This window comes from Aedes albopictus, chromosome 3 (assembly GCF_035046485.1).
Source record: "Aedes albopictus strain Foshan chromosome 3, AalbF5, whole genome shotgun sequence".
Classification (NCBI taxonomy): Eukaryota; Metazoa; Arthropoda; class Insecta; order Diptera; family Culicidae; genus Aedes; species Aedes albopictus.
The window spans coordinates 149,056,808-149,308,926 of record NC_085138.1 but is presented as its reverse complement, the minus strand read 5'-3'; the positions used below and the strand labels follow the sequence as shown (position 1 = coordinate 149,308,926).

Below are 252,119 nucleotides of genomic sequence, written 5' to 3'. Positions count from 1 at the left end.
TTTGTTTGATTTCTTAATGAATTTAACGAGTTATTTCAAATAATCGTTCTAAAATTTCGATTCGTCTTAAAGTACTCCGCGGGCCGCATCTTAAGGCTTGGAGGGCCGCATGCGGCCCGCGGGCCGTAGGATGAGCACCACTGCCTAGCATGTATAACTTTTTGCAAAAAAGATTTGGAAATCGTATTTTACTCAGTCATTTGACAGCTCTTGTTTCGTCAACACGTGTTTTGATAAACACTAGAATCATCTGCTGTTATTTTCTAATTTCTCGCGGACTTGGTCCGTTTCGTGATTATCGAACTTTATTTTTCCGCCAACGGAACACACTCACGCCGCGAAATGGCTTCAACAGTCGACCGAACGTTCGTCATCAGCTTCCGATCGGTACCAAGCAAGCTCAAGTACATCGACATCTCGAATTTCATCGTCCAAAAATTGAACTTCGAACTGCACCAAATCAAGCATCTCCAAGTTACCAACGGCCGTGTTTACGTAGGAACCGAATCACCAGAAGTTGCACAAAGTATGGTCCAAGAACACAACATGAAGCATCAAGTGGAATTCGACGGTAAGCTGTACACAATTCCGATCTCTATGGAAGATGGCACGATTGAGGTTAAGATACACGACCTCCGACCCAAAATAAACAATCAACAACTCGTGAATCGGATGAAGGAGTACGGAGTCGTCACTGCGATTCGTGAAGAAACTTGGAAAGATTTCTTCCCCGGGGTCCCAAACGGTGTCCGGATACTCCGGATGAAGCTCTTAAAACCTATCCCATCGTACATAACGGTAGAAGCTGAGATGACGCTGGTTACTTACAGGGGCCAGTCTGCTACGTGTAAACACTGCCACCGTAACGTACACTTCTCCCAAACCTGCTCGGAATACGCAAAATCGCTGAAACCGCCATCGGTAAACGACCGCCTGACTATGGCTGACGTTGTGAAAAACGTAAACACTAATCACAGTCAACCGGACGACGGCTTTATCGAGGTGAGACGATCCAAACGCAAGCTAACTGAAGCGGAAAAAGTGAAACAAACGCATACACGGTCCAGATCGAACGTTTCGCTTGCGGCAAGTATTTCATCGATTGATGAAACGACTCTCTTGACGCAGTCTGACTACCAGCTACCAGTTGATTATCTCGCAGATCCAGTCGTGTCCTTACCGGCTATGGAAACGGCATACGATCTCACTCTACCACCCGTGATGCACCAAAGCCAGCAGCGAACCACACAAACAAGCGGCGGAAAATCGGTATCGCCACAGCGCATTGCCAGCCAAAACATCGGTAGAATGACCCGATCACAAACGCGCTCCAATTCCAGCTCTGGGGATCGTTCGCGATCTCCGTCAAGGCTCCGACACAATCTGTAACCTCGTGACGTTAAGTTTAAGACCCCCACCGAACACAGACAACTAGACAACCAAACTTCAATTTAAAAAACGCAAATGGATAAAACAACTTTTTCGTCAGCATCGCCTCCGACTCTGAAAGTCGGTACTGTTTCCAGCATTCTCAACAGCACACAAACTACGCAAAGCCTTTCCCCGGTGCCGGCCGTTGTCGGCAGTTCGGATTGCGTAGCAAATAAAGTTTCCTCGACAGCGGCTGGCACTGTGGGGCAATGCGTCCCACAGGTCAGTCCCAACAAACCATCAATTCTCACGGGTGCTACTGCGGAATATTCTCAAGTTTCAGCATGTACAGCAAGCCATCGCTCGTCACAGTCAAGCCACCACTTCCAAAACACTGTTACCTTGGATAATACTACAGTGAGCCTCTTTCCGCCACTTGGAAAGGAGGCAGTAGACGCCGCTCTATACGATCGGCTCCACCAAGTGCGATACGGTCCTGCCGCAGTTATCAATCCTCACGGAAGTCGATCCAATCAACCGGTCCAAATACCCAGCATACACAGCAGCACACAAACTACGCAAAGCCTCTCCCCGGTGCCGGCCGTTGTCGGCAGTTCGGATTGCGTAGCAAATAAAGTTTCCTCGACAGCGGCTGGCACTGTGGGGCAATGCGTCCCACAGGTCAGTCCAAATCAACCACCAATTCTCACGGGTGCTACTGCGAAATATTTTCCAGTTTCAGCATGTACAGCTGCAGCAGTTACCTCAAATATCCCAGTCGGAGGTTCAACGCCGGGATTTGTGTCGAGTGAAGATCTCTCGGTGGCCGCATCCTCGTCCTCCTCCAGCTTCCCGAGGCCAACTCTTCCAAGACGGGTGAACTTTATTCTGCAGTGGAATCTCAACGGTTACAGAGCTCGCCTTTGTGATTTAGAGTTATTGGTCAACAACAGCCGGCCCTGGGTGCTTGCACTCCAGGAAACAAACAACATCTCAGCCGTCGAATTGAATCGCACTCTAGGCGGTAAATACACATGGACAGTCAAGCGATTATCGTATCACCGTCATTCTACTGCAATCGGTATTCGTCAAGGAATCCCTCATCGAGTCCTCGACATTCCTACCGACTTGCCCATCGTTGCTGTGCAACTGATTGGTTCTACTACTGTATCGGTAGCTTGCGCCTACCTGCCAGGTGGAAAAAAACGACAACCTTCACAATCAAATTCAAAGCTACATCCGAGCACTCCCAGAACCACGGATATTTCTTGGAGACCTTAATGCTCATCATTCAATTTGGGGTTCCCCCCGATCGGATGCACGTGGAACCAACCTGGTTGATGTCTTCGAAGCAGAAGATATGTTTGTCCTCAATGATGGAGCCCCAACCTTCTACAACGGACATTTCTCCAGTCAAATTGACGTTTCAGCGGCTTCCGGTTGCTTTGCTCGGAACCTGCAATGGAGCACCAGCTCTGACCTCCATGGAAGCGACCACTTCCCCATACGAATTACTTTAGCCGCCGGGGCAACCATTCCACAAACAACTAGGCGACCTAGATGGAAGTACGAAAAAGCAGACTGGGTGGATTATGACACGCGAATCCGAGCATCATTGCGAAATCGTTCTCCAGAAAGCATTTCCGAACTCACTTCGACTATCTACGAAGCCGCCAAGCACTCCATCCCACGAACAAGCTCCAATCCTGGACGTAAAGCTACACGTTGGTGGTCTGATGAAACCAAAGCAGCTGTCAAGGCAAGACGGAAAGCACTTCGCAGACTTCGACGCCTTCCATTGGATCACCCCGAAAGGGACTCGGCGATACAATTGTACAGGACACTTAACAACGATTGCAAGCAAATTATCTTCGAAGCCAAAAACGCAACTTGGAAAGAATTCCTCGAAAGCATGAATGCATCACAAACCTCAGCAGAGCTCTGGAATCGCATCAATGCCTTAGACGGGAAACGGAAATTTACGCCACTCACACTACATGTGCAGGATTCTGTTGTGATCGATCCAAACGATGTTGCCAATGAGCTTGGCAAATATTTCTCTAGCCTTTCCACCATCGATGGATATGAAAGTAGTTTCAAGAACGCCGTCAACCCATCCACAATGTCCATAGGAAGCTTCATCGTTCCTCCACACACTGCAGACCCAGCGTTGGACCAGCCATTCTCATCCAGAGAGATGGCCTTTGCCCTTGCACGCAGTAGTGGCAAATCAGCAGGTCCTGATGAGATAGGATATCCTCTATTGAAAAACTTACCGAGCGTAGGTAAGCTTGCCCTTCTAAACCTGTATAACAACATCTGGCTCAACGACGCTTTTCCGGACATCTGGAGAGAAAGCCTAGTGGTTCCAATTCCCAAGGCAAATACCCCCACTCGTGACCCATCCAAATACCGTCCAATCTCTCTGACCTGTTGTGCCGGAAAGATTATGGAAAGAATGGTCAACCGTCGAATCAAACAATACCTCGAAACTAACGAACTTCTAGACCCTCGACAGCATGCTTTCCGTCAAGGTTTCGGAACATCTACATACTTTGCCGAACTCAGCAATGTTCTTCAGGAAGCTTCCGACCAAGGACACCACGCGGAAGTCATCTCATTGGATATTTCTAAAGCGTTCAATCGTACATGGACACCTTTCGTTCTAAGGCAACTAGAAAACTGGGGCATAGGCGGACATACGCTGCACTTCGTTCGTAACTTTCTTTCTGGACGGTCCTTCCGGGTCGTTGTTGGAAACACGAAATCGTCTTCTTTCGCTGAGGAAACTGGCGTACCACAAGGGTCTGTGTTGGCAGTGACGCTCTTTCTCGTGGCGATGAACGGAGTATTTGATGCAATACAGGGCAATATCCACATCTTTGTTTACGCCGATGACATTCTCATCGTCGTTATTGGACCCACACCGACCATGACAAGGATCCGTGCTCAGGCTGCAGTAAAAAGAGTGGCAAAATGGGCATCTGACATTGGCTTCCAGCTCTCAGCTAGTAAAAGTGTTAGATGTCACATCTGTCCACTCGGGCATAAAATAAAAGGTCCACCAATAATAATTGAAGGACAAGTAATTCCACTTCGTAAGTCGATCCGCATCTTGGGAGTACTGTTGGACCGTACACTGTCGTTTCATCAACACTTTGACGCTGTAAAAGCCGCCTGCCGAACGAGGTTAAATCTGATCAAATCCATATCTCGTCCGCATAGATCAAACAATCGGAAAATCCGCTTCCAGGTAGCTCACGCCATCATCGATAGTCGGCTCGTATACGGACTCGAAATTACCAGCATTGCCATCAACAGGTTAATTCAAGTCCTCAGTCCCGTATACAGTTCATATGTTCGACTGATCTCCGGACTGCTACCCTCAACTCCGGCAGAGTCTTCCTGCGTAGAGGCTGGTCTGCTACCGTTCCAGATATTTATCCTCGCAGCTCTTTGCATCAAGAGTGCGACCTTCTCCAGCAAGAACACGAGCGATGACAGAGTCTTTCTTCTCGTCGAGGGGAACAGAGCTCTAAACACAGTAGCCAACATGGATCTCCCTCCGGTTGCAAAGCTCCACTGGCTTGGAGACAGGAGTTGGCATTCCGTACCGCCGAAAATTGACAATCGGATAAAAAACAGTTTCTCCGCCGGCTGTAACTCTGCTGCTCTACGAAGGTCGGTCGCTGAACTTTTGCGTGTCCCCTACCCGAACTTTGCTCACCGGTTTTCTGATGGATCGCTCTCCCATCTTGGAGTCGGGATAGGTGTATCAGGCGACATCCCGCCGGTCAGCATGAGTCTTCCCCCACAGTGCTCAGTTTTCTCTGCTGAAGCAGCAGCAGCCTTCATCGCTGCTACCACGCCATCTGACCGCCCGATACTGGTTCTGACCGATTCTGCGAGCGTCATATCGGCGCTTCAATCTGATACACCGACACACCCCTGGATCCAGGGTATACTTATGAACGCTCCAGCTGATACCGTGTTCACGTGGATCCCTGGACACTGCGGTGTTCCGGGTAATGAAAAAGCCGATCGTCTCGCTGGCTCCGGTCACGCCCGTGAACGACACACTGACAGCATCCCGCTCATGGACCTTAAACGATGGATCAAATCCAGCTGCCGTCAGTACTGGGGTAACCTATGGAGCCAATCAAGAACTGCTTTCCTGCGGAAAATAAAAGACACGGTTGAACCATGGACTGATTTGCCAGTGCTCAAAGACCAGAGAGTAATCTCTCGATTGCGAACCGGGCACACACTTCTATCACACAACATGGGAGGTGGACCGTTCCGCAAGGAGTGTGAAGTGTGCCACATCCCAGCCACAGTAGAACATGTCCTTTGCGTGTGTCCCATCTACGAAGGCCAACGTCAACTCCACAACATCGCTGGTAATATTGGAGAGGTCCTACGGGACGATCCGGATACCATCAAAACACTGTTCAAGTTTCTCCACGATTGTAACTTGTATGAATTAATTTAACAGCTCTCTCATTCGTTCATTAATTTAGTGTGTTGAACTAACATTAAGTTAAAAAACACAATAATAAAGAATAAAAAAAAAAACGTATTTTACACATAGTGGGGCAAAAGTTCGAGTCATATGGCAACTTTAGGTATAAACCTAAAATTCTGCAAAATGTACATATTATCTCTAAGAGTGATGGAATTAGTGAGAAAATTCGATTAAAGTTGAAAAAATGTTGTTTTATCTGAATTTGGCGGCAAACTACTAATTTTTGGTGTAGTAAATTTAACCCTGATTTGGGTAAAATCCAAATCGAATTTTAAAGTGTATTCCAGTTCCAACATCCTATATTAAGTGGTTTCAGGTATTCCCATTACCCAAGTGTCAAAATAGTGTGCTACGGTTAGCGAAGTTCCACAAACACTAGATTCGAACTTTTGCCTCAGTGGTGGGGCAAGAGTTCGAATAAAACACACACATACAAAAAATGTTGTAACTCAAAATTGAAAAGACATTTGGCGTAACTATGTTCAGCAAAATTTTAGCTCATGGATGGTAGAATCACCACACGGTATTTATTTATTTTTATATGCTTCGATTTTTTGAAATAGGTTGAATTTTCAACTAAGGTCGAACTTTTGCCCCACCTTACTCTATTAATTGCCATCAATATGCTTCATTTATATTTTTAACAACGTAAAAGATAATTTTCTGCTTTTCTTTAATAACTGTAGAGAGTGGATAATAATAGTCTTGGTTGAACAATAATAATTTTATGCAATTCAGTATCATAATTTCTATTTTATATAACCCATTTTGGTATCATAGTGGCCAACTTTTCCGAACTGATTCATAATGCACCTGAAATGAGTTGCATAATCAAAATAGTTGCAATATGAAAAAAAAATATTGCATAATAGTTATGTGACGAGTTGCAAAAAGTTGTTTTTTTCAGTACGAGTCGTACATTTATTTATAAAAATACGAAGAGTGCAGAAAATGTTGAGTTTTGCATCGAGTTCCATACAAAATTTTATTCAATGATTTTTTTCATAATGTAACTCAAATGAGTTGCATAATGAACAATATGCAACTCTATATCTCTCTCTCTCTCTTCTTGGCGTAACGTCCTCACTGGGACAAAGCCTGCTTCTCAGCTTAGTGTTCAATGAGCACTTCCACAGTTTTTAACTGAGAGCTTCCTCTGCCAATGACCATTTTGCATGTGTATATCGTGTGGCAGGCACGAAGATACTCTATGCCCAAGGAAGTCAAGGAAATTTCCTTTACGAAAAGATCCTGGACCGACCGGGAATCGAACCCGTCACCCTCAGCATGGTCATGCTGAATACCCGTGCGTTTACCGCCTCGGCTATATGGCAACTCTATATGCAAATGTCAAATTTTCTGTGGGAGTAAGCAGGCCAGCATAAATTCGTGCAGTGGACCATAAAATATTTGGTATATGAGTGTAAAGGCAAATAACCGTAAGGAATTCATAAAAACGCATTATGAAATTTAGCCATAACTTAAACATACACTTGTACTTCTATTGTGATAGGCGGCGGCATAAAATTTGAGACAGTATCTTGTAGGCAGCGCTAAGAGTAGTGTGATCGCGCGGTAGTTCCCGCAATCCAACTTGTCGCCCTTTTTGTAGATGGGACACACGATACCTTCCATCCATTCCTCCGGTAATACTTCCTCCTCCCAAATCTTGGTAATGACCCAGTGTAGTGCTCTCACCAGTGCTTCTCCACCGTATTTTAGAAGCTCGCTTGGTAGTTTATCTGCTCCAGCGGCTTTGTTGTTTTTCAATCGGCCAACCTCCTCCTCAATCTCTTGGAGGTCAGGGGCCGGAAGTCTTTCGTCCTGTGCACATAGTCGTAGATCTGTTCCCACGCCACCTTCGGTACTTGCAACGTCGCCATTGAGGTTCTCATCGTAATGCTGCCGCCACCTCTCGAGCACCTCACGCTCGTCGTGAGAATATTCCCGCGTGATAATCTCGGCGTCGGCACATGTCGGCTTGTGGCACAAAGCCTCTGCGCGAGCTGTTCAGCTTCTTGTAGAACTTTCGTGTTTCCTTAGCGCGGTACAGTTCTTCCAACGCTCCGCGATTTTGTTCTTCCTGCGTGAAAATTTAATGAAAATTGGCAGAAAAATTTAAAAGTTATGAATAGACAAACAATGCACATGAAAAACACGAACATTTTTCACTGATGCTCACTCCTATCAACACCAGTGGCTTTCAAATCACCTGATCAATGACAATGATTTTATTGCCCTTTTCGGGCTATACCAGTCGGCTAGTATGTCTGAAATAGACGTAAAAACTTGAAGTATTTTTAGGCAAAGTACGTTTAATTGGCAAATTGAGAGATAAATTTGTGAAAAAATTACCAGTTTGACTTTCTATTCTGCAGAGTTGTAACTTGTTCTGTAGTTTAGTTGGTTAAAGCGCCGGACTAGCGATAACGGAGTCGTGGGTTCGAATCCCACCAAAACAAGTGGTAATTTTTTCACAAATTTATCTCTCAATTTGCCAATTAAACGTACTTTGCCTAAAAATACTTCAAGTTTTTACGTCCACCTGATCAATGTTGATTAAATTTAGCAAGGAAATGTCTATAAGTATCATAAAACATAACTTTTTGTAATCCGTAACCTCGAAACAGCCGCAAGTATTTCGGCTTCCCAAACTAACATATTTAAGGCAGTATAAAAAATGTTAAATGTAAAATTAATGTGAAAAAAATGAACAAATGATTTCGGCTCAGTTATGCCCATGTGGCGCCCGAGCCTTCCAAATAAACGAATAAGTAAAAAAGTAGCATAATTGCTAACGAAATTTCATAATTATCCTCACAGAACTGTTGGAGCTAGTCCACCATGGCCACGAAGGCCATGGGCGTAGCCAGAGGGGGGCAGACCCCCCCCCTCCCCGGCCGACAGATTTTTTTTTAAATTCAAACCAACTTTAAATTTTTCAAAAATTCAGAGTTCCAGAAAAAATATCTCAGGAAATAAACTATTCTAATAAGTAAGGTTTTTGTCCATAATTATCAACACTTTTTTTTTACTCGAACACCACAAGAAATTTCGCCAAGTGTTTCTCCAAGAGAACCATTCCAATCTCATTATATAATTTTACCAAATAACAAGTTTGGTTAAATGCCTAAATTGTGTGAGTCCATCCATAGATTCCAACAATAATTCGTCCAGAATTTATTTCAGATACGGATTCCTACATATATTTTTTTTAGATATTCCTACAGAAATTCTTCCAGGAATTTGTTAAGAAACCTGTCCTGGGATTTCTTAGGTGAATCCTCATGGGATGGCTTCTGGGATTCACCCAGATGATTTCTTGGGACTTCTTCAGGAACTCCTCCAGGTTGCCTTCCAAAAATTTCTCCAGGAATTCAGCCGTGTATTTCTTCTGTGTTCTTTTCAGCGACAACTCCAGAGATTATTTTAAAAACTCCTCCAAGGATTCCTCAAGGAACTTTTTATTTAGAATTCTTCCAGGAATTCCTCTTGGAATTCTTTGAGAAACTCCTCCAGGAATTAATCCAGTACTTCCTCCAGGAAATGTTTAGGGATTCCCTTAGAAATTCCCCTTGGTATTGCGTCCGGGATTCCTACTGGAGTTTCTTCAGGAATAGCTCCAGGAACTGCTACAGGGATTCCTCAACGAGTTCCTCCACGAACTCCTCTTAGGATTCCTTCAGGATTTCTCCAAGAATTTCATCTGTGATTTCTTCAGGATTCCTCCAAGAATTCCTCCAGAGATTCAGTTCTTCTGTGATTCTTTCAGGAACAACTCCAGGGAAATTCCTTCAAGGATTCCCCCTGGAACTCTTTTTAGAATTCCTTCAGGAGTTTCTCTTGGAATTGCTTCCAAGATTCCTCCTGGGGTTTCTTCAGGAATACCTGCAGGGATTCCTTTAGGAACTGCAACAGAGATTCCTCAAGGAGTTCCTTCACGAATTCTTCTTAGGATTCCTTCAGGATTTCTCCTACAAATTCATGTGCGATTTCTTCAGGAATTCTTCCTGGGATTCGTCTAGGAATTCCTCAAGGGAATCCTCCATGAATTTCCACAGGCATTCCTCCACGAATTATTCCAGGAATTCCTCTGGAAATTGCTGAAGGGATTCCTCTAAAAATTCCTCCAGGGATTCCTACATAAATACCTCTAGTGACTCCTCCAGGAATTCTTCTAGAGATTTCTCCAAGAGTTTCTCCAGAGGTTCCTCCGGGAATCCCTGCAGGCATTCTCCTAGTATTCCTCCAGAAGGAATTCCCGAGTAAAATTCTGGCGAAATTCTTGGAGGAATCCAGGGATTCCTCCAAGAATTTTGCCAGAATTTTTATCGAGTATTCCTTCGTGATGCATACTTTCTGGAACAACTTATTTTAAAAATTCCTCGAAAGATTCCCCTTGGAACTCCTTTAAGGATTCCTTCAAGAATTCCTCCTTGCATTCTCTAAAAAACTCCTCCAGGAATCTATTTAGTACTTCCTCCACGAACTATTCAGATATTCCCTTAGGAATTCTTCTTGAAATTGCGTCCGGAATTCCTTCTGGAGTTACTTCAGGAATCCCTCTAGGGATTTCTTCAGGAATTGCCACAGGGATTCCTCTTGCGATTATTTCGGGAATTACTCCTACGAATTTCTCAGGAAATTCCTTCAGAAATTTCATCAGGAATTCATCCAGAAATTGTTCCCGGAATTCCTCTAGTGATTTCTCGAGGAGTTCCTCTAGTGTTTTCCTCCTACAAGCATTCCTCTAGGCTATTCTCTAGGCATCCCTTAAAAAATACCTACAGCAATTCTTTCAGGAATTCCTCCAAGAATTCCTCCAGGCACTCTTTCTTGGATTCTTGTAGAGATTTCTCCATAAATTCTTCTAGTGATTCCTGCAAGTATTCCTCCAGGAATTGCTTCAGGGACTCCTCCAGGAATTACTCCAGGAACTCGTTCAGGAATTCTTCAAGAGATTTTTCCAAAGATTTTTTCAGAAACTTCTAAAGGAATTCTCCCAAAGATTTTTCCAGGAATTACTTCAAGGTTTCCTCAAAGAATTCCACCAGGAATTCTTTTAGGAATTCTTCCAGGAATTTATCCAGGAATTAATCCAAGAATTCTTCCAGGGATTCGTCCTTGGAGTCTTGCAGAGATTTCTCCAGGAATTCTTTCAGAGATTCCTCCTGCTATTTCTTCACATATTCCTCATGGCATTGCTTCAGGGACTCCTCCAGGATTTCATCCAGGAATTTCTCCAGGGTCTCCTCGAGGAATTCCTTCGGAAACAACCCCAGGAATTTCTTCAGGGATACCTCCAAGAATTTCACCAGGAAATAATCTAGGAATTCCTTCATAAATTGTGTCAGCAATTCATCCAGGAATTTCCTCAGGAAATCCTTCACGGATTCCTTCAAAAATTCGTCCAGGATTTTCTCTAGGAATACCTTCTGGATTTTTTCCAGGAATTCCTCCAGGAATTACTGCAGGGATTCCTCCAGGAATTCCGCTAATAATTCCTCCAGGAGCTTCTTAAGGGATTTTCCAGGGATTTCTCCATGATTTTTTTCAGCGACCAGAGGTACTCTAGAGAATCTTCTAGAAATTCTTCTAGTAATTGTTTCAAGAATTCTTCTCGATAGAAATTCCTCCAGAAATTCCTTTAGGGATTCTTCCAGCAATTCCCACAGGAATACCTCCAGGCTTTCCTCCAGGATTTTATCCAGGAATTTCTCCAGGAACTCCTCCATGAATTTCTCCGGGAATTGATCCAGGAATTGATCCAGGAATTGCTCCTGAACAACCCTCAGAAATTTTGTTATCAACTTCTCAGGAATTTCTTTAGGAAATCCTCTAGGAATTTCTGCAGAAATTTTTCCAGGATTTTTTTTCGGGAATACCTTCACGAATTTTTCAGGGATTTCTCCAGGAATATTTCCAGAGATTCCTTTAAGAATTGCTTCAGAGATTCCTTCAATAATTGCTTCAGGGATTCTTCCAGAGATTGTTTCACGATTTTTTCCAGGAAATTTTCCCAGGGATTCCTCTAGGAAATCCTCCAGAAATTTCTCCAGGAAATCCTTCAGAAATTACTCCAAGGATTCTTCCCCGAAATCCTCTAGGGATTTCTGCAGAAATTGTTCCAGGAAACTCTTCAGGAATATCTTCAGGATTTTTTAAAGATTCTTCCAGGCATTCCTCCAGGGATTCTGCCAAAGATTCCTCCAGGAATTGCTTCAGGGGTTTTTCCACATTTTTTCCACAGATTCCTTCAGGAACTTTTTCGAGGATTTCTCCAGAAATATTGAAAAAAAAATAAATATAAATAGAAATCTCCCAGAATTCCTCTCCAGATTCTTCCAGACATTCATCCAAGATTCATCCAGGAATGCCTCCAGCAATTCCCACAGATACACCTCTGGAAATTCCTGCAGGCACTCCTTCAGGATTTTTTCCAGTAATTTCCCTAGGAACTCCTCCAGGAATTACTCCAGCAATTTCTTCAAAAATACCTCCAGGCAGTGGTTCAATGTCTATGCAGTAAGTACCATTCAAATGTCAAATGGTGACAAAGACCGCCAGCTAAGAGTTGTATGCTTAGCTGGCAGTGCAACCTGGGCACTGTTGTCCTTCTGACTTCAGCTAGATTGAGGAGGTACGATCCGAGTGTCTGTTCACCAAGGAGGTGCGGCTCAAACAGCGTCTGTTCTGGCATCCAGCGGCTGAGTAAGAAACGCTGCACCACGCCCAGCTAGATCCAAGGTGGTAGCCCCATCAGCGTGGTCGTCCCAGTGTTGGTTGGGACGTTAAACAGAACTGGCACGATGGCCCTCCGGCGAGACAGGAGTGTTGGCGTAGGCCCAATAAGCCACCCGTAAAAATCCCCATTGCGAATAACATAGGAGCGATTCCAAGCAACAGCATCAAATTTAAGGAAATTTTTTAATTCATGATTTTCTATTGAACTGAAACTTTGCACAGTTTTTCAGTTCCATCTAAATCGCCATTTTTCGATATCATATTTTTATTTTGAATCACGACTAACTTTTCAAAAGGGTGTATGTGAAAATGGTTCAAAAATATTCAAAAAATCTGCACAGCCAAAATGGTTCGTTCGATTGCTATGAATTTTTCAGCAAAGTTAGATAACTAAATAGTGATTCCCAAGAAAATATACACAGCGAAAAAAAAATTTTTTTAACATGAAAAAATATAATTTTTGCCACAAAAACTCAAATAACTCAAAACCCTATCTTTTAACCAACGTATTTTTTTTAGGGAAGACGGTCCATTGTATTAGCAATCTACCATAAAAATTTGGTGATGGTAAACTAATAAACAAAAAAGTTATAACATTTAAAACATTTCACAATTTTCACATTTGTTAAATATTTTTTCTGTGTAAATTATTTCGATCAGAAATCGCAGTTTGATGCTGATTTTATTGTTCAGCAAATTTAGATAACTAAATGGTGATTCCTAAGAAAATATACACTGTGAAAAAAAATCTTTTTTAAAATTAAAAAATATCATTTTAGTCACAAAAACTTAAAAAACTCAAAACTATAGATAGTAGAGTAAACATAGATCTGCGGACATCACTGAGTGAAATGTTTCAAGCGTGCGAATAGTATTTTTCAGGAGTGCGACTGTTGAATATGACGTCATGCGCTCCATTGTTGTTGTTGAAATCGTGACGTCATGCTCGTTTGGATACAAATTTTGACAGTTCGTTTGGATACAACGGATTCATCATCGACGGATCTATGTATACTCTACTATCTATACTCAAAACCAAATCTTTTTTACCAACGTAATTTTTTAGGGAAAACGGTCCATTGTATTAGCAATCTACCATAAAAATTTGGTGATGATAAACTAATAAACAAAAAAGTTATGACAATTCAAACATTTCACAATTTTCACATTTAGTAATAATTTTTTTTAGTGTAAATTATTTCGGCCGGAAATCGCAGTTTGATGCTGATTTTATTGTTAATGGCCTTGCGTGCGTAAAACAAGCTGTTTTTGTTATGTATTATGTATATTATATGTACAGTAATGTTCCGATTTTATCACGCCCTCCGCGCATTAGTCGTTTATTCATTAATTTGCTGTTACATTTGAGGACAAGTGTTTTCCCTCTTCTTCAAGATGAATGTTGAAAGCGTGTTTTGCAACGTTAAAAATATTGAAATGGGTATAGATGTTGAAGAATATTTCAAACCATTTTTGAAAAGGGGCGAGATTAAATTGTTTAAACAGATGTCGCTGATGGTACGGTGACATGACTCTCTGCACTTCTGGCAATTTCTCAGTTGTTGTCGTTTTCGAACTTCCTGCGCCCTGCTTTACCGATGATATACAGATGGCTCGTTTGTCAAAGTCTAGACGGCAGGACGTGCAAATGCGTAAATTTGTATTCAATGTGGATATTTGGGCATAACCAGTCTCTTTCAGTTTATCTATGGTGCTTTCGGTGAGATTTCGTAACTCTTTTGAACATTTTTTTTTTTCATCAAACGGTCTACAAGAAAGCGACTGTTCATGTTGTTCGTTAGATTATAATAAACAAAATCACTTATTAGTTTTAACTGACTAGTTTGGTGTTGTTTGCTTGGCTGAAGAAAAAAAAAAATACTATAGAAATTTTAATATCCATAGCGGTAGTATTTTTTTGCTTTTTCGTGAGCATTGTCATGGTATGTATACAGACAAACAAACATAACACTGACGAAATTTTCATTGACCACGCCTTTAACGATCATTTTGAATCTTGGTTTTGGCTTTCATAACCAGAAGAGCGCCCATCGTTTTTCTTTGCGTTTGACGTTTCACACTAACGCCGTCTGATGACGATATTGCACAACGCAGTGTTTCGTGAAACATTTCCACCAGGTGGTGGTAGTGTGAACTGGGCGATGGATTTTCACGAAAATTGTTCTAGGCGTTTCGTCTGTTTGTCTGTGGTATGTACCTCTCATGCATTTGTTGTTGTTGAAGTTACTCGCATTCTTCCGATCATAAAGTCTGTTCTCTAAAAGGTATTTTTTTGCAGATAAACTAGACCTATACGCGTATATAAAACTTTTATTATACAGCTTTAGTCTTAAAAATAAGTTTAATTCCATTTTTTTATAATCAACAGCTTTTCAACATTATCAAGGAATTTTTTCACCAGTCACGTACAATAAAAAGTATGACACTCTCAATGAATAATCAAACAAAAATATCATGAAAACAACTTGTTTAATTCAGGCGGTAGGCTTTACAATAAAATCAGCATCAAAATATAATTCTCGAAATAATTCACACAGAAAAAAATTTTTTTTTGTTACTAAATGTAAAAACTATGAAATGTTTGAAATGTCATAACTTTTTTGTTTATCAGTTTACCATCACCAAAATTTTATGGTAGATAGCTGATATAATAAGCCATTTCCCATAAAAAATTTACGTTGGTAAAAAGATAGGGTTTTGAGATATTTGAGTTTTTGTGACAAAAATCATATTTTTTTAAAGTAAAAAAAGAATTTTTTTACAGTGTATATTTTCTAAGGAATCATCATTTAGTTATCTAACTTTGCTGAAAAATTCATAACAATCGAACAATCCGTTTTTGCTGTACAGCTTTTAGAATATTTATTAACTATTTTCGCATACACCCTTTTCAAAAGTTAGTCGTGAGTGAATATGAAGGTTTATTATCGAAAAATGGCGATTTAGATGAAATTGAAAAACTGTGCAAAGTTTCCGATATTTTTGAAATGGTCGCTCAGGATCGACTGACATGACTCCGTGGAATTCCTCAGGAGAAAATACGACTCGATACAATCGGCAAAGACCCACGCGATGAAATAAGGACTACGATTGGAAACTTGGAACATGGAATTGCAAGTCACTAGGTTTCGCAGGATGTGACAGGATAATCTACGACGAACTACATCCCCGCAACTTCGACATCGTGGCGTTGCAGGAACTTTGTTGGACTGGACAGAAAGTGTGGAAAAGCGGGCATCGAGCGGCTACCTTCTACCAAAGCTGTGGCACCACCAATGAACTGGGAACAGGATTTATAGTGTTGGGCAAGATGCGACAATGTGAGATCGGGTGGCAGCCGATCAACGCAAGGATGTGCATGTTGAGAGTTAAGGGCCGTTTCTTCAACTACTGCATCATCAACGTCCACTGCCCACACGAAGGAAGACCTGATGACGAGAAAGAAGCCTTCTACGCGCAGTTAGTCATTAATGTGTCGAGTACAAAGTACATGATGGCAAAGGGCTTCAGGGAGGAATCACCGCGGCCGCCACCCCGATTTTTATACAGACGGTGATGAAATCGAGGCGGTACTTGGGCTCACTGGTGACTGCCGACCACGACACCAGCAGAGAAATTCAGAGGCGCATTGCGGCAGGAAATCGTGCTTACTTTGGACTCCGCAGAACTCTACGATCGAATAAAGTTCGCCGTAACACGAAGTTAACTATCTACAAAACGCTGATTAGACCGGTCGTCCTCTATGGGCACCAAACATGGACCCTACGTGCAGAGGACCAACGCACCCTTGGAGTTTTCGAACGAAAGGTGTTGCGTACCATCTACGGCGGACTGCAAATGGAAGACGGGACTCAGAGAAGGCGAATGAACTACGAGCTGCATCAGCTGCTGAGAGAACCAACCATCGTCCATACCGCGAAAATCGGGAGGCTACGGTGGGCGGATCACGTCATCAGGATGTCGGATAGCAACCCAACTATAATGGTTCTCGAGAGTCATCCGACCGGTACAAGAAGACGTGGTGCGCTGCGAGCTAGGTGGGTCGGGTCGACCAAGTGGAGGACGATCTGTGGACCCTACGCAGAGTGCGGAACTGGAGACAAACAGCCATGGACCGAGTAGTACCAGCCTGATCGGTAAGGTAAGTAAGCCATATAACAATTTCGAAATTTCTATGGACCGTGAAATACCTCCCCCCAACCCCATTAGAGAACGTTCGAATGATATATGTATAGGGTCGGCATGCGCTTGATTGATTTATGGAGTGTTTGCCGTTTATGTTTCAGAGAGCAAATGAATAACGACTTAGCTAGAAGCGAACCGATTATCACACGTGAGATTTTAAAAACGATACATATCGTGCTCTCAGTCCATTCCGGATCCACCGTTGGTCCCCACAGATATAGGTTTGCACGTGTTGGATGGATGAGTTGAATAACATTGTAAGCGAAGAAATAATTATGGGAATGTGAAATTAAATGATAGACAGTCGTGGGCGATGTATTTTTTTCTCATTGTTTTGTATTAAAATATACGACCGTTTGCTTTTATTTTAAAATCTGATTTGAATCCACTGATTGATTTCATTACACAACAATGCAACTTGGCTTAAACTGTTTGCTATCTCGTTGAGTTTTTCTTAATATCATAAACACATCTCAGATTCTCATAACAGTGATATACATTTCTAGTTTCGTTCATTCGCTGTCTTTGTAGGTTCTGTCTTGTTCTCTACAAATAATTTATATTCTCACTTGTTACGCTTTGCTGCCTATTGAAGCAATAATTTGTTCTTCTCGGAGCTAAGCTCCAAACAATCGTCGTCTAACGTGGGTGTGTCTGTGTGTGTAAATATATACGTGTAATACTTAAATTATTCCGGAGCATAACGGATGGCCCTACAGGAACGTGTAATCAGTTTCCTTTGTTATCACGTTTCCCTTGTCATGCGTTTGAGCATTCTTCAAGATAATCTCCCTTCCTATAATTGCATTTGAGGACTGAGTCGAAAATTTAGCTGGAAGCATTTACCATTTTTCTATAGCTGTTCCCTTGGAACAGTCTAATGATCCTTCGGAATGTCAGCAGCCCATTTTCGATACAGTCCTCAATGTTAAAGCTCTGGCACAGTAGCGCGGGAAGGGGAGCAACTTATTTATAATCCAAGTAAGCGCTGATGCTGTTTGCACACCAAGAAAACAGGTGCCTGCTGCGATGCAATGTACGATATTTACAGCTTAGTAGGCCGTGTCCGCCGAAGCAGCTGACTGAGGGAGTAGAACTTCCGGGCCAGGCTCCGCTTGCCGCCCGACGAGGACGTTCCCTTCAGGTTTATCTGGTTGACGTTCTCGTCCAGACTCTTGAGGTCCTTTTCCAGCGCCATCAGCGAGATCTCCTCCGCCAGGTTCGAGTTCGAGTGGGACATTTTGTGATTAGCGGAAAGATAGCTGCTTTTGGGCTGCAAGGGCTGATGATGATGGTGGCGGTGGTGCGGCGTATGGTGATGGGGATGATGATGGTGCTGCTGTTGCTGTTGCGTATGGAGCTCCAATTGCTGTGGAGAGGCTGGCTGCTGCTGCAACAATTGCTGATGGTGGTTGCCATTCTGATTGTTGCAGGTAGATGACCGTTGAAAATACACCGATCCTTCCCTGTGGAGAAAAATGAGGAAAATTTAGTGGAATTGGGTTTCTTTGGATGTTTGTGAGTATTCGAGCTGTTTGAATGAAAAAGCTAACACAGCTTGGTAGAGATAAGAAAGCTTTAGAGTTAAACTTATACTCAAAGCTACCATTGATTATAAAAAAAGAATAACTGTATTTCCATTATTACTATCTGCCTAGAATAATGCTTATAACTAAATACTTTATCTCTTCTTGGTGGCACAGACCTCTTGGTTCATATCAACTTGTTGTTAGAAAATGCTGGAAAGCATGTATTGAATACGATATGCGGAGGTTTTATGCAACTGTCATTGGTGAGCGGCACAAGACTGCGTCAGTGCTCGCCATGTGCAATGTTCGGACGGACATTGCTAACTGATATAACAATGCAATGGTGGCAGCCAGGTAGAACAAGCACTTCGAAGATTTGTTAAATGGTACTAATGAAGGAGCACCCAGGGACAGGATGAGCATACAGTGCACAGTAGGCCAGGACCCAAATTTACGAGGAAAGATGAGGAAAGATGCCTTCAACGCCTTTACATGATTTTTTTGCAATTACGTTGTGAAAAGTTGACTATTTCAGCTGGCTGAAGTATGCTAAAATGGCCTACTTTTCACCCCTAATGCAAGTGTGCCGAAACGTACTAGATCTGTGGAAGAGCGAAACGAACGGCGGGTGTAGACCTGTGCGCCGACTATATCTTGCTTGGCGGCGGCGTCAATCGGCCAATCGGTCAATCGCCAATATTTGACCATAATATCAACATTGGCAAAGCAAAAAAGTTGTAATTACGCTCTTGCATTTGTAGTCTGAGCTTTTTCATGAATAAATGGTCATACACCATTACGTTTGAATGATTTTCATTATTTATGTTCGGGTCCATCACTGAAACCAGTAATTAGACCTATTATGACATTACCCGTATTCTTAGTGTAGTGCATATTGCATCTTCCCATTGCAAATGAAGGGCAAAAATGTAGATTTTGCTACAGTATTTGTTTTGTGTTCTTAAACCCTTTAGAAGCGATCAAATTTGATAATAAGGTCGCACTATTTACACTTAAGAATCCCCGAACGATTTCAGAGATGCATCGCAGAAGGAATTCCAGGAGGAGCCTAAGATCATTCTAGATCTACAGAAACTGCTGTATGAAATCCTGAAGAAACTTCTGCAGGATGTGGTTCAAGAGAGATCCCCGCAGAAACTTTTGAAGAAATCCCTGATTGTAATTTTCGAGAAATTTCTGAAGGAAATCCAGGAATAATCCCCGAAATGGATTCAAGCAGAAATTTCAAAGAAATTACTGCAGAATTCCGCAAACAAATTCCAGGAGGAATCCCAGAAGAAATTCCAGCGGGAATTTCTAAAGGAATTCGAGATGGAATCAACAAAAAATATCCAGGAGGAATCTCAGAAAGAATTCCATGAGAAATAAATGAGAGAATTCTAGGAGGAATTGCTGAAAGAATTCCACGAGGAATCTTTGAAGGAATTCCAAGAGGAATCCCGAAAGAATTCCAGGTGAAATCTCCGAAGAAATTCAAAGAGGAATCACCAAAGGAATTTCAAGAGGGAAACCCAAAGGAATTCCTTAAGAAATCTCCGACGGAATATCAGAAGAAATGCCCGAAGGAATTTTAGGAGGAATTCTCGAAGGAAGAACCCTCCAGGAGGAACCCTGGAAGGAATTCTAGGAGGACTCCCCGAAGGAATTTTAGGAGGAATGGAATCACCGAAGGAATTCCAGGAGTAATCTCCGAAGAAATTTTAGGAGCAATCCTCGAAGGCAGTCCAGAAAGAATCCCCGAAGAAATTCCAGGAGGAATCAACGAAGGAATTCCACAAGGAATCCCCGAAAGAATTCTGGGAAGAATCTCCGAAGGAAATCCAGGAGGAATCCCCGAAAGAATTCTGGGAAGAATCTCCGAAGGAATTCCAGGAGGAATTTCCGAAGGAAATCTAGGAGGAATCTCCGAAGAAATTACAGGAGAAAACCCTGCAGGAATTTCAGAGGGAACCATTGGGGAACCTCGAAAGAATTTCAAGAGGAATCTCCAAAGAAATTCAAGAAGGAATCCCCGAAGGAACTGTAGAAAGAATCCCCGATTTCCAAGAAGAATTTCCGAAGTAAATTCCAGAGGAATACCTAAAGGAATTTCTGAAGGAGTTTCAGGAGGAATCTCCGTTGGAATTCTAAGAGGAATCACCAAAGAAATTTCAGGAGGAATCTCCGAAAGAATTCCAGAAGGAATCCCCGAAAATATTCCAGGAAGAATCCTAGGGAAGGAATTCTAGGAGGAATTTCCGGAGGAATTTCATGAGGAATTCCCGAAGGAATTCCAAGAAGATATTTGAAGAGGAATCACCAAGTGGAAACTCCGAAGGAAATCCAGGAGGAATCCACGAAGGTAGTCCAGAAGGAATCCCTGAAGGATTTCTAAAAGGAATCTCCGAAAAAAATACAGGAGTCATTTCAGAAGTAATTCCAGGAGAAATCCGCGAAGAAATTCTAGAAGAAATCTCCGAAGGAATTCTAGGAGCAATCTTCGAATAATTTCCAGGAGGAATCCCCGAAGGAATTTCAGGAGAATTCCCCGAAGAAATTCCAGGAGAAATCCCTGCAGTAATCCTAGTAGCAACCCCTGAAGGAATCTCCGAAAGATTTTCAAAAGAAAATCCCGAAGGAATTCCAAGAGGAATCCGTATAGGAAGTACAGAAGAAATCCTCGAAGGAACTCTACGAGGAATTTCCAAAGGAATTCTAGAAGCAATCACCGAAAGAATTCCAGGAGTACTCTTGGAGGAATTCCATGAGGAATCCCTGAAGGACATCCAGAAGGAATCTCCTAAGGAATTCTAAAAAAAATCATCAAATAAACTCCAGGAGGAAATCCCGAAGACATTTCAAGAGAAATTTACGACAGAATATCAGAGGAAATCCCCGAAAGAATTTCAGGAGGAATCCATGAAGGAAGTCCAGGTGGGGTCCTCGAAGGAATTCTAGGAGAAATTCCAGAATGAATTCTAGGAGGAATCTCCGAATAAATTCCAGAAGGAATCCCTGAAAGAATTCCAGGAGGAATCTCTCAATGAAGTCCAGGATAAATCCCCGAAGGAACTTTATGAGGTATCCCCGAAGTAATACCAGGAGGAATTTACGAAGGAATTCTAAGAGCAATCAAAAAAGGAATCCTATAGGAAGAACCCACGAAGGAATTCCAGGAGGAATCCACGACGGAATATCAGGAGGAGTCTCCGAAAGAATTTCAGGAGGAATCCTCAACGGAAGTCTAGGAAGAAACTCCGAAAGAAAATTTAGGAAGTACATATCTCCGAAGGAATTTCAAGAGGAATCCCCGAAAGAATTCCAGAAGGAATTCCCGAAGGATTTCTTGGAGAAATCTCCGAAGATTTTCAGGAGGTATCATCGGTATCTGAAGGAAGTCCAGGAGAAATCCCCGAAGAAATTACAGGAAAAATCCCTGCAGAAATTGCAGAGGGAATTCCCTAAGGATTCTATCAAAGGGAATCTTTTGAGGAATTCTTGTAGAAACTCCATGAAAGATCCCTCAAGAACATCCTGGAGATATGCCTGATTATATTCCTAAGGAAATTATTGAAGGAACTCCTACAAGATTTCCTGAAAGAACTCCTGTAGGAATTCCTGAATGAACTTTTGTAGAGATCTCTGATGCAACTCTTCCATCCGTGAGTCCTCCTGGAAAAATCTGAATCTCAATCTACAATCTGAAAGAACCCCAGGATCGATCCCTGGAAAAAAACTCTTAGAAGAATCCCTAAAGGAACTTCTTGAGGAATCTCCTAAGGATAACGACTTAAGGGTAACGTCTTCGGTATACCAATCCATGTGGTCAATTTATAATTTTTTAAATGAACTCAACATGTACATGAAAAGATGGATAAATTATTAGTGAAATTCCGAAAAAATCCACAGCTCAGGTGAGATTTGAACTCACGACCCTCATTCGCTAGACAAGTACTTTTCCAACTTTTGGGGGGTAATCCTGAATTCTCTTGGAGGTATCTTTGAATCCTCCTATAAGATTTTCTAAAGGAACATCTGGAGAGATTTCTGAAGGAACTTCTGTAGGAATCCCTGAAGAAACATCTGCAAGAATCCCTGAAACTCTTGGAGAAATCTCTGAAGGAACTCCTGGACTAATTTCTGTAAGAACTCCTGTAGGAATGTCTAAAGGATCTTCAGAATAAATCCCTGCAGGAACTCCTACACTAATTTCCAAGGACCTCCGGCAGGAATTTCTGAAGATACTTCTTACGGAATTCTTGATGGATCTCCAGGAGGCATTATTGAATCCTCTTGATTGAATCTCTGAAGGGACTTCTGGAAGGATACCTGAGCGAACTTCTGTTGAAATGGCTTACGGAACTTCTGATGGAATTCTTAATGAGCACCTGGAGGTATCACTCCTGGAGCTATTGGGGAGATGCCTGAATGAACTCCTGGAGAGATCACCGAAGGAACTTCTGGAGTAATCCTTGATAGAACTTCTGACATAATCTCTGAAAAAATTTCGAGAGACATCCCGAAGTAATTCCAAAAGGTATGCCTGAAAAAATTTCAGGAGGTATTTTTGTAGAAATTCGAGGAAAGCTGCTAGAAAGAATTCCTGTAGGAACCCTTGAAGAAACTCCCGGGGCGATCCCTGAAGGATCTTCTTGAGCGATCCCTACAGAACGTCAGGAGAAATTCCTTGTTAGAATTCATGAAGAATTTCTTGGAGGAATCTCTGAGGAAACTCCTGGACTAGTTGCTAAAAAAATTCTTGTAGGAATTCAGGAACTTTAGAAGGAATCCCTCTCAGACTAATCTCTATGGGATTTTTTAAAGGATCTTCTGAATGAATCTTTGATGTATCTGTAGGAGGCATTTCTGAATTTCCCTGAAAGTAATTCTGAAGGAGCTCCTGCAGTTTTCCCTGAAGGTACTCGTGTCGAGATCTTCCTGAGAGTTCTTCTGAAAAAAAAAAATCAATCTATAAAAAAATCCTGGAGGCAAAAGCCGCGCTGAAGACCGAGATAAGGGCAAGCAAAAAGGTCTGCTTTGAGGGTATCTATCAGAGTGCCAATGAGAACCCGTGGGGTGATGCCTACAGGATCGTAATGGCCAAGACGAGAGGTGTAATGGCTCCTACAGAGCAATCTCTAGAGATGTTGGAGGAGATCATCGAAGGGCTTTTTCCGCGTCATGGTCCTAGTCCTTGGTCTCCTTTCGTTGGACAGCTGGGGACCAGGGCTGGCGATGAGGAGAGGGTCACTGATGTGGAACTTGCGGGGATAGCAAAGTCCCTTAGCATAGGTAAGGCCCCAGGTCCGGACGGAGCTCCGAACCTGGCCTTCAAAGTAGCTATTGAAGAAGCTCCCCAGATGTTCAAGTCCGCTATGCAGAAATGCCTGGACGAGGGAGTTTTCCCAGATGCATGGAAGAGGAAGAGCCTGGTTCTATTGCCAAAGACGGGGAAACCACCCGGAGGGGTGAAAATGGTCTCTCGAGTAGCCAGTACGGCTTCCGGAAGGGGATGTCAACCGTAGACGCTATCCTGTCGGTTACAAAAAACCGAATAGAAAGAACTTGAGCGTAAGAGAAGGGGGATTGGCTACTGTGCAGTAGTGATGCGCTCTTGCGTTGGGGACACCGGGGTACCTGTACAAGATTCTCGAAACCTACTTTCAGAATCGAGTACTAGTTTACGACACGGAGGTGGGTCGGAAGTGCTTCCACATAACCTCAGGAGTCCCGCAAGGTTCCATCGTGGGTCCGGTGTTATAGAATGTCATGTACGACGAGGTGTTGAGGTTAGAGTACTCAGTGGAAGTGGAGATTGTCGGAATTATCGACGACATTACGCTCGAAGTCTACGGTGAAACAATCGAGGCGGTGAAGTTGACTACCGACCACTCGATAAAGGTTGTGGAGGCGTGGATGCGGTCCAGGAAACTGGAGCTGGCTCACCACAAGACTGAGGTGACAGTTGTTAACAACCGGAAGTCGGAGCAGCAGGCGGAGATCAGTGTAGGTGAGTGCATTATCCTGTCAAACATTGGCGTATCTAGGATTTTTTCCTAGGGGGTGCCTGGGGGGTGCCAATTTGAGTGGCTTCCAGGTTGTTTTGCTTTTTTTTGCAAAAAGAAATACCGATCCACCTTCTACTTCTTAGTACAAAAATATCGCGGGACAAATAAGCCCGAAATTTTAAACGCGCTTTATTTAAAGAACAGTTTTTTGTTTTGTTTTTGAAAAATCCGAACCGTTGTACTGACTTAACACTCATGTGAGGTTTGAGAACTTGATAAGTTGATTACCTATAATACATGGAATTTGTATTTTCAGTTGGAACTTTACAATCATCACAACCCCTTTGTGGATTGAATATATTGATTAAGAATACGTTTTCAGAGCAATTATTAGAAGTGTAAATCTCGGAAACTATCAAATATATTCACAAATTTGCGTTTAACTTGTATTCTTCGTGACATCCTCTTTGTTTTATTGCATGATAACAACCCTTATAAAATAGTTTTCAAGAACAATTGTAAGAGTCTTTTTTTTCCTCCCATGCTGTGGAAATTAAACCACTGCGTCCAATAAGCTGAACTTTTGTGGCATTGAAATTGTAAAATCAGGATATATATTTGCATTTTTGGCTTGACTACAACATCAATAGCGAACTTCGATTTTTCTCTTCAGGATTCTAATTCTATGCAATAATATAATAAAGAAATTTGTGTTTTCGGCAAAACATTGTTTCGGTTATTCCTCAGGGAATATTCCCGGCAACTTATTTGGAAATTGTTTTGCAATTCATTTGAATTAAGACTTTTTTATGAAATCTCTCAGTAATTCCTTTGAGTTTGGCAAATTTCTTCAGCAATTCCCTTAGGAATTTATATGTCTAGAATTTGATACTGAACACCTTTTACGCATCCTTTGAAAATTTCATCGGAAATTACTTTGGAAATTTCTTTGGCAATTCCACTAGCAGTTTATTTGTTTTTTTTACTTCATTAGCAAATCCTTTGAAATGTTTTCTCGGGAGTTTCTTCGCCAATTTTTAGTAGTCTTTCAAGCGATGTTTTGGTAATGTCAACAATTCTATTGATAATTGCTTTTTAAAATTATCTAATTTCTCTTCAGGCAATTCCTTTGGAAATTATTTTAGTGAAGCCTTTGGTGATTCATTCGACATTGACTCTGGGAACTTCCTCACAATGTATTCGGCAAGTCATTCTACTTTTTTTTCGATTTTCGTTGATTTTTTGGAATTTCATTATCCATGCTAGGTATTTCTTCACCAATTCTTTTGAAAACTCCTTCGGAAGTTCTTTTATAAATCGCTTCTTAAATTTAAATAGAAATTCTTTAGACAATTTCTTCTAGATTTCTTCAGTAGTTATGTAAGGAATTCCTGCAGCAGATGATTTCAGAACATTTTGGGCATTTCCGATGTTACTTGCATTGAACATTTATTTGGGAATTTTATAAGCAAATCCTTTTGAAATTTTGGAAACTTTTAATATTACTTTAAGAACTTCTTCGGTAATTTCTTTGGAAAGTGATTGGGCAATTTTCTTAGAGATTTCCTTTGGGAATTTCTTTGAAAAAAATTTCTGGCGGTTCTTTAAAAAATCTGTCACTGCAATCACTTTTGGAATTCTTTCTAAATTTTGTTCAGAAATTCCTTTGATGATTTTGGAAAATTCTTTGAGAATTTCTTCGATTTTTTTTTGAGAATGTTTGTGTAAATTTTTATAGAATATATTTCGGCAATTTATTTTGAGATTGGGTTTGGCTAATTTCTTTAAAAAGCATTCCGGAATTTCTCTGGTGATTCTTATATGAATTCTTTTGGCAACTACTTTGAAAATTCTATGGTTATTTTGATGATTTTTTTCTGACAATTGCTTTGGGAATTTGTCAGGAAGGTTTTCGTGAATTTTAAGGATTTTTTAGAGCCAGTCCAGTTGAGAATTTCTGTATTTCCAGTTCAGCAATTTTCGGAAGCAATATATATAAATACAACTGAATCATAGAGAATAACAAAAGTAATCACGATAAAATTGCCTGAGAAAGTTGCAAAATAACTGAAAAAGAAATTGCTGAAATAAATTCAGAGGAATAGCCATTGAAGTTATAGAAAAAAAAACCAAAGAAATTGCTGATTGAAAACTACCACAGAAATTTTCAAAAAAAAAAAACTTGCCGAAGGAACTCTTAAAGAAATGTTCTAGCGAATACGGAGGCGTGGGTTCGAATCCCACCAGAACGTGTTTTTTTACAAATTCATCTCTCAATTTGTCAAATAGCAACATACGGTGCCTTCTAATCAATAAGTTTTTCCCGTTCATTCCTATAGGATTTCACTAGAGATTTGTCTAGTAATACCTCCTAGGATTTCGCTGGAATTCCAACTATTCTCGAAATTCGTAAAGGAATTCCTACAGAGATTTCTGTTGGGATTCCTTCAGCTGGAATTCTTTGAAGAAGTCCAACAGAGTACTAGAAGTAATCCCATGATTAGTTCTTAGAATAATCCATGATTAAAAACTCAAGAGGAATTCTCAGATGAGTATTTAGAAAAATCCCTGAAAAACCCTAGAAGAATCCCAGCAAGAATGCCTGGAGAAATCCGTAAAGGGATTTTTGCAGGTATCACAGTGAGAATTCCTGGAGGAGACCTAGGAGGCATGCCTGAAACATTAGAAGCAGCAGAAATCGCTTTAGAATCCCAGGAGGAATTCCTGGATGAAAGTCAAGAAGAGTTCCTGGAGGAATCTAATGAGAAATATTTGGAGAAATCTCAGGAAAAAAAACCCTTTAGGATTTCCAGGAATAAACACCGAAGGTACTTCTGCAAGGCTCCTAGTAAGATTTCCTTGAATAATCCCAGCAAATTTTTGAAGGAATCCCTGGAAAAATTCATAGAAGAATCCCTAGAGATATTCCGGGATGTATTATAGTAACAATTTCTGGAGGAGTCCAAGGAGGAATTGCTGAATGAATTACAGCAGGAATAGCTTGAGAAATCCAGCTGAAATTCCTGGTGGAAGGCAAAGAGGAGTTCATGGGAGAAAATCTATGAGAAAGTTATGAGCGAATTTTTGGATAAAATATCTTGGATTAAATTTCCTGGAGGAATCACCGGAGAGCTTCTGAACAAATCCCAAAAAAAATCTCAGGAGGTATTCTTAGAAGCATTCTGAGATGTATCATTGTAGAAATCTCAGCAGAAATTGCTGGAGAAATTTCTAGAGAAACCTCATCAGGAATGCCTGGGGGGAATCTAAAGAAAAATCCTTGGAACACCTAGAGAAGTCCCTGCTAGAACCGGTAGAGGTATTCTGGAAGAATATGTAAAGAAGGCCCTAAAGGAATCGCTGGAGGAATATAAGGAATATATGAAGGATTCTCAGAAAGATTTACCCGATATATTCCAGCCGCCACTATGCTAGGATAAATTCATATAGGAATCTCTAGAAGAATTTCTGGCCATATCATAGTAAGAACTTCTGGAGAAATTGCTGGTAGAACCACAGGAGGAGTTGTTTCAGAAATTCTTGGAGGAAGACCAAACGGAGTTTCTGAAGAAATTCCATGAGGAATTTCTGGAGAAATCTTTGGATAAAATTTCTTGAGGAATTCCTGGATGAGTTTTTAGAGAAATCCTTGGTAGAACAACCAAAAGAATTTCTGCATGAATTCCAGGAAGATTCTTTGGTAAGATCCCTGCAGAAAAGCCAGGAGAAAGCTCTAGAAGAAGTCGTAGCATAATTTCTGAAGTACCACGGTTAGAATTTCTGGAAGAAGAATAGCTGGAAGAACCGCAGAAATTGCTTGAGGAATCCCAGCTGAAATATCTGGAGGAATTCCCAGAATTCCGGGAGGTATCATAGAAGTAATTTCTAGAGAAATCCTTGAACCAGGGATGTCGGGGGTATCCTAAGAGAAGATCCTCTAACAAATGTCTGGAGGAATACCTACAGTTCTCCTTGAAATAATCGGTAGAAGTATACTGGAGGAATCCCTAATGGAATCGCAGGAGAAATCGCAGGAAAAATGCCAGAAGAAATCTTTAGAAGTATTTCTGAAGGAGTTTTAAAGGGGATTGCTGAAGAGTTCCAGCTGGAATTCATGGAACAAGGTCAATAGAAGTTCTTGGAGAAATCCCTTGTGGTATTTCTAGAGGATAAATCCTTGAAGAAATCTCTGGAAGAATCACCGAAGGGATTTTTAGATAAATCACAGAGAGATTTTCCGGAAGAATTTCCAGAAGAACTTCCCTAGTAGAATTCCCAGTAGGAATTGCTGGAAGAATCTTAGCTGGAGTTGCTTGAGGAATTCTAGCCACAATTACCGGAGGAAGGCCAATATAACCTCCTGGAGGAATTCCATGAGAAATTTCTGGAAGAATCTCTGAAGGAATTCCTAGAAGAATCACCGGAGAAATTGCTTGATCAATCTCTGCAGATATTTCTTGTATGTACAACCCCATCAGGAAGCAGAATCCTAAGGAAAGTTTATTGAAGAAATATCGGGGGGAATCCATAAAGGAGGCATAGAGAAATCATTGAATAAATATAGAAGTCTGTTCATTGTTCTTACCAATATCCAAAACGGCAACACGTACAACAGTTGTATAAGTAATTATAGGTTTGTTTATGTTTTGTTTAAATGTGCCATCAATATTGGAATTATTGTGTGAAGTTTTAAATTTTAGGTGCCAGTTAAGGAAAAATTCTAGGGGGTGCCAGGCACCCCTGGAACCCCCCCTAGCTACGCCAATGCTGTCAAAGCGCTCCGTCAAACACTTGGGCGTGATGATCGACGATAAGCTCACCTTCGGTAGCCACGTCGATTATGCCTGTAAAAGAGCCTCCACAGCTATTGCGACACTGTACCGGATGATGTCCAATAGCTCTGCGGTGTACGCCAGTAAGCGCAAGCTTCCGGCTAGTGTTGCTACGTCCATACTTAGGTATGGCGAACCGGCGTGGGGCACTGCGCTAAGTACTGAATGCTACCGTCGGAAGCTAGAAAGTGCTTACAGGCTTATGCGCCTGAAGATTGCGAGCGTGTCACACGACACTCTCTGCGTCACTACTGGTATGGTGCCTATCAGCATTCTTATCAGTGAGGACATGGAGTGCTTCGAAATGCGTGGCACAAGATGACCTCTATGGTCAAATGGCAGCGCGCGTGGGACAGTTCTATCAAAGGAAGGTTGATACCTAGGGTAGATAGTTGGATTAATAGGCGCCATGGGGAAGTTACATTCCACCTGACACAGGTCCTTTCAGGTCATGGTTGCTTCCGACAGTATCTACACCGTTTCGGGCATGCGGATTCTCCCGAATGCCCTGTTTGTGCTGGTTTAGAGGAATCGGCGGAACGCGTTTTGTTCTTGTGCCCGTGTTTTCGCACAATGCGTGACCGCATGCTTGCCACATGCGGAGAGGACACAACTTCGGACATTCTTGTTCAGAGGATGTGTAGGGATGAGTTTGGCCGGATCACCCATATCGTCTGGGAGCTACAGGGGAGGTGGTGCGTGAACTCGGAGAATGGCTTGTTTAGATGCGGTACAAGAGGTGGTCCAGGGGTTCGGAGTCGGCTTCGTAGGTCATACCAGTGCCCTACGGTCAAAATCAACCCTTGCTAGTGGCGTTGCTATCGTAGTGTCGGTCTACTGGGTTGGATTCGAGTCCGCGGTTGGAAAAAGGTCCCCGGCAAGGGCCGGGCCAGGTGGAGACCCTGCAGTCAGGTCAGCAACCTTCTGGTGCAACCGATAGGGCCTGAAGGGTAGTGATACCCTTCCTAGGTTAGATCGGGTTGCACGTAGGCATTAGTTCTTGATGTCTGCTAAATAGTTGGGTGCGGGCGGGGTTGACCCTGCCCGCCTTCCGAGGACAAAGGGAGTGGTGAAGACCACTCGGGAAACTGGCTAAGCGCCAGAATGCTGCCGTGAAGGACCCTCCAAAGCGAGTCATCGATGTTCGTTGCTGCAGGCTACGCGATGTGGTTTCGGTGGTTTCGGAAAGACGAAGGGTTTGGCGACCATGGGAATGTGTTCAGTGGGTCGAGAAGAAAGTAGTCCTGGCTTTTACTTGTTGTAGAAGACGGCCTTAACCCCAAACTACCCTAACCTTCCTGTTAGGGTATCTGTTGAGCAGATTCTCTCCCTATGGTTTAGAAGAAGAAAAAAGCAAACAGTTCTGGAAACCCTAAGCATTTTGAGAAACAGAAGGAATATCGCTCAAGGCCGACAAAGATGGGACTCTACTATACGCCTATTCAACCGTGGTTCATAGTTTCTCGTTCCATAACTATAGCGTTGAAAATCAACAAGCATTGCTGCTAAGCAGACTCAGAAGCAAAGCCTACGTTACTCATAAACGACTATGGAAATTCTCCAAAGAACACTAAGTTGAAGAGCTAGGTCAAGTTTCAATTGGAACTAAGAGCCAGAAAGAAGGAAAAGATGAGGAAAACTAAACAGACGCAAGAAGAATGTAATAAGCAAGAAATGATGACCTATGGTATTTGGTATTTTGGTTTAAAGGGTTATATCTGGTATGGCATTCATCAATTTACTTTATTTATGTACGGCACCAAACAATGCTGCCGAGAATTCTGGTCATGTAGTCATAATAACATAATAACCTATAATAACGATGTTCATGCGCAGCCAATAAACAATGTGTAACACGCATAAAATATCAATAAAAGAAAAAGCTGCAAGAAAAACGACCTCTCCGATGAGCGTATAGCTGCGTAGCAATAATGAAAAAAAAAAGAAAAGCGACAGCAAAGCCATTGCCACGCGACGACTCTTTTGTCGACGCGTCGCGTTTTACACCCAATTACCTTACATGTTGATTGTACTGATTGCGACGCCTTCGGATGGGAATGAGATGGAACGCCCCGTAGATGAGCGGGTTTATTAGGCTGTTCGACATCCCGAAGAAGAAGATGCCCGTCTGCAGGTCCTCGCCGAGCTGTGGATTGAAAGGTGGGAGAGGTGTTAAAAAGTTTAATTAGGATTTTGGGAAACATAATATTATATATGCGATTGTCAAATTTATTTCCAATGAACAATGATACACAGAAAAAAATATTCATGTAAAATTCAGCGAAAAATCATGCACATAAAGGGAATGCTAGAGTTAGTGCATATTTACATGAGATATCATGTCAAATTACGTTACGTTTGTGTACATTTCCGCTAATAGTCGTGTAACTGCTTGGAGTCCATGATGATTTACGCGATGGTTGACGGAAATTTATACGATGGTAATGTAATTTTACATTATATCTCATGTAAAAGTGCACTAACTCTAGCATTCCTATGTGCATGATTTCTCGCTGAATTTTAATAACATATTTTTATTTGTGTATACCTTCTATTGAATTTAGATAAATTTTGAGCCTTTCATGGTTTGTAAGGATTTCTTGTTAAATGAAAATAGGGTATTGTACCATTTGGGCAGGTGTACCTATTTTGGGCACTTGCCCCTATAACTAAGTCAATTTCAAACCGATTGATTTGAATTTTTGTATAGAGTTAGATACTGTTCGTGCCCAACTCTATACAAAAATTCAAATCAATCGGTTTGAAATTGACTTAGTTATAGGGGCAAGTGCCCAAAATAGGTAAACCTGCCCAAATGGTACAAGGCCCTAGATGTTGATCGTTCATTAATGTTACAGTGTATGAGTCCCTCCCAAAGTGAAGTCCGTTTATGCTTCAGTGGTCAAAAACTATAAATAGTGATATACGTACCCTCTCGGTCGGGTTGAGGAACATAAATATCAGCATCATGATGTAGTACGGTGTCCAGCAGACGATGAAAACGACCACTATCACGACGGAAATTCGGAGGGATTTCATCTTGGCCTTGTGTATCAGTCGTTGCCGGTTGGTGTCCGAGCGGCGATAGTAGGACCGGTCGACGGCCGACGTTTCTATCCTAAATATTTTCTCACTACCTGAAACGAATATGGGGGGAAAGAGGGGTTCAATTGGAATTGATTGAGTTATTGTGGGTGCAGCTTTTAGATACGTCTATGTGTGTTCAATTGAATGGACGGTTTAATGAAGGACTGGTTGGTTACATTCAAGCATCGTTTCAATTAAGGGTTTATTCAAATTTGTTTGTTGGATTGCATTCGACAGAACCCAAATTTTGTTCCATTTATACCAACATTAAAGTAGACGATGCAAAAAACATAGTGCATCAACTTTTAACATAACCTCGTGCTAGTTTCCTTGTTTTGTGGAAAACCTAACCCTGACAGAATTCGAGCTTTTACAATAGAAGAAATCAGAAATTCGGTTTCCGGATGATTAATTACCGTCAAGGCGCCATTCACCGTGTGCCTTCGAATATTTTTTCATTATTTCCATATTATGATTGAATGATATGACAATTTCCCTTCAATTTCACCAATACATCACTAATGTATTCCCAAGAAACAATTTTTGCTTTAAGAAATGTTTTGCAAAGCAACGTTATTAAACTGGAAGTCGTATTATATTTCAATAATTTTGAAATAAAACTGATCTTCAACTCTTGTTCGCCCAAAAATGAGAATCTATTCAATGTCAACCGTTCTATAAGCACGATGAAATGAATGTTTATCCAATGATCGTACATCGGTTGTGGAACTCTTGTTCAACGTTAGAACCATCAGCAATTCACACAAACATCATAAACTTTACTTCAACGTTTATTAAACAATGTTGTATGACGCTATTTGTTTAATCATTTAAGAATGGTTTTAGAAACCATTACTGTGTATTAGCAGCATAGTGCATAATAACAAGCTTTCTTCGATATTTATTCCACCATAATACAATCAAAACATGCTGGAGCCGTGATACAACTTACGAAATTTATTTCTATTTATAGATATGATTTTATAATTGCTACAAAAACGATTCTTAAACGTTACTTCAACATCATGTAACATCACACGCAAAAAAAAACCGTTCCGATATACGTGCACTCTCAGTCACGGCAACGGGAACAAACGGGACTATGCATAGCAACGATAACATCAATAAGAAATGTACACCGTGAGCTAGATGTCACGGTTTCTAGAACGCCCATATTGACAGCTGGAACTAGTTCCAGTTCATGGGTAGTACGCTGATCGCAAGAAATTTCTTGGCCTATCTCGATGCGTGGAAAATTCAGGCAAGGAATCGCTCAAGAAATAATAAAGCGTCGCTTTATTCCGGATCCTAGTACGGAGCTGAAACGAAACGTCAAATCAAATGGGGCTTGCTGTGTTAAATTTCTTTACCATTCCGGTCACGGAAAAATAATGCACTTAACGAAAATTACTTGAGCGATTCCGTTTGAAGTGCATACCTCGCATCACGGTGTATATTTCTCGCTTTTAGTATCATACAGGCGTATCCACAATGATCGATTTCTCTTCATCGATTTTCTCTTCTGATTATTCCGGGAAATACGAACAATATTCGGGGGTGGAAGCTCAGGTAAAATATTATCTCCTGGGCGCCCATTAAAAACACCACCCCCGGCGAAGACTGGCGCTCGAGCCTAGCTATTTAGCACTGTAGTTGGAGGAAATGCCAATGCAGAACCCGTAGCTTCCGGGAAGGTAAGCCCAGCTCCCTGGGTTAGTGGGTTGGTGTCAGGCCCTGCGAGCCAGCCGTAAAAAGACTAGCACCGGAAAATCAACAAGAGAAGAATGCGAACCGATACCAATGGCGACGACCACAGCGACGAAAAGGGACTTGCGATTGGATGCTCGGTACGTGGAACTGCAGATCTCTCAACTTCATCGGGAGCACCCGCATACTCGCCGATATACTGAAGGACCGCGGGTTCGGAATCGTAGCGCTGCAGGAGGTGTGTTGGACAGGATCCATGGTGCGAACGTTTAGAGGTAATCATACCATCTACCAGAGTTGCGGCAACACACGTGAGCTGGGAACAGCTTTTATAGTGATGGGCGACATGCAGAGGCGCGTGATCGGTTGGTGGCCGATCGACGAAAGAATGTGCAGGTTGAGGATCAAGGGCCGATTCTTCAACATTAGCATAATAAACGTGCACAGCCCTCACTCCGGAAGCACTGATGATGACAAAGACGCATTTTACGCGCAGCTCGAACGCGAGTACGACCGCTGCCCAAACCACGACGTCAAGATCATCATAGGGGATCTAAACGCTCAGGTAGGCCAGGAGGAGGAATTCAGACCGACGATTGGAAAGTTCAGCGCCCACCAGCTGACGAACGAAAATGGCCTACGCCTCATCGATTTCGCCGCCTCCAAGAACATGGCCATTCGTAGCACCTTCTTCCAGCACAGCCTCCCGTATCGTTACACCTGGAGATCACCACAACAAACGGAATCGCAAATCGACCACGTTCTGATTGATGGACGGCACTTCTCCGACATTATCGACGTCAGGACCTATCGTGGCGCTAATATCGACTCTGATCACTACCTGGTGATGGTTAAACTGCGCCCAAAACTCTCCGTTATTAACAACGTACATTACCGGCGGCCGCCCCGGTACGATCTAGAGCGACTGAAGCAACCGAATGTCGCCACCGCATACGCGCAGAATCTCGAGGCAGCGTTGCCAGACGAGGGTGTGCTCGATGTGGCCCCTCTAGAGGACTGCTGGAGTACAATCAAAGCAGCCATCAACAACGCAGCTGAGAGCACTATCGGGTACGTAGAACGGAGTCGACGAAACGATTGGTTCGACGAGGAGTGCAGAGTGGTTCTGGAGGAGAAGGATGCAGCGCGGGCGGTAATGCTGCAGCATGGAACCCGACAGAATGTGGAGCGATACAGACAGAAGCGGAAGCAGCAGACCCGTCTCTTCCGGGAGAAAAAGCGCCGCCTGGAAGAAGCGGAGTGCGAGGAAATGGAACTGCTGTGCCGTTCACAGGAAACACGCAAGTTCTACCAGAAGCTCAACGCATCCCGCAAAGGCTACGTGCCGCAAGCCGAAATCTGCAGGGATAAGGACGGGGGCCTCCTGACGGACAAACGTGAGGTGATCGAAAGGTGGAAGCAGCACTTCGACGAGCACCTGAATGGCGAAGAGAATGTAGGCACGGAGGACCAAGGCAGCGGAGGAAATGACTATGTTGGTGCAGCAGAGGACGGGAACGAACCAACTCCCACGCTGAGGGAAGTTAAGGATGCCATCCACCAGCTCAAAAACAACAAAGCGGCTGGTAAGGACGGTATCGCAGCGGAACTCATCAAGATGGGCCCGGAAAAGTTGGCCACCTGTCTGCACCAGTTAGTAGTCAAGATCTGGGAAACCGAACAGCTACCGGAGGAGTGGAAGGAAGGGATAATCTGTCCCATCCACAAGAAAAGCGACAAGTTAATGTGTGAGAATTTTCGAGCGATCACCATTTTGAATGCCGCCTACAAAGTGCTATCCCAGATCATCTTCCGTCGTCTTTCACCTAAAGTAAATGAGTTCGTGGGAAGTTACCAAGCTGGTTTCATCGACGGCCGGTCGACAACGGACCAGATCTTCACCGTACGGCAAATCCTCCAGAAATGCCGTGAATACCAGGTCCCAACGCATCACCTGTTCATCGACTTCAAAGCGGCATACGACAGTATCGACCGCACAGAGCTATGGAAAATTATGGACGAGAACAGCTTTCCCGGGAAGCTGACTAGACTGATAAGAGCAACGATGGACGGTGTGCAGAACAGCGTAAGGATTTCGGGTGAACTATCCAGTTCATTTGAATCTCGACGGGGACTACGACAAGGTGATGGACTTTCCTGCCTACTATTCAACATCGCCTTGGAAGGTGTTATGCGACGAGCCGGGCTCAACAGCCGGGGTACGATCTTCACGAAATCCAGCCAATTTGTATGTTTTGCGGATGACATGGATATTATTGCTAGGACATTTGGAACGGTGGCAGAACAGTACACCCGCCTGAAACGTGAAGCAGCAAAGGTCGGACTGGTGGTGAATGCGGCTAAGACAACGTACATGCTGGTAGGTGGGACTGAGCGAGACAGGACAAGCCTTGGCAGCAATGTTACGATAGACGGGGATACCTTCGAGGTGGTAGAAGAATTCGTCTACCTCGGTTCCTTGCTAACGGCTGACAATAACGTGAGCCGTGAAATACGAAGGCGCATCATCAGTGGAAGTCGTGCCTATTATGGGCTCCAGAAGAAACTGCGGTCAAAAAAGATTCACCCCCGCACCAAATGTACCATGTACAAGACGTTAATAAGACCGGTGGTTCTCTACGGGCACGAGACGTGGACGATGCTCGAGGAGGACATGCAAGCTCGGAGTTTTCGAGCGACGGGTGCTAAGGACGATCTTCGGCGGCGTGCAGGAGAACGGTGTGTGGCGGAGAAGGATGAACCACGAGCTCGCTGCACTTTATGGCGAACCCAGCATCCAGAAGGTAGCCAAAGCCGGAAGGATACGGTGGGCAGGGCATGTTGCAAGAATGCCGGACAACAACCCTGCAAAGTTGGTGTTTGCTAACCATCCGGTTGGTACAAGAAGGCGTGGAGCGCAGAGAGCACGATGGGCGGACCAGGTGGAGCGTGATCTGGCGAGTGTTGGGCGTGACCGACGTTGGAGAGCTGCAGCTGCAAATCGAGTATTATGGCGGCAAATTGTTGATTCAGTACTATCATGAATTTGATGTTAACTAAATAAATGAATGAAAACGAACAATATTCGGATGATCTCTCGATGTGTTTCGGTAAATGATGACTAGGACTAGCTTCTAAAACAACAAAAAACAACCGAGAATGATTTGCCGGTCAAGTTATTACCCGAAGAGAAAATCGATTAAGAGAAATCGATCATTGTAGTTACGCCCGTATGATACTAAGCGCGAGATTTGCTTGTTCTCATATTTGCGTTTGTTTGTTCACGTTTATCAGAACGGATTTTTTCGCGTGCATGTAACGATAAAATGAGAAAATTATTTAACTTTCAACGTTTCTGCATTTGTGTCTGGAATAGCTCTCTCTGATTATGTACCCCCAACATCTTTATTTTATTACATTTTATGGGACAAATCACATCAACGGAAAGACTCGAACTCTGGACCTTTGGATTCACATTCATCTGCATCCGCTCTGCTTCAATCCGAATTATATGAATCGGCAGATTTAAAGCAGTATATAAATAATCAATTCCTGAGTCGAATACATTACCGTACATATGCTGCCTAAACTTTCCTAAAATTTTTTTTTTCAACTATGTCTTCATAAACATTGAAGTTGATCAATGTTTGAATAATTGTAACCGCAACGTTTAATCATAAGGCATGTATGCTAATTATTTTGCTAGTTTGTCAGTAATTCACGGTGTTGTGTTGTAAGATTGGTATCGCTTCGAACTTTTTTTTATTTGAACGTCCAAATAAGTGATTTTTATTTATTTCACTGCTCCTGTTTTGTGTCGGATGGAGAATGTGTAAAACTTGTGTACCGTAATCCGGGGTAACATTGATCAGAATTTTCTATCCTTCTTGAATAATTCTCTTGTTAAAGCAAACGTTACATGCTTTATATTTTTAAAACAAGTACTCACCCTCAGAGTATGTGTTAAGCTACTCGAAAAAGTATTGTAAAACTTTAAAACATGTTTAAATAAAGTTTTTAATCTAATTTTTGATTGTGATGATTTGGGGTAACATTGATCATGTCAGTGATCAATGTTCATTTGTGTTGAAAATACCCTTACTTACTAAATTCGGGGTCGTTAATTTCGAATATGTTGTCCAAATTCTTACAAATTATGTACTTTTCAAGTTATTTTAGGATTAAAATCCACTAAACCACGAATAACGCCTAAAGGTAGGCAATGGCTTAAGGAATTGATAGCCGACTTTTAATAAATCGTATATTTCACTGAAAAATAGCATTTTCATAAAAGTTTCGTATATTAAATCCAATTCTAGGATATCATATTGAAGTAATACAGTGATTTCGAACCTCATATTGTATCTAGTATTCACGCCAAGCATGAATGTTTAACAATGTATCTCATTGTGCTACGAAACACAATTATGGAAAAATCGATTTAATTCAATGTTTATGAAATTCAATTTTCATAAATTGCATGTCATTTAATAGCTAAATGATAGCAGATTACGATATACCATTCCATAGCAGAAACTGATTCAATGTAAAATGCTTGTTTGAACATTTCATGAGGTGGGTCAAGCCGATCAATGTTACCCCGCTGATCAATGATACCCCGGATTACGGTATATGTCCAGACAGCTATAAGATATGGACATAAGGAAGATGAGCCCGGTTTGACCGGTGGCAACAAAGTGGATAGAGTAGATTGTCAATACCAAACAGAGGAGCCGCCCAGGGTCAACTTCAGCTGCTTTTCTGGTGTTTTTTGCCGATTTTGCTGTCGTTGGAGCGTATAGTGTTAAAGGTAAGTCAAAATTTTTTTAAAAGTGTGAAGAATGTGATATTTAGAGCTGCTGCAAGAAGTTTGTTTGGTCTTCAAGCTTGTAGCCGCGGTTGCTCTTTTTAGGCTCCTAATCAGCAATCGTGTTTACAAAAAGGGGCAGGGCGAACAACGATAGGTATTTAAGTGACACAGTACCACTGCTAATCAACATTGCTTGAATAAAAGTGTAACATTTGTATTAAAGAAACATGGTAACATCTTGTTGTTAAGCTATATCAGTGTAGTTGAATAAAATGATCAAGCAAAAGTTGTTAATTAAATAAGCTACTTGTTCCATTAAAGATCTTATGTGGAATAACGGCATCTAATACGTTGGAAGCAGCTTGTATTCTATCATTATTAGAGCACTATTGGACAGATGATGTGAATACTTAAGCAACTGTTTTCAAACTTTTATACCATTGGTTATTTAATGAGCAGAAATATGTTTAACTAACGTGCAGTTTCCACTGCATGAAACATTTATTCGCCATTTTGTTCAACATAAACTCTTGTACAACTGTCGGCGCCTTTGTAGCACATTTAATCAACTGACGTGCTTTAATAATATTATCATTAATATGATTTTGAATTGTTACTTGGGTTGTTACCATGTCAACACGCTCATTAGAAATATTTAAAAGTATCATTTTGACACTAAAGTGTGTTTACAAAAAGCGGGTTTCTGCTCGTTCACTGCATTCATAGTGAAAAAACGAAAACTGCGCTAAGGTGATTTAAGCGATAAATTAAATGTAGTAACGTTTTTATTCCACCAAGAAGCATTTAAATTCACATATCAGGTATGGCGCCGTCCACAAATTACGTAACGCTCTAGGGGGAGGGGGAGAGTACAGTCGAGCGTTACAGCCCATACAAAAATTTTAGGATTTTCATACAAAATAGCGTTACGGAGGGGGGAGGGGGGTCAAAAAATGTCGATTTTTAGCGTTACGTAATAAATGGATGCTGCCTATGTATTTTGCATTACCGAAGTAAGTTTAACAAGAAAGTACGATTACTCTTACTTTTTAATTGAAACAAAAAGGCACGGTAAATGGGCACCCTAAAAATCAATGGTCTCCATTCACCGTGCCCCATATTGTCCCATATATCCAGAAAAAAAAATCGAAAATTTTAACATTCGTTTTTCTAATAAAATCTTGCAAGTTATTACTTGAAATGAATTAAAACGAAGAAAATTCCCTTGGCTGGGTTGTTATGATCATTTTTAGGCAAAGTAGAATAAAATTTCTCATACACGGTGAATGGGTCCCTACTACCACGGTGAATGGTGACCTACCACGGAATTAGGCGACCCTACTACCCTTTACTAATTGTACTATATCACCAAATTTTGTGAAAAATGTTCTACTTCTGTGGATATTGCTTTAATTTTAACCTATAATGACAGCAATTAAAAGCGGCACCAACAATGTTTATAAGACTGGTGTCAAATGACATCCCTAATTTGCCCCAAATCCTCTTAGATCCACGGTGAATGGTGCCTTGACGGTACACAGCAAAAAATGTTTTAATATCCAGGCGCGTAATTTCTGGCGACGTATCTTATTTCGAACGTAATTTCACTCGGTTACATTGTTTTCCAACAATTATCATACTCACCATATGTACATCCTACACGCTCCTGTGAGAATACCCATTTTTTTCATTGCTTTCACTGTCGCTCTTCAAGAGGCTCCACTTAAAAATTCCCATTTTTAAGTTCGGTGGCCCAACTCATAAAATGGGTATTTTTAAATGGAGCCTCTTGAAGAGCGACAGAGAAAAATGAAAAAAAAATGAGTATTCTGACGGGAGCGTGTATTTTTTTTAATTCTTAAGCTGCTAGTACACAGGGTCAAATATTTGTCCAAAAAGAAACCAATGCTCAAACATCTTGTTTGACTCGATCGAATTTTCATTAGTGTCAAACTGATGTTGTTTCTTGAGTTCTTTCCTTGTCAAATATTTGACCCTGTGTACTACTGGCCTTAATCGCTTAACCTAATTTACAGCTCTTTTGTCCACTGGGGTACTACGTGAGCGATTCCAATTGGACGCTGCACTTCCACTTTGTACAGCGCCTAAATGTATTCTATTCTATTATACTTTATTGAACTGGTTGTGTTTGTGCTTCTTTCACTGTTCTACCCTGTCCATGGTAGAATGATGAGCACGATGATGCTGATGTGTGGCTGCTGTTCTTTTTCCAGTCCGATTGGGGGTCCATTATGAGTTGCGGTTCGCCGATATCCGAATTCCGGGTCTGTTAGAGCTATATACTCCGAAGTGGGTCAGGTGCCAGCTGCTCTTGGGGGGAAAAGCAATTGACGAAAAATTGCAAGTGCCGGGGCTGGGTTTGAACCCATGACCATCCGCTTATGAAGCGAACACGGGCCCCCACGTAGTAGTTCGCAACTCGTCCGCATAGGAGGCGCCACCATTCAACTTCTTTCTTATCGTCCTAGAGACTTGGCGTCTTCGGCAAAGTTCTCTTTCTCTTTCTCAGACGTCAAAGTTTTCGAGTTATTTTAAAAATAAAAACCAATCAATGAAAACACAGTTTTTAAGCTAATTTTGACATTTTTACCAGAAACCATGTGAGTTTATTTTTTTCCTAATGCATATGTGTCAAACCAAACACATTGTACGGGAATATGTTGAATATGTATTATCATTAAAAACTAAAAATAAAAATACAAATTCGAAAAAAACAGTGTGAATTTTATGCCTTAATATCTCGCAATGCGCAAAAAATCGCAACTTCAAATTTTCAGCAAATACGAAGCAATACTAGGTGAACATACTGCCAAACATTTGGAGAGGTATTTTTTGGTGTTTTTGAGATAATAGCTTTTTAGTAACAGTATAAATATAAGTAGTGCCAGCATGTAACTTTTTACTGTTACACATAAGAGAGTTTATGTCTTCGAAAAAGTTGTTCATTTTGACTAAATAAACAACTCTTTCTTAGACGTCAAAATTCCACGGCCTACTGTTTTCGAATTATTGCATATAAACTAGATTATATTGATAAAAAATGACTATAAAATGCATTTTGATGCAATAGTATGAACTATTTTTTATTGTTTTTACTTTTACGATACATAGTAGGTCAAGCAAATGTCAGTTTATTATTGTCAGCAAGGGTCAAGATATATGGAATCAACCTGTTAACTACCATTCGCCTCTTACTCCTCCCATTTGCTGCCGTTAATAGTAAGATGGAGCCGCCTGGTATTTCATTAGAATTCAAAGCGGAAAATACCAGAGGTCGAATTGCCCCACCTTAAGATGCGTTTGCCCCCCAACAGTTTTTCAGCACCCAAAACGTAACACTTTTTAAAATTGTTAATTTGATTCGGTGAAATTGATATCACGCGGACCAAAAGTTGGCGCCTCTTAGTAAAGTAAGTAAACTAATTTTCAAAACGCAAGACACCCATAAAATCATCTTAATCTTATCTATAGGGCCACGTTTGCTTAGGGGATGTATATTACCTCTCCTTTCTCTATTACATAATATTCGACAATATTTTCTCCGATTTTACCTATCAAATGCAATATTTTTTAAGCTGGGTATGTATTACATTTAGGATTGCAATTAGGCTTATGGGCTTATCGCAGCTGAATATCTAATTATTGAAATGTTTCATAAAATTGCAAATGGAATATAACCAAAGATTGGCTTCGCAACGTTTAATCAGGATAATATTTAACCTTCCTTGTACCGACTTTTCAAACCCTATAAGCAGAATACCCTCTTCGAATGAGTGTAATCAGTTTTGTACCTTCTAATTCCGCCCTTACTTATCCTTTGACAGATACGCGTATTTCGACTACCACTTGTAATCTTCCTCAGTGTCAGTTATCCACAAGTGGTAGTAAAAATACGCGTATCTGTCAAAGGATATAGAATAGACGGTTTAATGAAGGACTGGTTAGTTATATCCGAGTATCGTTTCAATTAAGGATTTATTCACATTTGGTTGCTGGGTTGCATTCGACAGTACCCCAAACTTGTTCCATTTAAACCAACATTAAAGTAGATGACGTTAAAAATGTGATGCATTATCAAATTTTAACGACATGCTGAAAAAATATCCACCGAATAAATAAATCACATATCGAATAGAAAATTTTCATTAGATTAGCTATAGGCTCAGTGGACCAGTAATGGCTATAGTACCTCAAATTCGCTGCAAAACGGTGAGTCGATAAGGAGAGCGTCCTACATAGCTCTGGTCCTCACAAGTTCCTACCTCATGCTTCCACGGGTCAAACGATGACAAAGACCGCCAGCTAAGAGTTGTGTGCTTAGCTGGTAGTGCAGCCTGGGCACTGTTGTCCTTCTGACTTCAGCTAGATTGAGGAGGTACGACCCGAGCGTCTGTTCACCAAGGAGGTGCGGCTCAAACAGCGTCTGTTCTGGCAGCCAGCGGCTGAGTAAGAAACGCTGCACTACGCCCAGCTAAATCCAAGGTGGCAGCTCCAACAGCATGGTCGTCCCAGTGTTGGTTGGGACGTTGAACAGAACTGGCACGATGGCCCTCCGGCGAGACAGGAGTGTTGGCGTAGGCCCAATAAGCCACCCGTAAAAATCCCCATTGCGAATAACATAGGAGAAAATACGACTCGATACAATCGGCAAAGACCCACGCGACGAAATAAGGACTACGATTGGAAACTTGGAACATGGAATTGCAAGTCACTTGGTTGTGACAGGATAATCTTCGACGAACTACATCCCCGCAACTTCGACATCGTGGCGTTGCAGGAACTTTGTTGGACTGGACAGAAAGTGTGAAAAAGCGGGCATCGAGCGGCTACCTTCTACCAAAGCTGTGGCACCACCAATGAACTGGGAACAGGATTTATAGTGTTGGGCAAGATGCGACAACGTGTGATCGGGTGGCAGCTGATCAACGCAAGGATGTGCATGTTAAGAGTTAAGGGCCGTTTCTTCCACTACAGCATCATCAACGTCCACTGCCCACACGAAGGGAGATCGATGACGAGAAAGGAGCGTTCTACGCACAGTTACAGCAAACATACGATGGTTGCTCGCCACGTGACGTGAAAATCGTTGTCGGCGGCATGAACGCGCAGGTAGGAAGGGAGGAAATGTACAGACCGGTAATCGGGCGAAACAGTCTGCACGCCGTATCGAATGATAACTTTAACTTTGTATCCTCCCGTGATATGGTAGTCCGAAGCACCTTCTTCCCCCGCAAAGATATCCACAAAGCCACCTGGAGATCACCCGACCGTCAAACAGAAAACCAAATCGACCACGTTCTAATCGACGGTAAACTCTTCTCGGATATAACCAATGTCCGCACAAACCGCAGTGTGAATGAATATTCTGATCACTACTTAGTCGCTGTTTTCATGCGCTCAAAACTTTCGACAGTTATCACCACGCGTCGAAGTCGAACGCCGCGGCTCAACATCGAGCAGCTGCGTAACGTAGAAGTGGCTCAAGACTACGCGCAGCAGTTAGCAGTGGCCCTACCAACGGAAGAGCAGCTTGGCGCAGCTACACTTGAAGATGGCTGGAAGGACATCCGAACCGCCATAGGTAGTACCTCGGCTACAGCACTAGGCTTCGCGACTCCGAATCACAGAAACGACTGGTACGACGGCAAATGTGAAAAGTTGAAAAACGAGAAGAATGCAGCATGGGCGAGAACGCTGCAACACCGTACGAGAGCGAACGAGGCACGTTACAGACAGGCGCGGAACAGGCAGAACTCAGTCTTCCGGATGAAGGAGTGCAGCAGGAAGAACGAGATCGCGAAGCGATGGAAGAGCTGTACCGCGCTAAGGACACACGAAAGTTCTACGAGAAGCTGAACCGCTCGCGCAGAGGCTTCGTGCCACAAGCCGACATTTGCCGAGATAATTACGGGAATATTCTCACGAGCGAGCGTGAGGTGGTCGACAGGTGGCGGCAGAATTACGATAAGCACCTCAATGACGACGTTGCAAGTACCGAAGGTGGCGTGGTAGGATTAGGAGTATGTGCACAGGACGAAAGACTTCCGGCCCCTGACCTCCAAGAGATTGAGGAGGAGGTTGGCCGGTTGAAAAACAACAAAGCCGCTGGAGCAGATCAACTACCAAGCGAGCTTATAAAATACGGTGGAGAAGCACTGATGAGAGCACTGAACTACAAAAAGGGCGACAAGTTGGATTGCGGGAACTACCGCGCGATCACACTACTGAGCGCTGCCTACAAGATACTCTCTCAAATTTTATGCCGCCGTCTATCACCGATTGCGAGAGAGTTCGTGAGGCAATATCAGGCTGGATTTATGAGTGAACGCGCTACAACGGACCAGATGTTCGCCATCCGCCAGGTGTTGCAGAAATGCTGCTTGCTCACCTTCGGATGCCTTCTCAGGGTTGGCACTATACCTGCTTCAGGGACACCTTACCAAGCGACAAAGAGGTGGACGTAACTACTAGGCCAACAAACTGTATGCAACTCAAGGGTCTCGTGCTTTTAAATAAAAAGATTGAATTATACATTTAACATATTTTTTTGAAGGTTCTCATTTTAGGGTTAGTTCGGTTAGTATCGGTGCGGCCGATCGGTGACGTTAAGGCCCAGAGGGTACATGTACATGAGGGGGAGGTTGGTGGACATACCAGTGCTCTTTGGGCTATCGAACACGACGGCGTGAATGGTCTTGACTAGGACCATGGCTGGATCGGTTGACTGCTCCCGGCCTGGCAGGGCCAGGTGGCGATTGGTTGGACCGGTTGGTCCGGCGTGGGTTAAAGTTGGCTTCGAGCGCGGCCCGTGGCTTGGATGGGCCACAACCGACGGCTCGGACTTGGATGCGCTACAGTTGGACACGGGCTGGTCCCTCGACCTGAATGGGTCTCGGCTGGGGGTTCGTGGGTGACTGGAGACCGAAATGGATTTGGGACCGCGACCGGGATGGGCCACGGTTGGAGCTTCTCTCTCGACGGCTTGGCCCGGACGGTTTGGGTGGGCACGCGGACAGTCGCGGCTCGAATGGATCCCTGGCAGCGTTTTGCTGGACGCCTGGGTTCGGAATGGTGGAGCTCGTGGGCTTCTCGCTGCCTGAATGTGCCCGGAGAGTGTTTCGCTGGTGGGAGGGGTCCGGTAGAATTCGAGCTTGGACCCGGAGGCTTCCGGCGGCCGGAAAGGGCCGCTTTTGGACGTTCTGCGGAGCCTACGATTGATCACGTGGCCTTCGTACTGCCTGGAAGTGTCCCGGGTGGCGTTTTACTGGGCGGATGGGTCATACAGAGTATTGGCTTGAACACGGAGGCTGGCCGCTGGAAGCCGCGATTGACGTTCTGTGGAGCCTACGGTTGGTCACGTGAACGTTCCGCTGCCTGGAAGAAACCCAATCGTTTTCCGCAAGGCACCTCGTCCTGAGTGGGTTTCTGGTTGGGCACGTTGGTTAATCCGGTGTTGGTGTCGTCGAGTGTTTAGGTGCGGCGTGGATCTTCGGCTCAGGTATCAGGTATCAGAAGGCCGGCTCCAGAGGCACGTTATCCTCCATTTGGGACATTTGTGCCATCGCCATACATATGAGCCTATTTCATCATTTACCTGAGGGAGAATGGGACAAGGGATGGGAATTGGGAAAGGGAAAGGTGATGAAATAGGAAGGGGTGCCCTAGAAGAGGGAATGAACGCATAAGCGCAACGAGAGCTCATAGCTCATACCACAACGGGGTTAATCAGTGCCCTGAAAAGGACACTGTAAAACGCATAAGCGCAAAAAGAGCCTATAGCTCATTGGAGGTAGCTTGCGACGTCATGCGACTTTCAATATGACATAGAAAGGCACGTCATCAAAAGCATCCTCAATATTCAAGAAATCACCCAAGCAAAAACTACGTTTGAGCGAGTGCCTTCTTGAAAACGTATACAACTTTATGTAAAAGAGTCACTGTGGACATCCCAAATTGGGAGGCATGTGAGTTCACATGAACAGGCATGTTAGCCAAACGAACATCACAGATGTGATAATCGACAATGCGTTTCGAGCATTTCAGAAAGAACGACGTAACCAGATAAATCTGGAACTTATTCCTTCTTTATACAACGCACGCACCCTTTCGGGATAAAACTACAGAGTAATTTCATGCCATGAAAATACCCAATAGAAAACTACAAGAGTTCAAACATGTTTGAAAAACTCAAATCTCTCTGGAGAAAAATAGGATAAAGCCCCATTTGCTCCAGGAGATTTGAAGTAAGCAGAGCTTTTTAGTGCTCACTAAATCGATTCTATAGCTACAATCCTCGGGGTAGAAGCCTAAGATTCGTAGCTATACAAAAGACTGGTTTATCCGAAGATATTTAGAACTTGAACAGGTCCGAGTTCCATTCAGGAATACCTCTTGCGGTCCGCACAGACCGCAAAGGACAAGCTTCTTTCAAAGCAGTAGCTATGGTATACCACAATGAAGGGCGTTGTAATAACAAAACCATAATGAAACTCTCTTGGAGTTGTAATAACAAAACCATAATGAAACTCTCTTGGAGTAGCAATGGAAGCGAGTTATCCATAAAATGTGATCGCAACCAATTATTACAGGTTCCCTAGCTTGTTGAGCAGGGACGCCTGAATACGCAAAGTTTGCGAAGGAACACTCCAAAGTGCAAAAAGGTCAAATGGGGAGTCCTCATCTGATACATGCCAATCAGTCAACTCATGACAAATTCTGCTCATGCAGAGTTGGGTTAGGTACAATTCTATGTTAAGTTAACCATGAACTGTACTACTTAAGTATTACATCAAACTGAAGCATCTCAAATCAATATTATACTGTATACTGTTAACGTTATTTTAAAATAGAGCATGCTCGAGGCACGACAGTTCATCTATAATGAAAAAAGCAAAGCTGGGTTCACAAGGTAACCTAAACAGAAGTTACCCTACGAAAATGAACTTTTTGAAGTAGATCCACTTGGGCTACATACGCTTTTTTACGCTGAAAATTGATCTGAGGTTTCCTTGCCGTAGCCACTACCCAAACTAGACAGGATTACACTCTTCACAATCACAGCACAAAAAGGAAACATCAACGACGAATCAAATCGTGGTCAATTGAAAAACGCCAATGGCGAAAACGCATTAAGCGAACCCATATAGGCAGTAATGTAAGCTAATTAACAACATTTGAATGACCCCGCCCTTATTTAGCCTCAAATTTGAGACTTAAGAAGGGCAACTGATTATCTCGGAGAAACGCAAGGTCCACTGCACAATTGCTCCGGTTAGCGCAGTAAGGGCGTAATACTGTGGAGGACGCCCTAATTCTCCACAGGCTCCGTTTGTGGTTAGGTTTTTATAAGACCCCCCTAACCATTCATTCTTTGGCACGGTAAGCATAAAGCCGCATAACACCATGAATTAGGGGTCACCTGTTTAGTGGACTCTTACCACTGGATCAGGCGGTCCGTAGTGTTATTCTTAGCCAGTTGAGACAACCGCTACCGACACTACACAGCTATCTAGGCTGATCGGGAAAAGAAGTTAACATTGATGGTTAACTTCCAAGCGAGCCCGAACAGCCCTAAAATTGGTTCTAAGTGGTTCAAGCCCTATTGGCTTGAACACGGAGGCTGGCCGCTGGAAGCCGCGATTGACGTTCTGTGGAGCCTACGGTTGGTCACGTGAACGTTCCGCTGCCTGGAAGAAACCCAATCGTTTTCCGCAAGGCACCTCGTCCTGAGTGGGTTTTTGGTTGGGCACGTTGGTTAATCCGGTGTTGGTGTCGTCGAGTGTTTAGCTGCGGCGTGGATCTTCGGCTCGCTGGACACTCTAGCTTCCCGCGGTTTGGATGGGCCTCGGTTGACGTCTCCCAGAGCGCTCGGTCCACCCCAAACTTTTGGTCGATGACATAAAGGATTAATTTACTTAATAACTTTTTTTTCTAGATTTTTTAGCTAAGTTCTGTAAAAAGCAGTTGAAAGCTAATAGAAAATGGGTCATATTACCGCTCTCATCTTAAAATTTGGTCGACCCAACTTCCAGCGACACTGCCGTAAGTTTATATTCATTTTTTAGAAAATTTGGCAACTTTGGGTTAAGTTTACATACAAAATTTTTTGAAAAAATTCTTTTAAATCATGTTCAAAGTTTCTTTGACTTATTATTTTTTCAATGAAACCTAGGGTTTTGAAATCGGACGCAAATTGGCGGAGATATGGGCCTAAAAAAATGACATGTTTTTGAGGGGGTGACCCCAAACTTTTGAACGGGATTGTATATATCGTGTTACAGGGACGAAAATACTCTATGTCCTAGCAAGTCTAAAAAATTCGCTTCACGAAAAGTTTCTGAACCGACTGGGAATCAAACCCGTTACCCTCAGCATGGTCATGCTGAATATCCACTCCTATGCAGCTGTGCCCTAATAGTTTAACCAACTACGTGGAAGAACTCGTTCAATCAGAGCAAACGTTTCAGTCAATGACTTTTTTTTTATTGAATGTCCAATCCACAAACGGATACTGATGAACACTAATCGTTCAATGTCAACTTGAGTGCAGAGCACTCCACAATCTGCCGTAAATACCAACCTGCATCTGCTGCGGTCATGACGACAAAATGAGACGGAAAATGAGAAAACTTTGTCTCTCGGAGCTTTATCATTGACCGGCGTCCATCAGCATCAGCATCGTTCGGTGCGGTGCACCAGCCAGCAGATAACGAAACGACAACGGAAGCAAAGTTCATAATGAAATTTAATGCTTTTTCATAATTAAAGACACTTTTCGTGTTTGCGACTTACAGTCGTTCAGAGATTATTAGATGAGCGATGGAAGATGATGTTATTGATTAATTTACCAGAATTAAAGTCTTTACTTGGCGAACGTAAAGTCAAGCGTCACAAGAACTAACATCAACTTAAATACATAAATATAATAAACTAAATTCTGAAATCGCCGCAAAAGTCTATTTCAATTCAACTGGAATTGAAATGCAAAGCTTGAATTACAACAAGTTGTTGATGACAAGGAAGGAAAATCTCCAAGCCAGCATCAACAAGTTCTTGGAAAATCAAGTTTCCCAGACAAGGTCGGGCTTTAGCTTCGCTTATCATGTAAAACTCCAAATAGCCTCTGTCTTTTGGTGTTGTAGCGTACCGGCGTTAACTAAATTCTGATTCTGGCGTCTTTTCATGTGAATAGAGCACGTGCACCAAATAACACCACCAACCGATACGTGTCCGGCATCGGCAATTAATGCGAATCTCTAGGGAAAACTGAGGATGACCTAAGTAAGTGTACCTATACAAAGCACACATTTCCAATAAATTCATGACAGGAAAAGCCGTTTTACTTTATCATTTCCTCCAGAAGATTGCAAGCTAAATTACCGAATTGTAACCGAGAATCTATCGATTGCTACTGCATAAAGCGATTCATGGGCACAAATTGTACATTTAAATTTCCTAATTCGAGATTATCAATTTTGTTGCCAAGAAATTCTCTAGATGTTCTACTTAAAACTAGTCGAAGAATCTCGCAAAAAAAAATCATTGTGTGGTATATGTATGGTTTCAAACAATAAAATAGTAAAAAAATTGTTTTGAAATGTAATTACAGTGCTGACTATACATTAAATTAAATGGTTTGCTAATGATTCTCTTTTCTAATGATGTAAGGCACTTAGGTCTCGTCTTAGGCTTTCTATCGAAACTAGCCTGAAAATGAGCTTAAGCTTGATTGAACGCCCGTGGATGCTACACTCCAGTATCGTCAGACTAGCTACACTCACGCTATAATTAGAGTCTGGCGGACTGTCACTTTCGACCGGAGCCAATCGAGCATGACGTCATAGTGTCCTCACCGATAAATGCTACACCGTGACGTCATGCTCGATTGGCTCCGATCGAAAGTGACAGTCCGCCAGACTCTAACTAGACTGACTCTAGATCAAACGCGTCGTTCGCATTCTGTTTGATACGACGGATAACTACGTAGAACTACGTGCTCGAAAAACGACTCACTCAAAGTGTAAATTTTCGGTAATACCAATCCGTGTGGTCAATTATGAATTTCAAATAACTCAACGTACATATGTACAGATGGGTAAATTATTCGTTAAATTGGGAAAAAATCCACAGCTCAGGTGAGATTTGAACTCACGACCCTTATTCGGCTCGGTAGCTTAGTTGGTAAAGCACTTGTCTAGCGAATAAGGGTCGTGAGTTCAAATCTCACCTGAGCTGTGGATTTTTTCCCAATTTAACCAATAATTTACCCATCTGTACATATGTACGTTGAGTTGTTTGAAATTCATAATTGACCACACGGATTGGTATTACCGAAAATTTGCACTTTGAGTGAGTAGTTGTTCAATGTTGGTCCAACAATGGCCCAACATACGATAAAAAATGACTCGACTTTGACCCGACATTCAACAATTTTTCAGTCTGGCGGAATTTTGCAGGATTTTTCGTGTTTCGTGCCCAGCTAGTCATTTAAATGACAATTCTGATTTAAGAACCTCCAAAACCCCTGAAAACGCCCCTGAAGCCCCTCCCCTCCTGAAACCCACCCTCTCCTGAAATTGCTTGAAAGTCATCTGAAACTCCGCATGACCTCCTTTAAATCTCCTAGTAACTCTCCCTTCTTAAACTTTTTTGAAACCTTGTACTCCATTTAGGTAATAAACTTAATCCATTTAGGTAATGAATCCATTTAGGTAAAAATTCTATTCAGGCAGTCCCGACTCATTACAAAAATGGAGGTTTTGGTGTAACTAAATTTGTTTTACAACAAAGCATATTATTTAAATGTTATTTACCAATACCGTGCTCATAACAAAATAAGATTGCCCATCAAAAGATGTTATGGAGAAGTAATGCCTTGATAAGATAAAGATAACAAACCAAGATAAAAAAAACAGGTTGTGTTATTTCGTAGTTATTAATTTGATATTCTCCTCTGCTCGGGACATGCAACCTAAGGCTCAGTATTGTAGAAATAATAAGATTAAATTTATTTTACGTTTTTTTTTATTTATAACTTATACATAGGAAGGAAGGGGGGGGGGGTAGGATAGTAGAAAATAGGATACGTTGCGGCCGTTCAGCTGCGGTTGGGGCCCATATAGGTACATGCGACGATGAGAGAGAGAGTTTGGTGCGGTGACATACCTTTTCCTCGGGTCACCAGCGCGTTGAGTGCTCACGGTGGGGGCGAAACCACATAGGTTACCTTCACTGACGAGCGGGGGCGGACCCAGCCGGACCTCGCCAGGAAGAAACCTCCTTGACGTTCGGTGCCACTCACCTGCATCGTGTGTAGCATCCGAAATGACGTGGGGGCTCGGGGAACTACCTGCACTCGTACACAACCGACCAGGATGACCACTTCAGGGTTAGGCGAATGGGCTCCGGCGTGTGGATGAAGGCTGGTCTGACGGCTGGCCCGAAAACCGACCTGAAAGCCTGAAAGGTCCCCTGGCGATTAGCCAACACCGATCGAAACGACCTCGGCCGTTCCGACACCGGACGATTCTCAGGAATCTCGTGCACTCCTTAATCCGTCCTACTAACACTCACGACGCACTTTTTTTTTATCTGTATTAACGAGATTTTTAGCCCTGGACTAGTTCATCTCGGGACCCACGCTTAACTTCCCTTCCGAAGGAAGAACTCACATTTTGCGAGTATGTCGGGAGTGGGATTCGATCCCAGGTCCTCGGCGTGATAGTCAAGTGTTCTAACCATCACACCAGGTCCGCTCCACGCGACGCACTTTCTTTCGGTTTCAACCGGTCCAAGAATCGCTTTACGATCTCGAATAATCTTTGCTGGCTTCTTGGGGCCCATATAGCCGAGGCGGTAAACGCACGGGTATTCAGCATGACCATGCTGAGGGTGACGGGTTCGATTCCCGGTCGGTCCAGGATCTTTTCGTAAAGGAAATTTCCTTGACTTCCTTGGGCATAGAGTATCTTCGTGCCTGCCACACGATATGCACATGCAAAATGGTCATTGGCAGAGGAAGCTCTCAGTCAATAACTGTGGAAGTGCTCATAGAACACTAAGCTGAGAAGCAGGCTTTGTCCCAGTGAGGACGTTACGCCAAGAAGAGGAGGAGGAGGAGGCTTCTTGGTCCACGTGGCCTGGATACGGTAAAAAAACGCTTATCGGCTATTTCGGAACGAAAGGTTTATCGTGTCCATTTTCCTCCGTAGTCCAGCACACACTGTCTGGCCACCAGCTTCAAACTTGTTCTCCTCCCGACTTTCCTCTCATCTCTTCGGGTCCCCTCTCTTTCTCTCTCACCGTTTCGCTGTGGCTTTCGACGACTCCCGGAAATGTTGAAACGCTCCCATTCCTTCCAGTTGGGGATGCTAGCAGTGCTCCCTTACACTCGGCGATGAGATTAGTTATTTTTTATTTAGTAATTTTAGTTGTATCTTTGTAATGACCCCCGGATAGACTACCCAAGCGCGGTTTAGATCTGTCCAGTTGTTTTTATTTATTTTTAACTTCATGCTAAGTTTTACATTTTTTTTTTTGTATTAGAAGGTTAGTAAGAAAAGTTAAACAAAATTTAACAATATTATTTAGTATGATAATAAGCAAAATGGATATAATACAAAATTTTAAATAAGCATTTATATTAACAGAAAAAGAGCCTTCCTGCATAGAAAAAGTTGCAATTCAAATTTATTATATACAGAAACTAGCTCCCTACACTTTAAGAAAAATATAAGCAAAACTTGCGATTGTGAACGGTCATTGACCGGTAACATCTTATATTATTTTCTGAACAACTCTGCTGAACCCTTTGAAAAGGTCCAAAATGAGAGATATATGACGCTTAGACCAAACTTTTTCACAATGTTTATCAAAACACTAGCGCCACGTAGTTAGAGAACAATTACAAAAAATGTTTTCTAGATGAAAGCTTTCATTCTTCTGAGCATCTCAGACGGAATAACAGTATCCACTGAAAAATTCTTGCAGTTATAAGTTGTCGACGTAGCAGTTCTTAATGAATCAAAAACTAATTTGCTTCTATGTTCGACGTTTCGATAGATATATAGATCTTTTTCAAGGATTAGAAACATAAGATTTTTTGTGAAGGGGCTCTAACTATTGAGCAGTAGTCATGAAACATACAAGCATTCGAAAAAAAAAAGTTTGAGAAACAAAGCACTTAATTTAAACACGTGTTTTAATCATATTTGTGGTGTGTAGTGACGGCTCGGCAGCTGGAGGCCAGATTTACGCGCGCGTTGCCTTCGGTGCCCCGATTTAGTTTTTTGTTTTTCATTTGCTTTTTGCGCTTTTTGGTACGGTTGATGACAGAAGAAGAAGACCCGGCTTCAGTCAGTGTGTGTAGTGACGGCTCGGCAACTGGAGGCCGGATTCGCGCGCGCGTTGCCTTCGGTGCTCTGATTTTTTTTTTTTTCGTTTCGCATTTTTGGTTCGATTGATGGCAGGTGATTATCCGGTAAGTTTGTTCCTTGTTATTCTCTTTCTATGGATTCTACATCAATTATTATATTAATACAATTTTATACCATATGTTCGTGCATTACACGAAGGAGAATTTGTGCGCCATCTCTACGTGAGGCTTGACACTACACGCAGCCGTCCATTCCCTAGTTCGTCGATTTAGATAAACGCCCAAAACGAATACCCGAGACTAGAGTGACTGGAAGGGAGAGTGGCGTCAATGTCAAAATTGGAACAGCGATCATCTGTCAACTCCATACAAATTCCCGTTCCAAACGAGCAGGAGACCTGTCAAAAGCGGAACATGACGCCACTCTCCCTTCCAGTCACTCTACCCGAGACAACTATGGCGGTTTACCTTCTTCCGTCGTACCTTGTTATATAAGGTGCGCTGTGACGTACCACGACTCTCTTTCTCTTCACCTCTACTACCAGCGAATCGTCATCGTCATCACGGAAGTGGATCACCCAAAATCAACGATACGAAGAACCCGAGTGCAAGGTTAAGATAATTGTAATACCAATTTAGTTTGTAATTAAAGTGAAGTAGTTTAAGCAATTAAAGTGGAGTAAATGTAGTGAAATGAATAAACGATTTAAGTTGAAATAGTACCATGTTAGTACTGTGTATCCGTGCCGCCATAACTCCCAACGAAAGTTTCTCCAGTGGACCCGAAATCTACATCTCTGCTCGCTGTGCTACCGACACCATATATTTATAATATCCTTTTTTCAAATATTTTTTCATTGACTTTGTATAGTTCGTCACCATGAGTGTCGACTTGGATTTTTGTTCCATTTTGTCACTGTTCGAGATGGCATTTTACAAACTATCTCTTCTTTTTATTGCATTTCATTTCTTTTGTGCAATCTCTTAACGACATACTATTTTTCTATGTATCTGTCCATGTATATTTGTTGCAAGTATTTTTATGAATAAATAATGAGCGATCACCTTACGTGGGTGGTCAATTGTTTGCTTTCCGCGTGAAGCGAGCAATAGCGCATCAGATTGCATGTTTTGACACGTCTTTTGTTGTAAATCTTGAGTGTCCACCTGACGCGGGTGGCTGATTGTTTACTTTCCGCGCGAAGTGAGCAATAGCGCTTAAGTTTGTATGTGTTGTCGCGTCTTTAATAGTAAATATTAAACGATCACCTGACGCGGGTGGTCGATTGTTTGCTTTCCGCGTGATGCGAACAATAGCACTTTGTTGCTTCATTTGTAGTAAATATTGAGCAATCACCTGACGAGGGTGGTTGGTTGTTTGCTTTCCGCGTGAAGCGAACAACATCACTGCAGTTTTCACGGCATACTGCAACTCCAAAAGGTCATATTACTTATCGAAGTGAATCCTGACCCAACGATACCTGCCCTACTAACAATCACTCCTTCCTGCAGCCTTTGGTGGAGACGTGCGGTAAACGCCAACTTTCACATAACAAAGGTTGCTATTAACATTCCTTCACTCTTCCAACCTGACTGCAAGGACGTGGCCGGCGCCGTTATTGTACTGTTAAAGAGAGCCTCTGAAGCGTGCACAGTGAGAATGTTGACCACTCCCAGTCAATTATTCAGTTGATTCATTGTGCAACTATCATTGGTTCGAGTCAATCACGGAGTAGCAACCATAGATATGTGCAGTCAGTCTAAGCTAAGCTAAGCTTAGCTCTAAGCTAAGCTAACACGTGTTTTAATCATATTTGTTCGTCGCAAAAATAATTTGACCAACAATCGTGTCGATCTTATTCGATCGATCAACGATCAAATCTGACTATACATATCAATGGTTGCTCCTTCGTGATTGATCTGAGCTGGTACCACTTGCACTGAGATCCAAATGAATAAGGGCTGGGACACTCCACTTATTCTAAAAGTGCAATTTAAGCAGCTCATACATTTTTGGATCAATAACGGCGCCGGCCACGTCCTTATAGTCAGTTGGGAAGGGAAAGGAATGTTAGAGTGTACTGGTTGTTGTTACTAGAGACCGAGAGCACTCTGCGTCCCCACAACCAGCACGGACTGGGGTATTTGTTTAGACGGAAAGGATGGGAGATCTGGGAGTCACTGTTGGGTCGGTGATGCGATCCATGGAAAGGGGTTATTTTATAGTGTTCGTAAGGTGATAGATTGTGTGGTGAATAAGGTGAATAAGGTCAAGCGGCACAGCACGCTTCGGTTGCATAACTTGTAGGCGTTATATACACTGTGCTGTGAGTGGAAATTGGAAGGGAGGTGTAGTGTATAGTGCTTATTATTATGAAAATTTTATATAATGTGAGATGTGTCTATTTGCAAAGCCAGTATTGATGTACTCGTATAGTCGGGATACGTTCCACCCGTTCCACCAAAACCAACCATCTCCGAACGCGACGCGAATGACAGCTCTCGTTCATGCAGACAGCACGCGAGCCGTTCATGGTTGGTTTTGGTGGAACGGGTGGAACGTATCCCGACTATACGAGTACATCAATACTGGCTTTGCAAATAGACACATCTCACATTATATAAAATTTTCATAATAAGGGGCTGTCCATAAACCACGTGGTCATTTTTTTGGGACTTCTTTTCTGGATTTTCTTGAGTGATTTCTCCTACGATTCTTCCAGGATTTTGAAGATTTCTCCAGGATTTTTGTGTGAAGAATTAGCATTAGTTAAAATTCACGACTAAATTTTTATTTTATCCAGGATTGTTTTTTCTGGAATCCCTCCGAGGGATTCGTTTATTGACTCTTCCTGAGATTCCTTCAGGGAAATTTTAGCATTCCATAAGGAATTCCTCCGAGGGATTCGTTCATTGATTCCTCCAGAGATTTATTTATGGATTTTTTCGGGATTACTTCCGGGATTTTTCCACTGATTATTCCCAAGACTGCATCAGAGATTCCTTGGTTTTCTCCCGAGAATTTCTTCCAGGCTTCAGGTTTTCCTTTCTTGATTCCTTCAAGAATTTCTCCCGGGATTCTAACATTGATTCCTCCCGAAAATTATTTATTGGTTTCTGCCACGTACTCTTTGGGGGTGTTCTCTTTATACTTATTTCTCCAGGGATTCAGTTCGGGTTATCTTCAGAAATTCTTCCTGGGATTTTATCATTGATTCTTCCCGGGTTTTCTCTAGAGATTCATTCAGATATTCTTTCGCACATTCTTGTCGGGATTCCTTTAGAGATTTCTTCTGGAATTCTGGATTCTAGCGGTTTCTTGCAGGTGTTAAATCCAAAATTTTTGTAGGAATTCCTATGGGGGTTCCTCTTGAATCCTTTGAAGGATTTCTTCAGAAATTGCACCCGTTATTCCTTTAGAGATTTTTCCTTGAATTTCTTCAGACACTATCCGGAATTCCTACTGGGATTTCTCCAGGAATTCCTACATTTTTCTTCTTTGGATTCATCCAGAGATTATTTTAGTGGTGCCTCCCTGGTTCTTACTGAGATCTATCCTGAGTTTTTATCGGGGATTTCTCTGATGCCAAAAAGATCTCCTTTTGAAATTCTTTCAAGGATCTCTCTCAGATTTGAGGGTTCCTTCCACGAATTCGGTCTGGATTTCTTCAGGGATTTCTTATACATTTCTTCCATGAATTCCTGCTGAATTTCCTTCAGTGAATGGTCCGGGATATCTCCATTTATATTTCCGGTATTCCATCAAACTTCCAAAAAGGATTCCTCTAGGGATTCCTTTAAGGATATGCTCACGGATCATTCCCGAGACTGTATCAGGGATGCCTTCAGGTTTCTTCCTGGGTTATATCCCGGGATGTTATAGGTATTTTTAGCCATCCTTCAGAGATTCCTTTCTGGGTTCCTTCAGGAATTTCTCCTGGGATTCTATCATTGATTCCTCCCGAAATTTCTTTATTATTTTCTCCCATGTTTCATTTAGGAGTGTTCTCCCGAAATCCCTACGCTTATTTCTCCCGGGATCCATCCGCGATTTCTTCAGGAATTTTTCCTGGAATTCCTTCACTGGATTCTTCCCGGGTTTTCTCTAGAGACTCATTCAGGGATTCTTTCAGGGGTTTTATCCAAAATCTTTTCTGAGATTCCTTCATTGGTTTCTCCCACGTTCGTATAGCATTCTTTCATGTATTAAACCCAAAATTTATTTAGAAATTCCTGGATCCTTTCGTGGATTGGTTCAAAAATTTCTCTCGTAATTCCTTTGAGGTTTCTCCTGGGATTTCTACAGAAACACCATACGAAAATTCCTCTCGGGATTCCATCCAGAGATTTCTTTAGTGGTGCCTCGATGGTTGTTACTGAGATCTACCCGAGCTTTTTTTCGGGGGATTTCTTTAGGATCAAAGGATTTTTGCGGGGATTTCTCTAAGATGCCAGGGTACTTGAGGGATTACTACTGGAATATTTCCTGGATCGTTTATGGATTCTCCCTTACAAACAGATCCTGGACCCACCAAGAATCAAACCCAGATATTCTCAGCCTACCGAATAAAAAAAAGTTTGATCCTAATAATCTAATACCTAATAGCATTTTTCTAGATATTCCGATGCACTCCCCTCTCTCCTACCCCCACGATTACGACCTTTACTTTTAACAGTACTTGGACACAACGCTTTCGGTCCATCCATAGCGTGAATTTTTCCAGTCAAAGAAATGTCTGAGCTTATCTCCTTTTTCACGGTTCACACAGTCAATGGCAGCTTTTAACGATTTCGAACACCGTTGCCTAAACGGTTATTTGCTACTCGGGATCAGGCAAGCCGTTGAAGCTCTGACATGCGTGTGCTTATGAGGGTATTTAGAGGCGCTCCATGAAAGGAACTCTATCTTTAGTTTGCACAGTCCCAAAAATAGACTTGCCATGGATTAACCAGAATTCAATCAATTTGGATAGAATCGAACAGGAAACACAGTCCGGAGTGGATTGGAAAGTATTCGAACACAAATGGGAACTAATTCAGTCCATTTTGAAACTTTGTTGCCATCGGTTGGTTTCCCATTTGCGCAATCACTGTCCTACCGTCTCTCACTTTGAACCGGATTGTCGTCACGGTCCTGCACCATATCCTGCGATTAGGACGAGGGAAAATCTGGTGATACGGATACGGGCGCGTCCATTCGTATAGTCTGTGCGATGTAGATGGGGGGATGTAATATGTTCCCTTTTGATTGTACCTACGAGCTCGATATTTATGGGGAAGCACACCACATTGTTCGTCTTTTTTCCACAACATCAAACAGTTCGCAGTGAAAACGATTAGAACTTGCGGATGACGACGACAGCAGCGCTTTGTTGGAGCTCTGGTTGGAGCTCAATAATGGGGTTATATTTGAGGATTAAATTGCAATTTTCAAACGTTAGCCGATAAGAAACTTAATGGTTCACAAAGGCTATGAACCGTAAAAGAGCCAGGCGTGTCCCGTTCTGACCTCTCTAGTACCTACCGGGGTGATTGATGCGACACAGGATAATGTGGAAACTGCACGCTTGTGGTAGATGTTGAGCAAACTGTTGAAGATTTATTCTTGCGTTCTCGAAAATTATTGGCAAACATTAGGAAGGGGGAGAACGAATATATCGATGACTCCAAATAATGCGGCCCCATTGATTTACTCTCTATGGTCTTAAGCAAGCAGTTTATATCTGCTTCGTGAAAAAGTGCTCAACGTAAGAATCAGCTAGTAAATTACTTAAATATATCCTTGGTTGATCCTTGCAGTCAATTTTGCAATAAAAACTAAAAAAACAACGTTCATTTGACGTATGAACAGAAACTTGATAGTTAAGACTATTCCCACCAGTGCGTAGTAAGTTGGTGAGTAGTAGAGGTATGCAAACCGGTTTCTTTTCGCAAATCATCATCCACTTGATCGACTCACCTAGTTCACTGGGCACCACGTCTTCTTGTACCGGGCCGATGACCTTCGAGAACCATTTTAGTCTAGTTGCTATCCGACCTCCTGATGACGTGACCCGTCCACCGTAGCCTCCCGATTTTCGCGGTGTGGACAATGGTTGGTTTTCTCAGCAGCTGATGAAGTTCGTGGTTCATTCGCCTTCTCCAAGTCCCGTCTTCCATCTGCACTCCGCCGCGCCGTAGATAGTACGCAACACCTTTCGTTCGAAAACTCCAAGGGCACGTTGGTCCTCTGCATGTAGAGTCCATGCTTCGTGCCTATAGACGACTACCGGTACAATCAGCGTTTTGTAGATAGTTAACTGTTTATAGTTTGGCACGGTAAAGGCTGGGTATGCTGCGCAGTTCTGATCCCATTGTGATCCACTAGCCTCTGCCCAGCAACTCCTATCCCTACCTCCTCATGGTACCGGCCGGAAACTATGAGCAACCTTAGTGAAGATCGGGTAACCAACCCCGGTGGGAACTTTGGTCCTAGGCTGACAGGGAAGGGAGGGTTTGCTTCGGTAAACCTGAGCGTCTGTTCTCCAGGGGGAGCGGCTCACAACACTGTTTGAACCCCATGTTAGGGGCGGCTGATAACGTCCGAGTGCCGGGGAAGGACTCCAAGATCAACTGTGCACTATGGTCCTCCGGAAAGTAGGGGGTTGGTGTCAGGTCCTACGAGCCAGCCGTAATGGAAAATCAGCAACAGAATAATAGGAACCGAGACTAACGGCAACGACCCCAGCGAACAAAAACGACTTGCGATTGGAAACTCGGTACGAGGAACTGCCGATCTCTCAACTTCATTGGGAGCACCCGCATACTCGCCGATCTACTGAAGGACCGCGGGTTCGGCATCGTAGCGCTGCAGGAGGTATGTTGGACAGAATTCATGGTGCAAACGTTTAGAGATAATGATCCCATCTACAAGAGCTGCGGCAACATACACGAGCTGGGAACAGCTTACATCGTGATGGGTGATATGAAGAGGCGCGTGATTGTTTGGTGGCCGATCGACGAAAGAATGTGCAGGTTGATGATCAAGGGCCGATTTTTCAACTTAGCATGATAAATGTGCACAGCCTACACTCCGTAAGAATGATGACAAGGACGCATTCTACGCGCAGCTCGAACGCGAGTACGATCGCTGCCCAAACCACGACATCAAGATCTTCATAGGAGATTTGAACGCTCAGGTAGGCCAGTAGGAGGAATTCAGACCGACGATTGGCAAGTTCAGCGCCCACCAGCAGACGAACGAAAACGGCATACGACTCATTGAAAAATCAGGCCATACGTAGCACCTTTTTCCAACACAGCCTCCATTATCCATCCACACATGAAGATCACCACAGCAGACGGAATCTCAAATCGACCACGTTCTGATTGACGGACGGCACTTCTCCGACATTATCGAGGCCACGACCTATCGTGGCACCAACATCGATTCCGACCACTATCTGGTGATGGTTGAACTGCGCCCAAAACTCTCCGTCATCAACAATGTACGGTACCGGCGACCGCCACGGTACAACCTAGGTCCTAGAGCGGCTGAAACAACCGGATGTCGCCTTAACATACGCGCAGAATCTCGAGGCTGCGTTGCCAGATGAGGGCGAGCTCGATGAGGCCCCTCTAGAGGACTGCTGCAGTACAGTGAAAGCAGCCATCAACGATGCAGTCGAGAGCACCATCGGGTACGTGGAACGGAATCGACAGAACGAATGGTTCGACGAAGAGTGCAGAACGGTTTTGGAGGAGAAGAACGCAGCGAGGGCGGAAATGCTGCAGCAACGGACCCGACAGAACGTGGAACGTTACAAACAGAAGGGAAAACAGCAGACCCGCCTCTTTCGGCAGAAAAAGCGCCACCTGGAAGAAGCGGAGTGTGAAGAAATGGAACTGCTGTGCCATTCCCAAGAAACACGAAAGTTCTATCAGAAGCTCAGCGCATCCCGCGCAACGGCTTCGTATCGCGAGCCGCAATATACATGGATAGAGACGGAGGCCTCTTAACGGACGGACGTGAGGTGATCGAAAGGTGGAAGCAGCACTTTGATCAGCATCTGAATGGCGTGGGGAACGTAGGCACGGGAGACCACGACAACGGAGGAAACGACGACGTCAGTGCAGTGGAGGACGCAAATGAACCAACTCCCACGCTGAGCGAAGTTAAAGATGCCATTCACCAGCTCAAAACCAACAAAGCAGTTGGTAAGGATGGTATCGCATCTGAACTCATCAAGATGGACCCAGAAAAGTTGGCCACCTGTCTGCATCTACTGATAGTCAGGATCTGGGAAATCGAACAACTTCAGGGCGATCACTATTTTGAATGCTGCCTACAAAGTGCTGTCCCAGCTCATTTTAGGTCGTCTGTCACCTAAAACGATTGCGATCGTGGGATGTTACCAAGCCGGTTTCATCGACGGCCGGTGGACAACGGATCAGATCTTCACCGTAAGGCAAATCCTCCAAAAATTCCGTGAATACCAGTTCCCAATGCATCACCTGTTCATCGACTGCAAAGCGGCATACGACAGTATCGACCGCACAGAGCTATGTAGAATTATGGACGAAAACGGCTTTTCTGGGAAGCTTATCCAGTTCATTCGAATTTCGCCGGGGACTGCGACAAGATGATGGACTCTCATGCCTAACATCGCTTTGGAAGGTGTAATGCAACGAGCCGGGCTCAACAGCCGGGGTACGATTTTCATAAAATCCGATCAATTTGTGTGCTTTGCAAACAAGTACTTAGAGTTTTATAGCGACGCGTGCTAAGGACGATCTTCGGCAGTGTGCAATGATTATGTTCTAGGGTAACCTGGGGTAATACGCACCCCCGGGGCAAAACGCCCTCACGCTATTTCATTATATAAGTAAAGTTCCATTCGATGCAAGCAAACTAGACGTAAAACTGAGCCGGAAAAGCCCAAGAATGCAAAGAATATTCGAATGAAAATTGTGAAAAACGATGATTTTTCACATTTGGAAAGTTTGTCTAATTTGAAGCGCACGCAATTTAAGCAATTGCGCACTGATTATATGGAATCAACCTATTGACTACCATGCGCCTCCTACTCCTCCGCTGCCGTAAATAGTAAGATGGAGCCGCCTGGTATTTCATTAGAATTCAAAGCGGAAAAAGCCAGAGGTCGTATTGCCCCACCTCAAGGTGCGTTTTGCCCCCAACAGTTTTTCAGCACCCAAAGCGTAACACTTTTTTAAATTGTTAATTTGATTCGGTAAAATTGATATCACGTGGACCAAACGTTGGCGTCTCTTAGTCAAATAAGTAAACTAACTTTCAAAATACAAGACACTCATAAAATCATCCTAATCTTAGCTATAGGGACATGTTTGCTTAGGGGGTGCATATTACCCCACCTTCCCCTAAGACAAACTGAATTTTTGTATTTCTTGTGAACACATAAAGATATTCATTTTGCTAAAAGAATGCAGAATAAAAATCCAAAAAATCTTCTATAAGTAAATCACTGTTTCTGAATTATTTAACAAATGATCGATCGATCAGTAAAATGTCTCATGCTCGAATCTAGTGCTCGTGCAATCCACTCTCCGTCCCATCCTTGCAATTGTGGTAGCTACACATACCCATATAGACGAAAGCCCATCACTACGGTTTACTAGCGGCCAAGGCCAATCAAACGGAGTGAATAAAAGTGTAAATTAATTTTCCAAGTGATTATTCATTCCCCTTTTTGCCAGCCGGAAGAATTTCAATTAACTTTCTTCAGGCAGTCAGTCAGTGGTGGTGGCAGGGTTGTGGATAGTTACCTACCTATATAGGCGACAGTCTAGCGCCACATTATTATGCATTCTACGACCAGCCTGACCAGCCGACAACCGACGGGCAGAACCGCCTCTCCGGCGTTCTATAACGAAGAAGACGGCTGCAAACAACAACGCAACGAGCGAGGTGACATAGAAAAGCCATCAACGATTTGTTATGCTAGCAAAAGCAACGCTGATGGCCAGCAGTTGTGTACTGGCTCCTCCTGGATGCCGCTAGACAAGTGGTGGCACGATGACCTATTCCGTGTCACTTTATGTCAAGCCATTCGACAACATTGTCGCCGTTTGTGTTGAAACTTATCCTAGAATGCTTGCGACGAAGTTTGTGGCAGTAAATGGTGGGAAGTTTAGCCTACTAGAAGTGATGGGATTACGATTTAGATTCTTTTCCGACGAACAAAGGTTGTGATTCTATCACTGGCTGATTAGAGAAGGCTGATTAGTTGTGTATCAGTGGTCCAAATTTGGAAAATGTCGGACTATTCTCCACGAAGTAATAATTCCACCTTACGCCTGGCCACACACCAATGTGTGAACCCTCTGCCAACCGACATCCGCATGAATTTGTGCAGACGCAGAGGTATATTCGGTCTCCAGTAGTACAAACGATTGCAATCATCACTTCCCGGGTAGAGGGAAAGAGCTCAATAATAGCATATTTTGATATTGAGATCAAAATGTGATATTGGTTTGATTGATATAAGAGATAAAAGATCTGAAAATAATATCTAAAATTTACTCCTGGAACATCATTATCAGATCATAATTAGATCTTGTAAGATCTAACCAATAGCAGCAAGCTATTCGTTTGATCTTGTAATATCATATTTTGATATTGTTCAGATGTTCCAGGAACATTTTTTAGATATTATTTTCAGATCTTTTATCTCTTATATCAATCAAACCAATATCACGTTTTGATCGTCAGTATTTCACCTCTACCCGGGTTTCTTCCCCTTCCCAACATTGACCTACAACCTGACGTGGCAGGCGCCCTTGTCGCCTAAAAATAGAAGATCACTAACACTCACACACTGAAGATAGCTGCTAGTACCCGGCAGTTATCTCATTGGTTCCTTATGAGTGGAAATTATGCCCTTATGAGTAGGTCTTACACAATTAAGGTGCTGAGCGGTTTTAGCGTCCTCCAGAAAATTTGAGGTGTGTACTCCAAATACCTTGTCCTAAAATCGCTCTGGAAATTCCTATACAAATTTCAAAGATAGTTCATTTGCAAACTTTCTAGGAGTTTTTAATTTTTGTATATTTTAATGAAAGCTAATTCTACACTTATTCTAGGAGTTCCATTGGATTTTTTCAACAATTTCTTCGAAGACTGCTTCGGAAATTCTTTTGGTAAGGGGTCGTCCATAAATGACGTAGCATTTTAGGGGGAGGGAGGGGTCTCGGAGTATACTACGAGCCATGTATTAGGTATGGGAAAATAGCACGCCATTGACACGCCTATACCTATAGCATGGAGTGACAGTAGTGACATTAGGGGCCCAATTTCGTTTGATCAGCACATTTTGGGCCCGTTTTAACAAAAGAGATGTTGACAACAATGTCTGTCAGTGGGTTGGAAAATAGGCTACGAGGGGGGAAGGGGTGTCAAAAATCGTCAAAACAAATGCTACGTCATTTATGGACGGCCTCTTAATAGATTTAGCACTCCCTTCGGAAAATTCTTGTGCATTTCAATTAAGATTTGGGAAGGAAATATGAAGAAGTAAAATTTGAGAAATTTTTATTAATGACTTTCTTTTGCTATTATAAGAAATTATCAGGCAATTTATTCGGAATTTTCTTCGGATTTTTTTTTTCATTTCTTCGCCAATCATCCAGGTAATTCATTTAGAATTTCTTTGAAGATCCCTTTCGGAATCACTTTGGCTCGAACTTTGGCTCATATTTCTGAATTCGTTGAGCAATGCTATTGAGATTTCCTTTAGCATTTTTTTCTGATTTCTTTGGGTAGTTTAATTGGAATTTTCTTCAGTAATTGCGGCCATTTGCTTCGAAAACTTCGTCGGCAATTCCTTTTTTTTACTTTTTAGATTGAATGTTATCAGTTTTGCATCTTTCAGTTCCGGCCTGTGATGCTTATCCTTTAACAGATAGGCATATATCGACTACCATTTGCAGTCTTCGTCAATGTCAGTTGTCCTCTAAAGATATCTTATTAGGATAACTGACACTGTGGCAGACTGCAAATGGTATTTAACTTTCGCGTATCTGTAAAAGGATGAGCATTAGGGGTCATAATTAAAAGATACAAAAACTGATTACACTGAATCAAAGAGAGTATTCAGCTTAGAGTGTTCAAAGACTCGATACAAGAATTCCCATGACAGTTATCTTTGTAAATTCCTTAATTTTATTTGGCCTTATTTTTGCAATGTGTTTCAATATTTCCTTTGAGTATTCTAAATACATTTTTATGAAAAAAATATTCAGGAATTCCATTATTGAAATAACTTTATAATTTCCTCCGACAATTTCTTTTTGCAATTTCGTCAACAAATTTACTGTGGCACGTATTACTCAATTCTTACCGGAATTTATCAATAATCCCTTTAGAAGTTTCGTCGAAAATTCCTTTGGAAGTTATTGGGGCTATTCCTTTAAGATTTCTTTTGGCAACCCAACTAACATTTTTGCTGTATAAGAGCATAATCAACCTTTTTCACATAAGCGTTTGTTCTATAAGCTCTTATGCAGGTACTTTTGTTAGTTGGGAATATCTTTTGAATTTTTATTTTCGGAAGTAGCTTTGAAGACAAATGCGTTTTTTAACTTCTTCTTCTTCTTCTTCTTGGCGTAACGTCCTCATTGGGATAAAGCCTGCTTCTCAGCTTAGTGTTCTATGAGCACTTCCACAGTTATTAACTGAGAGCTTCCTCTGCCAATGACCATTTTGCATGCGTATATCGTGTGGCAGGCACGAAGATACTCTATGCCCAAGGAAGTCAAGGAAATTTCCTTTACGAAAAGATCCTGGACCGACCGGGAATCGAACCCGTCACCCTCAGCATGGTCATGCTGAATACCCGTGCGTTTACCGCCTCGGCTATATGGGCCCTTGCGTTTTTTAACAACTCTCTTGAATACTTCTTTGTAAACTACTACAGCCATTCTTTGAGCTCGTTTTTGGAAATTGCTTTACGATCTTCTTTTTTTTATGGCTTTACGTATCCACTGGAACGTAGATTGCCTTTCTTTAACAGTGTTTTTTGAGCACTTCCCCAGACTGAAATTTTTACATGAGATATTTCAATACTTTAAACAAACTATGTAAGTGTTTTTTTTATTTATAAAAATACAGTTCTGAAGGTATGGCTTGAAGTATGAGTAATTGCACAACAGCCATTCTCATTTGGCCTCGTCAAAACTTATCTAACTTAAATAATTCTCAAATTTGTTAAGAAATATTGCATTTACTCCTTACATTGACAAAATCTCCCCAAAGTTCATCCAGTACCTTAAACTGTAGTGCTGGAGGAAGCAGAAGCAGTAAATACGTTCTTTGAGTAATATTTACTGGCCATTATTCTTCATATTCCCTTCCCAAATCTAAAATTGGATCAATTTATTTATGCTCAATTTAAGTATTCTTAACCCTTCAGGACGCGCGCCGTTGTAAAAAGTACAACACTACCAAAAAACCTCGCTCGTCGTGTACATGGCGCGCGTCCTGATAGGTTAATTTAAGGGCTTTCTTTGCATGCCATTGCATATATTTGTATATTACAAGGCAAGTACAATTATACATTTTGATACACTTGTGCTTAGTTTTTTGGGAATTTCTTCGGTGATTTCTTTGAGATTTCCTTCGGCCATTCCATTGTAAATACTTTTTTTTTAATTCTTCAGAAAATATCATATAGAATTTCCAAAGTAAAAAAGCGGCTCCGTGGTCGTGCGGCTAGGGTCACCAAGCTCTTAGTCGCATCGTGCTGAGGAGCGCGGGTTCGATTCCCGCCGCAGCTGTCAGGAAAAGTTTTCGGCTGTGCCACTGGGCGTTGCATGCTAGTCCGTTGTCTAGTGTCGTGCTTCCTTCAAAGAGCGAAAAGCTCACTGGAAGCATTGAACGTGTCCGTGTCTTTAAAAGTAAAAACAGACGGAATTACGTAAGGAACCTCCCAAGGAAGCATCAGAGAAATTTACAAAAAGTGCTAGTGAATTTTAAGAACAAGTTGACTAGGAAATTTGAAAATATTTTCCGAATGAATTTTGAAAGGAACTATCGAAAAAAAATACCAAAATAATTACCAAATAAATTAGCAAAAGATTACCGGCAAAACTCCCAAATAAATTGTTGAAATAATAGAGAACATCCCGTAGCAGTTGTCTGAGAAAGTTGAAAATGAGAATTTTCAAAATATATGCTGTTTTCAAAAATAATGTCCTATTCAATTCTTAAAATAATTGCCGAAGAAGTTTCCTAAAGAGTAGCCGAAATACCGCAATAATCTTAAAAAAATGTTCAAAAAAACCGAAAACACGATCCCATAGCTATTGCTGGATCAATTCTAATAAAAAATGCTGAAGGCATTTACAAATGAATTACTGAAGAAGTTCCATTGAAGGTTATTCCAAAGACTTTACCAGAAAAATTCACAGGAAATTTGCTGAATCAATTGTTTGAGTAGGATCAATTATCAAGAAATCCCCAAAGCAATTGTCAAAGAATATAAGAAAGAGATTTCAGAAGGAATTCCATAAGAAATTGCCGTATTCTAGAAGATATTTCTGAAGAGGTTCTCAAAGTTTCTTAAAGTTCTTCACTGGCACCCAGACGAACAGCCCAGGTTTGTTGTAAGCCACTCCTAACTCTTACTTCCCAACATGTTGGTTTCACTTAAAGGAGTTTCTGGGTAAGATGCTAACGACCTCCTCATTGAGCTCTTATTGTGAACACCCTTATCTTTATGGTGCAAACTTTGTCAGTCTAAGAACGTTTAAGGCTGGTTAAGAACGTTTAAGGCTGGTTAAGTAAGCAGAACAGAAAGATCGTTGACAGATTTGCTTCATCATAAAAAAGGAATGGTAATTAATAAATTGACTGTGAGGTGAAATGAAAACCTGACTCGGGGTTTCCCCTAAGAATGTTAGGTATATCAAATTGTTCGTTGTACGATAAATCGAACAGCGGAATCCGCCTCGCATGGAACAAGTTCGCCATAGCTGAAATAAAGTTATCTCAAATCAGAAAAAAAAAATATAAAAAAAACTTCTGCTCGTTCGTCAGCTTCGTTCAGATACACTAGAAAGACTAGAGAGATGCCAAGATAGATGTAGGTAAAAGCTTATTGCTTTTGTTTATTATATTTCACTGACGACGACGACGCGACGGGTAGCGTGTGTGTGGTCCTGATTCGTTTATGTCGTATTCATCTCTCGTAAGTACGTTTCGATCAACCAAACCAACAAGATGCTGAAATTTGATTTGCTTCCGTGTAGCTACGTTGTGTGAAAGAGTTTCTCTGTCTTATATTTTATTTCTCCGATATCGTATGTTGTTCTGAGAATTATCCATACATTCTCTTCTTGGTTTTAAGAAGTCGTTTTGACAGGTTACAAACTTAAAAATAACTCTTTTTGATCTGTTTTGACATTTGATTTGATGATAGTAGGTATGCATAACAAACTTATAATTGTAAAATAGTACTGGTGACGTCATCTGAAGACCGATCATCGTTCCGGTTCGATACAAATTATTCATGCTTTTTATCAAACCCTGGTGCACTGAGGTAAACACGTTCGTTTTTGTGTCGAATGTGAGACAAACATGAGATTCCAGGAAAACGGGTCCTGCCAAAATATCGTACACATGACATACCAGACGTAATTAAGGGGAAATGGCACTCGGCGTACCACTGTTGTTCAACTGAAACACTGATTACTTTCGGATAGTTGCTTCGCGGGCTATTTACGTTTGTTCGTGGGAAAATATGTCAGTCAATAACAGAAGCGCTTTTAGGGTGAGATGAAGAAATGTGCTCGTTCAGCAAAGCAAAGCAAAGCAAAGCAAAGCAAAGCAAAGCAAAGCAAAGCAAAGCAAAGCAAAGCAAAGCAAAGCAAAGCAAAGCAAAGCAAAGCAAAGCAAAGCAAAGCAAAGCAAAGCAAAGCAAAGCAAAGCAAAGCAAAGCAAAGCAAAGCAAAGCAAAGCAAAGCAAAGCAAAGCAAAGCAAAGCAAAGCAAAGCAAAGCAAAGCAAAGCAAAGCAAAGCAAAGCAAAGCAAAGCAAAGCAAAGCAAAGCAAAGCAAAGCAAAGCAAAGCAAAGCAAAGCAAAGCAAAGCAAAGCAAAGCAAAGCAAAGCAAAGCAAAGCAAAGCAAAGCAAAGCAAAGCAAAGCAAAGCAAAGCAAAGCAAAGCAAAGCAAAGCAAAGCAAAGCAAAGCAAAGCAAAGCAAAGCAAAGCAAAGCAAAGCAAAGCAAAGCAAAGCAAAGCAAAGCAAAGCAAAGCAAAGCAAAGCAAAGCAAAGCAAAGCAAAGCAAAGCAAAGCAAAGCAAAGCAAAGCAAAGCAAAGCAAAGCAAAGCAAAGCAAAGCAAAGCAAAGCAAAGCAAAGCAAAGCAAAGCAAAGCAAAGCAAAGCAAAGCAAAGCAAAGCAAAGCAAAGCAAAGCAAAGCAAAGCAAAGCAAAGCAAAGCAAAGCAAAGCAAAGCAAAGCAAAGCAAAGCAAAGCAAAGCAAAGCAAAGCAAAGCAAAGCAAAGCAAAGCAAAGCAAAGCAAAGCAAAGCAAAGCAAAGCAAAGCAAAGCAAAGCAAAGCAAAGCAAAGCAAAGCAAAGCAAAGCAAAGCAAAGCAAAGCAAAGCAAAGCAAAGCAAAGCAAAGCAAAGCAAAGCAAAGCAAAGCAAAGCAAAGCAAAGCAAAGCAAAGCAAAGCAAAGCAAAGCAAAGCAAAGCAAAGCAAAGCAAAGCAAAGCAAAGCAAAGCAAAGCAAAGCAAAGCAAAGCAAAGCAAAGCAAAGCAAAGCAAAGCAAAGCAAAGCAAAGCAAAGCAAAGCAAAGCAAAGCAAAGCAAAGCAAAGCAAAGCAAAGCAAAGCAAAGCAAAGCAAAGCAAAGCAAAGCAAAGCAAAGCAAAGCAAAGCAAAGCAAAGCAAAGCAAAGCAAAGCAAAGCAAAGCAAAGCAAAGCAAAGCAAAGCAAAGCAAAGCAAAGCAAAGCAAAGCAAAGCAAAGCAAAGCAAAGCAAAGCAAAGCAAAGCAAAGCAAAGCAAAGCAAAGCAAAGCAAAGCAAAGCAAAGCAAAGCAAAGCAAAGCAAAGCAAAGCAAAGCAAAGCAAAGCAAAGCAAAGCAAAGCAAAGCAAAGCAAAGCAAAGCAAAGCAAAGCAAAGCAAAGCAAAGCAAAGCAAAGCAAAGCAAAGCAAAGCAAAGCAAAGCAAAGCAAAGCAAAGCAAAGCAAAGCAAAGCAAAGCAAAGCAAAGCAAAGCAAAGCAAAGCAAAGCAAAGCAAAGCAAAGCAAAGCAAAGCAAAGCAAAGCAAAGCAAAGCAAAGCAAAGCAAAGCAAAGCAAAGCAAAGCAAAGCAAAGCAAAGCAAAGCAAAGCAAAGCAAAGCAAAGCAAAGCAAAGCAAAGCAAAGCAAAGCAAAGCAAAGCAAAGCAAAGCAAAGCAAAGCAAAGCAAAGCAAAGCAAAGCAAAGCAAAGCAAAGCAAAGCAAAGCAAAGCAAAGCAAAGCAAGTCTTTTTCCACACATTCCATTGCAATTTCTTTTGTAGGAATTTTACTAGTAATTTATGAAAGTTGCTTTTTCCATATCACCGGTGCATTTTGAACAAACTCCTTCTCTGAAACGATGCTCGCGTATTCGTAACCATATATCCGTCTGTCTAGCAGCCAGACGACGGTAATCCATCTCATCACAGCGACGGTTGACACATAGATGCTCGGACACGTTCCGCGTAGCTCATCGGCTGCGGAACGTTCCGGGAAAATTATATTCGGCCAGCCACGAAGCCTCCCCCATCCATTTTATCAGACACTCACTTGATATAGTCCTAAAGGTGGAGAGATATGTGCCAATGAGAATTAGCAACGGGATGATGAACATAAATACTAGGGTGAAGGTGGTGTACAGTTGCTCCTGCCACCGGTCGGTGTAGAAACCGTGCGTCACACACTGGTAGAAGTCCTCCAGGAAGGGACCTTTCGCCACCCGGAAGATCATCCACTGAAATGAGATGGGAAAAATGTATGGGTAAGCGTTAGATTGGGTGAGTTCTCTAGAGAGAGAGGGAATATCGTTTGACGTGAATTTGACCTCTGCGAGACACGGGCGGTGCAATTTTCGAAGTTACCATTAATACGATATGGATTTGTGTCTATTGCCGTGATATTTCCAGAGTAGAATGCGTAAATGTGGTATAATGGAGTCATGCCGATAATTATTTTTCTAAGGCTTTGGGTCTTTTGCTATCAAGGAAATCGTATCAAGTACCCCTTCGAGCAGTGTTGAGAATACTCACTTGTGAAAATTTATACTCACTTGATTCTATCTCAGTCACGAATTTTACTCACTTCGTACTCACAGCTCTCTCATAACTTTGGTATGCGTCTGCGACCTTTACTTTGCTCGGCAAACTTTTAGATTAAACTACAATCTAAAAGCCCTTCAAACATCATTTTTTGATAGCATGCTTCTGGACTGAGATAAAAGCAAGTGAGTATCACTGTTGCAAGTGAGTATTCCCAACACTACCTTCGAGTTAGTTACTTGGATGTAAACTGCAAATTAATAGGTGATATGGAACATGGAAGCCATGTTCAACCAATATTTTGAAATCAATTCTTGGCAATATGTCGTACTTCTTGATTGGGTATACAACAAAGTAGAATTGATATTATAACTCCTGCACAACAGCAAGGTTCAAGGTTATGAAGCAGGAAACTGCGAAACCAACGAGGAGTATCATCCTTAGAAAGTGGAAAAAGATTCGCATGAAAAACTCAACTTTTCAAAGTCACATTGTTGGATGAATAAATAAACCGTTCAACTGCCAAGTGCTCTCCGGCAAACTGTATTGTTCTAGAACACAATCACCATCTCTCAAGGCATCATAAGATATTAACAGAAGTGAAATTGAGAGAAATCAAACAAATGCAAATGGCACGAGTTCTTGCTCCTCCTGCATACGTACTAGACTAGGTTATACGTCGACGATTGCTGAAGCGGGAGTTGAGCTTATCAGAACGATGATGGTGAGTGATACTGGAACTGGAAAGCAAATAAACAGAAAAAAGAAAGTTTGCCCCCTCGCAACACCAGGAACCGCTGGGGTGAGATTCAAACCTCTGACAAACCCCGGAGAAGTTTGGCGCAAAGATGCTGGTTAGTCGAGCTTCGTTCAATATGCAAATAGATACGCAGATGATTGCCCAAATGGATGTGCTCAGCTCATACACTCTCTGTATATGCTTCACTAACGATCTAAAAAGCAAAGTTTATTGCCTTTTTATTGTGCAGTAAAATGGGTGTCCGTACATTTGTGCGATGAAACGGAACGATAAAAAGTTCAAGTTCCAGAGGGGACCGGCTTGAAATGACCTATCTCCGCTGAGTGGTGTGGCTTTTTGATGTGTGTGGAATGGGAAGATAATTGTCAGGGATAAAAAAGAGTAATTGAAGACAATTAAACTTGCCGAAAAGTTTTACATCTCTACCACATTACTTGAAGTGGGATTTGATAGGGCTTTATTGAATATTACCTTGGAGTGGGATGTTTGTACAATTTAATTGAATTTTATTTGCTGAAACCTGTACAAGAATCTGGTGCTGAACATCTTACCTGTACAGAATCCATATAGTCAGCTATCGACAATAAACCGAAGCAACATCGGCTGCCACTTGTAACTGGCAGTTCTCCCTAGCTCATATGAACCTTCCACGTTCGTATGCTATTCTCAACAAAGTACACATGTTCCTATCAAGAATGAGCAACTATCCGACAACAGCACCTTTTATCGATTTCATATGCTTCTATGAACATCGAAGCACCTACCTCCTCAACATGATGCTGTACAAAACGAGCAAAGGAAAATGCTCAGTAAACGTTGCAGTTGCAGGTAGGTACCGTACGTGAAAGCTTCCCTCCACGTACCTACATATGAACGAATCCGACATGGTATGCAGCTTTCTGTAATCTTACAATAGCGGTGCTTGACTATTTTCATACGTACACCTTGAACCAGTCATCACAGAGACGGAGGTCGTTAGCTTAGTTCGCTAAGCTGCTGCACCTGACACTTTCCATTTGTTCTTATTAGTCGTTGAGGTGGATTACGGTTTTATTGAGATTGAATTGTAGGGGGATGCTATACCAACCACTCACTGCACGGCTGATATGAAGTCAATAAATCGTTGTTTTAAGGCAATTACAGCGTCTCGATTGGGTAATTATTTGGTTGTACATATAAGAAAGAAGGATGGATTGATTCAAAAATGTTGTACAATAACTCTTAGTCTTGGGATTTAATGCCGAAAGACCATTATCGCAAAACACTTCATGCAATTTCTATTTTATATTACGTAATAATTTTGGTATCATAATGGCCAACTTTTCCAAACTCTTTCATAATACAACTGAAAAAAGTTGTATAATGAAAAATAATTGCATAATGTTCATAATGCAACTCATTTGAGTTGTATTATCAATATTGTGCAACTCAAATGAGTTGCATTATGAAAAAATCATTGCTTAATTTTTTGTTGCAATTTCTCATCGTAATAGGAGGCAATCAGTGAAGTACTAGATTGAAAGTAGTGAGCTGGATTTTTGTATGGTGAGATGATCAATTCTCCATTTCTGCAATGAAATCGTACAAACAGCGTAGGTTATATGATTTATTGACTAATTTGATGCTGTTTGAGCAAAAGTTTGGACAACTGTGTTGCTGAAGTTGCAGGAAAAAATAATACAACAACACAGTTATTCAAACTTTTGCTCAAATAGCATCAAATTATCCAATAAATCATATAACCTACGCTGTTTGCACCATTTCATTGCAAAAATGGAGAATTGATCATCTCACCATACAAAAATCCAGCTCACTACTTTCAATCTAGTACTTCACTGATTGCCTCCTATTGGCTGTTTTACCTCACGCAAATTTGCCAGGAAAAGGCAAACTTTCCCTTTACAAAATAAGCAGTGCTGTAATGTTCGAATGAGTGTAATCAGTTTCGTACCTTTTAATTTCGCCCTATGTTGCTTATCCTTTGACAGATACGCGTATTTCGACTACCACTCGTAATATATCCAGTACTGATACTGAGGAAGATTACAAGTGGTAGTCGAAATACGCGTATCTGTCAAAGGTTAAGCAACATAGGGCGGAATTAAAAGGTACGAAACTGATTACATTCATTCGAAGAGAGTATTCTGCTTAGAGGGTTCGAAAAGTCGGTACAAGATTAAATGTTTTAGCCATTTCAATTTGATGAAAATTAATTTGCAGTTCAATTAACATTTCATCCATGAGTCAAAACTAGCTCGCATCTGCATAATGCATAGGTAAAAGATTTAATTTATCATGCACTGGTGACTTAGAAGCAAATACATAACAAAAAAAAAACATTAGGGAATATTATGCCGTTTTCAAATATTCAACTTATTACGTATATTAGGGTGTTCCAGAACAAAATCTATAAAACAATCAACGTTTCATGGATTCAAGTGACGATTACATATGTTTCTTCTAATTTTATTGGCATTCACTGTTCGGAAAACTTGTAGTAAACAAGTTTATCTTTCAATTAAAATCATGAGTTAATTGTTAAACTATTAAATGATGCCACATTAAAAAAGTCATTTTTTTCCCACACAAACCGTTCCACACAAAAAAAGTTTTGCTAAGTTTCGCTTCGGAACTACTTCTATGTATGTCTTTCTTTATCCCTGGGAGACATTGAAGTAGAATTTTTTTTTGAAAATAAAAGGTCTAATTTTTTCGTACAAAACATTTTTTAAATTTTGATTATATTTTGAATCTTTATAAAACTATGGATACCAAAAACACTAGGAATCGCTCAAAAAAGTAACACAAGGCATAGTTTTATGAGAACTTACAGTTTTAGGAAATTTTAGAGCAGCTAGTATCAAATTATATGACTCTGTATTCAAAAAATCATATCTAAAAAAAACATACATCTCTGATTTTTTGATATGTTAGGGAGCGTCCATAAATTACGTCACGCAAAAAATGTCCATTCTCAACCCCCCTCCCCCCTATGTCACACTTTTTGTATGAGACCTCTGAAAATTTTGTATGGGTTGTCACACTTTACTGAATCCCCCCTCCCCCTAAAAGCGTGACGTAATTTATGGACGTTCCCTTAAGCCAAATTTTCTGATAAAAATATAATACCAGGATTCCCTCTTGGTGTCGAGACCATAAAAATGTGAAAAAACTGAAATAAATGTAATTTTTTTTTTCACCAAAACACAATTTGGCCCCTTCAACGCATTTTTCCTCAAAACTACAACTCAAACAAAAAATAAGTTCAATATCGGTCAACTGGTTCAAAAGTTATGATTTTTTGAAAATTTTTGGTTTTTAAAAACCTTGACCACTTTATCTGAAAATTGGTCACCCTTATGACAAAATAAAAAAATCACCAAGTTTCACGACAATCGGAGTTTTTCTTTGGAATTGATACCTTTAAAGATTTTTTTAACACTAATTCCGTCCGTATTTTTTTCACGAAACTTATAAGGGATATTCCAATTGATTTCATCAAGTATTTGTTCCAAGACCAAACAGGATATCTTTTACGATTCATCTAGGAATTACTTCAAGATTTCCTTCGATAGTTGCTACAGCGATTGCTTCGGAACTCCTCCAAGCGTTTCTGAAGGAATTTCTTTAGTAATATGTTTTCCCAAGAATTTCATAAAGAGTTTTTTTTAAAGATTTTCATAAACGATTCCTTTGAGGCCACCACACATGATCTTTTAAGCAATTTCCCAGACGAAGCCTTTAGAAATTCCTTCAAGATATTATTTTTAAGAAGTTTAAGGAAAACGTTCAAAGATTCCTTATGTGATTTTTTGGAGTCCTCTTTCACAATGCGCTCAAGAATCCTTTAAGAAGTATCAATAAAGAATGTATCTTTTTCTCCAAAGATTTTTTCAAGCTACGTTGCAAAGATTCCTTAAGGGGTTTCTCAAAGTTTTCATTCAGATAATCCTACAAGAATAAACACATAATTATCCTTCTCCAATCCCCAAAGGATTCCTGCACAAATTTCCTCAGGGGGTCTTACAGAAATTCCCCCCAGAATCCTCCAAGAAAATCAACATTAATTCTTTTGAAGATTATTTATTGATTTGCGCCAAAGAATTTGAGAGGAATTCTATGGAGCTTCCGCCATTGATTTTATTGAGAAATAATCAAGACATCTCTCTCTCTCTTCTTGGCGTAACGTCCTCATTGGGACAAAGCCTGCATCTCAGCTTAGTGTTCTATGAGCACTTCCACAGTTATTAACTGAGAGCTTCCTCTGCCAATGACCATTTTGCATGCGTATATCGTGTGGCAGGCACGAAGATACTCTATGCCCAAGGAAGTCAAGGAAATTTCCTTTACGAAAAGATCCTGGACCGACCGGGAATCGAACCCGTCACCCTCAGCATGGTCATGCTGAATACCCGTGCGTTTACCGCCTCGGCTATATGGGCCCAAGACATTTCAAAATAAATTCGTCCAAGAATCCCTTTGCTTTCAACATTTCTTCAGGAATTCTTTCCATGATTCCTCATAATACTTCTAGTACTACTTCATAGTACTGCAACCCAATTATTCTTTCCGAGTACGTCTTAGAATTCATCTACAAGACTCTTCAGAAAATCCTCCAAAAATTCTTTAGAAAATCTCCCAAGGTTTCATTCAGGTATGGCTCCAAGCATGATCTCAGAAATTCATCAAAGCTATTTTCCATGAGGAACTCATGCAAGATTGGGGAAATCTAATGGAGTCTTTGGAGAAATTCCTTAAGGTAAATCTGAAGGATTCCTTGAAGGACTTCATGACATAATCATTGAAGGACTTTATGAAGGATGTTGGGTTTCCTCAAACCAATTAAAAAAAAGAGCCAAAATTCAACTAGAAAGCATTTTGTATTTCTTCCCCCTTCCACATCACACGCCCCTCTACTTTTTCCCTCAAGTACCAAATTGGTTGGCCAAACCCTTCTAACCTCTCCTGGCTATAACATCACCCTGACCACACAGATCGAAAAAAGAGTGTAAAATTCTGTGACATAAGATACACATGATTGCAACGAAGCATCGTAGACACATTTTTATTTGCGAAATCATAAGAAAATTCTCTCTGCAATTGAAATAAAAATATAAAATAAAAATTGTTTCCCACAAAATGTTTCACAGTTGAGGAAAGTCGGTTGGAAAAGTCGGAAAAATTATTTTCGAAGTTCGGAAAAATTCCCAAAAGAATGTTATTGAAAGGAAATTTTATTAGTTATACCTATTTTGTAAAAATGTCAAAATGTGGAAATTGTCGAGATTTTGGTTGTTTTTCGACCGTCTCTATTATTAATTTGTATAAAATTGATCATAACTCAGAAACGAAGAAAACCCACATCTTAAAGGTTTCACAGAATATAACTTATGTAATGCTTCCAAAGCTTTTTTTATACGATTTTTCCGAACTTCCTCAATAGTTTTCTGACTTTTGCAACCAACTTTCCTCAACAGTGGAAAACAATTTTCATTTTTTATTTTTTTTTTGAATTGCTACGATGTCTACGATGCTTCGTTCTTAAGTTATGATTTTTTAAAGAAAACGGCTCATATAGCACATCTGAACAATTTCCACAAAATTGGTCATAACTTAGGAACGGAGAAAAACCACATCTTGAAATCTTTACAGAATATAGAAAAGACTATTATGCTTTGCGGACGACATGGACATTATCGCCAGAATATTTGGAACGGTGGCAGAGCTGTACACCCGCCTGAAACGTGAATCAGCAAAGGTCGGACTGGTGGTGAATGCCTCAAAAACAAAGTACATGCTGGTAGGCGGAACCGAAAACGACCGGATCCGTCTGGGTAGTAATGTTACGATAGACGGGGATACTTTCGAGGTGGTGGAGGAATTCGTCTACCTCGGATCCTTACTGACGGCTGACAACAACGTGAGCCGTGAAATTCGGAGGCGCATCATCAGCAGAAGTCGGGCCTACTACGGGCTCCAGAAGAAACTGTGGTCGAAAAAGATTCACCTATGCACCAAATGCACCATGTACAAAACGCTAATAAGACCGGTAATCCTCTACGGGCACGAGACATGGACCATGCTGGAGAAGAACCTGCAAGCACTCGGAGTTTTCGAGCGACGGGTGCTAAGGACGATCTTCGGCGGCTTGCAGGAGAACGGTGTGTGGCGCTGGCTCGCTGCACTTTACGGCGAACCCAGCATCCAGAAGGTGGCTAAAGCCGGAAGGATACGGTGGGCAGGGCATGTTGCAAGAATGCCGGACAACAACCCTGCAAAGCTGGTGTTTGCAACTGATCCGGTTGGTACAAGAAGGCGTGGAGCGCAGAGAGCACGATGGGCGGACCAGGTGAAGCGTGACTTGGCGAGCATCGGGCGCGACCGAGGATGGAGAGCGGCAGCCACGAACCGTGTATTATGGAGAAATATTGTTGATTCAGTTTTATCTTGAATTTGATGTAATACTAAATAAATGAATGAAATGAATGAATCAAGTATTCTCTTACAATTTCTAAAATTGAATTAATTTTTGAACTGATTTTTCCAGGAGGTTGACAAATAATTTTGTACAAGAAATTTTTGGAGTTTCTGAAATTGATTCATTTTTTTCCGATTTATTGTAACTTTTCTAATTACGATGAAAATAACCTTTAAAAAATCCTGAAACCATGAAATGTGAAGATTTTTTTATATGCTCAGCTCAAAATCGACGAAATAGTCAATTACACCGCTTTGCATCTAAACCCCTCAAGACACTTACACAAATTCCTCCAGAGGATGTTTTGAATGTTTTTGCTGTAAATGCTTTAAAAAATCATCCAATGTGTGGGGTGTGAATAATGATTAGTGATATTCCCCTTACGTGTCCTTCCCCTAGTAAGCATCGTTGACAGCAATCATCATGACGAGACAGTGAGTGTGTTGCTGCCTCATTGAGGAGTGGAGCTTTGGGGGAGCCAGTCGCCTGTATTGCGAGGTACCGTATCATGCCAAGTGATTCTACTGCAGTTTGCTAAGAATGTCGGAAACGGATTGCTATAGTGAGTTGTGTAATATTCACACATTGAACATTTGAAGGATTCAGGAGTTCCTCCAATGAATACTTTAGAAATTATAACAAAAAATGTAAGAATTCTTTCAATAATTCTCACAGCTGTTTCTCCATAAAATTCTACTCGAATTGCTTAAAACATTTCCAGGAATGACTTTGTGAGTTTTTTAGGATTTTTTTGTGAACTTCTTTTGTAATCAACTTAGTTTTTTGGGAATTCCTTAGGTTGTTCTTTTAAAATTTTCTGCGGCCGTTCCATTGTTGATTATTGGATTGAATTTGCAAGTGTGTATCTCACAAAACTTCCAAAAATAATAACAGATGGAACTCCATAAGCAAATATCTAAAAATATTTCCAGAGAATTCACCACAGGATTTTTCTGAGAAATTACCCGAGAAAATTCCAAAACATGCCACTCAAATTTACAAACGAATTGACTGGAATTTTCGAGGTACCTGCCGAATAAATTTCGAAAGGAACTATTGAAAGATTCACGGAAGTATTTTTTTTTACTTAATCATTTATTTGAGGCTCATGCGCCAACAGGCATAACGGAGCTGAATTCAGTTGAAACTACGATAGTTATTGTCAGCAAAGGGACTGCAGATGATCCAAAGAAATTGCTGAAGGAAATCCCGTAGGAGTTGTCTGATAAATTTCCAAAGCAATTGTCCAAAGAATTTCGAAAAGTAATTCATAGATATTTTAAAACCTAATAACCCAATTTCGAATATTATTGCGGAGATATTTCCAAAAGATTTACCGAACCCAATTCCGAAGGAATTGCTGAAATAGTTTTCAAATAGGGTAATTTTCCAATTGTTGCACGGCTAAAAATTCGCCAATTATAATTATTACACACCTCACAAGAATAACATGGAGTGTGCAACAAAAGGCGAGTTTTTAGCCGTGCAACAATTGGAAAATTACCGTAATGTCCAAGGAAACCCCTAAAAATAATCTTACAGGAATTTTCGGATCAAATCCAATAAAAAATGCTAAAAGGATTTACAAAGAATTTGCCGAAAAAACTCTGCCAAAGCTCGGCCAATGCCGACGAAGATGGTGCTTAGTATACGCTCAGCGCTGGAATAAAGTAGCTTTGTAGCCAACAAGGTATCAATGTAAGGAGCTATTATGTACATTAGCTCATGTAACAAAAGTGTGCTATTCGGTAAAGAGATTTTCTAAACATAAAACTAAAACAAAAATCAAAACCTAAATAGCGTTGATGACCTTGCAATATTTGAGAATCATTGATAGTGTCGCCACTTTCTTTATTATAAATGGTATCTAACAACGACATCGGGACAAATCAGCACGGATGTGACAACTTGGCGATAACATTAGATATATTCGAAAATAAGAATCAAGAAGAAATGTAAGTCAAAGTCAAGAAATGAGACTACGCAATACGTCTGCATGTCGAGAGAAGGAACAGACACCAAAATAGAATAGCAAATCCCTAGGAAAATGCCAATATTGTTTTTTACTCATCATGTTTCCGATTCGCTGCCGTAATGTGCTTCCAGCCTGTGAGATATATGTATTCCATTAGCATCATACCACAGACAAACAGACGTCTCACTCTACTCACTTCCCATCGTTTCACTTTTTAACGGATTATTCAAATATTCCGTAGTTCGCAAATCGCTCGCTCATGGCGCTCGCATCGTTTTTGCTCCTGTTCGACGTTTGCTCACTACCGCCATCTACTCAGTAGATTTGCGTACCACAGCATAATTAGCATTGGGCGATTATGTTTGCGTGACGATGATTTTTATCGCATTTTCTTCCAAGTGACACGTCTGTTTGTCTGTGATCATACCATTCTCATCTATCCAGGGTTCTCTCAGGGTAGAAAAAAAAAACTTTCCCGAACTTCTGTGTAATGTATCGAGTTTTTCTTTCTCGCACCGCGAAAGCGCGAAACGACCAGCACAAAGAAGCTCCAATTAACAGCTAATTCGGAACAAGTTTTATCTTAGTACCTCGCGCCATTCGATGGGAAAAACTAAAATAGAACAACGTAGGATGCCGCCTACCTGTAGCGGTTCACGAAATTTCGCCTACCCTAATGTTTTAGCGCATTACATAAAACCGCAAACTTCATTTACAAACCATACCAGAATGTATCCTTTCTATCGTATCGCATCCCATCACACTTTAGGTATGTTGAATCGGATAGACTCTATCCTATGCAATACCAAAAGTCTTCAAAGCAATTCAAGGATAATTCTCCCTAGATAAATTGGATTCACCTGGAAAGAATCAACAACCTCGATGGTATCTCTCAAAAGGATTTTTATTGCCATCTTGGGTGATCCTGCTATCATTCGGCCCCTTTTATGTATAACCCTTGACTCCGAAAAGGATGCAGAAAACTTTCCCAGAAAAAAAAAGAAACTTTCTCTCCCCCACGAGAACACAATGCTCCCCACGTAAAAAAAGCACATGACGTAATACGCACGCACATTCGCTAACCGTAAATACCCCTCCTGGAACTTGAGCAGTTAGTGGGAAATTAAGGGAAAAAGTTTTTCCGTGTTCCGTGGGGCCAGCTCGTGGCGGCCACCTACAACATAATCATATCTAATGAAAGCACCGCAGCGCGGCCGGTGATGGATGGCATTTCTTCAGCAACCGTTTGCATTCGCGCACGTAGGAATTCCATTCTGGCGCGTTATGATACCTTCGGTGTCAAAATAAAAATAAATCCAGCTCTCGCCGACAATACTTATACCGTTCTAATAACGGGGGAGTGAAGAATACACGGCCGAGTGGAACAAATTAATTCTATTTAGGGAAGGCGCCACCACGACACGAGAGATGGAAAACGCGTTCTTTGATGTGAAAGTTATGGGTCGTTAATATGATTGTATGATTGGCACAATGCTGACGATCGTAATTTTGGCTCGAATTGTGCTTGAGAGGTAATTGTCAACCGTGGGACGTGAAATTTACGTTTCGCAGAAATAGATTTTTTATATTTTCCTTCTTTTTATAATGTGTTATCTTCTTTTCTACATTCGTGGCTAAGGGTTCTATTAGCGGGTATACAGGTATTTACTCTATCCCATGGTTCACCGGAAAGTTGGAGTGTTGATGTATAACCCTGAGAGACAGCTGTAGACACAACTGCAACTAGAAGTCAGTAACAGGGTAATATGAATCGGTACAATTCGGTAAAAATTCGAAAAATGCCAAGTCTTACCTCCTAAATCAGTTGTTTTGGACTCCCAGAAGCTACGTTCAAAATTTGAGCAAAATCAATTAAGCCTAAGGGGGCGCTCAAAACGCTTGAAGTTTGTATGGGAAAACTTGGCCAAATGTATGCAGAAATTTTAAGTTATCGAATTTTTCCGCCAGGTGGCGCAAGCGTTCAATAATCAAATCCTTTGTTATTATTGTAGGTGACTATATGCCATACAACTTTGTCGAAGACCGCAAAATGATCCAACGTCTGTGAAAAAAGTTATACCCTAGGTAAAGTGAGGATAAACTTTATTGTTGTTTTTCCAATACATGTAAAGGAATAATATCAATAATGAAATCTCAATACTTTGCCTTACTTTGCCTAGGGTATAACTTTTTTCACAGCCGTCGGATCACTTCGTGGTCTTCGACAAAGTTCTTTGGCATATAGTCACCAACAGTAATACAAAAGGGTTTATTTATTGAACACTTTCAGCGCCACCTAACGGAAAAATTCGAAAACTTAAAATTTCTGCATACATTTGGCCAAGTTTTCCCATACAAACTTCAAGCATTTTGAGCGCCCCCTTAGGCTCAACCGATTTTGTTTAAATTTTGAACGTAGCTTATGGGAGTCCAAAACGACTGATTTTGGAGGTAAGACTTGTCATTTTTCGAAATTTTTGTTTTTCACAGAGTGGCAGCCGTCAGGTAAGAAGCTAGCAGGCGGCGTTTGCAAGGCCATATGGTTGATAACTCCAAAACCCGGTAGTAATGCCGGTAAGTCGAACCGCAGCCAGGTGTCTCAGAAAGTTGGGAAGGGTGAGCAAAAGGGCGGGTTAGGGGAGGTGCCTCTAGATCTGAATGGAGCGGAAGAAGAAGAAATCTGAGATACATCAGGGCAAAAAAAGGAAGGAGGGCAGGTGCGAAGCGTAAGAAGGGTGACGCGCTTGCAGTCAAGACGGTCGAGTTCAGGTACACGAAATTTGATTGATTGATTGATTTGTCTTTATTAACCCGTAGGCTACGGGGCTTACAACAAAATTTCAAACCGCTGATTTTTCTAACAAAAACAGTATGTTACCATCAAGTTTTACTTATAGTTATTTTCAATATGCTTAAGACCTGCCTTAGGAAAGAAAAATCTACTTCATGCGTGCCTCAAAATCTTTTACAAGCGCATAGAAATTAGACTCAAAATTGAAAATATTTTGGAGGCCTGGAAAAAGTTCTACACCACCTATACACTTCTTAACCCCCAGGCCTGAAGTAATATACAATAATACATAGAACTAACAACTTTTCAGATGAATTTATTTGAATTCCAAATAATGGGGACTTGCTAAAAAGAAGGTTATGCAATTTTCACCCCTCCTGACCCAGAGGTCCACCGGAATAAAACTGTCCTCGTGGCTTCAATTTTTGTGGCTCCCAGCATAACTGAAGCTACAACTAATAGTGAAGTGAACCTCAAAATTTCGTTGAAAAATATTGATGTTTGCGTCTTTGGCAGCGGTTTGAAATTTTGTTATAAGCCCCGTAGCCTACGGATTAAAGAGACTTTCAGCCCTTGGTTGGTTCGTCTCTCAGTAAACGAAAGTTTTGAAGGCGATGAAGAGCGGCGCCAAGCTAGTGGATCTAGGAGCCGCAGTACGCAGTATTAGACGTACTTGTACTGGCGAAGTTATCCACGAGCTCGAACGGCACCAACAATACGCGGCACCTTCAGGCGCAACAGAGTGGAGTTGGTCATCGACGTTACCTTTTGTAGTCCTGGCCTACTCAACAAGCGTTAGAACTAGAAGGTAGACGATGGCTACACTCACAGCGATCACCTGGCGGTTCGCTACAGTATCGACTACAATAGCAGCTGACAGAGGATAGAGGAAGGTGCGATTAGGTCAAGGCCAAGCCCTCGTAGGTGGACGACATCATACTTCAACGACGAGGTATTTAGAGAGGCGTTTCGCCATGAGCGCATGATGATTGAGCGGAGGTCTTTTTGAACGATTAGTCCAACCATCAGGGCGTAATTTAGGGATGATCCTTCGGAGGTTCGACAGGATGCGTCAAAGACCACACGTATTGGTGGTTGAACTGGCTTCTCGAATGACGGCGTGATGTGGAAGATAGCAGGGAAACGTTTGTTCACATACAGCTTCTTCGATAGAGTTGTTTGTGGAATCATTATCTTCTTCAATGGTCTAGAACTTTTCCATCAAGCGATGGAGATCGACGACGGTTGCAACGTTGGCAGTAAATGACTGATGTTGTCGGTCGGCAGTTGGTAATTCCTCCAGATTTGACCCAACCTAGCGCTGTGTTGACAAGGTTTAGCTGCGATTCACCAAGTTGAATCCGACCGGACCCTTTGAAGAGATCGAAGAAGATTTCTGCTCCCAACACGAGTTGGACGGGTTGCGTGTCGTGGAACGACGGATCTGCGAGTTGGATTCCATCCGGAATTTCTCAGGAAGAGATGTCGACGGATGCGGATGATAGATTAACGCTAACCCGTGCCAGCACCAACAACTCTACAGAGGTAAAGTATCCACTGATACGAGAGCGGATGGTCGATTGAAGCTTATGCCGGGCGAGTGTTGAGAACTGCCCGACTCCAGTTATCGGAACGTTGATCTTGGTGCGTTTAGCCTTGATTTGTTGAGCTAGTGCTTGAAACAGAACTCACTTTCGGAGTCTAGTGAGGGCTCAAGTGGCATGCTCGGCTTCACTGTCATCGTCGAGAATACCACGGCGGTGGCCAGAAGAACACTTCTAGGTTTCAGAACAGAAGAAGCGCAGCTGATTGGTAGCGATACTGCAAAGGTAGAGTTTTTGGGTTGCTCTTGTACGACGGACGCTGCAGAGGCCGGTCGAGATTCCGAGGGTCTGAAGTTCGCACCGGAGGAACTTCCCCGGTACAGAGTAGAGTGTGATGGTGGCTTCTACACTTACGACAGATGCTGGACGTTGAGCATTCACGAGCTAGGTGGCTCTTCCGGAGACAGTTGTGTTAAAGTTGGTGGCGTCGGACATCCTTCTCCTTGTCTTCGATGGTCATCTTTGAGAACATGGCACATAGGTACAAAGGATGGTGGTCGGAACAGACAAGGCACTTGTGATAAAAGACGCGGACACCGTCTTCAGCCAAAGGCTGCACAGACTGACTGAAACTTAACACTAGACAAGGGACACACGGAGCATGCACCAGTGGATACGGAGATGAAACTACCCTCACGAAAAGTTTCATCGCCCGGAGCGGGAATAGAACCCTCATCCCATAGCATGGTGCGATTAGAAGCTTGGTGACCCTAACCGCACGGCTACGAGGCTCCATGGGGCTGACTGGCAACGTGGCTGGCGACGGAGCGAAAAACGGACTTTTTTTGGGGCGCTTTGAGGTGGAACTTCGTAAGGTTTCTGATGGTCTGCAGGACGGTGACTCTACGCTGTAGAAAGCGATTGCCAATCCGAACCAGATTTCCTTTTCAATGAGGATAATTCATAATGAGAGTCTACATACGCCTGCTTCAACAATACGGGGTTCTGGTAGTGGTTAACCAGTAAGCTTCACGACACCAGGTAGTTGTCGGCGCTGATAGTGATGCAAGGCATCTCTGGTAAGGGAAGACCGCAAGTAGTAGAACTTCTGGATATTGGAGAGCTTATGCGAGGAGTGGTCGAGAGAGACGAAAAGGTCATGAAAATTAAGCCAATTGTCAAGTTGACCAGAGAACACGGGCAGCCTCACATCGGGAAAAGTCGGACCGAGGACGAAGTTGGCGCAGCTTGTGCAGGTGGACGGGAGGTTGATGCAGGGTCCGTAGGTTTAGTAACGGAAAGCAGAAAATCTTTCACGTAGAAAAAGCTGGAAGTCTGTGCGGACTTTCACATATTGATCCAGGCCTTCGTCGTCCAACAAACCGAGATCGCGCAGCTCAAAAGGGAGCGGGTAGAGGTGTTATAAAGGCAATTATCAATTCGAATGCCTTATATTAGAGAATTTCTCAACAGCTAACCTCCTTGGCACGTGGCGAGTGTAGATCTGATAGGCTCGGTGAAGATTCTAGGCTGGCGGAATAGCGGACTTCACGCTATCTGATTCGTAGGAACAGTGTCGTTAGCACAGCCGTTGGAGACACAATTTTATTCTTAATTATTCACCTATTTGTCCAAGTCTGTATAAACGCACAATCCTGCACATCTTAGGTTTAGTTCACTAGATAATTTATTCAATTGTTCCCACTTCACTAATAATTCGAATTGCATTTAATTTACTATAATTATTTAAAACGTTTTTTTTTATCTGTATTAACGAGATTTTTAGCCCTAGGCTAGTTTATTTCGGGACCCACGCTTTACTTCCCTTCCGAAGGAAGAACTCACATTTTGCGAGTTTGTCGGGAGTGGGATTCGATCCCAGGTCCTCGGCGTGATACAATTATAACGTTATTTCAATAATCTAAATTCAATTTCTTCACTTCGCACAATTTCTTTTCCATGGCCAGAGTTTTTCATGACAACCTCGTCGCTGACGACTAGAGCATTTTGATCAGTTGTCAGTTGCCCCAACGAACGAACACGATTCGCTAATCGGGCGCAGTCGTGACCCAACGAGCGAATCCTCACTGTACTTTGAAAAACAAACATTTCATATTGGCATCCTTTCTGCAAATCCAAGATATTACAGCAATGGTTGGTTTAATGAACGTTGAATTTTGGAAATCGATTTACTCGCTTAGACTAAAATTTATTAGATTCGGGTTTCTTGATATTTCTTCAGTTTTTTAGAATCCGTTGATGCATCATCAAGAAAATAATAACTAAATCTTCTTCTGCCTTCACCTTGCAGCTATCTGATTTTTATACATGTTTAATTTTATTTGTTCCTGTTTAATTTTAGACTGACCAAGATACTGCCTGTGTAACTGCACAGAAGCTCAATAATAGCTCCATCATCAGTTTCATCCCGAGCAGAGGGGAATATCAAATTAATAACTACGGAATCACAAAACCTGTTTTTATATCTTGTTTTGTTATTATTGAATTATCAAGGCATTACGTTTCCATAAGATGTTTTGTTGGACAATCTTATTTTGCTATGACCAAGCAATTGGTATGCAGCCCTTAAATAACATTTCAATATTACATTCTGTTGTGGAACAAGTTTGTATAACAACATTATTGTATTATTGAGAGTGCACAAATACTTTATGGTATTGCTATCTAAACTAAAACAAATTTTGAAACAAAACCTACGTCATTCTACAACGTTATTTACAACATTTGAGGGAAAGCAACTGCATATTCACTCATCAATTTGTCTTCCTCTTCCATTTATCATTACATCCAAACTGAGACAAATATCACTAGCTAGTATTCCGTGGGAAAAAGTTTGCATAATGCACCAGAAAAACTGTTTAACGATTTTTTGAAAAGTGCACAAAGTTAGGCCCTAGGTGCGCAAAGTATGGTACGCTTACGGTATCACATTTGATAAGAGGTATGGTATATTACGTGACATGGAGGTGCTGTAATGTGTACAAAACAAAGTCCCTGCTGGGCGGCGCGAGGTTTTGCTAAATTTCTGAAATTGACTGAGTTGTAGCTGAAAAGTACCCAAAATACCAGCCACTGCCCAAGTGGCGCAGTACCCTGCATACATCTAAACGAGAACATAGCAGACGATATTGAAGGCTTTTAAGGTTTTCAAAGGGACGTTCCAGATTCCGCCTTTGACATGTGAATTTCAATGATAAAAATGTCAAACTTATGGAGTAAACTTGTTTGAACGAAGCTAATACAGACAGCTGAATCCAAAATTGTAGATGATTTTGAATGGGATTTTTCAGAAATATTTTGTATTTCACATGTTTTCTCTGTCGTTCCAGAGGATGAAGTCGGATCTACCTATTTGAAAGATAGGTACATGAATAGTTGAGAATACACCTATTAGGGAAGAGAGAAACTGAAGTTCGCATTCTCACATGTTGGTCTAAATATATAGAAATCTCAGCCATCACGAAGTCATATATGATGTAGAATAGGATGCTAAAGTGGAGGCCATACCCGACTAGATGAACATAACAAGAATATATCATAATTATATCTTAATGTGATATAACTAACAAATTATGTTATAATTTTGTTATGACATGGAATGTTTCAAACTTTTTCAAACTAAATTATAACAAAATATATTATAATCTTTTGTAACTAGTTTTGTTGCAAATAAATCAGAACAAACTCTGTTATAACTTTGATATTTTTGCAACTGCACAAAATAATCAGTTGCAAAAATAACATAATTATATCAGAATATGAAATAATTTTAATTTTTAGCTATATTACAAAAAAAATAGAAATTTGATTAAGCATTCGTTTTTTTCATTGCTTGTAGAGCAAAAGGTCGATGGATAGCAGGTAAAAGATCAGAAAATGCTTATAAGGAAACAGCTTATTCTATGTAATTGAAAAATTAAAAAAAAAAAACATTCAATTGCTGTTGAGGGCCGCAGTTTTGCTTGTTTTTCATTGCGTAGAATGCCGGAAGCGTATCCGGCTACCCTCAAAACTGAAAAGTACTCATATTTTTTCAACTTTGAACCGATTTAAGTGAATTTCGACTCGTTTGAATAAGAAATCTTTTTTCTTTTATTGATTGGTTATGCGAATAGAACGATTGGGTTACGCGGTATTCCCAAAAGTCCAAATTTTCTGGAACATATCCTTATGCTATTGAGGGGCCCAGATGCAAAGAGGTGTAAGTGACCGTTTTGTCGAGTTTGAGCTGAACATATAAAAAAATCTTCAGATTTCAAGCTCACAGGAACTTTTTAAAGATTATTTTTATGATGATTAGAAAAATTACAGTAAATTGGAGAATTGGGTTGATATTGAGACTCCATACATTTTGAATGGGATGAAAAACTGGTGAAAAACTTCAAAGCTCATTTACTCGAAAGTGGGTTTTTGTAACTTACACCCCTTTGCTTCTAAGCTCCCCTATTCTAATATCGCCATTGTTGGAGTTAGCGTATTGAAAAGATATGGTCTCTCGTGAAACATGCTTCGTAATTACACTGTTGAAAACGCTTTGACATCCACGTGCAGCACAACAGAATATGTGCTCGATGAACAAATTGAGATTTGAATTATGAAAAGAAATCCACGTACTCCGGTGAGACTCGAACTCACGATTCCCAATTCGCTAGACGGACGCTTCTATTCCTTCAAGCTACGGAGTCACTCGGCTATCTCCGTCGCCAGCAGGCCTAGAACTGAACTCGATTCCACAGTCGTACAAGTGTGCTCATTCTGCGAATGGAGTGACGTGAGAAAAGTCGGAGTCATATATCGAGGTGAGAAATCTCGACTCGAATGAGGTGACTCTCCATTTGATTTACACGGCGAGTCACTTCATTCGAGAGTGGATTCCTCATCTCGATATACGACTCCGACTTTTCTCACGTCACTCCATTCGCAGAATGAGCACAATGGTTATCTTCTTTTCACAATCCAAACCTCCTTCGGATGGGATTATATGAACATCTAACACATACACTGCCGTTCTACGCATAATTGTCCCATGTTATATGGGATTCCCATATAACATGGGACAATCGGGCGTAGAACGGCAGTACACTGTTGTGCACACGTGTGTCAAAGCGGGAGAGGAAATTATTTTTAATTGTCAAGAGTTTCGGGAGTTTCCCAATCACTTATTGGTATGACAATTAGTGTGCAGTCGGACTCTTGACGGGTCGGTCCTCGGCCGACCGATTACGGTAAGGTTGACCGTAGCATTTTCATAATTCAAATCTCAATTTGTTCATCGAGCACATATTCTGACAGAACAGTGCACATGGATGTCAAAGCATTTTCAACAGTGTAATTTCACACATGGCTTGGTCAGCCAAAGCAAAATCAAGAAATTGACATTTCAGTAACAAATTTTGAAAACGACGTATAATCAATGGTGTAGCATTGATTATACGTCGTTTTCAAAATTTGTTACTGATTTATGCTTCGTAATGATTACTTTGAAGTCAATACTTTGGGCCTAGGCTGGGCAGATATGCTATTGGTGATTTGATGGTGCATGAAGAAAAAGAAGAACGATGGTGTTTTGAAAAATCCTATCCCTACCACACAGGAGATGATTTTAAAATGCCTCTATAAAATCTAAAACAAAATCTAATTAAAAACGGTTTGATGTACGGTGTAAGACTTTGGACGGACTACATATTGAACGTATAAATTTAAATTTAACATTTTTTTTCTTGATAAGGTACTTAATTTGTACCCAATCACCAATTGGGTTTTTAAATTAAGAATAATATATTGATTTTTTGATTTTATTCGAAAGAGCACCTTTTTTATGCCAGTATGATTTTTTTCAGATTTTTAAAACTTTATTTTGATACCTCAATTACAAAAATTACAAAAAGATTTTTTGAAATCACCTTTTGACAGCTGGGCAACTGCTTGACAGCTCCGCCCAGTACGAAATGCGACGAGGGGTGATTCGACAAATCGCTCCCATACAAACTTTAAATCGATTTTTAAATAGGTTCTCGGGCACCAAAGTTCATGCAAATTTGGATTTCGGCTCAGTTTGGCATGTAGATTGTGAATATGGAATTATCTCAATACCACTAAAGAAGCCAATTGCAGCTGGTCTATGGAAAATTCCACGTGTATGGCAATTCGGGTTTTTCTTAACTCACGATGACCAGATCGGTTCAGTCGGATTTGTTTTTTGATGGAAAAAATAAATCTGGATCAAATGAGATCAATATTGTCAAAATCGGAGAAACTTTATCGCAGATATAACCATTACATAGTTTACCTTTTTTATTTTATTGTCTGCTGTATCATATTATGAAGTAAAAAATAAAGGCATTGCAACTTCTAGAAATTTCATCAGACTCTTTCGTATTTTTTATTTTATTCATTGCTATAATTTGAGTTTTTGGGTAAATACAGCATCATAGCTATTGATATGTTTATCTTTGTATTAATTACCTTCTTTCAATATCCCAGTCCCGTTACGGTGCCAAATTCCTATCACTTTTCTAAGATTCCCAATTCATATAGGTTAAGTAAAATTTTAGCTTCAAAAAGTGATACATCTGCAAATGAGTTTTTTTTTATCTCAAAATTGAGTAAACTTAGTTGAATTTATATGTCATTTTAACAGTACTGCTATTCTAACCTCTAATTATAACGTCAAAAAGTACCGAACAGACTATGTATTACGAAGTAATGAATGTTAGTGAGAGTGGATATAGCAAATATGGTACCTACTAAATAATTCTAATCAATAAAAATGTCAACTATACAGACAATTCTGCTCAATTGATGATTGCATTTGTCTATTATAACTTTTTTCTTTCGATCTATTATTATTCGATCATATATTGTTTGACATTATGTCATAAATATCTTTTATGCAATTCGGTATCATAATTTAAATTTTATATAACCCATTTTGGTATCATAATGGCCAATTTTTCCGAACTGATTCATTATGCAACTGAAATGAGTTGCATAATGAAAAATGGTTGTATAATGTTCATAATGCAACTCATTTGAGCTGCATTATGAATATTATGCAACTTAAATGAGTTGCATTATGAAAAAAATCATTGCATAAAATTTTGTATGGAACTCGTTGCAAAACTCGATTTTTCAGCACTCTTCGTATTTATCCAACTCGGCAAGCCTCGTTGGATAAATGTACGACTCGTGCTGAAAAAATCAACTTTTTGCAACTCGTCACATAAATAACTATTTTCATTACTAAAAATAATCTAAAACAGAATAAAACTACATCTGCAGAAGTAATCATATCGGCATATGATATAATAACCTTTTACCTTCGCTCACGTAGGTACGTGTATAATCGCCGTTCTCACAACGCGAACAAAACAAAAAATAAAAAAAAATCATCTCCGTCCGGAAAGAATCTTTGTCGCCGCCAAAATGCACCCCATGACGAAGCTCAATCATAAAGAGTCGACTCGCAACTTTTTCGTCGTTCTCTTTGTTCCGAAACAGCCGACGACGGGCCATGCGAACGCCACCACTGTTATTAGTGTTTCAGTGCACATGTCTGCGCACCGCGATAGCGCTGTTGGTAAGAGAGAGAGGTTCATTGTTTGATCTTGCATTCAAATCTCTGTCTATTTTTGTCCTGCGACTGGCAAACATGAAATGGGGGAATAGGGAGACTGGCAATACGTAGAACCAGTAAAGCTTCTATCGTCGTCGCTGCAAGTGCTGTGATAGCCTCATTGGTAAAGGCGACTGAAAATTTACGATAGCAGGATTGGAGGTTCAAATCCCGTCCATGCTTGTAAGTTTTATAATGAATTCGATTTTTTTTTATGTGACCTATTATTTTCTAAAAATAAAATAACACACTTAAAATAATTACCCAAAAATGAGTAAAAAAGGTTAGTTTTTACCCTAATTTTGCTTTCGGAATGTTATCAATAACTCTTTAATATCAAAATTTGTTATTGAAATATTTCCCAAATTCACTGTTATTAAGTTGTTATTGCCACTAACAAAACATGTTATTAAATTGATTTTTCAGGAACAAATTTTTGTTATGTTACTTGTTATTTTGCCGCTTATGACAGACAAGTTTATAACTCAATATGTTAAGTAAATAACATGAAAATTACTAATTCGATTATGCAGTTATTTTGCCAAAATAACGCATTTTGTTATGCTGTTGTTATTCTCTTCTGCTCGGGATACAACTTATTCTTTTTATCCTTTTTATCTATTTATATTTTTGTTTGATTTATTACTTTCTGGATAGCTTTCATGATATCCCTGAAAACCGGAATTCACAAATGCATTGAAAATTGTAGATTTTCTATGCAACATAGATTATTTTTCATTTTAGTGAACAATTTCCCAGTATTCTACGGTACTACCGGTACCCGAGCAGAAGAGAGTGACGGGCTTGGTGGTCTAGTGGCTACCGCTTCTGATTTGAATGCAGAAAGTCCTGGATTCAATCCCTGGCCCGTCCCTTTACTCATACTTTGTAACTTTCTATATACTTTCTCTCTGCTTTCTACATATACCACTTATGTATATTAACATGTTCATAGCCATCGTTAAAACAGAAACGGGTTGAAAAAGCCGTTTCCCTCTTCCAATCTTTCACAGCACAGTGTCTCAATCCTATTAGAAAAAACCCTAATTAATCCACCTAGCGGTGATGGCGCCTTTCTCGTGCCTTCGAAAACACATTTCTACACAACTCGTTTAACAGAAATCCATTTCATGGCATCAGAGATCATAACGTTTATCTGGTTTTTGATTTTTGAACCGCAATCTTGAAGTTTGAGGCACGATTTAGGATTAAAGTCCGGCAGCTTGGAAATTCTGGTCGCTATTTTTAGACTCCATACTTCTAAAGCATTCATATTGAATGGTTTTAGAGCCCAAACCTCCATTAAACAGCCGCCATTTTAAATGTTGAGACGCCTTCTTGGATATTCTGGTATCTATTTTTGACCTCCGGTTGTCTTTCCCATACCAAATATACCCATATTGAACGGTTTTAGAGCCTAAGCCTCCATTAAAAAGCTGCCATCTTGAAGTTTATGCCGCCATCTTAAATTTTGAGACGCCATCTTGAATATTTTAATCGTCATTTTTGGACTCCAGATTTCGTCCCAATACCAGATATACCCATATTGAACGGTTTTAGAGCCTAAAACTCCATTAAACAGAAGTCATTTTGAGTTTTGAGCTGCCATCTTGGATTTTAGACCACCATCTTGGATACTCTTTTTATCATTTTTGGAGCCCAGATTTCTTCTTCATATAAAATATATCCATATTGCATGGTTTCAAGTCCTAAAACTCACAGTCGCCATCTTGACTTTTGAGACGCGATCATGGATACATACATACACATATAATCATCATCTCAATTCGTAGAACTGAGTTGATTGGTATATGTGACTTGACCCTCCGAACCTTCTATCGAAAATTGATTTTTTGATTGAACATATAGCCTTTCAGTACACTTCGGTGTACGAAAAAGGCAAACAATACTTTCGAGCTTATTTGTTTTAGAAAACTAAGTTATTTAACTAAACCAATAGATTGAAAGCTCTTTTTTGATAGAAAATTTAATAAACTTTCGAATTAGGGTTAAAAAGCTGTGATAAGTTTGATCATTTTCAAGTAATAGCCAGTTTGAGGCAAGCAAGGTCAAAAACATGTAAAGTTCAATTACTACGTAACGGTTGAGATTTGACCATATGCGTACACATTTTTTTCACCATTTATGATCTCCACTATCACTCCTTAAATTTTATATTTGATCACTTCTAACGGGAAATCCGGAACCGGTTCCGGAACACTACCGGTTCGGATATGGTCTGATACTGTTTTCCTGCTAACCGTTTATCAGGTTATCGAAAATGCCGCTGTTTGAAGTGTCGCATGCATGGGTTTGGTTCTCTTTTATATTTGACCACTTCCAGCGGGACATCCGGAACCGATTCCGGAACACTACCGGTTTAGATTGGTCTGATACTATTTTCCTACTAACCGTTCATCTGGTTACCGAATATGCCGCTGTTTGATGTATCGCATGAATGAGTTATGTTCAATTTTATATTTGGCCACTTCCGGCGGGACACCCAGAACGGGTTGCGGAACACTACCGGTTATGATATGGTCTGAGACTATTTTCCTGCTTACCGTTCATCAGATTATCGAAAATGCCGTGGTTTGATGTGTCGCATGCATGATTTGGTTCTTTTTATATTTGGCTACTTCCGGCGGGACATCCGGAACCGGTTCCGGAACACAACCGGTCCGGATATGGTCTGATACTGTTTTCCTGCTGAACGTTCATCAGGTCATCGAAAATGCCGCTGTTTGATGTGTCGCATGCATGGGTTTGGTTCTCTTTTATATTTGGTAACTTCCGGTGGGACATCCGGAACCGACTCCGGAACACTACCGGTTTAAATATGGTCTGATACTATTTTCCTGCTAACCGTTCATCAGGTAACCAAATATGCCGCTGTTTGATGTGTCGCATGAATGAGTTATGTTCAATTTTATATATGGCCACTTCCGGCGGGACACCCAGAACCGGTTCCGGAACACTACCGGTTCTGATATGGTCTGAGACTATTTGCCTGCTAACCGTTCATCAGATGATCAAAAATGCCGTGGTTTGATATGCCGCATGCATAGGTTTGTTGTATTTTCATGTCTGGCCCCTCCCAGGGGTACCGGTCCGGAACACCTAAATGACCATAACTCCGGAACGGCTGGACCGATCCGAACCATTTTCAATAGGAAACAATGGGACTATATGCCGCGTCGAATGAGCCGTCGGTCATTAGAATCGGTTGAGGTTTACTGCCAAAAAGTGATGTGAGTTTTTTGTACACACACATACACACATACACACACACGCACACACATACACACACACACACATACACACACACAGACATCACCTCAATTCGTCGAGCTGAGTCGATTGGTATATGTGACTCGTCCCTCCGGGCCTTCTATCGAAAAGTCATTTTTGGAGTGAACATATAGCCTTTCCAGTACACTTAGTGTACGAGAAAGGCAAAAAACGCTTACAAGTAATGCAATCAAGCGAACTGTGCCACACATCTTCAAAATAATAAAAACACACAATTCCATCACCTTACCCTGGTATCCACACACCAATGTGTGAACCTTCTGCCAACCAATTCCCACCAACACTCCAACATCCGCATGAATTTGTGCTGGCGCAGAGGAATATTCGGCCAGATGTGGATACAAACGAATTGCAATCATCACTTCCTTACCCTTCCCCACATTGACCTGCAACCTGACGTGGCAGGCGCCATTGTCGCCTAAAAATAGAAGATCACCATCGCTCACACACTGAAGATGTCTGCTAGTCCCCAGTAGATATCTCATTGATTCCTTGTGTGAGTGTAGCTGGTCTGGCGATACTGGAGTAGCATCTACGGGCGGTCAATCAAGCTCAAGCTCAAGCTCAACTACCGGTACCCGAGCAGAAGAGAATATAAACATCATAACAAAATATGTTATTTTGGCATAATAACTGTATAACGGAATCCGTAATTATTGTGTTATTAACATATCTTATTATGTTATAAACTTGTCTGCTATAAGCGGCAAAATAACAAAAATCATAACAAAAAACTGTTCCTGGAAGACCAATTTAATAACATGGTTTGTTAGATTCAATAACAACTTAATTACAATGAACTTACTGTGAAATTGTAACGTTGTTATTGTTGTGTTATAGTTCATCACATATTTGTACATTTTGAATAGTAGAATAATAACAATACTTGGTATACAACAAAGTATATTATTGAAATGTTATTTAGTGGATAAATCTTCATAACTTAATCATAACAAAATAAGATTGCCCAACAAAACATGTTATAAAAAAGTAATACTTTAATAAGTTCATAATAACACGTTATGATATAAAAAACAGGCTATGTGATTCTGTTGTTATGAATTTGATATTTTCCTCTGCTCGGGTACTTTAAGCTCTAGCGCCGAAATACCGGTACTCACCAAAAGTGGTCGGTACTGCGACCCCTACTTGCTATCCTTCCCAAAGAGCATGTCACCGATGTTCGTTGCTGTATGGCTACACAGCTTTCCTTAAGGTGCGATGTGCAGTTTCAGATGTGAACTAGCCTCTCTTCAAAGCAACGCCTGCTTGGTGGTCCTTGAGAGATGAACGATTTGGCGGCAATCACAATGTGGGTCAGGGGTGTAGTCCCGCCTCCTGCATTGCCAGCAGGAGGTCCTCAACCTTCCACTACCTGGACCTGGGCCACACAGGAGTCTGTTCAGATTATCTCCCCATTGCTTAGAAAGAGAAAAAAAGATAGCATTTTCTACAATTTCCGTTTTACGAACCAAATTTAGCTAGAAATCGATCAAAATGCATTGGTTTTGGAAATGTTCCCACTGTAGTATCAAGCAAGTATTGTTTATTTGCAATTTGAATGACTTACAAATGAGAGAGTTAATTATTGAAAACAAAGTATAGTTTGAAAGTTGGGAAGTTTGTGGGCCTGGGCACTGCACTGAGCTGTTTGTGTTTTTTTTAATGCTTGTTGTGCCATTTCTGCAAGCTATCCAAATGATAAAACCGTGGCAATGAATAGTTGAGAACCTTTTCTTACAAATGGTATCAGAGCAGAAATCTTCTGTCTTCAGTTCCCATGCTGCATCCATTGAACGTGAGCAACGAGTGAAGATATCTGTGGAATAAATCCTTCACAGAGAAGATTCTACGAAGCTCACCCGTAAAGCCACATCATAGACGCCGTGGATGCCATTATGCCAGTATCTTCAGCATGACTTTTATCAACTCTTTTAGTTGTGGGTTATGGCTGCCGTATGGTTTGTTTTGACCCATATTATGAAATGCTTTCATAATATTTGCAACTCTCCCATACAAGGATGGTTTCAAGCATCTGGCAGAAGTTTGACTCATTAATCTAATAATTTACAACTCATCCTATAAGCCTGTTTTTTCATACTTAAACGGTAAGTGGTATTCGCGCGGGTATTGAGTACGACCATACTGATGGTAACGTGTTCCATTTCTGGTCAGTCCAGGTATTTTCCGAAAACGTAATTTTCTTGGCTTCCTTGGGCATAGAGAAGCTTCGTGCCTATCACACGATATAGACATGTAAAATGGTCATTGGCTGAGGATGCTTTCAACTCATAACCCTCAACTCATAATCTCACCCTAACTGTACCGGATGCATCAAATAAATTTTCTCATTCACAAGAATAACTGTGACAAATTTGATTAAATTTGTGGTCCCTATAGCACACAGCCGGTTGTTAGATTCGGTTCAACGAATGAGTAGTCTTGCATTTGAATGCCGGATGCAGATCGGGCATTACGTATATCTGTCATCATTCGGAAGTTTGGTTTCCATCAGAATCTATTTTTAGCCCATCATACCGCAACTAAAAACAGTGCCTACCTATGGTGCATATGAACAAATTCAAAAGGTTCGTTACTATTTCCATGAAATGGTTCACTGCTTCCATGCTCAGTTCCTAGAAACATTCCTCTCGAAGAGTCGAACTGGGTGTCGAGCCGACGACAGTTCCAAAAAGGATAGAATAGAAGCAATAATGCCTCGAGGCAGAACTGCGACCGACGCGACGAGGGCGTCATTGTGTCTGGTATCCTTCTGGCCGATGATGTCGCGGAAGGCATATTTGACTCGAAACAGTATAGCATAGTTTAGAGATTTTTTTTTGTTCACTTTCGTAATCTTTCGTAAGACTGGGACTCACAAAATTGTAAGGAAAATGCTGTTTCGATGGTGGAGGTTGTACAATGTACATTGATGTAATATATCATACTGATGGCAATGATGATGTGCCGGCTGTCACGTTTTTACATATTGCAGAAGGTAGTGGGTACACCAATTTTATCCTACGATACAATCTTCTTTTTCTTCTTGGCGTGACGTTCCCACTAGGACAAATCCTGCTTCCAAGCTTAGTGTTCTATGTGCACTTTCGCAGATTTTAAACGAGATCTTCCACTGTCAATGACTATTTTGAATGTGTATATCGTGAAGCAGGCACGAAGATACTCTATGCCCAAGAAGTCAAGGAAATTTCTATAACGAAAAGTTCCTGGACCGATCGGGAATAAAACTCGTCATCCTCAGCATTATCATGATGAATACATACGCCTTTGCAGCGGTGGCTATAGGGCCGCCCTACGGTACAATTAAATGTTCTTAGATTTCTATTAAAATAATTTTGTTGAAACTATTACTAAATATAAGCAATAAATAGTAAAAATTCAATGCAACATTATAATTTTCCCGCTTATTACAATTCAAATTACAAAATTATAACATAAAGAACTATGTTTACTCGCATCATATTTAGTGTTTTGGAACCAGATCCAAATTTAAGCGGAAAAATTAAATATTCACCCACAGTAGAAGCATTCACGCTAAGCGGAAATATCTACGCTGACATCCACTGAAATAACGAACTCAGAGATTTTGCTATTTTCACAAACGTTTTTGCTCGTGCTCGCAGTTGTGTGCGGCGTCTGTGTCAAATGGTTCCTCCTCAGTCCTTAGTCAGTCGGTTGGTATGGATGGAAGATGACCTTTTACAGTGTGCTTCCAACTCGGAAGAAATTGTGTCGTTCCGATCCTGGTCAGACTGGGGCTCCTCATAGGGGAGAGTAGTAACGAATGGATTTGCAGGGTTGTGCGTATTAAAAAAAAAAATGTACCACGGCTACAACTTTCTATAGCCGAACCATACGTCCAGCATTATTTACGATATTCCTGGTATGGAAAACACTAAGAATTGCGGTGCAAATGGGTTTTTAAATTTAGAAAAATGTATTGACATTTTGATTTTAAACAAAAGAGCACTTATGATTTTTTTCAGATTTTTAGAACTTTATTTTGGTACCTAAAATAAATTCCAAAGAAATTTTTCAAAATCACTTTTTGACAGCTGGGCAACTGCTTGACAGCTCCGCCCAGTACAAAATGCAACGAGGGGTGATTCGATAAATCGCTATCATACAAACTTCAAACTGATTTTTAAACAGGTTCCCGGCCACCAAAATTCATGAAATTTTGGATTTCGGTCCAGATTCTGAATATTAAATTAGCTCAACACCGCTAAAGCAGCCAATTGAGGGAAAGATGAAGCATGATCGATGAGATTAGAATTACCTTGTACCAACCAAAACGCCGTGTCATTAATTGGCTCGGTAGCTTTTTTGGAAAAGCACTTGTCTAGCGTATAAGGATTGTGAGTTCAAATCTCACCTAGGCTGTGGATTTTTTCGCAATTTTACTAATAATACATCTATCTGTACATATGTACGTTGAGTTCATTAAATATCATTAATATGTATCTGTTAGTTATAGTAAAATATGGCGTTTGCATACATGCAACTTTCATCTTGAGTATATTTCCACATTAAAAATACAATTTTTCGACAATTGGGCAGTACATACGGGGTTTCTACAGATAGCCTATGTAACCGATGCGGTAAGCGGACGGGTATTCAACATAACCATGTGTTGAGGATAACTGGTTCGATTCCTTGTCGGTCAATGTTGTTTTCCAATAAGCAACACGGGAGCGAAATGAAAAAGTCTATGTTTTTAAGTAACGGACATTTGTCCGTTGTGAAATTCAATAGCTCTAATGTTTTTAATCTTAAAAACTTAACTAGAAAGAACAGTCTATGTTCAGAAGAAGGAAAAACCTCCGATAAAAAAATATCTGTCATGATTATATGAGTAAAGCCGTAAAATTAGAAAAAACAGCCTATGTTCAGAAGAAGATAAAAAGTTAATGGCTGTAATACCGTAATCCGGGGTCAAATTGATCACTTTAAAACAACTTTTGCGGATAATATTAGTGGAATTCCAAATATTACCAAAAGAATTTCTGTAAATTCAGTACCCAGTGGATCTCCATGAAACCATGTGACAAAATTTTGTTCAACAAAGTTAAACTTCAAGGTAAATAACTCCAAATATCAAAAAAATGGAAATGCCACTTTGGGGCGAAATTGATCAGTATACAATTAAGCATCGGTTGGAAAGGAAAATTTCCTTCTCCGCTTAATTTTGCTCTTCTATAACCGAATTACGCGTTTAAAATCTTACAACTAGTGAATTTTATACTTTAAATGGAAAATTCAATTTTGAAATTTCTCCTTAAACGCCTGAAGATGGGCAATTTCATTTGAAATAAGTGATTTATGTCACAATAAATGACTATTTCATGTTCTTATTACCTACATAACTTTCCAACCAAGGCTCCACAAAAATGTTAAAACAGAGAATTTACGGGAAGTCCTATTAGCAATCGATTGTTTAGTAGCCATGATTTCAGCTAAATTGGTAATACATTGCAAATTCCTAAAAAAACAAAGCAAAAATAACTTTTTTCTAAAAATTAAAATTCTACACTCATCTCTAGATATCTACGAACCAGATAACGTAAAAAGTTTAAGATCATTACGACGCTTAAGAGTTCCTAGTATGGAATTACAACGTAGTACCTGAATGATCAATTTGACCCCGGTTTACGGTACTTATAAATGAGTAGAGCAGTTAACCTAGAAAGAATAGCCTACGTTTTAAATAAGGAAAAATCTACGATAGAAAACTGTAATGCTTTTTTTCTATTCTTAGTTACTTAAGCTAATTTAAAGCTCTTTTGTCCACTAGGGCACTACGTAAGCGATTCCAATTGACAGCTACAGTCACACTTTGTACAGCACTTTAACGTATTCTATTCTACTATATCGAAAGCCTTTGTGCTGCTTTCACTTTTCTACTCTGCTCATGGTAGAATAAGGGGACGTTGATGTTGATGCTTTTCGGTTAGTTAGAATAGTAATGTTTCTGAATTGAATACACCGTGTTCAACACTAAATTTTGTTATGGGATGAGAGAAAAAATAACAGGGGTTTGGGACCCTAGAAGTGTCATAGTGAAAGAATTTTTGAAAAATATTGGACCGGGCCTTCACAGTTCAAAACCGAAGTTTGTATAGAGAACTTGGGGTGTTCAATTGATATGTGCATTAGAACGTGCTGTGCATATATTTAGGCGTTAGGCAATAACGAAACTAACCCAAACACCGAAAACGCCTAAAAAATATGCACGGCACGTTCTAATGCACATATCAATTGAACACCCCAAGTTCTCCATACAAACTTCGGTTTTAAACTGTGAAGGCTCGGTCCAATATTTTCCAAAAATTCTTTGACTTTGGCACTTCTAGGGTCCCAAACCCCTGTTATTTTTTTCTCATCCCATAACACCAAATTTTGTGAAGTTTTGTCGAGCAGTGATATCTTTATACTGCAGTGAAGAAAGTCGTGCAGTTTCAGATACTGTATCTTTTATTCTGCCATAACTTGCAAGCTACGTAAATCACAGCCTGCTACAGTTCGGCCATCTTGACACTTTCGCCTCGATGTGATCCACCAGCTAATGACACATTCCACGCACCTCTACGCCAAGGGTGTGAAATATAAAAGTGATTGTTTCGCCCCAAGCTTTCCAGCATATAAAAAAGGGTAGATTCAATCTTAGGAAAACCATTTGTTTTACTTAAAATATGACTGGTTACGTATTTAAATAGCTAGGTGAAGTAATAGCATTTTATGTAAGAAAAATGAAATTTTTCATTGATAATTTTCAAATATGCCTGCTGGCACGGTAAAGTTCGAAAACATTATAACTATTTTTCATTAATGTAGTACAATAACGTATATTTTATACACCCAAAGGACACTTTTCATAAAAATGGGTTTTGATATGTTTTAAGCACTTTTTGCAATAGCCGCGATTTAATGGTATCCCGTTACGAAAATAGTATATTTGTTGTAATAGCCAATTTATTACTAGCTTTAGAAAAATGATTTTCAGGATTCTCTTAGTACTCGTGGAGACCTTTCTTCCAACATATGGGTTACCTTGATCGACGCGTTATCTTAGGCGTTACAATGGGTGCGTAGATTTGGTGTCCCGTTACGAAAATTTTAAAGACATTCATAAGTGGATAAATAAGTGTGGTTTGATCAAATATTTAACCAAAAATCTGTAACCGTGATGAAATGATATTACAGTCATGACCCGCTGGTTGGGGGTTTAATAGTTGGGTGGCTTTTTAGTTGGGGCTCCGTTAGTTGAGCTGTCAGCCAACTTAAAAGCACATGGATGTCATAATTCAGTGTCAAACTGAAAATGACAACCAATCTGTAATTCCGAGGGGTTAGCTAATGAGTTTTTTGTTTCTTAAACTTTACTGATAATCGAGAAGAATTTCTATTTCATATTTCTTTAAAAAAAAATAATATGTACAATTACTTCGAAATAAATGCAAAACATCGACAATCTTTATTTTGTCGATCACTGAAAGCGTTTTGTGCTTGCACTTTGGTCCGGGTGGTTTCATTAACATCTATATTTTCCCTTCACCGACTAAAAATGGGTGAAAATAATTATTTCTCGCATTGGCCATATATGTATCTTGCAAAACGTATCAGTTTTGCTCTAAATGTAAAACAAATTTAAAATTTTTACTTTTTACTTCCAACCTAAATATGATTTGAAAAAAACAATGCGCACGCCCCTTGTGCTGCTGTCACTTCACCCAACTAGCGAATCGAATTCGTTGGTTGGGTGGAGGTTGTGGCTCAACGAGCTGGTTCCGACTGTATAGGGTGCATATATTTTCATTATCCTTCTTGGTGTAACGCCCCTACTGAAACAAAGCCCACTTCTCAGCTCTCCACGGAAACTACTTAAACAAAGGGCAGGTATTCTGGTGGATCAGTATAAAAAGTGATGTTTTATTAAGTTTTGTGATGACAGCATACTCTTTAAAAGCTATAACCTTTTTAACGTGTCCTGTGAATTACCACCACGATGTATAAAATGGTTTATAGAATCACAAAGCGTTCAAAACTTGAAGATCCCGAAGTGATGGTTGGCATTCCTTCTTTACCCCATTCATCACCGTATAATTTACTTTTATGACAACAAACATATTTTGAAGCTTATGTTCTTATTAAAAAAAGTGTAAAATGCATCACGAAAATAGCGAAGTCACCCTCGATCGATCATAAATTGGTGCTTATTTAATACACTCAAATGGCCATGTAGTATCCGAAACCATTTCGGAGATATTCCGGATTGTACTGTGGTCAGGGGGTGGGGAAGGGATCTGTTTTGCCAAATGGCTAAAAGTGATTATTTCGTGTGTGTTGTGTTTGAGAGGCCCCCACGGAACCTGCTCCAGATGTTACGAAGCGACCATATCAGTTGATACATACTTAAGTCAATTTTTTCTACCCCATTCTTTCGAAATGAAGATTGATACGTCGCTCGGCATGTTTTGATTACAAACCAGAAATGTTCCCGATGACACCCCCGTGGAACCTGTGCTAAATGTTCCGAGGTGGCCATTTAGGTAATACATACTTAAGTCTATCCACAGACAAACAGACGTAACACCTAGAACAATTTTCGTGAAAATCATCGCCCAGTTCACACTACCATCACCTGATGAAAATGTTTCATGAAACACTGCGTTGTGCAATATCGTCAACAAAAGGCGCTAGTGTTAAACGTCAAAAGCAAATAAAAACGATGTGCCCGCCTTTGGTTGTGAAAGCGACAACTATGAAGACATAAAATGATCGTTAAAATCATGGTTGATAGAAATTTCGCCAGTGTTACGTCTGTTTGTCTGTGGTCTATCGTTTCTGACTCAGTTATTCGAAATCAAGAAGATTGATATGTCGCACGGCATGTTTAGGTTGAAAGCCAGAAGTGTCCCCAATGGGGTGATACACAAATTATGTCACGCAAAAATCGACCATTTTCAACCCCCCCTCCCCCCTATGTCACACTTTTTGTATGGGACCTTAAACATATTTGTATGGGCTGTCACGTTCAGCAAAACTCCCCCTCCCCCCTAAAAGCGTGACGTAATTTGTGTACGGCCCCAATGAGGCCCCGCGGAACCTGTCATGGGATTCCGGATGGGCCAACTGATTCAAATCGTGCTATAGCAGTTGTGTTTCACTATTCGCAACAAAAATTTCGTTGAAAATCGATGGTTCAAACACAACAACATACAAGTAATCACTTTTAGTCATTTTGACAGCCACTGACCCTAGCACAATCCGGAATATCTCCGGAATGGTTCCGGATATTGCATGGCCACTTGAGTTTAATAAACTAGCTCCAATTTATGATCAATTGAAGGCGACTTAAAAAAAATCGGATGAAAATTGGCAAAATGCCAGCATTTTGAAAATAAGTTGTAGAGGGTCGGATACGTGAAGGTTAAATAAAACTGGAAACAGGTTCCCCAGGGCCCATTCCGATGGCCACCATAGGGCCAGAGTGGGTTTGAAGGACTATTGGTGTCTTGCCGGACAGCTACTATCTGTCTGAAAAATATTGCCGAAGACACCAACATTCTATCTAGCAAAGCATTCAATCTACAACTAGATGACTTTAGCCGTAACGGGACACCATTTGCAAAACACTGTTTTCACGCGAGCGTAACGCTGCGCTCCCAAAACTAAATCAAGAATATTTCCAAAACTATACATTTCTCAGTAAAACTCACTTCGACAATCTTGTTCACATCAATCCAAAGAAGAAATGTCTAGAAGACTCTATTATTCAAAACTTCATAATAGAGCTAATATACGCATTTCAGATTGAAAATTTCAAAAAGAAGATTTCTGCGATGGTGTCCCGTTACGAAATGTAACATGTTATATAAAGTAAATTGGAACCAAAACCCCATAGAACAAGTATTGCATCAGCAACTACATCTAATAAGCTTGTTATAACACCTGTTAAACCATATGATCATGAACATTATAATTGATTGCAGACGTCATTTGTTCACGAAAGTTAGTTCCTCGCGGTGTCCCGTTACGCTGTAATAATGACAGTCTCCATATTGCTTTTTTTTTATAAAACTTTAACTTGGTGGTATATATTCCGATATTGTAATGCTGTCTTTTCCATGAAAACACGCTTAGTTTCTTATTGGCGCCACAGCTAGCCTTTTTCATAGACATTCAAGCTCGAGAGTAATGAGTGGTAATGACACCTCTTCAAGAGCCTTATTCCGAAAATCAGCTTTTGTCTTCGACAATTAGTTTAATATGCTACCTCCAGATCGCTACCAGTTTCTTGATTGTACTTCGTCGTTGTAATCCGTAACATTCTTCTTTATGGCTCGACGTTCCCACTGGAACTTAGCCTGCATCGCTTCAACTTAGTGTTCTTTGAGCACTTCCACACTCGCTTCCACAGTTATTAAATTGAAGGGTTCCTTTGCCTACCATTGCATGAATTTGTATATTGTGAGGCAAGTACAATGCTACACTACGCCCAGGGAGTCAAGAACATTTTCCCGACCGGAACGGGAATCGAACCCGCCGTCTCTGGATTGGTGACATGTTCTTGTCGACTATTCGGCCTAACGGCATTCGGCCTAACGGCCTGCTCCCACATCGAGGAACTGAAAACGACCACCGCAGTCATTCATTTTCGGCTGAAAAACTGACACTGAAACTGATATTTAGCAGGCTTGATAGTGGACATCTTAGCAACAACGCGTCAAAACGTTGTAACGTCACGGTAGAATGTGTCACGTCTATTTCGTTAACAGATATTCCGAAGAAAAGTTATCGACGTTGCCCGAGAAAAATAAAAACAATGTCGAAAGAAAGCTCTAGTATAAATGCTGCTGACGAAAAACAAGCGTTGCGTTGTGAAATCATTATAACAGCTTTTACTCAACTTCGCATCAATTTGTAAGTTTCTAATTTCTTTCTTTGGTTTTGATCACCGTTTGCTTTGTTTGTTGGTTTTAATTTGGTTTTCTCGATGATGTTGAATGTGAATTAAAAAAACATTTAACGTTTGAAGCATTAAATTGTAGTAGGCGTTGATGTATCAAAGCAGCATTTGTCATAATAAATAACTACTTGCATTAAGCTAGACGTGTTTCCCTACAATTTCAGAAGTGGGATCGGAACGTTTATCCCGAAATAATACAATCAAAATTTAAAGTAGTCTTTCGAGGTGGCTGTGGAAGATCTGGAGCATATCGGCATCCCGCAAGAGCCGATTTAAAGTTGCCGTTCGAACGCTGGAGCCATGGAAAACCGACTGTTTGTAATCGCTGGATACAAGAATGAAAAAGTATTCAGAGAAAAACTACAGTACAAGCTGATTGCAGCATTACTCTCGTACCAAGATTACGAGAGGAGTCATGGAGATTAAAGAATGAACCGAAGGAGAACCTGAGCAGAATCGAGTTGATGTTTTGATAAAAATTTCGTTGGGGAAGCGAGTGTTCACATCGAGGGCGATGTGTTGTTTCAAGATGGCCGAGCTGTAGTAGGCGTTGATGTATCAAAGCAGCATTTGTCATAATAAATAACTACTTGCATCAAGCTAGACGTGTTTCCCTACAAAATCTTCGTGTCGACAACGACACCAGCAGAGAAATTCAGAGGCGCATTGTGGCAGGAAATCGTGCTTACTTTGGACTCCGCAGAACTCTACGATCGAATAAAGTTCGCCGTAACACGAAGTTAAATATCTACAAAACGCTGATTTGACCGGTAGTCATCTATGGGCACGAAACAGGGACCGTACGAGCAGAGGACTAACGCGCCCTGGGAGTTTTCGAACGGAAGGTGTTGCGTACCATCTACGGCGGAGTGCAGATGGAAAACGGGACTTGAAGAAGGCGATTGAACCACGAACTGCATCATCTGCTGGGAGATCCAACCATTGTCCACACCGCGGAATTCGGGAGGCAACAGTGGGCGGGTCACGTCATCTGGATGTCGAATAGCAACCCTATTAAAATGGTCCTCGAGAGCCTTCCGACCGGTACAAGAAGAGCTAGGTGGATCGATCAAGCGGAGGACGATCTGCGGACCCTACGCAGACGCGCAACCATGGATCGAGCCGAATTGCAACGACTCCTACGTAAAGCAGAGGACACTCAGGCCTTAGTCTGACCGGTAGGGAGAGTCTCTGAAATGGGATATGAAAAAAAAAGGCTACGAGGGAGGGGGTATCAACAATTAGGGAAAAAAGGCTACGTCATTTAATGGATGCTCCCAAACAAGCTTTGGAATGTTTTGTAGGGGCGCCAATCTGACAGTTTGCCAAGGGATTCATTTTGTGATATTCACCCCTAAACATAAAACATACAGTCCCAAACGTTGGTCATAGACGGTCTCCGGATCGGATCGCACTGGGACAAGTTAGTATGTCTCAAATCAACAGCGCTTCTTCTGCCAGCATTTCATTGGATTCTCCCACTACGGTCGGCACCGCGCCGGTCGTACGGATACGGAGCCCAAAGGAAATGCCATGTCGTGGGGTGTAAATTTGATTACTGCCTGATGATTTATGGCGAAAATTGATAGCGGGTTCCTTCGTACGAAGTCGACTGGAGCCACTTTAGTAGTAGTTCTAGTGGAATCGTTAATGTTGGGAAGTGATAGAGAAAGGTTGGCGTGATTCAAAATACAGCTTGAGGGGTAAAAGTATCGAATTGAGAAAGTGTTGTTGGTTGAAGTATTACAAACCACACGACACAGCTCGTGAGAAATGAAAAGCTAGAGCTTTGAAGAGCAATTGAGCAACAGATGAAAACTCAATAAAATTTGTTCCTTCACCTTCGATCCCACCACAATCAAATTCAGTGGAACGAAAATCCACCCGCAGCCTCATTCAAAACTCTGGGTCTTCTACCGAGAAATGTCACCGCAGCGTAGCTCAGCGCAGATGTATGGCTGTTTTATTAATAATGGGTAATTAACGGATGATAACAACACAGTGCTTAATCGTTCCCATGCCTCTTAATCGACACGCGTCGGATTCGGATATATGGTGGATTGGCAGTTAATTAAGTAATCAACACGATAACATATTATTTGTTTCGCGGAGAGGCATGGAGCGAATACACGTGGTGGGTGATGACGGACGGAACATGATTGATTAAATGCTTTTAATGGGTAGTTTGGGCGCATGGGGGATATAGATGTTAAGCAGCAGGAGGAGTTTTATGGCTTAAATATGGAGTATAGTGTATCATTAGGAAATTGATACACCGTTCAACATTGTATCGCATTTGGGTGCTACATATATACAAAATGCAGATGTGGTAAAGGAAGATGTATGAAACGTACTCGTGTAAATTTAAGCTGATTGAACTTGTAGAAAAGGAGTGTTCTCTAAATCTGTTTTGTTTTATAAATATTCTGCAATTTGAACAACAAACAGAGTGTCAATTTCTTGATTTTGCTTTGACTGACCAAGCCATGTGGAAATTACAGTGTTGAAAATACATTGACATCCATGTACACAACAAAAACATGTGCTCGTTGCACAAATTTAAATTTGAATTATGAAAAGAAATCCACGTACTACGGTGAGACTCGAACTCACGACTGACAATTTCCCAGACGGGTCCTTCTATTCCTTCAAGCTACGGAGTCACTCGACTACCTCCGTCGCCATGTGCTACTGTGGAATCGAGTTCAGTTCTACACCTCCAGTGAATCCGTATCTGGAAGGAATAGAAGCGCCCGTCTAGCAAATTGGGTGTCGTTACTTCGAGTCCCACCGGAATACGTGGATTTCTTTTCATAATTCAAATCTCAATTTGTCCATCGAGCAGATGTTTCTGTTGTGCACGTGGATGTCGAAGCACTTTCAACAGAATAAACAAAGCTTTGACTACGCTGCAAACATGAAACGTACTGTAAAATAGAGCGTGGAAAACATGTTCCATCAAGAATTTTCAGAGTTTGTCTAAATTTGATCGAGAAAACATCCAGCGATATCTTCAGATATTTTCCAAGTATTTACCTACTTAAAGTTTCTTTTGGAAATTTTCCCATCTGAACCCTGAAAGTAAAAAATGAATTTGTGCATTCCTGACTTTTTGGAGGTTCTAGTGTAGTAGCGAAATCTGTGATGGCAATGGATATAGGGTATTGGTTCCCTTATTAACCCGGGAGCGGTCGCGTCGTGTACTGAGTACACGCACCATGAAAATGCACGCTTGTGGTACACGACTGCTCGAGAGTTAAGCATGTGGCTCCCATTTTCATCCCACGAAAAGCAAAGGATCGAAGCGTTGTTTATTTCGTTTCATATTTTTTGTATTTTTTGTTAGAAGTGAGCACGTATGACAACAAAAAGAACGTAATCAATCGGCGCCATAATCGATTGTTTTTGAATAGGATGAATATGGGAGCGTAGGATTAATGATGGCACTTATACCCTATACATTTTTTTTAAATTCCATCCACGGTTTGTACAAATGTTTAATCTTCTCTGCGCTAGTCTTAGTATCCTGAAAACAATTTTCCAGAAATTTTCCTTTATACTTTTGCAATTTATCTACAGCGTTTTTTTGAATTTGTCTAAGATTCACTTCATTGAAGAACACCTCAGGCACTTTCCGCGGTTTTTTTTTCTTTAAGGAGTTCCTTCGGATATTTCTCCTTTACCATCTAATACCCAAATTTTCGATTTTGATCTAAATGTCATTTTTCGTCATCTAAAATCGATGTTTTGGAAGGTGATTCTTTTTAATTCTCGATTTCGTGAATTTCAATTTTTGATTTTTGTAATTTTTATTTTTGAACATCCCCACAGTTTTATATTTTTCCTGGAAGCCTATTTGGGGTACGGATTTTTTGAGAGATGAAAACATTTTGAGATTTTATGATTATTGTGGAAATATTTTATTTTATTTTTTTTTTATAGAAAATTTTGTTTTCCGTCTGATTTTAGGGAAAATAATTTTAGAGTGTATTGGATTCCCTTAAACTAAAAAACTACGATAGAACTATTTGGGAAAAATTTAAAATATGGTAATTGTAGCGATTCAATACAAAATAAACAATGACTTCTAGAAGGTGACTAAAACATAAATTTTTCAATGATTTTTAAATTTTTACATTTAAAAATACACCAAAAAACCATTTTGAGATATACAAAACAGTCCTAAATATCAACCAAAAATATAAAAAAATTGGATTTTCCACGAAACAAAAATAACAAAAATGCTCAAACTATACCCCGTCTAAAGGCGGGGTTGGGTATTAGAGGGTTAATGTCTTCATTTTTTTTTCTTCGAACTATTATTTCATTTTTATGATTTGACCTGGATATTTTAAGGAACATTGAATTTCTCAAGAATATTTGCGAAGAATTGATCTCTAGAGCTTTCAAAGAATCTCCCCCATTTTAGTAAAGATTTCAACAGGAATCTCAGGCAGAACTCCTGCAAAGATTACAGGAGGAATCCTAAACGAAAAGTCTCGAGGAATTCCAGGAATACTTGGGGAGTTTTCAAGAAACTCCTGCAAGAATTTTCAAAACAAGTACTGGAAAAAATCCTGCAAGAATAACGGAAACAAATTTCATCCTTAACTATTGCAAAAAATCCTGAAAGATATTCTCGAAAAACTCCCGCAGTTAGTGTTGAAGATAATTCAGCAGGAATTTTCCGAAGTCCTTGTGAAATAATTACTGGATAAACTAAAGTGAAATCTTCCATGAGAATTTCCAGTAGATCTCGGAGGAGCTTCTGGAAAAGAACTCACGGAAGAGAAATCTTTAAGTTCTATCAGAAGAACTTCTCGAAAAGTTCTCGGAGCAGCTGCCACAAGATTTTTTTGAGAGATTTCTGAAAGCTCAACCGTGCTTCCGGAAAAAATCCTGGAGTAACTTTTGAACAATTTCCCGAAAATAGAAGGCGAACTTCCGAAATTATTCTCAACGAAACATCTGGAAGAAAACCTTCATTTCATTTATTTAGTTAAAATCAAATTCATGATAATACTGAATCAACAATTTGCCGCCATAATACTCGATTTGCAGCTGCAGCTCTCCAACGTCGGTCACGCCTAACACTCGCCAGATCACGCTCCACCTGGTCCGCCCATCGTGCTCTCTGCGCTCCACGCCTTCTTGTACCAACCGGATGGTTAGCAAACACCAACTTTGCAGGGTTGTTGTTCGGCATTCTTGCAACATGCCCTGCCCACCGTATCCTTCCGGCTTTGGCCACTTTCTGAATGCTGGGTTCGCCGTAAAGTGCAGCGAGCTCGTGGTTCATCCTTCTCCGCCACACACCGTTCTCCTGCACGCCGCCGAAGATCGTCCTTAGCACCCGTCGCTCGAACACTCCGAGTGCTTGCAGGTCCTCCTCGAGCATCGTCCATGTCTCGTGTCCGTAGAGAACCACCGGTCTTATTAGCGTCTTGTACATGGTACATTTGGTGCGGGGGTTAATCTTTTTTGACCGCAGTTTCTTCTGAAGCCCATAGTAGGCACGACTTCCACTGATGATGCGCCTTCGTAGTGCGCCGGAAGAAAACCATCGGCCAATTAAACATGATTTAATGCTGCATTTTAGTTAACTTGTTTGGAAAAAAAAATCAAATGTTTGAAGAGAACAGAGAAATCCCATGACACATTTGAATATTTTAAGATGAACGTCTTGTTTTGAACATGTGGCACACTAAAACGTATTATTAATAATGCTACAATTTGAAAATATGCGCTAATATTGGCTATTTGTATTGATGTTTGTATACAAATTGGACATTACGCTAATATAAGGGAAGTATTTTCAAACATGTAGGAAGCAATTATGTTTGTATCAATTACCATTCATAGCGTGGGACGCATGTTTTTTGTATTGCTTTTTTAAAGACAAAACAAGCGATGGCATGTGCCTATCTCATTCGTTAGATTTATTGGTGAATGCTGTTTTCAATTAATAAACATACAAAACTAAGGATTGAGATGATCAATTGTAATGATAGTTCTATATTTAACCGCTAAACTACGTTACCGAAGAATAAACGTGATTAAATGAAACTAAGTTTTATAATAATTCTACTATAAGTACTTATGACCAACAAATGGGCGTAACTGGAGAATTTGACCAACATTATTTTTGAAATTCAGTTTATGGGTGTGTAAATGAAAAAGTAAATGAACTGTCGTTTATGTTTTTCATTGTATATTGTTCTGGCTATAATAGTAAATGAAGCTAACAACGTCCGTATCCTACAGGTTAAAGAATCCTTCCTTTACACTGGCGTTAAGGCTAATTTTTATACACAATGCATTCAATATTAGTGCATAGTATCAAATTGTAGCATTATTAATGATACTGTTAATTATTTTGGACTTTGAAGCATACGTCTGTTATGAAATATGATGGTATTCTATAGAAACCCCTATTTTTTTTAGGGGTAAGGCCCTTTAAAAGGGCATAACTCAAAATTTCGTCCAACGATTATTTTCAAAATTTATCCAGAGGTGTAGGAATGATAAAGAAAGAGAATGGCGTTTCAAATTTTGATGGCAGAAACATGCTTCTGTTATGAAATATGATGTTTTTCTATAGAAAACCTGATTTTTTAGGGGTTAGGCCCTTTAAAAGGGCGTAACTCAAAATTTCGTCTAACGATTTTTTTAAAAATTTGTCCAGAGGTGTAGGAATGATGAAGAAAGAAAATGGCGTTTCAGGTTTTGATGGTATATTTTTTTTGATAATAACGGTAAATGAAGCACCGTGGAAGCAGCAAGCACGCCTCTTCCGGGATAAAAAACACCGCCTGGAGGAAGCGGAGTGCAAGGAAATGAACCAGCTGTACCGTCCACAAAAAACACGGAGGTTCTACCAGAAGCTCAACGCAACTCACAAAGGCTTCGCGCCGCAAGCCGAAATATGCAGGGATAAGGACGGAAGCCTCCTGCCGATCAAACATAAGGTGATCGAAAGGTGGAAGCAGATTTTCCACGAGCACCTAAATGGCAAAGAGAATGTACACACGAGTGCATCAGAGAACAGGAACGTACCAACTTCGACGTGGAGGAAAGCTAAGGATGCCATCCATCAGTTCAAAAACAACAAAGCGGCTGGCTTGGACTGTATCGCAGCAGGACTCATCAAGATGGACCCGGAAAAATTTGGCTAAGGACTGTTCAATTTATAAAACGGACAACTCTACAAGGCTATAAAAAGAAGACGCGTAGTTCAATTTCAACCACCCTTGCTTCGTTGTTCAGTACATCATCTTTCATTATAGTAATAATTTTTGAATCGAATAAAAATAGTTTTATTTTATAGAAAGTCGGCCAGATGTGAAATAGGGTGAATTTTTCGATTGCTGAAAAATGAAAATATATAAATTCTGATACCCGAGGGGGTTTCGGCGTTTTTAAAAAACTACGACTGCGCCACTTCAGTTTCAGCTGAAGACTCTCTATTCTGTGTTTTGTGTTTGGTTTTTATAAACGCTAACATTTCCCGATCGATCATGATTATTCCTGATCTAACCTACTAACCTAAACTTGAACTTGAAAATATGTTGCGCCACAGCTATGACGATGATTCTACGTCGTATGATGTGCGTGCGGGTGGATGTTTATGTTTGATGCGATTCGGCTGCAATGGTGCTCCGGCGAATGAATGTTTATGTTGACTCATGATGATTGCGTCTCAGGCTTGGATAGCGAAAGTGGCTTATTGACGAATATCGGCATGATCGGTGGTAACGGTTTAATTGTGGTCAGTGGAAACGGGTTGCTCATAACTTATATAAAATTACTGTTCACATAGAAAATTATGTGCCATGTTGCAGCAGCATGGGTAATAAACATTCTGGCAAAATTTAAACTCAATTGAAAAATTAAGTGATGAGATATTAAAGTCTCAAGTGAGATTCGATTTTTTTTTAAATAAAATTCAATTGTAAGGCAAAAAGGGCATGGAAATAATAAATAATCATTTTTTTATGCATCCAGTCGAAAGTGGGAATAATGTGGTTTTAAATGTAGAAAACTGCTTCTAAATAGTATTGCTGGTTTGGTGACTGTGCGCCATTACAGACACAGTAATCAAAACAGTTTCGTTCCTTGAAGTTTCTTCAAAATAACAAAGCAAACAAATGCAAATTTTGCATAACAATAAAGTTGAAAATAAAAACTTTGCATCCGATTATTATTAAATAAGGTGTACAATAACATAGGACCAACTTTGTTGAAAATAAATACATAATAAGAAGATTCGCTAGAGTCAAAAATCTGCATCAATGGAGCGAAAAGAATATATTTTTTGTAAAATGAACATCTTTATGGATAAAATTTTTGATAAAAAAATGCAATTAAAGTAAATCTGGTGCGTTACGGCGTAAGATCTACCATAACAAATTTTGATCTTGTAATTTTTTAGCTTTGTTAATTCAAATGCAGAAAAATCCAAGATCACAATGAATTCCTCCAAATATCGCTTTACCGTTCTTTTTAAGAAATCTTTCTTGAAGAATTATTTGTCTTCCACAATCTTTTAAGTGGTTGATGCAAGGATGTCATTCAGTATTTCTCTAAGTAGTCTTTCAGGAGTCCATTCTTCCAGTGTAGTCTCCGAGGATGTTTTCTAAAGTTTCAAATAGTACTTCAAAAGATTCTCGCAAAGGCTTCATCAAGTATTTCTCGAAATATTTGTTCAGGACGTGCACCAAAGATTCTATCTATATCTCTGAGGATCTATCCCAAGCAACATTTTTTAGTCAGATAGATTAGACGATGTACTTAGAACCACCATAAATTCAAAATAAAAGGTATAAGGTTTTATGACGGCTATATAAACCTCTATAAGAATAATTGGTCATGCAAATGTTACTTGGGATCTAGAACATCATCCAGGGAAGTGAAAAGAATTTTTACATTAAATTCACCAATGATTCCTTTGGAATCAGACATTCTTCCAAGAATTTACATCGGAATTCCGCTAGAGGAAAAGTAGTCCTTCTAGAATTTCCTCCATTGTTTCTTTCAGGAGATCCTCCAAATATTTCTTTAGTGATTTTTCCTCGGAAGTAGAGGTTCCATTTCCCGACCATTTTGGTTGTCCCGGGATTCGGGATAAAATTTGTTGCTTGTCCCGGGAAATCCCGGGATCCCGGGAAATTTTTCAATATGCTTAAAAATGCATTTTTGCGATCAGGAATATGTTTTATTCATCATTTTAAAAAATCAATGGTTCAAATCAAGTAACTGGTCTTATCAATGTGAATTCGTTATCTGAAAATACGACTTCAAGAAGCAAATCTTATAAATGATTTCATTGAACAGTAGGTAAGGGTTGCTTTTTAGAACAGATATTTCCGGAGTTAGTTTTTCAGATACGGGATAAACTTACCATGTAGCTCAAAACGTGACAGCTCTTTCGCAATTACTTTTGAAAAATCAATCATTGCCGAATCAGTCTAAGACAAGTTGGCATATTACTTTAAAGTAATTTCCAGTTCTTCACGCATGCTCGATGATGTTATGCACAAGGTTATGCATACAGGACAATCCAGTATTCAACTCGGCAGCATCAATATCGATCTGTCTTTGGCAGTCTCGCAACAATCGAACTCCCAGTTCCTTGATGAACTTAATCATTTGCTTTTTCGATGAGCTTTTCAGTTCTGCTGGCACTTGCGTTGACGACGGAAGACCTTGAAGGAACTTAAGCGCTGTTATTATTTCCTTTCGGCACCGTTTGTTGATTCTTTTCATGATTGCGTGGAAGAGGTCATTTCCAACTTTGTAGTTACTTTTCGTAAGCTTCGAATACAAGAAACTCAAGCTGCCTTCCGCAGACAGTAATTTAGCATCTCGTCTTCCCTCAAAATCATTGTCCAACATAAGTCTAGAAAGGCCTATTTCGAAAAAAAATCTCTTTGATGCAATCAAAACCGTGAAAGAAAGTGCTCCAGCATCGTTTCAGTCGAGTTCCAACGAGTTTTGATGTCCACACGCAGTTGAAGTGGTTTATGTAACATTTTCGTGATTTTTTGTTGAAGGCGATTTTTGAAAAAAAAAAAAATCACGACTCTTCGAGTACGTTTCAGAGACTCTCCAAATCCAAATAAAAGCGAAAAAAATGTGTAAGAAATGTGTGTCCCGGGAATCCCGGGATTTTCGGGACGGTGAAAAATTTTATCCCGGGATTCGGGAAATCCCGAATTTTTCAAGATCCTGCTCGGGCAGACCCCATCGACGGAGACATCATTGAGATAGTGGAAGAATAAATAGAACCTCAAAATAGTATGGAAACAGCGGAAAAAGAAGTAACTTCGAAGGCAGCAAAATACATGGAGCAATTTAACGTGGACCGTTTGAAGGAAATGGACAGAGCGGCAGAGCAGGTTGGTTTGGAGAATTTTAGTGAAAATATCGCCAAATTGTCGGTTATGATCGACGCACTTCCCTACAGCAGTGGTAAGGATAGGGCGAGTGAACGACGGGCTCAGTTTGCAGCATCAGGCTCGACGGAGCTGAGACCAAAAAAATCCGCACGAAAGAGCAACAAATAGTTTTGTTTTTTTTATATATATAATTTTACCATTTTGGCTCTGTAATGCGTAACGGCGCCTGAGTCTTTTAAATAAATAAAAGAATAAAAAAAAAATAAGATGAGCGGGGATTGGTACAGGAGGTTTATAAATTTGGTTAATCAAAAGTCGATAGCGATAAAAATTGCGAAAGTGTACGCGTGGACGAAAACAAAATCTGCAAATAAGCGTTAGATTGGAACCCAGAAGGGCGCTGCATAGGCAGGCGCAACTCAACAATGAAATAAAGGAAGTCAACAGAATGGCAGGGATTCCTTCAGAAAATCTTGCTAGTGTTCCTGTAGGACTCTTGTAATTGTAGAAATTCATTAGGAAATTCCTCCAGAATTCCTGTATAGGGCTTTTTCTATGAATCTCAAGCCATTTTCACTGGGATTCCTCCAGGAATCGCTCCAGATATTTCCGCAGAATTTCTTTCAGGGATTCAGAATTTCTTCGGAGATTGCAATAGGGAATGCTTCAGAAATTACTAGAGGGATTAATCCTGGCACTTTTTATAGATTTCTAGAGATATTATTTACGGTATTATTTCAGGAATTCCTGTTGTAGAATTCCATCGTAAAATTCTACGAGTAATTTCTCCAGGAATTATTCCAAAGATTTCGCCAAGGATTTTTCCAAAACCAATGTATAAACATGTACAAGATTTCGACACCGTTATGCCCTTGTGGTGCTCGAGCCTTCCAAATAAAAGAAAAGGTAAAAAAGAATATCTTTTCTTATTCCAAGCTTTTGAAAGAAAAAAAAAATCAGAGCCTTGATATATGGAAGGATTCCGACTTTACGCACATTCCAAATAGCAAAGAGTTATGAATTTCTCACTCCACATTGTTCGCCATCGACGAGCTTTTCCCACAGCTTCGAAAATCCCAATAACGGAACGATTTCCGCTCAAAAGAATGTTTAATCAGCTTACCAAACAGAATATAATACCGATATAAATCACAGATATGTAGGTGCGTTTATCATCCACTGACACAAAAAAAGAATTTTTCCCATATTCAGCATCTAAATCGTATCGTTAGAGGTTGTAGCTTTGCGGCGGTGTGCACGTGGAAAAAAAATGTAATACTGTTTCTACGTAATATGAGATTCGATACCCCTACGTTAGGATGTGTTATGTATACCCCCGACGACGAGACGAATGGTGATTTATTTGACGAACAGCTTGACTGACTGCCATCGCACACCATCCACTCACCGCACCGCCACCATGAGAATTTTCCGCGGTCGGTGTGCACTTGCAGGATCATGTGGAGCGAGCGGATGTTCCGTTATGATGTTTGACTAACGAGTTGAGGGAAAGTTGTTGGTTGGTTTTTGTATCGCACCCTTTCGTGGTTTCAGTTCTATCTGAATTACGAGATTGATATCTTATTCAACTTAGAGCTTATATTTTATTTGAAATTTACTTAATTTATGAAATCTTTTATGGATGGCCACCCATATTTTCTCAAATTTTTCTTGCTTTTTGATTTTTTGTTCATTATTTCGTGTGACAGGCCTCATGGGTTTAAGAGCATAGAAAAGCACACAAAAAAAGTGATAAAAATTGCATTATTGCTTACTCTTCTAAATTGTTGAAAATGATCAATAAATCAGTCCCAGCACTACCAGCACCTATCCCGAAATCATATAATTCACTAAGAAGGTAATTATACTGGTACCGATATTTCAACCTGCAAGACGCGCTTCTCAGCCCCATCAATGTATATGTTAAATCCTATTATAATGATTCATGAGCTTTTTCACCATCAACCGTTCTAAACTGGAGATGGTTTCCCGTTGGAGATGGTTGAATTTGCAATAAGGGTCCACCAGCAACAGCATAGGGACCATCACACCACTAGATGCTCTACTCGGCCGAGGGAAGCCAGTGAGAGATTAAAAACGATTCAATCTTAGCAACAGAATGTGAACCAGACTCCGAAGCTTAGGATGTCATACATAATTAATTCTCGGTGTCGTGCACAGACTCTTGACACCTTCGAGATCACGTACATACCTACCACCTACCACTGCCGGAAATTTCCATAGAGATTAGAAACTTTTTCCCCAGCACTAGCAACAAGTCAACTGGTTGTTAAGGACAAGGTATTTGGAGTACATTGCTCAAAATTTCTAGAGCACCGCTTTTTAGAACCGTTGAACGGATTTGGATTAAAATGCATCACGCTGTTGACAACCACTGAACAATTAGCGTGATGCATTTTCATCCAAATCCGTTCAACGGTTTCAAAAAAACGGTGCTCTAGAAATTTTGAGCTATGTACTCCAAATACCTTGTCCTTAAGTGTTTTGGAAAGATGATATTGAAGGCTAGAAATAAAAAGTTTTCGAAGAACTTTCGATTCTTTAATGGGTAATCCGAGATTAACTTCAAACACAAGGGCTCACTTTTGATAAGTGAGTTTCATTTTTTTAAAAATAGAAATCATCATTTTAGGAATGGTTGGTGTCATATGTCTCAGTCTTCCAGAAGAAGGAGCGCCAGCAGGAAGAACGAGATCGCGAAGCTAAGGACACACGAGAAGCTGAACCGTTCGGGCCCTGCCTCCCGGCTTCCCTTAGATCCCATCTACAAAAAGGACGACAAGTTGGGTTGCAGGAACTATCACGCGATCACACTACTGAGCGCTGCCTACAAGGTACTCTCTTATATTCTAGGCCGCCGTTTATCACCGATTGCAAGAGAATTTGTGGGGCAATATCAGGCTGGATTCATGGGTGAGCGCGGTGTCGTAGAAATGTCGTGAATACAACGTGCCCACGCAACACTCGTTCATCGATTTTGAATCGGCGTATGATACAATCGATCGAGACCAGCTATGGCAGATATGCCACAAAAGTTCAGCCTATTGGACGCAGTGGCTTAATTTCCCCAACAGGGGAAGAAAAAAAAAGGTATGGCAGATCATACGGATTTCCGGATAAACTGATTCGATTGATCAAGGCGACGAAGGATCATTTGATGGGCGTAGTTTGAGTATCAGGGACACTCTCGAGTCCCTTCGAATCTTGCAGAGGGTACGGCAAGGTGATTGTCTTTCGTGCTTGCTGTTCAACATTGCTCTAGAGGGTTAATAAGAAGAGCGTGGTTAAACACGAGTGGAATGATTTTCACGAAGTCCGTTCAGCTGCTTGGTTTCACTGTTATAGCATGCAAATTTGAGATTATGGCGGAAATGTACATCCGACTAAAGAGTGAAGCCAGGCGAATCGGATTAGTCTTTAATGTTTCGAAGACATAGTACATGATGGCAAAGGGTTCCAGGGAGGAATCACCGCGCCCGCTACCCCGAATTTCTATCGGCGTTGATGACATCGAGGCGGTTGGAGAATTCGTGTACTTGGGCTCACTGATGACCACCGACAACGGCACCAGCAGAGAAATTCAGAGACGCAGGAAATCGAGCTTACTTTGGACTCCGAAGAACTCTACGATCAAATGAAGTTCGCCGTCACATCAAGTTAACTATGGGGCCGTCCATTAATTACGTAAGGGTTTATGGGGGGAGGGGGGTTTGAGAAATCTTACGCGCCATACAAAAATTTTTGGGTTCTCATACAAAAAATCTTACAAGGGGGGGAGGGGGTGTCGAAAAATCGTAAAAATTCCCTTACGTAATTAATGGACAGCCCCTATCTACAAAATGCTGATTAGACCGGTAGTCCTCTATGGGTAACGAAGCATGGACTCTACGTGCTCCATACCAACACGCCTTTGGAGTTTTCGAACGGAAGGTGTTGCGTACCATCTATGGCGTAGTGCAGATGGAAGACGGGACTTGGAGAAGGCGAATGAACCACTAGCTGCATCAGCTGCTGAGAGAACCAACCATCGTCCATACCGCGGAAATTGGGAGGCTACGGAGGGCGGGTCATGTCATCAGGATGTCGGATAGCAACCCGACTAAAATGGTTCTCGAGAGTCATCCGACCGGTACAAGAAGACGTGGAGCGCAGCGAGCTAGGTGGGTCGACCAAGTGGAGGACGATCTGCGGACCCTACGCAGAGTGCGGAACTGGAGACAAACAGCCATTTTTTTTTTTTTTATAGAATGAGAAAATCTGCAACAGATACCCAAGAGGTGGTTCCTCGGGTGATGTGGGGATCAACCCACTAAAAACTCATTCTCTCTCTTCCTTACCTTCGCGGTACGCCCGTTAGGGATGACTTCGAGAAGGGGGGGACCGTACATGAGTACACTCTAATAGTAAGCGTTCCACCAGCTACCGCCTTAAGTTGTTCACTCTCCCCTGGAGGCTCGGGTCCTGGCTAGTACTTAGACTACCCGTTGAACTCAAGCTCCTGGATGGGGAAGGGGGGCCAACTCAACTAGCTGTTGTTCGGCTCGCCATTTACTCTGTAGTTCAAGTACGATTCGAGAAACCGTGGAAGTAACGGAGTCCCACTTGTCCGCCCCCATACACATCCTTTCAACAATGTTGTCAGGCGTGATATCTCTACCGCATACCTCCTGCATACTCGACCTTTGCTCCACGAAACGTGGACATTCAAAGAGCACATGCTCCGCGGTCTCGTCGCAGTCTGCACACTCCGGACATTCGGGGGAGCCTGCGTGTCCGAATCTGTGCAGATACCACCTAAAGCACCCATGGCCTGACAGAAATTGAGTCAAGTGAAAATTCACCTCGCCATGGGGCCTGCTCGTCCACTTGGACACGCTCGGTATGAGCCTGTGTGTCTATCTACCCTTGCTGGAGGAATCCCATTCGCTCTGCCACTTCAGCATAGACGAGGTTCTGGCGATACGCCTCGCGCCTCTTATGCCGCGTCGCTCGAAGCATTCTTCATCCTCTGCCACCACTAAAGCTATGGGCATCATGCCCGCTAGCACACATACCGCGTCCTTTGAGACCGTGCGGTATGCGCTCACCACCCTAAGGCAGGGGTTCTCAAACTTTTTCAGCTTGCGACCCACTTTCGATTTTTGAAGACTTTGGCGACCCACAGCATGCGTTTTTATAAAATATGTAATTTTTTGCAAATTTGGGCTAACTTTTAAAATAAATACATTTTATAACTTTCAACAAAACTTTTTAACAAAAGTTTTATTTATTGATAGTGTTCTTTTCATTTTTTTTTTTTTGGAAAACGTAAGGTTAAGGTGCCCAAATGTTCAGCTTCAGTCTAAAGAATTTGAGCTAAGTATCTAAATTTCAAATATATTTGATCAATTCTCCTTGCAACACTACATAATAGGTTTTAGGTATTCTCTTCGTTTATTCTTAAGATATACAAAAATCAAACAATTTATACAAATCTTTTGAAGATATAGGGGCAGAAGCATTGACTGCAGAAATTTAAAATCTACTTTATAATAAAAAATCGAATTGAAACTGCTATGGACATCAAGAAGAGTTTTTAGAATTGTAGTATGTACATACTACAAGATGGTCAGATGAATCCTCTTGCAATTTTTAATCGTATCCTACATACATATTTTTTTTCTATTTTTATGGAAATCACTTCTGTGGTTCTAATTTCCATAAAAGTTCAGATGATCTATATTCAGAGGAATTTTACCGAAATTTAACTTTACTGGAGTTCGGTTAAGTTGAAGTCTTGTCGAAGTTTAGTAATATATTAACTGCTGAACTTGGCGTGTAAATGTGTTCGAAAATGCAAACTGCAAGCAACTTCTTGAACTATTTTTTTTTTTCAAAACACTAGTAAAATATCAAATTTTACCCTTAACTTAAATCTTCTGATTGAAAACTCATAGTTTCAGAATCGATATCAGAACGCCGACAGTATTTTCAATATTCAATATACTCCAGACTAAGACAGAATTTTGAATAGAATTAAGGAGAAACCAAATTCCTAGAAATGACTCTGCAGATTCTCCAAGGAAGTATTTATAAATTTGAAAATGGATAACAAGTAATATCACTCGACTTAAGTTAATTGAGACATTTATTACAATATCGTTCAAGCCTTCGCGACCCACCAAATATCAGCCCGCGACCCACCAGTGGGTCGCGACCCATAGTTTGAGAAACGCTGTACTAAGGCACATCAGCCTGTGGGTACTCTCAAGTCGCTTCACGTTTCGGTTAACCACTAGCGCCTTCGACCATGCAGCGGCGCCATACCGTAGTATGGAGACCGCTACTGCCGCGAGCAGCTTACGCTTACTCGAGACTATTGCCGAGCTGTTTGACATTATCTTCGACAATGCCATTATCGCCATGCTTGCCCTTTTGCAGGCATATTCTACGTGGCTTCCGAATTTCAGCTTATCGTCGATCATGACCCCCAATTGCTTCAGTGAGCGCTTAGAGTTGATCGTGCATCCACCTGTGGTGACCACTGCCTGCTGTTCAGACTTGCGGTTGTTTACCACCACCACCTCTGTTTTGTGGTGCGCGAGTGCCAAATGTCTCGACCTCATCCAATCCTCCACTATGCCAATTGCATGAGTTGCTGTCAGTTCCACTTCCTCTATCGACTCGCCGTATACCACGAGGGTAATATCATCGGCGAAGCCGACCAGCTTTACGCCCGGTGGAAGTTTGAGCCTCAATACGCCATCATACGCCGCGTTCCATAGTACCGGGCCCAAGATGGACCCCTGCGGTACCCCTGCGGTGATTTTGTAGCTCCTCTCGCCTTCCTCGGTGTCATAGGTTAGCACTCTATTCTGGAAGTAGCTCTCCAATATCCGGCATAGGCTAACCGGGACTCCTAGGTGGTGTATTGCGCACTCAATGGCGGTCCAGCTGACGCTGTTGAACGCATTCTTAACGTCCAGCGTGACGACCGCGCAATAGCGGATTCCTGTTCGCTTCTTTTGGAGCGCTATTTCGGTCGTTTTGGTTACAGCCCTAATAGCGTCCACCGTCGATCGACCCTTCCGGAAGCCGAACTGGTTATCCGAGAGACCAGAGTCATCGGGTTTCTCGGTATAGACCATCAGCCTCGACAGAATGATCCGTTCCAACAGTTTTCCGGCGGTGTCCAGCAGGCAGATAAGTCTGTATGCCGACGGGTCGCCAGGTGTCTTTCCGGGTTTGGGCAGTAGAACCAATCTTTGCCTTTTCCACCTCTCCGGAAATTCGCCTCTGTCTAGGCACATCTGCATAGCCATTCTGAACATGTCAGGCTTAGCCTCGATGGCCGTCTTGATGGCTAATGTCGGGATACCGTCCGGACCCGGAGCCTTGTTCAACTTAAGCGACTTCGCTATTGTAATGAGTTCGTCGTTCGTCACCGGGGCTACCTCGCTATGGCCGGTTTGGCTATAGGGAACGGGGGCCCATGGTCTTGTATCGTGGCGCGGGAACAGCGTTTCCACGATCTTCTGCAGCATCTCTGGGGAGCGTTCTGGGGGTGCTGACGCGCCCTTCGTTTTGGCCATGACTACTCAGTAGGCATCACCCCATGGGGTCGTGTTGGCTGCCTGGCAGAGATTTTCGAAGCACGCCCGCTTACGAGTCTTAATCTCTTTATTCAGTGCCAGTTTAGCCGCCCTGTAGGCCTCGCTTCGTTCAACTCTATCCTCATCGGTACGAGCCCTTTGCATCCTCCTTCTAGCTCTTAAACAGGATGCTCCGCGCGATTTCTGGACACCACCAGTACACCGGTTTGCGTCCATTTCTGGGTAGGGATCGCCTTGGCATAGCGGCGTCACATGCACGGCTTAGGGTTCCGACAAGATCATTGCTGGATAGATCGTCGGTGTTACTTTCCATAAACAATCGCTCCACAAATGCCGGCTTATCGAATCGCGAGGTCAGCCATCCCCGATGACGGTCGATGACCTTCGGCTGTGGCCGTCTTTCTCCGTGTTCCACTCTGTATCGAATCGCCAGATGGTCACTATGCGTGTATCCATCGTCGACCCTCCAGTCCGAGCTAGGGTTTAGTCCCGGGCTCCAGAAGGTTACATCAATGATGGACTCTGCACCATTCCTACTGAAGGTTTTTTTGTCGCCTACGTTCGCGACATCCACGTTTAGTCTAGCCATAGCTTCGAGTAAGGCCCAACCTCTAGCGTTAGTCAAGCGGCTACCCCACTCAATCGCCCAAGCGTTGAAGCCTTCACCGATGACCATGGGACTCAAACCCACCATTGCGCTTGTTAACGATTCCAGCATAGACGAGAACTGGTCTATCGTCCACCTGGGAGGGGCATAACAACTGCAGTAGTATACCCCGTTGATCTTCGCTATTGCGAAGCCCTCGTGCGACGTGGAAACTATTTCCTGGACCGGAAAACGACCGGTTGTACAGATCGCCGCTAGCTTGGCCTTATCCGCTACCCAGTTTCCGTTATCGGGAGGGATGCGGTATGGGTCCGATAGTAGCGCGATGTCTGTACTTGACTCCGAGACTGACTGCCATAGCAACTGTTGTGCGGCTTCACAGTGGTTCAGGTTTAGTTGTGTAACCTGCATTATCTTTTGGAACTTCGACCTCCTCGCGTGCCTGGACATTTAGGCCCGCCCGTCGTGTGGCCCTTGTTCGCCGTGCAAATCAGGCATTTTGGTGCAGAGTTGCACTCCCTGGCGATATGGCCTTCTACTCCACACTTCCTGCAGAGCTTACTCCGGTCTGGGCCTTTGCATGCCCAGGACTTATGCCCTTGCTCAAAGCACTTGAAGCACGCCACTGGCGGCTCGTATATGCTGAGCGGGCACACTGACCAAGCTACCTTGATCTTCCCGACTGAAATCGCCTTATTCGCATCCCCTACGGGGAGTTTGAACGCGGCAATCTGCGTGCCAGCCGGACCCTTACGCAGGCGGATCGATGCACTTGGTACATCTATCTCACACTGCTGTTTGAGTGCAGCTGCGAGCTCCTCTGCGTCGGTAATCTCGTCCAGGTTTTTACACTGGAGAGTTGCCTCCGCCGTTAGGGCTCTTACCTGCACCTTTTCGCCAAGTACCTCTTGGGCTAGTGCTTTGTAGGAAGTACCTTTATTGGCTGCTTCCTTCTTCAGCACTAGCATCATCTCTCCCGTCCTGGTGCGCCGGATGCTTTTAACATCCGCGCCCAACGGTGAGAGACGATTCTCGCCTCGCATGGCCTTCAGCACCTCGGCGTATGTGTCTGTCTCGGTTTTGAAGACCAGCGCGTTACTTCTCGCTCGTTTGCGGGCTGGTTTCGTAGTTCTCACCTTCTTCTTTTTTCCTACCGTAATCCAAGGGTTCTCCTTCTCTTGGTCCGGTTGGCCTCCGTTCTTCCTCTTGTTGGCTTGCTGGGGCTTGGTTTCCCTGCCCCTTGCGCGCTTCGCAACCGGCTTAGCAGCCTGGTTACCTACGCTGGTCTTCACCTTCTCTTTCTTCGGCTTTGCACCCGACTCTGCCGGACGCTTCTCAGGCCGCGTCTCCTCAGCAGGTTCAGAAGGCTCAGCAAGGAGGAAGTTGTCCGTTTGGGTGGACCGCTCTTCCCTCGCATCAGCAGCACTACGTTCTTCCAGGAGGTCGTACTCCTTCTTGGCCAGAGCCAGTGATTTGCGGAGCTTCAACAGGCCCTGTTTCAGGTTCTTGCTGATGGTTGTCCGCCCGCTCGTATAGCCGATCAGCTCATCCAGCTGTTCGGCAACTACCAACATCTTTGGTAGCCCGCTCCTGTTGCGGTTCAGCGCCCGCGTGAGGTCCGCACCGGCCATCTGTGCTTCCTCCGTCGGCGCTGTACCGCTTCGTGCATCACTTGCTCCACTTGAACTTCCTGCCGCTGGTTCGCTGGTGGGTGCACCAGCCCCTCGGAGTGGCGATCTAGCCAAGCCTCCACGCGCGAACGGGCTCAATGCCGCTCCCTCAGTTACTCCACACTCGACCACGTTGTTACACACTAAGAATAAATCGCAGAATCCCGTGAAATTATTCACCGAATCTAAACTGTAAAATATGTTTTTACAGATATTTCTGTGAAATGCAATGTTTTCTTATCCAATTGCCAAAATTTCACAGAAGATTCGGTAAAGGCAAACAAATTATCAATTTCTGTGAAATTTTCACATTACAGTTCGGTAAACATCAAAGTGTTCACCGCGCACTGCGATTTTTACCGAATTTCTGTAAAACCATTGTCTGTCTGTCAGTCATTGTCTGAACAAAAGTGACTGGTTTCGATTTTTGTTACGTGATACTGGCAAATAACACGATGATGGAAAATGTTTTGGATGATTTCCAACAGTAGGACGAAGAGCTGTTAACAGTTTCCGTAAGTACTAAGTGCATCTTAAAAATATATTTTTTCCGCAGTCAATTATTTACAGTTTTTTTCCGATTTAAATGCCTGGAACTCAGCTCGAATACTTCACAACGTTGCAACGGCAGATCATTTAAAAACAACTACATCCCATTGATGTGCGAATCATTATTGAAATGAAATACTTGAGTCTGATTCTGGTTTAATAAAAATGTGAAAATACGATCATTATTTGTGAACCATAAATATTCTATCTGAAAATCTACCGAATATTCGTTTTAGCAACCACCGAAAGTTCTGTGAAATCTGCAAAACCAAACAATTATTTCACAGAAATTTCGTAAAAAAATCATCGAAATTTTCGGTGAATTTGACAGATCAGCATTTTAAATCTTCACAATTCGTTCGGTGAAACAAAAAATCACCGAATAGTTTACCGAAAAATCTGCTGTTGAGATTTCGGTGAAATTTCACAGAATTCTGCGATTTATTCTTAGTGTGTACAGACAAACAGCCATGGACCAAGTGGAATGGAGACGGCTACTATGTACAGCAGAGGCCATCCCGGCCTTAGCCTGATCGGTAAGGTAAGTAAGGGAAACGAGTAGAGTGTGACGTCTGTTTTTTTCTGTGCGGAAACACTAGCGCACGTTTCCATTGTTATCTGATTAACCGAAGCGTTAGAGAACTAGTTTATTGCCACCCTTTTCCTCACATTTCTGATGCTTGGCGTGTCAGAAACTGTTTTCGAAATAAAATTATCCTTTTCCATCGTCAGCTCAGCAGCAATGCCATGCCAGTTGCACGCACAGAATTGATTAAATTCTCGCCCTCCCTGGTGTAACGTTAAAGAGACGTGGATAGGTCAGCAACTTTGGGACGACAATCGGTATTTTCCATCCTGAGTTAAATGTGCTCGATGATTGGTAGCGGTTAGCATAGACAAATTGTCTACGTTTTTCCAAGAACAGAGAGAAGACGGATGTGTTGGGCAGGAAATAATGATTTTGTCGGAAACTATTGGTTTACAGACGTTTTCAGCTATGACGTTGCTGGATGGAAATAGATTCATAAGGCCATTAGGTGTTATTAGTATAAAAGTGTTGAGTCTATTAATATGCTCAGTTGACTAAAAATGAAAATTATTCTACCGCACTTGCTGTTTTTCCTTATATACATCAATATGTAAATATCCATAATAAACGTTACTTACGTTATCCCAATATAGAGTTTGTTAAAATATATATCAGTTGGTTACTTGTCACCAGTACTTGACACACCTACCACAGTAAATGCTAGAAAAATGGCCATCCGCGTCTGATGTAAGTCTAATTTATTTCTAATTCGAGAAACAAGTCTGACGTTTGTCCCTCGCCATTAGACATTAACATTGCAGTACTGTCTGAATATCGTATCGACAGGATGACGTGAAATTCATTTCTCATCACGTCGACGTTTTGGACAAAGTGGTTGAAAAACGCGCATTTCCAATTCTTCTTCCGCTGTCAATTTCAATGCGGAGGCTTTCGGCAAAATTTGATAAGTTTGACATACGTCACCGTCCGGGAAGGAGGCGGACGGTTTTTACGAAAGTCGTGGAAGACATGGCCACAGGGGAGCAATGCTTCGCATCCCATGGTATCTGCTCGTTACAGTCTCTTAAATTTTGTCAATCCTGTCTCCATCCTTCATCGAGATGGTTCTCGTTTTGAAAGAATTTCGTTCGAAGAATTCAAAATTGATGAAACCGACAGTAGTAAATGCAATCAATAACTAGTATACTACTTCCAAACTCTTACCCCCATGGATTAAACGGGCGTATCATCTTTTCGTCATCGGATTTTAACATTTGAATAAACAATTCCAATTCTCTTTAAAGCTAACGGCTACATTCCAAGTAGGGTAAGAAATCAAGCTTTGAACTAGTCAAATTGTAATCTTAATTTGAACCATTTCAAAATTCATTAAAACGACGTACTTTTCAGGCAAATATTGTCCCGAAAAAGATGTTAAACAGCTTTCCGTAATATAACCTGATAACAAGGGATTTAAAAGCATCGAAAAAAGCGTTTTTGTCATGGAAAACAGGCAATTGAAAAATCACTGTGATTTCACCCATTTCCCCCAAGAGAAAGCACATTTTCGGTGCACTCGTACAGCTGATGCATTGTATCACACGCAATATGTGAACGCGTCAAATGAAAGCTTATTTATCGTAGAATCGACGAACCGAATAATATTCCGCATTATGTGTCATAAAATTATCAAATTTAAGTGATTCTTACTTGGAGAATGTTATCTTAAGTTGAACCATTTGTAATCTTAATTTGAACTAGTAAACGGGGGTGAGCTTCTAGTGTTGGCCTGTAGATTGCGCTAGTGGTTGCTTTGTTTACTCTTGGGGGATGAAAAAATCCAAATTTAGTTTCCAAATTCCTAAAGAATTTCGAACATTCTGAGTTGAGATTCCACTGCCTAATGAAAAATAGGTATGAGAATTAGCAGATTCATGTGATTTTGAATTGTTTAGCATGGAATTGGCTGTTTTGTGAGTTGCTTGAGCTGCTGCCGCCAGTAGTTCAAATTAGGATTAAAATTGGTTCAAATTATGATTACGATGGTTCAAATTAAGATTAAAATCATTGTTGATGAAAAATCGAATATTTCAATGAAATTCGGTGCAAATACAAACTTTTTACCATTTAACAGAAAGCTTATACCCGTGGCTTTCATGTACATACGATTTTGGCGTAGTAAATTATTTCCATGTGGGAGAAAAAATCACTTAAAATTTGCACTGCTTCAGAAAGCCGCAATTTGGTTCAAATTTTGATAATCTACCCTAGATCGACCACCACGAATGTTTTCTCACAAAGCAAAAGAAAATTTACTGGAAATGATATACGGTACGGTCAGGTAATCGTTTTTGTGCAAGGCGTCCCGTAACCATAGACATTTTTATGTGCTAAGCTTATTTTCTCGGAAGGCTCGCAAAGATTTCCAAACACTACTGTGCATTTGCTTGCCATTCCGATCTGGTGGTGGGTGAGCAACAGGTTCATTCTAGCGGAAAAGTTTCAGTCCCCATGTTAAGCTTCGGTCGGGCGAATGGGAAAATCAATTCTCGTTACAGTCGGGGACACATGGAAAACTGAATTGGGAACCCAAGCAACCACAGAGCTCAAGACGTGTTCCATTAGAGTGGACCAAAGTGGACCAAATTTGGAAGTATGGGCTTTCCTGCATTGTTATTCAGCTGATCAAAGATTTTTTGAACTACCGTCGTTGGGGGTGAGAATGGGTCAAAAATGCATGCATCCACATTCATTGTTCAATAAATTTTGCTTCTTTGCATAAAAAAGTTCTTGGACCACTGGGAATGTGATCTTTGGTAATGCAAGTACAAATAATAAACAAATATTTGGAGTTCGAAAATTTTCCTTAACCCTTTTTCCAAGCGTTATTATGGAACTTTTTATACGTTTTTCTACTATTTTGGTGCTCAATAGCATTAAACAGGGTAGAATATCATCCGGATTTTTTTGGATATCCTAGGTCATCCAAACTCTCCAGTTAGCCTAGTGGTTAAGGCTATGGATAGCCAATCCGGAGACGGCGGGTTCGATTCCCGTTCCGGTCGGAAAATTTTCTCTACTCCCTGGGCATAGTGTATCATTGCACTTGTCTCACAATATACAATTTCATGCAATGGCAGGCAAAGAAAGCCCTTCAATTAATAACTGTGGAAGTGCTCAAAGAACACTAAGTTTAAGCGAGGCTGGCCAAGTGCCAGTTGGGACGTAGAGCTATAAAGAAGAAGAAGAAGAAGAAGGTCATTCAAAGTATTCTGGAGTTTAGATCCTGAAGTCTACGAGTGTAACGGTGACTTCTTTCAGTATACAAAGCTATGATTTGTAATCTGTTATCTCCAGTAAGCCTTCTGAAAGTTTAATAGACAGTATCAGATCAGACGGGATATCCTAGGTCATCCAAACTGTTCTTGAGTTTAGATTCTAAAGTCTACTGGTGTAACGGTAACTTCTTTCATTATACAAAGCTACTATTTTTAATCTATCATGTTCAGCAAGTCTTCTGAAAGTTCAATAGACAGTGTCAAAGCTACTGCAAATTTAATAGACAGTATCAGATCTGTTGCTTCCCATCGCATTGCAGTGTGAACGAGAAAGAATAAAATCGATGCGGTCGAATTCAGTGTGCGGTGGACGCGTCGTGGATCGAGTCGGTTCCGAATTTTTCGCTTCCCGTCGGCGCTAGTTCCCAATACACTTTCAGTTGATAATAAATATTTTCTTTCATTTTTTGCATTTACAAAAAAGAGTGAAAAGTGTTAGTTCGGGCTCGCCGGTCGAGAAAAAAATCCGGGCGCCGACAAGTGAGTCGCGTTCAGTGTATTTCTGTGTGGAATAGACTAAAGCTTTCTGCTCCTTAGTGGGGTGGAGACGCGCGATAGAATTTTATTTTTGGCTAGTTTTTGCGTCGAAAAGATGTCGGTTGTTAACGGCGGTTTGTGTATACTGATCCATTGTCAAATCATATCACCAACCATAGGTGACTCCCGGACTGACAATGTACCTTACCCAACTAACAAAAAATTCCTTCCTGAGACAAACGTGGAGATGCAGCGATTCGCGGTCTTTATAACAACGTTTGTCTTACTAACATTCCCTCCCATCCTCGATGACCGTAAGGACGAGGCCGGCACCGTTATTGACCTTATTAAAGTTGAGAGCTCTCGAACTATGTATATTGAGAATAGTAAGCTAGTCCCAAGCCCTATTCATTGGTTCCTTGTGCAATTTCGATTGCTCTGGTCAATCACGGAGTAGCAACTACGAATTGTGCGGTCATCTATGCTCATGCACATGCTCATGCTCATGCTCAGTATCATGATCTGCAGAGCTGTTGAGATATCCTGGGTCATCCAAACCGGTCTTGTGATTACACTCTAAAGTCTACGGGTGTAACGATATCTTCCTTCATTATACAAAGCTACGATTTGTAATCTATCCAATAAATCTTCTGAATGTTCAATGGGCATCATAAGATCAGCCGGGGCCATCCAAACTATTATGATGTTTAATATCTAACATGTACAGCAATTGAAGTTTTTGTTTTGGCGAAATCGCCTCATGCCACAGTGGTTGTTTTTATCAACTAAACTTCATAACAGTAATCCATAATATCCCAAAAATATATAACAATGCTGATTGTTCCTCCAACTACTTTCGTAAGTGCAGTGGATTGACACTATAACACTACTTAACGTAGTGGCAAAAGCTATTATCACAAGTGTTGACCTGACGCTATGGTCTCCGGAGTAGTGTTGTTAATCTGGAATATCTCAAAACTATCTTGAAATGACTCATGATATGCCAGGGCGATTACAGTTTACAGTTTAAAGTTTATTGTGAGAATACTTACCTTACCTTACCGGTCAGGCTAAGGCCGGGGTGGCCTCTGCTGTACATAGTAGCCGCCTCCATTCCACTCGGTCCATGGCTGTTTGTCTCCAGTTCCGTACTCTGCGTAGGGTCCGCAGATCGTCCTCCACTTGGTCGACCCACCTAGCTCGCTGCGCTCCACGTCTTCTTGTGACCGGTACCGGATGACTCTCGAGAACCATTTTAGTCGGGTTGCTATCCGACATCCTGATGACGTGACCCGTCCACCGTAGCCTCCTGATTTTCGCGGTATGGACGATGATTGGTTCTCCCAGCAGCTGATGCAGCTCGTGGTTCATTCGCCTTCTCCAAGTCCCGTCTTCCATCTGCACTCCGCCGTAAATGGTACGCAACACCTTCCGTTCGAAAACTGGTCCTCTGCACGTAGGGTCCATGTTTCGTGTCCATAGAGGATGACCGGTCTAATCAACGTTTTGTAGATGGTGAAACGTCTTATGACCCCGGGAGCTCTCGTCGTCCCAGACGGGGACTAACCTAAACCCCAAGCGGCTGGTACCTGCCACGGCCGCTTCCGGGGTGGGCACTCATGGCCTCTTTTCTCCCGGGTCCCAGGGCGTATCAGAGGTGGGGAAGGTTCGGATGTGGGAAGCCTAACTATTTAAACTTGACTTACGTTTGTTTATTGCGGTGATCAGGGTGGTGCGGCGCGTACGGGAAACACTGCTAGTCGCGAAGATCTACATCTCGAAATCCGATCGACACGTGGCCGCTCGATCGTAGGGTACTGGTTGGTTGATGGTGGCAGCTTCTTCCATGGCGGTACGTGGCCGGAACGTGGCCAAGGGACCCCTGGCTGGCGTGGCACACACCCTCGGGCCACTTGCTCGTCGTGCGAGGGGGGGGGGGCGTGGTATGGCCTGTTGTACCCGCCTACGGGTAGTAGGAGGTTGTAGGACTTGCCGGTTTCCGTCGGGCGATGAAGCACGAGAACTTGGCTGACCGGACCCGTAGCAGGATACGAATTGGCCACTTAATTGTCGGTGGCGAAGAAGGGGGGGGGGGGCGGTAGCGTTCCCCGTCTGCTAGCTGAATTCTTCACGGGCACCGGCGTTCTCGGCGACGGAACCCACCTGCGGTCAACGACGTTGGTCTGGACTTCGTCTACAATCCGTGGCAGACCCGGACTGGCGAGCGGTCTTCCGCCCGTAGATTGAAGGTACCACCTGCTAGGTCTTTCTCCTTCTGCCTTTGCACACTGACTGCCTAATCGCTCTTCGTGACCCTTCTTCGTACGATCGACACTCATAGCCCGAAGCAACGACACTCAATCCAGTTTCCGCATCATTGCAGCCGACTTCAGTGTGGCTGCACTCATCGACTACACGCATGTCGTTTTGTTTTTCGCCCGCCCCACCACACCATTCAAATGAGTCGTTGAAAAACTGAACATCATGTTGCCCTACCGTCCCACATCAACATTTACAAACAAAATGTTACTGTTCGGTAACACTCCCTTACTGGTCAGGAAAAAAAAAACGATTGACAATAGTTTTTTTTTTATAATGACATAATAAACAATGATAAGTATGAGTAAATCTAGACACGGAAAATAAACATTACTAATATAACAACAAACAAAACTAACACCTGAACGTGAATCGTGTTTATAGAAAAATGCAACACAAGCTTCAAAAGACTCGTATGAGCTAGACTCGGTTACTTCCTTCATTCAACTTCTTGGGACTATCCATGATTGGTCGTTGCGCTTACCGCGGCTACACTTCAACATTGTATCTATCTTCCTGCTCATCAGTCGTGGTCTGATAACACTCGCGCGCCACTCACTGTCTCGCGGGACAGGATTGATACTGTCGGTAATCTAATGTTTACTAGTTGTTTAATATTGACAATTTAGGATAGTTGTACAGTATGCGGCAGGAAAAAATGCGAAAGTGTTTTTCAACTTCAAACCTCATTTTCGTCTGTTTGACATTAACCAATCTATGGTTCAACGTTCCATGATCTATAATAGGCTAGTTTTCTGAAAAATTAATTAAAAAATTTCCCATTTTGGTCACTAACCTTTACAGGGCGGCGCCTGAAGATGAAGACAACCAGAATTTTCAAACCGCAGAAAATCACACAGGTCGCTAAATTTCGCATCTGATAAAACAAAATTTTTGATTTTCTCTACAATATCATCAAATATATGTACTTATTTCATCTGGTATGTGAAACTACATGGCTCTGGATCAGTGTGGTCTGGTTGTTCATCGAATTTGAGCTAATTTTGTTACTGTTATAGTCATTTTGTTTAATGACCATTGGGCGCGCAGTTTATTGATATCCGCTTATTAGGCCTACATTATCACATGTTAAACATCAAATATGTTCATTTTTATTTTTCAGTGCTAGAATATAGACATTGACTGATACACTGTCATGAAAAAATAGTCATATATATCCCATATTTAGCGTGTAATAGTGCCTTGAACTTTTCGCATTTTTTCCTGCCGCACCCTGTATGTGAAAAACGTAGTCAATAGTAATGGTATGACAAAGCAGGACGTAACCATTTTCGTTCACCCATACACAATAGTGAGCTGGGTTGTGTTACACAAATATATAACAGTCTAGGCTACTCACACCACCATGCAGCGAGTACAAAGTCACGAACTGTGTAGAACTACTCACGCTGGGGCTGAGCTAGAAGTATCGAAGAGTATGATTGTGAACAATCCGTGGTAGTGTGTTCCATTTGAACTATGTGCATATAGTATACCAGTTACCATACGAGATAAACTGATTTTGCTAGACCCATTTTGGTCTTTGGTTGAAGTCCGGACTACTAGTTTTCGGATGGCAATCCTTCGAGATATTGCTCACCCTACGTGTATGAAAATGTGGACCAAAATTTCCGTCTGTAGAGGACGTCTCCTCATCAGTACGGAAGATTGTTGAACAAATTGGACTCTACTTGCTTCCTACAAAGAACCGTGAACTTCATCTGAACGAGCTTTAGTATAAAAGACACCGTTAGTGAACAGATGGTTGAGGATAAATTGCGAGTCATCAATTTGGTAAAGCTTCACAAGAGCATTGACATGATCAGAAGTGTCTTCTCTGAAAAAAAAAAGAGGTCGTGGAGAACCAAAATATGATTTCTGAAATTATCGTACGTCGGGCAGCAATAGTGTCGACTGCTATTGCTATCCCTGTGCGCTGGTTACATAAGCCTCTCGTCATTACGGAGGGTATATCACTTTGAAGGTACAAAGAGTTTATAGTATACGTATTGAACACACACAATTGTTCCATAACTCGGGGTATGTGTTTGTTTTCTTACACTTTGGCAAGTTGCGTGGGTTTTGTTTTAAAGGTTTCACAGGAATTGCAGAAACGGATAAGAGCATCTCGTTCGAGCTGGAAGAGTACAGCTATGGATATACGTCAGGTCATTGACCTCTGATGCTCGTGTCCAACTTTTGTAAGTGAATTTCCGAGTGAAGGTCGTTCAGTAGTTAATTGTTTGCTATTGGTCGTTGAGAAATGCTCAACTGATCAATAGTTAAATAAACATGGTTTTGATAAGTTCGTTCTCGTCTACTTGGCTGTATGCCAAATCTTCTTGGAATTAACAAATAATTCTAAAGGAGAGGTCAAACTAATTAAGAATCAACTATCATGCTGTCTCGTGATTTAGTAGACCAAGGGTGTCGTTGGATTGGCTCATAGTATTATTCAATCGGGAAAATTGTTGTTGATTGAGGCGAGTTCCTCGGTGCATCGTCGTAGCTATTAAGTATGTGAATTGATCATCTTTCAAATCAGATTAAAAAGGAGAAATATTTAATACAATGTTGAATGCTGTTCGAATTTATCTCAACACAACGCTAGAACGATACTCAGATTCGACCTTAATTCCTCACGTTGATGTCCGAAGCATTTGAACTCAGTACTGATAGCGTCTATCGATTAATCGCACGTTCTGCATTTTTTTTTAACTTTACGATTTCAAGTAACCAACGAGGCGCGTACAAAACAAGGTTATTTTCCGTATCCAGCCTGACCAGAAGTTTTCAAAGAAAGTTAATTTGTTTGAAACTCCCCCACCACTAGTAAAGAAAAAATATTGTACAATATTTTTTCTTCTCCTAGGAACCTCTTCCTAATTTTGCGTTGGGCGCCAATGAAACGTCTTATGACCCCGGGAGCTCTCGTCGTCCCAGACGGGGACTAACCTAAACCCCAAGCGGCTGGTACCTGCCACGGCCGCTTCCGGGGTGGGCACTCATGGCCTCTTTTCTCCCGGGTCCCAGGGCGTATCAGAGGTGGGGAAGGTTCGGATGTGGGAAGCCTAACTATTTAAACTTGACTTACGTTTGTTTATTGCGGTGATCAGGGTGGTGCGGCGGGTACGGGAAACACTGCTAGTCGCGAAGATCTACATCTCGAAATCCGATCGACACGTGGCCGCTCGATCGTAGGGTACTGGTTGGTTGATGGTGGCAGCTTCTTCCATGGCGGTACGTGGCCGGAACGTGGCCAAGGGACCCCTGGCTGGCGTGGCACACACCCTCGGGCCACTTGCTCGTCGTGCGAGGGGGGGGGGCGTGGTATGGCCTGTTGTACCCGCCTACGGGTAGTAGGAGGTTGTAGGACTTGCCGGTTTCCGTCGGGCGATGAAGCACGAGAACTTGGCTGACCGGACCCGTAGCAGGATACGAATTGGCCACTTAATTGTCGGTGGCGAAGAAGGGGGGGAGGGGCAGAACGTTCCCGTTGCCGTCACAGTCCCGATGCGATGGTCGGAAAGTTGCCGGTTTCCGTCCAGCGTTAGATGGTTTCGTCCGACTTTATCACGTGGCTACACACTGGTCGGTAACCCGTTGATTGGTCACGGGGAGGGGGGGGGGGCGGTAGCGTTCCCCGTCTGCTAGCTGAATTCTTCACGGGCACCGGCGTTCTCGGCGACGGAACCCACCTGCGGTCAACGACGTTGGTCTGGACTTCGTCTACAATCCGCGGCAGACCCGGACTGGCGAGCGGTCTTCCGCCCGTAGATTGAAGGTACCACCTGCTAGGTCTTTCTCCTTCTGCCTTTGCACACTGACTGCCTAATCGCTCTTCGTGACCCTTCTTCGTACGATCGACACTCATAGCCCGAAGCAACGACACTCAATCCAGTTTCCGCATCATTGCAGCCGACTTCAGTGTGGCTGCACTCATCGACTACACGCATGTCGTTTTGTTTTTCGCCCGCCCCACCACACCATTCAAATGAGTCGTTGAAAAACTGAACATCATGTTGCCCTACCGTCCCACATCAACATTTACAAACAAAATGTTACTGTTCGGTAACAATGGTTAACTTCGTGTTACGGCGAACTTTATTCGATCGTAGAGTTCTGCGGAGTCCAAAGTAGGCACGATTTCCTGCCACAATGCGCCTCTGAATTTCTCTGCTGGTGTCGTTGTCGGCGGTCACCAGTGAGCCCAAGTACACGAATTCTTCAACCGCCTCGATTTCATCACCGTCGATATGAATTCGGGGTGGCGGGCGCGGTGATTCCTCCCTGGAGCCCTTTGCCATCATGTACTTTGTCTTCGACACATTAATGACTAATCCGATTCGTCTGGCTTCACTCTTTAGTCGGATGTACGTTTCCGCCATCGTCTCAAATTTACGAGCAATAATATCAATATCATCGGCGAAACCAAGCAGCTGAACGGACTTCGTGAAAATCGTCCCACTCGTGTTTATCCCCGCTCTTCGTATTACACCCTCCAAAGCAATGTTGAACAGCAAGCACGAAAGACCATCACCTTGCCGTAACCCTCTGCGAGATTCGAAGGGACTCGAGAGTGTCCCTGATACTCGAACTACGCACATCACTCGATCCATCGTCGCCTTGATCAACCGTATCAGTTTATCCGGGAATCCGTATTCGTGCATAATCTGCCATAGCTGTTCTCGATCGATTGTGTCATACGCCGATTTGAAATCGATGAACAAGTGATGTGTGGGCACGTTGTATTCGCGGCATTTCTGCAACACCTGGCGGATGGTGAACATCTGGTCCGTTGTAGCGCGTTCACCCATAAATCCAGCCTGATATTGCCCCACGAACTCTCTTGCAATCGGTGATAGACGGCGGCATAAAATTTGAGAGAGTATCTTGTAGGCAGCGCTCAGTAGTGTGATCGCGCGATAGTTCCCGCAATCCAACTTGTCGCCCTTTTTGTAGATGGGACACACGATACCTTCCATCCATTCATCCGGTAAAACTTCCTTCTCCCAAATCTTAGTAATGACCCAGTGTAGTGCTCTCACCAGTGCTTCTCCACCGTATTTTAGAAGCTCGCTTGGTAGTTGATCTGCTCCAGCGGCTTTGTTGTTTTTCAACCGGCCTACCTCCTCCTCAATCTCTTGAAGGTCAGGGGCCGGAAGTCTTCCGTCCTGTGCACATACTCCTAGATCTGTTACCACGCCACCTTCGGTACTTGCAACGTCGCCATTGAGGTGCTCATCGTAATGCTGCCGCCACCTCTCGACCACCTCACGCTCGCTCGTGAGAATATTCCCGTGATTATCTCGGCACATGTCGGCTTGTGGCACAAAGCCTCTGCGCGAGCGGTTCAGCTTCTCGTAGAACTTTCGTGTGTCCTTAGCGCGGTACAGCTCTTCCATCGCTTCGCGATCTCGTTCTTCCTGCTGGCGCTTCTTCATCCGGAAGACTGAGTTCTGCCTGTTCCGTGCCTGTCTGTAACGTGCCTCATTCGCTCTCGTACGGTGTTGCAGCATTCTCGCCCATGCTGCATTCTTCTCGTTTTTCAACTGTTCACATTCGCCGTCGTACCAGGTCAGTCGGTTTCCACGGTAGGGCGATGGAATTGCGAGTGAAAAATCCGGGATCAGAATCGCGCTACAATATTCGTTGGTCAGTCGGTTTTCTCGATAGGGCAATGGAAGTGCGAGTGAAAAATCCGGGATCAGAATCGCGCTACAATAATCGTAGATCAGTCGGTTTCCACAGTAGGGCGATGGAAACGCGAGCACGAAATCCGGGATCAGTGGTCATCGTGATCAAATAAATCATAATCGTGATGAAGACCGCGACGTGTATTTCCATATAACTAGTGGATCATATCACCTAACAGAGGTGGCTCCTAGATCCACACCTTACCCTACCCTACTAACCACCATTCCTTCCCGTGACAACTGTGGGGATGCTGTGGATTCCACGGTTTCTAGTAGCAACGGTTGTCGAACTAACATTCCTTCCCTTTCCTGATGACCGTAAGGACGTGGCCAGCGCCGTTATTGACTTTAAATAGCTGAACTCTCGAATTGTGCACATTGAGAATGGTTAGCTAGTCCCAAACTTTCACATTCATTGGCTCTCTGTGCAACTTCGATTGTTCTGGTCAATCACGGAGTAGCAACTACGATGTGTACGGTTATCTTTGCTTTGCTTTGCTTGCTTTGGTAGAATGATGAGCACAAGGATGATGATGGATGGCCGTTGTTTCTTTCCAGTCCGATTGGGGGTCCATTATTAGTAGCAGTTCGCCGATGTCCAGGTATCCCGGGTAGAGGTAAAATACTGACGATCAAAACATGATATTGGTTTGATTGATATAAGAGATAAAAGATCTGAAAATAATATCAGAAAAATGTTCCTGGAACATCTGAACAATATCAAAATTTGATATTTCAAGATCATACGAATAGCTCGCTGCTATTGGTTAGATCTTACAAAATCTAAATATGATTTGATGATGATGCTCCAGGAGTAAATTTTTGATTTTATTTTTAGATCTTTTATCTCTTATGTCAATCAAACCCATATCACTTTTTGATCTCCATATCAAAATATGCTATTATTGAGCTCTTTTCCTCTACTCGGGATCCGAGTCCGTTTGAGCCATGGGGCTCAGAAGAGGGTCAGTGTCCGTTGCTCTCGGGGGAAAAGCAACTGACGAAAAAGTGCCGGGGCTGGGAATCAAACCCATGACCATCCGCATATGAAGCGAACGTGTGACCAACTACGCCACGGGCCCCGGCATTTTGATGGTAATATGTAAATTGTAAATATAGTTGTACCTAGATGAAATAAAGGAGAGGCCTGACCTGGTAGCGATATCAGTCATTGCCAGGGATTGGAACGAAAGCATCGCCTGTTTTGTTTGTAATTTCCAACAAAATCCCTTAAAGAACTCCTGAAAGAATCTCTGAAAAAAAATCCATAAGGCATACCGAGGGAGTTCCACCCTTGAAGGAATTTCAACTTGAAGGATTCTGAGGGAATTCCAGCTGAAAGCTTGAAACGAATCCCTGAAATAATCACAAAATAAACCCCGGGAGGAATTGTTGTATAAATTCCGAGCGAGGATCCCGGCTCGTAGAAAGAATTCCATTAGGGTTCTCTGAATATGTTTCGACAGAACACTTTGAAAATATACTAAACTGAAGCTGTGAAGTAATTCCAGCAGAAATCCATGAAAGAATGGTGGTTAAAATATGTGAATGAATCCTTTCAGGATTTTCTAAAGCAATTCTGGCAGAAATCTCTGAAGTTATTCCTGAAGGAATCCCGTAAAGAATACCGGATGGAATCCTTGGAGAGATCATGACAGGAATGCCGACCAAAAGCCGAGCAGTATTCCTGTAAGAACCATTGAAGATGTCTCTATGATCTAGGATTGCCTGAAAAAAAAAAATCTCGGAAGAAATCTATATTTTTTCATATTATTTTTCGGGAGGAAGGAATTACAGCAGGAATCCTGGAAGGAATCTTTGAAGGAATGCAGAAAAGAATAACTAAAATAATTCTTCCAGGATTTTCTAACGCAACCCTTGCAAAAATCCCTGAAGAGAGCTCTGGATCAATCCGCACAGCAATCTCGGAATCAATATCTAAAGGAATACCGGGAGTAAACCTGGGAAGGATCTCAAAAGGAATGCCTGAAGAAATGCTGGAAAGAATTCCTGAAGGTATCTCGGAAAAAAACCTCAGCTCATCTAATCTCATCTCAATTCTTCACCCTACTCTCTAGCCTCTACCTTACTTTCTTCTTTGCCTTCTATTTCAAACCTCTATTTGTATTTGTATTTGTATTTTAAATAATTCATCTGACATGTTAGTCTTAATGAATAAAATTAATTAATATTACATACATACATTTAAACGACATTTAACACTGATTTTATACGATTAGCGAAAATTCTTGTCGGTTCATTAAAAACGAAGAATTCCTCCACATTTGTAAAAGCACGAATACACGCTGAGAAGGGCTCGTTGTAGCCATACACGGTCCGGTGGAAAGTTGGTTGCAGTAACGTCGAATTTCGAAGATGTATGGTCGGAACACGGAAGTTTAATGAAGAAAGCAACGCTGGAGCATCGATTTCACTATTAAGTAGTTTAGCTACAAGTAGCGACTGTTGTACTTTTTGCCGTCGCTCCAAGGTCTCCAACCCTAGTAGCCGGCATCTGTCTGGATAGGGTGGCAAGTTATCAGGATCTCTCCAAGGCAAACTTCTCAAGGCTAAGCGGATGAACCGTCTCTGAATTCGTTCAATGCTTAGGCTCCACGTGACTTGGTACGGATGCCATACGTCGGAGGCATTTTCCAAAATTGGGCGTACTAGTGCACAGTAAAGAGATTTCCAACAATGTGGGTCAGAAAAATCCTTGGCTATTTTGAAAATGAAGCCTAACTGACGCGATGCCTTCGATACTATTTCAGAGCGATGAAGATCGAAAGTCATTTTAGTATCCAAACGAACACCTAGGTCTGTCACACTAGTCACTCTGTTCAGGGGATCTCCTTCAATATGATATCGAGAATCAATCGGCTGTACTGTGCGGTGGAAAGTAATCACCTGACATTTTTCCACGCTTATAGTCAGCTTATTTCTACGGCACCAATCTGCGAAAAGTGTCAGCGAGTTCTGAAGATGTCTGCAATCATTTATACAACGCACCACAATATACAGCTTCAGGTCATCCGCATAGATCAGCTTCAATCCTTCGTCCAAAACCAAAGCAGCATCATTGAAGAAAATAATGAATAGCAACGGTCCAAGATTGCTTCCTTGCGGAACTCCAGACTACGCTCTATCATAACCTTCAACCCTACCATCTGCCCTACCCTCTACCCTATATTCTACCATAACCACTGTCCTATCCTTTACCGAAGCGTTTTTTCAAACTATGGGTCGCGACCCAATGGTGGGTCGCGGGCTAATTTTTAGTGGGTTGCGAAGGCTTCGGCGAGATTGTAATTAATGGTTTAATAAACTTACGTCAAATAATATTTTTAGTCATTTTATAATTTATGGCTTCTCTTTTGAAAATCGTCAAAGTTATTTCTAGAAATGAGGTTTCTCCTAAATTCAATTAAAAAATTTGCATTAAAGTCTTGGTCTGGCGTATATTGTCTATTCAAACTATTGTCTGCGTACTGAAATCGATTTTGAAACTCTAAGTTTTTAATCAAGAGATCAAGATTCTGGTAATTATTAGATTTTCCTTCTGGAAAAAAAGTTAGTTGAAGTTTATGCTTGCCGTTTTCATCTTCAGATCGATTTAAACGCCAAGCTCAGCAATTTCAGAAAAATATAAAAAATCTGCAAAAAAAAAAATGCCAAATTGCGTCGAGAAGCCAAGGAACGGCAATCTCTACCGAATTATCTGTTTATTTTAACCGAACTTTTATAACTTCTATAAAATTCTGCTTAATTTCAATAATTTTTAGAAATAAGAAAAGCAGAGAAGTTTTTTTCCTTTATTAGGGAGATTTTCAGCCTGAGGCTGGTTCGCCTCCATCCGCGGAAAATTTATTTTAATATAATAAAAGTGAAATAATTATTTATTAGAGACTGAATAAACATTTCAAGAGGACTGTTCTGACAATCCAGCAGCACTTTAATATTAAAAACTGTATTTGGTGTTAACCTACTCGCCGTGATTATGGAATTGCAATTTTAACGCTACAACTTTAACTTTAACGCTGAAATCATTTATTCATTTCTTTGGTGTTTCATTTGACATTTTCAAAGTTTTGCATAAGCCTACAAATACAGTGACCCCACAATTTATGAATCGGCAAAAATGACCACAGTTTATGGATCACTCCATTTGATCAACATGGTGATTCATAAATAGTGTACAAAATTTAAGGTGATTCATCGGTGTGGGGTCACTGTACCATAATGGTTTCAAAGTCTTTGTATAAATTCTATGTTTTCATTATATCTAGAATGTATTATAGAACACCTACAATCTGAGGTTTTTCGTAGTGTTGCATGGAACCAGACTGGTTAAATTTGTAATAGAAACATTGAAACTTATCTCAAAGAGTATACTGAAACTGATCTTTTGGACAGCAAACTGATTTTTCAAAAAAAAAAAAAAAAGAAACGATAAGAGCACTCTAAATAAAAAATATATAAAAATGCGTACGGTTACCAAAACCTGTGGAAGCGATGAATGTATTTATTCTCAAAGTCAGTCCAAATTTCTTCAATTCACTTATGCTATGCAAAAACGTGCTGGTGGGTCACCAAATTCTGTGATAACCAAAAGGTGGTCGCAAGCTGAAACAGTCTGAGAACTCCTGCTTTACCGTACCCTCTAGTCTATACTGTGCCTTATCGTACCGTATACCCTACTCTCTACCCTAACCTTTTTCCTACACAGATAAAAATAATGAGATTTACACGTCATGTAAACTTCATTTCAGTCATGTAAACTTAGTGTTAAGATGGTTTACATGATATATCATGTAAATTTGTGTTATATATCATGTAAATACTCAGAGTCATGCTGAATTACATGACGTATAATGGAAGTTTACATGATATTTCATGACTTTTACATGATATGTCATGTAAACTTCTATGATATCTCACGCTCCAATTATGTGCATCATATGTCACAGAATTTTACACTCTTTTTTCGATCTGTGTACTCTCAACCCTACTCTCTATCCTACCCTCTTCGTCTACCCTATCCTCTACCCTAACCTTCTACTCCACTCCCTTTACTCTATCCCCTACCCGACCGTATGCTCCACCGTTTGCCCAAACCACTACCCTACCATCCACCTTTTTTCTCATAAAGCCCGATCGATAGATACCCATATTGAATGGTATCATAGATCAAAGTCTTTGGTCACAGAGAAAAGTTCCTTCTTTTTATCATCTGCGCCAAAAACATTTGAAAAATATCCATAGGTCTTCCAGTTATTCAGCAAAAACCTGAATTTTTATTGCTTCGCCCATACAAAGTGTTAGGCGATTTTGATCAAGTTTATTGCTAATTTCTAATTTTTATTTGAGCGATAATATAGCTGCCATTTTGATATCTATCGATAGGGCTTCATAAGAAGAATTTGCTATATTATCGCTCAATTAAAAATTAGAAATTAGCAATAAACTTGATCAAAATCGCCTAACACTTTGTATGGGCGAAGCAATAAAAATTCAGGTTTTTGCTGAATAACTGGAAGACCTATGGATATTTTTCAAATGTTTTTGGCGCAGATGATAAAAAGAAGGAACTTTTCTCTGTGACCAAAGACTTTGATCGTTTTAATAAATATTTTTGTGAGATATTGGCTATTGCTAGTTTTTGCCGTTTTAGTGCGCGTTAATATTTTAATCTATCCAAATTGCATAGTACCCGAAGCAGCATTGCCGTTAAAAAGCATATGTTCAGGAGTTTTAACCGCCATTTTGGAACCTAAGTCGCCATCTTGAATTCCAATACCCCTACTATCACCTCCACATCCTAAGGAATGTGTATGCCAAATTTGATTGAAATATATTGACGAATTCCAGAGTTCTGCCGGATCATTCACACATATATACATACGTACATACATTTCAACATACAAATAGACAAGCATACAAACATACAAGCATATAAACATACAATCATACATATATCGACTTTTGCATGTATTGATTAACAACTCTACCGAAGAAATGAACTATCAATTATTAACCATTGTCAAGATTCCAGGGAAATATTTTTTAATCACATTGGAAATGAAGCTTATAAAATCGTGACAATATGTAATCTTTGCTGCATCGTTTACGCCACCTAGTGAACCAGTCATAAACTATATTGTCCACTATGAGCATGATATGGAAGTGGAGAACATCTTCTCTGAAGAAAGTATTTTAAAATTTTGCATAATTCTGGAGATATTCACATCAAAAGGACTGTCCTATTTATAGGACGCTGGGCGGATATGGGTTAATAATAAGAGCTTATTGCCATCCATCTATTCGTTTCTACGGGCGAAAATTGATCTTTATTTGTTATTTTCTTCAGCCTGGGAAGTGACTCGAACAGAGAAATTGTAAAAAAAAAATCACGCGCTGAAAAGCTCCCTAATTCTGTATTATCGATGAACCATGGTTGTTTTGCACTTGTTGAAGTGGCGAAATTTGAGACTGTGCTATCGCATGAAAAATATGCCAAACATTTTTCACGTCCAGTCACACACACCATTTGATCCAGTCAAATAAACGAAAACTCACCTGTGGAATGCTGAGCAGGAACGACAGCGAGTAGGCCCCGCACAGAAACCGATGGCACCGGCGGGCCGTGTTGAGCGATTTCATCGGATACTTGACTGCCACCCACCGGTCAACGCCGATCAGCACCAGCACGTAGGTCGACAGGTACAGACTGAACATTTGGAGCAGCTTGAACAGCTTGCAGGCCACCGTTCCGGCGACCCACTCGACCGTGTAGCTCCACGCCGCTTCCCCGATGATGCAGAACACCGTGACCAGCAGGTCCGCTATGGAGAGGTGGAAAATCAGCGAGTAGATGGCGCTCCAATTGTGTCGCGCCAGTCGGCGAGATTTGCGATTTTTCTGGATGCTCCACATGGTCGCGATGTTCCCGAGCAGCGAAACGATGGCCATCGCCGACAGGACCACAACTCGAATGACGCCCGTTTTGCTGAGTGTGGGCGCGTGCGGCAGGCACAGGATCCACGGGTGGCTGTTGCTGAGGCCATCCGGACCGTACGTCACATTGAGCAGGCCGCAGTCTTCGTAGGAAAGTGTCACGTTGGTCGTTGCGTTCGTTTCTACGAAGTTGGAGGCCATCGTTGCCAGCGTTGATAGATAGGCGGGTACCAGAAGGAGTGGCTGCTGGTTGGGGATTTTGTTCCATCCGGTGCCATTGGCGGCGGCATCGAACGCTGATGATGATGGTGATGATGATGATGATGTGGTGATGGGTTCTGAACGCTCGGTGGCCAACAGGGAAACCAATCCCCCCGGTGTCCACTGTGCTCCGCCGATGAATGCATCATCGGTCGTGTAGCTGTCCGATGTGGATCCATTATTGGTAGCGTTTGCCGCGGCAGCAATATTAGTGTACAGTGATTCGAACAGAATAGATGATAGATTGGTTGTCATTGTCTTCGAGGGACACTTGGCTGGGGTTGCCGAGCTAAGGTCGGCGAATGTCCGTCATTGGAGCTTGATGATGATAGAGCATCAGTTCTGTTGGAAAGAAAAAAATGGAAGTTGAAAGAATTTAAAAAGTTTGAATATGTAGGGGGGTTAGGGGCATAATGGACACCCGGGGCGAAATGGACACCCCTGTTTTTGCCGAAACCGTTGACTTTTATGTAAAACTTTCAATGCATAAGTGTAAAGGAACAACTCATTGCTCTATTTTTCAAAAGTACCATTTATATTCCTTCAAAATAACCAAAATATCATTGAAATTGAAGTATGTTTTTAAAATGGTGGATTTCTTATAATTTCGAAGCAGCAGCAAATAAGGTATTACGAGTGATTGAGTGTGTCCACCATATAAACAAGTGAATTGTTAGCTTATCTACATGTATACGTAAATTTAGCAATGGATGAAGTTTTATATTTTTGATCAGAACACACTGAAAATAGCAATTTTAATGTTGTAGTCTATTCGGGGTGAAATGAACACTGGCAATTATGAATGGATGTACGTGCGTTGCATACTGTTAGGCGTTTTAGAGAGTTTGAAAAAATTCAATCCGATTTTTTAGCCTAAAATTTATTTACTTAACTTTGAAGTTATGTCAACTCGTCTAAGATGGAGTATTATATCTGTGGTATTGATCTCCGTTGGCAAATTACTTAACTGGTCGATATTCTCAAAGATACAGCATAAAATATGCAGGGGTGTCCATTATGCCCCGATGGGTGTCCATTTCGCCCCATACCTTTCCTGCCAGCCACAAAAAAACACACGGCTTTTAATTCATTGTTTCTTCACAATAATGACATTCTACCAACTGTAAATGATTGAAATACGTAGCAAACAAGTTAAATTTGTAAGCCAACTGATAATATGATAAATTTTTGTCTGTTATACAGGCCTAACATACTCATTTGCTTAGGGTGTCCATTATGCCCCTAATACCCCTACTCCACTCGCATTTATACAACGCTGTACACTGAGGCAAAAATACTTAGGAAGAACTTAAGAATCCATTATGATTTGGCGACACTACGATTATTGTTGAAAGCCATAAATTCCACTTATGATTAAGAAGGAAAAATTCAATATCCAGTGGCTTACGAATATCATAAGTTTTCAGTTGTGAATATCATCGGATAAAAATTATGATTATCGTATGTTTTCTCTTATTAAATTCAACTACTAATACTTATGGAAAACGTTATTGTTAATTATGAATTTCATGGCGCAAGTAAAATAATATTCGTATTTCAACTTTATTAATTTTATATGAATTATTTTTATTCTAAATCATGGCATGACATTGTATTTTGGAATTACTCCGTAAGTTATATGATCGACTTTTCTTGATTGATAATTTAAAATAAAAGGACAAGGAGCGCGTTTGACTGTTCTTTCATTTAAGTTTACATAAGTAGGGAACATTCTGTGGCAAAAAAATGACCGTCAAATTTGCTTCTTGTCACTTTTATTTATTCGTTAAGTTCGATTAAGAACAGCCGATCGTATTACTTACGAAATCCCAGATTTGTTGTTGATTATGGCGGAGAATTCCTGGACACTTTAGAAATTACGAAATGAAGGCAATTTAACTTTTTATGTCCTTCAGTTCCGAACGAGTTCCGAATACAGATCTGTGAGCAATGTGTGTTTGTCCAAGCTTCAGCAAATTGGAATCCATACCCTTATTGAAACGATTTTCATAGTTTTTAATTATGATTTTTTCACAACCATGCCGCTTATGGCAATCATAAGTTGTAGATATGAAACGCAAGCACAACAACTATAAAATAAATAAGCGAGAAATGAAACAGAAAAATCATCCATTCGTAAGTTACAACTTATGCAAATCCTAAGTGTTTTTGCCTCAGTGTACAGATTACGAATGTTGTTTCATCTAATTAGATATAAGTGTATGTCAATAAACTACGTAATTTTTTTTACTGTGAGGGGCGCAGTATGCAACTCATTAGCACTTAGTGCTGCAGAACTTTAAGAAGATGTTATGTAAGGCACGGTAAAGTCTGAGCAGTCCGCGCAATTCGGATCCCATTGAGATCCATTAGTCTCTGCCCAGCAACTTCTATCCCTGCCTCCGCGTGGCACCGGCCGGGTTGCGAGAAATCTTAGGGAGGTCGGGTAACTATTCCCGGTGGGAACTTTGGTCTTAGACTGACAGGGAAGTGAGGTTTGGTTCTGCAAATCTGAGCGTCTGTTCTCAAGGAGGAGCGGCTCACAACAGCGTCTGATCCCCATGTTAGGGGCGGCTGATCTACGTCCGAGTGCCAGGGAAGGACTCTAAGCTCAACTGTGTACTACTTATGGTCCTCCGAAAAGTAGGGGCCTGGTTTCAGGCCCTACGAGCCAGCCGTAAGAAAAACCATTGTAACGGAAAATCAGCAACAGAATAATGCGAACCGAGACCTACGGCAACGACCCCAGCGAACAAAAAGGACTTGTGATTAGAAACTCGGTACGTGGAACTGCCGATCTGTCAACTTCATTAGGAGCACCCGCATACTTGCCGATCTACTGAAGGACTGCGGGTTCAACATCGTAGCGCTGCAGGAGGTGTGTTGGGCAGGATCCATGGTACGAACGTTTTGAGGTAATCATACCATATACCAGAGCTACGGCAACACACACGAGTTGGGAACAGCTTTCATCGTGATGGGTGATATGCAGAGGCGCGTGATTGGTTGGTGGCCGATCTACTAAAGAATGTGCAGATTCAGGATCAAGGGCCGATTCTTCAACTTCAGCATAATAAACGTGCACAGCATTTTACGTGCAGCTCGAACGCGAGTACGATCGCTGCCCAAGCCACGACGTCATGATCATCATAAAAAAAAACACACACACGTACAGCCTCCCATATCATTACACCTGGAGATCACCACAACAGACGGAATCTCAAATCGACCACGTTCTGATTGACGGACGGCACTTCTCCGACATTATCGACGTCAGGACATATAGTGGCGGCGGCGCCAACATTGACTCCGACCACTATCTGGTGATGGTCAAACTGCGCCCAAAACTCTCCGTCATCAAAAATGTACGGTACCTAGAGCGATTGAAACAACCGAATGTCGCCTCAGCATACGCGCAGAATCTCGCGGCCGCGTTGCCAGACGAGGGCGAGCTCGATGAGGCCCCTCTAGAGGACTACTGGAGTTCAGTGAAATCAGCCATCAACGACGCAGCCGAAAGCATCATCGGGTACGTGGAACGGAATCGACTGAACGAATGGTTCGACGAAGAGTGCAGAACGGTTTTGGAGGAGAAGAACGCAGCGAGGGCGGTAATGCTGCAGCAAGGGACCGTACAGAACGTGGAACGTTATAAACAGAAGCGGAAATCAAATAGCAGACCCGCCTCTTTCGGGAAAAAAAGCGCCGCTTGGAAGGAGGGGAGTGCGAAGAAATGGAACTGCTGTGCCGTTCCCAAGAAACACGGAATTTCAATCAGAGCCTCAACGCATCCCGCAATGGCTTCGTGCCGCGAGCCGAAATGTGCAGGGATAAGGACGGAGGCCTCTTGACGGACGGACGTGAGGTGATCGAAAGGTGGAAGCAGCACTTCGATCAGCACCTGAATGGCGTGGAGAACGTAAGCACGGGAGACCTCGGCAACGGAGGAAACGACGACACCAGTGTAGCGGAGGACGGAAATGAACCAACTCCCACGCTGAGGGAAGTTAAGGATGCCATTCATCAGCTCAAAACTAACAAAGCAGCTGGTAAGGATGTTACCGCAGCTGAACTTATCAACATGGGCCGAGAAAAGTTGGCCACCTGCCTGCGTCGGCTGATAGTCAGGATCTGGGAAACCGAACAGCTACCGGAGGAGTGGAAGGAAGGGGTAATCTGCCCCATTCACAAGAAAGGCGACCATTTGGAATGTGAGAACTGTAGCGCGATCACTATTATGAATGTTGCCTACAAAGTGCTATCCCAGATCATCTTCCGTCATCTTTCGCCTTAAACGAATGAGTTTGTGGAAAATTATCAAGCTGGCTTCATCGACGGCCGGTCGACAACGGACCAGATCTTCACCGTACGGCAAATCCTCCATAAATGCCGTGAATACCAGATCCCAACGCATCACCTGGTCATCGACTTCAAAGCGGCATACGACAGTATCGACCGCGCAGAGCTATGGAGAATCATGGATGAAAACGGCTTTCCTGGGAAGTTGACTAGACTGATAAGAGCAACGATGGACGGTGTGCAAAACTGCGTAAGGGTTTCGGGTGAACTTTCCAGTTCATTCGAATCTCGCCGGGGACTGCGACAAGGTGATGGACTCTCATGCCTACTCTTCAATATCGCCCTGGAAGGTGTGATGCGACGAGCCGGGCTCAACAGCCGGGGAACGATTTTCACACAATCCGGTCAATTTGTGTGCTTTGCGGACGACATGGACATTATCGCCAGAACATTTGGAACGGTGGCAGAGCTGTACACCCGCCTGAAACGCGAAGCAGCAAAGGTCGGACTGGTGGTGAATGCTTCAAAAACAAAGTACATGCTGGTAGGCGGAACCGAATAAGACCGGATCCGTTTGGGTAGTAATGTTACGATAGACGGGGAAACTTACGAGGTGGTGGAGGAATTCGTCTACCTCGGATACTTACTGACGGCTGTCAACAACGTGAGCCGTGAAATTCGGAGGCTCATCATCAGCGGAAGTCGGGACTACTACGGACTCCAGAAGAAACTGCGGTCGATAAAGAATCACCCACGCACCAAATGCGCCATGTAAAAACGCTAATAAGACCGGTGATCCTCTATGGACACGAGACATGGACCATGCTCGAGGAGGACCTGCAAGCACTCGGAGTTTTCGAGCGACGCGTGCAAATGGTGATCTTCGGCGGTGTGCAGGAGAACGGTGTTTGGCGGAGAAGGACGAACCACGAGTTCATTGCACTTTACGGCGAACCCAGCATCCAAAAGGTGGCCAAAGCCGGAGGGATACGGTGAACAGGGCATGTTGCAAAAATGCCGGACAACAACCCTGCAAATCTGGTGTTTGCAACTGATCCGGTTAGTACAAGGAGGCGTGGAGCGCGATGGGCATGACCTGACGAGCATTGGGCGCGACCGAGAATGGAGAGCGGCAGCCACAAACCGAGTATTGTGGCGTACTATTGTTGATTATGACTTGTCTTAAATGTGATGTTGAACAAATAAATGTATGTATGTGTATGTACTGTCAGGACCGTTTAGACTGAACTCAAGCAGTATATCTATTGAGTTAAATGTTACATCTATGAAAATCCCTTTACTACTGCCGTACTTTAGGTCCTGTATTGTCTATCTACAGTGGCAAGACCTATGTTCTCGATTAAGACATATTTTCAAGAAACAAACACACATCATGAATGCAAACTCGAGTTTATGAGCATGTTTGGATTATAATCGGCTTATTTCCGAGAAAACACAATTCCAGCTCTCAGTAGTTCATTTACATTCTACACTGAGCAGTGAGCAGCCTGCCATAAACAAACAAATATCGATCACACCATGGATGAGGGCAGAAATCCGCTCCCTTGACCCGTGCGCTAACTAAATGCATGCACGCGCTTGTAGAAACGATTTAATTGCACTCATTTAGCAGGTCAAACGCTTTCAAATGAAGCTTTTGCGGTTGAAAAGTACATCAACATGCGTTGCACCTCGTTGCAGCTGTGCCAGTAGGTATACCCTCAGACACAGGGCATCGTGGCATGTGGCTTTCACTGTGTAAAGGAAGCCGGCTACCGTGCGATGGAGGGGTGTTGGCGTGGCGTGACAGCGATTAGCATTGTGATGACGACGATTAAGATCGTGGGAAAAAAGGTGGCTGGCTGCTCAGATTGTTGAACTCCACGCTTTGAGGAAGGGGAAAATTCGTATTTATAACTTCAATAGTAAATGGCTGCGGTATGCAAGGTGCTACATCTATTTTTGTTGTTTTTCGTCCTCATGGCCCGGGAACTTGTTCTGTTCATGTGCTCGATTCCAAATGTATTTATTGTATAATTTTTACGTCACAGGGTCAAACATTTGAACAAGAACTAAAGACCAAACATCTGAAAATTCGATCGATTCAAACAAGATGTTTGAGAATTTGTTTGATTTTGGGCAAATATTTGACCCTGTATACTGTGATCAATACTAAGCTAGCCGGGAACCCTCTACGGAGATGTATGGTTTTCCGGAATTTTGCTAGATTATGGTTCGGCGTACTGTTCAAAAACAAAGACAATGTTTTACTTGCCGCTTTTGTAGCTTCAAAGGGGGCCCTTATCCGCTTCGGCCCCGGCCCCCCATAATCCTTAATCTGGACCAGCACGTCATCTAGTCGCAATCCCTGTCGGAATTCAAATTAATTGGACAGTTTAGATGGTAGGCCGTGACATTTATCTTAAATATTTAAAAAAGTGTGGTTACTCCGTGACTTTCCTGTAGAACTGGTCTAGCCGCACAAGTTTTTCATATCGAAGAAGACCTGGGAACCGTGAATGTTCGGAGAAACTGTAATCTCCAATCTGGAGGAGCATCGCCCATGACCAGTGGGGTGACACCGCTGTTGAATTCGCTACATTGCTGTGAAGCTTGGAATTATTGTGGACAAACGGGTAGGTATCTTGTGTTTATACTTTGACTTTGAAGAGGGAATTCGGACATGAGGGCGAATCTGCATGCCCGAACCTGTGCAAGTACCACCTAAAGCACCCATGACCCGACAGGAATTGTGTCAGGTGAAAGTTCACTTCGCCATGGGGCCCACACGTCCACCGTGACACGCTCGGTATGAGCCTGTGTGTCCATCTACCCTTGGTCGAAGAGTCCCAGACTTTCTGCCATTTCACCATGGACGAACCTCTGGCGTTTTGTCGCGCACCTCTTGTACCTCTTTCTTCGTAGCACTCAACATCCTCGGCTAACACTAGTGCTATCGGCATCATGCCCGCCAGTATACATACCGCGTCTTTCGAGACGGTCCGGTATGCACTGGCCACCCTAAGCCACATTAGCCTATGTGTGCTTTCTAGTCTATCTACATTCATCTTCACTTTGAGCGCGTTCGACTATGCGACGGCACCATACCGTAGTATGGACATTGCTATACTGACGCGAGCAGCTTTCACTTTCTCGAGACAACTGCCGAACTGTTTGGCATCATCCAAGATAATGCCGATGCCGTAACCGCCATACTCGCCCTCTTACAAGCATACTCGACATGACTACTGAAGTTCAACTTGTCGTTGACCATGACTCCAAGAAGCTTCAGTGAGTGACGAGACTCGATCGAGCACCCGCCCGTGGTGACCACTGCGTGTACGCTATCCATCTTAGGGGTCATTCAAATATGACCATCATTGTTTAGGGAGGACGGGGTCTGACACTCGTATTGAGTATACGATAAAAGTGGACAGTGGGGGAAAAAGTCGGAAATGCCCGAAAATAATGGACTTAATTTTTGAATGTTTTCATGAAGCGGCATCTCACCCCATGGCAGATGGCCTTCTTGCACCACTTACGTTTTACGAAACAATTTTTCAAATCGCTAAAAATCGATGAAAATGCGATTCGTCAATATTTTTGCTGGAGGATCACGCAAACATTGTTTAGTTGCTGTTACCACTCTGAGCCTAACTGTAAGTATGACATACGTCGATTTGCTGCTTGATCAACTATTGCATCATTACTTAATTTGCTGTATTCACAATAATATTTACTGGTTTCGTTTCAGCGATTTATTTCGCTTGGTAAAAAAACAAATTCACTGTGTAAGTCGCATATTCCTCGTTTATAGTGTTTAAAGTAGTTGAAACATAGCGAAATCTCAAGTACACTATGTGTTCGAGGAAAAGTAGACCGATTCTTTATAGCAACACGCTTTAAGCTGAAAGTATATTTCGTTAATTCAATTTCCAATTCGATTTCTTATATTATAGCGAGCTTACAAATTCGGTTCACCCTAATGCTGAATTTATCCTCGAACAATTGGTTGGTAATTCAGATCTCTGGTGCTAAAGTTAAGATTATGATATTATAATAAGGCATTGTATAATTCAAGAGGAAAAATGTCATACTTAGTCCGATTGTTATAATTGCCAATTAGCGGCTTGACTAGTGGTCCAATACTAGCATCTGGGATTGCTATGGAGACATAGTATAATCTTTAGGGTATTGCAATTCAATAAACGATTCACTCTAGCTAACCTATTTTATGATCATATAAAATTCATCAAAATCAGCATATCACACTACAGCCAGTCACTGAACCACGGTATTTCCAAAACGCTCACTATTGGTAACAAATTGATGGACTTTTGGAATCGGAAATATTAGGAAATGTATTAAATTCACAATCTGATCATCGATCATCTAAAAGCATGTGCGCTATCGCATAAACTCTTCCTATATTCTATTGTAGTTCACATACTGTCATCCGTCTTCGTCGTCTACGTTGTACCACGATCGTTAATTGGCAAGGTTGCCAAACGTGGGGATGCGTCGCTAACACTATGTGATTGTGGGGAGTTGTTCAGTGATGTATGTTAGAGACGCAACTTCTTGGGAAAAATGAAACCTTCTGACAGCAGCTCACTATTTCTGCAGCTTCAAAACTACAAGATATTTAATGTTTATTTATTGAACTTACTATCAAATTAATACAACTTACATTACAGTAACATTCTCAGGAATCCCCCAAGATGCGACTCTTCTAACTTGAGCTCGTATGAGGTATCATAGGAGTATACCGACTATTTAATTGATACAATTATAACCAACTGAATGACTATTGAAAACAAACTTGGGAACTGTCTAGCCAGATGCGATGAAAGTGAGAGAATACAACAGATGTTATTCGGTACGCAATGTGGAATTCGGGACTCACTAACCACTGCACTGGAAGAAATCGCTCCACTATTTCCAACAATGTAAAAATTCCAAGCGATCGATCTGGTGTGTAAAATCGCAAATCACTTGTCTCAAGTGAAACGAAAACATACTGGGTAATAGACTACCGGGAAGACCAATCTCGGTGTCCATTATGCGTCCCACCAGACATCAGTCCACTGACTGTAGCAATTTTAGTTCTTCGGTTGAGGAAACAATAAGAACTAAAATCCACACCTGTCCGGAACATTCGCCTCCGTATCCCGCATCCCACAAGGGATAAAGGAGGATGGAATCGTTTCGAATTTTGCACTAGCAGATCACCACCACCAAGAGCAAGGTAAAGGAATCCGGTTCCGTTGCTAAACAAATATTAATCAATGATGTTTGAGCATCCGGAAGAAATGAGTTTTCGAATTTCATGGTACAATTTTAATTGCTCGCAGCAGAGGGGGGGTCGATTTTCCCGGAAATCGGTTAGTTCGTTTGATTTCGCTAGTGGATATAGCGGCAACCATTGGCACAAAGCAAAACAAAACTGAATAGAATCTATCGGAACTAGGGTTTACTGTCTTAACCGTTTGTGGTCAAAGCTAAATAAAGCAAAGTTGGGAATTTTACAACAAGCCGCCTAATACTGGTATGCCTACTGAAATTTGTCATCTCCATCGCTCAAAAAATCAGCTATGTGAGACAGCCGAAAAATTTCGTTGGGTGTAAATTTGATGGTGCATACCATACTATTGAAGTTCAGACTGTACCTCGTTAGCATGTAGGAATACAAATATCTAGTTTATGTTATGCTCCTAGTGTTTTAGTAAAGATTTTGAGAACGTATATTGTAAGATTCAATAGAAAACCGCAAACTATTTTAAGCTGTGTCGAAGAACAAAGTTATAGGGGAACAAAGCCCAAAATGCCAAGATGGGGTAAAATGGCAAAACTCATAAAATCATTCCTGGGCTGAACCCACGGAAAATATTTTGGTTTCTCAATGAAAATTGGCAACTTCCAGGTATTCGTGCGTGCAGTTAAGGTTTTCTCGTAATTTTATTACCAGTCATGTGTTTCCAAGGAGATTGAGACACACATGGAGGCGCATGGTTGTTGATGTCTACGCTATCCATGTAAGGAGTCATTCAAATATGACGACCATCGTTTAGGGGGTAAAAGTGTAATGCTCCATGTGTTGATTATACGATAAGAGCGGAAGTAAGTCAAGCTTTAAAAAAGTTTTTTTTAGTTGGAAGTAATTTTTGAATGTTATCGGAAGGTGGCAGGTCGCAAATTTTTACCTGTCACGAAATTTTTCGCGTTTGAATTTTCCCTATTTTCAAGTGCTAAAAAGAATTAGGAACATTGTGTGAATCCGATCAATCCGGACCATTTCGTAGTGTGTAACGATGTCCGACAAAAGGAAGGAGGAAGAAAAAGAAGATCTGTGTACATCCTGAAGACGATGCGGCTAAAGGACAAAAAAGGCAGAAGAGCTCTGATCGTCATTGAGTGGGTCAAGCGGGCAAAAGTCCGGTGGCTGATCGTTACGCTGAACAATGCCGGGGCGTTGATCCCGACGGACTTCTTCCCGGCGAACGGGAATGGCAAGCGGTGTTTTTTCATCAAAATCCGGAAAATCTTTCTGGATGTGGACTGTTCTCGGGAGCAAATCATGTAAGTACGGTGGATCTGTCGGCGAACCTGATCGATGACCTTGCCGCGATAGTGGATGGAATCCTCTACCCGATCATCAGCAACCCGCGCAATTCGCAAGGCTGGCCGGACGTTATAAAAACGGACGTCGATAGCCACTTCCAAGACCTGCGGAACATTATAACCAAGGTAGGTTGGTAGGTGGATCGCATCGCATGATGCGCAAAACTTTTCAACAACTATCATCGTTTTTTGACGAGTTGGGATTGCAAGAATCGATTCACGGTTCGTGGCGAGAATGCATTAGATATTTCTGCCTATCGGCTTAATTTTAGTGCTTCATGGGGGGAGGGAGGGGACAGTGGGCAAAAACGGTTTAAAGCACGACTTTAAAGATGACGTCGGTAAATACTCCAGATATGATTCATGAAAGGTCACGGAACATGTCCTCAGATCTTATCACTTCCCAGTTTTTGTGAATGTCTATGTAACCGCCGAGTTTTTGATAAATTTTCTGTTTTCTTTTGAATTGTTCCGCGTTCTGTCAGGCCGTTAAACTAATCGTTTCCTTATCTCTACATTCATGGGGGCATCCTCTAATGCGGTGGCTATAATTTTATGATCTTGTTTTTTTATTTATTTATTCATTTATTTTTTTTATCAGGTTGAGTATAATTATTATTGATTGCTTATCAATAGTTTGCCAAATTAGTTAACAATCTTGTTTTTAAAACTATGGCATTATATTCATCTAATTCCGTTTGTTTCGAGTTCGAAGAAACTCATTGATGTTGTAGAGCAAAAATCGGAAGTAGGGATTTGAATGGCATTTTATCACAAATGAACATTAACATCATAAAAATGTCATTATTTATATAGGTTTTGAAAAATTATTCCTAATACTTTCTGTTTCAGCGATAAAGGTAAATTATTTGATTGACGTATTTGTCGTGTTTTTCGCCCTTTTCATCTCATCCAAATTCCAGCATAACTTAATCATGCTAAATTCCAGACCATTCCAGTTCCAAAATCCTATTTCCTTACTATTTACGAGAGCGTCGGTGAGTCGCTGGCATCTCGATAAGTAGATATCATCTCTTCCTTATTATCCCTTCCCATCCACATAACGTGTTTCTTATCGTTTCAGAGAGCGATCAATGGCGCTTAAGCCTAGGCTTGTTAGCCAGGACACATGGTCCAAATGCCTGTGCCCCATCCCGAGGCAAAAAGGCCCATGGAGTGACAAATTTCTTAGCTATGTCACTCCCAACGTTGGTGTTAAAAAAAATCACTTACACTCACATCAACACATCTACATGATCAACTCAAATACACTTACACAATCTGAATCTTGCCGCATCACTCGCTTATAGTGATTCCCCAATCAACCCTTTCCAAATATCCAACTCCTTGAAATCTATAGGGGTGTCGGTGAGTCGCTGACCTCTTGTAAAGTAGGTGTCATATCATCACATCCTTCCCTATCCTCGTAACGGAGAAGATGGGCGTGGCCGGCAATGGAAGTTTTCATGTCTTTTTTACTTCAACCTCTGATTGGATAGCTGTTCCTTCCCAAATAGCATTCCATAAGCAATTAGAATAGGAGTATTAAAGTTTTAACATGACAACTTTCAGTATGCAATCTACGAATTACTCCGTTACAACGCAACGCAACGCAACGCAACGCAACGGAAGTAATTTTTGAATGTTATCCCAGAGAGATGAACTAGCCTAGGGCTGAAAATCTCTATAATAAAGTAATAATCATTATAATAATCTTACCCCATGGCAGATGGCCTTTTGGCACCACTTCCGTTTTACGAACCAGTGAATGTTTTTGCTGAAGTATCAAGCAAATATTGTCTAGTTGCTGTTACCACTTTGAATGCCTAAAAATTAGGCTATTTATCATTGAAAACGAAGAAAGTTAAAAAAATGGCATCTTATCCTACTTTCCCCTACACAGATCAAATGGTTTATCTTTGACACGGAATTGACTCTCCCATACCTACATATAAATACCGGAAAAGAAAATGGAGCGAGACAAAATTCTCAGAATGCTTATTATAGGTATAAGAGGATGTGATTTCCCAAAACAGAATTCCAGCTGTTATGATTAGCCATATCCCAAGAACGACTTTCCCTGGGTGTAGAGTTTCGTGGAATTAGTCTGTTTCCTTAGTTGTTCGGGTTTCTAAGAAAACCATGACTCCACACACCGGGTTCAATAATTGACTACTGGAGGACTGAAGGGTTAATAAAGTTAATTGATTAAATCAACTTTGAAACGTGGCCTTCCATAATACATCAAAAATTTATTATTCTAGTGATGACAGTATTGTAAATTCAACAGTTTTACTAGCACATACCCCCAGTTGTGGTGCGACAAACAAAATGTGCCCTCTGGAGAATCGCTCGTATCACCCATTTAATGGATGGGGATATCCCCAGTGGAGCGGCGCGTTCGCTTTTAGGTCGAAACTGATGTACGCCCGTCCATTAAGGAAGCGTATAAATTCATGCTAAAAAACAGAGTCACGAAATGTCGAAATGTGCCACCAACATCGGTCGTTTCGCGGGATGGTGAATAAATCTAATCCCCCAGAGGTTTAGTTTTTGCTACATGTTACATTGAGACGATGGCCTAGGCTTTCGGTAAGGTTTTTAAAGCGGATGTGTTGGATGTGCTGAATGGCTGAAATTGGTGTGAGCAACGTATAGGAAGACAGGATTTTTGTATTTTTTGTTTTTATGTTCTCGCTGAAGATCAGACATCAGACTCTCTTTTTATCATTCTTGTTTGCGTTGTTGTCGCAAATTTAAATTTGTTCTTTTAGAGCTTATTCATCTTTACATGCTACCTACTCCAAGACTAGCGTCGGAATCGTACATTTTAACCCTCATTTCATTTATTTAGTTAACATCAAATTCATGTTAAGACTGAATCAACAATTTGCCACCATAATACTCGATTTGTGGCTGCTGCTCTCCATCCTCGGTCGCGCCCAATGCTCGTCAGGTCACGCTCCACCTGGTCCGCCCATCGTGCTCTCTGCGCTCCACGCCTTCTTGTACCTACCGGATCAGTTGCAAACACCAGCTTTGCAGGGTTATTGTCCGGCATTCTTGCAACATGCCCTGCCCACCGTATCCTTCCAGCTTTGGCCACCTTCTGGATGCTGGGTTCGCCGTAAAGTGCAGCGAGCTCGTGGTTCATCCTTCTCCGACACACACCGTTCTCCTGAACACCACCGAAGATCGTCCTTAGCACGCGTCGCTCGAAAACTCCGAGTGCTTGAGGGTCCTCCTCGAGCATCGTCCATGTCTCGTGTCCGTAGAGAACCACCGGTCTTATTAGCGTTTTGTACATGGTGCATTTGGTGCGTGGGTGAATCTTTTTCGACGTCGTGTTCTGTTCCGCCTACCAGCATGTACTTTGTTTTTGAGGCATTCGCCATCAGTCCGACCTTCGCTGCTTCGCGTTTCAGGCGGGTGTACAGTAGGGTGGCCCACACTTATATGAAAAACAAAAATTTCGAAAAATACCAAGTCTTACCTCCTAAATCAGTTGTTTTGGACTCCCAGAAGCTGCGTTCAAAATTTGAGAAAAATCAGTTGAGCCTAAGGGGGCGCTCAAAACGCTTGAAGTTTGTATGGGAAAACTTGGCCAAATGTATGCAGAAATTTTAGGTTTTCGAATTTTGCCGCTAGGTGGCGCTGTAAGCGTTAAATAATCGAACCCTTTGGTATTATTGTAGGTGACTATATGCCAGAGAACTTTGTCGAAGACCGCGAAGTGATCCGAAGGCTGTGAAAAAAGTTATACCCTAGGCAAAGTGAGGCAAAATATTGAGATTTCATTATTGATATTATTCCTTTACATGTATTGGAAAAATAATAATAAAGTTTATCCTCACTTTTCCTAGGGTATAACTTTTTTCACAGACGTTGGATCACTTTGTGGTCTTTGACAAAGTTGTTCGGCATATAGTCACCTACAATAATACCAAAGGGTTTGGTTATTGAACGCTTACAGCGCCACCTAGCGGCAAAATTCGAAAACTTAAAATTTTTGCATACATTAGGTTAAGTTTTCCCAGGAATGGCGCCTGCCACGTGAAAATGGATGGTACACGCACTTGATCGGTCGCGCAAGTGGTGAGCTCGTGGAATAAACCACGATTTTTTTAGTGAAGAAGTGAATTAATGTGTATAATTTGTGATTATCCGACTAGTCACAGTTGCTATTATCGTTAAAGAGTGTTTTCAGAAGTGTTTGGCTCTCAAAATGTGAACAGGGATCTTTTATCCGAAAACTTTTACGGCTTGCATTATTGGTGGGCTGCACGGCGTGTGGTGTTTTTTTTTTGCTTCTCGCGTGGTTGCTGTCAAGGTTGCTGTAGTGTTTGCATGTGTGATATCGGTGTTTGTTGCTTTGATGATTCTGTCTCGGCTCTACAGAAAAAGAAGTGTGTGTGTACGTTTTGGCTCGCTCGTCGCGATGATCGCGTTTGATAGTCGTGTCGCTGCTGCGTAGAACTTTCGAATGTGTGCGTATCTAATCTGTAAAATACGGGCTGTCACTCGCTGGCGGGACGGTAGTTGTTTGTCGCACAGCAAACATGTGTCGTGCAGCAAAATCGTAACTGAAACGGGAAGCAAATAAGTGATGCGTGTTGCATGGCTCCAATGCACAGTGGTTGGAAAGGGTGTTAAATTAAAATATGTATGCGTCGGAAATGTGGCAACTAGACAAAGCAAGAGAAGTAAAATTCAGTGAATCGGAGGCAGTTGGAATAGAAGCATCTGAAACGACGGCATCACTACTTCGTACTAACTATGGTGAGATTGTTCTGATTATTACTGTTATTATTTGTAACTTCTGCTGTTATTCACTAAATACGTGCCAGTTTTAAAGAAATCTTTAAAACAGGAAGTGTGTTTGTATTATCATTATCCATTTGATAACGGTAATGCACACATGCGGGGCTTATTGTAAGTGAAAGTGACTTCTGAATGGACGTGCCTCTCCAGCCATTCTGAAATGGGTCTCTGGATCTGCAATAGAGCTATCACCTTCTAACTCCCGGACTAAAGTAGTTTGCAACGACATTTACAAGGTGTTGCAGAATGCTTTCTTCCATAATATCACTGCCGGACAGTGGGTTTTAGATGGATCACACACACATTAGGTTAAGTTTTCCCATACAAACTTCAAGCGTTTTGAGCGCCCCTTTAGGCTCAACCGATTTTGCTCAAATTTTGAACGTAGCTTCTGGGAGTCCAAAACAACTGATTGAGGACTGAGGAGGTAAGACTTGGCATTTTTTGAAATTTTGGTTTTTCATATAAGTGTGGGCCACCTTAGTGTACAGCTCTGCCACCGTTCCAAATGTTCTGGCAATAATGTCCATGTCGTCCGCAAAGCACACAAGTTGTCCGGATTTTGTGAAAATCGTTCCCCGGCTGTTGAGCCCGACTCGTCGCATTACACCTGCCAGAACGATGTTGAAGCGTAGGCATGAGAGTCCATCACCTTGTCGCATTCCCCGGCGAGATTCGAATGAACTAGATAGTTCACCCGAAACCCTTACGCAGTTTTGCACACCGTCCATCGTTGCTTTAATCAGTTCACTCAGCTTCCCAAGAAAGCCGTTTTTGTCCATGATTCTCCATAGCTCTGCGCAGTTGACACTGTCGTATGCCGCTTTGAAGTCGATGAACAGGTGATGCGTTGGGACCTGGTATTCACGGCATTTCTGGTGGATTTGCCGTACGGTGAAGATCTGGTCCATTGTCGACCGGCCGTCGATGAAGCCGGCTTGATAACTTCCCACGAACTCATTAGTTTTAGGTGACAGACGACGGAAGATGATCTGGGATAGCACTTTGTAGGCAGCATTCAAAATAATGATCGCCCTGAAGTTCTCACATTCCAAATGGTCGCCTTTTTTGTGAATGGGGCAGATTACCCCTTCCTTCCAATCTTCCCAGATTCTGACTATCAGCCGATGCAGACAGGTGGCAAAACTTTTCTGGGCCCATCTTGATGAATTTAGCTGCGATACCATCCTTACAAGCTGCTTTGTTGGTTTTGAACTGGTGAATGGCATCCTTAACTTCCCTCAGTGTGGGAGTTGGTTCATTTCCGTCCTTCGCTGCACTGGCGTCGTCGTTTCCTCCGTTGCCGTGGGCTCCCGTGTCTACGTTCTCCACGCCGTTCAGGTGCTGATCGAAGTGCTGCTCCACCTTTCGATCACCTCACTTCCGTCCGTCAAGAGGCCTCCGTATCCCTGCATATTTCGGCTCGCGGCACGAAGCCGTTGCGGGATGCGTTGAGCTTCTGATAGAACTTCCATGTTTCTTGGGAACGGCACAGCAGTTCCATTTCTTCGCACTCCGCTTCTTCCAGGCCGCGCTTTTTCTCCCGAAAGAGGCGGGTCTGCTGTTTCCGCTTCTGTTTGTAACGTTCCACGTTCTGTCGAGTCCTTTGCTGCAGCATTACTGCTCTCGCTGCGTTCTTCTCCTCCAAAACCGTTCTGCACTCTTCGTCGAACCATTCGTTCCGTCGTTTCCGTTCCACGTACCCGATGGTGCTCTCCCCAGACAACCAGGATTCGCATAAGGATGCACGCTGTACATCGTATAAAGTACTATTTTAAGTCACTATCGCATATATGTACGGCTGAGGGACAATTTTCATCGCATATGATGCTATTTTTTGAACTTACTGCGATGTATCTGGTAAAATCATATAAGAGTGCAAATTAACTTTTATAATGCATGACTACATCGTAGTAGACGATATTCCGATGTTTTGTTGCGACGAACTTTGCTTATTCGCAAAAGCGTTCGAGTGAACTCGCAAAGTGTCAATTGAATTCGCATAATTGCGTACTGCGATGATTATACGACTTCGCTTGGTGCTTTTTTAATTATGTCAGTTTAACTCGCATTGGTGTGCAAACTAAATCACATAAAAGTGAAAATAAACTCGTTCAAATGTACATACAAACTAGCATAAGCTACAATCGTTAACGTTGGAATATTGCGATGTGATATGTGATAACAATGAAAGAGGTGCTGTTGGAGTGCCAAAAAGCTAAAAGAAAGTGAAAAGTCATCATTATGGTTACAAAACAAGTTACAACGTCATCGTTTTTGTTTTGTTGACCTTATAATTAACAATGGGAGGTGCTAGCAAGAGAGGAGTAGTGGTAACTGTGTGGGAAATCATGCAACATAATTTTGATTTCCAAAGAGCCTGCCGAACACGTACAGCGCACGGAAACCAAGTGCATTCCAACAAGCACTGAGGTGAGTTAGAATGTCATGACATTTAATCAGTGTGTTTCATAAGTAGTGTTTGGTGCTAAGTGTGAAGTGCGGATCGATAATCCAAAGGTTATTAGTTCGATACTTAGGTGAAAAGATTTTTTTATTTCGATTATTTTAAGTCGCATAAGGTGCTATATTACGTCGCAATAGTGCATACCGTACATCACATAAAATATCGCTTCAAGTCATATAGCGCCATTATTTTCCCGTCAATGCACGTATAGCGCCTCCACTTTTGTACGCATAAGGCACTTTAACTGCATCTTATGCGATGTAACTTTACCGCATAAAAGTACGTATAACATGAACATAAACTTCATTATACGTACAAATTGGTTGTCTGGGTCGGCTGCGTCGTTGATGACTGCTTTCACTGTACTCCAGCAGTCCTCAAGAGGGGCCTCGTCGAGCTCGCCCTCGTCTGGCAACGCGGCTTCGAGATTCTGCGCGTATGCTGAGGCGACATCCGGTTGCTTCAGTCGCTCTAGGTTGTACCGTGGCGGTCGCCGGTACAGTACATTGTTGATGACGCAGAGTTTTGGGCGCAGTTTGACCATCACCAGATAGTGGTCGGAGTCGATGTTGGCGCCACGATAGGTCCTGACGTCGATAAGGGGCTGTCCATAAACCACGTGGTCATTTTTTTGGACCTTCTCAAAACACCCCCCCCCCCGCGTGGTCATTTGTCCATACACAATTTTTTATTCGTCCATACAAAATGCTCATAGGCCGAACCCCCCCCCCCCCTCATGACCACGTGGTTTATGGACAGCCCCTAATGTCGGAGAAGTGCCGCCCGTCAATCAGAACGTGGTCGATTTGAGATTCTGTCTGCTGTGGTGATCTCCAGGTGTAACGATAAAGGAGGCTGTGTTGGAAAAAGGTGCTACGTATGGCCATATTTTTTGAGGCGGCGAAATCAATGAGTCGTAGGCCGTTTTCGTTCGTCTGCTGGTGGGCGCTGAACTTACCAATCGTCGGTCTGAATTCCTCCTCCTGGCCTACCTGAGCGTTCAAATCTCCTATGATGATCTTGACGTCGTGGCTTGGGCAGCGATCGTACTTGCGTTCGAGCTGCGCGTAAAATGCGTCCTTATCATCATCAGTACTTCCGGAGTGTGGGCTGTGCACGTTTATTATGCTGATGTTGAAGAATCGGCCCTTGATCCGCAACCTGTACATTCTTTCGTCGATCGGCCACCAACCGATCACGCGCCTTTGCATATCACCCATCACGATGAAAGCTGTCCCCAGCTCGCGTGTGTTGCCGCAGCTCTGGTAGATGGTATGATTACCTCTAAACGTTCGCACAATGGATCCCGTCCAACACACCTCCTGCAGCGCTACGATGCCGAACCCGCGGTCCTTCAGTAGATCGGCGAGTATGCGGGTGCTCCCAATGAAGATGAGAGATCGGCAGTTCCACGTACCGAGTTTCCAATCGCAAGTCCTTTTTGTTCGCTGGGGTCGTTCCCGTTGGTCTCGGTTCGTATTATTCTGTTGCTGATTTTCCGTTACAATGTTTTTTTACGGCTGGTTCGTAGGGCCTGACACCAACCCCCTACTTTCCGGAGGACCATAATGCACAGTTGAGCTTAGAGTCCTTCCCTGGCACTCGGACGTAGATCAGCCGCCCCTAACATGGGGATCAGACGCTGTTGTGAACCGCTCCTCCTGGAGAACAGACGCTCAGGTTTGTCGAAGTAAACCCCCCCTTCCCTGTCAGCCTATGACCAAAGTTCCCACCGGGGTAGGTTACCCGATCTTCCCTAAGGTTGCTCATAGTTTCCGGCCGGTCCACGCGGAGGTAGGCATAGGAGTTGCTGGGCAGAGGCTAGTGGATCACAATGGGATCTGAATTGCGCAGCATACCCAGCCTTTACCGTGCCATTTTTCAACAAATATTGTGCCTATGAACTTCAGGCATTACGTATGTCTATCATACTATTTCGATTGGTTATCCGAGAAACAACGAACGCCCGACACGCATAATGTTTGAATCGTAGATATTGCCAGGAGTAGGAAATTGAGGGTGCGGCTATGGCAAGTGACCGCAGTGTAGCTTGCTGCAAAGTCCACCAGGGATCCTATAGGGGAGCGAAGAGAGTCAACAATAGAAATTAAATAAATTCTTCAGCTGAGGAACCTGCCAGTTCAGGTTTTAAAACCAACATAAAATTCATCCCTAATTCACGTCTAATAATAATATAATGTGCTACTAATAGAACGCATTCCTCGGCATCTTAAGCAAATTTATGGTTCTTCATTTTTCAAACGGCACTCATGTTTCTAAATGAGCGTAACGTCGGTTCAAAAGAATTTCCCCGTCACCGGGAGTCGGAAAAGTGAACTCCGACATAATCCACTTGAAATAATTTGCTAAAAACGGTTGCTGGCTGCTCAAGTCTGCGGAAATTTCTTCAAGTCGCACAACCTACTCTCACACCACCTACTAAACGGTCCCATCTTTCCTTCCCCCATTCCCCAAAGCCTCAAGGAATCATGTTTCGATTTAGGCGGAAAATTTGTGGCAGCACCCTTGTTGGGTCCTATCTCGTTTCCACGCCAATAACCCATCTGGCTGGGCGGAATGATTGAGTTTCTTCCCGAGCAGGAAACTGGCCCTTTAACCTCTACACCGGCAGAAAAAGGAAGCTTTGTCGTCAGCTGCTGGCATCCTGCTGAAGGCAAAACTTCAGAATTTTGAACCCACCACACTATGGATGGCGTCGTCCGTTTTTTTTTCTTTCTACCGCCCGAAACTGCTGCATTGTTCATCTTCGCTTGCTTCCAAGCATACACTCATTGCACAATTATGGGTCACACACAATTATTAGTCACTTTCCACTTTAATAGATAAATACTAATTAATTGCAAGCTTTTGTTAGCCATTATCATTTTTCGTTGATGAGTTGATTTGTTTTGTGTCACTATACGTATCGCACACGGGCTTATACGTCAAAACATACATATTCTCAGTAATTTTTTGTTCGGCATAAAACCATCTGTCAAAGTAATGCTTCGATTGTGAACATCAGACAGTGCGTGCGCTGCTTTCGTAAGCTCTGTAAAGGCGAGATTTAGTGATTTTCAAGTGCGAAATGGTATCATCACCAGAACAAAAGTATAATTTACGTTCTAAATGTAAAAATTCATGTGACTGCAGCTAATTAAAGCTTATTTCAGGCAAAATTTAAATGACTCATTATTGTGACAAGGAACACCAAAAATCACACAATTATGGGTCACTTTTTGTGCAGCATAATATTGACAGTTCTGCGTACATGGGTATTGCATACTTTTAGGCGTTTATCAGTGGTTGTGTTGGAGATTTTGTCCCAATTTTGAAAAATTGATTCCAAATCGTGAAAACACGCTCCGTTAAGAGGTGTGAGACCAGTTTTAGATTCTACTATAGTTGATCTATCTAGATTAAGTGACCATTCATTGAAAAAAATAGACAAAACATTATTGTTCAGCCGATTCTTCTTGAGTGACCCATAATAGGCAACAAATTGACCCATAATTGTTACACAGCCAATTTTGACCCATAATTGTGGTTTTCATTATTCACCAACATTTCAGTAATTTTCACCACCTAAAGTGAATTTTACAACCAGATTTTTATATTAAACAATAACAAGGAGTTTCAATGAAGAGAATATAAAATAAAAATAATGAAAGTGTTATTTTTGTATGAAAAACGATTCATATTATGAAACGATTGTTCCTTGAGTGACCCATAATTGTGCAATGAGTGTACCTAAATCATTGTTTATTGGCAAACTCCGGTGGCAGTGGATCCACACCCTGAAGCCGAAGCAGTGCTTCATCCGATTTGGTGTTGTTTGCTCAGTTGGTGCATGGAAATATTACACAAATATAGGTATACCATCATAGGTACCCACCGGTAAAGTGGGTGACATTTTTCGGAAAACCCTGGAACGACCCCAGAACGACGACGAGTTTGCAAAGGGAAAGCAAAACGGAGAGAGAAAATTCGCATTTTTTCTTTATTTTGGGTGTTTGTCGTTTCTGCGGATGGAAATGGGTAGGTGCTCCCATGCTGGGAAAACTTGTGAAGCATTTTGCCTATTATTTTGTGCGGTACAAGCGGGGTTGTTTGTTCGGTACTATTCTATGTTGTCGGTCGGTGTCACTGAAATATAAATAGGATAGGTGCTTATGTATTATCCATGATGTCAATTTCATGCAGGTGTCGAAGTTGAGATAATGTCGTCACATTCGAAAATGTAATATTAACACCCTCACGGAGATAAAAATATATATATTTCGGTGGAAAATGTGATAAATCTAATTTGGAGCACTATGCTTAATATAGCTTAACCGTCAATAATTTCTATCAAAGATGTTAACTTGGCATTTGAACAAGATAAAATAGCGTTTCCAACTCAACGTACGCATCGCGTTGTGATGATTATTCACAAGTAGGGAAGACTGAGGAGACTTGATCCCTCAGGAGACTTGTTCCCCCCATATTTTCTCGGAATCAAAAACAGTTTTCTTCTAGCATTTTTTTTACAAAACCACATCTGGACAGGCGACAATGTTTTAACTACAAGTGATATTGATTGTGAACGAAACTGACGAAACTGTGCGGAGATAGATGCACGCGCAGTATGCGCGTTCGGAGGCGTCACTGAACCCATGCAGCTCTACGTATACTGGATCGTTACAGTGTGCCGCCTACCGTGGAACAGTAAACTCGTCGAGAATTTCGAGATCATTTTGGAAGGATTTCCAGAATTGCCGTTTACGATCGTTCAGCGGTTTGTCCCAGGAAACCTTCGCTTTCCAAAACTCCTGCATGAAGAGTTTCGAGCGTAGAACCACTGGGCCCAACAGGCCGAGAGGGTCGAACAAGCGAGCTGCCCCAGAATGCATTAATCGTTTGGAAATAGCAGCGAATACTGGGTCCAAGTGGGTATTTTGCAGGGCGTTAATGATTAATCATAAATTTAATCATGATTAATGATTAATGATTAAGATTAATCAAAAATCAGTAATCATAATCACCAAAATTTCTCATTTAATCATTAATCATTAATCTCAATCACACTGATTTCGCAATTTAATCATTAATCAGTAATCATAATCATAAGAAAAAACAATTAATCAATCATTAATCATTCATCACCAAAAATTTTTCACCATATAAAATATATAATCCAATTTGGATTGGTTCAAATGCTGTTCTTCTTGATTATTTTTTCAATAATCTTCCAGACAGAGTTACCTTTTACTTTTGGAACTTCAAAAATATTTTAAACAATAATTATATTTTAATCATTTCCTGTTTTTTGTGATTGATTAATCATGATTAATCATGATTTTTAATCAATGAGCCATTTTTAATCATTAATCATAATCAATAATCACAGATAAAATCAATTTTAATCAATAATCATAATCATTAATCATCCCAAAAATCAAATTAATCATTAATCATAATCAATAATCACCGAAATTTGAATTTTAATCACCAATGATTAATCATGATTAAAATATTTGTTAATCATGAACGCTCTGGTATTTTGAAGCGGAAGACGTCTTCGTCTGGCTGCCAGATCAACCCCAAGGTTTTCACAGCCGACACAGATGACAAATCGAGCTCCACCAGACTTCAATCTTCTCGAAACTCCGCTGGAATATGCTGTGGAATTGCCCTACTGTTGGATGCCCATTTGTGCAACATAAATCCTGACGACTGCAAGAGATCAATCAGCTCTCGGCAAAGTTCAACGCCTTCTTCTTCCGATGCCACTCCTGTAAGCAGGTCATCAATGTAGAAGTCTTTTGACATCACCTCTGCGGTCTTTGGGGTGAGTCGATTTGCCGTCAGAGGCGAGTTGCTGGAGACAACGTATCGCCAGGTACGAAGCTGCCGCCGTACCGTAAGTAATCGTTAGCAGTTCGAAAGTTTGGAGGGGGTCCGACGGTGACGATCGAAACAAAATACGACGGGGATACCAACACTTGCCGGTACATTTTCTGCAAATCAGCGACGATTACGAAGCAAGGAAGTCTGAACCGTAGGATGATGCTGTACAGCTCGTCCTGGACATCTGAACCCACCATCAGTGCGTCGTTTAACGAGACATCACTATCAGTGGGGCACGATGCATCAAAGACGACGCGGAGCTTCGTTGTGACACTCTCCGGTCGAACTACACAGACAAAAATATGTAATTAAAATTCAGCGAGAAATCATGCACATAAAGGGAATGCTAGAGTTAGTGCATTTTTACATGCGATATAATGTAAAATTACATTACCATCGTGCAAAATCGCGTAAACCATCATGGACTCCAACCGGTTACGCGACTATTAGTGGAAATTTACACGAACGTAACGTAATTTTACATAATATCTCATGTAAATATGTACTAACTCTAGCATTCCCTTTATGTGCATGATTTTTCGCTGAATTTTACATGAATATTTTTTTCTGTGTATGCAATGGTGAGGCATATAATAGGACTTCTGCCCGGGCATCGCAACCTCTGCGCTAGTATCGATCGGTGCCATGTGTCCTAGATCAGTGGTGCTCAGGCTGGAGGATACCGCGGGCCAAATTTGCAATTCGGGATCGACCTGCGGGCCACATAAAACATCGATACACAAAAACAACAAAGAGAACAATTCTTAAGCATATTTATTAAAAATCTGAACTGTTCAGAACTTGCGCAAGGGTAAAACTTTATAATCTATTGCCCTTTGCGGAGTTCAATTTAGATTCTAAGTTTGGTTGAGAAAAACGTTTGAGCTTCAAATAGAAATACAAACAAACAATTTAGAAGTTGCCCCTAGAATTGCCTTGAAGCCACTTCAAGAACTTGTCAAGCAGCTTTTACAAGAATTTCTTTTGAATCGCTCCAAAAAAGCTTGCTGGATTTTCTCCTGAAATTTCTTGTAGAGTTGATCCAGAAGGTTTTCGAGAAATTTCTTTTAGTTTTTCTAGAATTCTCTTGGAACACCTCCAAGAACTCCTCTTAGATTTGCCTTTGGAACTGCCCTCGTTTCCAAGTAATTCACCTAGAATAGCTTCCGGATTTTCCCGAAAATTTTCCAGGAGTTTCTTGAAGATTTTCGTAAATTCTTTCCCTAAGCCTCTTCTAAAGTTGATGAAATATTTCATCATTAAATTTCTTCAAAAATTAGATTTTTATTAATTGTTTCCGGAAGTTTCTTCAACATTATCTTCTAAATTTGCTGCATAAGTTGCTTCAAATTTTCCTCAGGCGTTCTAGGCATCTTTTGTGCCTTGATGCAGTTGGTCCTGGAATCTTGTTTGTAGTTTCTCCTGAAAATTCTCTTTTTGTTGTTCGAGGAATTTAATCTAAAGTTGATTAAGAAATTCCTGTTAGAGTGGCACCAGAACATTTTTCTAAGAGATGTTCCTATAATTTCCATGCAGTATCGTCACAACTTTCTCATTGAGTTTCTTCAGGTTTATTTTCTCCAAAATGATTTGAGTTTCTCCGTATATTTCGCTTAGAGTTGCTTAAATTTTTTCTCCAATAATGTTTCCTGGAGTTTCTCCAAAAATGTATCCAAAAGTTTCTCCAAAGGACACAAAAGACGCTTTATGAATCTCGCCTGAGTTTTTTTTTCTTTAAGTTCGTTCAGGAGTTTCGCTTTGACAATTCAAATTGGATTCGTAACGTTGAGCACATAGTGGCTGAGGTGCGATGCAAAGAGATAAGAGATCGGATAAGCGTCGAAGCACACTCTGTGGAAACTATATGCAGAACGCATGAACCGTACATAGTAGATGAGTTGCGATGAGTGCGGAGATGCGATGGAGCTGCTTCGACGCATGTGATCGCAAGAGATCGCAAGAGAATGCTTGTCGGGTATGGATTTTATGATTGCGCTCGTTGTGTATGTAAAGCAATGCGGATTTAATGTGTTGGGAATGCTAGTAGGTAATATTAAATGCGTTAATATGTTGTTGTTCTTGAACATAACTCAATTCTTTTTCACATGACATACATTTTGATGGACCGGACGTAATAAAAATTTATCATATTGTCTATCGATCACTATGTAAAAAAACATATTTTATTGCATATAAAATAGTATTCCATCAAATCGTTTAAGTTTTTAACAGCATAATTTTGTTATTATATGTGTATAAGAAAACATCTTATTTTCTCTGTTCGGGATTTGAATCAAGTGATCAATGTTTGAAATGATCGTTTGTTCATCATGTGCAGGTAAGAAAGTTTAAGGTTTTATGGTATTCAACTTAATTGCTAAAAGGATTCTGATTGAAAAGTTCTGCTTTTTTCTTTATCAGGCAAAACTAGATCCCTTAACGAAAATAGTGTGACATCAATTGATACTCTTGTACCTAATATAAGGACTGTATCGTTTATATTTAATTTTTCGTGGATCTTGCCAGCTCTCGCACTTTCTTCTTGGTGTTCTTCATAAGGTTTTGAACAACCGTTCCGTCGATGGTTTTGCTTGGGTTGGCCCAGTTTTTCTTGAATTTGATGACGTCCTCTGCTCCTCTATCCTTTTGCCGTAGTTTCCCTTTCATCAAAGCCAAATACTTCTTAATGTGCCTAATTTGCGGGCAATTGGAAGGGTTCATTGCCTTTTCCACAAACTGGACATTGTTTTCTTCATACCAGTCAAAGGTGCCACGCGCATAGTGACAGGATGCCATATCCGATTAAAATAATGTAGGACCTTTGTGCTTTCAGATAAGAGGCAGAATTGGTTTCTGAAGGCATTCCTTCCGGTATATTTCGACGTTCATACTTAGGACGGTGAAGAAAGGTGACGATTTCATACCACTTTGACAAATTGCTTGCCAAACTAATACATTTTCCCAACTTTTTTGCAAAAAATCGATTTCTTCGAATTCGGAACATCAGTGCCACGCTTCACAGTGAAAAACTGTGCCCCTGGAAGTGCCTTGTTGTCCAATATGACATACGTTTCATCATCCATGATTATGCACATGTAATTTTTGCTCAAAACATCGTCGTACAGTTTCCGAGCCCGAGTTTTCACATAATCCGCCAGAATTTGACTGTTTTTTGGACATTTCTGTTTTGGGTAAGTCTTCAGGGAATTACGCTCCTTGGCACGCTGAACCATACCAATAGTCGTTAAACACTTTTTTGCGCAATCTATGATGAATACCTCCTTTTTTCTTTTGAAGGTTTTGCAAATTTTGCTGTCCAAATTCGACTTGGACGCACCTGGTTTTCTGTCGCGTCCGGGTGAGTCTATCAGTGTGTTTTGCAAACCGAATCGTTTGACAGCATTTTGCACAGAAATACGCTAACACCTCCAACTTTTGCTAATTTTCTTAGCGATAATCATTTTTCATAGCAGTACCTGGTCACAATCAATTTTCGCTTCTCATCCGTAAACACTCGCGTTGCTCCACTTGAGGAAAAACTTTAACTTTTAATGAAGGTTATCTTTTGTTTACAACGCTAGCAACACATAAACACACAGCAGCTGTCAAAATAAGACTTAGTATTTTAATACAGGGCCTCAAAGTTGTACTCATAATTAACGATACAGTCCTTATGATGAATATTGTGTACTTATTATTTTCTCGTAGATATCGCCGAAAATTATGTTATAAAAAAAAACTATACCCTTAAATAATACATACTTGTCGAATTTTTGTTTCTTTTTGCCGAGGTCAGCACAATCAAGTAATGTTTTAATGCCGAAAATGAGTATAACAGTCTCATATTGATTTAAATTGAAATCAAAACTCAGATAGCCCAGTTCGGAAAGTAAAAATATGTGTATACATAAAGACATCGCTCACGCGGATATGATTACATGTTCTACATTCTTTTCTCAAATAATTAATTCAATAATCTCAATCTTGTACAGTTACACCAGTTTTTTTTGAACTGGTCGGTTTTTGATATTGCAACAGGATCAAAACTGACTAAGTTATAGCAAAAAAAAAACGACCCGCGCAAAACAAAAAGCGGGTGCATTTTATCTCTCCGCTCTTATAGGTGAAACGATCATTTCACTACCCACATCCTAAGAAGCGCTTCAACATACAAGCGACTTCATCGATCAAATCACGCGAGTCGTTGATGCGCACGAAATAGGCGAAAAAGGATGTGAAAACAACATGCGCACCCTCATTGAAAACCTCATGCACTATGGCCTATCAAACATCCCTCTTCTCATCTCATAACTTATCGCATCCGGTCGCATCTCACCTTACCCACTATGGTCACAGCCTAAGTTTTGTTTTAAAAAATGTGTGAGTCTTATAATAGAAATTTAAACAAGCAATGAAAATTGAACAATATTGGCAACCAAGTTGAGATTTGTTGAGAATTTTGTCAAAAACTTCGTGCTTTGTGTTTTTGTGTTCTTCGGAAAAGCGAAACGTGAAATATTTGCTCAGCGTTGCATTGACTGTGCTTAAAAACTGCAACTAATTTTTAAATGATTCAAGATTCAAGATAGCAGCGAGGCTTTCGGGAAACACAGAGCGCACAAATTTAGGCGCTCGATAGTTGCGCGGGTAACGATTGCTATTTCATATATGTCAAAAGTGATGTGTTGTTTTTATTTGTTTGCTTCGAATAAAACGCACCAGTGGTAAGCCACAAATTTTGTAAACACTAGCAGTGATAAGTGCTGGAAGAATCAAAAGAAAATATAACTCCCAATCGGAAGGAATAGGCTCTACGAAGGACAATCACGAAACGCGACGCGAGATAAGACACGACACTTATGGTTCTTACAATCCTCAAAATAATTAAAAAATTACCTTAATGCCGACCGGTTTTGGGCTCGATGCAGCCCATCTACGGGACAATGTCCGACTGATTGCGCTGTTCCAAGTTGGGAGAGAGAGAATGCTACTGCTGCTGGTGGTTCGTGTCGACGAAATCGAATAGACTCGACATGATGGGAGGATCGTCTTCATTCATCAGCGGTTTTTGGGCATTGCTGATAAACATTGACTCCCATGCGTTTAAGTGGGAAGCTTTTCTTACAGTTTTAACGATCTTCGCACTTCCCCAATCTTTTTCGTGGTCCGTTTCCACCGTATGAGCCGCCACGCTCAATTCGCTGCTCTTCTTAGACACCACGGCGTTCTTATGTTCCCTTATGCGGACTTTGACTTTCCGGCGGGTTTGTCCAATGTAAACCGCCGGACAGTCTTTGCAGGGAATCTGGTATATGCTAGACTGCTCGTCAGGTGGAACCTTGTCTTTGAGGTTGCAAAGCAGGTCACGCAGAGTGTTCTCACTTTTGTGAACAACGTGTAACCCTTGTCGATGAAGTGTGGTTTTTATGGGGTTCGTTATTTCCGGGTAGAATGGCAGGCTGACTCTTTTTACTTCTTTGGTGTCCGGCGAAGGGCCCATATAGCCGAGGCGGTAAACGCACGGGTATTCAGCATGACCATGCTGAGGGTGACGGGTTCTATTCCCGGTCGGTCCAGGATCTTTTCGTAAAGGAAATTTCCTTGACTTCCTTGGGCATTAAGTATCTTCGTGCCTGCCACACGATATACGCATGCAAAATGGTCATTGGCAGAGGAAGCTCTCAGTTAATAACTGTGGAAGTGCTCATAGAACACTAAGCTGAGAAGCAGGCTTTGTCCCAATGAGGACGTTACGCCAAGAAGAGAGAGAGAGTGTCCGGCTGTAGGGTAGTTATACTGTTGCGCTGTGTTTTTCGTTTATGTTTTCGGATGATTTTATCCACAAAAGGCCTGTCGTACCCATTCACTTCGGCTGCTGAATAAATACGGTCTTTCTCTTCTTCAAACTCTTCCTTCGCCATGGGTACGTTGAACAACCGGTGTGCCATAGAGTGGAAAGCGGCTTGCTTCTGTGCATCGAAGTGATTGGAATCCGAAGTGATGTATCTGTCGGTGGAGGTGGGCTTGCGATAGATCCCGAATTTCAACGTGCTGTCTTCTTTTCTACTGATCAACAGATCGAGAAAGGGGAGTCTCCCTTCTACTTCCTTCTCTACAGTACATTTTATCGTATTGTGTTGGGAGTTTAACATGCTCAACGTTTGATCCAGGTATCGTTCCTTAACCGGAGCAAAAACATCATCGACGTAGCGCCACCAGATCCTGGGAAACAACTTCTTCTTTTGAGCTTCGTTCTCAAAATCGCTCATGAAGAGGTCCGCTAGCAATGGGGACAGCTTGCTACCCATGCTGAGCCCAAAGGTTTGCCTGTAAACCTTCCCCCTGAACGTGAAAAAATTCTGGTTCATACACACCTGGGCTACGGAGAGATACGCTTCGATATGATTTGGTGGAGCTCGGCTGCGTTCCAAGTGACGACGCAGGCTTTGAAGGGCTTCGTTGACTGGTACGCTCGGGAACAGTGCCGTGACATCGAACGAGACCAAAATTTCTCCTCGTCCCAATTTAAACCCTTCTAATTTCTTCACCAATTCCACTGAATTTTTCACGCTCTTCCCATGTTTTACGGGATATTTTTTCATTTCACTAACCAGCCAGGCTGCCATTTTTTGTGTGGGCGTACGTATGTTGGAAGAAATTGGCCTCATTCCGATAGGATTTTTATGGATCTTCGGTAAGCAGTACAAAGATGCCACCGCGGGATCTACGAAGGAAGCACGACACCACAATAGAGGAGGAGGAGTGGAAGCCTCTCCGCCAAAGCGGAGCAGAGTACGACCACCGGAGGACAAGCCGGAGGAAATGAGTGTCACTGCTGTGGGATATCTCCCGGGGCGTGAGCGAGAAACGGAAAATCTCGCTCTGCACGTCAAGGGGATTTCGGTGAATAATGGATCGGGAACTGTGTAGATCACTGGTCCACCCGGAACAGGTTAAACGGCCATCCTGACCAAAATTCCCTCGGGGAGTCCTCCCGGAATTCCTCCAGGGATTCCTCCGGGACTTCCTCTGGGAATTCCTCCGTGAATTCCTCCGGGGATTCATTCAGGAATTCCTCCGGGGATTAATTCAAGAATTTCTCCGGAGATTCATTCAGGAATTCCTCCGGGGAATCCTCCAAGAATTCCTACGGAGAAACCTCCAGGAATTCCTCCGGGGAACCATACAGCATTTTCTCCTTGGATTCCTCAATAAACTGCTCAAAGAGTTCCTCCAGGAATTTCTTCGGGAATTTCTTCAGGCATCCCTCCGGAGATTAATCTTAAGGAACTTCTCCGGAAATTTGTTAAGAATATTTCTAGAGTTCTTTTACGATTCTTCCTTTAATTCCTTCTGGCATTCCTGCAAGAATTCGTACATAAATTCCTTTGGAAATTTCTCCAGCAATTCTTCCGGTTATTCCTACGGGGATTATTGCAGAAAATCCTTCAGGATTACTCATGAATTTATCCGGAGATTAATCCGGAAATTTCTTATAAAATTTCTGTGGAGATTCCTCTTAGAATTCCATCAAAGATTCCCTTAAAAATTCATCCGGAAATTCCTCAGGTGAATTCCGGAAGAATTTCCGGTGGAATTTCCGTGAGGATTCCCTGGAGAAATGCCTGGACCAATCCTCGGGGAATAGCCGGAAAGGAATCCCCGGAAGAATTCATGGAAAATCCCTGGAGGAATTCCTGGAGGAATTCCTGGAGAAATTCCAGGAGGAATTCCCGGAGAAATTCCCGGAGGAATTCCTGGAGAAATCCCCGGAGGAATTCCCGGAGAAATTCCCGGAGAAATTCCCGGAGGAATTCCTGGAGGAATTCCTGGAGCAATTCCTGGAGGAATCCCTGGAGGTATTCCTGGAAGAATTCCCGGAGGGATTCCTGGAGGAATTCCCCAAGAAATTCCTGGAGGAATTCCCGGAGGAATTCCCGGAGGAATTCCCGGAGGAATTCCTGGAGGAATTCCCGGAGGAATTCCCGGAGGAATTCCTGGAGGAATTCTCGGAGGAATTCCTGGAGGAATTCTTGGAGGAATTCTTGGAGGAATCCTCGGAGGAATGCTCGAAGGAATACTAGAAGAAATTCCCGGAGAAACTCTTGGGAGAATCCTCGGAGGAATTTTTTGAGAATCATCGGAGGAATTCCTTGAGGAATCCCCAGAAGAATTTCTTGAGGTATCCCCGAAGGAATTCCCGGTAGAATCCCCGGAGAAATTCCTGAATGAACCCCCGGAAGAACTCTTGGAGGAATCCCCGGAGGAATTCAAGGAAGAATCCCGAAAAGAATGAGAAATCGCAGTAGAAATTTTAGGTAAAATCCCAGAAGTGATTCCTAGGGAAATCAGAAATTCCTGGGGAAACCCTAGTACGTATTGCTCGAGGATACTCAGTAAAAATTCATGCTAGAATCTCAGAGGGAATTCCTGGGGAATCCCAGAAGAAATTCTTCCAAAATAGGTTTCCAAAATATTTTGTTTATACCGCAACAGTATTTGTCAACGACCGGTACGCAATCCGGTAACTAAATATAGTAGCGACCGGTGTGGAAATGAGTAACTAAACTAAAATAACAACTCTGTGGGCAATCATTTTACTCGCCCAGATAGTAGCCCCCGGTAAACTTGCTCTAACTTATAAACTTATAAATAACTATAAGCTGGCTTCGTGACTTAGCTGAAATGCCGAAATATTTCGGAGTTGCGATTTCGAATCTTACCAGAACGGATTGTTCTTTTTGTTTATTTATCATTTAATTTGTGTTCATCACTGTGAAAATTGATCAGCATTTTATGAACTTCAGTTATTACGTATGTCTAACATACCATTTCGGTTGGTTATCCGAAAAAACAACAACATTCGTGTTGATTTTTTTTTTATGATTTCTTAATAAATTTAACGAGTTATTTCAAATAATCGTTCAAAAATTTCGATTCGTCCTAAAGTACTCTGCGGGCCGCATCTTAAAGCTTGGAGGGCCGCATGCGGCCCGCGGGCCGCAGGATGAGCACCACTGTCCTAGATGAACGTACTCCTGTATAGAATCGGTGTACGCCTCCAACAGTGAAGTCGTCGTTCCAGGGACAAAAAGCGCCGAGTTGCGATGGAACGAGAATCTCCCAACCTGTCCAGAATATCTGGTTTCTTCGGCAATGACACCACAAATCTTCCAGTGAAGTCTCGAACAGTGGTGGCGGCAAAATGGGTTCCGCATTTCCGTTCTTCCGTGGAGAAGGTCTCGTTGGTGTTGCACGACTCAACTTCCCAGAAGCGAGCAAGCTGAATCTCCAAATCTGCGTTGATGCAGACTAGCGTGGTGGCAGACAGGCTCGAGTCCACCGTATTCACTTTTCCGGATACTATCCACCCAAAAACCGTTTCTTTCAACTGGAGTAGTTCCGGTCCGAGTTAGACGAAACCTTCTAGCAGTAGACGATAGTACACTTCGGCATCGATGCGACTGGGCTCAAAGAAGCGATGATCAGCAAGTTGTACGGATGGAGGAATCTTCCAGGAGGTTACCGACAACCGGTTCGACGGCAAAATCGGCTTGAACTCCGGCAAAATATGGTACTTGCAGCAAAATCTGTTCAGCGCGATCGAACGATTGCTTGGATACCGCAGCACTGGGACCCACACCTTGGAGAGACAACGGGTCATTCTGCCGACGTAGATCCAATTTCGGCGCCAAATGTTCGTTCACTCATCAGATTTCGTTCGGAGTACCCTTCATCAAGAAGGGTATGAGCGAACTGGACATTCCCGTTGTAGTCAGCTATCTTGACGACAGCAGTCGAGAGAAGAATCACATTACTTTCGGCAGTTGTAGTGGCAGGAAGGGCAACTGGACGAGAGGTAGACGGGCTAGTGGAGGGTGCTGTGGCTACTGTTTGTGATTGCGAAGCGGAAGAATTGTTCAAGGGTGCGATTGGGGGTTGACTTTGTGGAATGGCGGGTTTCGTGGGTTGCGATTGCGCGTGATCTTGTCCGTTGCTTGCTGGGCGCAAATGCAGCATCGTGGTGCTTTTGACCGCAGACACGACAAGCTGAGCTAGGACAAGCCCTGACCAAGTGGGAAGAGGAAAGACAATTTAAACACAAACCAGCTTTCCTGACTGATTCAAGCCGTTGGGAAGGATTCATACTGATAAAGGATTCGCATTCGAAAGGAGAATGAGAGGATTTTTGACAGTCTGAAAATACTTTCTTCTTGGCCGTCGATTTCACATGATCTTGACAAGAGTCCGAACCCCGGGAATTAATGGATGCCAGGAATTGTAAGGTTGCGAGGTGATCCCGCAGAAACTGTAACAAGTCCTCGTACTTGGGTGCTTCACGAGAGTTGTGAGCACGCTCCCAAAGTCCTACAAGGCAAACCGCATTAATGTTTCGGAAGTGTTTTAGAGCTAGTTTCATATAAAAGTCAATAAAAACTAGGGAATTAGGGCAAATGAGCAGGATAATGATCCGTGCGGTCTGTTTAACCACTATCACTCGATTCTCCAGACAATTTTACGACTAAAACCGTTTTGTTCATTAGAAAAATTGGATGCGTTCGTGACTCGTGAGATACAGAATTTACTGTCGGTTTGCACTGTTTTTTCCCCACTGTGCAACGTGTTTGTAAAATATATGTCTTACAGGGTGCGGCAGGAAAAAAATGCGAAAAGTTCAGGGCACTATTACACGCTAAATATGAGATATATATGACTATTTTTTCATGACAATGTATCAGTCAATGTCTTGTCTATATTCTAGCACTACCAAATAAAATGTATATATTTGATGTTAAACATGTGGTAATGTGAGCCTAAAAAGTGGGTGTCAATAAACCACCGACGAACCGACGTGACAGCTAGAACAAATAAATTCAAATTTGTTGTCCGCGACGCCATGATGAAAAATAGCCGAACACTATCGCCACCTCCATAACGGCTCGCGATGATTTGATAGCTCGACACCAAACGCCCGTGTGTTCATATAGGAAACGGTTCGCGTCTGCGCTGATTTGACAGAAACGATCGCTCGCTTCGCTGGTCAACCGTTAAATTAGGGGGGGACAGTTTTGGATCGCCACTGTCACGTCGGTTTGTCGATGAATAAACTTCGTGCTCAATGGTCATAAAACCAAATGGCTAAAACAGTAAATTCGATAGATTTCAGCATTTTATGTCAGTATGTAAACTTGCATGCAACTTTTGGAGGGTGACTTGTATGGGAAATATCGTACCTAACATAAATCACTTTAAACTATAAAATTCGATCTGGTAAAACGATTTTTTTGCATGAGTCCTTAATTCCCATGTAACAAAATTAATTTTATAATGCTTTTGAAGTATTCTTCAACACCTGTGCTTTAAAACCATGCATAAACCAAATTGCTCTGCAAAACAACATCAACTCAACCATAAACCCGCCATAAGACCAAAGATGCTCTTGGAGAGTTGTTTTTAAATTTCTCTTAAAACTTGTTGTACTTCCCAAGGTGTCATCAAGGCGAATTGCTCTCTCCTTGTAGAATTCTTCAAGTGCACGATAAAACGATAATAAATTTGTCAGTATTATTGCTGATGCACCTCTTATGTCGACAGAAAAGTTTGATGAAATAAATTGAAAAAAAAACACAATGATGGTCAATTAACAATTTATCCTTTGGTTGGTGTAAACAAATATTTGCATGCTTAATGGCTTGCAATTAAAAAAGCCTAAAATCGCATATTTTACCCTATAAATTGAGGTATAGCTCAAAATTTTAACGTGCTGGAGCAAATCTGAGCTCAGATTCGGTTTAAGCGACCCAAAATTTGTCGGAGACACATAAGTTTACTTTTGAGACAGACCAAAACTTCCTGGAGGAATCCTTGGGGGAATTTTATTATAATATCTGGAATTATTTCTGAAACAATCACAGAAGGAATTCCAGAGTGAATTCCTGGAGGATTTCTTGTTAGAATTTCTGAAGCAATCCCATGGGGAATTCCTTAGGAAATCCTTGGAGAGATTTCTCAACGAATTCCTGGGAGAATTCCGAATTAATTTTTGAATGACCTCTGGTAAAATTTATGAAAGAACTCCTGAAAAAAAAAATAATGCACCGGATCACGAAACCAACCCCCCCTCCCTTTGTACTCATCTGGCTACGCCCATGCCATAATCTGTTAGAGACACTAAAGGGATTTTTTTTATTATCGTACAAATTGGTACGAAGGTTCTTAGAATTAAATGATTTTTTTTTGTTACAACGCTACTCATTCCCATTTTTATACTTCCCCAATGAAAACCAACTGTTCAATAAATCATACAGATTAGAAATTTAACAAGAAATACGAATATGTAAAAATATTTGAAGGTTTACGATCGAATTTACGAGTTATAGTGGAAAATCTGTCAGAAAAGGCGTCAAAACGTTGTAACGTCACGGTAGAATGTGTTATGAACAAAAACTAAATTGAAAAAAAAATCACTTAATTTTCCGGAAAACTCCAGTGGAAAAAACATTTTCCACAGAAAGCACCTACTTTGAAAAATCATAACTCAAGAACGATGCACCGTAGACACAATGTTTTTTTTTATGAAATCATAAGCAAATTTTCTCAGCAATTGAAAAAAAAAATACAAAATACGCAAAATTTTCCACTGTTCAGGAAAATCGGTTGAAAAAGTCGGAAAAACCTATTTTCGAAGTCCGGAAAAAATCCCAAAAAATATATTTTTGAAAGGAAATTTTATAAGCTAGTAGCTGTTTCGGCAGACGTTGTACTGCCATTTTTGTTGTGATTGTTTACAACATTGATTGTTGTGGGCTCATTTTGGCACTGCACTCTAGATTGGTTTTATTACGATCGCTTTGAAATTCTTCCCTGCTCATAAGAATTTCAGTAATTTTACAATTGCTCTTCTTTAAAGTTTTTTTTTAATTATAAACACAGCCACCATGACCACTTCAGTGTCTTGTACTTGACTCAACTCAAGTCGAGTCGAGTCAAGTACAAGACACTGAAGACGACCTTACAGTTGAGGTCGAAATACGTATCTGTCAAAGGATGCAAATTCTTAGTGGAATTAAAAGGAACAGTACTTAACGCGGTTTTCTTTTTATTTACTTCAAACTCATTTTTATAAATATAGATAAATAGATAGATAGGCAAGTGGAACCATCTCGGCAGGGGTCCTATTTTGGGCACTTTTCTGCTATAACTCAGCCAATTCTGAACCAATTGACAACATTTTTGGAACGCGAGCAGATACGTATAGTATCTAGCAGTGTACAAAATTGCAAGTCAATTGGTTAGGAATTGACTGAGTTATAGCGAAGAGTGTCCAAAATACCGGCCGCTGCCCATGTGGTTCGCTACCCTCTTCTGTAAAATTTTGAAGATGTGGTTTTTCTCCGTTCCTGAGTTATGACCAATTTTGTGGAAATTGTCAAGATTTACTTTATGAGCCTTTTGTTTAAAAAATAATAATTTATGATCGAAGCATCGTAGACACAATGTTTTTTTTTGTGAAATCGTAAGCAAATTTTTTCAGCAATTAAAAAAAAAACAAAATGAAAATTGTTTTCCACAAAATTTTCCACCGTTCAGGAAAATCGGTTGGAAAAGTCGGAAAAACTATTTTCGAAATTCGGAAAAATTCCCAAAAAATATATTTATGAAAGGAAATTTTATAAGCTAGTAGCTGTCTCGGCAGACGTTGTACTGCCATTTTTGTTGTGATTGTTCACAGCATTGATTGTTGTGGGCTCATTTTGACATTGCACTCTAGATTGGTTTTATTACGATCGCTTTGAAATTCTTCCCTGCTCATAAGAATTTCAGTAATTTTACAATTTCTCTTCTTTTAAGTTGATTTCCGCATTTTTTTAAAATTATAAACACAGCCACCATGAATATGAATCGATCCGTGCAAGAGTCATGCTAATCGATTCATTCGTTCGTGAGTTTTGTTGCCTCAAATGGACTTCAAACTCATTTTTATAAATATAGAAGATACATATTCTGTAAAATTATCAAGATGTGGCTTTTATCCGCTCCTGAGTTATGTCCAATTTCATTGAATTCTGAGAACCTTCGTACCAATTTGTACGATAATAAAAAAAACCTCCTACTATAAGTATCTGGCTCTGGAAAATAGTTTCATAAAGCTGTACTGGAAGTACAGTTTCCAGCATTATTTTATTGAGAAGTGCCAAAACTAATAATCTAACAGCAACCTAGCGATACTGCGTAGCAACTATTTGTGGTCAATAAAGCTCAGTTCTAATTTTTAGTTTTACGCTCTGTTTATGAATATTCTCATTTCTCATCGTCATACATTTTGTTTTCGAAAACGATTGAACTACTAATAGATTGACCAATATTTTACAGTTCAATGTTCAAGGACGACCACTTAGATATATAGCACACAGTTGCCAATATGACTAATCGAGCACCCTACTATATGCCATCCTCATTGTTTGCAAACCAGTCTAATAAACTATTTGCATAGGCCTTTCGTCAACAACCGCAAGTACGACAAACTACTATCTAAACAAGCACCATCATCATTCCGTTCTTGCGTTGTTGGTAAACTGGAGGGATTCAACAGCTGGCCCAAGATAGATCATCACTTCCTACACACCTCGATGGCCGCCGCCACTGCGTGTAGGTAACCCTTCTATCTGCAATTTCCCGTAGCCAGCAAGTTGCCAATGTAAGTGTTGCTTTTGCCGAGTGTTATCGTCAGGAAAACAAGAATCACCATTGTCAAGTGCCTGTCCTTGTAACATTGCTGTTTGCAAATAGAGTAACAGGAGAACTGCTATTCGTGTAACGGTGCATTTCCCGAGATGGGAGGTGTTACGTACGGCCTGAAAACGTAGCTTTCGAGCTTCAATGGGAGTAGAAGCTCAAACAATTATAAAACTTAGCTTAATAAAATAAATAAAGTAACTTGAAATCAATTCATGGAATTGTGAGAAAGAAAAAAAAACAAAGAAAACCCAAAACAAACAAAGATTGCGAAGCACACTACAAACATAGAAGAATGGCATAATTAATCGTCATTATGGAATTCAAAATAAAAAAAAAGTAAGAAACAAGCTATGTCTAGCAACACATGAGAATGAAAGTCCTTTCTAAGTTATTTACGTATACTCGGAATCAAACTTGAGACAAGAGGTATTGGAAGCCGGTTGGTTGGTCGGTCGCTGTAACAAATAGAGTGCCAATTGGCGGCATGCGTACGGAAGCAGTCCCATCCCGCAGCTTTCCAGTCAAGCCAAGCCGGTGCACCGATGCGAAAGGAAATTGGAAATGGAAAATCTATTTGAAAAACGTTGCCGCCTGCTGCTGCTGCTGGTTTGATGTGCGGAATTTGCTGGCTTGCACTCAGGGCAGCAACACGTGCCACTTTGGGAGGAATTGGTTTTAGAAGAAGACCAATACCAACCAAAAATAGTAAAAAAATATATTTTCAAGAGAGATGAACCAGCTGAAATTTTCTAGATAAATTGTCGTATTATCTCCGAGAATTTGTCCTTTACACACTTCATGTTTTGATCCACAAAAAGTTTATTTCTGAACCATTTTCATCCCCTTTCTCCCACAATCCAAACCAAACGTGCATCGTGCATCCAGAGTAGTGTCGAGGATAAAGCCAAACACAGAAAGGATGATCGTTTAACACAGTGCAAATGCTACCACGCCTGAAGTGACAGTTGTTGATGCTGCTGCTGCTATTTGTGCGACGACGAAGGGTTTATTGTCAAACAGGACACACCGTAATATTGTTTGTTGGCAAATGAAACTACAAATTCCTTGTACCTACATGGAGACGATGTCATTCTCTACATAGCTAGCATATGGATGGGGGAGGTGGACGTTGTGAAATACGCAGCACAATAACGCATGGGGGGGAATGCTAAGCATTTATTGTTGGGGATGATTTTGTTGGCGTTTTTATTTATGATACTCGGAGGCATGGCTTCGCGAACGTTGGCTGCAGAGTGATAAATATTGTCTGAAGCTGCTGCATCTTGGCAGGTTACCAGGTAAGCAAGAATTCTCACCGCAATAAAGCATGTTCTGAACCTGCTGCTTGAGTAAAAAAAAACAAGATGTTTGTCGTTAAGTCTAGTCAACTTAGAAACAGCAAAGACGGTGTTATAGTTGATGCCAACATACGTAACTTCTGTTAGAAAGAAAATTTGTAGTTGAAATAATATTTTTTCCCTTATATCTGTAGAGGCCGCAAGGTAATTGTCTTTTCATATAAGTTTATTGCCCCTCAAATTCAAAGGTATCAAACACAAACGTTTATTTTTTCAGTGACACTGTGTAATTGACAATATGACTACAAGATGTAGAAGAATGCCTTAATTTATAGAATAATAAAAATGTTAAAAAAAAAATCATTAACTGAAACAAAATTACACCAAAAATTAAAGAACTGTAAAACCACTGGTTATTTTATTTACTAACGAAATTTCTGAAGGATTTTCCAGTTACCAGTTCTTTATCGAAATATCCAATTTAATAGTAAAATCCAAAACTTTTGACGTAAGAATACCTCGAAGTGGGCTGCCATTTCGAAATTTCAGAGCGTTACGGAAATACGATAGGTTTAAAACAAGAACAGTTCGATTTTTGCTTGTTGGATCTTCATAATAATATTTCAATTTCACGTGTTCAAAACAATCAGAAATATTCCTGCATTTCCATCTAATTGAGATAACTATTGACTTGCAACAAATTACTATTGAGAAGTTGACAAAGCAAGGGCTGGGTATGTTGCGCAATTCAGATTCCATTGTGGTCCACTAGCCTCTGCCCAGACACTCGTATCCCTTCCTCCTCGTGGTACTGGCTGGAAACTATGAGCAACCTTAGGGAAGATCGGGTATCAGGTATCAGAAGGCCGGCTCTAGAGGCACGTTATCTTCCATTTAGGACATTTGTGCCATCGCCATACATATAAGCCTAGTTCATCATTTACTCGAGGGAATGGGACAAGAGATGGAATGGGATTAGGAAAGGGAAAAGTGGTGCAATAGGAAGGGGTGCCCTAGAAGAGGGCATGAACGCATAAGCGCAATGAGAGCTCATAGCTCATACCACTACGGGTTTAATCAGTGCTCTGAAAAGAACATTGTAAAACGCATAAGCGTAAAGAGAGCCTATGGCTCATTAGAGGTAGCTTGTGACGTCATGCCTCTTTCAATATGACATTGAAAGGCACGTTATCGAAAGCATCCTCAATATTCAAGAAATCACCCAAGCAAAAACTATGTTTGAGCGAGTAATTTCTTGAAAACGTATATAACTTTGTGTAAAAGAGTCACTGTGGACATCTCAAATTTGGAAGCATGTGAGTTCACATGAAAAGGCATGTCAGCCAGACGAACATCACAGATGTGATAATCGACAATGCGTTTCTAGCATTTCAGAAAGAACGAGGTAACTAGATGAATCTGGAACTCATTCCTTCTTTATACAACGCACGCACCCTTTTGGGATAAAACTATAAAGTAATTTCACGCTATGAAAATACCCAATAGCAAACTACAAGAGTTCAAAACATGTTTGAAATACTCAAATCCCTTTGGAGAAAAATAGGACAACCCCCATTTGCACCTGGAGATTTGAAGTAAGCAGAGCTTTTTAGGGCCCACTAAGTCGATTGTATAGCTATAATTCTCAAGCGGAAGCTAGAGATTCGTAACTATACAAAAGAATTGTTTATCCGAAGATATTTTGAACTTGAACAGATCAGAGTTCCATTCAGGAATACCTCTTACGGTCCGCACAGACCGCAGAGGACAAGCTTCTTTCAAAGCAATAGTTATTGTTCCCAAATTTTCGGGAGGTTATAATTGCCCTTCACAAGGTCGATTTTCGTCGAAGCAAATCACAACTTCAGATGTTAGTTGTAACGTAGTGGTTGTTCTTACCACAAAAACGGGTGGCGATCTCCTACGTTGTGTCCTTTTTTATTTTCAGCTTTTCCTTCCACAGGACGACGGTGTGAGCACTGATGATAGGGTGCACAGGTGAGTATGATTTCGTATTTTTTCTTTTCAGGTTCCACGACAGAATGACGGCGATGGCACGGACGAAAACCACAGGCACGGAATCTTCTACGTAGTACAAATCAAAGGCACTAAACTGATCACTTGCTTCTAGTCTTTATTAATACACAGAAAGTATAACAAATTGTGCTCTGAACATTAATCTTCTTTATTACGCGACGACTAGTACTCTTACACTTCTGCTCTTCAAGCGAACCCAAATAGAACTGACCTGCCTCAAATCACTTTCGCTTTCTACAGACCGAGCTGATCCCTCAGTGGTCTGCTAGTGGGAAACCATATACATGGAGCGCACAAGATTTCCAAGATCGGCAACGCTCGGGTGCAGTGCTGTCAAAAATACGATAATAAAGTAGCGCAACACGAACCGGTTAACCCGGGAGCTGTGGCGCAACTCTGCTATGATAGAACACGTAGCTTTTGCTGCAATTTTATTATTCGTTGTAGTTTTAGAGTAAATCGATAGTTATAAATTTTGTACTCACATAAATTGGTTTGCATGTGTAGATTTAAGGACAATTTTCCCGTATTTTGTGTCTTATGTTGTTCCTGCATGATTCATTTTAAATTAGGTTAAGTTTTAACAATAGAAATAAGAAACTTACTGCTTTGCATGAAACACTGACACTTTTAGATTAGGAACAATTAATTTAAGTAATTAACGAACTTAGCGTGTAGTTTAGCTATAAGAGATTAGAATTGAATAATTAGGTTTAACAATTTGCATGAAAATTGACTTTAACAAAATTTCAACTTCAAGTTTAGCGACTAATTCACGTGTTGTAATTATACAATAGATAGCAGATTGCATGACATCAGATCTCTGTCTTCTCATCCGTCATTGTGCCCTGTCATTCTGACAAATCTGTCACCGGTCGTTTCGGCCGTCACGGTATCGTGACCAACAGTGCTGCCAGTACCAACAGTTATGGTATACCACAATGGAAGGCGTTGTAGGTAAAAAAACTACAATGAAACTCTCTTGGAGTAGCTATGGAAGCGAGTTATCCATAAAATGTGGTCGCAGCCAATTAGTACAGCTACAGTAGTAGCCTGAATACGCAAATTTTGCGAAGGAACACTCAAAAGTGCAAAGAAGGTCAAATGGAGACTCCTCATCTGACACATGCCAATCAGTCAACTCATGAGTTGGGTTAGGGGTAATTCTATGTTAAGTTATCCATGAACTGTACTACCTAAGTGATCCATCCAACTGAAGCATCTCAAATTAATGTTTGAACTACTTCAGACGATGTAATCATCGTAGCAATACTGCCAAATACCAGCGAAAAGATGCTGAACCCGAGCAGGAACGAATAACTGACACATAACTGCAGCATACCAAAACCAGGTATCATACCATGACGAGGTATTGGTCGGTTACCCAGGTATTGAAAATAACTTATTTTGGTATTTTGTAGGTAAAGATAAAATACCTCAACGAGTTATTAGTTTGCTGTTGAGGACTGCTTGAGGTATTATTCAGTTATGGAAAAATCGATATTTGTACAGAAAAATCGCCGATTATTATTTAGGTATTGCAATACCTAATGTCATTATTCACTAGTTATGCACAGAATACACTCCAGTTATCATTTGAGGTATTTTACCTCTTATGCAGGGCTAATTAATAACTCATTCAGGTTGTAGGTATTGGGTTTTCCATACCTGAGTTTGTTATTCTTCAGCTATTTTCTCCTGCTCGGGAATACAAGAGCTTGCTTGAAGGCATCCATAAGGAAATGTTGAAACATACTGTTAACGTTATTCTAAGATATAGCATGCTCGAGGCACGGTGACTTTCTGGCATAATTGGTCTAGCCGCACAAGTTTTTCATATACCATATTCTCAGGTTCAGCTTCTAAAATGAGCTGTTGGTGGTTGAATTTAGATATGGCGAAATGAATTTTTCAGCGCTGGGCACGACACTTCATTTATAATGAAACAAGCAAACTGGGTTCACAAGGTAACCTATACAGAAGTTACCCTACGAAAATGAACTTTTCGAAGTAGAGCCACTTGGGCTACGCACGCTTCTTACGCTGAAAATTGATCTGAGGTTTCCTAGCCGTAGCCACTATCCAAACTAGACAGGATTACACTCTTCACAATCACAGCACAAAAGGAAACATCAACGACAAACCAAATCGGTGTCAATTGAAAAACGCCAATGGCGAAACCGTATTAAGCGAAACCATAAATGTAGTAATGTAAGCTAATTTACAACATTTGAATAATCCCGCCCTTATTTAGCCTCAAATTTGAGACTTAAGAAGGACAACTGATTATCTCGGAGAAACGCAAGGTCCACTGCACTATTGCTCCGGTTAGTGCAGTAAGGGCGTAATACTGTGGAGGACGCTCTAATTCTCCACAGGCTCCGTTTGTGGTTAGGTTTTTCATTAGACCCCCTAACCATTCATTCCTTGGCACGGTAAGCATAAAACCGCATAACACCATGAATTAGGGGTCAACCGTTTAGTGGACTTTTAACACTGGATCAGGCGGTCCGTAGTGTTATTCTTAGCCAATTGAGACAACCGCTACCGACACTACACAGCTTTCTAGGCTGATCGGGAAAAGAAGTTAACATTGATGGTTAAATTCCAAACGAGCCCGAACAGCCCCGACGTAAGAATACCTCAAAGTGGCCTGCCATTTCAAAATTTAAAAATTTCAGAGCGTTACGGAAATACCTTAGGTTTTAAACAAGAACAGTTCGATAATTTCTTGTTGGATCTTCATAATAATATTTCAATTTCACGTGTTCAAAACAATCAGAAATATTCCTGTATTTCCATCTAATTGAGATAACTATTGACTTGCAACAAATTACTATTGAGAAGTTGACAAAGCAAGGGCTGGGTATGTTGCGCAATTCAGATTCCATTGTGACCCACTAGCCTCTGCCCAGACACTCGTATCCCTTCCTCCTCGTGGTACTGGCTGGAAACTATGAGCAACCTTAGGGAAGATCGGGTAACCAACCCCGGTGGTAACTTTGGTCGTAGGCTGACAGGGAAGGGAAGGTGGCTTGCTTCTGCAAACCTGAGCATCTATTCTCCAGAAGGAGCGGCTCACAACAGCGTCTGATCCCCATGTTAGGGTCGGCTGATCTACGTCCGAGTGCCAGGGAAGGACTCAAAGCTCAACTGTGCACTATGGGCTTCCGGAAAGTAGGGGGTTGGTGTCAGACTGGCTGGTTGGCTGTAAAAAACCATTGTAACGGAAAATCAGCAACAGATTAATACGAACCGAGACCAACGGTAACGACCCCAGCGAACAAAAAGGACTTGGAAACTCGTTACGTGGAACTGCACTGGGAGCATATTCGCCGTTCTACTGAAGGACCGCGAGTTCGGCATCGTAGCGCTGCAGGATTTGTTTTGGACAAGATCCATGATGCGAACGTTTAGAGGTAATCAGATCATCTACCAGAGCTGCGGCATCACACGCGAGCTGGGAACAGCTTTCATCGTGATGGGTGATATGCAGAGGCCCGTGATCGGTTGGTGGCCGACGAGAGAATTCTTCAACTTCAGCATAATAAACGTGCACAGCCCACACTCGGGAAGCACTGATGATATCAAGGACGCATTCTACGCGCAGCTCGAATGCGAGTACGATCACTGCCCAAGCCACGACATCAAGATCATCACAGGAGATTTGAACGCTCAGGTAGACCAGGAGGAGGAATTCAGACCGAAAAGTTCAGCGCCCACCAGCAGACGAACGAAAACGGCCTACGACTCATTGATTTCCCTGCCTCCAAAAATATGGCCATACGTAGCACCTTTTTCCAACACAGCCTTCCTTATCGTTACACCTGGAGATCACCACAGCAGACGGAATCTCAAATCGACCACGTTCTGATTGACGGACACTAGCCCCTCTCTGAAGCAATGCCTTCTTGGTGGTTCCGGAGAGACGAAGGGTTTGGCGACCATAGGAATGTGTTTTGATGGGTCGAGAAGAGAGTAGTCCGGGCTTTTACTACTGTTGTAGAAGACGGCCTTAACCCCATACTACCCTAACCTTCCTGTTAGGGTGTTTGTTGAGCAGATTTTTCCCCTCATGGTTTTGAAGAAAAAAAAAATGAGCAGAATGACGTTTGAACCATTTTCAGTTTGAACGATGTGCAGATTAGAAGGGGCCAAATTAAAAACTGTTCAGATTAGATGCCGTCTAACCAACGGGGGTAGACGATATCATGAAACATTTCAATAATCAGATAACCATGGCTTACGCAGTTCTTTAATCTGTTTAGTGAATACAATAGAAATACACTAGAAATCCAATGGCGCTGTAGTCACTTTTCCTATTTAATTAAATTTATAACTTTTATTGTAATTATTGATTGTTTTTAAGTGTCCAGCTTAAAGAGAATCTTTTGTTTTGGTAAACAAAATTTATTTGACACTTCTAGTACCGCTACTGACGCTGTAAGGGCGTGGCAAACTAGATATTAGTCACACGAACAATCGCGACATTGGACTTCTGTAACTAGTTATTCTACTGTGAATACCAACTTTGTTTTTTCAATAACACTAATCTGTAAATATGGGAATAAGACGCAAAAAATGAGATTTTTCAAATTTTGTGCACCACTGTAAAAATGGTTTTGGCTATAACTTTACTGTTAGTTTGTAAAAACAAAACGTCTGAAAATTTGACTGTAGGTTTCCAATCTAATACATATTAAGTGGTAAAAATTTCATCTAAATCGGTTCAACACTTTTTTTTTTAGAAATCAAAACTTAAACCGCGTCAGAGTAAATTTAGGCATTTTTAACATTGCCAAGGTCCGTATGCATTATTTGGACTGTAGAACAGTTCATACTGCCCCGATTCTTATCAAAATTTGACAGCGTTAAACTATTATATTAAATTGTTCTTAGTCAAATTTAGAGTCATTTTGGATGAATACTTTCAAAGTTAGAACACTTTGAATGACACAATAAAAAAAAAACATGTTTGATTAGACTAGTTTACAGCATTTTTTAACTCGGTAAGCGGATGATCATTTTTGATGTAGAATCATGCCCTGAGTTCGAAAACGCGAAGGAGAAAAATTACAGTAGAGACAAATTTTTTCGACTTTCCATATAAGGTTGATGATTTGAAATCAGTTTTTGTTCTACCCGAGCAGAGGAGAATATCAAATTAATAACTACGAAATCACATAACCTGTTTTTATATCTTGTTTTGTTATTATTTAATTATCAAGGCATAGCTTTTCCATAACAAATTTTGTTGGACAATCTCATTTAGTTATAATCCAGCTATTGATATAAATTCACCCAATTACATTTCAATAACATGTTTTGTTGAAGTACAAGGTTTCTCATAGAATTTTTCAGGTATTCCTCTTGGGTATTTTTTTCAGAAAACCATCCGTTACTGTCCTGTTTGTCCTTCCTAGCCTCCAACTTCTGAATTAAACTTCAGAAATTCCTCCACTTTGCCAAGAATACATTCAGAGATTTTCATGGACATTCAAATAGAGATTTCCCCAGAAATCAATGTGCATTTCGCTTCGGCTATATGGGTCTTTAAATGATATCAATTAGCCTCATTACACATCGTGCTATGTACATCACTCTGTAAAATCAAAATGTCATCTTCTTACCAGCTAGCTCCTAAAAGCAAACGGAAATCCGAGTTTACAAACCTAAGTACTTTTCAATACCTCAGTTCAACACGCCACCGCTGCTGGGCTGTTGTTATCGTCTCATGTTCTCACCTGCAGCAAGAATCGTAGCTGCTGGTTAAATTCAGCCTTCCTGCTTTCGGGATTTGTATTTTAAGTACCAACAGGTAGGTAGCAGTGGCCGTCGGTCGGTGTTCATGGCATTGAGTGGCTCTTGGATAGGCCAGCAGGCGACATCGTGCCAGCAAGAGGTTAATGTGGGTTAATGTATGACCTCTTAAATTAGCCTTGGACTGGAGGAGGTTTCCTGGAATCACCGAGCTGTGGATTCGTTTTATGCTTGTGCCTCGTCATTCTTCCGTCGGAGTTCTGTGTCCATTTCGGGGAACGGAACAACACAAGATAGGCAATATGAAGTTGCAATTTACCTGTTCCATGAATGCATAAAATTTTCAAAAGTTGGATGGTTGGTTGGTTGGAGCGAAGCTTAATAACTGTTGCTGCATGTATTCGGAGATGAAATTTGAGCAGTTGATTGATGTTCTGCCCCCGGGGAGGTGGAAGCACGAACCACGTGTTGCATGTTTTATGGGTTATAAAGTTTCAACTGACCGTGGATCCCGTTTGTTTAAATTTTCAAGAAGCCAGCTTGAAAAAGGTAGTACTAGATAGAACATCAATCACGAGTTTCCACTAACGCGGTAGCTATATAGAAAACCACTAGCTTTTCCAATAAGTGCGAGATAAATCAACTAATCAATCAACCAATCAACTAAAGGTCCAAAATTCAAGATGCAGTACATGTACATTGAAAGACGGCTTGCGGTTGAAATTACTATTCCGACTCTGAGGGTCAATTTAAATACCCAACGCCACTAAATTTGTGCAGACTGATTTTTGTTTCATTTTAACAGATTAACGTTTTCAATTTTACCATAGACCCGTTTTACAATTATAAAAAGTTTTTGTTGGCAACCGGATTCGAACCAAGAACCTTGAAGATAACCAGGGACACACTCTACCACTCGGCTATCGAACCGATGATATGGGGAGAAAACAAAACGCATACAAGAAGCGTTTGTTGGTCGATGATCACGTTTAGCCATGGTAAATTTGAAAACATTTTTGTGCTGGTCATTACCGCAAACCGTCTTTCAATGTAGTTATTTCATGTTCCTAAACAGCAATCTGAAGAAAACGCATTTCAAGTTTCAGCCTTGAGTCATATCTTCGCCAATACTTTACCGATTTTTATGAAATTTTTATGGCATCGTCAACACATATTATACGGTAACTGTTTGGATGTGTTCAACTGAAAGTTAAACACATTTTTCTGTGATGCAATTTTTTCGAGTACAGGCCCTAATTGCTACTCCATAAATGACCAGAACAATCGAAGTTGCACAGAAAACCAATGAACGATGCGTGGGACTAGCTAAACACTCTCAATGTGCACACTTCGAGAGTTCAATGTCAATAACGGCGCCGGCCACGTCCTTAGGGCCATCGGGAAAACGAAGGAATGTTACTTCGACAACCGTTGTTACTGGTAACCCCACAGTTGTCTCGGGAAAGAGTATTTGTTGGTAGGGTGGGGTAAGGTGAGCTGGTTGCTGAAGCTAACGAAAGAAATCATACATGTATCTCTGCAGGAATGCATGAAGATTTTTTTAAATGTTCCTTAGACAATTTTCAATGAAATTTAGGATCTATCCAAGTATTTGTTCAACAATTCGCCCAGAAATTACTGCAAATATGGGTTTCTTCAGATTTTGTTATCCAGGGATTCCTACAGAAATTCTTCCAGGAATTAGCTATGAAAGCTCCCCTGTAATTCCTTAAGGAATTCCTCATGGCGTTTCTTCAGAAAATCCTCCAAGAATTCTTTGCGTGATTCTTTCAGGAACAACTTCAGGGATTATTTTTAAAATGCCTCCATGAACTTCTTGGGATTTCTTCAGGAACTCCTTAGGACTCCTCAGGACAGGAATCCTAGGACTAGAATTCTTTCAGAAACTCCTCCAGAATCCAGTTTAGAGATTCCCTTAGGAATTCCTCTTGGGACTGCTTTTGAAATTCCTCCTTCAGGAACTGCTGGAGGAATTCCTCCAAGAGTTTCTCTACGTATTCTTTCAAGAATTCCTTTGGGACTTCCTCATGAATTTCAGCGGTTTTTTCAGTACTTCCTCCTGGGATTTCTTCAGAAACTTCTTTTATAATTCCATCAGAAACTGCTCCTTGGAACCCTTCGGGAATTCTTCCTGGGATTCCTTCAGGGGTTTCTTCAGAAATACCTCCAAATACTCTTCCAGGATTCCTATGGGAATTCTTGCAGTGATTCCTTTAAAACTTCCTACAGAGATTCATTCAGGAACTCTTCCACGAATTCATCTACAGATTCCCCTAGGAATTCCTCCAGAGATTTCTTCATACAGATACCTCAAGGAATTTCTTCAGGAATTCTTCCATTAGTTCCTGCAGGAATTTCTCCTATGATTCCACTAGGGATTCTCCTGGAGTACTCCAGTGATTATTCGTGGAAATCCTCCAAGGATTTCTCTAAGGTTTCCTCCAGCGATTCCTCTAAAAATTTCTCAAGAATTTTCTCTAGAGATTCCTCCAGGAATTCCTCCAGGCATTCCTACAGACATGTATCCAGTAATTTTTCCAGGAGTTGTTCCTGAAGTTCATTGAGGAGTTCCTCCAGGCATCCCTCCAGGCATTTCTCCAGGAACTCCTCCAGGAATTCCATCAAGAATATCTCCAAGAATTACTCCAGGTATTTCCTCAGGTATTCCTCCAGGAGTTTGTTTTCGGAATTTCCTACAGCAATTTCTTCAGGAAATTCCCCAAGGATTCCTTCAGGAATTCTTTCATTAAATTCTTCAGGAATTGCTCCAGGAATTCTTTAAGGGTTTCCTTCACGAATTTATCCAGGAAAAACACCTCCAGAGATTCCTCCAGCATTCCTCCGAAATTTCCACCAGGCACTCCAGGAATTCATCAGGAATTCCTTGAGGGATTCCACTAAGGATTCTTCCAGAGATTCCTACAGGAATTTCCCGAATGATTGCTCCAGTTATTCCTCTAGAAATTCATCCAATTGTTAACAATTCCTCCTGAAATTCCTCCAGAAATTTCCTCTAGGAATTTCTTCAAAAAAAAAAAACTCCAGAGATTCCTCTCAGAATTCCTCTGAAGATTTCACCAGGAATTTATTCAGGGATTCCGCCAGGAATTCTTCCAGGAACAGTTCTTCGAAATTCCCCCAAGAATTTGTCTAGGTGCTTTCTCCAGGAGTTACTCCTGGGATTCCACCATGAATTTGTCCTGAGGTTCCTCCAGAAATGGCTTCAGGGAATCCTCCAGGGAATTTTTCAAGAATTCCCCCAGGGATTTTCCCAAGAACTTCTCAAGAAAATTCTCTTAGGATTTTTCCAGGAATTCCTTCAGAGGCTTGCTTCTTCAGAAATTTCTCCAGAGATCCCTCCCAGAATTCCTCTAGGGAATCCTCCAGGAATTCATCCAACAGTTGTTTGAGGATTCAGGGTTTGCTCCAAGAATTTCTCCAAAGTTTCCTCCAGGGTTTCCTCCAGGTATTTCTGAAGGAATTCTATTAGGAATTTTTCCACGACTTCATCCAGGAATTCCTCCTGGGATTTTTCTAGGAATTCATCTATGGATTCCTCCGAGAAGTCTTCCAGAAGTCCCTCCAACAATTCCTCTATAGCTTCCACCAGGCATTTATTTAGGAATTCATCCAGGGATTGCTCCAGGCACCCGTCCAGGATTTTTTCCAGGGACGCCCCCAGGAAATCCTATAGTTATTTTTCAAAAATTCCTCCAAGAATGCCTTTATATATTTCTCCAAGAATTCATCATAGTATACTTTCACAAATTCCTCCAGGAGTTTAAAATCATAAAAAAAATCTAAAGGGGGGGGGGGGGGGGGGGTTTGTTTGGGTGGAAAGTTGAAAACGAGAATATTTGCATGACGTTCCACTGGAGGAATTTCTACACGAATTCATGAAAGAATTCCAGGAAGAATTCCTAAAGAGACCAGAAGGAATTTTTTGAAAAAAAAAATCTTGAATTATCTTTGGAAGATTTTCTGATGGAATCGTTGGAAGACTTTCAAAGGGAATACAGGAAAAAATCCTGAAGAATTCCTCAAAGAATATTTGGAGGGATTCCTGGATATTTTTGTTCTAAAAATCCTTGGAGAAATTTCTAAAGGAACACTTGCGAAAACAGATGAAAGAGTACCTCTATGAATGCTTGAAAGTATTTTTTATATTGGAAGAAATTCTAAATGTTTGATTTACCGAAGAATGCGTTGGAAGAATTTCAGAAAGAATCTGTAGGAGATTTTGCAAAAGAATCTTCATAGGGATTTCTGCAAAAAAAAATCCATAGAGAATTTTTAGGGGAAGACTGTGGAGGGTTTTCTAGAAGAGCCCTTGGGAAAATATCAAAAACAAATTCATTATGGATCTTTGGGAGCAATTCATGCAAGATTGTCTTATAATCTCGTTTTAGTTGCTGAGGTTATCTTCCGTTTATTTATGAGGGAGCTAATAATTTCGGATAAATTGCATAAGCGATTTTCTTATACTCAAAATAGTGGAAAAAATATTAACTGTGAGAAAGAGGTAAATAGTAAACCTCAGCTGTTCAAAGTCTTCCATCCCAGCAATGAATCCCTAAGCTGCAATTTGTTATGCAGTTTCCATATTTCTATGGCACGTGCTGATGAAAAATGAAGAGCATAAATTTCCCTCCCAACCAGCTGCATTTGTGATAACCTCTACTTTTGAACTCAGGTTCTGCTTCTGACCGTAAATATGTTAGCACATCGCTTATGGTAACCGACAGGCGTTTCAGTAGTGCATCACCGCTCCGTAACATCCTTCCGGAGGAGAACTTGACTCGACTCGAGTGGTAAATTTAATCATTTCCCCCGAATCCAGTAGGGTGCAGGAAGTCGTTATCACCAACTTCTCGATGTAGGTAAACGACTGCGACTGTTGTTATTTACAACCCGGTTGGTGCATGCCATTTCGTGGAATCATTCGTAGGTGTATGCTTTAGCGTGTGATACTTGATGATGGAATTGATAACTTCCAGTGAAACCTGTTGCTGGAGGTTCCGGATTATGTAAGATTATCTGGAAATTTGTGAAAGTGGTGGGCGAGGCATTCTGAATCGGTTATACCATGAATCGATGTAGTTGGCAGTTTTATAGTAAGCGGAACAGCTTCTAACCTTCATCCAGCCAACGTACATTTTTCCCCTTCGGAAAAGCACAAAAATGGTCATATTTTTTTTTGTTTTTCGATGAAATTTTCACAACTTCCCGAAAAACTTAGGATTCCGGGGACATGGGTGCCTGATCCACATTGTTCCGGAGTTATTCCGGATTGTCTTGGGGTACCAAAGTTGGCCACATATTGTGCACAACGTATATCTCAAGATCCCGATGAGGTAGAAGTATAGTGTCTTAGGCGAATTTGTTCAGAAGGTTAAGAACTAACTGGCAACGGTGACTTTCGTTCGCGATTGGGCTGCTATGCGGCGCCAGTGTCGAAAATGTTCAAATTCTCATATCTCAGGTTCCTGATAAGATAGAATGATGCTGTCTTCGGAAAAGTTCTTCAGCAAGCTCAGATCTATCTGATAGTAATCTTTAGTTTGGAATTTATCCGCTAGGTGGCGCCTTGTGTATGAAAAATTCAAACACGTATATCTCGATATCCTAATGAGCTACAAACATGCCGTTTTCAGCAACGTTGTTCAGCAGGCTAAGAACTATCTCGCAATGACATCTTAGGTTCGAGAATCGTCCGCTAGGTGGCACCAGGGTAAAAAATGTTCAAACTTCTATATCTCAGAATCCTGATAAAATAGAATGATGCAGTCTTCAAGAAAATTCTTCAACAAGCTAAAAACTGTCTGAAAGTTAAGTCTTTGATTCGTGATTTATTCGATAGGTGGCAACACGTATATCTTGATACTTTCAGACAAATTTTGTCATTCGACAATATTACTTCTTTAGTTCCGTCTTTCAGGAATTTTTCCAGGAATTCCTCCGGGAATTCCACCGGGAATATCCTTTCCGGGAAGTCTTCCTTTGTGAAATTCTCAAAGACTTCCTCCAGGAATTTCTCCAGGAAATCTTCTGGGCATTCCTCTAGGTTCTAGGACATCTTCCAGAAATTCCTCCAGGGATTCCTCCAGGAACTCCTTCAGCGGTTCCTCCAGGAATTCCACCGCGAATTTATCCAGGAATTCTTCCGGGAATTTCTCCAGGATTACCTCTAGGACACCCAGCAGCAGTTCCTCCGGGGATTCCGCCAGGAATTTCTTCGGTAATTTCTCCAGGATTTTTTTCTGGGAATTTTTCCAGGAATTCCTCCATAAGTTCTTCCGGAAACTTTACTGAGAATTACCCCAGGAATTCCTTCATGAATTCCTCCGAGAATTTCTTCAGGAATTCCTTCGGGATTTTCTACATGAATTTCTCTAGGAATTTCTCCGGGAATGGAAATGTCTCCGGAAATTCCTCCGGCAGTTTCTTCAGGAAAACTTTATGTTTTTTTTTCAAGAAAATCTTCTGGGAATTTCTTCAGGAATCTTTTCAGTAAGTTTTTCGCAATTTTTTTTCTCAGAAATCCCTCTGAGAATATCTCTTCAGGAATTCCTTTTGGAATTTCTCTAGGAGTTCCTCCAGGAATTTCCTACGGAAATTTATCTTGGAATTCGTCCGTGTATTTCTCCAGGAATTCCTCCGGAAGTGTCTTCTTCTGGGAATGTCTCCGGGAATCCCTCAAGGAATTACTCCGAGAATTTCTCCAGAAATTCCACTAGGAATTACTTCAGGAAATTCTTCCAAAATTTCTCCTGGAATTCCACTGTGAGTTCACTTAGGACTTCCTACAGGAATTTATCCAGGAATTCCTTCGGTAATTTCTCCAGAAATTCTTTTAGGATTTTTTCCAGGAATTCCTCCACACACCTAGAAAATATCATGTAATTTTAAGTGCCCTGAACCTGACATATGCGAGCATCTTCAAAAACACAAATTTAGAGGTTATAACATGTAAATCTACGTCTTTCATGACACCCCAAAATAAAACTTATTTTTACTTAGCGTCTAGCAATCGCTAGAACCGATATGACAGATAAAACATAGAAAAGTAAAATATGGTTATGCATGGGATTCGAACACCGGGTCTGCTGATCGTGAGCCACGCCTCTTACCTCTCGGCTGTTTCACCGAGTTGGAAGGTGGTCGATGAACGTGATACTGATTCTACGTGTCTGGTGAAAGGGATTTGTTGACATCTAACGCAACCAATCAGCACTTACATGATGCGCGTAAAATTGAGTTCCAATTGGTGATTCAGTCTTGAAAACGTTTACGTTTTTTGGTGATTCCGTTTCGTGGAAATTTCAGAATTTCTAAGTGTGCAGGTATTTCTCATGGAATTCTTCCGTGAATCTCTCCAGGAATTTCTCCGGAAACGTTTTCAGGATTTCCCCCGGGAATTTCACAAAGAATTTACCCAGGAATTCCACTATGAGTTTCTCCGGGTACTTCTACAAGAATTTCGTCAATAATTTCTCCATGAATTCTTCCTAGAATTTCTTACGGAATTCCTCCGGGAATGTCTCCGGGATTTCTCCAAGGAATCCTCCAGGAACTGTTTTGGTAATTTCTTCCGGAAATCTTCCGGGATTTTCTCAGGAAATCCTCTGGGAATTTCTCCAACAATTCCTCTGAGAATTTCACTAGGACTTCAGGAATTCCCCAGGATATTTCTCTAGGAATTTCTTCTGGAATTTCTCCAGCAATTCCTCTGAAAATATCTTCAGGGTATCCTCCTTCCTGGAGGAATCCCTGGAGAGAATTCCTGGAGAAATACCCGGAGGAGCTCCTAGAAAAAAATCCCAGAAGGATTTCTGGAGAAATTACCTTAGGAATTCCTGGAGGAATCACCGGAGAAATGCCTGATGGGAGTCCTAGGAATTCCCAGTGGAATTCCAGGAGAAGTTTCGAAAGAATTTCTTGAAAAAAATCTTAGTGGAATTTCGGGAGAAATTCCTGACAGAATTTATGGAGAAATTCCTGAAGGAATTCCCGGAGACATTCCCAGTTGTCCCCCCTAGTAGTCTGAAGAACAAACTAGGTCTTACTTTATTTGCACAGGACTGAAGGCACAATTTGTGCTGAAAAATGGTAAGGGTATGCGGTATGGGATTTTTTCAAAGCGATACGAAGCGAAACGGAATGTTTTTTTTAGGACGATGCGATACGAAACGAAACGAAATTTAAAAAAGTTTCGTGAGTTCGATACGAAATTCGGATTCACTCGGTATTTCTCGCAACGAAACGAAATTTCCGTAAAAATTTCGCGAAATATTGTAGGTATAATCATTTTTTGTGTAAATTGGTACTGTGTGCTTACATTTGTCTTTATCGTGGATATGATTGATGCTTTCTAAAACATGATTGACTATAGAAAAGGAGCAATATGGTATTCATGGTGCAATCATTTTTATTTTTTTACTCAGCTGTGTTTTGGTATCAGTCGTCAATCTACCGTCACCTCACTGTTAACCTATAAATGACCGACTTTTTAACCTACTTCCCAACTAACAATCACTCATTTTACAAGCACCTTAACGATGGTTTAATTCAGTATAATGCTGAATAACATTTGATAATTTTCAGGCACAACCTTTGTATAAAGTATAAAGCATAGTTTAAAGCATAGTGTTTTGTACCAACTGAACTGTTTGTTGTTAAATTGTTTAACAACTACAGTAGCCGCCGTGGCGCAGTGGCTACACGTTCGCCTCATAAGCGGATGGTCATGGGTTCGATCCCAGCCCCGGCACTTGCAATTTTTCGTCAGCTGCTCTTCCCCCCTAGAGCGGCTGACACCTGACCCTCTTCTGAGCATATATAGCTCTACCGAACCCGGAAACTTGGATATCGGCGAACGGCAACCCATAATGGACGACTCCCAATCGGACTGGAGAAGGAACAACAGCCACACTACAACACCATCGTGCTCTTCATTCTACCAAGGACATGGTAGTAAAAGTGAAAGCAGCACAAAGGCAAACCAGTTCAAATAAGAATATAATAGAAAACATTTGGGCGCTGTACAAAATGTAAGTGCAGCTGCCAATTGGAACCGCTCACGTAGTGCCCTAGTGGACAAAGAGCTGTTAATTAGGGTAAGTGATTGAAGAATAAAAAAAAACAACTATGCATATAGTAAAGCTGTTATTCTACTCTATCAAAAAAGAACACAAATAAATTTATTGCAAAATTTTTCAATTTCCACGAGAGTTTATAATTGGCACTTATGCTGAGAACAACTTTTGTGAAATAAGACCTACACATAAATTTACCTAAATCAATATTCAAACTAGAGACCCGTCGATTGCCAGCCGCATGACTTCCTATCTGCGCCATTCTAGAGATTATGAATTGCAGCGCTCAAATCAAACCATAAACTTCTCGTGGTTTAAAAATGATCAAACTTCGACTCCTATTCAGCAGTGGTGAATTAGCACAACATTATGGTTGACAACACATTAATTCAGCTGCTGTTCAAGAAAAAAACACGTGTTTTTCATCCTGTACTCTGAGTCGAAGTAAGATGAAACGAAAGCGCTTATTTGACTTGCGCAAAACAAATTATACAGTTAAAAGGGCTAATTTTTACATGAATTTAACAATAAGCAGAAAAAGGTCTTGTTAAATTATTTTGTAAAGGAAATATTGCGAGTCGAATAAAAATCTTATTAAACGCTTGAAAAGTGTTTTACATTATCATTGTTATACCAATGCGAAAGGTTGAACATGAGCAACTTTTTCAATTGAAAAATCATTTGTACAGCATAATTCTAGTTCAGCTATCATTACTATTATAAAGCAACATTTCAGCATGCATGCGTGTTTGCGGCTTGCGATTGTTAGTTGGGTTACGATCTACTTACGATTTCAATAGGTTTGTCGACGTTTGTCATTTAATTTTACTTAAATACACATAAAATTTTCCTGAAAGTCCGCTGAACATTGTTTTTGACATTTGGTTCGAGCTTCCTGTCAAAATATACACTATAACCTCTTTTTATGCACTTTTGATTTACGCACCTTTTTATACCCTGGGGAAAGCTACTCAGAAACAATATTGTGCATAGGAATGTTTAATAATGACGGCAACTATTGTAAAGGTGACTAGGGGGTGTTTTTAGGGAAGAGCAAAGGAAGGTTACAATGGCGTTTCAGGGGGCCCAAGGGGTTTCAACGGAGTACCAGGAGTTTTCAGTTGCGTATTTGGGGGTCTGAAGGAGTTTTCGAAAGAATTGCAAAGAGTTTCAGAGGATTTTCTACGGGTTTTGTATGCGTTATAGGTACCGTAAACTGGGGTGCAGTTGATCAGTGGGGTGAACCTGATCACTCAATTACCCACGAATATCGACTTTCGTGGAAGTAACCATTCCATTTCGATGTTACGTCATTGGATTGCGAATGGTTAAAATAGAATTATTGCTTCCTTGAAAGTCAATATCCGCGGGTAATTGGGTGATCAGGTTCACCCCATTTAAGTGTAGAATGAGCTCTAAGTTAAAATACACATAAATAAATAAATAAAAAAAAAAAGGTTCACCCCACTGATCAACTACACCCCAATTTACGGTACGTTTTAGAGGGTTTCCGAAGGTCTAGAGTGCGTTACATGGAGTCCCAGTGGGTTTTAAGAGGGTTTCGGAGGCATTTCAGGAAGTCTCAGATCATTTTAGGCTGGCGTTTTGGGGGTTTCGGAGCTTCTCAGGTGCATCACATGGAGCCCAAGGGGGTCCGAGTTGGTTTCAGGGGAATTTTAGAGGCATTTCAGGATGTTTCAGAGTATTTTCGGTGGGGTTCAGAGGTGTTACGGAAGCGTTTTCTGGGGTTTCGGAGCCTCGTAGGTGCATTACATGGGGTCCAAGGGGTTTTCAAGGGGATCTTGGAGGTATTTCAGGAAATTTCAGAAAATTTTAGGACCCCATCACAATATCTTTTGAAACGCCCCTGAAATACCCTTTGATTTAAAGGTGTTCTTGAAACCCCCTAGCCCTGACCTTAAATGCCTCGAAACGTCCCTGAAATGCAATCAAACCTCTAGGAACGCTCTTAAAATTATCCTGAAACACCCTGAAACTCTCATAAATGACTCAGAAATACCTTGAAGCGCCCCTCAAACCCCTTGCTAGGCTCCTGAGATTGCTTGAATTGCCCTTTAAGCCCCTTAATTATATTAAAATGCCTCTGAATTCCCCATAATCCCATTAAAACGCAAACAAATCTTGACAGAACGTCCTTAAAAGGCTACTCAAATCCCCTAAAATGATCCCTTAACCCTCGAGCGATCGCGCTGTTGTATTTTGTACAACACGTTGAAAAAATCTCGCTTTTTGTACTCAATATTAGCGTGGTGTTGACGCAGGTAGCCAACCACGCGAGTTACGGAAGGTTAAAATGTTACTGAAACCCCTTGTGACCCTCTTTTTTGACTCTCAGGGAACTTTCTGGAAACTTCCTTAGCCCCACCTCAAATTCCCAGGATTAAGACCTGTATAGGGCCCATATAGCCGAGGCGGTAAACGCACGGGTATTCAGCATGACCATGCTGAGGGTGACGGGTTCGATTCCCGGTCGGTCCAGGATCTTTTCGTAAAGGAAATTGCCTTGACTTCCTTGGGCATAAAGTATCTTCGTGCCTGCCACACGATATACGCATGCAAAATGGTCATTGGCAGAGGAAGCTCTCAGTTAATAACTGTGGAAGTGCTCATAGAACACTAAGCTGAGAAGCAGGCTTTGCCCCAGTGAGGACGTTACGCCAAGAAGAAGAAGAGAAGACCTGTTCTCGCGAACTTGATTCCCTCTTAAGCCCAAACTTAATTTATGCATAACTTTCTCTATTTTATGGCTTTTTTTTTTCAATTTATGCAGCCCCAGCCATGTGTAAAAAATAGATTCCAGTGTACCTTCAATTGATTTTAAAAGTCCCTTCATAAAGTTTTCCGGGATTTTGCAATTTTGTCAAAATACTCCTTCCAGAGTCGAAAATTTTTATATCAACTGCGTTTTTTTTTGTATTTGCAAAGATATCTCTTGGGTGCGATTCGATTTCTAATAGCATCGTTTCCCAAACTTGAGCCTTGCGACCCTTGTCTATTGTCATCTAGCTTTTCTTAGAACAATCCAGATGCGTTCCACGTGGTTGGAATCTTTATGGCATTCATGAAGTTGGCTTAGAACATTAACTATCTTCTATCCTATATTTTATACTTTATCCTATCACTTCAAATATTTCGAGATATTGTTGTAATTTTTATCAGTCACTTTAGATGAGGAAGATTTTTAAACGATCAGCATTCACACTATATATTTGTTTTCGAAATTATTTGGCAATTTCGCGGAATTCCGTTTTGTTTCGTCAAAGTGTAGTTTTTGAAGGCGAATTTTTTTGAATTTGACGAAACGAAACGAAATTCAAAATCATAAATTTCGCCTAGTTGAATTCCGTGGAATTCCGCGGAATTTCGTTTCGAGGGGTATTTGGCGAAACTTTTCGGTATGGACTTTACGGTAAATGGACAATTTTGAATGGAAAAATTGCGTTTCCCTTAGTTCGCTAGATAGGGCACGTTAACCAGCGTGGCGAACAGGTAACGGTAAGAGTAAGGGATGGAATGGGCTAGAAAAAGTGATGTGTTATTAGAAAGTCTAAGAGTTCCGGAGAACCAAGGTTGAGCAATCTCTATAGAGCATTCACTTTTTGTGCTTCGTCTCAAAAATAAAATAAAAACTACTGTATCACAATTGAATCCCTATAAAAAATGTTTCGCACACGCTATTGAATATTTAAAATATCATGTAATAAGTTGACACATACAAGTGCAAAACCGTGCAACGTTTGCCTCAAAGAAACTTCATTTAGCCAGTTCATGACTATCCCCAATATGCTTTGTGAGCGCTGCAGGGCACCCCACAAAATGAAACCCGATATAAACTGCAAAGTTGATGTGGGACTTTCATATTTCCACATGGCACATGGTATTTAAAGCATAAACTCCACTCTTGATTAGCCCCCACTATACAATTTACTGCGGCCACCACCACCCGGTCTGAATCTCGGGCTGATTCTAAACACACAAATGTGTTTCCAACCGCATATGGCAGTACGGCAAATCTGACTGACTTTTGAGTGCACCATTTCCCATTTCTAAATAGTAATCATCATTCAGAGGTCAGACTCCGATCGTCAGAATGGCAGGTTTAATCATTTTTCCGGAATCACTCTGTCTCGGGAATCGTTATCACCAACCGGCGCAAAACTTAATTCAAACCGGGAGAACAAGACGCGTGACTCGTGGGGATCTGGGCTGCTCTCGAGTTCGATATGCCAAATAGAACCATGCACTATAGCGAATGAATAACTTGACTGGACAGATTCAGCCACTCTTACAATGGGGTTATTCCATGTCGATCTGTTCCTGGAGCAATTTTTGGGAAAATTTCTGGAAGAATTCTTGGAAAAATTCCTAAAAGCATTCTTAGGAGCACTCCTAGAAGAATTCTTAGAAGAATTGTTGGAAGAATTCATAGAGATATTCTTGGAAGAATTCCTAGAGGAATTCTTGAAAAAATTCCAGAGGAATTCTTGGAAGGGTTCTCAGTGAAATTCTTGGTAGTATTCCTAGAGGAATTCTTGAAAGTATTACTAAAGAACTTCCTGGAAAAAATCTTTGTGAAATTCCTGGAAGCCTTCTTAGAGAAGTTCTCGAAAAATACCTACAGAAATTTTGGAAGAGTTCCTAGTGGAATCTTGGAAGAATTCCTAGACGAATTCTTGGAAGAATACCTAGAGGAGTTCTTAGAAGAATTCCCAGTGACATTTTTGGAAGACTTCTTAGAGGAATTTTCGAAAAAATCCTAGAGTAATTATTGGAATAATTCCTAGTGGAATTCTTGGAAGAATTTCTGGACGAATTCTTGAAAGAATTCCCAGAAGAATTCTTGGAAGAATTCTCAGAGAAATTCTTGGAAAAATTCCTAGAGGAATTCTTGGGAAAATTAATAAAGAAATTCTTGAGAAGATTCCTAGAGTAATTCTTGGGAAAATTCCTAAAGGAATTCTTGGAAGAATTCTTTTAGAAATTCTTGGGACAATTCCTTTAGGAGTTCTTAGAAGAATTCCTTTTGGAATTAAGAATTTCAGTGGAATTCTTGGAAGAATTCCAGAGAAATTCTAGGAATAATTCCAAAGGAATTCTTGCAAGAATTTCAGAGGAGTTCTTGGAAGGATTCCAGAGGAATTCTTGGACGAATGTCAGAGAAATATTTGGAAGAATTCCAGAGTAATTTTCGAAAGAATTCCAGAGGAGTTCTTGAGAACAATTCTAGAGGAGATCTTGAGAACAATTCTAAAGGAGATCTTGAGAACAATTCTAGAGGAGTTTTCGGAACAATTTCAGGGGAGTTTCTGGAAGAATTCAGAGACATCATTGGAAGAGTTCCAGAGGAATTCTTGGAAGAATTTCAGAGGAATTCTTGGAAGAATTCCAGAGGAATTCTTGGAAAAATTTCAGAGGAATTCTTGGAAGAATTCCAGAGCAATTCTTGGAAGAATTTCAGAGCAATTCTTGGAAGAATTCTAGAGCAATTCTTGGAAGAATTCCAGAGGAATTCTTGGAAGAATTCCAGAGGAATTCTTGGAAGAATTCCTTAGGAGTTCTTGGAAGAATTCCAGAGGAATTCTTGGAAGAATTCCAGAGGAATTCTTGGAAGAATTCCAGAGGAATTCTTGGAAGAATTCCAGAGGAATTCTTGGAAGAATTCCAGAGGAATTCTTGGAAGAATTCCAGAGGAATTCTTGGAAGAATTCCAGATTAATTCTTGGAAGAATTCCAGAGGAATTCTTAGAAAAAGTCCAGAGGAATTCTTGGAAGAATCCCAGAGGAATTCTTGGAAGAATTCCAGAGGAATTCTTGGAAGAATTCCAGAGGAATTCTTGGAAGAATTCCAGAGGAATTTCTGGAAGAATTCCAGAGGAATTCTTGGAAGAATTCCAGAGGAATTCTTGGAAGAATTCCAGAGGAATTCTTGGAAGAATTCCAGAGGAATTCTTGGAAGAATTTCAGAGCAATTCTTGGAAGAATTTCAGAGCAATTCTTGGAAGAACTCTAGAGCAATTCTTGGAAGAATTCCAGAGCAATTCTTGGAAGAATTCCAGAGCAATTCTTGGAAGAATTCCAGAGCAATTCTTGGAAGAATTCCAGAGCAATTCTTGGAAGAATTCCAGAGGAACTCTTGGATGAATTCCAGAGGAATTCTCGGAAGTATTCCAGAGGAATTCTCGGAAGAATGCCAGAGGAGTTCTGGGAAGAATTCCAGAGGAATTCTCGGAAGAATTCCAGAGGAATTCTTGGAAGAACTTCAGAGGAATTCTTGGAAGAATTCCAGAGGAATTCTTGGAAAAATTCCAGAGGAGAAATTCCCAGATTTTTTAGAGGAGTTTGAAAGAGATAAAAAAAAATCTCGTTAGAATTCCCATAAAAATCCCTAGGAGTATTTCAGAAAAAAACTGGAGAACGTTCCATAAGTTTTTAGAAGAATTTTCGGCGTAATTCTTGGATGATTCTCACTGCAATCTCCGGGAATATTTTTTTAAGATTTCGCAAGAGAACTTCCAGAAAAATCCACGAGGCAATTCCTAGAGAAATGCTTTGGTGAATTATCAGAAGAATTCTCATGAAAATCCTCGACCCAACATGGAACGACCCTAATCGAAAGAACGAACAATTCTAGCGTGACCATGAAGGTTAATCCAATTTTTCGGAAGGACAATCAGCAGCTTCATTTTGCACTTCTCACAGCAGCAGTTCGTTCTGCGCCCTAATGAGAAAGGCTAGAGCTTTCCCCAAGACAACATAGCACTCGAAATCGTCGTTTGTAATCCTCTTTGGAGTCACCAGCTGACGCCGCCTGTCCATCTGACGGCCACCATGGTGGTCCGGCGACAGCGGGAGTGTATTTCCATAATTGCGATTGGATCAAAAATTTCATTTGTACTTCTGGAATAATACCCCCACTGACTGACGAAATGGATTGGGATGCGGGTGATGGCCTCAGCCCAGCCATGCGTCCAGAATATCAAACAGAAAAAGGATGGCTTTCGAGAATTGGAGGAAAAAAAACGGAATGGAACTGAAAGAAAATCTTCGGAGATCGTAATGGCGTTGATTGGGTAAGGAAATTTCGGCTCATTACGATTGGCCGGATGCAAATGGGATGTATTGGGAGGGTTTTTTTTTATTTGTTTTCGTTTTGTACGCAAATATCAACGCTGATGGATTGTGGAAATTTTATTCAATTGAAGGTAGAATAATTGAAATATATCATCCCATTTTATTTTTCAAAGAAAAAGGGAGTTATTACCTACCCCATTTTTAAACGGAGTTTCTAGAAGAGCTCTTTAACAATAACCAACAACACTTCTGACAGGATTTTTTGGTTAAATTTTCGGAAAAACATTCAGATATATTCAATGAAGGGTCACTGTGCCATTTCTAATCCATTTCTCCAAAGGTTATCCTTTTTCGAAGGCACGGTAATTACAGCACCGATTGATTCCTACGCGTATAGGAATAACATCAATAATGAAATATCTATGTTTCGGCTTGCGCTTAAATGCGGAGGATTTTTTTCTTAACACTCCCACTGCCATGCTATAAATCATTTACACCAACTGCCATGCCTCAGAACAGTGGGAACGGTATTTTTCAACTGCTAATATCTCAGCCGTTTTTCATCCGATTTGCAAAACTTTTGAAGCTATGAATTTTCCCAGCCTTCTAGATGAATGTAAAATTTTTAAACCATGGATTTGACCAAAGTTCTATTTTTGAGTACTCAAAAACTCGGAGCAAGTACCTTAAAAATGCTGTTTTTCTGAAGCCATTCCGAATGTAAATTAGTTTCCACGCATATTTTAATGTTGAATTGTCCATATTGATAAAGCAAAATTATTGCAAAGAAATATATGGAGATACTCAATATTTAAGACTATAAAATCTTCACAAAATTACGTATTATACAGAAAATTTGTACATTCGATTTGAACTCTGTATTCATCACGACAACCCCTGTGTTTTATTGCTTGAAACTAATCACGTGCACACGAGAAATCTTTTTCCAAACGATTGTGAAAAGTGTGAATCTCAGAAACTACATTTTTTTCATAAAATCACGTATAATACAGGAAATTATCATTTTCAGTTTGAACTTTACGTTCATCGCGACAATCCCCATGTTATATTGCTTGAAAACAATCACGTGTACATAAAAATATATTTACAGATAAATGGGGACAAGTGTGAAGCATAAAAACTACAAAATCTTCACAAAATTACGTATAATACAGAAAATTTGTATATTCGGTTTGAACTTTACATTCATCGCGACAACCCCTGTGTTTTATTGCTTGAAAACAATCACGTGTACATGAGAAAACTTTTTCCGAACGATTGTGAAAAGTGTGTATCTTAGGAACAACAACATTTTCACAAAATCACGTATAATACAGGAAATTTGTATTTTCAGTTTGAACTACACGTACATCGCGACAACCCTTGTGTTTATTGCTTGAAAACAATCACGTGCACATAGGAAAACTTTTTCAAAGCATTTGTAAGAAGTGTGAATCATCAAAACTACAAAATCTTCACAAAATTACCTATAATACAGAAATGTTGTATATTCGGTTCGAACTTTACATTCATCATGACAATTCTTGTGTTATATTGTTTCAAAGCAATCACGTGTACATAAGAATAAATTTACAGATCACTGGAAACATGGATTCCTACAATTCTAGGCATTCCTACAGAAATTGTTTCAAGAATTATTGAGAAAACTTTCCTGGGATTTCCTAAGTAATTCCTCGGACCTGGTGTGATGGTTAAAGCACAGGCATTTCACCCCGACGACCTGGGATCAAATCCCTCTCCCGATAAAACACACAAAATGTGAGTTCTTCCTTCGGAAGGGAAGGAAAGCGTGGGTTCCGAGATGAACTAGCCAAGGGCTAGAAATCTCGTTAATACAGATAAAAAACCTCATGGGATTGCTTATAAGATTCCTCATTGGAATTCTTCAGGAATTCATGCTGAGATTATTTCTTCTGTGTTTATTTCAGGAACAACTCCAGGAAGAATTTTAAAAATTCCTCCAAGAATTCCCCAGGAACTCTTTTAAGAATTTCTTTAGGACTTCCTCTTGGGATTCTTTCAGGAATTCATCCAGGAATTAATACAGTTCTTTCTAAAGGAACTTTTTATGGATTCCCTTAGGAATGCCTCTTGGATTTGCTTCCTGGGGTTTCTACAGGAACGCCTGCAGGGATTCCTTCAGGAACTGCTACAGGGATTCCTCCAAAAGTTCATCCACTCTTTCTAGAATTACTTCAGGATTTCTCCAAGAATTCCATCTGTGATTTATTCAGGAACTTATCATGGGATTCCTCCACGAATTTGTTCAGGAATTCCTCTAAGAATTCTTCCTGTGATTTCTCTGGGTATTGTTGCAGGGATTTCTCTAAAAACTCCTACAAGGAATCCTTCTGAAATGCCTCTAATTTTTTTTTTATCATATTCTTCTAGGAATTACTTCAGAAATGCTTCCAGGAATTCTTCTAGAGATTCCTCCAGGAGTTTCTCCAGAGATTCCTCCGGGAATCTCTACACGCTTTCATCTAGAACATCCTCCAGGATTTTCTCCAAGGCTTCACTCGGGAATTCCTTCTGTGATTCTTTCTGTAACAACTTATTTTAAAAATTCCCCCAGTAACTCTTCTTAGGATTCCTTCAGGAATTTCTCATTCTCCTCCAGGTATTAATTCAGTACTTCCTTCAGCAACTGTTTAGGGATTCCCTTGGGAATTCCTTGGGATTCTTCAGGAATTCCTCTAGGGTTTTCTTCAGGAACTTCCAAGAATTCCATCAGGATTTTTTCCAGGAATTCTTCAAGGGATTCCTCCAAGGGTTTTTCCAGATACTCCTACAGGAATTCCTCCAAAGATTTCTTCAGGAATTTATTCAAGGGTTCCTCCAAGGATTCCACTACAAATTCTCCTCGGCATTCTTCCAGGAATTTATTCAGGGATTTTCCATGGATTCATGAAGAAAATTTTCAGGATAATTTTCAGCGATTCCTTCCGGAATCCCTCCAGATATTCCTCCAGGAATTCATGTAGGCATCAAGGATAGGATTTCATCCAGGAATTTCTATAGGGTCTCCTATAAATTACCTAAGAAATTCTTCAGGGAATCATCCAGAAAATTCACCAGGAATTGATCTAGAAATTCCTCCATAAATTCTGTCATAAATTCATCCAAGAATTTCTCCAGGAAATCCTTCAGGGATTCCTTAAAAAATTCCAGGATTATCTCTAGGAAGACCCTTTGAAATTTTTCCAGGGATTCCTTCAGGAATTCTTCCAGATTTTCCTCCAGCAATCGCTGCAGCGATTCCTTCAGGAATTCTGCAAAGAGAATTCATCCAGAAACTTTTTCGGGGATTTCTGCACGAATTTCTCCAAAGATTCCTCCAGGGATTTTTGAAAAATTCCCTTGAGGATTTCTTCATGAATTCCTCCAGAAATTCCTGTAGAAATTCCTCCAGGAACTTTTCAATATTTTACAAATTTTTACAAAAAAATCTCTCAGAGTACCTCTAGAGATTCTTCCAGAAATTCATCCAATAATTGTTTCAATGATTCCTCTAGAGATTCCTCCAGGTAATCTTCCAGGTATTCCTCCAGAAATTCTCACAGAAATATATCCAGGAATTCCTCTAGGATTTAGTCCAGGAATTGCTCCAGGAACTCCTGCAGGAAAATCTCCAGGAAATGCCCCAGGAATTTCTTCAGGATTTGATACAAAAATTGCTCCTGGACATTCTTCAGAAATTATGTCAGCAATTTCTCCAGAAAATCCTTTAGGAATTTCTTTAAAAATTCTTGCAGGAAATTCTCCAGGAATACCTTAAGGATTTTTTTAGGAATTCCTTCAGGCATTTCTCCAGGAATTACTCCAAAGATTGTTTCAAGAATTGTTTCAATGATTCATCCTGGGATTTCTCCATGAATTTCTCCAGGGCGTTTCTCAAGAATTCCTCCAGGAAATCCTTCGAGATTCCTCCAGGAAATACTTCAAAGATTCATCCAGGAAATCGTCCAGAAAATCCTCTAAGAATCTTCTAGGGTTTCTTTAGAAATCCTTCCAGGATTTTTTCCAGGGATACTTTCAGGAATTCCTCAAGAAATTCCTCTAGGAGTTGCTTCTGGAATTCCTCCTCGGATTTCTCACAAATTTCTCTAAGGATTCCCCTAGTCATTAGTTCAGGAATCCCTTCAGAAATTCCTTTAGAAAATCCTTCAGGAATTTCTCAAGGGATTTTTCAGAAAAAGAAATTTCCCAGATTTCGTTTAGAGATATCTCCAAAAATTCATCCAGGAATTCTTTCAAGAATTTCTCTAGAGATTCATCCTGGAATTCCTTCAAGGATTCCTCCAACACTTCTCACAGGAATACTTCTAGGAATTCCTCCAGGCATTTCTTCAGGATTTTATCAAGGATATTCTCCAGGAACACCTCCGGGAATAACTCCAGGAATTTCTTCAGGAATTCTTCTAGGAAATGCTCCTGGACATCTTGCAGATTTCAGATTTTTCCAGAGATTCTTCCAGGAAATCCTTCTAAGATTCATTCAGGAAATTCTCCAGAAATTCCTCTAAGGATTCTTCCAGGAAATCCATCTGGAATTTCTCAAGGGATTTTTCTAGAAATTTCTCCAGAAATTCCTTCCAGAATTCCTCTGGATATTTCACCAGGAGTTGCTTCAAGAGTTCCATCAGTTATTTATCCAGGAATTGCTACTGGGTCTCATCCAAGAACTCCTCAGGGGGTTAAGCCAGAAATTCATTTAAAAGTTGCTCTATGCATTCCTTCAGGATTCTCTCTAGAGATTTTTTCAGGAATTGCTTCAGAGATTCCTCCAGGAATTCCTTCACGGATTACTCCAAGAATTTCTTCAGAGGTTCCTTCAGTAATTCCTCCAAGACTTTCTCTTGAATTTCCTTAAGAGATTTCTTCAAAAACTTTTCTAGGGATCCCTCCCAGAATTCCTTCAGGATTTTTTTTAAGAAACTATTCCAAGGAACCCTCATGAAATTTATCTAGGATTTCTTCTAGGAATTCCTCAAGAGATTTTTTCACAAATGTCTCGAAGGACTCCTCCCAGAGTTTATCCAATAATTCCTCTTGGTATACTTTTAGATAATACTCCAGGGATTCCTTCGGAAATTCTTACGGGATTTTTCCTGGAAGTCTTCCAGGGATTGCTCCAGGAATTCTACAAGTGATATCTTCAGAAATTCCTCTCAGGTTCTTTTCAAAAATGTAGTAAGAAGTTTCTTCAGAAATTTCAGAAATCCTTCAGTCATCTTTTCCAGGGATGTACCCAAGAATTTCTCCAGAATTACTCGATATTTTTTATTATTTCAACAATTTCTGGAGGAATTTATTCAGCGAATAGTATTGGAAGATAATTCAATAAAGATGCATTCAAGAACCAGGAAATTATCCAAGGATTCAGTAATCCCTCCAGCAGTTTCTTCAGAAAATCTGAATCGAAAGAAAATCGAATGTAAAAAATCGATTAATTGGAACAAAAACATCGATGTTCAGAACATCGATTCAAAATTGCCCAACGCTAGCATGAACCATAAGATCGTAATAAGTGCGCCGCAGAAAGCATCAGATTCGCATTACAGCGCACTATTTCGTACATTATGTTTAACGTGTAGGAATAGTTGACAAATTCTGTGCCTCAATTTCGGAATTTCTTCTGTTTCTGAACACTCATACTAGCCAGACAAATATGTCCCCTTGGAAACCCACCTTTATTAAATTACCAGTTCTTCATACTAAATGCCTGGGATTCTATCTACATGTAAAACTTACACTGGGATATGGGCATCGTCACCAAAAGGTTTAACATCATAATTAAAATATCAAAAAGGAACAGTATGTATTGTAGACTAGCCTCGTCATATCTATTTTCAAAACATCTACGGTATCTTGCTAATCCCCATGCTAGAGCTCTTCCTGATTACAAGGCTGCAAAAAAAAAAAAAATAAGTAATTTATCTCCACAGTAAAAATAAAAATATTGTAACGGAGAAGGAGTGTTAATTCCAAATATATTATTTTGTTAAGTATACCAACCAATTCTTACCCTGACAACGCCTATTAAAATTAAATTTAGTTTCGAAAGAGTGTGTTTATGCCTAACCTGCATATATCTACCACAATAAATATAACAACCAGCATTTTCGTGAAGTTTTGGAGTTTTTAAATAATGTTACACATGGCCTAATTTGTCACTTTGAGGGCCTCTGCTGGCTACACCACTGGTTCATCACCCGAAAGGCTTTGGATATTCAAATTTCTGCATGCAGAATCCAACAAAAATAGTCAAGTTGAAATCCCCGGGGGACACCACCGTAACCTTCCCTTGTAAGAAAAACTGCTTTCAATCTTTGGTTGTTCATTCGCGCTAAAGGCAAACCGTATCAACAATTTCATCCCATTTTCCAAAATTTTTGTATTTATGTCTAACGTTTGTTACATATTTCAAAATGCCATTCATTAGAGGAAAATATTACATATAATAAAAATAATAGGAGTATGAAATAAAAACAAAAACTTTGTAATCCAATTTACCTTATTCACTGGACCGTCCTCCTAGAACCGGATGCACCAATCATTCCACTTAAAAAAATGCATCGATGTGTAACTCGCCGAATCACAAAACCCTCTCCACCCTCCACTCACTATCTAAATTGCAATTTAATTGAATACAGCTTCTGATTGGAATCGCACAATAAATTACTGCACCACGTGAACGACACTCGATGTAAACCGGATGCATGTGTAGCATAGGTATGGGCTCCTCAATTATTCCACCAAATCCATTCCCCCCGAAGTATTCACTCCATATTGGTTTTACTAATTATTTTCTGCTGGAACACACGCACTCACACCCAATAAATCCCGTATTGTTATGCTCGCATGGAATATTTCACTTTGTTAAACGATTACCGCGCGGTTGTGAACGCAACGCACAATACTTCTTTTGTATCACCAATTACTCGGCTAACCATCATCACTGCTCCACTTCCACTCTCTGAACTGGATCCACTTATATTCGATCCACACTGTGTAGCACTCTAGCAACCCTCAGAGTGCATCATTATTTCCCATCAGAGTTGAACACGGGTATCCTCCTCCTAGGTTTCACAGAGTATCACTACTAAGCTCTTTCATCCGGAACTGTGTGTTTGAAGGGAAAATTTAATCACTTTTCGCAGCAACAAGTGTTGCTTGCTACACTTGTTCAAAAATTGGAAACCGTAATTTGGGGTGAAGTTGACTGTTCTACTACAATTATTGTATTTAAATAAATACTAACGGTTGGAGTTCATTTCCCGATCTCAGTGTAGTGTTCTAGGAGCATTGTCACAATTATTAACTGACATTTCACTCTGTCAATGACCATTTTGATAGTCAAGGAAATTTACGAAATGTTCCTGAACAGACCAGGAAACGATCGGTCAACTTCAGCATGGTCTTGCTGTAAAACACTGTTTAACAATTAAGAATTCAAGCTTGTTTCAATATTTGTTTCAAAACATTGAAAACTACTACACATAATTTTGGTATGATAATTTGGTATGTAATTAAAAATAAAATAAAATTATAAACTTTAACTTAAACTTAACTTAAACTTTCATTTTTCTTAAAGTGATATCTCTTAAATTTTTAGTGAAGTATATTTCACACTTTCATATTGCTCGATAAAACAAATGAATTTTGCCACATTTCTATTGTAAACGACCAAAATGCTAAGGTTGTCCACTTCACCCCAACAACCGCACAGTATTAGCCTAACAATTTGGGAACGTTCAAAAATTACGTCTAACATGTTGGGGAGATCTCGATAATACAGAGAAAAAAAGGAATCCGTGGAAGAATTAGACTGGAGAACGTCTTATAATAAATTAAAAACAAGAATCAATAAATCTTGCAACTTTTGGGCAAATTTCAAAAGGATTTTACAAAATAATCCAGCAGGAAATTACAATATAATTTTTGTAGTATTTTTCTGATGGAATTATCAGAAGAATTTCTGTAAAAATTCCAAGTAATTATTGGAAGAAACCTTGATGTAATTTTCAGATAAATCCTATGTGAATTTCCAGAGGAATTTTCATAGAAATATCTGGAGAAATTTTTGAAAGAATTCCCGATAAAAAACTGAAGGACTTCAAACAGTATTTTTAAAGACATTTTTAGAAGAGTATGCAGAAGAATTTCTGGAGCAATTCTCAATGCAGTTGCTGCCGAAATCCCATGGATAAATAACTGGAGGAAAGTTCAGGAGAATTCCTGTAGGGATTACTTAAAGAATACACAGAGGCACTAAAAATAAACAGGTCTGCGAATTCCTGTGTATATCTAAAGATATTTACAGCAAAATATTCAAATTCCCGGAGGAGTTCCTAATGATTCTCCGAAGGTATTTCCGAGGAAATTCTCATAGTGATTTTCAGAAGAATACGTAGAGAATTATCATAGGATTTCAAGAGAACTCCGGGAATACTTCAGGGAAAATTTTCAGTGGAATTTTCGGAGGTTATTCCAGAGGAATTCTTACAGATATTTGTAGAAAATACTTGAAGGAACTCCAAAAAAAAAATCCCAGAGAAGTTTTCAGAAAAATTAGCACATACATTTTTAAGAAAATATTCAAAATGTATGGTCCTGATAAATAAATCTATTAAGGATATTTTGAAGAATTCTTGTAAAAATAATCAGAAATATGTCAGGAGGAACTGCTATAGGGTTTTGGAATAATGTTTTGGAAAAATCTATACAGAAGTAGCTGCAGGGATTTTCAAAGGAATTCGTGCAAGAATCAAAATAAGATGAATTAATGCATTTTTTGGACATATTTTTAGAGAATTAAAAAAAAATTGGGATAAATATGCAACATATTTTTTAAGGTTTATTCTGATGGAATCAAAAGAAGAATGACTGTAGAAATCTCAAGTAAAAACTGGGAGAAATCATGGAGAAATTCTCAGAGGAAATCCTAAGAGAATCCCAGAAGATTATTCATATAAATTACTAGAATAGTTTTTTAAGAAATTACCGAAACAAGAATGAGCAATTTTTAAAGAAATTCTTAAAAGAATATGCAGAAGAATTTCTAGAGCTGTTGTCAGTGTGATTTCTTCTGAAATCTCATAGATAAATCACTGGAAGAAACTAAAAAATAACAAAGAGCTTAAAAAATATAGAAATATTCTGCCGTTCTACGCATAGTTGTCCCATGTTATATGAGAATCCCATATAACATGGGGCAATTATGCATAGGACGGCAGTATTGGCCGTAATATATTGACATAAATTTTCAAAAGAATTTATAGAGGAGTTCCTTACGGAATTTCCAAAGGAAATGTAAGAGTATTCCTCATATGCTTTTCCAATGCAATCATATTGAAGAAATTATCAGAGGAATTTTTAGAGGAATTCCCTGAGCGACTCTCAGAATACCTAGAAAATAATCATAGGAATTTCAAGCGAATTGCGGGAGAAATTCAAGATTAGTTTCGAGAGAAATTTTCATTCAATTTTAGAGGTGTGCCAGTGGGATTCTCGCAGATATTTCCAGAGAATTCTCTGATAATATCCCAGAAAAAATCTCAGAGAAGATTAAAGCAGAATTTTCAGTTTTTTTAAATTGTTTTTTTTTTTATTTTTAGAAATATTCACAAAAAAAATCTAAGAAAATTCAAAAAAAATGCTGAAAGAAATTTTAGAGGATTTCATTGAAGATTTCGTTGAAGATTTTTTAGAAGAATTTCCAGAACAATTCCTGAAGGAAGGCCCAAAGAAATTTTTTGTGAAATCTTTATGAACTATACGAAGAAATTCTTCTGAAAACCTCCACAAGAAAAGTGAGTAAAATTTTCAAATGAACTTCCAGAAGCATTTCCTTAATAATTTAGGGAAATCTGCAGAGCAGTTTGCCGAAAAAATCTCAAAAGAATTTTCAGCGGAATTTCTAGAGAAATTCACAGCAGAATTACTAGAAGGAATTCCAGAGGAACCACTGGAGTATTTCTAGTGAAATACCCTTTCAGGTTTCCTTACAATTTCAGGTAGAATTTCGGAAGGCATTTCTAGGAAAAATCTTAAAGCCATTTCCACTCTAGAGATTTTTTTTAAAGAAATCCCTATAAGAACTCGGAATGGAACTTTCGGAGAAATTTCGGAATTCTCTAAACGTAAAAATATAATCTCTAAAAGTATTAAAAGGAATCCTCACAGGAATTTCTATTGCATTTTACAGAGGCTGCGGAGAAATAGCCAGCGGAAATTTCAGAATAATTTCTACAAAAAATCCGAACATAATTCTTGAACTCCGGGGGAGTTTTTGGAAGAACTTCCGGCGAATTTTCGCGAAACATTTCTAGAGAAATTCCAAGAAGAAATGCCAGGGAATTTTCAGAGGGATACTAGAGGAATACATAAAAAAATATTTAAAAATTTCCCAGAAATAATCCCACTGAAGAATTTTTAAGGAGAATTCATTTAGAAAGTGCAAAGAATATTTCTTGAAGAATCTACAAGACAATGTCTAAAGAAATTTACAGAGGAATTTCGATTATTTTTTTGAATGTATTACCAGAAAAAAAAAAGATTTTTTCAAAGAAATTTCCGCAAGAATTATTTTAGAGAGATCCCCAAAAGAATTTCTACAGAATTCCCAAAAGAGTTATCATAGGAACTTCCAGGGGAATACTTAGAGGTATTTGTTGATTAAATACTTTGGGGGATTCACAAAGGAAATCAGAGGAATAGCGAAACATATTTCTAAAGGAATTTCCAAAAAAAAGAACCTAGGAGAGCTCTCAAAAAAGTAATTTTGACAAGAATTCACAGAGAAGTTAGCACAGGAATTCCTAGCAGAGTTTTCCAAAATAGTCCTCAGAGAAGTTTTTGTTGTAATCCTTAAGGAGCTCCAGAAGGAATTCTGAATATCCCAAAAGAATTGTTAGTGGGATTTCCAGTGGAGTTTTCAAAACAAAATAGAATAATCCCTCAAGCATTTCCTGAGGCAATTCCTTAATGATGGTGGAATTCCTAAAGGTTTTCCCGTAGGAAATCCTGGAGGAATTTTCTAAGGGATTTGTTGAGTAATTCTCAGTAAACCAGGAGGGATTGATTCTCAGTGAAATCCCTGGAAGAATCTCCTGCAGGAATGTTCAAGATATTTTTTGTGGAATTTGTGAGGAATTCATGCGAAAATTCACGAAGGAAGTCCCAAAGGATTCTTGGAAGGAATCCTCCAGAAAACTTTCGAACAGAATTAAAAATAAATAGAAATTTTGCAAAGAATTTCCCAGTTGATTTTATGGAGGAATCACGAGAAGAAATTTCAGAACAATTTCTGGAGAAATTCTCTGAAGAATTATATTTATACTTCTTTGATGAACTCTCAGGGGATTTTAGGAAGAATTTCCGGAATTATTTCTTGAGACATTTCCAGAGAAGAGGAATTTCCAAAGGAATTTTCAAGGAAAATTCTAGAGGAATTTCCAGGGGAAATTTCGGAGGAGTTCTCAGATCAATTTAAAGCGAAATTTGCAATCAAGTTCCGAGAAGAATACTCCAAAGAAATTCAGAAACCCTCCCACAATTATGCACACAGTAGCATTTTGAGGGAAAATTCACGGAGAAAGCCCCAAGGATATTCCTTAAGGAATCTACAGGATAATTTCCAGAGGAATTCTTGTTGAGTTTTGCAGAAACATTTCCAGAGAAATTTCGGAAGACTTTTGTTAGGAATGTCCGGAAAAATTCTTCGAAAAATATAGTGAGATTCCCACAGGAATTCCCAGCATAATTTATACTGAAATTTATACTGAACTATAAATGTCTCGCCTCACGTTCCATGTGTATTCTCCAGAGAGCTTTCTGTTGGAATCCCAGAGAGATTCCCAGAAGAGAAACAGAGGAGTTTCCATAAGATTTTAGTAAAATTTCCTCAGGAATTGCAAAAAATAGAATATTTACCAGAGCATTTCCCGAAAAATTTCAGAATAATTTTTAGAGAAATTCTCAGAAGAACTCTATTTATAATTCTTGGATGAATTCTCAGAGGATTTTTTGGATGGATTTTCGAGACATTATTCAGTGAATTTTCGAGATCAACTCTGAGAGAAATTTCCAAACAAATTCCGAGAAGAATACCCAAAAAATGAGATATTTTCAGAAGAATTTTCGAGGAGAATTCATGGAGGAAGCCGCAAGGATTTTCCCCATGACGATTCTGTAGGAGAATGCCTACAGAATTTCCAGTTGAAATTTTTGGTAACTTTTCCGGATGCATTCCCAGCAAAAATTGTAGTAGATTTTTTTTGGGAATTTCCAAAAGAATTCTTTTTAAAATTTAGAGAAATTCCCAGAGGAACTTCCAGAAGAATTCCCGGAGGAACTTATAGAAGAACTGAGGAAATACCTAGAGGAATTTCTAAAGGAACTCCTAGCGGGACTCACAAAGAAATTCAGAGGAATAGCAAAACATATTGCCAAAAGAATTTCTTAAAAAAAATCTCAGAGTAGCTCTCAAGTAGAGGACTTTTGATAGCAAAATTATTACTGAACTTTTCAGAAGAATTATTCAAAAGAGTCCCAGAGGAATTTTTGTTGAAGTTTCAGAGAAATTTCCAGAGGTAAATCAGAGGGATTCCCAAATTAATTTCCAGCAAATTTTGCAGTGGATTTTTTAGAATAATTCTTAGAGAAATCCCCACAGGAATTTATAAGAGGGATTATCAAATAAATTTTCGAAGGGATTCCCATAGGAAATCTCAAAATAATTACCACGGGTATTTCCAGAAGGGGTCAGAGAGAAATTCTTGAAGGTACTATCTAAAGAATTAATCTTAAAATTTTCACAGAATTTCGGTGAATTCTTATTCCCGGAGGAATGTTTGCATCTGGTTAAATTCGCGGAAAAAATCCTGAAGTAGTTTTCAAATGAGTTCCTTTTGTACTTTTTAATGGCATTCCTCAAGGAAATTGTGGTGCAATTCCTGAAGATTCTTCCGGAGGAATTCCTATAGAAATCTACGAAGGAATTTGAAGTCATGAAGTATTTTTTTTTTCATGGAATTTGTGACGAAACTTGAAGCTAGGAAACATCTTTGATTAAATTTTAGGAAAGTCATACTGTCTAGAAATTCTAGAGAAAATCCTTGGAGGAACTTTTAAAAGGGACTAGGAGGAAATCGTGAAGGATTTTTTGTTGAAATCCCTGGAAATGCAAATTGGAAGAACCCTTGAAGAAATTCCTTAAAAAATCTTTGAAATATTTTCTTGAAAAAATTTCCGTAGGAACTTAGCTAAGAGTTTGTAATAAAAAGTTCAGCAAGAAACCTAGAAAAAGTGTTTGGATAAATTCCTGAATGAACCTTTGAAGCGTTTTTAAAAAACAATGCTTTGAAAGAAAAAAAATGCAAAAATCCTTGAGGATTTCTTGAGAACTTATAGAAAACTTGAAAAGATGCTGGGAATGGACCTGTTGCGATTGTTGAAGCTTATATATTTCATGCTCTTTCAACAAGCTTACAAAACATGAGTTTTTCCTTCGCAAATTAAGTAAAGTCATTGCTCCCAAGACGAGCAAAGATAGTGCTTAAATCTCGTTCAAAAGCTGTTTGTGGTGGATTGTTTTTTATATTTCGTAACATTTAAGCCTTTGGAGCCGGAGGGGTCAAATATGACCCCAACATAGAAACAGCTGTGTGAATTCATCCATTTGATAAACCAGAATACTGTCTTCGGCAAAGTTGTTGCAATTGAGCCTTCTATTATCGGAAAATGGGAAAATTTGTATTTGGGACTTCATTGATAACTTAGAACATCCTGAACACCATGAAATTTGGAAAAACGAAATAATTGACCACTTGTTCTAAAAGCTGAACTTGGATGTGGGTTACGTTGATATGTATTTATGTGGCCTTTGTCAAGAGTATCAAAATGTGTTTTTTTTTATTCTGGGATGTTCTAGATGTTCCAAACTGTCCTTCAAATCTACAAGAACATTTTTATGTGTTTTCGCCGTAAATAATTGCATTGCATAAGCTACTGGGATCCGTGAAGTTCTTGACATCTACAATGTCATTTACAGACACTATAGGGATATTCCAGGACAGCCAAACTACCTTGGAGTTTAGGACTTCAGGTCTACACTCGTAACAGTATCCATATCAGTTATACTGAGTAACGCTGCATAATCAACCGCAGTTACTGGAGCAATCTGAAGCCTACTAGTTTATTATAAACATTTGGGGCATTCAGGGTCGTCCAAACTATTCTATGATGAAGTCCTTCAAATCTACAAGAATAACTTAATGTGTTTTCGTCATAAATAATAGTATTGCATAATCTGCTGGGATCCGCGAAACCCTTGAAATCTCAAATGTCATTTAACCTTCCTACGGTGTTCGGGTCAATATGACCCGGATCGCACTTTTCAGGCGCAATATCTTTTGATCCTGATTTGCTATAGCTTTGAAACTTTGTGACTTTAAATCTTTTGCCAAAAACTTATTTTTAAAATTTTGACCGATAATTGTGGCCGTTTCTGAAGGGCTGGACAAAAAAAGTTACGTTTAAGGTGTTCGGGTCATATTGACCCGGATTTGGTACAACAATTTCACAGTCATTTCTCAATAAAATAACAAAGTTTTTGTACTCAAAATTATCGTTAGGGCTTAAATTTTGTGGATCCGGCTCAAAACTAAGGTTCGGTTGGATGTGGCCACTTGGAACCGACGCCAGAGGGACCATGGTTTGGCCATTTTCACAGGTGGGTATTTTTCGCAATAAGTTATGCGAAATGCAGCTGATTTGAATGTTTGGAGTGCTAAATGCACCGGAAAAAGCAGCATCAAACTGCCCCAACCACTAAGCCAACTGACCAGATGAGTTTTGGCTATCAGGTGGCCACGGGACTAAATCTTGAGGCCTCGGAACGGCTTCTCGGAGACCCCCGATAGGTGACCATTTTACAAATATGGTGAATCCATGCCGTGCGACATATCAAAAGTTGCAGAATTTTTTGGAGAATACATCAGTGACCATATCAGAAGCCAGAAGCAAGATTGGTCACTTGGTGGTCCCGGAACCGATTCCCGGGACCCCGGAAATGTGGCCAATTCTCGCAGTTTATATGAGCTTGCCGTATGGCACATCGAAATTCGCAGAATTTCATTGGAAATTCACCAGTCATCAAACCAGCAACTGCAGACAACATTGTCCGCTTGGTGATCTCGGAACCGGTTCCCAGGGCCGGTTCCGAGGCCCCCGGAAATGTGGTCAATTCTCGATTTTTTTTTACTATGCCGTGCGACATATCTAAATTTGCAGAATTTTGTTGCGAATATATCAGTGGCCACATCAGATACAAAAAGCAGGATTGGCCACTTAGTGGTCCTGGAACAGGTTCCCGGTAACCGGTTCCCAGGACTCCGAAAATGTGGCCAATTCTCGCAGTTTGTATGACCTTGCCGTATGGCACATCAAAATTCTCAGAACATCATGTGTAGGTAATTCATCAGTCATCAAACAAGCAACAGGAAACAACATTGTCGACTTGGTGGTCCCGGAGCCGGTTCGCAGGACCGGTTCCAAGGACCCCAAAGTGTGATCAATTCTCGATTTTTTTTACCATGCCGTGCGAATTTTTCAGAATTTTAATGCGAATATATCAGTGGCCACATCAGATACGAAAAGCAGGAATGGCCACTTGGAGGTCTCGGACCCGGATCCGGAGGCTCCGGAAATGTGGCCAATTCTCGCATTGTGTATGACCATCTCATGTGGCACATCAAAATTCGCAGAATTTCATAGATAATTCATCAGTTATCAAACCAGCAACTGAAGACAACATTATCTACCTGGTGGTTCCGGAACAGGTTCCCGGGACCGTTTCTCAAGACCTCGGAAATGAGGTCAATTCTCGCATTTTCTATGATCATGCTGTCCGATGCATCGAAATGTGCAGAATTTTGATGCTCACATCAGGTATCAGAGGCAGAATTAGCCACTTGGTGGTCCTGGAACCTGTTCCCAGGACCCCGAGAATGTGGCCAATTCTCGCATTTTGTATGACCATTTCGTGCAGCACATCAAAATTCTCAGAATTTTATAATGAATTCATCAGTTTTCAAGCCAACTACGGGAAACAACATTGTCCACCTAGTAGTCTCAATTCCCGCAATGTCTTTGATCACGCTGTCCGATCTATCAAGAGTTGCAGAATTTTGATGCGAATACATCAGTGGCCAAGTTGAATGCCAGAAACAGGATCGGCCACTAGATGGTTTGAAACCTGGTTCCCTGGACACCTGGAATGTGCCGTGAGACTTATCAAAATTCATAGAATTTCATAGATAGTTCATCAATTATCGAACAACTGGAAACATCATTGTCCATTTGATGGTCCCGGAACCGGTTCTCGGAGAAATGTTGTCAATTTTTGTGCTAACCCGATCACCAAATTTGCAGGGTTGTTGTCCAGCATTCTTGCAATATGCCCTGCTCATCGTATACTTCCGGCTTTGTCCACCTTCTGAATACTGGGTTCGCCGTACAGTGCAACGAGCTCGTGATTCATCCTTTACCGTCACTCACCCTTCTACTTCACACCGCCGAAGATTAGTACGCAACGGTTGAAACTCCAAATACTTGCAGGTTCCACTCAAGCATGGTCCGTGTCTCGTGTCCATAGAGGACCACTGGTCTTATTGTCGTTTTGTTCATGGTACATTTGGTGCGTGAGTGAACCTTTTAGACCGCAGCTACTTACACTGATGGTACGCGTTCGAATTGCACGACTAATTTTTTTGCCAGCTGTCAGTAAAGATCCGATGTAGACGAATTTATCCACCTCCTCGAAGGTATCCCTGTATTTCGTTACATTACTGTCTAGACGGATCCGGTCGTGTTCCGTTCTGCCTACCAGCATGTACTTTGTTTGTGCCGCATTCACTACCACTGCGACCTTTGCTGCTTCGTGTTTCAGGCGAATGCCCGTCACCTTGTCGCAGTTCCCAGCGAAATTTGAATGAATGGATAGTTCACCTGAAACCCACATTTATGTGCAATGTGCAAATTTGCTGCATTTCCAATTTTCCGGAAACTGGGTCCTACGCCGCTAGGTGGCGAATATTTTCATGTAGTACTAACATGCTAACTTTCTTTTACATTCTGAATATTGATGAAATTCTGAAAATTTTGATGTGCCATGAGCTTGAGCTTGATTAATCGCCAGCAGTTGCTACACCAGTATCGCCAAATCAGTTTCACTCACACAAGGAAACAATGAGATAGCTGCTCGGGATATTCAGTGTTGGTAGTGTCCTATTTTTTGGCGAGAATGGCGCCTCAGGTTGCAGGTCAATGTGGAGAACGAGGGGAACATTAGCAAAACAACATAGGGGAATATAGGCAAATTTTCATAGTTGTGGCTTTCACAACCAGAGGCGTGCGCATCGTTTTTCTCTGCGTTTGACGTTTCACATTAGCGCCTTCTGTTGACGATATTGCACAACACAGTGATTCGTGCAACTTTTCCACCAGGTGATGGTAGTGTGAACTGGGCGATGGATTTCCATGAAAATCGTCAATAGTCAATAAAATAATTTATTACATATCCGGGTCCTCATATTCTGGGACTACCAAGTGAACAATGTTGCTTCCCGTAGCTGACTCGAAAACTTATGCATTCTCCAAAGAGTCTGGAAATTGGGGTATATCGGAAGGCATGGTTATTGAAAATGCGAGAACTGGCATAATGCTAGGAGGCCAGGGAACCGGTTCAGGGTCCACTTGGGGGACAATGTTCTCTTCAGTAGCTGGTTTGATAACTGGAAAATTATCCATGAAATTCAACGAATTTTGATGCGCCACATGGCAGGGTCATACAAAATCAGGGAATTGGTCACATTTTCGGGGCCTCGGGAACCGGTACTGAGAACCGGTTCCGGGACCACCAAGTGGGCAATGTTGGTTCCAGTTGCTGATTTGTTAACTGATGAATAATCTTTGAAATTCTGCGAATTTTGTTGTCCCATACGGTAAGGTTATACAAACTGGGAAAATTGGCCACAATTCCGGGGTCCTGGGAACAGGTTCCGGGACTACCAAGTGGCTAATCCTGCCTCTGATATCTGATGTGAACATCAAAATTCTGCAAATTTTGATACATCAGACAACATGATCATAGAAAATGCATGAATTGATCACATTTCCGGGATTTTGAAAACCGGTCCCGGGAACCTGTTCTGGAACCACCAGGTGGACAACGTTATCTTCAGTTGCTGGTTTGATAACTGATGAATTATCTATGAAATTCTGCGAATTTTGATGTGCCACATGGGATGGTCGTACAAAATGTGAGAGTTGGCACCATTTCCGGAGCCTCCGGAACCAGGTCCGCGACCTCCAAGTGGCCTATCCTGCTCTTCGTATCTGATGTGGCCACTGATATATTCGCAACAAAATTCTGCAAAAGTAGATGCATCGCACGGCATGGTAAAAAAAAACGAAAATTCACCTCATTTCCAGGGTCCTCGGAACCGGCCCTGGGAACCGGTTCCGAGACCGCCTAGCGAACAATGTTGTTTTCAGTTGCTGGTTTGATGACTAATGAATTATCTATGAAATTCTGCAAATTTCGATGTGCCATATGGCAAGGTCATACAAACTGCAAGAATTGGCCACATTTCCGGGGTCCTGGAACCGGTTCCGGGACCACCAAGGGACTAATCCTGCCTCTGATATCTGATGTGAGCACTGATGGATTCGCATCAAAATTTTGCAAATTTCGATGCATCAGACAACATGATTATAGAAAATTCAAGAATTGACCACATTTCCGGGGTTTTGAAAACCGGTCCCGGGAACCTGTTCCGGGACCACTAAGTGGCCAATCCTGCTTTTCGTGCCTGATGTGGCCACTGATACATTTGCATCAAAATTCAGAAAAATTCGCACGGCATGGTAAAAAAATTCGAGAATTGATCACACTTTGGGGGTCCTTGGAACCGGTCCTGGGAACCGGCTCCGGGACCACCAAGTGGACAATGTTGTTTCCTGTTGCTTGTTTGATGACTGATGAATTACCTACACATGATGTTCTGAGAATTTTGATGTGCCATACGGCAAGGTCATACAAACTGCGAGAATTGGCCACATTTTCGGAGTCCTGGGAACCGGTTACCGGGAACCTGTTCCAGGACCACTTAGTGGCCAATCCTGCTTTTCGTATCTGATGTGGCCACTGATATATTCGCAACAAAATTCTGCAAATTTAGATATGTCGCACGGCATAGTAAAAAAAAAAATCGAGAATTGACCACATTTCCGGGGGCCTCGGAACCGGCCCTGGGAACCGGTTCCGAGATCACCAAGCGGACAATGTTGTCTGCAGTTGCTGGTTTGATGACTGGTGAATTTCCAATGAAATTCTGCGAATTTCGATGTGCCATACGGCAAGCTCATATAAACTGCGAGAATTGGCCACATTTCCGGGGTCCCGGGAATCGGTTCCGGGACCACCAAGTGACCAATCTTGCTTCTGGCTTCTGATATGGTCACTGATGTATTCTCCATAAAATTCTGCAACTTTTGATATGTCGCACGGCATGGATTCACCATATTTGTAAAATGGTCACCTATCGGGGGTCTCCGAGAAGCCGTTCCGAGGCCTCAAGATTTAGTCCCGTGGCCACCTGATAGCCAAAACTCATCTGGTCAGTTGGCTTAGTGGTTGGGGCAGTTTGATGCTGCTTTTTCCGGTGCATTTAGCACTCCAAACATTCAAATCAGCTGCATTTCGCATAACTTATTGCGAAAAATACCCACCTGTGAAAATGGCCAAACCATGGTCCCTCTGGCGTCGGTTCCAAGTGGCCACATCCAACCGAACCTTAGTTTTGAGCCGGATCCACAAAATTTAAGCCCTAACGATAATTTTGAGTACAAAAACTTTATTATTTTATTGAGAAATGACTGTGAAATTGTTGTACCAAATCCGGGTCAATATGACCCGAACACCTTAAACGTAACTTTTTTTGAGCACCTTCGGAAGGTTAAAGACACTACAGGGATATTCCAGGTCAGCCAAGCTACCTTGGAGTTCAGGAATTCAAGTCTACACTCGTAACAGTATCTATATCTGTTATACTGAGAAATGCTGCATAATCAACCGTAGTTACTGTAGCAATTTGAAGTCTACTATATATTATTATAAACCTTTGGGACATTCAGATGGACGACTCTCTGGAGTTTAGCTCTTGATAGTAATAGTAGTTATTCTCACAATGAACTTTGAATTGTAATCTGTTAACCCCCTGGCATATCATGAGTCATTTCAAGGTTGTTTTTAGATCACGTTTGAGATATTTCAGATAAAAAAAAAAAAAACACTCCGGAGACCATACCTGCAGCTCTACACTTGTGATGATAGCTTTTGTCACTACTTTGGGTAGTGTTACATAATCCACTATACCAACGCTTATTGTTCCTCTGATAAGCGTTGTTATATATTTTTTTGGGATATTATGAACTTTCTTACTGTTATGAAGCTCAGTGGATGAAAACAGCCATTGTAACTTTCAGAAGACTTATTGGACATGAAAGATTGCAAATCGTAGCTTTTAATTAAAGAAGTTACCGTTACACCCGCAGACTTAAGGATCTAAACTCAAGAACAGTTTGGATGACCAAGGATATCCTGACTGATCTGATACTGTCTATTGAACTTTCAGAAGATTTGCTGGACATGATAGATTACAAGTCGTAGCTTTGTATAATGAAATAAATTACGGTTAGACCCGTAGACTTTAGGATCTAAACTCAAGAGCAGTTTGGATGACCTAGGGTACCCCGATTGATCTGATACTGTCTATTGAACTTTCAGAAGACTTACTGGACATGATAGATTATAAATCGTAGCTTTGTATAATGAAAGAAGTTGCCGTTACACTCGTAGACTTAAGGATCTAAACTCAAGAATCGTTTGAATGACCTAGGATATACAGAAAAAAAAATATTCTGCATGATATTCTACCATTTTTATGCTAGTGACCACCAAAACTACAGAAAAACGAAGAAAAAACTCCATAATAACGCTTGGAAAAATTCCGGCTTCAAAGGGTTAAATCGACATTCAGTTACACTTTTTGTATGAAAATCTTAAACTTCAAAGAGACGTAACGCTCTCCCTAGAGCGGTACGTAATATTTGGATGGCACCTTCGATCTTTCACTTAACGAACGAGGGAAATTCATGTATCACTGCAACATTCCTAGGCAAAACGTAAAACTGACACTTTTTTCTTACATTTGTTCGCTATCTTAAATGTGCTTTATATTTCTGGTGACATAACTTCCGCACTGCACATTAGCTGTAATATTCAGTGGATCTTATCAACTACTACAACTTTCATTCACTTCTAAACGATGTGAACAATCCAAGCATTTCACTTTTCACATATTTTTTTTTATCTTTTTTCATTTCAATCGTGGGCATATCCCGTAGAGGTTTCAGAATAAGCTATAGGGGTACCTGCCACCCTTGAAACTCCACAAGCTATGCCATTGAAATCGAACTGATTTTCTTGGGATTGAACGCTCTCGGATTTACTCAGGATACTAACTAGCGCAATACCGTTTACACTTTCTTTACAAACATATCATCTTCATCCCAGATTACAAAATCCATTCGCGACAACCCAAACTTCTACTAGCTTTCAACACATTCGCCACTTTTAATCCAGCTCCGAGTAGTACCAAAGCACGTGGCCAACCTCCGGAATCCAAGTGCAACGCCAACCGAACCGGGTGTAATTAGTCTCAAGTTGAAACTCTCAACTCCCCCAATTTGAGGGAAAATCTAAGCCCAATCAGGTGGTAGTCCACAAGTTAAGTCCAAGGCAGCAAAAAGCCAGCAACCAACAACCAACGCAACGACAACGGCAACAACGGTAGGCTAAAACGCGGCGGAGTCGAACTACGAACGATGCTATCGCGCCGGCAGTCAACTGTTTACTAAACTGGAAGCATGCTGGACCTAGCAGTGGAAGCTCCCACCGACCGAGCTGCTATCGATAGCGAGTTCTGGTTCAGAATGTGGATGGATACCTAGCAAAACAACACGAAGTCCAGCCAGACTCAGCAGGAGTCAGTCGGCTGTCTAGGTCTGTCTCTGCTCATGCTAGTGCCGGTCGGTGGGAGAATTTTCTTCTCGCTCTCACGTGTAGTTTTCCACTGTTGAGCTGGAATCCGGCTGCTCGGGGGGTTTGTTTTGATCCAGACTCTGTGGGTGTGGGTGTGTGGAGGACGGAACAGAATTTTCTGCTTGTTTTTCCCAGGCGTTGAAGAGGTGATAATCGCTGCTTGTTGCTTGTTTGATGAAAATACAGATTAAAGTTTTGGAATCCGTAAATTGTTTTTTTACGACTCCGACTTCAACAAGTTGAAAAAGGTGTATGCTAAAGGATTTATAGGATTGATATAGCTTGTTTCCTATAAACAGGGAGTTTAAATTTACGCATCCAAAATATATGACTGACAATGATAGTGATCAATTATGTGAGCTCGTTTAATACTACTATTTAAATATGTATAAAAGTCGAAATTGTTATTTCTGTCTTAGGCGTAGCGATTCAGTATCATAGACAACACACATCTTTTTCTTCTTGGCGTAACGTCCGAACTGGAATAAAACATCCTTCTCAGCTTCTACGAGCACTTCCACATTTATTAACTAAGAGTTTCCTCTGCCAATGACCATTGTTGCATCGTATGAAGATGCAAGGTATGAAGATACTTTATGCCTAAGAAAGAGAACAAAATGTCCATCACGAAAAGTTTCTAGACTGACAGGGATTGGATCCCGCCAGCCTCAGCTTAGTCTTGCTGAAGTCCCGTATGCTTGCCTTATTTGACCTAAATGGGATTTGATTGCGTTCAGAGCAGTTAGAGTCCTTAAGACTATAGGTAAGGTTGATTTACGAGGACTGTTCACGGGAGAGGGATTGGGACCATTTCTCCAAAAACTTTATTGAGCATAACTCACCCAATCTACATTGAATAGTTATGAGTTCAATTACTGCCTAAGAGTATCCTAGATTTCCCTAGATTATAGGCCATTGGATCTACAAGTGTAATCAGTAAACTACTGGAGCATTAGGAATGAATTTCTTACACGCCATAAAGCTCACCTGAGAGCCTGTGAAGCCCCTCACACCTCCTCGGCAACCTTCTCGAATTCCCTGAAACATAATAAAGCCCTTTGAAACCCCTCTGAACCTCCTGCAATCTCCTGAAGCTGACTGAGAGTCTCTGAAACCCTCCCTCTAAACCCCTCTGAGGCGTCCCGAAATGCCTTGAAACGCCTTAAACGTCTCTGAAATCCTACCATAGTTCTCCTGGAGCTTACTTGAAAGCCCCTTCAGCTCCCTTAACCCTGTGTTGTATCTATAAGCTAACTGGAAGTGGAAGACCTCTGGGATGGAGTGGAACCGATGCCTAATCCGGACGGTACGCTCCCCGCTGAATGCTTGTCACTGCTCCGCATATTTCGCATGAGACAGGGAGACAAAATTTGGATGCAATAGACGGGTTGTAATGAGCACTGGTCCCCCGACCCATCTGCTCGACCCGCAGGAAAGAAACTGGTTCGAGAAAGTTGAACCAAGACGCTGACTTAAGTGAGCCATCCCGAGCAAAAGAAAAGTTTCAATTTCACAAACTAGAAGGGGAGATCAGGTTTAGAGTACTGAAATTTATTGTTGTTGTTGTGTGGTGTCTGTGTTCAGGTGTATCCCACGGCGTCTTGGAGAAAACATCCTGTCCGGACAGATAAAGAGAACTACCGGCACCATGCCGGCTGCCTCGCTGCTCTGCATGCCATTAGCGAGACCACCACGACTTCATCACGACACTTGTTGGTAACACGAAAAGGCCTGAGATGGGCTGGAAGAGATATGGAATTAACTAAGGGATATCACATCTTCGTTCGAATCCTGTCAGAAATTCACTTCCATTAGTTCTTACCGATCTCAAAAGAATTGTTTAGCTGACTCCCAGTAAGCCATCGCACTTATCGTAAGAACCATCCTCATTATATAACGCATTCTACAACAATTAAGCATTAGGAACAATTAGCACTGAATACCCACAAAGAACTAGGCACTTTCGCTTACGTCGGTCAGACTGCACTCGACACACTATTGGATCGTAAAATCAACAGCGCTTTTTTTTCTTCTAAACCATACGGGGACAATCTGATCAACAGGAAGGTTAGGGTAGCGTGGGGCTGAGACCGTCTTCTACTACAAAAGCCAGGACTACTCTCTCCTCGACCCACTAGACACATTCCTATGGTCGCCAAACCATACGTCTCTTTGGAACCACCAAGAAGGTATTGCTTCAGAGAGGGACTAGTGCACATCGCACCCTCAAGGTTAGCTGCGTAGTAGGTTGTCCCAAAATTGCGCATGGTCAAAAAGCTTGGAGGCTCACCAAGCTAGCTAAGGGTGTTAGAAACAAACTTTTGTATGACGGCAACTTTCAGAAATGGCATTTAGAGGTCGCCCCGGTGAAATTTTTAAAAATGGACATTTTTCGTAATAAATTTCATACAAATATTTTTTACCGTACAAAAATTGGCAATACCAACTATTTTTACAATTTTAACTGCTTGATATGGATCTAAACTTCTTGGGAAAAATAATTAACGACATGTATTGCAGGTAACTTTGTGATACTGAATTTTTGAATTTACTAAAATTTGTCATTTTTTATATACTGTGCATTTTACCCATCATAAAAAGTATCTGAATGTAATGCTAATTTAATACAATTTCCATAAAAAGATAGAAAATTTTATGAGGAAAAACTTTGCCGAAGACAGCATGGCGTTTTTTCCATCCGTTTTAGAGTTATTCACAATTAAGTAAGTGTCTGTGTCTGCTTGCTAGACGATTGTGTTTGTTTTACCGCTCTATTGAAATAACGTTTTGCGTGCGTTTTACCGGTTGAATCAAACTTGTCGATTGATTGATTGGTGACTGTCGTCCTACATTACCAGTGCCCGTTGAAGTCAAATACGTTAATTGCTTGTTTGTGCCGAAATTGACTGAAAAAAATCTGTTCTGGTGGAGTCTTCGTCAAAACAATAGCCATCATCATCATCGTTGTTATTTGCATCGGACTCGCGAAGTCTCGTTCAGAAATAGGGTGCGACAGAATGGAACCGAAATGCTGTGAATGCCGATACGTTTTATCTGCTGGAGATATCTTGGTTGTGTGCGAAGGCTTCTGCGAAAGTGTCCGTCGATTTCATGCAAAATGTGTCGGACTATCGGAAAGTGAAGCTGATTCATGCCTGAATAGAAGCATTATGTGGATGTGCGAAGACTGCCAAACCTTGATGGAAAATATGCGTTTCCGATCTACCATTAATGCAGCGAGGGCGTTGGAGACTCCAGATGTTAAAGTGATTGAAAGCATTCGAAGTGAAATTGCAAACTTGAGTGAAATGGTAAATCAGTTGAATGGAACGATCGGTACATTGAAAACTTCATTTTATGTTCCATCGAATGCTGCCTCGTGTGATGCATTATTATCACCTCCGAAAGATGTTTCACCACTATCATCGACGAAAATTGCACCCGATGTGTCAATGTCTACGGCTGATCGTATCGAGGATCGTGTTGAGGTTCCTGATGGACGTAACGAAACATTCAAACTCTACCTTTCGAACATTGCGGTTGACGTTAGCGAAGATGAAGTAAAACGAATGGTCAGCGATGCTCTTTGTGTGAATGAAGTCTATGCGATCAACTGCCTCAAACCTACCTGGAAAGATGCTTCTTCACTGGACTTTATATCTTTTAAAGTTGAAATCGATAAAAGGTGTCGAGATAAAGCTTTGAACTCATTAACCTGGCCAAAAGGAATACGCTTCCGTGAATTCAAAGAGCACACCGAAACAACATGGCGTCCGGACCGTTTTATTCGATCTGGTTAAAATGATTTTGAACGATTTTGATTTCCAATTTAAAATACGGCTTTCCACTTGATTGAAATTGTGAGTTGTATTGTGTTTGTACTATTTTGTTATAATGTTTTGTCAGTTATATTGAAATGTTGAATAATGTTTAGCGTTCAGTGTAGATTACAAGCGATAGTAATCAATTTAGATAGTAAGTAGGTTTATTAATCAGTCTGTACAGTATCCTTACTGAAGATGTAGATAAATAAATAAATAAATAAATAAATAAATAAAAAAAAATTACCATTAGGTGAAATTTGAATTTTTGGTTTTTTTTGTAAAAATGTCATAAGAACTTTCCAAAAACACATATCACGTAAAAAATCACGTATGCTCAACAAGTTTTTGTCTTGATTGTGTTACGGAATTATGGTGACATCAGTAATGTTTTTTTTTTGTTATTCAATCCCTTCATATAGAAATTAACTAGCAAAGATTTCTTAAAAAGCTAGCTCTCTTGACAAGCTTGGTACTGCCTATTGATTTTTTAAAAATATTCTCCACAAAATGTTGAGCAATATTTGCACGTTTATCTTACTTTGCTGTCGATATTCTCAATTATTTTTCTACACGAAGACGTATGAGTCCTGGACCAGTGAAACAGCCCAGGAAACAGTGGCAAAGTGAAAAAAGGCGAATACGTTGATCCATACCAAATTAAAATCGCGATTACGAACATCTTACGTAAGAATACCAATTTTTAGACACTAAGTTCCAATTCAAGACATTCTAAAAAGCATAGAATGTCTTTTTTACATTAACTGACTATCTTATCAACACAGAAAATAAGATACGCCGAGGCAAATTGAAACAGATGAACCAGTGAGTTAACGTAATGTTATCCAAGGTTAGAACAATTTGATTACCATAACACATACACGGCAGACAATAAGACAAGGTAGGCTATTATTGGTAAACAACAGTTTTGGACGTAAACAAGTGACGTCATTTTTTCGTCCTATATGTTGTAACGTTTTGACGTTTTTATTCTGTTTAAGTAAAATAAAGTTTGAATTCAGTTTGATAAATTTGGATAAATCTGTTTTTTTTTCTTTAAAATATTACTATTTTAGTTAATTTGTAGCTTTTGACGTTTTTATCTTTTTTAAGTGAAATCTCGTTTATTAGATTCGTTGAATTTGGCTTGGAGTTTGAACCGTTTCCTATAATAGAGATTATCCGTTTCATGTAAGGTTTGTGTCTAGGCTAAGCTAATGACGATTCATGTTATGCATCTTATAGGACTTTTTCGATGGCGCTAAATAGTTTTGCGGCCATGTGCGGTTTGAATTTGGCGCACTTGTAAATAATAGTTTGTAGATTGTATAGACGACTGTTTCTATAGCAGGAAATTTACTTGACTAGAGAATTCGACTGGACTCCATCACTTTCAGTTTGAGTCGGCTGGAGAACAGAAGCTAGCTTGAGCGACCTTCTGCCAGTTTTAAGTTTTGTTAAAGGTGTGTAGTGTTTTTGTAGTAAATGTAGTTTCGTAATGTAGTGTCATTTGAAGTGAATTTAACGTTAATTGTCTTTGTTTTTCATTCTGTAGTGACTTTAATTTTGGATTTTGTCGCCAGGGGCAGATGCTCTGTTTCCTGTGCGTTTAATTGTTGTAAAAAAGGTAATTGTAAATTTGAATTCGTTTTTAGTGTATATTGTTTTAACTCTGTGTTTCATCCTTGGACCTCAGCGTCCAAGAGACGCTTTTTATTTCGGCTTCAAGCCATTTCCCGCTGCTCCTCGCCCGCCAAAACTGGCAGTTAAACGGAGCGTAGGGATGACATCCGGCCTACCCGCGTGCGGTTTAAGCACGATCGGGCAGAGTACCGGACTGCCGACACTCCCCCTCCGCACCTATAATCCGGCGAACGAAAAGGAGAGCGTATCGTCGACGATTGGCCACGGCGAAGCATCGAGTCGTCGCTTCAAGAAATCCTGCGCAGGTACGTCATTTTTAAGTTCATGGCCATGATAACACACACAACACACATACACACTTGACGAGCATTTTTGTGAAAAAGAATATAGACTAAAATGAATTCAATTGTTATTTTTTCGTGTTTCTATTGTTTTTGCTTTGTTTGCTAAATTTATTCCAATAAATTCACTTCAGTGACTCCTAAACGTTCTCTTAAATGTTTGCTAGTTGTTTATTCTGTTCGTTATCTCCTTTTGTGTAGATTTCTGTAATTGATTCATTCGTTCATTAGATTTTAGAGTTTTCAGTTGAGCCACGGCCGTTCGAGAAAGCCTTGAGGTAAGAGTCGTCTTGGTCGGGCAAACTTAAATATGAACCGGTGGTCTCTCGTTCGCGAGAGTGGCGCAAAAGCCACCGCGTTTTGACAATCTCGAGCAATTCGGCGAACGGTTACAATGTTGATCAAAATGATAGGGACTACTAGAACGTATTATTCATGTCTTTGAACGATTTGAACAACATCATTGAAATCCAAAACGGCATGTTTTGCGGAATGTATCACCTTCTAAATGATAAAGAAAATGTGCCGTGCGTTTGATTGTGTATTATGCTCGTATAAACTATTGTTAACCGTTAAAAATGCCATGGCCTACTCAGGCATCTCAAAATGGTACCTGATGATAAAGTTTCTCGCTAGTAGGTACCTTTCGGTATCAAAGAAAATGGATTTGTCAAAGGAAACAAAAATTCAATAAATGATGCCACAATAATTCCTAAACACAATGAAGACAAAAACTTGTTGAGTTTACGTGGTTTTTTACTTTTTATGTGTTTTTGGGCAGCTCTTTTGTGATTTTTTAAAAAATATACCCAAAAATATAAATTTCACCTAATAGTAAATCGTGAATAACTCTAAAACGGATAGAAAAAACGCAATCCTGTCTTCGGCAAAATTTTTCCTCATAAAATTTCCTATCTTTTTATTAAAATTGTTTTAAATTAGCATAAGGTTCAGATACTTTTTATGATGGGTAAAATGCACAGTATGTATATCAAAAAATGACAAATTTTAGAAAATTCAAAATTCAGTATCAAAAAGTTACCTGCAAAACATGTCGTTAATTATTTTTCCCAAGTAGTTTAGATCCATATCAAGCTGTTAAAAATATAAAAATAGTGGGTATTGCCAATTTTTGTACGGTAAAAAATATTTGTATGTAATTTATTACGAAAAATGGCCAGTTTTCAAAAATTTCGCCGGGGCGACCTCTAAACGTCATTTCTGAAAGTTGCCGTCATACAAAAGTTTGTTTCTAACACCCTTAGCTATCATTTGCAGGGTGAAAAATCTATATATGTATCCTAAGCAACACACAAGTCACAAAGAAGTGTCGTAAGCGCAGGTTTTTTGTTTGACACGAGTAATTTTCAAGTTATTCTGACTTTGAGCTATATTTACATGAATGTAACTCCTGTACAACTAAAAACCTGCGCTGTTGACCTTTGTGACTTGTGTGCTGCTTGGGATGTATTTGTTGGAATCCCTAGAGGAATTGCTGGAACAACCGGATGAATACCTGATCAAAATCCGGAAGACATTACAGCAAGAATTTTCAATAGCATTCATAGAGTAATTCTTGCAGGAATTAGAAAAGAATACTTGAGATAATTTTCGAAGGAATTCCTTAAAAACTTTCTTTGGAATTCCTGGACGATTTTCTTAAATAAATTCCTAGGTTTTATGAAGAAATCCATGAAGGAATTACTGAAGGAATCCATGGAAGGATTTGAAAATAAACCTTTGTAGACTTTTTGGATGAAATAGCAGATTTTCTAACGGGAGACCTGCAGAAATTTCATATTCATGATTTTCGGCAAGGATTTATGAGGTAATTTATGAAAGGTTTTCTAGTGCAATTATAGCAAAAATTTATGAAGCCATCTTTAGTAAACATGGAACAATTTCCAAAGAAGTCAATGAAAGATTATCTCAGTGATGTGAGAAATTTATTTTTTTCTAAAGGAATATATAGAAGACTTTCTAAAGGTAAGTTTGGTCGAATTTCCAAAGATATCTTAGGATTTTTTTTTAAAAAATCCCTGCTAGTATTAAATAATTACCTAGTAATCAATTAATTAGTTAATTACTTTCAAAACATAGAAGAATCCTTGAAGGAATCCCTAGAGTGAATTCCAAAGGAATCTCTGCCATAAAAACCGGGTGGATTCGTTTGACTATTTTCTGAATAAATTTCCAGATAACTACCTGAAAGTCTCCTTGGACGAATTTCTAAAGGAATCCTTCAAGAAATTTTAAGAGGAACCTCTAAAAGAGCTTTTCATTTTTTTAAGAACCCCTGAAGCAGTTCCTATAAGAATCTCTGGAAGAATTCTTTGAGAATTAAAAAAAGGCCCCAGGAGGAATAAATGAAAGAATTTTTGAAAGAAAGCCAGCAAGTAATTTCGAAGAAATACCTGGAGAAACTTATGAAGGAATTCCAAGAATATTTATTAGTAAAGAAAAATAAAAAATCACTGACAAACATATTTGCAAAATTATTTTCATGTGGATTGTGGAATAAAAATCAGTAAAATTTAGCTTCACTTCATAAATTGATCCTTTGATTAACGAAACCATGGTCAGTGTTAATTTAAATCTCAGTTCGTGGTAAAGTAAGAAGTTATAATGAAATGCCGGGAAAAACCATTCAAAAGGCAATAATGACTGATCCAACCTCAAGTATAAAAACAAATTCAATAATGTAACAGCTATAAACTAAATAACTAAAAAATGATCTATTACTTTTCAAAATATAAACTAGAATTGTTGGAGAAACCCTAAACAGTTTGTATTGCCGGTGCTAACGGTCACGCTTCGTTACAAAAGACTATGGAGAACAATGCTATTATGAAACTAGAAGAAGTTGGCCTTTTGACATTAGAAATTAGTCTGTAATTTGATAGCCATGTGAAGGGACGTGTCGAGGAAGAATTTTAAGCTTAGACTAAATAAAATAATGTTAAGTTAGTGAGTCGAATTGTATAAATTTTATCCTGGAGTATGTGATTTTAGTGAATAAAATAGTGTATTTGTGCTAAACTAAACCGACTGGTAGTGGCAGTGAATTGACCCCAACCGAAACTCAATTCCTAAGGCATGGGAATCGGATCCTAAGCACCCCAGGATCGACCAACCAGGACAAATTTCTACTTTTATTCCCAAGCTACCGTCCAAGAATAAAAGAGAAAATTTCTTTTCATTACATTACTTATTCTTTATGTTTGAAAATATACAGGGGATGACCAAAATGTTTGGGATAGGCAACTTTTTGTCTCCCACAAATAAATTCAACATGCTGTAACTTTTCATAGAGTGCATAAAAAAATCTCAAATTTTGACTGTTTGTCAACCTATTATATGTGCATCATTGGTACAAATTTGGGCTCGATTGATTAATTTTTCGAGAAGTAAGAACCGTTCGAGTAAAACACCTATTATTTAGATAACTAATTTTTGAACTGTCATATCTCGGAAACCAATGAACCGAATTGAATGAGTTTTTTAACGTTTATCAACAATATATTTATACTAAATACGACGTTATAAAATGCAATATTTTCTCACGGCGAATTAAGTTATACCGGGTTGAAATTTTTACCCATATAGAGGAAAATAAGTCAAATTTACAATACCACACAAAAATTACTAAATGTGTTCTTCCTTAAATCTAAAAAGACTCTAATATATCTGATTAGAGGTAACTTGAGAACAGAAGTGGAAAATCTTTGGATATCAATACTAAAATTAATTGACATTGATGTAAAAAAATTACATTTTTTCGAGAAAAATCCAAAAAGTGTCAATCCAAGATAACTTTTTTCAACGTTTAAAAAGTACCTATGTTTTAATAGTTTGTGAAGCATTTACATATTGTTAGTGTACGTTCAAAATTTCATTCAATTCGGTTCACTCGTTTCTGAGATATGACAGCTCAAAAATGAGTTGTCTAAAAAATAGTGTTTTACCTGATCGGTTCTATCTTTGCGAAACATTATTCAATCGAGCCCAAATATGTATCAATGATGCACATATAATAGGTTGACAAACAGTCAAAATTTGAGATTTTTTAATGCACTCAATGAAAAGTTATAGCATGTTGAACTTTTTGATGAGAGAAAAAAAAGTTGCCTATCCCAAACATTTTGGCCACCCCCTGTAGTTCTAATCCAACTGAAGCACATGAAATTTTCTTTTTTTATTTGCCACATTTTAATTGATTGAACTTACTTATCAGTGGGGATGCATTAAGCTAACTGCAGATTTGAGGAGGAGTCGTGGTCACTAGGCCCACGTTACGGAGGAGATCGCTCTATCTTCAACATTCTTAAATCTTTCTATAGTAGATGATGCCTTCCAACAGTCTGCGATAAGTTTGATAAACTTTTAGTTAGAAACCCACCAGACAAAAATTTTAACATATAATGCGAGTTGTTGGATGCTGGGATAGAAACATTTTATCGGAAGCATATTTTATGCGCTTGAACTGGATTGTGTTCTTGTGAGTCCACAATCCCTTTTGTCGCTTCATACAACTAAATTGGTTATATTTTAACCCTCGACCAGTCGCGTCTTTCACTACCTGCAGCGACGCTGCGCACACGCTGTGTGCCATAAGCGTGCATTTTTCATGGTGCGTGAACTCAGTACACGACGCGATAGCTCCCGGGTTAACTATCCAACATCTTGATCTTGCTATTAGGAGCAATCGTAACACATCGCAAGTTCTGCACTGGTGATGGCTTTACATCAAATTACATATTTTAATTGATGAAGCTTTGCAACTCAATTTTTGTTTTGTTCTTAAACAGTATTATTGAGGTTTTTTTTTTTTGTTTTAAATAACTGTAGTGTTTCTGTTCTTGAGAAAAAAAAAATGCTTATTAAATCAAAGCATCTCTGAATAATCGTAACTACTTTTAAGAGAAAATCAATACATTTTCGAGATGTTTGATCTGTGGAGTAGGGAAAACTTTATTCAAAACATACTCAAGCAAAACTTGTCTATTTCAATCCATTTTTTGTCACTCTAATACAAATGTAGTCAAGTCATGTTATGTTATTCATGTCACGACCTATGATACTATTTCATTAGAAATTTCGAGTAAATATCAATATCAATTTTAAATATTTGATAAAAACTAAAATAAATTATACAAAAAGGAACATCATTCTCTAGAAACTATATAAAATTAACTGGAACGATTTGCAACAAATCCCTACTCACATTCTTTCGTCTCCTCTTTGCGCTACCCAGAGAGTTCAACGGGCGAGAGCGCACGAACTTACGGATAGAGACCGTAGTTTGCATGTCTCTACATTCTGAGCCCTGTTACGTACCGTACGTGTTTTTTTTTTCAATTCTCAGAACTGCTTAACAACGACCGGTGTGGGTCGCTTGGCTGTTTGGGGCTCAATTTCACGTTTAAACGCTCGATGGAGCCCACGGGTGGGGCTAGTCTTAGCGCCGTGTCCCAGGCCAGGCCGCCGTACCTGAGTAAGGACGAGGCAACACTAGTCAGAAGCTAGTGTTTACTGGCATATAACGTAGAGCTATTGGACATCCTCCGGGACAGTGCCGCAATAGCTGTGGAGACACTTTTACAGACACAATCTAGGTGGCTACCGAAGATAAGCTTTCCGTCGATCATCACCCCGAATGTTCAACGGAGCGCTCCGAAGTGATAGTGCAATCGCCTACACTGATCACCGCACGCTATGTCCAAAGGGAAGTATTATGAAAATCGAATGTACCTCAAATGTTATTCCCTAGGATAGTAGCTTTGGAACTCTAGTTTCAGAATCTGTGCGGCTTAAAATATTTCATCTTGGGTTTTATGATATTTTTTATATTTTTCCTATTTTTCCATACAAATTTCGAAAAAAGTCATTCTAAGGTCAATTTCGTCCCATATAAAAATGTATGGGAAAAGACCCAAGATGGATTATTTTAAACCACACATTTTCTGAAACTAGAGGTCCAAAAATATGATTCTAGCGAATAAATTTTGAGGTCCATCACTTTTTAAAATACCTCCCTTTGGACATAGCGTGCACCGCTTTCTGCTCCGAGTTTCGGTTCACCACCTCAGTTTTGTGGTGAGCCAATTTCAGTTTCCTGAAGAGTTCATCCACTCATCTACAACTGCGATCGAGTGGGTAGAAGTCAATTCCACTTCTTCGATCGGTTCACCGTAGACTTCCATTAAAGCCGACGATTGCCACTCCCACCGGGAAGTTTAACCTCAACACCTTGTCGTACATGACAATCCAAAACACCGAACTCAGGATGGAAACTTGTAGGACTCCTAAGGTTATGTTGAAAGCACTTCCGACCCACCGCTGTGTCGTAAACTAGTGCTCGATAATGGAAGTAACTTTCGAGAATCATGTACAGATATCCGGGTATCCCCAGACGCAGAAGCGCATCAGCAATGGGTTCATTCAAATATTACGTAACGCAAAATTTGACAATTTTTAGACCCCCTTCCTCTCCCATGTTACAAGTTTTGTATTAGGAATTTTTAAATTTTGTATGAAGCGTAACACAGAGCAAGACCCCCTCCCTCCTCCCTTAGTGTTACGTAATATTTGAACGAACCCAATAGCCGCCCAACTGCCGCTATTGAACGCGTTGCTTACATCCAGAGTCACTACTGCACAGTAGCGAATTCCCTTCCTCTTGTGCCGGAGTGTTATCTCGTCGGTTTTTGTAACCGACAGGATAGCGTCTACGGTCGACCTCCCCTTCCGGAAGCCGAACTGGCTGCTCGGGAGATCATTTGAACCTTCGGTGTGCCTCAACATTCTTTTGAGGATCATCTTTTCGAGCCCCTTCCCCCCGTGTCGATCAAGCATATTGGTCTTTATTCCGACGAGTCTCCGGTTGGTTTCCTCTTCTTTGGCTATAGAACCAGGTTCTGCCGCTTCTAAACCTCTGGGAAAACTCCCTAGATCAAGTGTTTCTGCATAGCAGACCTGATCATCCCGGAAGCCTCTGCAATAACTACTTTCAAGGTCAGGTGCAGGTCCCCGTCCGGACCTGGGGCCTTACTTACACTAAGGGGCTTTGCTCTTCCCGCAAGTTCGTCATCGTTAACCCTCTCCTCGTCGACAGCTCCAGTCTCAAGCTGTCCTACGAAAGGAGAGCAATGACTTGGATCATGACACGGAAAAGCCCCTCGAGGTTCCCCTCCAACATATTTGGAGACTGCTCTGTAGACGCCATTACACCGCTTGTCTTGGCCATCACGATCCTGTATGCATCATTAGCATTAGCATTAGCATTAGCATTAAGCAAGTCGCACAAATTCGTAGGTGGTACAGCCCTGGATCGCTGTTATGAGGGTTGCATCTTTCCTGCCCGTTATCAAAGCACAAAGATTTGGGACTAATCTCTGACTCTTAGACAAGATTGACGCAATCCTCCAACGGTCGAGTACTGTCCTGGCCACGTCCTTGCGACAGCTGAGGGATGGGAAAGGAAGATTAGTTGGACACCTATGAAAGTACATAGAGACCTCTACATTCTTTCAGGCCTAGGCGTCACGGGAATTTGGATGTTAGTGGAAGGGTAAAGTTCAAAGGAAATGTTTGGTCAACGTTCAGGTGCACGCAATATTTTTGGTTGATGTCTGGTTCCTTTCCTAATTCCTTGTTGGGTGTTCGATTCCAAATCTGAAATAAAAAGTAAAATTATAGATTTTTAAATGGTGATAGGCTCACAACAGTAACATAATTACAAATTACCTGAATCCTCCTGAAAGAGATGGTTTATTAACAATGAAAAACATAACATGTAAAAGAAAAAAAAGTAGAGCAAATTGTGATCTTGGATTTTTCTGCATTTAAATTAACAAAGCTAAAAAAATACAAGACCAAAATTTGTTATGGTAGATCTTACGCCGTAACGCACCATTATAAGGTGATCTACCCACGTTACGGGACATCACGATCCTGTATGCATCATCCCACAAATTCGTCCATGGCGAAGGGCCCTAAATACCCCCTCGTATTATATGTACGTCTTCCACCTGCGAGGGCTTGGCCTTGGCCTAGCCGCCTCTTCTTCAACCCGCTGCCTGCTGTTGTTGTAGTCGATACTGTAGCGAACCGCCCGGTGATTGCTATGAGTGTAGCCATCGTCTACTCTCCAGTTCGGACAACTTGATAGGCTAGGACTACAAAAAGAAACGACGATAGATCTAAGTCGAGCATGGCCAGTGTCTTTAGCAGGATCTGACCCCACTGATTCGTTTAACGGTTTCCCTATTTCACGATCCAGGCGTTGAAGACACCCGCTATTATCACCGGCTTTTGCCCTGTCAGCGCGGTCGTCATGTAGTCCTGTAGTTGCGTGGACTGCACGATTGGACACCGCGGAGGCGCGCAGACGCTACAGAAGAATAGACCCCGTTCACAAAGCCCTCGTAAGAAGTAGACTCCAACTGTGCTCCTCCTCTGGGACTGGATATTTCTCGGTTGTCCTTAGCGCCGCCAATTAAGAACTGAATTATCGTTATCGGTCTCTTTGTACTTTAAGCATTGCTTTGTAGGCGTTACTGCAAGATTAGGGACGATGCTATGCGTTGCATGCAAAACCTCGCCATGTATCAATTATTTGATTAACCATTATGCTCATTAATCGAAATCATCCATTATCTGACGGTTATCAACCCTTCCCTCGCAATAATGATAGCTCTTGCTTTAATCTGAATTCTCAGCGCCTATAAAAAATAATAATAAACGCACATTAAGCTAAATGAATCATCTTCGACAACCGCTCATTTTCCCAGCCCACGCTTGTGCGCTGGACTGGAATGCAGTCCAGCACGAATTACACTCTGATCCGGGTAATTATCACTTCTCGTTATCGTTGTTATCGGGCATCTCCAAACTGCTCATTAGAATTATGATCGCATCTGCCTTCTTGCTCTCGCAAGCAGCACGCACTGCACCTGTGGAAGCTCGCCAGTTCTCGTAGATAGTTGATGAGACGTATCAATATAGCTGGCTATCACTGTTGGAAGCACGTGGTTCTTCATGCTCAGTTCGAACAATTCGAGTTATGCTCAGAGAGTCCACCGGGTGATGCTCTCCCAGTCTCCATCAACCACCCACGGGAGAGCCGTTACAGTCGTTGAGGAGTCTCGTCTTATCGCTTACTTCGAAACCGACAGACGCAACCATCTGGGTTGGGGTTGGTTGATGGAGCTTGAGTGGAGGAAACAATGATAACGAAATTAAAGCTTTTAATAGCTAATCTCACACGAAACGCGCCCGCCGAGCGGTTGAGTGAGAAGTACCCTCGAGGAGTCTCTCGGCCGCCCAGACAGGCCACGGTACGATTGGGGACAGGCCTTTTTTCCTAGGAAAGTAACAAAAAAGACAGCATCTTTACGGCGGAGATTGTATCTGGTTTGCAGTTTGGCAGGCGTATGGGTCCGTTGAGAACAGCCTGCGAGTAGAGTCGAAGCCGAGTAGAAAATATAGCATATTGGTATTAAGTTTTATTTCGTTAAGATTGAAAAGGTATGAACCATGGGCTCGGTTGCCACCATAGCTTGTAAAAAAAACATTTATATAGGGTGCGGGCACCGGTTTTGGCCAGTCTAAGGGAAATATTTTTATTAAAAATAACCAATAATTCAATGAAAACTACCAATGTGTTAAATGAAAGGTTTCGATCTATACTTTATTAGAAAAATGCAGAAATCAAGCTAATACTTGATTTTTGTATTAAAAGTGGCACTGGCCTAAATAGAATCATTGCCGCAGTTTTGGCCATATTCTCAGCTTTGGTTTCTATTTTGGCCAATCACGTGTATTTCTTATGGGAATGGCCAAATTAGAAGCATCCTGGCCAAAATAGATATATGGAAGCTGATTTTTTAAGGGAAATTATTTTTGTCTTCCAGTTTTCAATCAAAATGTATGGTTTTCACAGCTGTAATCATCATATTATATTAGAATCTCCTACACGCAGAAAAATGGCGCTTGTTTAAAACAATAAAACGCATGGTTGATTTTCAAACTCAGAATTTACTTATTCCAAAGTTATATTTAATTGTTTTCATTCAGAGTTTATTGATAAAAACAACCGATTAACATCATCAAAAATATCATTTGTTTCAACAAAATAAAAACCATAAACATGGTCCGAAACTCACGACAGCATCCACAAAAAGTTGATCGGTTTCACCTTTTTTGTCTTTATCTAGTCGTTCTCCTCGCCATCCGCTTACCGACGATCTAAAAATAGATTTCCGAGCTGCCGCAGTTGCTGCCGTCACCAAAACAATCACATTCCGGGTTTGTTAGTGGCAAAAGTGCAGTCGTTTGTATCAATCAATTATTTCATGTTGAAAAAACCATTTCTCTGTTTGTTTTAACAAACTGTCAAAAATTTCGACAAATGAAAATATTTGTATTATCAAACAAATGGAACAGTTCAGTTTAAACTAGAAATCAGTTTGTAGGTTAAAAATAAAGGCGATGTGAAATATTTTAACATATGGCTTCATGTTTTATTTGGTTTTAACAACATTTTTTTGAATCCTTTATTCTTATTGTTTCTTAGCTTGATATTCATTTACACTCGAGCACAAGGGACCACTGGGCAGTTGTGCGCCCTGGGCGGGATGTTGCACCACGGCCCGGTCGGTCGGCATTTGTGTTTATAATTGTCTGTGATAGCTCGGTCTCGGTCGGTCGCGCATTCCGAGAAGGGTCCAAACCAATTGTGCCGTACCAATTGCAAAGAGGGATCGTCTAATGAGGAAAAATCTTCTTTCAGGTAGGAGAAAGGTGCCTTGGTGATTGCGTTTTCTGAAATTTGTGAATTTATAGTTATCTCGTTATTTTGGTTCGAAAATTAGATTACAGTTTCTTATTAATTTTGGCAACACAAATTTTTGACATTTTTTTTACAGATTAATCGTCTTAAATACATATTGTAGACTTACTTTGCTTAAAAATATCAAAACGCTCTAAATTTTCCCAAAACGACAATTTTACAAATCATGACATAATTTATGAACGTCACCTAAGGGGAGCGTTTTGTAACTTGTGAATGGTGCAAATTTATAATATAATCCAAAATAACGCATAAAAGTTGAAAATGAATTTCAAAACAGATTACCGATTCTGACAAAACTCTTATTCCGGCAACATAAAATTCACCTCGTGTTGGCAACATCAATAAGAGACTGTATTTCGCCAATCATGTTTTTTTCTATAAAACTGGCCATCAATAGTCTGGAAAAAACGAGACAGATCTGAAAGGTTGGCAACATTGCGAATCACATCCAGAAATCATCGCGGCCGGTTTGCTGAAGTTCAATTTCACCCAAATTTTCATGGAATTGAATTTCACCCAGAAACTTTCTCATATTTTTTTCCAGACTACCACTCAGGATTCCTTCGGTTTATGGAACAGTTATTCATTTTCATGAGATTCCTTCCGGTATTTTTTTCTCGAGAATCATTCCTGGGCGTTCTAATAGAAGTTTTCCTGGATGGCAGTTTCTTCCGGAAACTCCTCTCCCAAAAGACATCTAAAAAATCATCCCGGGGATAATAAAAAAAAATCTTTAACATATTT

The 252,119-nt window shown here is 40.9% G+C and overlaps 2 protein-coding genes across 5 annotated transcripts; both read right to left on the bottom strand.

Annotated features, from left to right (window-relative positions):
• Positions 1–16,902: 16,902 nt before the first annotated feature.
• Positions 16,903–234,638, bottom strand: LOC115253773 (gonadotropin-releasing hormone receptor). Of its 4 annotated transcripts, none has more exons than XM_029871899.2 (7): positions 234,269–234,638; positions 219,060–219,668; positions 147,745–148,725; positions 72,000–72,183; positions 32,147–32,352; positions 31,231–31,361; positions 16,903–18,312 (listed from the first exon to the last, which is right to left on the bottom strand). In XM_029871899.2, exons 3-7 carry the CDS (start codon positions 148,636–148,638, stop codon positions 17,892–17,894), a joined length of 1,836 nt encoding a protein of 611 aa, XP_029727759.2. In that variant the 5' UTR covers positions 148,639–148,725; positions 219,060–219,668; positions 234,269–234,638; the 3' UTR covers positions 16,903–17,891. The 4 variants fall into 4 exon arrangements, with proteins under 4 accessions (XP_029727759.2, XP_062711677.1, XP_029727758.2 ...); XM_062855693.1 differs by having other exon boundaries at positions 234,286–234,638; XM_029871898.2 differs by lacking the exon at positions 234,269–234,638 and having other exon boundaries at positions 219,060–220,098.
• Positions 178,231–179,106, bottom strand: LOC134290395 (uncharacterized). The gene has a single exon (XM_062857530.1). It carries the CDS (start codon positions 179,104–179,106, stop codon positions 178,231–178,233), a length of 876 nt encoding a protein of 291 aa, XP_062713514.1.
• Positions 234,639–252,119: the final 17,481 nt, after the last annotated feature.

Bases quoted from the DNA above. Each gene is read 5' to 3' on its own strand.
- LOC115253773 (XM_029871899.2), bottom strand. From the start codon at position 148,638: ATGACAACCAATCTATCATCTATTCTGTTCGAATCACTGTACACTAAT. The intron at 72,184-147,744 runs GTGAGTTTTCGT...ATCTCATTTCAG, and splicing joins TCCTGCTCAGCATTCCACAG to TGGATGATCTTCCGGGTGGC. The intron at 31,362-32,146 runs GTACGTATATCA...TTCAATCCACAG, and splicing joins TCCTCAACCCGACCGAGAGG to CTCGGCGAGGACCTGCAGAC.
- LOC134290395 (XM_062857530.1), bottom strand. From the start codon at position 179,106: ATGGCAGCCTGGCTGGTTAGTGAAATGAAAAAATATCCCGTAAAACAT.